This window comes from Falco peregrinus, chromosome 14 (genome assembly GCF_023634155.1).
Source record: "Falco peregrinus isolate bFalPer1 chromosome 14, bFalPer1.pri, whole genome shotgun sequence".
NCBI lineage: Eukaryota > Metazoa > Chordata > Aves > Falconiformes > Falconidae > Falco > Falco peregrinus.
The window spans coordinates 25,353,730-25,571,187 of record NC_073734.1 but is presented as its reverse complement, the minus strand read 5'-3'; the positions used below and the strand labels follow the sequence as shown (position 1 = coordinate 25,571,187).

Below are 217,458 nucleotides of genomic sequence, written 5' to 3'. Positions count from 1 at the left end.
ATGGATGGCACGAGGCTCAGCTGCGAGCAGGAGCGATGAGAAAAGCAGCTACATGCCGTGAGTAGCGAGTTGCTGCAGTTTCTTTGATCTCCGGGGTGACTTCAAGGCCGTCCCAGGAACGCTGCCGTGGCTGGTCCCGGCACAGTTGTGGTTTTGCTCCAGGGAAGCCTTTGTGCGCTGGGTGGTGACCGAGAGCCTTTGGTGGGTGAGCAAGAAAATTGTTGCTGTTCTTGTTGAGCCAGGGAAAATTATTGCTTGTTTCATTGCAAAACCTCTTCCTGCAAGGTCCGGTCACTTAAACGTGTGATCCCCAAACCTCTGGGATGTCACCCCGGCTGTGCCGGTCCCCTGCCAGCCTCCGGGGCCAGGAAATGCTGCCTCTGGACTGTTGTGTTGTGGTGCATCCCGGGGGGCTGAGCGATGGCTGCCGCTCCCTCAGCTTTGCAGGGGGACCCCATATTTATTTCATATTATTTATGTCATTAACCAGCCTGGAGCTGGCTTGGGGGGGTGTCAAAACCAGGACTAGAGGGACACAAAGCATCCCACGGGGAGGAGCGAGGACAAGCTGCCGGCAGCCTTTGCTGAGGGTCGGTACCGAGCCCAGGGCCAGGTGCCCTGCGGGACATGGGGCAAAACGCCGTCCCTGCTCTCCTTGGCCAGCAGCTGCCGCTCCCCGTGTTTAACGCCAGCGCCGGGGGGATAATCTGCTGATTCTTTTCTTTCCAGTTCCTGACAATCCTGTGTTTAAGGGTGAATTAATGCCGGATCCCCGCAGGGTGGCTAAGAGGATAAACGCTGGCCGGGCGCTGGCCATGCACCGCACAGCACCCGTCGCTCTGATGGCACCTCCGTGGGGCCAGGAGCAATGGGATCCCTGCTTCCCTGCTGCTGGCTGCTCCCCGGTGTCCTGCAGCAGGGCGGTGGGAGGTGGCCAGCAAGCTGGAGGGCCACTGAGACGGTGCTCTGCCAGGCCATCACCACAATGGTGACACTGGCGTGCACCAAACCATGCTGCTCCGATCAGGCCGGGAGTGTGTGCATGCCTGGCAAGACCCGCAGGCACCCGTCAAGTCCTCAGAGTGTTTGATCCTGCACTCAGAGAGACACGCCACACACATCCCATGCCCTGAAAGATGTCACTGCATGTGTCCCACACCTTTGGCTATGTCACCATGTGTCCTGATGCCAGCACATGTCACCACACATGGCCCACACCCTTGGCTATGCCACCGCACATGTCCTGCAGCTGGAAGGTATCACCATATGTGACACTAAAATATGTCACCACACATCCTGCGGGCACCGATGGCTCTGGGGGGCTGGGGCTGGAATTTGGGGATGCTGGGCTAGGACAGGCTGGTGGGTCACTGCTGCTTGGTGACCCTCACGGTGCAAGGGTCCATAGCAAAGCATCACCCTAAACCCACTGTCACTGTCTCACCCTAATCGTCCCTCAAGGAGGTGCCTGCGAGGCCAAGAGTGGCAGTGTGATGGCAAGGACGGGCATACTGACCCCTAGGAGAGCTCTCCAGGTGCTCCAAAACCGGGACAAGCAGCCGGTGTCTGCCCTCCCATTGCACTCAAGGGTTTGTGGCAAGGGTGTGGGACAGTCCCGCAGCCATGTTCTACTGTGGGAAGGGACAATGTCCTTGTCACTGCCCCCAAAACAAACAGCTGGCTCCCCGCACGCTGGCCAGAATCTGCCCAGGCTGACACCTGCAGCCGCTGGACGGGGTGGACGGGGACCAGTGGCCCCCAGCACTGGGAGCCTGTTGAGCACCCAGCGTGCTGTGAAAACCCATCACGCTGGTTATGAAACTCCGGTGACCTACTTTACACTCCCTGCTTTTGTTCTTAATTCCCAGATATGGCTGCTCTCCAGATTTTGCCCATCAAGGCAAATTAATTGGAGTAGATCCTAATTTGCTCTCTGCTATTCTTTGGGCAGAAGATTAAATGCTCTGCAGACATTATCTCCCTCTCTCTTTTCTAAGAGACAAACCTGAATTATTAAAAAAAAAAAAATAAAAGAAAGAAAAGGGGATAAAGGAAGGCCAAGTTAGGTTGAGTTGATGTTTGAATTCACTTTTTGTAATCACAGAAGAGGCCAGGGAGGCCTCTGCATCCCCAGGCAGCTGGAAGCAGATGGTGACACTATTCTGGGCAGCTGTGTGAGCAAGATGGTGCACGTGGCACAGCGACACGAGGGCCAATCTCCCGGTCACGCAGCCTGCTGCCTCCACCATGCAGTGGTTGTTGAATCCTCCATTCCTTTGCCTAGGGAAATTCCTCCTGGTGAAGCTGCTGGCTGGGGAATGACTCCTCATCTGTGAGGATGTACTTGGGTTTCTCCGGCAGGATGGGCTGGAGCTGTGCCGGGGCCATCAGTGGTGGTGGGATGGCTCTGTGCTCTCCTACAGTCCCCAGTGCCACCATTCCAGTCTGGTGTCCCCACAGAGGAACGTGCCCAGGCACCAGCCTTGCTGGGCAGAGCTGCCTCCAGCATCGCTGGCACCCCAGCACGCTGTGGGGAGAGGGAGAGTCAGGAGCCTTGTGTAGGCTGGAGGACACTGTGTCACAGGGCTGGCAGCTCTCCGAGCTCGTGTGGGGATTTCTGCAGAGCCAAATGTCCAACTTTCCATAAGGAATGCCAAAAGGCAACCTCAATCTCCATGGATCAGATGCAGTGGGAACGGCTGAGCCGGAGTCACCTCTGCCACTGGGGCCGTGCTCAGCCCATGGCCTGGCACCCCGTCTGCACCCAGCTTTGGGGCTTTTTTTCTCCAGAGAGGCATATGGAAAGTTGGATTTCTTTTTTAAGCAGCTTTAATTGAACATCCTCCTCCTCCAACCTCTGCTTAGCCTTGCCGGGACAACCTCTGGCCCAGCATGGCTGCTGAGGGATGGCCTTATAGCTGCATGGGGCTGGGATGCGGCTCAGAGGACATTCAGGTTTCCCGCTTCACCGCATGCCCATTCAATGGCAGATGAGGGACCTCGTCCTCCTCTTCTGGCTTGCTATGGCCTGGCACAGCAGGGAGCCCGGGGCTCCCCGAATTGCCCTGTGCCCTGGACATGCAGCCATGTCCCAGGCAGCTTTGGGGTGCCGGGACATACTGGGGGTGGTGCTGGTCGTTTCCATCTCTCTGCAGGCAACTGCAGCTCGTTGTGCCCCAGTAAGGCTCTGGATTCAGATGGCAGCACTGCAGGCGGCTGTTGGGTGCAAAGGGAGCTCTGGAGTTCCATCGGCTGAGCTCCTGCTCCGAGCACAGTGTGCCCTGGCGCTGGAGCAGGCTGCTCAGGGCTGTTTCTGGGGGAGCTGTGCATCTCCAAGGAGGGAGGATTCTCCACCTCTCCAGATATGCAGCATTGCCCCAGGGGTCCCAGCCTGCCTTTAGCAGCTTTCACAGGAGAAGCTGTGAGGAAGCCACTGGCAGGAGATGCAAAACCCTAAGGGGAATCCATCCTGCCAGAAGGATGGTGGCTCCCAGGAGGGAGCAGCCAGGCTGTGGGGCCATGCCTGCTGCTGCCCCTTTGTGGAGATCCCTGACACTATGGGCTGGATCCTTCCCACAGCACCAGAGGCAGGCTGTGGGTCTTGGAGGGTAGGAGTTGGCGGGGATTTCTGAAGGGGCAAGCAAGGAGGAGCAGGATGCGGCTCCTCTCTCAGGAGAGCAGCATCCTGGAAGGGAGGAGGCAGAACCAGGTGTAAGTCAATCAAGAAACAACGAGAAGGCAACCCGTCTGGCTACAAAACAAGCTGTTAGACTGTGCTCTAACAACACTGCTGTATGAGTGCATCAAACACCTGGTATCAGTCCCTTCTTGTAGGAGGGAGAAAAGAACAGCAGGGCTTGGCTGGAGCAGTGCAGGTGGGAGCCCAGTGCCTGGCGGGGCGAGGGGCTGCAGAGCCTGCCCAGCACCTAGGGCTTCGCAGCCCACAGCTGGTGCCCCCAGCAGCAGGATACTTACTGGGCTCATAAACTTCTTGCTGTAACTGGAGAGATGACTCTGAAACGAGTAACAGGTTTCAGGGTTCAACTGACACTGGCCCCAAACTCAAAACAGGTGCCCAAACCAGCAGGCAGTGGATCATGTGGATGGGAGGACAGTTCTGCAAGGTCCCTGCCCACTCTCAAGCTCTGTCCCAGGTGTCACACTTGCCCCCAACCTTCCACAGTGAGCTACGGGTCCTTCCCGGCCTTGTCCCTGGGCAGTCTGCCGGGCGGATATGTTGGTTTTGTGCAGATGTCTGGTGTGACGTTCCCTTGGCTCTGGTGGGTCTCAGAGCACTACCATGGTATAAATAATACAAGAAAGAGCTGCTCTGATTGAAATTCTCAGAAGTCTGTGGTTCTGCCTCAAGAGTTCGATCCATGTTGGCTCTTTGGTATTTTTGTACTGACAATTAGCAGTGGTGATGGACCTGTAACTGCCTCATTTGGTGTTCTCATGAGCCAGGCAGGAAACAAAGCTGTGAGGAAGCAACTAATGGAAGACACAAAACCCTGAGGGAAACTCATCCTCGCAGAGCAGTTAGCCCTGTCCCAGCAGCTGTGGCCGAGGAGAGGCAGCCCACGGCTGTATGCCCATCCATAGCAGCTGGGCTGACGAGGAGAGGCACAAGCTTTTTAATTTGCTGGTGGTATCAAGCTGGGGTGACCTTGAGAAACAGCCTAAAATAACGGGATCAGCTTTAATAGGGCCACGTGCAAGATTTTACATGTCGGGCACAGGCTAAGCCACCTTCCAGGGACAGTGCAGGGGACATGTGGCTGTGGAAGCACCTCCAGAAACAAAATGTAGGGGTTGTAGGGATGAAAATGTACCAGCAGTGTCATTACTGTGTGGGATGCCAAGAACCGGTTGATTTCCCTCATACAACTCAGCAGATCTGCTGAGCACAGTACAAGCAGCCCCTTCTCAGACCTGTCACACGTTTCTGTACCTTATCTAGAATTACACGGGAAAGAAGCTGATGACGATAGCATGCATCAGCAGCTATAACTTTCATTATGCTATGACGTACTAAGCATTTTAAACAGTTGAAGAGCCCAGGAGTGTTAAAATAAAACCAGCTATTTTTAAAAGCATGGTAGGACTGTGAAAATAGCCCCTCTCCACCTGAACCGTCTCGGGAATGACGTGACAGCCAGGCTGGAAAACAAGCCCGACAGTGTCGTGTTTCTGTCTTCCCTGGAGAAAGAAGTGCCGTCAGCGTCTTTGCAAGAAGGTGTCATCCTTCATCCTGCTGCTCTCAGGTCATCTAGGGCTGAAATGTGGAGTGTTTGGTTTAAGGTTGGGGAAAGGGTATGAGGAAGAAAGTCCACCAGCAGTTACCAAGCAAGCCTTGTGGGTTTTGTGGCACTTAGTAGCTGGGGAAAAGAAAGCAGAAAGGAATGTGCCTCGTTATTCTGTTGTGCACAAGAGCTAGCCCACAGGGACCAGGTTTTCCCTGCCAAGGGAAAGGGCTGATGCTTCCGGGCAATTTTCTTGCAAAGGGAGTGTTCTTCCAGAGCCCCGAAGCCCAGCGGGGAGCAGCTCTCCCAGGCGCCGCTGGGGATCCATTTGGGCTGGGCTTGGTTCCAAAAGGGCGGCGAGGAGTTGTCCCTCCTTGGGCAGCGGGTCACTGTGGCTGCCCCTCAGAGGCAGGAACGTGGAGAGCCGGAACACCGTGCCCGTCGGGGGGCCTCCTGCTCAGCCCCTGGGGCTGGGGAGGTCCTGGGGCCCACGGGGCTGAGGGGGGTCCCAGGCCCTGTGGGGTGAGAGGGTCTCCCAGAGTGTGTGGGGCTGAGGGGGATCCTGGACCCTGTGGGACTGAGGGGGGATCCCAGGGCCTGTGAGGGTGCCTGGGCCTATAGAGCTGAGAGGATCCAGGGCCCCTGGGGCTGAGGGGGGATCCTGGGGTGTGTAGGGCTGAGGGGGGTCCCGGGGGCCCATGGGGATGAGGGGATTCCGGGGGGCCTGTGGGGTTGAGGGGGTCCTGGGGCCTGTGGCGCTGAGGGGGGTCCCAGGGGTATGTGGGGCTGAGGAGGGCCCATGGGGCTAAGGGGTCCTGGGCCCTGAGGCTGAGGGGTGCCTGTGGAGCTCCCAGGGGCCCGTGGGGCTGAGGGGGGTCCCAGACCCCTGGCGCTGAGGCGGTCCGGGGGAAGGGGGCGATGGCCGGGGCTGGTGTTCCCGGCGGTCCCGGCAGGGGGCAGTATTGTGCGGGGCCGCCGACCAGCGCCCCATCCGCCTCGCCGCGGCCCTGCCCACCGCCGCCTCCGCCAATCGCCGCGCGCGGTGTCCCCGCCCCCTCGTCCGTCCGCGGCGCCGGCGGATGACGTCAGGAGGCGGCGCCGAGCTGTGGGCCGAGGTGAGTAGGGGGTCGACTGCCTCGGGGGGCCGCCCGCTCCGCTCCCCCCGGTCCGGCCCGACCTGGCCCGGCCGCTGCTCCCCCCGGCTCGCTCCCGGGGCGCTGGCGGCTCGGCGCCGCGGCGCAGCCGCGGTGCGGCCCTGGGGGGGCGGGCGCGGCGGGCCCCGGCGCCTCAGCCCTGCCGCTGGGCCGCGGGGGCGGGTGGGCTGGGAGGGGGCCCTGGCCGCCTCCCAGAGCGGTCCTCAGACGGGGCGGGCCGGGCCGGGCCGGTGCTGGCTGGGCCGGGGGGCGAGCCTGCCGCAGGACGAGCTGCCGGCGCTGGCCCGGCGTCCCCACCCGGGGCCGGAACGGCCTGCTTCGGGATGAGTTAAGAGAAACAATCAAGAGTTCTGCAGATCCCGGTTGGTTTGACGGGTTCTGGCCGGCCACCGGCTCCGGCACAGCTGTCTGCGGTGCTGCAGCAGCCTCAGCCCCGGGTTTACCCTTGGAAACCCACCAAAGGCTTCCACTGCCCGCCAGGTGACCGGTAGTACCAAATCTTTGTCAGGCAGTAAGAGGCATGTTTGGGATTTGTTAGTGAAAGCAAAGGTAAGGTGCTTTCAGCAATGCTGCATTGGTGGAGGTGTGGTGTGGAGGTTGCAATGTGTGAGCATTTCTTAACGCAGTTAGGAGCTGGCATCTTCAGATTGCCTTACTGGCATCTCACAGAAAAGCAAAATCAAGTAGCCTCAAGTCATGAGATATTTAATGGGCGGTGGAAGGCCTGCTAGGCCTCGGGTGGGTCAGTCAGGCGACTGACAGCCCTTATCCACAGGGATGCCCCCAAGTATTAAACTGTTCAGGCCCTGATATTTCCAGAGAGGTGGAGGATCCTTCTGAATCAGCAGGAGTTGAGGTGTTGCCCTGCTGAGCCCCAGGATGCAGTGGGCAGGTTGTCCAAGGAGAGAAGTGCGTAGACACTGAAGCATAAACTCATGTTCCTTGCTATCACTTACAACTGCAGCCCAGGCATGCTGTCCTCCCTCAAACAGATTGGCACCTGCCCTGTGTGTGATTTCCTGCTCAGGGGGCTTGTAATGCCCCATTTCTCTAATGCATTAGTTCCTTCTCACAAACTCTGGGGGAATATTACACAGGAGCATTTCCACCTGCACTGACATGGTGTTAAGCATTTTGTTGCTGGCTGTGGCATGGAGTTCTGGGCCTCTGTAGGCTTCGCTGAGACCCTTAGGCATAAGAGGAAGAGCCACTGGCATACTGGTGGTTGATGCCTGATGTCAGTTGATGTTATTAGTGGATTTATATACAATGTTTTAAAGCTCAACATTTGATCCTTCTCATTGGTTTTATCTATGGGTGTGAGATTTTACACAAGTGCTTCTCTATGCATGGAATTACTCTGTAATGATCTCCTTTGTGGATGCTCTCATTCCGTTTCTCTGTTAATACATTGTAAGGTACAATAATGCTGGGGGAAACTGTCTGTGGGGGGCATTATTCAGGACTTGCTGTAGATTTTTTTGTCATGGTACTTTCATCTGAATGAATGCCCAGTTACAGGACAGCCCCTGTTGAAAGTCAGTTAAGCTTTCTACGAAGCTGGTTTTTGTTTCTGCTTGCTTGCAACCTAGTATAGGCATGTTTGTACATGGTTGGTGTGCTTGACTTCATGGCACTGCCAGGAGGTCTTCCGTAAGAAGTTACTTTGATGTCGGATTTAAATATTGAATCTTAACTAAAGCCTTGTTTTCTTTCCAGTTCAGATGTAGAGTCTAAACAACTTCTGGGTGTCTCTCTGAAACGTTTCTTATTTCTCCACATAATTCTCCTGATGGAAGACCAGCTGGGGTTCCCTTTCTGCTGTTCATGCTGAATAGTTGCTTGGTGAATGAGCAAAGATACACTTGGTGATGGTAAGGCATACAATTACGTTTTAAGGCTAACAGCTTTTCTGTAGCCTTCTGTGAAGGTTCAGGAACTATATTGAGGGCCTCTGAGCCAAGGAGTAGAAATGTAAAACTGCCCAGCTAACTGCCAGGGCGCATGCAGGCAGTTTCTCCATCTCCTAGCTAGTCATATTGTTTTAATCAGCAGATAAAGACTTGCTGAAATGCAGCTGATTTTGTTCTGTTGGAATACAGTGTGGTGAGCAAGACAAGACCTCCTGGTCTGGAACAGCTGGTAGAAATTCTTCTGCTTCCTACACCCAGCTCCATACAGAAAGCCAGACTTGGTACCTGAAGATGTAAAATAAAGCAACACTGAGTCAGGATGTTAAAAAATGTCATAGCCCACCTTGATTTCTTAGGCTTTGGAGGGTGAAGGATTTGCTGACTAAGAGCTGCTCTGGTTCAGTAAGGCCTGCCCTTTTGCATGGGATGCAGTGAGTTACACATCTTAAAACTAGCCTGTGTCTGTCTCTGTATTCCCTGCCTCCTGTGCAGTTTCACTGATCCCCAGGAGCCAAGTAACGAGAGGTTTAAGACACCAGTACAAGTTCGATATAAAGAAAATCTTGGATTTGTTAAGTGAATAAGTTGCTGAGATACTTTGTAGAGTTTCTAGTGAGAAATTTCAAAACAATAAGATTCGGAGTGGCTGCTGTCTTATGAAGTTGAACAGATTAAACAAAATTAAGGAAAATGCTCAACTCTTTCCTTAATTTGATTTTTTTATTAAGCAGTTATGCCTGGACAAGAAGACCTTCAGAGGTCTTTTCCGACTTCAACCACTCTGATTCAGTGCTCAGCTGAGAGCAGTAAACAAACTATGTTTAATAAAAAGAGATACTGTGTGATTTCCACAGACATCTGTTCTGCCCATGACTGTGTTTTTATGGTGCTACCTTCACTTGCTTGTGATGAAAGCAAAGCACCGTGCGTACTCTGTAGGAAAAGTACAGTGAAAATCCCAGATTCTTAATTTGTGGTAGCATGGCTCTTACCGCTTTTCTTTTGGTTTTTTTTTTCCCTTCCCATTTGAAACTTTACTACCTTGATTACTGTTTGTTTCTTCTCATTCTTTTCCTAAGGTTCAAATGTGGGAATTGCCCCAGATGTGGTTGCTTCTGATGCTGCCCTGGGAAAATGCCTTGATAGGGAATTAACACCGTTCAGTGATGGGCTGTGGGACAAGCAAGGTGCTTCCCGAGCCCCCCAAAGATGTGCAGCTAGACCTGGTTAAAAAAATTGAACCTTACACAGGCCACAATGACATATACAAGCATTTCATCAAAGATGACTGTGGGACTGTCATCAAAGCTGGCTCTCCCTCACCTCCACATTACGCTAACCCGTATTCTGGGAACCACCTGCCTGCCCACGTGGACCAGCCTGAGCCCCGCAAGAACAAAGTGGCTAAGTACCGCGCCAAATTTGATCCCAGAGTGACAGCCAAGTATGACATCAAAGCTCTTATTGGGAGAGGGAGTTTTAGTCGTGTTGTACGGGTGGAACACAAGGCTACCAAGCAGCCCTATGCAATCAAGATGATAGAGACCAAATATCGGGAGGGGAGGGAAGTGTGTGAGTCGGAGCTTAGTGTGCTAAGGCGGGTTCGCCACACCAATATCATCCAGCTTATTGAGGTGTTTGAGACCCAGGACCGTGTGTACATGGTGATGGAATTGGCAACTGGAGGGGAACTGTTTGATCGCATCATTGCTAAAGGTTCCTTCACAGAGAGGGATGCTACGCGTGTGCTGCAGATGGTGTTAGATGGTGTGAGGTATTTGCATACACTGGGTATCACACACCGGGACTTAAAACCAGAGAATCTGCTGTACTACCATCCAGGAACAGATTCCAAAATCATGATTACGGACTTTGGACTGGCAAGTGCTCGAAAGAAGGGAGATGACTGCCTGATGAAAACCACGTGTGGGACCCCGGAGTACATTGCTCCAGAGATCCTGGTCAGGAAGCCGTACACAAACTCTGTGGACATGTGGGCGCTGGGTGTTATCTCGTACATTCTCCTGAGTGGCACTATGCCCTTTGAAGATGACAACCGCACCCGCTTGTATCGGCAGATCCTGAAAGGAAAATACAGTTACTCAGGCGAGGTGAGTGTGCCAAGGGTTATGGGGAGGGGAGGTCAAGCAAGAAGCTCTCTGTAGGTGGGTCTTTGTGATAACCAGAAGCTGGCTGTTGTGTGCAGGGTGGTAACATGATCAGAGTTAAAAAAATCTGTAATTCACAGCACTGTCAGGGTTGGGAGGGACCCCTGGAGCCCCCCCAGCCCAGCCCCTGCTGAAGCAGCTCTCCCAGAGTGGGCTGCACAGAGCTGCATCCAGGCAGGTTTGAATGCCTCCAGAGAAGCAGACCCCACAGCCTCTCTGGGCAGCCTGTGCCAGGGCTCCGTCACCCTCAAGGTAAAGTTCTTCTTCCTCATATTCAGAAGGAACTTCTTGTGTTGCCGTTTGTGCCCGCTGCCCCTTGTCCTGTCGCTGGGTGCCACTGAAAAGAGCCTGGCCCCGTCCTCCTGACACTGGCCCTTGAGATATTTGCAGGCATTGATGAGGTCCCCTCTCAGCCTTCTCTTCCCCAGGCTGAACAGCCCCAGCTCTCTCAGCCTTTCCTCATCAGGGAGATTCTCCTGTCCCCTCATCATCTTTGTAGCCTCCCCTGCCCCCCTCCAGCAGTTCCCCATCTCTCCTGAACTGAGGAGCCCAGCACTGGACCCAGCACTCCAGACGCAGCCTCCCCAGGGCAGAGCAGGGCGGGAGGATCCCCTCCCTCGGCCTGCTGGCCACTCTCCTCCTCATGCACCCCAGGATCCCGTTGGCCCCTTGGCCACGAGGTCACCCTGCTGGCCCACAGGCAACTTGCTGTCCCCCAGCACACTCCCGGGTCCTTCTCTGCAGAGCTGCCTCCCAGCAGGTCAGCCCCAGCTGGTACTGGTGCGTGGGGCTGTCCCTCCCCAGGGGCATGACCTTATGCTTGTCTTTGTTGAACTTCATGAAGTTCCTCTCTGCTCAGCTCTCCAGCCTGCCCAGATCTCACTGAAGAGCAGCGCAGCCTTCTGTGGTGTTAGCCACTCCCCCCGTTCTGTCCCATCAGCAGCTTGCTGAGGGCATGCTCAGGCCCTTCATCCAGGTCAGTGATGAAGAAGTTGAACAGGACTGGACCAGTCCTGACCCTGGGGAGCACCAGGAGCTACAGGCCTCCAGCTCGACTCTGCCACAGATCACAGCCCTCTGAGCTCTGCCGTTCAGCCAGTTCTCAATCCACCTTTGGACTGAGTCCTTTCCTGTTTTCTGTCTGCTTTCCAAAACTGTTTCTAGTGCAGCATGGTGAGCTCCTTTAAAAAAAAAAATCTGTGCGTGAAGAAAGATGAGATCTCTTCCCATAAAGCAGAACTGGGATGATTGTGGGTTTCTAGCTGGGGAGACCTCAGCCATGGTAAGCTGCTGTTTGATCCTTTGCTGTTGAAACTTGTGCCAGGGTGAGTGTTTGAAATGTAGCGTGTACATACCTAGTTTGATTCTGATACAAATCCAACTGTAGTCTGAAGAGTACCTTTGCTGAAAGACAAGGTTATGGCAAAGGGGCACTTGCTTCTTCAATCTGGAGGCATGAAAGTTTCTGAAATGGATCCCTGATGTCTCCTGAGCTTAGTATGTGACAAAATTGAGGATTGATGGATAGTTTTCTTGGATAACTACGGAACGAGGACCCTCAGGGGATAGACTTTAGGCAGAAGATGGGTGCCCCCACCTTCCCAGAGTCCCATCGCTCTGCAGAACAGTTGGGTGCCAGGCTGACACAGCTCCTGCTAACTTGCTTCTGGTCGTGGTGGGAGATCTCAGTTATCAGCCAGCTCCTCTACTAGCACAGTTGCCAAGTGTTGGCATAACCTCACTAAGAATCACACCTATAGAAAGTGGAGGCATCCTCATTTGCGAGTTGCGTTTCTGTCTATATTCGTCCCTGGAAATATTAAAAAAACCGAAGGTTTTATAACCTCTCAAGCGTTTCGGTTCTAGAACGCCATGACTTTGTGAGATGAAGCCCACTGGGAAAGTGTTAATGAGTGGCTAAGTTTATGATTCTGAAATGACAGTAAAATAACTGTCAAAAAACCCAAGAGTAAATTCTTGATTACTTTTGTATTTTTAGGTATGCCAAGTATGTTGGCATTTTAATGATGGATGGAAGGAGTCTAACATTTTAAGTTTTTAAATGTATTAAACCACTTTAGGATTGTGTTTAAACAAAAATAAATCACTCTGAAGGGTTTTTAGAGGTGTCAGTAAGCCTTTTATACTTTAAAGCTGTCAGGCTAGCTTGTGTTAATAGTTGGAATCTCCAAGTTAAATGAAACTGAGAGGAATATTGGCATTTGCGTAGGAGGCCACTGAGGAGAGCCCAGACTAGGGCCACCGGGTGCTTGTAGGTTGTATACACAAAGGTAGCATGTGCACCGCAGAGAAAGCATTAGAGTATGTTTTGAAAGTGCCAGTGCACAAGCCTGAAGCGTTTCACTTGTTATCCCACCACAAATTACATACTTGAGGAAGCTGTTATGACAGCTATGCATGACGTGAGTGGTTGTTCTGGAAAGCTGTAGATGTTTTACTGCCTGGAAAACAAGTATGTGTCAGCCAGTAGCCTGTATCTTTTGCCCAGATGCTTTCTGTTCTTCTGAAGCCAGGGAACATGGATGCTTTAATTTACCAGTGTAATTAAGCCTATGGCCCTAAATTGCAGGCATGTTTGACTGTAGCCAGGTATTGGCAGGAGATGCAGGAACAGGCTGCCGGCTTTGTGAATAAATTCTAGGTGAAAACAAAGTGAGCCAGAGATTTAGAGGTATCTGGCATGGTTCCTACAACTGTGCCAGCTTTCTTAATGGTGTCTTTTGGACCTTTAAATGCTTCCAAGTTTCTGATGTTCACAGAAAATTGCTCTTCTGTTTTTTGTGGAACACTGGAAGAAGTGGGAAGAGATAAGGCTGTTGATAAGTTCATCAGACTGATGGAAATGGCAGGAGCAGTACGTCCTGGTTTGTTTGGAACAAGAATGGGCAGAGTACTTGACTGTGTTGCAGAAGGTGTCTGTCTTGGATAGATGCAGAAGCAGAGAGCTCGTGGGAACAACTGCGTTTCTTCTCTGTAATGTGAACTTTGATGATGTGAAGTGGAAGAGGAAATGTTAAAAGAAGCCTGCGAAGTGAAGCGCCCAGAGCTGACAGCTTGAGCTGTGCAGCTCAGGCAAGTTTCAGTGGGGAAGGAGGGAGCCGTCTTCCGAGCTGTGTTGCTGTACCATGTCTCACAGCGGCAGTGCTGTGAATTTGCTGAGAATTGGTGCAGAGTCCCACTTTTTGAAAGGTCTGGCCTCAAAACCTGGTCAGAGAGGACAAAGCTGTATTGAGAGAGGAATAAAAGCCAAGACGCATGCTGACCTGAGAAGTAGCTCCGTCGTCTTGAAAAACAAGTGAGCTCATGCCCAGCTAATGTATTGCTTTCTGACTGGGACCCTCTTACCACCACTCCCCTGTTCCTGGAGTGTGAGGTCTGTTTGAAGAGGCTATTAGCAGATCGATAGAAGAGGTCTCCCATAATAGGTTATTCAGGTACAGCTGACATCACTGCTCTGATTATCTCTTGTATCTCCTTCTGTACTTTCTCAGCTGCTTGGAGTGATGGGTAGGGTGAGGAATGAAGAAAAGCTGGCTTTGTAACTTGGCATACTTTTTTTCCCCGAGCATCTCTTGAGTAAGGGTTACGTGGGCTATTGAGATTGCATTTGATGTAGCCTGCTACAAAGTCATTCTCTTTCACTTGTTTTGTTAGAACTCGCTAGAAAGAAGATTTGGCAATATTTTAATTGAAGTCTTGGGGATAAAACTGATTTCTGGGGATCATTTTGTAGCTTAAAAAGTTGTCTGAGGAATAAAGCTGGAATTCCATTCACGGTTTTTTCCTTTGAATTTGAAAGTGCAGAGATGAACATCAGGCCATCGTTATCCTGCTAGGACAGGCTTGCTCTGGTTCTTTTTCAAAGCTTGTCCTTCTGTTGAATACTGATACTTTTATGTTGCTTTAAACACCTGAGAAAATTGCTGGAAGATGTGGAAGATAATATAAGTTATGGTTAAATAGGGAAACTGAGCTAGGGTGTATGTATTGTTCTGGTTTTGATACCTGATCTGGGCAAATAATTTACCCTTTGTGGTCTGTTTTCCTATTCGTAAAACAGGATCAGCTTTTTGTGGTACTTTCTTCATGGGTGGGGTTGTCGTGGGTACATCTCTTAATCAAACAACCAAAAAACTTGTTCTAAATAATGGTGCTAGTGGATACACTGATAAATGTGACGTAAGGAGAGACATATTTGATATATGAAGGAAACTGGTCATTGCAAGGCTGTAGGAGCTCTGCAAGGGACTTAGCCATCATGCAGAGACACGATTGGTTTTTGTGTGGCTTGCTTAGATTTTCCAGTGGTGTTTATTAAAGTTCCTCACCAAGGGCTCTTGAAGGGACTTTGCAGCTCTAATGCGATAGTGGCCTTTGCACAGATCAGCAATTTGCTGAATGTAAGCACAAAGTTGAAATATGTGGTCAGGTCCATGGTGGGGGAAAAAGCAGTGAAGTTGGAAGGATCTGTCCCCTTCTGCCCAAAAGCGATCAGGATGAAGTTTGCTAATGATGTTGCACAGGGGCTAATGATGATGAAAATGAGGTTTCATTTCGTGGTGAAAACGAGGGCTGTGGACTGTAGAAATTTGCCTGAGTTCGAAGAGTAACTGGACAAATCAATGGAGAGAATGACACTAAAAAGTCCCAAGTATGGATAAAGAGGTCCCTAAGCCACAAGTTTTTGAGACTTGGGAGTATAGGGGGAGGGGGTTTGTGGTGTTAATTGCAACATAAGGACTGTTTTCTTGGGCTCTCCCTCTGTATCTGCTGTCGACTGATGTTGGAGACACTATACTGGACTGGTTAGATCTTTGATCCAGTAACCTTCAGTCCTAGGTTAGTCTTGCCTTCTCTCATTTCATCCCTCAGGTGGGTGCTTCATCCCCTCCCAAGAGTTATTGAGCTGAGTAACAGGCAGGCTGCCTGCAGAGCAGGGAGTGCTCCGAGGCTGTGCATGCAGCGTTTGGGACACCTGCCTGTGTGCTGGGGGTGTTCAGTGATCCCATCTGACACTGATGGAGCAGGTACCATGTCTTGTGTGGTTTTAACTTGTGGTTTGGAGGCAGCGTTATTTCAACCAAGTTTGAGAATTGGAAATCAATCCCAAGGCTTATCAACTCCCATGGGCTAATTTTACTTGCTGTATAATAGTTCTTTGGAAAAGCTAGACATGTAAAAAGTGAGGAAGGCAAACATTTCCTGTTAAATGAAAATGCTTTTGAACTCTTAGATTTCAGCCCAGTGCTGGAGTTCCTCTGTAGGTAGGTGGAAAAGCAGGCAACGTATACAGACTACATGGTAATAAGAAGTGCATTTTTGCAGATGATAAAGTTAGTTTAACTTCCCACCCTCCTGCAGGAACATGTTTGTTTGTGGGTTTTGGTTTTTTTTCCCCTTGGGAGAAATGAGTCTTTCTTGACATTATAAATCTATAAAGGAAAGTGTGGTGTGAATTGCATTCTTCTTCTGACTCTATCCTTCTCTGTTTGGTGACTCATTCAGATTTGAAACACGAACACAGAACCTATCTCATTGTCCTGCCTGGCTAGCTTGCTACCTGGTACACTTTCTATGATGGCTTCATTCTGTGACAGCTCCCCTTGCTAGTTAGTGTTGCTGTTTAGAGTTCTGCTTGCTTACTTTCTTTGCACTCCCAACAACACCCCAAGATGCTGTTTTCCCTGTTGCTTCTACGTCAGATGTGCAAGGGTGACAGCAATTTTGGGGATGGCTGGTAACACCTCATGTCTAAGTGTTTAAGTGGTTCTTTCTGATCCCATGAGCGTGTGGTGCCTTTCCCTACTGACTTCACACAGAATATAAACCCTTCTGTTTGTTGAGAAACTTGAGTGCCTTTCATGGGAAGTCATGTTTGGAAACATGTCCCCTTCAAATCAAGGATTCTTGAGGGTCTTCACCAAAGTCTAGTTTATAAGGCTTCCTCGGTCTTCATTTAAAAACTGGCCTTTTCTCTCCATCTAAAGAGCTTACCCTGCAGCCTGGCTCTCATTCTAAGTTTGAACCTTTGTAGCATTGCTTTCTCCTGACTTGACAAGTACTTTCTTGCTCTGTTCTTGCACATGTAGATCTGTGCTGCACATTTTTGTATAGCTTGTTTCCTTGTCCATGTCCACCCAGATTTCTTCTTCTCCACTTTTTTTTTTTTTTTTTTTTACGGTTGGACTTGAGGATCTTAGAGGTCTTTACCAACATGAATGAATCTATGATTCTGTGATTTGGGTTGCCTTCACTTTCTACCTGGGTTCCTTTGCAGTCTTGGCTCACCGGGTCTGTGGATGCTTGTTTGCAGAGATCCTAATGCTGAGAAGGGAGTGCTGTGGTCTGTTAGACTGTCCCTGACATAGATGGCAGCTTCCTAGGATAACCAACAATACTGGAGACTTGTTCATATACATAGGCTTCAAGCAGTTATAATATGGGAAAATAACTAAGATGCACATAAAAATATTGTAAGTAAAATTTTATAATTTTTGTAGTCTTGTCACCTTTTGAAGTTATGTCAAGTCAAAGGAAGGGCACCTATTTCTAAATCTATATGCTTTTATTTATGATAACTTAAGAAACTGATGGCATTCATGAATTGGTTCTGCTTTTTATTTTGCAACAGAGTGGCGAGTGCCAGTCCAGACAGCATCAGCAAAACAGTTGGTCTGGCTTCCTGCAGTACACTGTTGCAATGCATACCACTGAATTTAAACATTACAGGAAAATTTAGGCACAAAGGGACCTCAGGAAGTCTCTGGTCCAAACCTCTGTTCAGGGCAGGGCTAAAGCTAGATGAGGTTGCTTAGCGCCTTTTTCAATCAAGCTTTGAAAATTTATAAGGATGGAGAAGTCACCACCTCTCTGGTCCTTGTCCCAGGGCAGCCCCAGTCTCGTGGGAGAAGTTTTTCCTTTACATCCAGGCAGAATTTACCTGGTTGCAGCTTGACAGTCATCGTTTCCCTTTTCACTGAGCATCTCAGATGTCTGGTGCGGTGTCATCCTCTTTGTAACTGCCCTGACAGTACCAGCTGGTGCAGTTTGATCCCATCCCATTTCTCCAGCTAGCTGAGGTCCTTCTGGATGGCAGTCCTTCCTTTTTGCGTATCAACTCCTCCTCCAAATCTTGGTCAAAAGCAACAGAGAAACGAGTACTAAAAATTTTAATGGTAAAGAGGGATTTGCAGCTCAAATGGCTTCAGAGGAAAGCCAAAGGAGAGGCTTAACATGCAGATTGTGTGGGCATAGCATTTCTTTTTTCTCTTCTTGAGCATTCAGCATCTTAGTGATTATCTGCCCTAGCTTGACGTTGAAAGTGCCAAGTTAAATGCAGGTATTGAGTAAACAGTGCAGGTGCTGCTATGGATAGATTCAGGCTGAAAGAATGAATTGCCATTAATTACATGAACTACCCTAGTAGATAAGTGGAGTAATGTGAGTGGTGTTCCCACAATAACTCAGTCTACGTAAGTAAAGAAACAAAACGCTCTCCTCAGTTTTCCCTGCCTGCAGGTGATCCCAGAAGCAGGAAAAAAGAAGAGTGCTGGCAGTGCATTGGCAAAGGAACTGTGGCCCTATGTTGTTAGGTGCTGCCTGATAGCAAGATTAAAAATATGAAAAGCCATTTTAAACCAGCTGCTGCATGCTTACATGAGTCCTTACCCCAGCTGCATCAGTATGACCACAGAGGGTTTCCAAAGTGTTCTTGTAGTTGTCCTCATTGTGCTGGCTGGTAAGAAGACTTGTAACCCCCCAAATCTCTTGTGACACTAATGCAGTCTTACCAACTTTTAATATTAATTTCCTGCATTTATTCAACTTTCTGAAAGACAATGGGGTACAGCTTGAACCCAGGCTTCTTCTGACTCCATGGGGAAACTAGTTACTGAAATGCCTGTCCCTTTGCAAAGGGACTGATCAGTGATTGTGTTATGAGTGGCCAGATTTCCTATCAAATGACAAACTTGTTCTAAAAGAGGCACAAACAATAAAAAAGTAATTATTCTTGGTAACCTCCTTCCCGTAAAAGTTGCAGATGGAGATGTGTAGTGGCAGAGATCCACAGCAAAAAAAAAAACCAACCCAACTTTGTTTTGCATGCTTGTATTTTAGTGTAGAAAATAATTTCCTGTAGGAGAGGAAAGAAAATTGTACTTGCATATCACAAAAAACATCTCTTCACAATCCCTATCATTTTGCAGGAGCGTTCCAACAGTATAGGACAAACATTCTCAAATTTTGGAGGTGGCTTTTTAAAGAACTGTAAGTTTTGCATTGATGCTGCAGCAGGTGGGATCCTTGACTGTCCAGCTGCCAGTCCCGGAATTGCTTCTGCATGTTTGCACTTCTGGTCACTTAGAATTAATTACATAAGCCTAGGTAATTAAAATAAATAAATCTATTTTTTGTTTTGGTGACAAGTATAACCACTTTAGAAAAAAATACCAGTTCAGAAAAAAAATCAAGTTAATGTTAGCTTTACTTTCTATTTTATACTTTGTTTGCCCCAGAAATTTGTCCAGATTTTTTCCTGCAGTTCATACCTATAGCTTTGTTATACATCATAAAGCTTTGTATAATATGTTATATGCTAATTAAATTGGTTATAGGGTCACAACTGCCTTGAAAGGGGGAAAACTCTCCCTCTGGTGATTTCCCCCTGGTACATGTCTCCTGTTTAAGAATGGCAGTAAGGCAGCCTGTCTTCCCTAGGTTTGGGCTGGAGTATGTGTCCTGGAAAACATTCAAAGCAGATTTAAAAAACTGCCCGGAACAGAGAAGCACCACTGCCTTCTGATGGTCCTGTTGGTTCTGTTTTGTTGGTTTGTTTTTTTTTTCTGATACAGGAGATAGTCATGTATCTACAAGAGGCCAGGAAAGCTAGTATGTGTGTTTCATTTATTGAAGATTTACCTTTGCACGGTGTCCTGTGCTGCCCTTTGCTCTCAGAGGAGCTCCTTGGAAAGCCACCTTATTCTTCTGGAAGTTCTTCATTGCTGAGTGCCTTGGGAGAGTCTGGATGAAGTGAGACCCTTCGCTCGGGGGGGACCTGGGCCAGTCGTGCTGACCGATGGCGTTGACCTCCCTGGCTGTACCAGCCCCAGTCTTTAGAGCCATTAGAAGCTTTTGCAAGACAGTCGTCACCTTGGCCTCTTGTCTTCATGCCAGAAGAGAGAGGAGGTTTCAAACCAGCAGGGTGGCTAATTTTTTCAGTTGTCTTGGAGTTTCAGTGTCCCAGGCAGCTGAAATATAGCATAAGAAGGAAAACAGGGACAGGGCAGCTGAAGGCACAGTTTTAAACCGTATCTGTGGTATTCATTTGCATGATCATACAAGTCTCTGGGACCACGTTTAAGCCTCCTTGGGGCAAGAAAGTTTTTTACTTACAGCAGCTGCTCTGTTTTTTTCCTGTGAGCCATGTTAGATGAGGTGGTAAAAGTGTTTTACAATAGTCCTATTGTTAGAGAAATGCATGCATTTTTTTCTAAAAATTAGGGATTTTTTTTCTATGTAAGGAAGTTTTTTATATAAATTGCTGAGCCCTTTGCCTGGAAAAAGAAAAAAAAATCAATTTACAGAGGAATGTGCTTTTGCATTTCAGATGGCTGTGAGAACACAGTGATTTTTAAGTAGAGCAACAAGAGTGTTGGTGAGATGCAGTCAGATGGCTCTCTGTTGAAAAGGGCACTATACTCTGCTTTGAAGAGCTGAAACACTTGAACAGGATGAAAGCGTGCCTCTCCTAGCCTGGCACAGAACACCGAGGCCAGCCATGTAAATGTACTTCTCTTAGCTTCTGCTCTTTTCTTTTAATGCACTGGGTTAGTGGGTGTGAGTATATGTGGGTTTGTGTCGCACCGTATGTATCTGAGAGCTGAAGTGTTTGTCCAGATCTTTCCTGCTGCAGGAGTGGACATCTTAGGCTCTCTGAAACATGATAAGCTCAGTTAAGCCCTGGAAAATCCTTCAACCTCCTGCATGTGTCATTGACCATGCTGCTGCAATAATTGTGTGCTGTATTAGAAAATACTTTATTTACAAGTAAAGCAACGCCTTTTCCAGTAAAAGGACATTGAAACCTATGTATGCATTTAGAAATTGGTTCCCCTTTGCTTTGGCTGCTTCTTGAGTTGTTTTTTTTAATGTTGTTTCCTCTGCTGGAATTGGTGTCTCAAGGATCTCTCTCAAAATCATTCCTTTTGCCTTTTTACTGTACACTTTAGCTTATGTCACAACTCAGCCATGAAGATAATACCAAATCCCAGGGCAGAGTTAGCAAGGAGAGGGGTGACCTTTCTCTGCGTATGTCTTTCATCTCCATACAGCTGCAGTCTGCAACACCCCATTTAGAGTATATTTCACAGAATCTGGCATGTCATCAGGTCAGTGAATTTTCTGACTGGCTAGTGGCAGGTGAGTTGGCTGGGCTTTCCCTTCCTTTGGGTTTGTGGTTTCTGTGGCTGGAAGCATCTATTAAAACAACAGGGTGGAGACACCACCTGCCTCACAGTGGTGACTTGTTTGCACTGTAATGCTTGGATTTATTCTGGTGTGTCAGGTGGAGGAGCCCAGGCTGGAAGCTCTGTCTAAGCCTTGAACCTCGAAGGCCCTAGAAACAAAGCAAGCAGGAGAGTCTCCATGGAGAAGGGGAGTGTGGTTTTTTCCCAGTAGTTTCATTCACAGCCCCTTTTCCCTAGGGCTGCTCTCCATACCAGTAGCACCTGTGAGTTCAAGGCAGGAGGAGGGGCAGCAGCTGAGCATTTTGGTTAGGATTTTTGGGTGAATTGACAGGGTTTGGAAAAGTGATGCACAGCATGTGGCACGTAATTATTGTGAGGATGGAGGAAGGCAGGAGCCACATCTGAAGCAAAAGGTCTTGCAATAATGCTGTGATTTGACATACTGTATTTCATTCCTGCATTTCTGGGCCCTATAAAATCCTATTAATGGCAGAATAGTATTTCTGCAGAATCAGGGATGTAGGGATAAAGGGACTGGTAGGGTAGAAACAGAATATTAAGCTCCCTCTATGCAGAATATACATTATTAACAGAAGGGATTTGAACTATCAACTGCCATTGGTGTCTTTGACTCCTTTGCAGTCCCTAAAAACAGACTAGGCAGTTTCCTCTTTTACCTTTTGCTTTCTACCTGTGCCTCAGATGTGTTGTTTTTCCAATACCTTAGTAGGGGTTTGTTTTGAGTGGCAAGGCACGCTGCTGCATGCTTACTTGCTACAGACCAAGGTTTAGCGAGTGAGAACGTCAATTCTGCATCGGAAAAAGCTGTGATCTGCAAGAAATGACTCTTAGCTGCAGGGAGGATGGGGTTTGCTTGACCATGCTACCTCATCTGCATCCAGTGTTTCACTGGGGCTGGCAGATGGGCTATGTTGTATTGAGAGTGCAGGAGGTTTTTACCTTGCTGCCGCCTTGCATTTCCACCAGTGAATGTGGTAGAAACATTGAGTTTCCTAAAAGACCATGGGAAGGAGAAAGAGTAACCGCTTTTACTGCAGCTCTGCAAGCTTTGAGAGGTGATCTGTGCAAACCTGGCCTGTTCTAAATGCAACAGCTGTCCTCTCCTCCCTTTGGGAGATGATGGCTGTGGGGTAGGAGCCTGTGCTTCTGGGCAGAGGTGGGTTTGAAGTTCAGCTGCTCCTGAAGATGGGCTTGTGCTAGGTGCAGCCCTTGAGCTGCAAGCACTCGTCTGGTTCTGTGTCGTCAGTGCTGTGACATGCACAGGAGTTTATCATGGCAGGTTGTGGGGTGAGTGGATGGACATAATATCTTAAACTGCTTCAGCTGAATTTGCTAAATCTGGCCTGCCAAGGACCTAAGGGTGGAATGGCTCCAGTCCATCCTATGGAAATACAAAAGTAGAACAGTGGTACTACTCTAGAGGCACAGGGAGCCCTGACCGACACCTGTAAAACATTTTTAAAGTGAGCTTTCAGGTGGGTGCTGTAAACATGTTCCACTCTGGAGAAAATTACAGCACCTTCCTTCCTAGCTCCCATCGGAGCCACCAGGCGGAGCACCAGACTCGGAGGCTTTGCAGAGCTGGCACATGGCTGTAGTTCCAGCTGCTGTCCCTGCTGCCCAAAAGCTAGTTTTATTTAATCAAAGCTGAGGTCTGCAAAGAAGGGCTGTGAACATGCACCTTGTGGCAAATCATTTTGCGGCCTGTAATTGACCCTGCCTTAGAGAGAGGCAGTTGAACCTGATATACTTGGAACAACCTGCTATTGAAAGATGTGTCCGTTTTCCTCTGTCCAGCATTTGTGACTTCCCTAGCAGTTGCAGTGTGCTCCTGCCCTAGGATGATACAAAAGAGGAGTCAACCAGCATACATAATGGCATAGGTAGGAAGTCAAGATTTTGTTTTCAAATAGTTAAGATCTCTCTTCAGCTGCAAAACCTGTTTTGGGGAGCTTCTGTTGGTACTGAGCCCGGCAGGGCTAAAAAGGTGCTTCCTAAACCTGGAGTTTTTCTTGGAAGTCTCTTTACCTAATCCCTGAAATCCCTAAATCTGATGAGATTGCAATTGAAGCTTTTGGGCTGGTAGACACAAGGGAACTGGGTTAGTTGTTCTGCACTGGAAGGGGCGGCTCACCCCAACAGCAGCGCATCAGAGCTCCCTGGTTTGGAGCGTGAGCTTCAGGGCTGACGCTTCTGCTGTCTCCATTCTCACCACTCTGCTGCTTTGCCCTCCTGCTGCCCTGAGTGAGTGCTAAGATAGAAATCTGAGGCACGTTTTCCAATACATTTGTTATTTTAAGTGGATGCTTTTATGGATTTTCCTGAAAACTGAGCTTTTACTGATACACCAGATTAGTGCTGATTGGTAAAATGGGAGCCATGCGGACAAGTTGAGGAGAGGCAGAACGTTCTGCTGGTGGCAATTGAGAGATACCCGCTGTTACTGCAGCATATGCTTAACTGCTGGTGCGGACGTATGCCTGGCTGTGTGCCTATAGCTTGTGAGCTTCCATCAGCATGATACACCCTGCATATCAAATGCACCCAGCATTTCAGGCACTTTTGAGTGAATAACTGATGAATTTGATTTTTGTACCTAACAAAAGGTAGAATTGAGGTGTCTAAGAGGGGAAGTATTCACATGTTTCCTATCTTTGTCCGTGTCTAAAGAATAATTTCTAAGGGATTCTTTCAGTCTGGTGAGTTTGAGAATGGTTATGTACCTCAGACGTAAGAAAAGTTTCTTGTTATAGTTGTAATGACTCAAAAGACTTCATATACTGTTATATCAGCTGCTGATAGGAATACCTGAGTTACAGTTTCTTGTCTCTTTCCACTTAGTCCTTCATATTTTTTTCATTTGCTTTTAGCTTTCCAAGGAAATCTTGATAGCTTTCTTAAGCTACCGTTTTGCTCAAGAGGCAGATATTGCAAAATTAAGGAAAAGTAGCTTGGCTCTTAGATGAGAATGTAAAATCGTTTTATGGCATACGCATCTTCCAGAATTCATAGGAGTTCCTGTACCTCTAGTGTTTGGCACAGGGGCTTGGCAAGGCTAGACCTGACATTGGACTTAGCTATTTCATGAAAGTGTTCCACCGTGTCTGAAAAATCCCTGTTTGGAAACCCACAGTAGCACTTGATAGCCTTGCTTTGGAAACCTTCTGTGTGCGCTGGATGTATGCCAGGCACATGGAGCTCCCAAACAGTCAGTATGGGTAAATCCAATGAGTAAGCATGATAACCGTTGTTAACAGAGAATCTGAATTACCCATGTCTGCAGGCAAAGGAGAGGCAGAATTTGAAATATTCCTCATCTTCTGGAAGCAGGGAGCCTTCTCCTGTCCCTTGCTTTGGGCAACCAGCGTTGCCTCACATGTCTTCTGCATCAGCTGATACCTTCTGTGTCAGTGGGTGAGAAGTACTGTGGGGAAAAGGGGGTTTGGCACCAGGAAAAACTGTGTTCTCCACTTACTGCTACAAATCATTTTGTCCTCGTCTGCCCTTCATGCTGAGCAAAACTTCTTTGCCTAGAAGCTAGGAAAATAATGTTCTCCAGTCTTCCTGGGGGCAGAAGCCAGCGGACAGATTCTGCTATACGGCACTTTCAAAATCTGCCACGCCACAGGTGAAGCAGGGAGAGCGTGGGGACCAAATATTCTATTTCCCCAAACCTGTTGTGTTAAAAAGTGGCTCGTCAACAAAGTAGAATATGTAGTGACCATGGTTCTCTAGAAATTGCCAAAGATCCAGTGGTACTTGGGGGTTTATTGACCAAGCCCAGTGAGGGAGGGGGAGGTATGTTCTTCATATTTGCAGGTGACATTGAATTGGAAGGGCTGTGAAGTGCATTGAATTCCAGATGGCCCTAATGAATTTGAGCAATTCAATAGCAGGTGCAAATGTTTTAAAGTAAGAGTAAATTAGTGCACAAAAATGGGTGAAGAACAGAAGATTAGAAGGTGGTGGCCTGTCAGAAGAGGATCTGCCTATGAATCACAAACTATTATGCCAGACAGCAATATCATACTTGTGGAAAAACACAAATGTACTGAGGTGTATGGACAGAAAGACAGGCTGTGTGTGGTGTAATCCTGCTGTGTTTAGTGGTGGCTGCAGCATGCCAAGCTCCAGCTCAGACACTTCTTGGCAGTGACCTTCAAAAACACTGCAGGGTAAGCGGAGAGACTTGACAGAAGATCAACAAAAACAATTGTGAGTCAAAAAATCCACACTCTTTGGAAGATTGAAACATTTTTGACTGTTTGACCTAAAGAAAGTGTTGTCATAGCGTTTGCAAATATACAAAAAGCGGCTTCAAAGAGGAAAAGGAATAATCTCTTTTCCAGATTAAGTCAAGCAAGAGCCTTAGATTGCACTTAGAAGGATTCACATTAGACATTTTACAATACTAATGTCTCCCACTCCTAAAAAAAATTTACCCAGAGGATTGCTGAAGCTGTCTTGAAGACCAAGTTAGGCAGTCATCTGTCAGGGATGATGCATCTGTGGTGGATCCTTTAGGGACTGTGGGATGGATTGAATGATCCCTGGATGTCCATTGCAGCCCTGTTTTTATCCTGATTTCCCAAGGAAGGAAAGTTTATGGAATTGTGCTCTTTGTCTTTGTCTCCCACAACTAACTATTTAACTTCTAAGGTCAGTTTCAGCGCAGTTTGAGCAATGTGGAGAATTCAAAGGCCTGAAATTTCTATGAATTTTACAAAATTCAGTGGCTCAGCAGGAGAGAGATCTAAATTCCTATCTTTGCTGCAGGAAAGGTAATTAAGTATCAGTCCAAATTTATCCAGAGAGCTGATCAGCACATGTTTATTTTCGAACGATTTGTGGCACACTTGACCCTGTTAAGTATGTGGGATGGAGCCTGGGCAGTGGTGCATGTAGAAAGGAGGGACATGCTGCTGCCATGGTGGGGGACATGACAGTGCTGTCCAGGGACAGGGAGGAGAAGCACTAGAATCATAGAAACCTCGGTTACAGGAGACCTTGAACCCCATTCAGCTTGAGATGGGACTGTTCCCCATAGTAGATCGTGTTGGCTGTTACTTTGTCTTCCTGAGTCTTGAAAAAGATCTCTGAGGATGCAGATCCCTCACCTTGGTGAGGACCTTTTCCAGGGCTGTACCACCTTTCCCTGGTATCTCCTGATACCAACCTTACAAAGCGCAGCTTCTCCTATTGCCCCTTGTATTGTTTGGACCTGCTGTGTGGCCCTGTAATCCTTGTAACTACTTTCAAATAAATGTAATCTGCTATTAGATTGCCCTTAGACTTCTCTTTGCCATACTGAACAAGCTGAGCTCTTTCCACCCCTTCTTGAAGGCTGTGTGTCACAGACCCCTGGCCATCTTGTCAACTCTCACCCAGATCTTCTCCACAGCCTTCTTCAAATGGGGGATGGCCAGGCTTGACAGTAGTTAGTGTGATTCCACATAGCAAACTGAAAACTTGAGCTTCTTTTTGAAAAAAACAAAAAAAAAAAACCCAACCAAACAAAAAAACCCAACCCAAAACCCCAAAGCCAACCAATGCAGGAAAGAACAGGGTAAGATAGAACAGGGAGGAAAAATAAAATCCCATCAGTATAAGATTATAGATGCAGAATTAGGTATGTGTAGGCTAGGGATGTTTGAGGGGTCCCTACTATAATTTTTCCTTGTTGTGTATATGCAGTTCCAGTGACATACTTTGTTGTTCAGCAGGATCTGTCTCCTTCACTGAATAGTTCTGGATGCTGAAAGAGACTGAGAAGATAATAAGGAGAAATGCAGTGGAGCGGGATCCGGAACAGTTGTCCTGCTCTGGTTTCTAACAAAAACATCCCAAATAATGCTAGGAAAGACCACTGTAAACCAGTCACCCAGGACTGAAATGTGCTAAAACAAGTGAACCTACTTCTAGTGTCTCCTGTTGTTTTGTGCACTTAAAAATTTTCTAAGTGGCAATAGTTTATATCCACCTTGCCTACCCAAAACAGCACTTTCTGGGAGAGAAACAGGAATGTCATTAGATTGGGCCATACTGGCCTAACTTGGAAAGCACTTAGATACCTAAACGTGGGCTTTCAGGAAATGCTTGGATGGACAAAGGGACATTTTGCCACCTCTGACCCATGCCTGGGTTGGAATCTGATTAAAATTGAAACTGTGACTAAAGAAGAAAGGAAAGCCAAGCCAGGCAGCGGGGCAGGTGCTGCTCTTCTGCTGGAGCCTGGGCACTGCTGGTGGTTTCAGCCCAGCTCCACACCTGCATGGTGCATTTGGTGCTTGGGTTCAAGGAGCCTCCATGCTGTCCCAAGCAGTAGAGGAGAGCTGCTGCCAGCCAGGGAGCAGGGCACAGTTGGACTAACAGCTAAGACTGTCTTAAGATTTACTCCCCCTCATTCCTTCTCTTGTAAGCACCCAGGGCTTGTGCATCAACAGCTTGAAGCCTGTGGGAGTGTGTGTATGTGGAAGGTTATAAGCTTATCTGTTCACCCTCCTCCACTGCACTAATCCTCGTGATAAAAGATATTCTTCCTCCTGGGGGAAGATTTTTCCTCGGTATCGGACACCGCCGTTTCTTGCTTAAACTGTTACTCTGATTTGGTATGTAGAAACAAATGCGTATTAGCTTCAGTTCCAGTTCTTAGCCAATACATCTTTTTGCTGTGTGAACCTCAGGAAGTTCAACAAGGCCAAGTGCAAGGTCCTGCATGTGGGTTGGGGCAATCCCAGGCACAAATACAGTCTGGGCAGAGAGCGGGTTGGGGGTGTTGGCTGGTGAGAAGCTCAGCATGGCCCAGCAATGTGCGCTCGCAGCCCAGAAAGCCACCAGTATCCTGGGCTGCAGCGCCAGCAGGGTGACGGAGGGGATTCACCTCTGCTCTGCTCTGGTGAGACCCCCCTGCAGTGCTGCATCCACCTCTGGGGCCCCCAACATAAGGACGTGGACCTGATGGAGCAGGTCCAGAGGAGGCCACACAGATGGCCCGAGGGCTGGAGCAGCTCTGCTGTGAGGACAGGCTGAGAGCGCTGGGGTTCTTCAGCTTGGAAAAGGCTCCAGGGAGACCCTAGAGCACCTTCCAGTACCTAAAGGGACCTACAAGAAAGCTGGAGAGGGGCTTTTTACAAGGGCATGTAGTGGCAGGACAGGGGGCAGTGGCTTTAAACTGGAAGAAGGGAGATTTACATGAGCTGTTGGGAAGAAATTCTTCACTGTGAGGGTGGCGAGGCACTGGCAGAGGCTGCCCGGAGCAGCTGTGGCTGCCCCACTCAAGGCCAGGTTGGACGGGGCTTGGGGCAACCTGGGCTAGTGGAAGGTGTTCCTGCCCATGGCAGGGGGAGTTGAAATTAGATGACCTTTAAGGTCCCTTCCAACCCAAACTGTTCTATGATCTCTTAAGATAATTAAGAATGAGAGATCATAATCCAGATCAAATCTGAATTTTTCTTTGGAGAAAAAAAGCACTGAAGATGTCAGGATACCCAGATGTTACGAATAGATTGAGATAGGTGTTCCCAAGTTTAGTTACGGCAAATGCTATTGTGAACTGGTGCTATAGCAATACCGTTGGAAATTTCTGACTCCTTCCACTGCTTGCCTTTTTTGATGACTGTCTCCAGCAGTCTGTATTCGGTGATCTTGTCTTTTCACCTGTATTCTTTAGAGTCCAGGTCTCTTGACCCTGAGTTTTCTCAATATATGATTTCTCAGTCAAGGCAGTGGTTAAAGTCCCCTGTATCTAACTGTAACTTGCTGACATATTTTGAAGAGATGTGTCTGAAGTGATCCAAGCTAAAACCTGGTATTACCCTATTTTAACATACCAGTTATTTCCCTGGACATTACAGTTAGAAGAGCCATCCCTGGCTGTAGAGAAAAGCTTTGTGTTTTGTGGTTTTTTTGTAGCTGCTGTAATTTTATTGCATGTTTCTAGCTGAATACTCAGTGCTTGTACAGGGAAAATCAGCTGGCTATTTCCATTCAGAAAGCTGGGTTATGGAAGTTCACAGCACCAGATGGCTGCGCATACTTATAATGCTGTGGATTATTAAAGGGCTGTTGTATTTTTCCTCTTTCATCCTTCCTTTATTCCTCCTCCCCACATCAACAAATTAATGCTGAATGCTTGGGAATCCGTCCTGTGCAGACTTCAGCACATTACATCTTTTCATTGGAAACTTCTTGTTCCAGTTCTTTTGAAGTGCTTGATTTTGATCACCTCTTTGCAACTGCTCGTGGGCTGAGCGATGCCCAGGACTGTGCAAGCCTGTCGTTGTTGGAGCCCCAGCACAGTCCTAGGCTGGTTTAGCACTTGACATCTCATAGTTGCTGTGCCCAGCTTGCACTTTCAGAGCCGACCCTTTCCATTTTCTGAAGTCATGTAAGAACCTCCTAAATTAGACAAAACTGCTACATTAGTGTGAGTGTGTGAAAGATGCAATGCAAAGAATACTTAGGGACCTTTAGTAAAAACTAACAGCCTGTCACTTCTCTACCACCAAAGACATCTGAATTTTAAAATGCAGCTATTCTGAGAAGTGGTAGAAAATGATGTGCCCTGCCTCCACCACCACAGATACATGTTGGATTGAGTTGTTTTTGTGGAGGGGGAAAAAAAGCAAGCCTTTGCTGTCCATATTGGTGATACCTGGCTGCCATCTGTGTCCAGATTGACTTTCTTGTTAATGTTTTTAATGGTCCAGATGTCTTCAGTGGGACTGTAAACAGCAGCAGTGGGTGAGCACAGAGTGGAGGTACGTACAGGGACACGTACACGGTTCTGAGCAGCGGTATGGCCAGGTGTGTCTAGAGGTAGAGCTGTTGCAAGCCTTGCATCCCACGTATGTTCTGCAGGGCAAGAAAGGCTTGTCCTGATGTGTGTAATTACCATCCAGAGCAAACTCCTCTTAAGAATTCTGCCTGCCCAGGTCGGGGTGGTCTTTGCAGCTTCTTGAAGCATGGTGTGTGCGTGGCCAGTCCTCACAGGGGTGCAACTGTGTATCTGGTGGAAGATGTACTGCTGACATCTAGAGACCTCTGAAATCTGATTTTAAAAAAATACTTGGGGCAGGGGGAAAGTAGCTTAGAAACTTGAATATAACAGAAATATTTTAAAGAACTAGTGTCCAACAGGAAAATGGGTTAGAAATGTCTTTGCCATGTATTTTAAGGTAAAAACAAGTAAAAAGCCAGCATAAAACAGTTGTCTTGTTAGCTTGTGCAGTGGAAGTTTTGGTTACCGCTGGACAGCAGTGTACGCTCCCATCACAGGCAGGATAAAATTCAGGGACTCTGTTCTGGTATCTGAAATCAGCCCTGAAAGCTGCTCAGCCTGCAGGGTGCTGGTTCCCAGCCCCCCGGGTTAAGTTCAGTTGGACGAGAAGACCCCCGTTGGTCACGCAGGTCAGCGTTTCATTTCAGATGTGTGTGTTGGGAGGTCTCTGCGGTGTGCGCCAGGTTCGTGCTCACTTCAGCTGTAAGTGAAAGAGGCGGGTTGGTTGTTCAGACTGGAGAGTAACATGTTTGTTCCCTGCATGCTGGCATGGACAGCGCCTCAACAGCTTTTATGCTGATGTGAATAATAAGCAGCGGGGGGTGGCGGGATTTAGTCACAGAGGGCCTAGCACTGCACAAAATCACCTAGCCTAAGTGACACCTGGGGGGGATCTCTTGCTTTTCCTCCTCCCCCAGACTCGGAGCCTGAGTCTGAATAAAACAGCACACCTGAGAGCTCTTGAAGGCATTGTGAATGAGGCTGCTTTCCCCCGAGTGTATTATCTAGCAGGGCTGAATTCGTGGGTCAGCAGCGTGCCCTGTGTTTTATGCAGCTTATGAGTTCAGGGGATGCTTTTGTAGGAAATCCTGGTGCGCTTTGGAAGCAGCAGCTGTCATTCCTGGGGGGCCAGAGCTACAGATCTCCACCATGGGAGTTTCTCCCGTTGTCATTAAGGCCGTGAGACAGACTGTGGCATGAATTTTGTACTTGAAGTACTGCTAATTCTGGATTCTGTGCCAGTCACTCACCTGGGCTGATCTAGCTGCCTCTGCAGCCACCTGGTGAATCATGCCAAGGAACGGTGGCTGAGAGCCCCTGCAGCAAACTGACCAGAGGCTCCCTGGTTTGGCTCATTGTGGTTGCACAAACCAAACTGTGTTGGCATGGTGGAGACTGCAGCATCAAATGGGGGTGGTGTGCTTATCTTCTGTGGCATGGAGCGTTGCTGTTAACAGTGACAAGGGCACGATACGAGGGCAGTCCCTCCAACCAGGTGCACATGTTCAACCCAATGTATCTGCTGGGGCAGGCTCACTCCCAATAAATCTTTTTTGTCTTGTAAAACTTTAAAGTATCCAACTGATGGTTTTCTGTAGTGAACCTGGCAGGAACCTGTCTGCTGCTATAGGGCTTCTCAGCCTCCCTGGTGCTTTGGGATTGGGATGCAGTATTTTTGACCGAAGAGCAATCTTTTGCAGCTGTGATAACATATTTTGTGCTTAATGTTGTTGTAAAGACCAACTGGCAAGGGAAATTCAGGCCTTTGCAGTTCTGGGTGTCCTCATCCTCCCATTAACATTGTCCTTAGAGCTCATGTCAGTTCTCCTGAAAACAACACGTAACTTGAGTACGAATCAGGAAATCAATATGTATTTTTCCTTCAGTGAGTACTGTCAAGACTAAAAGCAAAGCTTGGAAGTTAGAGGACTGATTCTTCTTTTATTTGCACAGGACTAACCAGAAGATCCCTCTGCGGCTTTGTGTCTCTGGAGAAAATGTCAAGAAGCTTCACTCTGTGTGTGTAGGCTTGTGCACCAAGGGCTGTGCCTGTGGAGTTGAGAAGACCTCTCGGATGACCAGGGAGGAGTTGCTGTTGGCTTGGAGAATGCTGTAGTCAGGCTGAAACAGGTCACCTGTTAGAAATGGATCTGTCTGAAATCTGCCAGGTTGCCATCTCCAACTTCATTCATGGTTTCACCAGGCAGTGAAAGAACTATGAGACTTTGGAGTCTGAGCATCAGTGACCCTGTGCCACATGAGTGACTATGTGGTCCCACTTTAGGTTGTCTATGGAGGTGTGGGGTGCTGAAAGGTGTCACCTGGGCCTGGAGGGATGCAAAGGGACAGGCACTCTGACGAGGAGGGAATTCTGCCAGTAACTGCAATTCTTAGATATATGATGTCCATGTACATCTTTACAGCCCATCTTCCTTCCCCTCTCCCTGAGAGGCCTCTTGGATTCAGTTTTTGCATTGGATAACTGCATGAAAGATAGAAGTGAGGAACAGATGACTGCACAGCTCATCTCAAAGATCATGAGTTACTAATTGCTGGTTTTCTGTTTCAAATATCCTCACAGTCACTAGAGAAAGTTCAGCAGGCTTTCCTGCCTCCTAGGGATCTCTGCATGCCTGAAAGTTTGTGCTAGTTACTAGGTAGGTTGTGGCTTTGTTGATTATTTTTTTTTTTTGTTTTGCTTTGGTTTGCTTTGTTTTTTCTGTAATGTAAGGTTATAGTAGTACTAGGCTTTACTGCATCTCATCTCTTCTGATCTCAGAAACCCAGCAGTCCTGCTCCCGTCTGGTGAACAGAGGGGAGAGTGCCTTAGAGCTGTTGTCCTGTAAGCATGAGCTGTTAAGTCTTCACCAGTGCTTCTTGATCATTAGATAAAGGATAGCAAGATGATGGTAAGATACCCTCCTTCACACCCTGCTGAGCCTGCACTGGAGGGTAAAGACAAACTGTTGTTTCCCTTGGTTGTTGCAGGGACCCTCATTATTTCTGCTGTAGGGTGAGCTGTTTGGGTTTACTTACTGCAGCTCTTTGCCCCACCCCCTTTTTTTTTCCCCTTTTTTTTAATTCTGCTGGATTGTGGTGTGAGCCACTCTGCTAAATTCTGGAGTTACAGACAGACATTACTTTCCAGGGGATGTTCAGTCCTCCAACATGAGGGCCAGTAGTCTCCAGCATTAAACTAGCTTGTCCAGTGTTTGTCTCCTGAGAAATGAGGTTTGTGAAATGGGTATTGCACCAGCTATCCCAGACAGAGGACCTGATTGCAGTTGATTGAAAAGCTGGTCACCTGTAGGAGGTCTCTGCTGGCACTCAGCAAGTACCACTGAGGGCCTGCTCAGAATATGGCTGTTTTGTTTTTTGGGTTTTTTTTTTTTTTTATGATATGTAGGAAGAGAACAGAACTACTGTAGTACCTTACCCTCTGGAGGAGTGTAGTCTAACAGGGAACAGCACAGAAGTTACACTCAAACTGCATTACATTTGACATCAGTTCATAGAGGAACTGGAGTGCAAGGTGAACAAGTATTGGTGACTTCTCTTCATTTTTGTGGTATTTTTGTGCCACAAAAGAAAGGAACTTGTCAGTGCAGCAGTGAGATTAAAGGCAAGGCTCTCTGATGGGGTTTAGTTGATGCAGTGTTTCATGGCCACTGGATGGAAGCATTTTCCTTCCAAGCCATTCTCTCTTTCTCTTCAGAGGAGCAAAATCTCATCTAGATTGCTTCAGTCCTGTCATGTGAGTGCACCTCGTGTCTTGCACTCATGTCCTTCTTGGTGTTCCCCAAACACACCAGTGTCAGCCTTCCTCAGCTCTTACACAGCTCCTGCTGCTGCCTTGCAGTATTAGTTGGAAGGGGTCCTGGGGTCTTGCCAAGTTAAAACTGCTGTTTTGCCAACTGATGCAAGGTTTCTGGAGAGTGGATATGTTTCTCCAGGGACCAGGGTTGAAAATTGCTACATTCATTCCACTCAGTGCTTCAGTAGCATGCAGCCTCACTTATTTTTAAAGAAAAGGTTTCAGTGAAATAAAACCAAAGATGTGTATGGTGCAGCAGATAAAATCTCTGGCTGCATAAACAGATCAATAAACTGATTTATGTTTGCTGACCAGAAGAAAAATTTAATTGCAAGTACTCCATATTCAATGTTTCTGATGGAACTAGAGTAATTGGAATAATGAGAAATCCAATTTGCTCCTGTTTGGAGTTTATTGTTCTTTAGGTTTCATTAAACTGGGCTGGTGCAATGCACAGGCCGCTCAAGGCTCAGGCTGGTTATTTACAGTTTGTAGGTTTTCAGAATGATAAGTTCTTCATGGATTTCTTCAAATTCTATATTACCACATTGGCCATCTTTTAATATGACTTGGAATGATGGAAGTAATGTTGTTCCTGGTGTTTAGAGTCTCATTTCACCCTCCAGAATCTCCTGCTCTGTGTTGGACAGCCATCGCTTTACTGAAGGTTGAATGCATCTGGATGGCAAAGTAGCTCTCAGGTTGCCTCAAGGTCCAGGCCGGTGCCATTACTAACATGTGCAAGAGGAAATAATGCTTTCCTGCATGTCCTGGAGGTGTATTTCCCAGAAAAGTATTGTTCTGTCAGTCCTCATGTATTTTTCAATTGAGTGCATCTCTTGCATCTCTGTGGATTTAAGTAGAAAAAGAGAGGATGCAGATCCTGGCATGATTGTATCTCTGTGAGGGACAATATTCAGAAAGGTAAAAGGTTTTAGATAAGATGAGAAGAAACATCCCAGGAAAAACCAACAGGGTTGGAGTTGTGTAAATGTGTTTTCTCTATCTGAGTGGGACAAAAGCTGTTTCAAGGTATCTCAGTCATCTCAATCACTGGCAACAATAATGAAAATGGTGGTAAAGAGTTCTTAAATAGTTATTGCCAGGAGAGTAGAATTTTTCACCAGCATATAATACCACTTTGAGTTAAAGTCAGTAAACTGCATAGACATACGGTTAGCCTAGGCATCTCATTAGTGTTATTTGGGGAGTGGAAAACGAGTCCTCTGTGAAGGAGACAGAATGGGGTGAGCTTTCTGTTCTGCTAGGAGGACGAGGTAAGAAGTGATTGGAAATTAATGGGCTGTGGATGAGTCATGATGAATTTGTGGGTTTAACTGTGTGAGTAGCTGATAAATGAGTAAAAAAAAAAAAGCTACAGAACAGTGTTTTTTAAAAAAGTTTTTGAAGGCTAGCCTGGTAAAAGTGGGGGCAGAACCTCTTGTTGGGTGTTGATTGGCTGCGTCCATCTGTGGAAGAGAGAAGCCAAAGGCCGTCCGTAGCTGGAGGTGTGGAGTTTCATGTGCTGGCAGGTACGGCCCTGGTGTTACCTGAGGTTATGCCGATAAAGACCGAACACAGCAAGTTGATTCTCTTCACTGTTATTTAACAAAGGAAGTGCCTTATCCAGAAGTCTGGTAGGAAATCTATAGACTTGAAACACGATTTAGATCACCCCATGGCAGATTTGGCCCTTTGGTTCTGTTGCTATAAATAGCATAAAGGCTGAGCTCTTCAAAGGGTCCGTAGTTCTGCAAAACAGACCAGTGTGTTCAATTGCAATTGTAACCTTTATTGTAGTTTTTGCTACATTTGAAAAGGTTTTTTGCTATTTTATTTATCCTCTTTATAAATGAACACTATAACAAGTCTCTGATCAAAGATTGTCCCTTTTTAGGGACAAAGATTGTGCTATTCTAACAAGCGCCTGTTTTTTTCTTACATTCACTGTCCAAATGCATTTCGTCAGCTAAGAGAAAGTGATTTAATGCAGGTCATGACAAACTAGTTATATCTGAAAGCAGGAAACAGAAAAGCTTGAATTTTAAGGGTTTTTTTTTTTATTAACTGATTTTGTTCTTGAAACGTGGAGGGGAGTGGATTTTGGATGTGATTTCAAAGCGCAGAAGTGGTGTCTGATCTGCAGGAGAAGGCTGTGCTTCCTTCCTGAGCACTCTGGCTCAAAGTATTTCCATCTCTATCTTGAATACATTCAGGAACGCTTGCAGTTTTTTACTCATGTACCGGTATTTTCTTTATATCAAGTAGTTCATGTCATTTTCACTCTCTTCTCTTCCAGTTATTGACAGTGATTGTATAGCCCACTTTAGCTAAACTGAGTAAGCTGGGCTGTTTTAGTCATCGCTTGTAAAATAAGACTTTCTGTACCCTGGTCATTCTAGCAGCCGGTTCCTTAGCTGGAGTTTCAGTTCTTTTTTCCTGGCCATGCCACTGACTGTCCGGGGCCAGGAGCAGTGCTGTAACTGAGCACCTTGCCTTTCATTATAAAATCCTGCCGTGGATTGGCTCTCCTGCCTGGTGCCTCTGAGTCTTTTGGAAGAGAAAATTGCTTTCAGTAGCAATAAATTGCAAACCTCAAAAAAATCAGGACATACCTTTTTTGAACCTTATGCACAAGAAGAGGTAATCATATCTGACCGTACTGTTGGTGGACCCTGAATTTTAAAATAACTGGGTTCTTTTCTTCCTCAGAAAACGAAGAGAAGAAAGACAGAGAATAGCAGCCTTTTCCTTTTTTAACCACACATGCTGTTTCCGTTATTGTATTGAATCTTCACTTTGTTGCATGAATCTGCTCAGGCTTTTTTTAACGCTGCTTAGGATGTGTCAATAGTGGTGGTTTCAGGAGGGGTGAGACCCACACAACACGCAGCGACTGCAGAAACCTGCTCTTGCCAGTGTCCATTCGACACTTGGGGTTTGTATGCTAGCCATACCTGCCGCCTCCACTCCAGCCTTACTGTGGAGTTTGCCAGTTTTCTTCCTAGCTTTGTCCACAGCCCACCCTTCACCTCATGCTAAAGCTGATGTTCTCACGTTAGCACAAATATGGTATTTTGTCAGAAATTAAGCAATTGCAGCATGCGTGGCTGTAGGTGTTTGTCTTGTTTATGGCTATACTTTGGCGTACTGGGGGATATAGGAGAAATATATTATAGGGCTAATTAACTACTTTGAGCTTGTTTCTTTAAAGCTAGTATTTTGTAAAAAAATCCCTTCCCCTTTCCTTGGTAAGCATTCCTGGAAATTCCTTATCTCTAACATTTATATATACTCAGACTGTTCTATGGGACTGTTTCCAGCTGGGCAGAGTTGGCTGTTCCAGGACTGAGCAGTAGCAACATCTCCTAGATTTCCATGTGGGAGCGAGACAAGAGTACCACAGCAGAAAAATTCTCCCTAGTCTTTGCTTCAGGATTGATGCAGAGGTCGGTGCTGGCTCGCTAGATGTGCACCTTAAAGTGAAGGGTCAGAATAGAACCCCAGGGGTCTGGTGCGAGGATCCAGCCTCTGTGAGCAGTACAGCTAGCACTCCGGCAGTCATGGCCTCATCAGATACAGAGCACTTGGATTGGGGAGGGTCTTCAGTGGGATACAGTGACAGTTCTTTTTGTAATAGCTGGATGATTTTGGAAGGTGATGGGAGTGAGGTGGGAGGCCTCAGGGCCAGCACCTGGAGAGGGGTGTAGGTCTGGGAGCCTGTGTGTGTCTGTGGTACAGCAACGGGAGCAAGCACGGGCGTGCAAGCATGTGACTGAGTGTGTGACTGCTGGTGAAGGTGGAGCTGGACAAGGGGGTGAAGGGATGTGGGAGCTGGGGATATGTGTGTGTGTGTGTCTCTAAGGTCAAGGATGAGACTGCAGGAGGGTCTGGTGGCCAGAGGGACCAGGGAAATCCCAGCCAGCTGCTGCAGTGATGGTTGAGTCTTGGGATTGACTGAGATCGCATGTGTGTGTGTGGAGGTGTCTGTACACTTGAGGAACCTGGGGGGACTGGGATCCAAGGTCAGCTACTGGGTGGGCTGAGCGCCGCTGCTTGGAGGGACCCACCCTGCACCTATGCACCTGTAGTCATTTCCCACTAATTCAGCCTCTCCCTCTAACAGCCTTTTGAAGTAAGTATGTCTCATTTTCCTTGGGCAGAATCTGTTGGTTACACCTTGGAAATTTTGAGGGTGAAAGAGACAACAGAAGAACCAGAATGCCCTGAAGCGCCTTTTGGGCATGGGAGGAATTAATCAGCAGACCTGTGCTGGGATGTTTCTTTCTAATGATCTCTTTCATGTTTCAGCCCTGGCCCAGTGTGTCCAACCTGGCCAAGGATTTCATTGACCGTCTGCTCACGGTGGACCCCAGTGACAGGATGACAGCCCTTCAGGCCCTGAAGCACCCCTGGGTGGTCAGCATGGCAGCATCATCATCCATGAAGAATCTACACCGCTCCATCTCACAAAACCTTCTCAAGAGGGCATCTTCCCGCTGCCAGAGCACCAAATCCGCACAGTCCACCCGCTCCAGCCGCTCCACCAAATCCAACAAATCACGGCGGGTTCGGGAGCGGGAGCTGCGGGAGCTCAACCTGCGCTACCAGCAGCAGTACACTGGCTGAACACTGGGCCGGGACCTGCCAGGCGTCTTTTCAGATGTCTTCTCTGTGGTGTAGGTGTGCAGCATCCTTTGCTGTGCACACTCTCAGTGAGGAACATCCAGGTTCCTCCCTCCCTCCCTCCAGGTGCCCCCTGTATCCATGAGGAGGTGTCCCCCTGTGCAGAGGAAAGGGAACCTCATGGTGGCCATCCCACCCTGTGAGCTTGCCACAGGGTCTTGTGCCAGAAACAGGGGCACAGCTCAGAGCCTCAAGTAATACACAAATCAAGGAGCCACGTGGGGAGAAGAGCTCTTTCTGTAGCCCAGGAGCTTGGTTGTTCACAGTTATTTATTAATTCCAGAGCGCTATATTTCTCTCACTTGCAAACAAAAAAAAATCACTTTATGTGTATGTACATGCATGTGTGTGTGCACATACACGTGTGTGAGGGTGTGTATATGTATTTAAAAGTTGTATATACACAAATTTTGAGCTGCTTTAGTCAGACTCTGTGGTGCCTTTGCAGTGAAGCTGGTATGAGTCACAAACAGTTAGGAGTAGGATAGCTCTGACTCACCGGCGTGCTGCCCACCAGTTCCTCGCTGAAGTGATGCCAGGCAGCAGTTTTCCATGATGGCTGGGAAGCTGCGAGGCTTCCCCCAAGGGCTGCCACCCGCCTGGTGACATCAAGGGCTACTCAAGCTGTGCGAGAGCCGTCATGCAAATTGGCAGCCATGCTGCAGTACTGTGAGCTCGGAGCTGTAGTCCAGTTCCTTTGAGTGCTCCTGAGGGAGGGGTGGGAGGAGGATTATTGTCCTGCAGGAACTTCACGCTATGCAGAGAGATGTCTTTGGCGGGGCAGGTTTTTCAGGGGTTCCTTGCTGTCCCTCTTGAATTATCCTTCCCTTATTTGTAGCAAGACCCGTGCTTCCCGTGCAGGGTTTGTTCTTGCTGTGCCGCACGGCCCTGTCATGCCTGTGACCTGTTACATGTCCTGTGCCCTTCAGACTAGCAATACCGACCACATCACTTCACCAGAACTTCAGTGGTTCCAGGTATTGTTCCCGGTCTGCAGATTTTACAGGGCTCCCCTGCTTTGCATGCCGGCTCTGCCCCAGTGCCACCATCCCTGTTCTGGGACAGCGAAGTGGTGGTGGGAGCAGTTGGGGTGGCTGCAGACGGCTCCATAGCGTCAGGGTGTCAGGGTCGGGGCTTGAGTAGTGGAGGTGCAATCCTAGAGTGTCAGCAGTGTCAGTACCCTGGAGACGTTGCACAGACACCTTAGAGCTGTTAGGTGTGCCTTAGATTCAACAGGAGAAAGCTGCCTTTCGGGTTTCTTTGTGCTGGATGGTGCCGTGGGGGCTTCTTGTAAAGGGGCTTCCCAGGGGAGGTGAGGGCTCTAGAGCCGGGCTTTATGCAAGCCTGCTGAGATACCTTCCCAACTAGTCAGAGCCATAAAGCGGGGCTGGTGGCACAGTCTCAGGGTGGGCTCAGCCTCTTGTGCCAGCAGAGACAAGAGCTGCAGTGAAGGAGAACGCTGGTTCTTGAAACTTCATATGAAGCCATATGGTTTGCTTCATGCTGTGTGCTTGGAAAGCGCTTGCTTAGCTCTGGGCTAGAGGTGAAGGCTGTGCAAGCTCAAGGGGCTGGCGAGCATGGCCTTTCCATCCAGGATTGATGTCTCTGCTGCTGTGGTTTAGTGTCAGCAAGGTTTTAAGTGGTTGGTCACATCTCCAGGGAGCTCTAACTGCACTAGCCACAGCCACTTCTGGTCAGCAAACAGCAGAGCAGTGCTGCTTCAGGGGGAGAAGACTTGAGTTTTCTGTGCTAAGAGAAAAAAAAGAATTTCTAGGGATGTGCTTCCCAGCCCAAAGCAGGGATGGGCTATAACCACCAAGAGCACAGCCTGGGGCGCCCAAGCGTGTGATAGGGAATACAGCAGAGGAAACCTGTGGACAGGCAGTGTATGTAGCAGGGGTGAATTCTAAATCCTTTGCGTCATTGCATATTATTTTGAAAACTGCATTCTTTTCAGGCTGCCCTTCCTCAAGTGGCCATCCTACTATGTCACACACAGTCTTTCTTCCATCAGCATTAAAGATCACAACAGAATTACTAAAAACTGGGTTTTTTCAACTCTGTGGACTGCAAAAGAAGTTTCTTCAGCTTCTTTTACCTTCTCCTGTAGTTTTCCCTGGTTTGTTACCATGAACTATAAACTAGATGTGATTTCTGACAAAAGAGGCAGCTTGCCACATTTGCTGCGTAAACAGTTCAGTGCCCCTCATATTACTGCAAACAGCTCTCCAAAAGCAACAACTACTCTAAGAGAAATATCAACTGGAAAATTGTTCTTAGCTTGTACATTAAGAGATGGCAGGATGCTCTCTGAGGGATTCTGGTTTTGAGCCATTACTCAAAGTGTCTTCTACATGTTTGGAGCATCACACCCAGGCACTGTGATCTCTTACCTCCTGGATGCTTTCATGGCCCACCCCAGATTATCTTGCCTGTTTATCCTTAAAACAGGTATTTTTCCCATTCGAGGACATCAAACTGATGAACTGAGCCAAGACCTCTTGAACCTGAGACTTCCCTTTAACCACTAGACCATCAAAATGCACAGGCGTTGTGCAGGTGTCTACCCAAGCTGTTCCCTCCTGCATTCTCTTGGGGGGTGGGGGATAAATGAAGGTGGAGAGGAGGTCAGGATGCTGAGCTCTGGTCTGACCAGGCTGGTTTCTCCACCTTTACAAGGCAGAACAGGAATCCTCTCATCTGTGACAATTTTTGCTTTGTTGCTCTTTTCAGCAATTGGTTTTTCACCAGTAAAAGTTGGGAGCGATGTCATTCGTGGTGAGTTTGGGGTGAAATATATTTTGGGAAGCGAGATGTTGCTATATAGGTTCCAGCCAGCGTCAGGTTTTTGTGATGACACTGGCTGGGAAGTAATTTGGCACTTACCTACATGAGTGATGCTGGAGAGCTGCAGCTTGCCCCTTTGTGGTGTGGAGAGTCTGTGGTCTTCAGGCATCCTGCTGCTAGGGAACTGCACCAAAGAGGACCGAGTCCATCCCATAAGGGGCTTTGGGTTTTCTAGAAAAAGAACTCTAGTTCTCTTCACAAATGCAATGTTTTTTTATTGGCATGGAAAAATCAGTGTAAACATGGGGAAAGTCTTTATGGGCTGTCCTTCCATCGTTTGGTTATAGCACTCTTGGCTCAATCGCTCTTCTTTTTCTAAATTCAGTATTTGCAGGAACTGTTACACCCAGACAATAACGTGTGGGCAGAGGAGAGATGAGCAGAGCTCCGTCCAGATGTCCCTCCCTTGGAGTCATCGGTGATCTTTCTGTTTTCACTCTGTCTGGAAGACTGTGATGGTCCAACTGCTGTGTTGCAAGGTCAGCTTAAGAACAGTTCCTGGGGTGCTTTTTATGCTTGCAATTGTGGCACCTTTGCAGCTGGGTCTGGGGTGTCTGGGGACAGGCAAAGTGCTGTAATTTTGAGCCATAGTTAGGTGCCTTCAATGTGTCCTCTAAGAAGCTCTTCACTGTGAATTATCTTGATCATCTGTCTTCATATATGTTCCACAGGAGCCTCTCAGTGCTTGATCTGTCTTAAGTCTCAGGAGTTTACATTTTTCAGGAGCGCCTTGTTTGGGGATTTTGGAAGTGAAAATGTCTGAAATGTTTTTTCTGCTCTTTCATTTAATTTTTAAAATCTCCTTCTTTGGCTTTTAACTGGTAATTCTTTATTTGGCTCACAGGGTTTTTTGGAAGACTTTCTCTGGTACTGAATTAGCCAGGAGAACACAGGTAACAAATGCCTGTTCCAGGGTTCGCTGAGCTGCAGACTTTTTATTAGCTGAGGTGCAAATCTCAGGGCGCTTTTGTTTTCCGTACTTTTGTTCATGCAATGAAAATGAAGTTGGAATGACACCTAGTGGCAAGTTGTAGGTGTCCTTGTTCAAGTACAGCCCTAGTTATGTTCCCACTTTCTGGGTGAGATGTTCTTACAAAGAGGAATCTGGTTTTGATGTACTGAGTGATGGTCTTGGAGCACACCTGCAATCCCTCCAATCCCAGGTGTTCAGCGTGGCACCATTTTCTCCTGTACTCATCCTGAAGAGCAGCATTTTAGCCCACAAAGGGATGAGCGTGATTCCGCAGGCACTCGCTGGAAGGGATGCTGATTGCTGGGGAAAAGACGCATGCAGTCAGCCCCCGGTGTCTCAGTGAGATGCTCGCCAGCACCCTGCCTTGGGGAGGCGTCTTAAGGGACACGAGGAGAAAGCAAAGCCTAAAGATGCCAAGGCTGGAATTGGTAGGTTTGGGATTTTATCCCAGCGTGAGACACAATGGTGCAGCTCAAGGTGTTGCTTCCTGGCGTGTTCTGTTTCAAGGAAATGCATTTTTGAGGAGTAAAGGGAATTATGGTTGGTTTTCTTTTGGAACTTAGCAGTACTGTGTAAAACAATCCCATTGTTTTGTCCTGGGAGTTTGGCTGCGCTCCTGGGGGAGAGAATTACAGCTTCAAAGAATGTGGCCTATTGATGCCTTAATTGTTTATTTTTATTTTTTTGAGGGTTATTGGAAATGAATGTGAAAAGGTTTTGCAGAAATAATGTTAGGTGGTCTACACACTTGCATCCAGATTTTTGAGTAAGTAAGGTATTTTTCTGTGTATTTTGCTCAACCAGCAATTACTTGTCCATGTTCGATTTACTTCTCACCCTTCTCAGGCTTCTAGAAAATTAACATGTCAGCCCAGTGGAGGTAGACACCCCCCCCCCTCCCTTCTTCAATCCAGAAGAAGTCTGTGCTATCACTGAGGTTGTGACAGCATCCAGATGCTCCTGACAGTTCCTGGACTGCATTGTTCTTGGAAACATACAACCGTACGTGAAGGGCAGCTTTATAGCCTTGTCAGGGGTGTAAGCCCAGACAAAAGGGCTCTGACCTTCTGGCTCCAGTGGTGATGTGGAAACCAGCTGCAGTGCAGGGCCTGCGCTATCTATTTGTTTTGGAAATGATGAACCCTCAAACTCTTAACTTCTTTGGAATTTGGATATTTTCTTCTTCTAGGTCAGATATTTTCTCCTCTGGTAATTCACGTTCTTTCTTACACCCTGCTCCATTTCTCAATCCTGTTTTCTACCTGGGTGTTTGGCTGAAGGACTAATATAGTCAACTTTTATATAATGCACAAACTGGAACAGGAGTCATGGTTAACTCGGCTACTGGGCAGCAACTCTGGACTTGGCTCTGCAGGAGCCATGGTGAGTCCCGTAGCAAGGTCAAAGCATCTGTTCGGTGCCTTGCAGGTGGGAGAAGGCTCCCTTTGAGGATCCTGCAGTGCAGGCTCAGCCCAAGGTGATCTGGCACCACGAAGGACAACTGGTGCACGGCTGTTACAGGCCTCTTATTAGACTGTGTGGGGCCATATTCTTCCTTTAAGTGGTGATACTAAAGATTCAGAAGGTTTGAGGTGGGGTAAATGAAAATCTCGATTGTTTGACTTAGTTTTCTAAACTATGAAAAGCAACACAGAGGTTGGCTTTTTGGGGGGATCACACCCTCTGGAGGGGTTGAAAACCATTCTCTGGCAGCAGTGTGAGCCCTGGGGTTTGCAGGGAGGCTGGCTGTGTCCTGGCCTCTCACCAGCTCGGCTTCATCCTGGAAAATATCACAAAGTGCCTGTACCACTTGGCACCAGATACCCAGCCCCAAGCTGCCTACGCCACTCTTGGGAGGTTTTTGGTGCTTTTTTTGACCACTTGGTTTCCTCTTTCAGCCTGGACTAAGAACACAGCTCTTGGGTGCTCCAGGGGCAGGTACCTGCATGTCAGCTGTGCCTTACTGTGTGGTAAATTTGCCAAAAAAAAAATGTGAAGCAGCAGGGATGCGCAGTGGCAGTGGCATCATGGAGCTTGGTACCTTCCACCCTTGGTGTCCCTGGGGTGGAGGGAGCTCTGCCTGCCTGATGACAGAGCAGCTGTCCTTCCCCCGCTGTCCTCCCCTGCACGATGATACTGTAGAGCCCTCGTGTGTGACAAGCGAGCTACTCGCTGCTGTTGCAAATATTGTTGCACTGTGTTTGTCTGCTGAACGTGGGAGAGATCCACGGCCCCAGTGAGGTGTGTCGGAAACAAGCAGCTCCCGTGTGGACGCCGAGATAACGTGAGTTTTCCTGTTGCCTTTCACTGCGGAAAGACACCTCCCGGGAAGCTCTTGGGGCCAGAGGTCTTCTGGCACTTGCTGTTATTTTTGGTCGCCAAATTTCCGGTGCTGGGTTGGAACAGTTTGGAATTAACTCCGATTGCGTCCCGTTAATCTCTTAGCGGGTCTGCTTTGAGAAGCACCAAGTTCTGTGACTTGCCTTTGGAGTCTTGTTTTTTACACTAAGGTCTGGCTTGTAGGATGAGGTCTGAACCATTGTAATTAGCCTGTAACATTACGATTAGAGTGTACAGAATTATTTATTTTGTGTACTCAGTCTGCTAAACATGTAAATGTATTCTGTGTACCCCATCGCTCTGCTGTCATTCCTTCTGGTGCATGGATCGCCCGTGGGCCGGCTGCTGGCAGGCACCGCTTTCCAGGCCAGGAGTGATGGGCAGTGAACGCATCGACAGGATGCTGCTCACCCCTCTAATACAGTCTTGGAGCACAACAAGAAGGTACCAAAGTGCCCGTAAAAGAGTTTGCTGGTTTCTTTAACGCAGCTGCCTGGGGCAGACCTCATGCCGGGCTGTGGTGTCCACAGGGGTGCCCTGGGTGAGTGGGGTGCTCAGCCTCTGGCTGGAAGGCAGGGCTTGGAGGCAGAACAGGCGCTCTGGGACATTTTGTTCACTTTTCTTTGGCTGGAAGCCATAGAAAGCTGGGCCATAGAAATACCTTGGTTTGCCTACAGCAGCTCATCACCTCTCTGGTTTCACTCTGTGCATCCAGATGTGCATTTTATGGACCGTCAGGAAAACCTGTATCAAGTGAAAAACACATACCCCTTCTGAACCACCCTCTCCTGGAAAGGAGGTGATTTTGCAGGGACTGGGGGCCCCATCTCAGCAGTGGCAGGGATGACAGCGACCTGAACACAGCGAATGACCCATAGTGCTGCACTTGATCAGTTCCTGTTTGAAGCTCCACGTGGCCACCAGTTTCTTTTGCCCTTGTGGCCCATCCCCACATCACTGACATCCAGCTGTCTGTAAGGGCATTGAGGAGCTAACTAAAGCCAAAAAAGTGTGCTGCCTTCATGTGGTGGGTTTTATTTCAGGTACCACAGAGAGCAAGCACTCTAAATGTCAAGGCAGACCAGTAGGACCGGTGTGTACTGGTCCAACTGCTGCTGCTGGCCTTTGGGGAGGTTTGCAAGGAGCTCGCTCAGCCCTGTGCCCTTCTCCCCTACGTCCCAGAGGGGCTTTCCAGGGCAAAGGAGCCCGAGCCAGCAGCTTCACAGGTTTCTCTGCAAGCCCCAGGGCCCTGCTGTGAGTTTGCTCCAGTTGCTCTTGCTCCCTGCAGAGAAAACCACTACACGAAGCTAAATTTTACCCATCCAAAGTAAAACTTTGAGCCCTGGGCTGCACTTGAGAAGTTTTTGTTTGTGATTTTTTTTTTTTTTTACTCAAGCATAGGGGCCAGACCGTTTGTCTGTACCCTCCATTCATGGTTTATATCCCTTCCCATGGGTATATCTGTGTAGCATCATGCTTTCTCTGCAACTGCCTCATAGTGATGACAACATTTTGGGGGCTGTGATTAACACAGTAGAGCTTTTATATCACAATCACATCACTGATAAAGAAAAAAAACCCCACACCTTGTGTTGGGTCAGTCTGATCCTGCTCCTCTCCACGGTGTCCTCATGACCAGCTCTTATTTTGAGCTGCCAGGAACCAGGTGGTAATTCACTGACGTGTCTTTTTACTCGCATGTCACCTCGCAAGGTCTGCACCTGCCATTGCCTCAAGAATCTCTTTGGGTGAAAACTCAGCTTTCTTCTGAAAACCTGCCATGTGGCCTTGAATTTTGTTTCCTGCTTCACATTTTCCTTTGGGATGGCCTTCAGTTCCCCGCTCTGTTACCTGGCAGATCTGCACACATGAAGCAGCGTGCTGTTCTCCAGCCGCTGCCTTCCACCTTCCAGAAGAGCTGGAGCTGCTGTCGGCTCTTCTCCCATTCAGCTCTGTGTTCCCAACCTGCTACATGGCTTTAAATTGCCACCAGGGATCTTTTAAGATCCTGTGCACCCACCAGCACCCACCCTCCGTCGCGAGTTGGGGAGGGTGCTGAGCTGCAGCTCCACAGGCCCTGGTGGGGCCAGCTGGTGCTGGAGACCTTGCGGTCGGTGGGAGGACCAGTACAGGTAACTTCGCCCACCCTCAGCGCTGTGGTGGGCTCTGGGCTGGTGCCAGGGTGTAGGTCCATGTACATGAAGACCCCCTGAGCAGCCCTGGAGCCTCTGCCAGCCCTGCTCCCTCTCTACCTACGCATCGTGTCCTGGCTGTGCCCCTTGCCACGGGTCCCAGCTGGGCACAGCTCCGGCACTGGGAAGTGCTGCGGCTTGGGAGAGGAGCGTGGGGTGCCCTGGCCCCCCCTGCGCCTTCCATCCCGGCCTGCTTCACAAGGGGAAAGGAGCCAGAGGCAGCGCTTGGCACAAATGCCGATGCTTTATTACAAAGTGAGGCGCCTTGCTTCCAGCTCAGCCCCTTGCCAGCTCTGCCAAGCTCACCACGCCGGGAGCAGCACCCGGCGAAGGGATCCCTCTGTCACCAGCTCTATGCCTGAGAAACAACGTAGTCGATCCAGTTTCGAAACTGGCTCACGCGGGTGTAGATGGCTGGCGTGCGGACATTGCAGTTGCTGTTTCCCCAGGAGACAATGCCAATCAAGGTCCAGACGTTCCCATTCTGGTATACCAGAGGGCCACCAGAGTCACCCTGCAGAGAAGACACCTCCTGCTTAGTGGCCCCAGCATGTGCTCCAGACTGGTCCCTGCCACCCCGGCCGCGGCCGGGCGCTATAGCCGACATCTCTGGCTCCATAGACCCAAGACCCCACGTGTCCTCCTCCTCCTCCAGCGGGAGTTTGGCTCCTTACCTGGCAGGAGGAGGCACCGACCCCGCCGGCACAGAGCATGGAGCTGGTGATCCGGTTGCCCCAGTACTGCTTGCACTGGTTCAGGGTGATCAAGGGCAGAGTTACCTGCTGCAGGCGGACTGCCAAGGCTTGGGCTGGGGGAAAGAAGCACCATTAAATGGCCCTGGAGTTGGCGGGTCTCCTGGAGCCTTTGGGAGCACACAGGCACCCTGGGTAAGCTCCCACTGTGGCTTCCAAACACGTGGGTGCTGCCATGCAAAGCGCCCTCCCCCTCTGTGCCAGTGTACCCCCCTGCCCCAGGAGGGATCGCCTCGTGCAAGCGGTCCCAAGCAAGGGCGGGCTGGTGCCCGTGCTCAGTCATCCCTGGGGTTGGCATGCATCCACCTCCACCTGTGCTTGCACCAATGCACCCACACACACACACACTGCCCCTGGGCTCCCCCAGACCCTGCAGAGCCACCCAGAAGGGAGGTGGCCACACACGGCCCTCCCTGAAGCTGCGGTGTTCGTACAGTTGGTGTTGGTGCGTCCCCAGCCAGTGGTGACGCACTGGAGGTTGGTGGGCAGAGCCAGGTTGGTGGGGGGCAGGCAGACAGGGGCCACACGGGGTCCCAGCTGGGCAGGCGAGGAGAGCTTCAGCAGGGTGATGTCGTTGTTCAAGGTGTAGGGGTTCCAGCTGGGGTTTGTGATGGCCTGCCGAGAAATTGTGTAACACGCCATCCCTGCCCTGCAGGAGCAGCCCCAGCGCAGAGCTGCAGCCCTGTCCCAGGACTGCAGCCACTTCAGCCTGGCTCACCCTGGACACCGTCTTCACTTGAACAGACTCTGCGTTGGAGCTGCGGTCATATTCCCCGAGGACGACGATGTGGGAGTACGGGCTGCAAGGGGTAAGGGAGTCAGGGGGACACGCGCAGCTGGCACTCGGGGTGGGCACAGCACTGGGGCTGCCACAGGCACAAGGCACTGTGTGCCCAAGGGAAGGCACCGCAGGGAGGAAGCCCCGGGCTGCTCAGTTCCTCGGGTGCTGGCCTCCGAGGCTGTCCCAAATGCCACTTGGCGATGCCCAGCATGCCGCATGCCCCTGTCCCTGCTGGGTGGCACTGGCGTGGGCTGGCTGGACATCGCTCCTCACTTGAATTCGCAGTGGGCAGCCGTGATGACCCAGTTCTCGTTGATCAAGGAGCCGCCGCAGAAGTGGGATCCCGAGCGTGTCTGCAGTGGAAAGAGGGAGGAAGAGCTGGGGCTGAGCCCCCCACAAAGCTGGGGACAGGCAGAGGGTTTCATGGGCCCCCTTGGTGCCTACCCACCTCCCACCCCTGGCGCCCGGCTTGCCATGCCATGCCACCGTGGTGCTTGGGGCAGCAACCCTGCCTGGGGAGCGGGACAGTGCCGTACCTGCAGGGACACCTGCCAGGGCCATGAACCGGGCACCGCATTCTGCCCGTTGATGATCCTCTCACTGTAGTGCACCGAGGGGCTGATGACGGGCACCCCACAGCCTGGCGGGGAGGCAGAGGGGCACAACAGTAACCCCAAAAGCTCAGGGCATGCACACGGGGGCTGCCTGTGCACAGCAGCTCCGTGTCACCATCCCTGGGGTGTCCCGGTCCTGCTGCACCTCAAGTACCTCCCTGTGCCCGCGGGCAGCACTTACTTGAGACAGTGCTGGCAAGGGCCAGGCAGGCAACTGCCCACAGCAACGCCATCCTGGGAGGAGATGGCTGTGGCCCCAGGGCCGCGGGCTTTATAGTGGCCAGGAGCCACATGGCTCATGGCTAGGCAGGGTCAAGGTCCCCCTGCTGCCTTCTGCCAGCTGCGGGCAGCAGTGATGGGCCAAACCTGGCACGTACCTCACCCCATGCCAGCAGGGTGGTGGGAACAGGCTGCCAAGAGGCATCCCAGGGTGCTAGGGTTATCGCTGGAATGAGTTATGTCAGTTCTCACCATGGAGCTGGAGAGGGAGAGCACCCAGGGCTGTGCTGGGGGCACGGGGGGCTGCTTGTGGGCACACAGCTGGGGGAGCAGTGGGGCTGTACATGCTGAGATGGATGCCTGGGAGGGTGGCAGGTCACCCTGCCCCCAGGGCCGCTTCAGATCTGTTGGCACTAGGGATGCTTCCCCACGTGGCCACGAAGCCCGGGCCAGCCCGAGCCCAGCTGCACGTTCCCAGGGCCCAGGGCCACCCCCTGACCCTCAGCCCCGGCACAGGTGAGCGTGTCCCAGCGCCAGCCGTGGCAGCTGGGGGGGACAGACACCTTCCCAGGCAGGCGGGAGCTGTGGCCGGTGTGGAGGGCTGGGCAAGCAGGACAGTGGGCACCTCCCCGAGCTGAGGTTGATGCCACCAGCCAAGCATCCCCCAGCACTGCAGCTGCCTGACCCCTCCCCCCAGGGCTGCAAAAGCTGGGGAGCTGCATGGTGCTCTCCATCCTGGGCACAGGGGGTACGCAGGTAGTGCCTCCGTCATCCCCCATGGCCCTAGGTGATGCTCCTGGGATGGCACTGGGTGCAGGGGTGATGCTGAGTGTGGGGATGGGTGCCATGCTCTCTGTGCCACCCACACACCCTGGAGAGCAGTGCCTGGACGCTGGTGAGTGATTGCAGAGCTCAGGCCTTTATTTCTGGCAGTGGGGACAGGCAAGGACAGCAGGACCCGGCCTGCCACAAGGGAGGAAGCGTGGCAGAGCATGGAGGTCTCCCAGGATGCTGCAGGGGCTGGGCACAAGGATGCAGGCAGAGGCTTTGCTCCTGCTCTTCGTGTGGCACCTGGGGAGGAGGTGACCAAGGACTGGACAGCAGTGGAGGACGGAGGAAGAGCCAGTGCCCAGGGCGGTGCTGCCCATCACAGACAGGACTTGAACCTGGGGGCAGGAGGCTGCTCGACACCCGAGACACAACCATGATCTCCGAGAGGCTGGAGAGTCTCAGACCCCAGGTCCTGCCTCAGATGCCAGGAGCCGAGCAGGTCGGCAGGAACTTGGAGCCATTCCTTCACACCGGCAGGGATAGGGTTGACGGCGCTACCCAGGGTGGTGAGACTTCCCTGTGCCCTTCTCTGTGGCTGTGGGCCATGATGAGCTGCCCATCACTGTCCCTGCAGGGCCCAGGCTGGGTGAGCGGCATCAGACCTGGGCTGAGCCATACCAGAGGAAGACCTCCTGTGGCCAAAGCCCCCTTGCAAGCCTGGGTCTAGCACAGCTCCAGTCTGCCTTGGCGCTGGGGTAGTAACAGACGCCATGGCCAGGACACGCTGGCCCAGAGGGCCGTCTGGAGACTCAGGGAAACCCAAATACCTCTGTGGCCCCACAGAGATGTGGGCTTACCCCAGCTGCAGCCTCCTGTCCTTTGCTCTGTGGCTCCTCTTTCTCCTGCAGGCAATAGGCCAGACCTGAGCAGCCCTCAATGAGCAATTCAGCAATGGGTTGACTTTCTCCTGACCCAGGTCCCCTGGGACTGGCACTTGCAGGAGACAGCCAGCTCAGTGAGGCAAGACCAGAGGAGGATGGCATCTATCCAGACTGTCCCCAGCACAGGGCAAGGTGCTGTGTGTAGGGGATGCCACATGTTACCTCTGTTCTCCCCAAGCACAGCCTCGGAGGTGTCCTGTGTGGCCCATACGTCCGTGGGGGGGAGCGGGGAGCAGGCTGTGGGGCACAGTGTCAGGCACACTTGCCCTTGCGAAGGCAGAAGGGCAGCTCCGGCACAGGGACCAGGATGGTGCTGAAGATGGGCCGGTAACTCTCGGGCAGGACCTGGGGGTGCTGCGCCATCATCTCCAGCACCACGTGCCGCACCTCCTTGGAGACGTCACCCCGGAGATCCAGCAAGGTGGAGATGTGCTCATCACTGGGCAGAGAGCAAGAGATGAGTCCAGGTGCTGCTGGCCCACAGCTCTGTCCACAATGCTCATGTCCCACAAACCTCCCATGATCCAGAGAAGCTGAGCTGAGCCCAGGGGAGAGCTGGTACTCTGCACCAGCCAAACTTTAAAATTTGCCTGAAAATAACTCCACAAACCTTGTGAATTTGGTTTTGACATTTTCTGGGTTTCAGCTGATTCTGACATTTCCAATTTGGTGTTTTGCAATTTCTCACATTTTGTTTGGCTACCAAATATAGATGGGTGAATGCCACAGCAGAATTGCTTTTTCCTTTGTATTTTTGACCTTGGGACTTTGCAAGAGCCCCTCTAATCTGGAGCAGGGGAAAAGGAAACCGCAGGGAGGCAGGGGGAAAAAGCTCAGGTTTCTGCCTGCCCTGCAGTGTAACTGCACAGGGTCCAGCCCAAGCTTCACTTCCCTGGGCACACTCACACCTCCCACGTCTCACAGTGGGGCTTCTTACCTGACATCAGGGTACTTGGTGATGAAGCCCAGCACCTCCAGGCTGAGCAGCGCTGGGTCTTTGAGGCAAATCAGCTCCCGCAGAGCAAAGACAGCCTCCAGGCTCTGCTGGCTCTGGTCCAGACCCTGCAAGGGAGAGCAGCCCCACGTGTAAGACCAGAAGGCCACCATGGCTGCTGGTGAGATGCAGCCCAGTCCTCAGTGCCCATGTCGGGACCTGGACCCTTGCAATTCCTGCCTCCTTGCTCAGCATGTCCCACCTGTTGGGGCTGGCTCATGACTCTGCAGCCTCATCAACCTTCACCGGGCAAGGTAGGTGGTCCCCCAAGTCCCTAATGCAGCCAGTTCCTCCCCTCTTGGCCTCACAGCTGCCCAAGCGTAACAGCCACGTCTTGTTCATGGGCTGATGTACCCACCCCATCTGCTGTGGGCTGGAGGGGAGCAGGAGAGTCATGGAGGTGAGCTACGAGCTCCTTGCACTGACCTTGCTGCGCGATGACCCCCTCCCGTGGCACAGCCGTGGCTCCCCACCGCACCCAGGCACCCCTCACCAGTCCACAGAAGAGCTCCCGGAGCTGCGTGGCGTCCTGCAGCAGGCGGTGGCAGAGCTGGCCCCGCTCCTCCTCGCTCTTGCACACCATCTTCTTCTGCATGAGTGCCCGAAGGTACTGGCTCGCCACCAGGAGCTCGCTCTCCATCAGCAGGAGCTGGGCAGGTGAGAGCTGTTAGCACTGGGCACAGCCTGGGTGTCAGACCACAATTGCCCAGGGAAAGGCAGAGGGGAAGGTGGCTGGATACAACACCAAGCCATGGGGACAACCTGCTGGGAAGCGCCCCCAGACAGAGGGACAGAGAAAGTAGGTGAATCTGAGGAAACCCTGAACACCTCTGCATGGCGGTGCCCTCTGGACTGCTCCGGAGGATGCAAGCCCTCTGGCAAACCCAGCAGCAACTGCATCCCCTGCGCCCCAGCATGGCACCCAACTGCCCAGCCTCCCTGCCCTACAGACAAGCAGCCATTCGAAGGACCCCCTGCAGCAACTGTACCGTGAAGACAGGTTTCCTGACATGGGAGAAGTCCTTTGCATACTTGTCAATCACTTCACACATGTTGCTGACAAGCTGGGACCCGGAGAGCCACTTGCGGGAAGGCAGCTGCAGGCAGAGGGGCTGAAAGAAGCACAGGAGCCGCATACAGTGCCCCGGTTCACATCGCTCTCACAGCACCTGCCAGCTGCAGGGTGGCACGACATACCAGAGCCACTGCCTGCCTGCTGCCTGGCAGCATGGCTGCTTTGTCTTGCAAACCCCCCAGGCTCCTGCTGCCAGCCAAAAGTCAACGAGAAACAGAAGAGCGGTCTAGATCAGGAAATCATGGAACTGCCCCTCCCTGACACCCAGAGATCCACGTTTTGGGGCTTTATCTGGGTCGCTATGCCCCATTCAAGGGTAGCACCTGAGGTCTGGGCACCAAGCTGTTATCCACACACTTGCTTTTAGCCTGTCCTGCTAATTTTATTTTTAATTTCCACTCCTCTCCACTTCCCTTGTGTAGACATATCTTTGGCCAAGGGCTTTGATCTCCTGCCCTGCTGTCCTTGCCTGTCTTCCTGCCTGCAGGCAGACATTCCCTCTATGTCTCTACTGGGGCCACAGCAGTCTCCACGCTGCCTGCGAGCATTTGACCCTTTAGCTGCTCCTTTGTTTTCATGCCATTCAAGCCCTACATAGCAATGCCATTAATTTTTCCAGATTTTTGGTCCAGACTCCAGGAAAGCTAAATTTGACTACACTGGCAGGAAACAACTCAGGCAGTCACACGTGCTTGTATCCTCCGCACAGACATTGCCTCTCTACTGTTGGTTTTCTGCCATGAAACAGCCATAAAAAGGAGCATGAGGCAGCCTGGGCAGGCTGTGGCTCCTGGTCTCTGGTGGTTGGCAGTTTGGGGGCCACAAGCCATCTGCCCCAGAGATACAGGGTAGTGCTGCTGCGCAACAGACATTGGGCGAGCTGCAGGCAGTTTACCAAAGCCTAGGAGCCAGGCTGGCAGAGACGTCTGCAGGATGATACCAGGGCATGGGGTATGCGGTGGGGATTCTGGGCAGGAATAAAGCCATGCCTGGGGGTGTAGTCATAGGGCTGTTCTTGCTGGGGCCAGGTTCGTTGCAGCCCTGCCAGCCTCAGGTGCTGTGGACAAACATACCTGGAGGTCCAGGAGCAGCTCCTCCAGCAGCAGCTGGCAGGCTTTCTTCTGCATCCTGTCCAGAGCAGCCCAGAGGGACGCAGGGACTTCTCTGTGGGCAGCATTGGGGTGCAGGGAGGAGACAGAGGAGCTAGGAGAGAAGGGAGGGGACACATAGCCTGGGAAGCATGGTGGGGACACTGGTCCCGCAGCAGGGTGGTGAGGATGTGGCTTCCTTTTGGGTGGTAAGGTTGCTACAAGAGTTACAAGGTGCTGGTGCATCTTACCTGAGAGCCAGGTTGTTGTTGAGCATGGCCAGTAGGTAGGAGACATAGTACTTGGGTACAGTACGGTCCTTCTGGTGCTCCTTCCCACATTGCACTAGGGCTTCCCGCAGACTGCAACACAGCGAGTCAACCATGGTGGGCAGGCAGAGCCCCGCACGTCTTGCCACAAGGACCTGGAATCTGGGATGCTCTTGGGAGCACGTGGACCTCCCACAACCCTCCCAGCTCACTTGGCTCTTTCCAGCTTCTGCCACCAGGTTGGAGAGGGGCAGGCTGTTGGGCAGGGTGGGACAGCGGGACCCGTTCTGGACCTCCTTGAGGCAGCAGGGCTGGGTGCTACTGGAGTAGCACTTGGGGCAGGCAGACCCTGAGAGCTGATGGCCCCCAAGGGCTGAGACAGTAGTCACACTGGCAGACAGGCTGCCAAGCCTCCTGTGACCTGGATGAGTGCTGGGTGCCCCGTGGCAGATCACCACCATCAGCCTGTGACACTTGGCCATGGGACCCAGGGTCTGTGAGAAAGGGCAGGGGTCTGAGGGGCTCCACTGACCGGCCCAGAAATGCTTCAAGCTCCTCCAAGGCCATGTTGTAGACCTTCTGCTGCAGAGAACTGGTGATCAAGGAAGCCACCTGGATATTCTCATTCAGCATCTGCAGAGGGAGAGTGCGGACGAGTCTGTGAGAGGCTGCAGGGCACAGCTCCCTTTTTGGGGGCTCCCAGTGTGGCCGTGTCCCAGCTGCACTGGTGGTGCTGGGGACCCACCTGCATGACAATTATGGGCAGGGCTGACTGAAAGAAGCCCTGATGGTCTGTCTCAGGTTCCTCTTCCCTGAACCATTCCTTGAACTCCACCTCCAGGGTCCTCTGCATCCACTCAAGCACACTAGCCTGTGGATGGATGCCCACCATGGTCAGCCCAAGAAGTCAGGTATGACCCCGCCGAGACCCAGCACACAGCCCAGCAGTGGGTCCTGCGCCTTGTCCCACAGGCTCATGGTCTCCTGCTGCTGTCAGAGCAGATGCTGGCTCAGTGGTGGTCACTGGGTCCCCGCACGCATTGACTGTCCCACTCACCCACCTTGACTTTCACCACGTATTTCCTCTCCATCTGATCCACGAGCTCAGGGGACAGGAGGGGGCCCAGAGCAGAAATGTCCACTTCTGGGAGAAGGTCAGGGTGACCCATCATCTCCGGGCTGGAGGGCAGAGGTGGGACAGGGCTGGGAAGAACCTGGATTTTCCAGGAGTTCCTGTCTCTCCCCCTGCCCTCCCGGGGGTCATCCCCAGGCAGCCAGAGCCACTCTCCCAACCCACCCGCATGCTGGTGGACAATCCCGCTCTCCACAAGCTCCCCTGCTCGGTTGGTGCTGACCTGTGGTACACACGCAGTGCCCACTCGAGGAGAAGGAAGAGCGCCTGTTTGTCCAGGTCCTCTTGGAGGATGTCCTGGAGGTGGCTGGTGAGGGCCTGGTGGTAGGTGGCCGTGCAGATGCTGAGGATGTTGTAGTGAGCTGGGACACACTGGACCATCAGGTCCTTCACCACACGCAGCTCGGACACGATGTCCTTCTGCAGCGCTGCCAAGTGCCTGGCCAGCCCTGGCCCCTGTGCGTCCATGCGGCTGGCATGAAAGTGGGCTCCTGTGATGGTGTCCTGAAGAACGTGGTAAAACTTCTGCCTCCAGCCCTTTGGGCGGCCAGGGGGCAGGAAGGTGGCCTCCAGGAGCAGAGTATCATCTATCTTCTCCTCCCGCTCAATGATCCTTACAGCGGTGACAAAGAGTATTGGGTCCTCGCGCACCAGCCGCAGGCTGCTGCCCACGATGTCCCACAGCTGCTTGGCCAGGCTCTCGTTGAGCTCCTGCAGGCCACCAAAGTAGGACAGCACAGTTGCCTGGGCACTGGAGAGCCTGCGGAGGTGCAGCTGGGAGAGGATGTTGTCCCGGAGGTGCTCCATCATCATGAGCTCCGCGTGGGCCTCCAGAAGGTGCTGCCCATGGAGCAGCTGCAGGATATGGGAAAAAACCTCGTGGACTGTGGGAGAGGGAGGAGAGATGCCAGAACTGAGTGTGGGGGGTGAAGGGGGCTGGCACCAGGGCCATGGGTGCGGGTTAGCAGGGAGATGGTGAGGGAAAGATCTGGGGCTCTGGGACACCGTGCTGGATCAGGCCCTAGCGAGGCAATGGTATCTGCATCCACAGAGACTTCCCAAACCCGAACAGCAAAGCTGGAGCAACCTGCTCTAGCTTTGCTGCCAGCCCTGCGCAGAGCCCAGAGTTGGACTGAAGCTCTCCCCAGCACCTTCCAGCCCAAATCCACGAGGACTGGCCCAGTGTCTTACCTGAGAAGAGCTGAGGCAGCACCTGGACCACCGAGGCCAGCTGCACATGCTCTGCCATCAGCACTCGCATCTGCTGGAGGCCCTGGAAGCAGTCTGCGCTGTCGAGCAGGGTCCACCGTGCAGCCCCTAGGTCCTGGCACACGCTCTGCACCTCCTGGGCCGCCGACTGCAGCTGCTCCAGCCCCGCACTTACCCCCTCCAGGTAGGACTGGACAGTTGACTGGGGAGCAGAAGAGGACGGAGGGGTGGTGAAGCAGCTCCCAAGGCTGGAGTACTCACATGCCGTTTGCCCCAGCCCCACCAGGTCTCTCTTGCAGGAGCTCTCCCAGCCCCACAAAGTCACACCTGCCTCTGTCACCATGCCATCACATCACTACATCTCCCAGACCTTCTGCGATGACCACATCCCATCAGACCAAGCACACCCAGCTTCAGGAAACCTGCTCCAGCAGCAGGAATGGCTCATATGGGCGTGGGGCAAGGGGGACAATGGCTACTGTGCATGAGGTGGGAGAAAGGCATCACTTTGGGGTGACTGAGGCAGCAGGGTGAGCGGTAACCAGATGTTTCCTTTCAGTTTTAAAAGATTACTTTGCTTCTGCAAAATAGTAGCCGGGTCACAGGGCCCCACGTGCCCCCAAGGGGTATTAAGGGCACAAAGCACCTCAGTGGCCACAGGAACCCTCCTCCCGAATAGATTCCCATCTTTTCCAGCCCTGCAGCAGTGCTGGCACATCTGCATGCCCCATCCACCCATTTAACTCCCGGCTCCTGACGCCAAGAAGCACTTTCACGCAGCAGCACCAGAAGCAAGTTGCTTTCTCTGAGGCCACATCACTTAGAAGTTGCCTCCTGGACAATTCGCCCATGGTCAGGGTAGGAGAAACCATCTCCAAAATAATCAGGAGAAGGTTGGGGTGCTCAGACTGGAGTCCTGTGGTTAATTGTTCCTCAGGTTAAACAAAAAAAGGTCACCCTGAGCAGGGAGGTGTGCCGGGGGACTGGGGACAGCCCGTACAGGTGTGTGTAGACAGTGTTTCTCCTGCTGGGCTCGGCAGGCTGGAGCTCTTAGCCTCCCCCAAGCCATGGGGAAGGGAAGCATTTGGTGATGGGATGGGATGGTGATGGGAAGCACTGGCTCCAACACATGGGATGTGCTGAATGCCCTAGGTGTTTTGTTTTGAAGGATGGCTGCAGGCACAGGAGACACATTTACCACTTCAGATGCTGCCCAGGGGTAGGGCAGGAGTTGGTGGTGGGGTTTTTACCAGATCTTTTATCTGAAACAATTGTGTTTCTTCCACCAAATGCCAGCCACAGGACAAGATTTTGCCAGAAGTAGATGCAAAGATGACTCAGCACAGGAGAGGGGATGCTGGCTGGGATCCCTGCTTGGGGAGGCTGCGGGTACCCACGGGGTGGCCTGTGGCAAACACCCACCTTCAGCCGGGACCGGATGGAGCTGTTCCTCTGTGTCTCTCGGCTCCGGTACTGCCCAAGCCCCTCCAGTTTCTCAGGGCGGTAAAACACCCCTGAAGCCCATTTCAGGGCGGCTCCTCTCGCCAGCTTCTCAGCCTTCTCTGCTTCTGGCCACTCCTCATCTGGGGATGAAGCCAGGGGTTAATGAGCACAAGGAAGCCTCTCCTGGAGGGGCAGGAAGGGCCCCTGAGGCCAGAGGCAGGAAGCTGGCCGCCAGCTGACTTCCAAGCACATCCAGATGTGGGAAGCCAGACAGCACGACAGCAAGCGGGTCCTTTTGCAAGGGCCCCCCTGAGATACCACCGCTGCAGACTGGTGTTGTCACAGTGGCTGTGGCAGTGAGAAGGCTGCCCTGGGGAGCTGGCACCCAGCCTGCCAGCTTGGGCTGTCCCCCAGACCAAGTGCATGTCCCCATTGCTGCCCCCAAACACGGTGCTGGGGGGTCTGAGAGGAGTCTGATGTCACCTAGGAAGCCCTCAGCAGGGCTGAGGCTTCAGCAGTGAGTCAGCAGCTATCTCATGAAGGACAGACAGGTTGAGGTGAGGACAGGAGGCTCCCAGTCTCCCAAAGGCACCCATGCGGCTGTGGGGGACCACAGCGTCCCCCTTGACACAGGGTCTGAAGCCATGCCAAAGGCCTTCTGGCCAGAGTGGGGAGGGATGAGAACCAGCACAGTTATCACACGCCAGCCCCCATCCCCAGCGGTTCCATCGTTCCCCCCACCCCATCCCCAGCAACTGTGCAGCCCCGCGGGGATGTCAGCCAGTGCCAAGCCCTGCTGGGAAGCCTGCCCGCACGGGAACCCTCGGGGATGGGGGGGCTTCGGGGGACGCCAGCCCAGCGGCTTTGAGGATAAGCTGTGCGGTGAGCAGCACTGCCCCCAGCGCAGCTATCTCCATCAGGAAGCAGAGCCAGGCCTTCACCCCTCCAAAAACACAAGGCAGCAGCCCCGGCACAGGGAAAAGGTCCAGGGGGTGGCAAGGCAGAGGGCGGGGGAGCCCCCAAACGCGCCGCAAGCAGTAGTATCCCCCCTCTGCCCAGCGCCGCCAGCTCCCCGGGGTGGCCGCACCGTCCCCGTTACCTCTGGGGCTGCGGGCGCGCCCGTCCCCCGCGGACAGGCCCATGGTGTCCGGGCGGCGCGGAGGCGGCCCCCGGCGCTTCCTCAGCCGAGCAGCCGCACTCCTCAGGGCCTCGTTGTGCTCCGGCAGCCGCGCTCAGGACGTCAGGGACGGGGGGGCGGAGGGGCGGAGGAAGGCGCCGGGGCTGCCACAGGCCTGGCCGGGGGGAGTCATCGCGCCCCGTGTGCCCTCACCAGCACCCCCGAGGCGCGCACACGCGGCCCCTCGGCGCGCCCCCTGCACTGCCCCGCTCGCAGCCGGGCTGCCTCGGTGGGGGGCGGCCGGGGGTGCCCACGCCAGGCACCGCGGCCCACCGCCGGGGCCGGGGCAGCCGGGGAAGGCTCTGCCTGCAGCAGCCGGACCCGGAGGCGGGAGAGCTGGGAGAGCCTTCGCGGCCGGGGATGGACCCGGAGACGAGCCCCGGCCACAGGCCGCCTCCCCCAGGCCGGGGTCGGAGGGCCGGGGCCGCGCCGGGGGCCGGACAGCGGCCGGGCGCGGGGAGCAGCAACGGAGGGCGCCGCGGGACAGCGGCCCGGACGTTTGGCTACGGTACCACAGCGCGGCGGGGGAAGGAGGGACGGACGAGGACACGCGATGCCCGGCCCCGTTTTACCCGGGTCCCCCCGGGCCCTGCCCACGACAGGCAGCCGCCGCTGGCCGTACGGCCGCAGGGAGCCGGGGTGCCGGGCAGCGGGAGGCTCGACACCACCCACCCCGCACGGAGAGCGCAGGGAGGCCCGGGTAGCAGCGGGTCGCCTCCGGGAGCGGCCCTTGGGCGCCCCCGCCCCGCGCCCGCCCCGGAAGCTCCCGTCGTGCCCCGCGGCCCGGAAGCGGAAGCGCGGCGGGGCTGGAGCCGGCGGCGGGCAGATGGCGGAGTGCGGGCCGCAGCCCCCTGGGGGTGGCAGCGGGGCTGCGGGGGCGCCGAGCCGGCACGAGAAGAGTCTGGGGTTGCTGACCACCAAGTTCGTGTCGCTGCTGCAGGAGGCCAAGGACGGCGTGCTCGACCTCAAGCTGGTGCGGGGGCTGCCGGCGGGTGGCGAGGGGCCCGCCGCGGGCCAGGGCCCTTCTGCTGAGCCAGCGGCGCTCCGGCGGGCCCGGCGCTCCGGGGGCTGAGCCGGGTTTTGAGGGGGAAATCGGGGTAGGGCAGCCCGGTGCGGCAGGCGGAGGGAGAACGGGGTCTGCTGGGGTGCGGCAGAGCTGACAGCCGCGCCAGGGGCGTGCGGAGGGGGCTCCGCACCTGCTGCCCGGCTGCTGCCCCCGCTGCCTCCTTCCCGGCGGCGCTCCCCGCTCCGTCGGCCTGTCCTAGCCGCTCCGGTGACTCGCGGAGGGAGGAGGCAGCGGACCTTGCCTGACCTTGCAGGCGTTTGTGCGCTTCAGTGGGAACCCCATTTGGCCGTCTCGTTCTCTTCTGCGTTCTTGCCCCACACCAAGGTGCTACCCGATCACCCACACTGTAACGATCCAGCCCTATAAAGCCTCCGAGACCTATAGAAACAGACACCTACAGAAACTGTTCCTCCCTGCTGTGCTTTGCACCACGGCATACAGCAGGAAGGGGAGTGTGGTCAGATTCATATCCCTTAAAGGTCATCCTTAATGCCTTTATCCTGTGGAGAAGTGCCATGTGGACATGCCTTGCTTCTGCGTTTTGGAGGTTTTCACCTAGAGGAAGTAACTTTGTCTTTGTGGCATGTATGGTACTTAAACCTAGGCCTTTTCTATAGGTGAAGCTCCTTTTCTGTGGTTTATGTAAATACTTCTTACGTGAGTGCGTGTGTGCTTGGACTCTTCACAGGCAGCAGATGAGTGCCAGAAAGCTGTGAAGACACAAGGGCTGGTGGAGTCTCCTGGCTGTAGACTTCTGTCCTCTCCTGTGCCAAAGGGTTGTCTATTTGGATTTGGGCAATATTTTCCTGTTTAAAACGTCCATTAAGTGGATTGGTATTGGTTAGTGTGATTTGATCAGTTATGCGGTGTAGGGTCTCTGAAGTCCCAGTCTGTTACTGTTAGGTAAGAGGGAACATCGTTGCTGTGCTGACCCGCTCTGTATGGTGCCGCTGACATTGTTGGGCCTGGCTGTGCCCACACATGAGTGCAGCACGTGTTAGCCAGTGCTAGGCTGCTGTGTGATAGTGGGAGCAGGTGTATCGGTGCAGTCCGGTGTGTCCAGGAACCTGAGGGGAGGAGAGTCCTGTGAGCAACATAGGGAAGTCCCAGGGCTGCTCAGGAGCTCCTGCCGTACTGCAGTGCTTACTCTCCTCCTGGCTTTGTGTCTTTCAGAGGACTCCGCCTCTTGAAAAGGTGTTGATTCTCTGTGAAGTGGCATCAGATCAGATTTAGAAAAGGCCTTTTGTATGTCAACTTTGCTAAATTGTCAGTTGTGCAGACAGCTCTCTGCATTCCTCTTCTCGTCTCCACCTCTTTTACCTGGAAGGACCACCAAATTTTTAGGCTGCTGAACTAGTGTCTTCTAGCACTGCTTTGCTGCTGAGGAATGGTGATTTTTTGACCCACCGTGACCAGGATGGCTGGAATTTGTTTTGTCCATAGTGGGGAGGTTGTGGGGTAAGAAAAGGAATGAAGGGTCAGTGGCTTCTTCTCATGGTCATGGTGACGTTGAGAACATGGCTTTGTAATTTGAGGCGCTGGAGCAAGAGAGGTATGAGATGGCGAGCACAGTGTTTGGCCAGGAGGCAATCTTGACAGGCAGGAAGGAGTGAAACATGACTGAGAGTTTGGAGTTAAGTGTCTAACCTTTTTGCAGGCTGCGGATACCTTGGCTGTGCGACAGAAGCGACGGATCTACGATATCACAAATGTCCTGGAAGGCATCGGGTTGATTGAGAAGAAATCCAAGAACAGTATCCAGTGGAAGTGAGTGACAGAGAAGGTCTAAATCGTTCACAGGTCCCTTCTAGTCCAGGTCTAAGTTACACTGGGATCAAAATACCCTGCTCAGAGCAAGGTTCCTCAGTGGTCTGGGCATGCTTGTACTTTCCTCTCAGCTGGGCTATGCTGATGGTAGTAATGGGGAAAGCCAAAGTACATATGGCATGTCTGTTTTACAGCAGAGTTGTTATTTTGGTACAAGCTAAGTATCTGCAGTGCCTTGGGCTAGAAAAGATGCCTGTCATGGCAGGGGGTGGGGGAGGACTCTGCCAGTCTGCGCAATATAGGAAGGTGTGCTGTGCTGGAAGGTGGGGATGTAGAGTGGGTACAGATGAGTTTTTTTTGGGTGATCTGGCCTTGATCTATGACAGAGGTAGCAGTAAGGGAGATGGCAACCTCTCTGAGAGGTTGGGGCTGGTCTGGGTGCCTCCAGAGGCTGATGCATGTCACTCCTTTTTACTTTGCTCAGAGGGGTGGGTCCTGGCTGCAACACACGTGAAATAGCTCATAAACTTATCGAGCTGAAGGCAGATATAGAGGACCTGGAGCAGCGGGAGCAGGAGCTGGAGCAGCAGAAGATGTGGGTTCAGCAGAGCATAAAAAACGTTACAGAAGACATGCAGAACAGTCGATATCCTTTGTGTGAACTGATTACACTCTCTCTGTGTTTGCTTGCTGGGCTGGAAAGCAGAGCTCTGAGGGCTGGGTTGGTGCTGCCCTGCTTGGGGCAGAGGAGTGGTGGTGGTGGTGGTGACCTGTTGTTGCTGGAGGATCTGCTCTAAAGGGTCAGGAGGCAGGCTTTGAAACTAAGGTAACTCTGTCTAGCCTGGGAACCAGCTTTCTTTGCAGTGCATGGCTTCTTGTTTGTCTTTTTGAAGTAAAAAAAACTGTAATGTTTACCAAGGTGAGAAAAGTGTTTCCCTCAGTGTCACAGGTGCCACTTACTTGAGTGCAGGGCCGCTCTTGTGGCTTGCCTGTCTTAGGATGTCAGCTCTGACAAGTATGTAGCTTGCAGACCCCGCCTGCAAACCGCTTTGGTGTGGCATGGAGAGCCTTCTGGGAATAGCGTTTCTTGTGCTCAGGAAGGAAATGCCAGGTGCCCTTTGAGTTCTCTTTCTGTGCAGGAAGCTGCAGCCTTTCTCCTTAACCTTGAAAACATTAGCGTATGTGACGCATGAAGATATCTGCAAATGCTTCACAGGTGAGAAAATGGTGCTCTGTTGTAAAGACGTAACACTGCAGTGCAGTCTGTCCCAGCTGCTCTCCTTTCTCCAGGAAAGAGGAGGCAGCAGATCGCAGGCCACCCAACAGCATCAAGTTAAATGTAGCTCTGATGCCATCCTGGGTTTGTGTACCACTGAGTCGTAGCTTTCTTGTCACCATCAGAGGAGGCAGGCAGTTTCTTGTGTTTAAAGGAATAGAGCTGCTGTTCCTAAGGAAGTCTTTTTGCTGGGTGTCACTATGTGGGTGTTTGTGTGTTTTGTTAGAAGCCCTTGATTTTAAGGGCTTGGGTGGAGAATGTTCTAATAATGAGAAAATTTTATTGCATGGTATAAAGTCTGGGTGTAAGCAGGAAAAGAGTATAAAAAGCGGTCCCTCAGCTGCATCATGCCCTCTACCAATAAGAATGCAGGAGGTAGAGAGGAGCAGGACAGAAGGGAGTATGCCACTTGCTGTGACCTCACTCCCTAGTGTACTGCCTTCCTAAAGCTGTGAGGTGCCTGTATAAGAAGCCGTATGTTCTGTCTGTGGGGCAAAAGTGAAGAAAACCCACAGGACTCTTTAGTTTCTTCTCTATTGCCAATTTTAATGATAGTTGTAGGACAAAAAAAAAATCCCCAGTGGCCAGCCTGCAATACAGCAGCCTGCAGTATGTAAACTGTTCTCAGCTGTAGCAGGGGACACCTACCCCTCCTGACCCCAGGCAACCTGCATCTGCTTGCTTGCAGCAAAGGTTGGAGCTACGTATCCTGACCTCCCCCAGTCATGCGTAATCTCACCCGTGTTTGATTCTTTCCTTGTCTCTCCCAAGCGCTCTTCTCACCCTACACTTCATCAGCTTTTCTATTTTTCATCTTTGTCTTTGTGGGCTTTTCTTGTTCACCAGACTTTATGCTGCTCAGGTTCCTGCTGGTAACTTATGCATCACCTCTGCTTTACTGTTTCTTCTGATTTAAGCTAGCACTTTGGGGATTGTGTTTTAGTTTGACAGTGCTTGGGGCCAGATAACTCATAACAGCGTGGAAGAGTTTACTGGAGACCAGCAGACAGCTTATTGCTTGCTTGGTTGATTGCTTTGCATTTTATTGCACCTGTTTTTTGTAAACTGGTTTGCGTCTGAAGTCAGACGTCACCAAAATGTACAAAAACTAGATTTTACTGAGGGCAGATCTTGAATCCCTTCTAGAACAGAGGCTTGATCCATATTTTTCCATTGTCTGTTCAGTTTTCTTGTATGAATATGCCTTATGTCACAATTTTTTCCTCTCCTGAGCATCTGAGCCTTGCAGCAGTTCTTTGTTGGACCTTGTTTGTTTTTGAACTGTGGTTTTTGAGCAGGCTGAATTTCAGCTCCTGGTTTTTCTGATTAACTGCTATTGAACTTGTTTTCTCAAAGTGAGTTAGAGCTTAGAGATTTCTATGCTTGGACTCTTATCAAATATGGATTCATTATTTGGATTAAAAAAGAATAAGAACATGTTATTTTTTAGTGACTGGGAAACATAATTTTCCTGTCTGTTGCTGTGATGCATTTTGCATTTGCAGAATCAAAAAGGAAGTGGAAACACTGTACAGTGCTTTGTAAAAGTACTGGGATTGTAGCTATCAAAGGAGATAGAAACACAGCACCTGTATTTGAAACAAACCTGGTCTTAATGCTCAAGCTTGTGTCTTTGAGCTTTATTAAGCATTTTTAATGTTTCTTAACAATATATTCCTTAGCTGTAGATTTGTTAAAGGAATCCCATTTTATTGGCAAATCCTGTGATATTTTTAATCCCTGTACCTTTTGCTGATCTGACCTTCAATTGCCTGCCTGAAATTAAGGGATGGGCTCTTCAGCTGTCCACTCCCATTGCTCTGGGCATCTTCTGTGTTAATTGTCAGGTGACACTTAATGCAGAATGCCAGTGAAGTGTGAATACTAACCACCCTAAACTTTAAACATTCATAGTGAAAGCTGCTAACTGCTCAGTCTGAGTATGTCTGATGTTCACAGTGCTGGTATTTCTCTGTTCACATTTCTTTAAACCCGGATATGGGCTGGAAGCTGCTTGCTTCTGACTGCTATGTTATTAGGAGCACAGGTTTTAAGGAGCTGCAGAATGTGAAAGGGAAAGATGCTGTTAGCTGGCTCCCTGTGTGTGCAGGGTCCAATGCAACTAACACCAGGCAGCTCTCCTGCCAGTAGAGACTGGGGTGTGTTCGTTTCAGGTATTAGTGCTCCAGCATGAGGTTGCCATGCTGTTGGCAGCCTAGCTCCCAAGCCATTTGACACCACCTCCCTGCTGGCAGTGCAGCTCTGAGTTGTGTGCTCTTTAGTTTACTATTCACATCTAAAAACCTGTGACAACACTACGAAGGATCCCTTAGGACTTAGATGTTCTTGAATGAATTTAAGCCCTTCTGAGGAAAAGAAAGGTTAGTCCCATTAAGTATGCTGCTAAGAAACTTTAGGGTTGCTTTGTGAGAAACTTTGAAGGTTCATTGTGCCTTAGGCAGCTGGCACATTGGGAGCTGTATGATACGCTCAGCAGCTCGTGTGTAAATAGCAGTCCTCAAGGGAAGGGAGAGCAGGAGATAAGGGGGCTTTGAGGAGGGGCTCTTTGTCAGTGCTTAATTATTGTCAGAACAGTTTGTGCCCACTGAGTGCTGACCAGTCTGTTTTCACAGGAGATACCCTCCTTGCCATACGAGCCCCATCAGGCACACGTTTGGAGGTTCCCATCCCTGAGGTGAGTGATAAATGCATGGCAGGATGCAGGAGTGTGCGTGTTGGGGTGGGGGTTGCTGCTGGATTGACCAGTCGGAGGATTGACGGAGTTGGAGGAACAGGCAACCCAAGGAGGGCTCCAGATATTAAATAATTGCCAGGAAACTATTGTTCGGAAGTATGTGAGCAATTGCAGGAGCGCCAGGGGAGAGGATAGTCCCGGGCATGAGGGCAGTTGTATGTGGAACAGTGCTGACCTGTCTGGACAGCTTGTCTTGCCTCTGGAAAATTCCTATTCTGTTTGAAAAGGGCTTTTAATGTACGGTTGTGTTTTGCTTTTGACTTTTTCTCAGGGCCTAAATGGGCAGAAGAAATATCAAATCCATCTGAAGAGCACAAGTGGCCCCATTGATGTTCTCTTAGTAAACAAAGATGCTTGGAGCTCTCCTCCTGTCGTACTACCTGTCCCTCCCCCTGAAGACCTCATTCAGTGCCAGGCAGTTGCACCCTCAAAACCACAGCTACCACCGCTTGCCCACTTCCAGGAGGCATCTGTTCCCAGCAGCACCCAGCCCTCTACACCGACACCCACCAGCACTCAGGACCATAGCCCTCCCACACAGAAAGCTGCAAGCACAGGTGAGAGGGAGGCTACAGGAGGCAGAAACGGGATGGTGGCTGACAAAGGAGAGTACGTTCCTTGGCCTGGCTGAGGCTGGCACTGCTGGTTGTGCAGCACTGTCAGCTCCCAGCAAAGGGGGCACCTCTGCCTTTGCTGCAGTGAGCCTTTCCTTTTGTCTTGGTTAGTGGGACTGGCTGTGTTAATGGAAATAAGACACTTGGATTGAGGGGGTAGTGCCAGCCTGTAGGAGCGGTGGGGGGGGAGAGGTTGATCGTGCAGATTTATTGTTTTACTGTGAAAGGGTCGTTTCAAATCTCGAGTTCAACTTTCAGTTTTAAAAAAGACTGTCAAAAATACTAGATTGGTTAATTGTAGCTTTGTCCAGCTAAATTTTGAAAGCCTCCAGCAGTGGAGATCCCCAGCTTCCTTGGTGAGCTCTTCCAGGGCTGCAGCACCCTCTCAGAGAATTCAGTTTTCCTGATGTCTGGATCCTTTGAGCTGCATCTTGTGCCTGCTGTGCACATTGCGTTGTTTGTCACCACTGAGGTCTTAATTTTTGTAACTGCCTTTCAGGTAGCTGCAACCTGCTGTTAGATTGCGCTTAGACTTCTTTCTGCCTGACTGAACAAGCCCAGCTCCCTTCACCCCTCCTTGTAGGCCATGTGCCTCAGACTCCTGGCCAGCTTGGTAGCCTTCAGCTGGATCTTCTCCACATCTTTCTTGGGCTGGTGGATGGCCAAAGCTGAACACAGTATTCCAAGTGCAGCCTCAGCCCCAAGCAGGAGGATAGTAACTTCCCTCAGTGTGCTGGCCATGCTTCTCCTGGTGTAGCTTGCTACCTGGCTTGTGTTAATTGCTGTGGGAGCATGTTCTTGGCTTATGCGCAGCCTGGCACCACCAAGACTGCTCTCCAGCAGAACTTGCAGCAGGACCTGGGAGCATTTGCTGGGTGAAAGCAAGAAGCCTCCTTCCTAAGCAGCTGTCTGTGCTTGGCCAGCATCGCCAGTGAGGGCTGTGTCTGTGCTGCAGCTTCTTGCTTTGGGGCTGGTGGGAGGTTACATTCCTTCATGTGTCTGTGGCTCTTTCCAGAATGCGGTGTCCCAGCGGCAGAATCCAAGAGCAGCAGCAACTTTGATCCCCTCGGTGATGCGTCTGCATCAGGCGGCCAGGCGGCCGGGTTAGATACCCAGCCGCTGCAGTCCTCTGCCTCGCTGGACAGCAGCTCCGTCCCACCCAGCCCCTCTACCTCCTTCGAGCCGATCAAGCCCGATCCCACAGGAAGTGAGTATGCACCCTCGTGTCATTTGCTGCTCCAAAAGCAAGCAGGCTGCTGGGCCTGGAGAAAGGAGCTGAACTCTGTTTTGCCTTTGCTGTCAGCCAGACTCTGTAAGGGATGAGTAGGCATTTCCCTCTGAGGGTGCTGGGGAGCCTGGGGAGAAGGTGACTGTGTCATGTCTAGTGTCCTGCCACTTCCTGTGATGTCAGTACTAGACAATCTGTGAGGGACACTTGCGTGACACGTCTCTGCAGTTACATGTAGAATTATTCCCTTTCAGTCCCTTCTGTAGTGCAGGCTCCAATTTTTGAGACTGCACAAAGCTATAGAATTTCCATTTGTCACCGAAAGCACCTTTGTAACTCATGGGGAGTTTTCCTTTAGTAGGGGAGCTCTTGTCTGTTTCCCTTCTTTACTTGGGAATATTTCATCTATCTTTAGTGATCTTGTGGCCTTAATGATCTTGCAGTGTATATTTGGGGAGCTCATTATTGTGCTTGGTGAGGTGAAACAGGCTTTAAAAAAGGAACATTTGAGCTTTATTCCAGGAAATGGCAGGCTGGCCCAAGGACAGAAAAGCATCTTCTAGGCAAGGCACACCACTTTAATGTTTTGAAGCCTACCTTCACTGCAGAAACACTCTAGGTTAGAGGGTAAGAGGAAATCTTATTCAGATGTAGCTCACGCAGTGCTTTTTTCAGGCTTGTGTTTGCTAGCGTGTCTGAGAGAAGCGTGAACTGTCTGTCTTCATCTTGGAGTAATCTTGATTGTGGAACTATGCCTTTGATGTGTGTATAGTTTACCACATCGCAGTGGGCCTGTGCTGACTCTGTGAAGGCATGCCCTCATCCTACAGAAGATACATCGAGGAGTACGGGAGCTGACACTGTGAGGCTTACGTACAGGCAATTACTGTAGAGCTGCTGACCGATAATGTTCATGTCCCGAGGCTCCTACAGATTTATTTTAAAGCAGTTGAGCTTAAGTTTCCTATTGCTTACCCTTTCAGCAGAAATATGTGACATGGCGTGTGGGAGCAAGAGTTTCTGGATGGGATTGGATGGTTTGGGTGTGTAAGGAGTACAGTAGGATAGTAGGTGATTATACTGTAAAGCATGTCAAACTCTTCATGTAACGGTGCAAACCATTTGGTTTGTTGTATTTGCAGTACTGGAACTTCCCAAAGAGCTGTCAGACATGTTTGATCCAACGAGAGGTATGTTCAAGCCTCACCATGGCTTTGTTCTGTGCCCATCTACCCACAGAAATGGGACAGTTTGTTTTATTCGCTCCCTTTTGGGTTATTTTGGGGATGTGGTTTTGTAAGGTTCTTGTGTTTGTTGGTGGCTGCTGCTTGTCTACTTTTAGCTAGGCACTCTTAAATACCAGTTTCTGTATGTATTTTTCTGTCATTGTGTTGCTAGCAAGCTCTGTTAGAGTTTGCCCTGCAGTGTGCAGATGAGGGCTTTCCTGTCCACCTGCCAACGCTAATCTGTGCTCCGGCTTCCCACGCCCCTTCTCCAACTTGTCTGCACCATGTAAAAGAAAACACCCTGTTAGTCTTGTTTCAGCTGTAGCCTGCCCCCAAGGCCAACCCAAGCAAATAATCAGGGGAGATAGTCTCTCTTCAAGATGTCCCTCAGTGGGTTTGGTGGTGCTAGTTAGTAGTTTTGGAACAATAGGGAAGGGGGTGCTGTTAACTTGTGTCAAGAGTTCTGCCTCTGCCCAAGGAATGTCTGGGTGTCACTGCCTAATGGTGGGACGAACTCCGGGCAGGAGAGGTGGATGAATTTGGTCTAACATAAGCCTAAACTGGGAAACTCTTTTTATCTGCACATTTATTTCCCTTCAGTGCTGGTGGAATACTTTCTAGCCCCACAGCTAGGCAGAGCTGAGTACACACACAAGCACTTTTGTAGTGGTGATGATACATATACAACAGCAGCCTCCCTAGTTCTGTGCTCTAGCAGGTGCTTTGTGAAAACGTTGCTTTTGTGTGAAAACCCCGCAGTCCAAATGCACATGCGTGAGCCTCTGGTCTGTGTGCTAGGAGCCCTGGGCCCCGCAGTCAGCCTGGAGAACACCTTTCCTCCTTGTGCAGCACTTGCTGCTGTAGGGTGAGGTCTTGGTAATGACTGAGTACACCTGAAGAGTAAATTTGACTTCACGATGCAAGACAAACTCCTGCGAGGCCCCAGCCTGTGCAGAAGATCTAGCTTAACCCAAACTAACTGTACTATGTGACCATGTGGGCACTATTAAAAAGAAGATGTTTGTCTACAGTAATGTATATTGTTTTATGAAGTATTCTTCCGAATTTGGAGGGGGAAGATAAAGATCCAAGAGTGAAGGACAAAACAGAGGTGACAGCTACAGAGGCAAAGCTCAGGACTGGTTAAAAGCAACACTACAGAGCTCAGAGAAATGGGCCTTGCAGCATGTTCCATGCAGCCTCTCTCATCCCTGTGTGATCCCAGTAATTTTGCCCTGGCACTGGCAGCTGCTTTAAGGGTATGCAGTTTAAGCTGCAAGCGCCTGGAGTACTGCCTTAATGTTTTGTATTGGAATTACTTTTTCTGCATGGTTTTCTCTCTCTTTTAAACACGTGCTTAATAACTGCTTGTTTTAAACTTGGAAAAAACCTAATTTTGTCACATACATACACCCCCTCCCTGCTGTATTACCAGCCCTGATCTAAGAATGCAGGTCCTGCATTTAATTACAATTTATTGAAGCTGGTATCAGTCCTGTCTAGTTGCTTTGTGTTGAAATACTCCCACCTCGTGGCACTGAGTTAGACTTGTAGGTTCCTGTCCTCTAGGAAATAGCCTGCTGTGGATAAGTGTCTTGAAAATGAGCTTATGGGAGTTCCTTTTATGAAAGCTTATTTCAAGTGTGGGTGTTACATTGTCAGTACAATTAGACTGAGTTAGATACTCACTCTGTTAACTTGGTAAAGGGAGAGAGGCACTCAGAAAGTTTGTTTCAGACGCTTAGTTTCTTAAAGAAACTAAGTTTCTTTCTTAAAGAAAACAGATTGATTTGCATGTGCGTTGTCTGGGTGTTTCTCTGTCTACCCTTCCGGTGCCTTGTCAACCCACTAGCCAAGAATAACAATGCTGGAGGAAGGAATGATTTTTTGGAGATAATTTTTTTACAGTTTTTTGTGGGCAGTAGAAGGGAGAGGAGAGTTAATGGCCCATTAAGGAAAGATATGCAGAGCTCCTATGTTCATTCTGTTTGGCAGCAGACAGACAGCGAATCTGCCAGGATGCACGGCTGGATTAGCTGCAGCATAGCAGTGAGCCAAGGGGAGCAAATTAGGGGGACAAAGGACACAAATCTGGAGGAAACTAGAGGCTCATTAGTTCTGCTGCTTCTGGAACTGCTTGTTTGTTTTTTATTTTTTTCCCCACCCTTAGCAAAGTTGGTGGGTAACTGAGGACTGTGAATATGTCAGGCTTTACCAGCTCAGTTTCTGGTGCATGTTGAAGAATTTCCTTTGGAGGAGCTCGGGGCGCCAGCTTGCATGCCAGTGCTGGGGTAATGCACTTGAAGGACACTGTCGTCCAGTTGAGCGAAAGCAGTCAGAAACCTCCTGCAGAATTTTTTGATGTAGCTTGAATTGTCTTGACACAGATTTCCCTTTGCCCGCAGCAGGAGGCCCAAGCCTCTGTTTGGCACTGCCAGCTGTGCACGCTGTGCCTGAGCCAGAGGAGGGGGAACAAGGGTGAGGGGCACCCTGGGAGGGGTGGGGAACTACACAGGAGCAGGCCAGGAAAGCAGAGCATGTTGCTTAACCATGCTTGTCTGTTCCCCAGAATGTATGAACTCTGAGCTGCTGGAAGAGCTGATGTCGTCTGAAGGTGAGTCTCTGAGCCTCCCCCTCATGGGGTGGCTGTTCCAGGGGAGGAAGACCATGCTGCATGACTGTACCCAGCTGTCAGTCTTGCGGCTGCAGGCTCACCCGCGTCTTTTCTGGGCCCTGGACACAGACTCTGTTCTGAGTGTCCTGACAGTCCCCGAGAGAGGCGTGAGAACCAGGAGAGCCCATCTCTTCCATATCGCAAGGCTGACTTGAAGCAACCTCAAAGACTGCTACTCTGAGGTGGCCTCCTCGTGGCTCTGCAGCTCAGTGCCCATTGGCAGCTCTTGGGTCGGTGTGGGAGTGCTGAGGTTTGTAACCTGCTGTGGGCTTCTCTTTCCCCAGTGTTTGCTCCCTTGCTCCGCCTCTCCCCTCCACCTGGAGACCACGACTACATCTATAACCTGGATGAGAGCGAAGGTGTCTGTGACCTCTTCGATGTGCCTGTCCTCAACCTCTGACTTCTCAGTGCGGCTGTGCACCTTGCGAACACAGACTGTTTTGTAACTTTGGAAAGTGTCTATTTTTGGATTCCTTTTGTGCTAGAGCTCAATGAGTGAGTGATTCAAAGATGCTCTCGTATGGACTCAGAACCAAGAGATGTGGACTTGCAGGTTGGGAGCCTCCCTGTAGCTGCTGCTTCTTCCTCTGTTGCACGTGTGTGGTGCATGTGCAACTCGCCCTGCCGCATCTCTCTCTCCACTGGATCCTGGGCCTCACTTCAAAGGGTCTGTGTTTTGAGTGTTCCCAGTTCACCCGTAGAGTTTGCCCATGTGCCTCTCCGAGCTTCCTCAAATCTGCATGCCTTGTTTTTTCCTGCACTCCTAGAGGCACTTTGCACCTCCTAGGTACCAGCTGCTACAAGGAGCCCTAATATCGTGGTCAGTTCACAAGTCCGGAGGTAGTTAGCTAGATTTCTCAATGTGAGCAGTTCAGATTGGGGTGGTTATATTTCTGAATGACAATGAGGAAAAGAAAAGAAAAAAAAGGCACAAAGTGTCCATTTCTTCCAGTGACTCCAGACCAAGCTGGTATATTTTACAAGAAAACGCACTTTTTTTAGCCAGCTGTGCCTCCTAGTGGGACTCAGGAGTTGAGCGTTCCTAGTAGGACCCAGGAGCTCTGTCTTTCCCTGCTTGTGCATCAGCAGGAATGCTGATTATGCCTTCACCAGTCTGCCGATGCATGAGCCCAGGGGCTCCACTCCTTGTATAGCAGCTGTGCTGTCTCTACAGGGCTAAAGAAGAGGTGCCAGTATATTGGTGGGTTTTTTCCTAATTTTTGTTTTTGCCTGAGTGAAGAGGTGTTTGAAAGGATGAGACTGTTCCAGCTGGTGCCTGTAAGGTACCCCAGGTACATCAGAGCCTGCTCATATTTGCAAATAGCTGTCTTCTCCAACCATTGCACTTGAGCCTTCAACTGTCTAAAAGGTGACCAAGCAGTAACAATTCAGTAGTACTTTGCCGTGACAAGTTATGTAGGTGTTGTCAGAATAGTGCGCTGCTTCACCCCGCCCCCCCCTTTTTCTCTCTTGGCATCTCCTCAGGATCAGGCTTTCTGTATATTTGAATTTGCTTCTGTAGTGTCCGTACCCATGCTCCCAATTCCTGATCCTGTGGCAGGTCTTTACCTAGTGTGATGCTTTCTCCGCATCATTTTTCCACAAGGTTTTCCTCATTGCTTTGGAATGGAACGTCTGCTGTTGGGTCCATTTTATGATTATCAGGTGGTACCAGTCTTGGACCCTGTACAGTTTAGTTAGATAAAATGCCCTGATGGATTTGCGTCGTATTTTGCAAGCCCCAACTTTGGTTGTCAGTCAGATGATGTATTTGTGTCTTCAGTTTTGCACATCTTCCTGCCAATGTGGTAGCAGCAGCTGTCCTGCCGTCCCTGCTGCACAAACTGCCGCAGAGGGGGCCAGGCCAGACGCATGGCTGGCTGTTGCAGAAAGGTAGCTTGCAGCCATCCACTTAACCAGCTGACATTTAACTTCTCCGCTTAGCTGCTCACTGCCTGTGAACCACGCAACCAGCTGGAGCACCAGCAATAAGGGATGTAAAGTCTTTAACTCTCGGAGCCTGCAGAGGTGAGCAGAGTATGCGCTTTGGGACCTGTGTCCCCGAGGTGGCTCCGGGGGCCATCCTGTTCTGCGTGGGACTCCTCCAGAGAAGCTGTTCCTCTCTGCAGCCCCGAATCACCCATGTCCTCTTTGGGAAAAGCGTGAAGAATTCAGGAGGAACAGCGGGATGCTCTAGTGTGACAGCAGGCAGCTGCTGCTGGCAAGACAGCTGTGGCGTGGGCCCCCACGGGGGTGAGCTTCCAGCCCTGAGCTTCCAGCCCGCACGCAGCCAGTCCCTGAGCCTGCTCTCTGCATGGGGCTGCCAGATCCCTCGGTCCCGTGTTAGCTGGGCTCCGTGGCTTTGGTGTAGCTTGAGCTCTTCATGTGCTGCCTGGCCCTCACCCTCCTTCCGCGTGTTCACGTTTCCACCCGTTAGATGACCTTTGGAATAGGATACCTAGAGAAAAATTTACAGTCGCAAATGAACTTTTGATTCATATATAAAGATTATTTTTATACTTTTTTTTGCAAGGAAAGAAAATGGCCTGTGATATTTGTACAGTGTTCTCTGACGTGAATAAACAAAAACTTTCCAGAGTTTCCCGCCCCTGCCTGGCCTGCGCCGCCCCTCGACCGGACGGGCCCCCGCACAGCGCAGCGGCTCCTGCGCCCCCCGGGACTGGGCCCGGCCCGAGGGAGGCCCCGGCCTCGCCGCGGAGGTGGGTCTCGCCGCCCGCGTCAGCTCAGGTGAGGAGGCCGGGCCTGCTTGGGCTGCGGCCGGCACCTCCATCGAGGGTGACGGTGGCGGCAGAGCCTCGGGCCGGCAGCGGGGCCCCTGCGGGAGGCGGTGGCAGCGGCGACCCGGAACTGCGGCGCGGCGGGGCGGGGAGCCGAGCGGTGCCGGTGCCGCCGCGGGGGCCATGCCGCCGCCCAAGGACGTGGTGAAGATCGCCATCCAGATGGTGGGAGCCATCCCGCAGCTCATCGAGCTCCAGCAGGTACTGCCCGGCACCCCCCAGCGCCACCCTGGCCCCCCGCCCCGGCTCATGGCCACCCTCTCGCTTGCAGACCAAGCCCCTGGCCTCGGTGCTCAAGGACGTCTGCGACGCGTGAGTACCGCGGTGAGGGCCGCCCGGGCCCGGCGGCGGCTGGCACTCGCCCTGCGGTGCTGTGACCGGCCGCCCATCGCTTCAGGTGGAGCCTGCCCAACGCCGAGCGCTATGCCCTGCAGTACGCGGACGGGCGGCAGACCTACATCACCGAGTCGGTGAGGCACCCCCCCAGCCCCCCCAGCCCTGCTGGCGTGCACTCGCTGGCTCACTGCTTCCTTGCCCCTTACAGAACCGCGGGGAGATTAAGAATGGGAGCATTTTGCAGCTGACCACCTCTCCGGTACATCCCTCCGTCCCCTCGTCTCCTTCTCCACCGTGTGCTCTGGTGGGATGTCCCCCGGCTGTGGGGTGATGCGGTGCTCCAGGCTCTCAGCCACTGCCTCGCTCGGTGATGTATAGCTCGTGATGGGTCCGCTCGGTGCCTGAGACCCAGCAGAAATAACACGGGGAGGAGACCTGTCCCAGCCTTCATTCTCCCTCAGCAGAGCCTGGGGGAGTTTGAAGAGAAACTAAACTATCCTGAGATGCTTTGGACGCGTGGGCCAACTCATCAGGCTTTCTTAGCGTCATGCCAGCTTGACCTCCTTCCTCAGCTCCTCCTGGTCTCTGCTCTGGTGGCTCTGTCTCTTGGTCCAGCTCCTCACCTGGGCTGCTGTAGCCTAAGCCTCCTTCCAAAACCTGTGCTTAAGCTCTTCCAGCCTTCTCCGAGCTTCTCGCTGTCTTTCAATGAGCCCCTTTGGCTTGATTCTGTCCTTCCTGGTAGGACCAAGAAGCAGAGCGGTTGTACAGCGGGATCCAGAGCAACAACTTGGACGTGAAGACTGACTCACTGAAGAAGCTTGCAAGCCTCTCCCAAGATGTTACCTTTGCTCAGGAGTTCATCAACAGGAATGGCTTGAAGCAAATCTTCTCTATTGTGGAAGAAGGGAATGAGTGAGTATCAGAAGAGGACCTTCCTGGTAGTTCTTGACTTTTCTTCTCCCTTGCTAATGCTGCATGAGCTCCATGGGCATTGGCATGGACTCTGTTCGTGTTCCTGGCTTGTCGATCCCTGTGCTGCAGCATGAAGGGCAGTGTCAGTGGCAGGGTGCTTGGCTCTGCAGGCTCCTTACCGGCAGGTAGGTGGTTGTGTCCCCCCACGCTGGCAGCCAGGGAAAGGTCCCTGTGGGTCTGTGGTCCTGACTCCACATGAATGTGCCTAGACATGAAACTCTCACCCCTTTGCTGGCTGGGTCATCTGCAGCCTCATGGGTTTTGCTACCAGGAAACCTCCTGCAATGACCTTAGCCTCTGCTGCTGCTCGTTCCTGCTACCCCAAACGATGCCTCTGCCCTGGGTTTTAGCTGTGAGAGGTCTGCAGGCAGATCAAGAAAACCCTGGTTGCCAAATACTTGTGCCTACTTGACTCTGTCAGGACGTGATGGTGCATCTCCTCTGAGCTCCTGTCTCACAGAGGGCAAGGAGCCTAAAACCAGGCAGCGTGGCATGTGTTTCTTGGAAGTAGGGGGAGGGATTTGGGGTGGTTTGGCTTTCCTGAGGGCTTGACTGCAGTGATCTTTGTACTGTGGTAGCACAGCTTTCCAGTAACTGTTGAACTTCCCCTGCCTCCACTTCCTGGAATGACTAAGCAAAAGCTCCATTTCTTACCCAAGGCTCTCTTTCCTTTCTTCTCCTGCTTGCTGCTCTCTCCGTCTCTAGCTATTTCTAAGGTACCCACCAACGTGCAAGTGTACTCCCATCTTACGGTTGGTGACTGGGGGCTATCTGGGGCCGTCCTCACTGCATTTACTTATCTGTTCTTCCAGTACAGGGGAGATGCTAGTGCACACCCTGAAGGCCTTCATGGAGCTGATGGAGCATGATTTTGTTTCCTGGGAGACCCTTAGTGCAGCCTTCATCAAGAAGGTAAGGGTCTTCTGCAGTCTCCGCAGCCTGTGCCCTTGGGATTCCTTGTTGCCCTCGTCACCCAGGCTCAGCCTGCCATGGACAGATGGTTTTGTGTCTCGTAGGTAGTGAGTTACGTAAATATGAATGCAGTGGATGCATCTATCCAGCAACTCTCCTTGTCCATCTTGGAGAACATGGTGCCTACCAGTCGCCTCCTCTTTGAGCTAGTCAAAAAAGAAGTGACGTTAGATCGTCTCCTTACCCACCTCCAGGTGTAAGTGGGGAGGCCAGAGCACTCTTCGGCTCGAGCACTCTTCGGCTCTATCCCAAAGCCGGTGGGGATGAGGCAAGGGAGGCGATTTCTCCACATCGCTTCTGATTATCCCTGACACAATGTAGTATTGTCCCTTCCTAAACAACTTGTGGGTGGGCAGCCTGTCCTGTCCCCACTGCTGGGGGAGGGATGGACTGGCCTGGAAACCATCCCATTTCCAGGTCAGATTCTTTCATTCATGGCCTTTTCCATTCAGATATTTTAGTTCTTTAAGTGACCTGCCGTTTTTCTGGCATTGGTTCTTCCCTTTCCCCGGTGTATTTAGGAGCAGTAGTGTATTCCCTGCAACTTGGGGGTGATGGTGCTGTTCTGAACAGTCTGTTAAATCCCTCAGCTAAGGGGGGTTCTTTATTCCCTCATCTTTCTCATACCTCTGCATCTTTTCAGTTTGGAGGTTTTCCTTTCTAGAGAATGCAGAGGTTCATGCCCAGGGCTCCTTCCAGACAGTCCTGTCTGTTGCTCACCCTGGGTTTTCCTGCAGCTCCCAAACACTGCACCCATGGGTGCGTGCAGAGCAGTATCTGATCCATCCAGGGCTGCTCTGCAATCACAGCTGTGGGGGCCGTCTCCCCCGCCGGCCCTGCTGTCAGCAGCTGCTCACTCATGGCTCTGTCCTCCCTGGGTCTCCCAGCTCTGTGCAGTGGGGTCCAGCAGTGAAGTGGGGAGAGGACTCTGCTTTGGGGTGGGCAAGACCATCCTCAGAGCTGGTGACTGTCATCCTCATCATACCCCTTCTGCAGGACAGATGCCCAGCTGCAGCTGAAGGCGATGGCCCTGCTCATTGCGCTGCTGCTGGCTGCGACTGATGCTGAGCGGCGGGTAAGGGGCTGTGCTCTGTAGGCAGGGCCCAGGCGATGGCAGGGTGGGGGGCATTGCAGACCCCAGCACCGCAGTGTCCCTGTCACACAGGTGCTCTGCCAAGAAGCCTTTGCTGTCTCACACCCCTTGGAGGAGTTTTGGGGGGGATGCAAGGTCTCAAATGGCAGGAGAGAATTATCACAGCTGGTGGTGGCACAGTGACTGCGATGGCCCTGGCTCAGACCCAGCATCTGGCACATCTGGGCCATCATGGCTGGGCCCCCCTGTGATGGGGTCTTGGGCAGCTGGGCCCTCCACTGTAGTGTTTGTGTTCTCTGGGATGGTGGGGCTGTTAGAGGTGCCCAGAGATGTTTAAAGTCAGCATCCTCGCTCTGCCTCTTCTTGACTGCCACAACCTGTCCTAGAAGCCTGGTGGGGCAGGATCTGTTTGAGCCTGTTTGGAGTGGGATAGTCCTGGCTGCCAGGGCAGTGGAAGCTAGGGGCAGGTCTCCTGCTCACCAGTGTCACTCTTGAGACTCCCTGTTCCTTTCTGTCCCCACCCTGCCTGTGGCATAGCAGGGAAGCGGGTCTGCAGAGGGAACACTGACTTTTTTGGGGAAATGGTGATGTGCTGAGCTGGGAAACATCTCACGGCCTCTTCCATTCCTAGGACATGATGGACTACCTGAGGGAGAAGAATATCAGGCAGTTTATCCACAAGGTGAGGAGCCGGGGTGATGCAAGGGTCTGCTCTGCACTTCATCCTCTGTGCTTCCTTTCCTCCCCAGCCTTTGGTGACCATGCCTGACTGGGTGGCCTGCGTGCCCTGCACTCCTTCCTTGCCTCCTATGGTTGCTGCTGTGCTGGCACCCACATGCCCAGGGTTGTGCCCCTGGCTGCCTGCATTTCAGTGTACCCAGCTCTCGCCCAGCCCCGAGGGGAGCTGCCCACTTCCTAACACCCCTGTGAGCAGCAGGACCTGCTGGGCTGGGGCTGTTGGGCCTGGGCTTGGAGGAACTGGGAGCAGCAGCCTGAGGGAACATCCTGACTCACGGTCTCCTGTAGAATATCATACACAGCTCCGAGCCGCTGGGGGATGAGATGGCCCATTACTTGTATGTGCTGCAGTCTGTCAGCCTCAACCTGTGTGAGCGTCGCATGAGGACCTCCATGGATCCCTACTCACAGGTCTGGGCACTCTCCTTGCAACTCTGGCCCCAGTCTCTTCTACCTGTGGAAGTAGAGGCGGGTGAAGGTTTGCCTTTGGGTGAACACAGCACATTTGATTTCATCATCAGTTTGTCCTGGGAGAACCTGCTTGCATGAGGCTCACCGGCATCCCCTCCTCTCTGCTTTCCCTCCAGGAACAGCGGGAGCTCCTCCAGTCACTGCGCCAAACCGCCTTTGAGTCGGAAGGTGAGGCGCCTGCCAGCAACTTCAGCACTGAGCGCCGGCGATCCCTGTGTGCCAAGGAGTTCCGCAAGCTGGGCTTCATGGTGAGTCTCCCCTGCAGCCCCTCCCCAGCTGCACGCTGGCTTTGCCACCCACCCTGGGCAGAACCTTCTGATGGTTCCCTAATCCTGGTGTCCCTGTGGACACTGATGGGCCACCATGCAGTACCTCCCTCCTGCTCCCTCATCACTCCTGAACAACGAGTGCAGCTGAGCTCTTGGGTCTCAAAAGGCAAAACCCCATGGCTGCGTTGGGAGGACTCTGCTGCTTGGAGAAGAAAGCAGGAGCTGCTAAATCACATCTTTTTATGTCCTAGAACAACAGCAACCCAGCAGAGGACCTCCGCCGTGCCCCACCGGGACTCCTTGCCCTCGACAACATGGTGTATTTCTCCAGGCACACCCCCAACGCCTATAGCAGGGTGCGTGCGCTCTGCCAGAGAACTCCCTGGCAGAGAGGTGCTGGTGGATCTCCACCTTCTCTCCCTTTCTCTGTTGCCTGTCCTTGGCCAAACCCAGGCAAGGATGTCCTTTCTGGGCAAGTGTCCTGCTGTTTCCCTGTTTCAGATGGAGCTGAGTCCTCCCTGTGTGTGGGAGCAGTCATTTGAGGCTGGTGGCACTAAGGGTCCCTGTAATTTGTAGTGTTTTGACCACAGATTGGCTTCCAGGCCTTGCTCATGTCTGAGCAGACTGGGGCAACTTGGGCAAAACCAGCCAGCGGCTGCAGAGCGTTGGCCATGCTCCAACCTGCTGTGCTTGTGATTAGCTCCCATGCTGCAGCATGGGAAGGGTGCAGCCAGAGCTGGTTTTTGGGGAGACTTTACTGCTTCTGTTTGGGATGGCTTAACCTGGGGGGACAGCTCGACTAGGAAGTTCAGGAGGAGCATGGAATGTCTGAGCCCTGCTGTTGGGGCAGCTGTCTGGGTCTGTGGCCCATGTAATGTGAGGCAACGACCCTCTCCTCCAGTTTGTCCTTGAGAACAGCAGCCGGGAAGACAAACATGAATGCCCCTTCGCTCGCAGCAGCATCCAGCTCACCCTGATCCTCTGTGAGATCCTGCACGTTGGAGAGCCGTGTATGTGTGCACCCCGGCTTGTCCTTGTCCCTGCCCTGCTGCCTGCCGGCTGGCAGGAGCAAAACCACACTGCCAGGGTAGGGGGCTATGTACATGGGGCCACCAGGCCCTGGCGTGGCCAAAGGCAGGGGAAGGGGAGGTAGGGCTGGACAGAAATCCCCTGGAAAAACTGGGAAGTCTGGCATCATCTGTCCTTCTCACCACAGGCTCGGAGGTGGCTCAGGCCTTTTACCCTATGTTCTTCGGGCAGGATCATTTCTTTGAAGAGCTCTTCTGCATCTGTATCCAGCTGGTGAATAAGACCTGGAAGGAGATGCGTGCTACCCAGGAGGACTTTGACAAGGTGTGAGGGGATGCTGTGGCCCCAGATGGCAGCTGGGGCCATGGGGCTGTGCGTAAATGCAAGGGCTCTGGGGGATGTCACCCGACTGGGGGTGACATCCTGGGCGCCGCAGGTGCTGCAGGTGGTGCGGGAGCAGATCACCAGGACCTTGTCCCTCAAGCCCACCTCCCTGGAGCTATTCAAGACCAGAGTGAATGCACTGAACTACAGCGAGATCCTGAAGCTGCGGCAAACAGAGCGGCTGCACCAGGAGGAGACGCTGGCTGTGCCCGTGCTGTGAGTGGGCTATGGGCAGGGGCCCAGGGCTGTGGTGGGAGATGCTGTGGGGCTGGGAAGGTCAGCAGGTGCCTGTTGAAGTGGCCGTGCTCCTCTTCTGCTGGCTTTCACCCCAGGGAGTTGCGTGAGAGGCTGAAGCCAGAGCTCCTGGAGCTGATCCGACAGCAGCGCCTGCTGCACCTCTGCAAAGGCACCCTCTTCCGCAAGATCAGCAGCCGCCGCAGGCAGGGTGAGTGCCAGCCCTCTGCTCCTGGCTGGGGGTCCCGGGAGGGGGTGCTGAGGCTTGTCCCCTCATCCCCTGCCACCGGGGAAGTTGAAGTTAATCTGCAGGGAGCAGCGCAGCACGCCCAGCTCTCTGGGTGGCTTGGGCTAACCCCGGGGTGGGACCAAATGGGGTGTGCTGATGAGGGGGCAGCTCTGTCCTTGCAGGGAAGGGGACCTCAGCAGGGGGATGCTGAGCATTTCCCAATGGTCCCTCTGCCACAGACAAGCTCTGGTACTGCCGCCTGTCACCCAACCACAAAGTGCTGCACTATGGGGGCGTGGAGGAGGGGGTGCACTCTCCCCCCATCGAGAGCCTGCCAGAGAAAAGTAAGTGATGGAGAGAATGAGAGGGTGAGAAGGAGGGAGGGGAGCCAGTGCCCACTGGTACCAGGGACTGAGAGCTGTGCGAGTTCAGGCTGGGGTGGGCTGGCTCTCCAAAGGGCACTGCAGGGTGGCTTGAGCCCACACCCCTCGCCCCCCAAGCTGCGGATGGCTGTGAGCCCCCACACACAGGCTCTGCTGGGCTCTGAGCACCAGGGACCTGGGGGAGAGGAGAGGAGGGCAGCCACTCATAACTCCTCTGCTTGCCCCAGTTCCTGTGGCAGACATGAAGATGCTGCTCGTGGGGAAGGAGTGTCTGCACACGAAGGAGAAGAGCTCTGGGAAGCAGAACAAGGTCAGCACTTCCCACTCTGCCTTGCACAGGGGGCCCAGCATGCTCCCCTCCCCAGCTGGTGATGGAGTTTGGTGGTAGGTGGGTGGTGGTGGATGCTTTTTGATGTGGCTTGAGACTGGAGACCTCTTAGGTCTTCTGGGGCACAGAGGAGGGGGCTGGGAGGCAGCTCCTGCTCTGAACCCTGCTGGGGCTGGAAGGAGTCCCACTGAGAAGCCAGCTACCCCCTGTGCTGTCCCTGCAGGACGTCCTGGAGCTGGCCTTTTCCATTGTGTATGATGTGGAGGAATACTGCCTCAGCTTTGTTGCCCCCACCCGGTATGAGGTGAGCTCCAAGGGCCCACTGGGGAGACAGGCTGCGGCCAGGTGTCCTTGCCACGGGACAGGAGGCAGGGAAGGGAGTTGTGCCTGTGTGTGTCCCTGGGGTGGGAGCCACAGTGAGGGGAGGGGGGGCTGGCAGGGCTGGCACCAGGGACACCTGTGCTCTGCTTCCCCAGTTTTGCCTCTGGACGGATGGGCTGAACGTGCTCTTGGGCAAGGAGATGACAAGCGAGCGAACACAGACGGACCTCGATGTCCTGCTGTCCATGGAGCTCAAGCTGCGGCTCCTAGACCTGGAGAACATCAGCATCCCCGACACACCCCCTCCCATCCCAAAGCCCCCCAGCAACTTAAACTTCTGCTATGACTTCAGCCACGCAGAGCAGTGAGTTCCTCCCTGTGCCCTGTCCCCCTCTGTGCCCCCCCAAATCAAACCCCTTCCTCCAGGTTCTGTCCCTTGTCACCAGACCAAAGGGATGAGCCCAGGCACTGGCTGGGTGCTTGGGCATGTGCTGCCTGCACCTTGCCCACCCTGGGGAGAACTGCTTACCCTTCATTGCTTGTGTCCTGCCCTCCTGCGAGAGCACAGGGATGAGCCACCGAGCATTGGGCTCCTGTTTGAGGTGGCATGACCCAGCTGCTTTTCCCCCCCTGCCACTGGAAGGCCAGATGAAATACTTTCCAGAGAGCTGAACCCCTCTGTGGTGGCGCTTACCCTCCCCTACTGCAGCCAGGCTTTGGGCAGAGAGGGCATGAGTGCAGGCAGGAATAAAGGTACAGGCAGACCTGGGGCAGCTGGAGGTGGGTGCAGCACTACAAAGGTACGAATCTGCACTGTCTGACTCTCCCCACCAGTGTAGGGGATCTTTTCTGGTTAGGAAAGTGGTTAGAAAAAGGATAAAACACTCCTTTCCACTTGGTTTGGCAAGCAGACGGCATCTCCTGAGCACGGTGTGCCTGCCCAGCCAGGTACCTCTCACACTGAAACTTTTTTTGCTGAGCGCTGTGTGCTCCCAGTCCTGGAAGGGGGCTGTTTAGGGTACAAGCACCCTGTCCCCAGCACTCAGCTGGGCAGAGACTCGCTGCCACCGTGCCTGCAGTAAGGAAACAGACTCAGGTCTGCCCGGCACTTGGCGTTGTGCCAGTCACAGTGCCTTCCCCTGCCCTGGGTGGGTACTTGCACACTTCAGTCATGCTGCTGCACTACTGCACCATGACAAGCTACCTCCTCGCTGGCCCCCATGGCTCCCGCGCCGGTGCCCTGCACCTCCTTGTGCCTACAGCTTCTCCCAGGGGTACTGCGGTAACAGCTGCAGCTGCAGGTTGCCAGGGCTCTGACTGTACCTCTGCCTCCCGCGCATTGGGACAATAAAACATTTGTGGAGAACTCAGGACCGTGTCCTTTCCAAAGGATTGGGGAAGAGGTCGGGCTGACTGTGGGGCAAAAAAGGGCCAAAGTGGCAAAACTGGGATGGTGCTGCAGTGCTGCGGGAGCGTGAAGAAGCCTGGAGGGTGGCTGGTGGGAAAATTTTGTTCCTGCTCTTGAAGAGCAGGGATTGAGTCAAATCGCCTCCGAGGAAGGTGGCCGTGGGGCTCCAGCCGAGGCTGTTCCCAGCTGGGAAGGCCTGGGGCTGCTGTCAGCGGTCCCGGTGACAAGTCGGCCAGGCTCAGCTCCTGCAAGCAGGCCAGCACCTCTTGGGCCTGAGGCCTGGAGAGCAGCATCCTGGCCACAAAGAGGCTGTTCCAAGGGAGGCTGTTCCAGGTTTTGCCCCACGCGTCCCAGCACCTCCCAGGAGCCGGCGGGAGTGGCGGGGCCCTCGGCCTCAGGCCGGGCTCGGGGTGCCCGGGGTACTGGTGGGGACCTTCCCCTACGAGCCGAGGGGAGGCGACGGGCTGCAGTGGGGCGAGCAGGCACTGGCGCCCCGCGGGCTGCACGGGAAAGGCCACAGGGTGGCCTGGGGCTGGGGAGCGGGGACGGGCGCGGGGGTCCCGGCTGCCCCTGCCCCTGCCCCGCCTGAGGTAGGCCCGGGCCACCGTGTCCGGGGCCCTTCCCGCAGGGCACTTCCGGCGGGGACCGGAAGCGGAGCCGGTGCGGCCATGGCGGTGAGTGGCGGGGCCGGGGATGCGGGCGCCCGGGGGCCCGGGGCGGGCGAGGCCGCTGACCGCCTCTCTTGGCTCCGCAGCCCAAGGGGAAGGCGGGGACCAAGGGGAAGAAGCAGATCTTCGAGGAGAACCGGGAGACGCTGCGCTTCTACCTCCGCATCATCCTGGGGGCCTCCGTGAGTGCGGCCGGGGGCGGGCGGGACGGGGAGGGGAGGTCCAGGCCCCGGGCGGGGCCGGGCAGGGCAGACAGCCGTGCCGTGTTCTCTCCGCAGGGCGTCTACGTCGTGGTGAACCTGGTGATCTTCTACCCCGCTGCCTCCGCCTGGACGTGGGTGAGCGCCCGGCCCGCTGCACGGCTGTCTGCTGCCCCGATGGGGGGCACCTGGGTCCGGCCCGGTGGCCAGCCGGCTCCTTTCCCGGTTGCCGTGATGGGCAAGGCCAGCAGGCCCCGCCACCCTGCCCGGGGATCGCGGCTTTGGCGGCTGACGCGTGTTCCCTTGTTGCAGCTAGCGTTCGTCTTCAGCTCCGTGGTCTATGGCACCAGCTACCGGTCCATGAGCTCCATGGCAAAGCCGTCTTTCACAGACGATGGCAGCCTTGCCGACGGGGGAATTGACCTGAATATGGAGCAGGGGATGGCAGAGTGAGTGTCCACACCCGCACGAGTCCAGGTGAGCAGGACCTGCTGCCTGAGCGTGCATGCAGAGCCAGGGGAGCCCTCAAAGGGGAAGGCCAGGCCTCTGCTCCCACCCCAGCTTGCCCACTGGCATGGGCATGGGGCTGCTGGAAGCCTGTAGCCGTTTTTTCTGGGAACGTACCTAAACTTCTTGTTATCTGAGCGCTTGATCTGGTGCGGTTGTGAGCTGCTGTGTGGGTAGGTCAGCCTGGAACCTTAGGGCTGAGGCACGCAGGTAGGAGATCCCAGACGCATCAGCTGGAGCAGCTTACAACAGTCTTTCAGTGGAGGAACAGCGCTGACATGCTTCTGCAACACACAGATATGTGTTTTCTTTTTAAACCATCACTGCTTGACAGAGCAGAGGGGCACACACTGCCAGTTACTCCATCCTGGCTGCAAACTGACCATATCTTGAACTGTTCTACACATAAGAAAAACCTGCTTTCTGTCTTAGCCAGCTGCTCTCACCTCCTCAGCCTTTCCTGCCCCTTCTGCTTGTGTGTTCCTCGTGTCTGTCTGCAGACAGTACCAAGTGTTTGCCTGTCCAATGTTCTTGGTGGTGCTGTAACTTTTTTATTCAGTCAAGGAACACACAACAGTAATCCCTGCAAAGCACTGTTAAATAAAATAAGGAGGTAACAATACTGAAACAGCAGAAATACCTTCTAGATTTACTTGTTTTCCAACGGTAAGCCCCAAAGTAGTTACAGAACACTGCCAGGCAGTTGTGGACACATCAGGCCTTTCTCTCTGTCCTCCCTGCCCTCACCTCTGTCCGTTGGCCCACCTTCCCACCTTCTGCTGGGGTCCTTCAGCACGTGCCCAGTGAGGTACCTGGGGTACTTGTCCCCTTCCCTGCCATGTCCTCGGCCTCCAGTTCCAGGTTTACCTCCACTTTTCCCTTGCTGCCAGGCTTTTGAAGAAACACAGTGGGGCCTGGCTGCCAGCAGAGTTGTCTGCATCACATCAAGTGTTCTTGTGCTGGAAGGGCCATGTATTGATTTAAATATTTTTGGTTTTCTTAACGTGAGTTTTATTTCTGCACCCAGCAGATGCCCAGGGATGTTATCAGCAGTCAGAATGACTTCTGCGGCACAGAACCTGCTGTCTCTGCACAGGATGAGCTCTCGTCTTGTGTTTTTTTAGTGGAGTAGTAAATCTTGTACCTGCAGCCAGAGTGACTCAGATAAGGGACTCAGCTGAGGGATGAGGTGTCTGTAAAGAAGGGGTTATTTCCAGTGTGTTCTGTGAGCCAGGCGCTTTATGTCCTTTTCATCCTACAGGGACTTTTTCCTGCTGGTCAGCTGAGCACTTTTCTCCAGTTTTACATTGTTTTGGTTCTGAGTGGAAGTGTTAGGTAGTTTGGATACCCTTTTTTGTGAAACACAGCATGGGGCAGTCAGGTAAGGAAGATACAGAAGTTTGATGCTGTCTGGCCTATCCCCTTAGTTGGGGGATGCCTTTGGGAGATGTATAAGGCACCGAGGCAGAGTGGGTGCCCCGGTAACTGCCCTGTGCCTGTGTGTGATGGTGCTGTCAGGGGAAATGACTGACAGGCGTTAGCACAGGGATCCCCTTGCCTGCTCTGAAAAGGTGGTGGGTACAGCTGTAGCACTGCCGCAGTCCTGGTTGCAGTCGTGGTGCTTCCCTTAGTACTGAGGCTCCAAGGTTTTTCTGCCTGACCAGTACACTGTTGGGGTGAATTTTATGACACGTTAAAGTGAATTGATGCTTGTCCGAGGCATGGGTTGTGCAAAACACGGAGGAGGCAGACCTGTAAAGACAAAACCTGCGCAGCTGAAGTTCCTATCCTTACCCTGTACTTTTGTACCTGAGCCTGTGCAGAGCCCTCAGCCATGAGTGCAAGTCTCAGTAGTTTAAGCTTCTTGCTACATGAACATGAAGTGTTAACAAGCACTCAGTGCTCCTCCCACCGGCTGTGTCTGTCTGGTGAAGTGCTCTAAATTAGCTTTGGGGATCAGGGAACCAGTCTGGGCCAGCGGTTACTTTCAGAAAGCGGTGGATGTTTTCTTGCCTCTCAGCTGAGTGTGCTACAGCTGATGAATGCATGCTCTTTTGGAGCAGCTTCTGGAATGCTGCAGATACGAGGGCATTTCTCTCATGCTGCCTGTAACTGAAACAGATGCTTTGTGTTCCTCTGGGGTTGAGGAAAACCGATCTTGCTGGTCTCTGGGAGAGCTGGGTTCATGGGAGCTCTGCCATCACCCTCCTGGCCTCCGGTGATGCATGAGATTTCTGAACTTCAGTGTCTCATCACAGAGCTATTGATGGTGGATTCTGCACTGTCTGGAGTTGATGACAGTGTCCCAGCCTAAACCAGTTGTTTCTGGTCACTTTGCTTTGTGCTGTGCTGGCCAGAATGAGACGAGCTGTTTCATTACCGTTGCCTTTGCCTTTGTTTTCTTGACTCTGTTCTTGGATGTGATTCGAGCGTTTCTTACTCCAGCAGATGATGATTTAATGGGAGTGAAAGTTGGCATATTTCTAACCTGTCATGGCACTCCCTGTGGCTTGTGTTGAAAACCTCATCCCTGTTCACCTCTCTTGGGTGTCAGGTCCTGTCCGTCGTCCCCCCCCCCGAGAGTGGTGGCTGAGGTGTGGGCAGCTTGTTCCCCTCCCTGTAGCTGCTCTCAGCTCTGCCTCAGGCTGGTGGGGAAGACCCTGGAGTCGGATAAGCAGGAGGGGAGGGGGAGACATGTGTCGCTGTAGCTCAGCTTGCAGGTGATGGTGTGCATGTCCTTGCAGCACTCCGGCCCTTTGGTGATCCTGAGTGTGTCTGTCAGCCTGTGAAATGGCACAGGGAAGATTCATGCTTCCCTTTATTGCAGCCAGCCACGGGCAGCTATACTTTATGCCATGATACATGTCAAATTGGCAGGTGCTGGCTTCTGTTGTAGGCTGTGAGGGTGGTGGGTTTGTTGCTGATTCCCCCCCCCTCTCCCCCCCCCATCCCTCAGCTTTCTCAGTGTCCCTTTTCAGAGGGAGCCTAGCTCTTTAGCTCATCAGCTTTATTTCTTTATTTTGTTTTCTGCTCTGATTCTTCTAGATCACCATGTGGGGCAAAGCGCAGGTGCAGGGACAGCTCTTCGGTCGGCTGGGCAGGGTTGCTCCCCGGAGGCAGTGTAGACAGGCTGTGTTGGCAGAGGAGCTGGTGTATTCGGCAGGGGCTAGAACAGAAGGTTAATGTTTTGCTTTTCTTCCCTCAGGCACCTCAAGGATGTGATCCTGCTGACAGCTATAGTCCAAGTGCTGAGCTGCTTCTCGCTTTATGTCTGGTACTTCTGGCTCTTGGTAAGCCCCTGTGGTTTTCCTTATTGCTCTACATTGTCCCTGTCTTTCCCTGTCTTCATGACTGAGGACATTATTTATCCATTTAATTTCAGTGTCCTGTTTCAGACCAAAACTATTTTCTGATAAATTTTTAAATCTCCCTGTCAAATCTTGTTAAAAATGAGGCTGTACAAGGGATAGAAGTCCTGATCCCTCTGGGTCAACCATGCAAAAACTAGGCTGGCCTTGGCCTTTCTCTCTGGTCCTGTGAAAGGGCAGTAAGAAACATGAGGCAGATCAAAGCCATCTTTGTGCTTAGAGTCTTTTTGTGACTGTGACAAACAGCCTGTGTTTCTTCTTGTTTGGTTTTCTCAGTCATTCACCAGCCCAGACTGAGGCCGGGAACTGCTGGACACTGTGCCACTTGGTAGATAAAATGCTGTAGGCTTTGGTCTCCTCTTAACACATCAGACTCTTTCTACTCCTGAAACATTTGTCATGTGCCCCCAGCTAAAACTACTTTTGCAGAAGGACAAAAAGTCTCATGTTAGGTAAAAAAATCCCACAGTTGCTTTGATAAGACAAGGCAATGTTGGGAGCAAAGAAAGTTCTCTCCTTTCAGTCCTTACTCACAAGTTCCTTTCTAGCTGGCCTGGCAGGGGGCAGCCTAGGCTCGCTGTCCCCTGAAGACCATCTCGATCACTTGTTTTTTTAATTCAGAGAAATGCGGGTGTTTTCTGAAGAAGGGAGAGGCAGAATGTCTGGGCAGTTGAATCTTTCTGCATAATTCAGTCCTGATGCTGGTATTTCCATATGTGAAGCCTGATGGCTGTATATGTATGCAAGTTCTTAAACCATATGAAGTCAGGCCATTTATTTTGGACACCTGCCACTGCCTTTGATTTCCATGCATCCTGTGATGCTCCTGATCCAGCCTGTACAGATACTCCAGCTCCTTTGGCTTCCTCAGTAGGTCCAGCCCTCCTGCCTGCAGCACTACCCTGTCAGAGCTGTCCCCAAAGTGACCTGTGTTTTTGCAGGCTCCGGGGCGTGCTCTCTACCTCCTGTGGGTGAACATCCTGGGGCCCTGGCTTACAGCCGACTCTTCACCTGCTGGTCAGGAGCCAAACGAGAAGAAGCAACGCCGACAAGAACGCCGCCAGATGAAGCGCTTCTAGCCCTGGCTGGGGAGATAGATTAACGCTGTCTCTCATCTCCATGCTGTTATTTCATCAGGGATGCGACTGAAACCATCGCAGTAGCTATGCTGCCCTCTGTCATTGCTGCCATTCCACTAGAAAGGCCGCAAGAGACTTCTCTTGGTTGCTTCTTAGCACCAGCCAAGGCCTTGCTCCTTGGGATGACAAGGGGGATGATGCTGGGATATGTGTAAATACCTTTTTAAAGCAGTGCCGTATCGTGTTCCAAGGATTGCAATGCTGAAGCAAATAGTAATAAAAGAGCAGAGTCTAACTGACTGTGCTGGCAGTGCATTCATACAGGGCTGCTCGCAGAGGGGAGTTGATAGAAATGCCAGCGTGTTCTTGGAGACCTGGAGTGGAGGAAAGCAAAATCCCTCAAGAGAAGCAGTCTCATCCCTTCCCAGGCTTGCTTTGTGCTGCCCAGCCTGCTACAGCATCTACACCCTGCAGTTTCTGCGAGATTGGAGCATGGGGGTGCTGTGAACTGGGCTTGCAGCCAAAACTGGTGCTTTTGGGATTGAGCTTGGGAGGATTGAGCCTGGGATCTCTGGAGCCACAAATTGGCCATTGCTACCTTTGCAGGAGCTCAGTGGGACAAAAGGCAACAAAGCTGAACCCAAATCTACACAGGTTTTTTTTGTTTTGTTTTTAAAAAAAGGCTTTCCAAGGGGTGGCACAGCCAGGGTGCCATGACTGCTACAGCAATCATGTGTTGGAGACCAGGAACAGCTCAGGGCTGCTTCCGCTTTTGCCTACTTTGATTTATTAACATTGTCCTTGCCCAGTATGTTGTTTACACGCTCCGGTGACCCCTTCCTGCTACTGACGCACCAGCCTTGAGCCATGCAGCTTTGCCTGTGCAAGTGCGACACACAGTCAGTGCTCACAGTGGTGCCAGCCTGGCTTTTGATGCTACCCACGACCTTTTGCCCACATACTGTTTCCATTACATCATTTTTATTAAACGCTTTTTCCTAACATCAACCCCAGTCCCCACACTGAGTCCTCACAGCCAATCAGAATGGCTGTAGTTGGGGTGCAGAGCACTGGTTAATTGTGGGCAAATAACTGGGTGGGGGAGGGGAGAGCACAGGTTGATATTTGGGGGATTAAAGTCCTTCCTGCTGCTGGCAAGGGGCATGAGGGGAGGGGTTGGGAGTGGGAAACGCATGCACCGGGCACCCAATGGGTACAGGCCAGCCCTTATTCCTTACCAGGGCTGCCAGGTACAGCCCAGAGCCCCCTGCTGTCTGCTAGCCCCGAGGAGGTGCCCCCACTGTGCTGAGAGCACCTCGGTACACTACGGCCACCCTCCACCCACTGCAACTACCCCAGCACAACCTCCTGCACTTCTGGGGCCCCAGTGCATCTCCCCGCTCTGCCCTCGCTCCCTCTCAACCCTCTTCTCCAGCTCCCCAAAGCCACGTGGAGCCACGCAGCAATCCCCAAAATGCACAGGGTGTCAGGGTGGGAAGGGAACACATCAACACTAACCACACCAGCCCTCTCGGCCATGCTACCCTACACAGCAGTACATGCACAGCGGCCACCTGGGCGCAGGGGGAGGCTCAGGCTCTGTCCTCTCCTCCAGGCTCCAGCCCCAATAAATAGCCAGTAACTGGCACCAGTCACACCCTTGGGGTGCCAGTTGTGGGGGGATGCCCCTCAGTCAGGCAGCAGCTGCTCCAGCTCCTCCTCGTTCAGCCCATTGGTGGTGACAATGTGGTCCAACTGCTTCATGTACCGCTCCAGGTCCTGCATGAAATGGGGGATGCGGGCCTTCTCCAGGACCCCAAATTTCTTCAGCCGATTCACATCTTCATAGGAGACCTGATGGGAAGCAGGGAGATGGTCAGCCCCCAGCCCCCCAAACTTTGACAGATGTCTGACCCTGCTGCAGCCCCCTGGTTCACCCCGTCAGGACACACAGAGACACACACACGCACGTGCACGCCTACAGGGAGGCGCTGGCAGAGCTGCTCAGGGGGGTGCTGGATTTGTGAGGATTTGTGGGTTTGGCCATGCTCTGTCACTGCAGGGACAGGTGACAGCAGGACTGCTGCAGCTGAGGCAGAGGGCCAGTGGCACAGCTGGCAGAGCTTAACCTGCTGGCTCAAGCATGTCCCCCAAGGTCTCCCACGGAGGAGTACGGATTGTCCCTTTCTTCCGTGCATCCTGCCCAGCACAGCCTTCCCCTGCTCCACCGAGACCCGTAAGAACAGGGAAAGCGCAGAGCTGAAGGGCTGACAGCCCAGGGCTTGTTTTTGGGAAGCCGTGGGACTGAGGGGGGCCATAGGAGCTTTGGGATGGGACAGGGATCCAGGATCAGCTGCTCCCCACCCCAGCGTTACCTTTCCAAGTGCAGCCAGCAGCGGGAAGTCGATGGTCTGCCGATGGCGCAGGATGCGAAGGATCCCATCGAGGTAGACCTGGTCCTTACTGAAACAGCCTGGAAGAGTGGGAAAGGCTGGGAAGTGAGAGTCCAGCTCCCCCAAATGTCTGCTGACCGCAGTAACCAGAGTGATGGCACTGGCTCAGGGTGACACAACTGCACCAGGGCTCAGGCATTGCTGGTGCCATGGCCAGGACCACTGGGTCCCAACAGACGAGCACTGAGAAGCAGTGCACCAGGGACCACGGAGGCAGCAAGAGCTCTTTCCTCTCACTAGAATGCTTTCACCCTTCCTCCCAATACATTTATTTTTTTTAAGGGTAAACCACTGCAAGAATCTAGATGCATTTCCAGAAATGCTCATTTTTCCTCTCCTTTGGCTACTGCCTCCCCAGGAGCCTGTGTGAGTCACTCCCATCAGACTGCAACCAACTTACGGGGTTCCCTGGGGGGCCTCATCCACACCCACTTGACCCTAGGCAGCCAAAGAGCTGCTGTGCTGTGCCAGCATGTAAAAGATCACTGCCATAAAGACAAGTGTAAACCCGCAGGAGCGCGGTGCTGGGGATGGGGAGGGATGCAGGGGTGGGCAGAGCCACCATTTCAAAGGCTGCTGTGCCCACAGGACCAGTGAGACTCAAACCCACCCAACAGCAAAACATCCCCGCCTCTGGTTTGTCTTAAGAACAATAAATTTAAAAAAATCCCTTCCAAACCCCGAAGGCTTTACACCATCCGAGCAGTACCTGGCTGCGAGGTGTCGGTCTGGCCCCGCTTAGCCCGCACGCAGTACTCCCACCGGACACCGGCATCCTGGACGTACTGCTCCAGATCCTGGAAGAGGGCGGAGAAGGAGAGGTGGCTGGCTCGTTCGATGGTGTAGTAGAGCAGGGCTGCCCGCCACAGGAAGGGCTGCTTGCGGAAGAGGACGCTGTGCAGGCTGGCCAAGCCTTCCTCCGTGGGGTTAGCGGGCTTCAGGCTGTACTGCTTGCGGCCCTCAGAGCTGTGCCAGGGCTGGCGGGTGTTGTTCACCCCCCGGATGTAGTGGGTGCCTGGGGAGGGGGAATGGGAGTGAGCACCATCCACTGTGCCCTCCAAAAAGCTGGGCTCTCACCCCCCCTGAGTCACTGGGGTTGAGGCTGAGACCCAGCACCCATGGGTGCCTCTGCCATCCTTGGCTGGAGATGCTGCCATGGGACATCTGCTTGCTCTGGTGCCTGGGGTGGGCAACAGGCACAGCCACATGGGTGGGTGCTGGACACTCCCCACATGGAGAGGCACCCAGGTGGCCTCAACACTTTCCAAAACCCATGCAGGAGCACCCCTCCAGGATGCTCCTTGCAGGACCCAGTAAGTATGACGTTGGCCCGTGGTCCCTGCAGCCCTGGGACTGTTACCTCAGTGACAACAAGAGGATGCTCACAGCATCACCCCACTCTGCCCATCACCCACAGCCACCCCACTGCTGACCGATCTCGTGGCGCAGCATCCCCTCCAGCCAGTGCTGCCGGGCTCCAGCCAGGTTGATGGCCAGTGTCGGCCGGCTGTCCTCCACCATCATCACCGCCTGGGACAGGAGGTCATCCGTGAGCTGCACCACCACCTGCAGAAAAAGAAGGCAACTGCCATCAGCACTGCTGTGGGACAAGATGCTCAGCAGGGTCTTGGCTCTAAGCAGAAGCTGAGATGGTGCCAGATGGTCAGAAAAAGTCACCAGTGCCGTGGTCGGCAACATCCGGCACCGCTGCACCATCACCAGCTTGTGCTGCAGCTCCCCAAAGAAACCACAGAGAGTAGGAGCAGGCAGGGAGAGCACTGCCAGCACTGAGGGTGTACCAAAAGAGATGACCCCACAGGGGTCTGAGGTAACTCCTTTAATCTCTTTACAGCCAGCAAACATGAGCAGGCACCATGGAGGGAGCAGGCAGCTCCTGCGTAGCCTCTTCCAGCATCCCTCTGGCTTCAGCATCCCCTGCCCCACCTCATCGCCACAGGCTCCCCACAATTTTATAGCCACACACGACAGGCGTGCTCCAGAGACCTGCCCAGTCCCACCAGCAATGGGATGGCACAGTAAATTTGGTCACCTAAACAACTAACAGCACCCGCTTGGTTATGGATCCAACCTCTAGACACCCCCCAGTAAATATTGCCCAAGGGAACCAAGGCTCTGGCTCCATTTTCATGGACTCTCCTGCAAATTCTCCCTTTCGAGGCTGCAAGACATGGGCAGTGAGGACAGACCCCCCCAATGCACCCTCCCGGAGGGAACCACGTCTGCTGGCCAAAGTTCACAGCAGGGCCAGCAATGCACACGCATGACTGGCAAATATCTTTATATAGAAGAAAACGGCTATTTTGGGAAAGCTGGCTACCGCAAGGGCTGGAGCCAAGACAGCTGCTCTACGTTAACAGGATTTAATGTGCTGGCCAAGCAGCATTTTCTGACCATCTGACTTCAGACCTGCAGCATCGCTGGAGGAGACAGCCCCGGAAGCTCTCACACCTGAGGTCCAGCTGCAGTAATGCTCAGGACACCTTTGGGCACATACCAATTTAATCTCAAAATTCTTCCCCCACATACATATTAACTCTAAAAACATCTATCACTTCACAGCCGACACTTTTCAGGATGAAAATGTGCACACACATTACTATGTGACAATTCTTCTCTTATTTAAAAAGGACAGGAGACTGAGTTTGCTTTAACTCAGATTTATTATTGTGCAAAACCGCTCATGAAAGCCAAGAGCGCAACGTAACAGCAGAGTCTACCACTGGGCAAATGAACAGCATGAAATACTTAAAGACTGCAGTTGCTTACCTGGATTAAAATTTACCAGCGTGAAAAAGAATCCCTCCAATTCTGAGAAAAGACTTGCCAGTTCGCTTCTGACTTATGAGCATCTGTGAGCTTTATTTTTGCTCCAGTAAACAAGTCAAAATAAATAAGGGTTGCAGTTTGCTGCCCTCTCCCACATCCGGCCCTCGGTGACCTGGGACAAACTGAAGCAGGGAACTGATCCAGACTAAAACTGGTCATGTGGTCCACCTTCATTTCCAGCAAGATCCTCACACGAGCTCTCACAGGGGGCTCTTGGTGGGGAGAAGACTTTCGGCAGCAGCACCAGCTCCTGCTAACAGCCCCATCAGGGGCTACAACAGGCAGGGAAGGTTTTGGCTTCACCACAAGCAGAAATAAGGAGGTAAGAATGAGCCAGGTTTTGGTATGATTGTAACCAATTCCCATCGATTAGGTCAGCTCTGTGTGATGAGACCACTGCCTGGACATCTGAAATGGCAATCCCAAATGCACCTAGTGGCGGCTGAAATCCTGGTACGTGGGAGGGGATGGGGAGAGCCAGGGGACAGAGTTTAAACCAGAAGAAAGAAGAAGAGGAATACATTCCATTGTCGCAGCGCTTTCCTGTTCCCTCGATGACACTGCAGCACAGAACTGGTGCCCAGACCCTGTGACAGTCCCTGGGTCTTTGCTGCCTGACGTGTGGCTCTTACAGGGAGCCCTGGAGATGATGCACTGTGTCAGACAGAGCTCTGCTGCCAGGATACAGGATGCTTGGCTGGGAGTGGTCCCCAAGGCCAGGTCCACACCTTGCTGCCTTGTCATATTTCACTGCCCCTATATGGAAAAAAACCCACCCCAAAGAGGTTGGAATTTAGGAAACTAGATACAGAAAAACTAACTTCTTCCCCAAGATAAATGCTCTCACTCCTGCTCTGCCCAAGCCTATTTAAAAAAGTACCCCTTCCCACACCACCCTGCTGGCTGCTCCTCTCTGCTTTTCTCCATTTTGCAGTTGCTCATCCTCGGCCAGGTTAAGCTGGCTTCCTCTGGCCACCGGCCTCAGGCGGCAGCGATTCAACAGCTCCAGGGTCCCCATAGGAGGTAGGAGCGGGACCAGCCCAGCTGGTGGGTTTTGGGAGGCTGGTGCTTGCTTGGCATCCCCCGAGCACTTCAAGTTTCCCTTGTGCGAGTTCAAAAGCCATCTCTGAAAACAACGCTTGGAGCACACGTGCAAGAGAAATAATATATAAACCCAGGAGTTTAACCGTATTGGTGGTACACAGATAAATGCTCCACACAGCTCACCTCCTGCTGTTCCAGTGACCTCCAGCCAGCTCTCCCTTCCCATTTGCACTGGCATCTTAATCCCACCCCTGAAGAAATCTCTTTTAATTATAACCCAAACATCTGTCCATCACCTATCCATGGCTTTTTCCTCTGCTGTACTGGGAATACCATGTCCTGCATCCTACGCCGCATCTTCCCTGCTGTTATTCCAGGCTAGCACCCGGAGCATCCTACCAGGGCTGAGCTTGCCCAATGAGCTGATTTTTATATTATTTGAGGGGTGGGGGGATGGGGGGGGCTTTATGCTACAGGACAAGTACTGTCACCAGGCTGGGTACCCCCATCTCGCAATGGCACAGGGCTGCTGCACCCACGACCTGCTCGTACAACTGAAGGCGAGCACCAAACGAGCCCAGACAAACCTTGGAAAGGCAAGTGCTGTCCCGCAACCTTCGCTACCCTGCCTGAACAGAAGGCAGGCTGAACAGCCCAAACCCAATTTTTTTTTCCTTTTTCTTTTCCTATCTGCTATCACCATGCACCAGGTGAGCAAAGAGAAATGCAGCAAGTGGCTGGAAAATAAGAGGCAGCCGACGATGCTGAGGGTGCGATGCTCAGCACCCTCGAGGATGCAATGCTCAGCACTGAAACTAGGTCCTGCACAAGTCCTTTTTCAGCAAGGCAGCAAGAACTGAAACGCGTAACAAAGCACTCTCTGGGACCTGGCATCTGAAGGAAGACCCAAGAGCACAGAAGACTTCAGTGTACAACAAGCTGCACACTGCTGGAGGCTGCACACAGAGGGAAGGGTGTAGCTGAAGTAACCTGGCTGGGTTTTCAGGAATCAAGAAAAACTCCAAGCAAGAACATCCCAAAGCCTTTAGAGGAAGAATTCAAGTCAGAGGGAGCACTTCTGATTATTGTTTTTCCTGCTCTCATGATGAAGAAAAGGTAAAGGCAACAGAAACAGCAACACTCAACCTGATTACATGGAGTGGAAACTATTTTTCGCCGTACAAGAGCTCGATGGCATCAAGTGAAGCAGTTAGGAAGCTGATTCAGGACGAAGAAGCATCAGCAATCGGTGCAACCTGCGGCAGGAGCTCTGCGGCGGTTCACGATCAGGCAGGCAAACCAACAGCAGGGGTTTTGCAGGCAGAAACACTCGCCAGCTCAGGAAGGCACAGGGCTCCCATGGCTGGAGAGAAACTCCCCACCCCTGTCCTAAGGATGCAAAGATCCCAGGACAGAGTGGGGCAGGGGAATGAGGATGGAAACAGACTGATCCAGGGATTGGGAAAGACGCTGCTTGGAGAGGACAAGAGCTCCTGCAGCCACGGGTACAGCTGCAGGTTGCCGTATCCCCACAAGAACCGAAAATGTGAACGTGCCCAGGGGCCACCATGGTGAGACAATGGGCAAAATGCCACAATGTCATTCTTCAGATGTCAGCCTGATGACTTCTTAAGAGGCACTGGCTTGGGTTATTTTATTTTTTCCCTTTATTTGACAACATAGAGATATAGCGTTGTTTTTTCTTATGAAAGAGAGGTGCCAAGAGCCCCGCCGTGCAGAGCCAGCTGCCCGGGAGCAATGGGAAGGGACTCTCAGCACTGCTGGAGACTGCAGCTTCACACAGCCCCATTAGCTGCCTGCAGCCCCTCTCCAGCTGCAGCAGCCCATCCACCCACCGAGCACCACTTGCCTTATTCTGGGACCCTCCAGCTTTGCAGATGCTGTTACAACAGGGGCTGTGACTCCAGCCAAAGTCCTGTTACTGGAGCAGCAACACCAGCTCCCCGGGTCTGTGACCTTGTTCTCAGCAGGATCCCCAGCGCATCCTCATGGTCCACAAAGCTTCTGTTCAGCTTTCAGGGATGTGATGATGGAGAAGGAGCTCATCCCCAGGAACTGAGGGACAACTGCTGACAGCCCCCACGGTGCCGGGGCACAGGCTCCTGCCTCTCCCCAGCTCTGTGGCACTGCTCAGGACCTCACATGCCAAGAAAGCACCAGTACTAAGCAGCTCAGAGGTGGAGGGGCACCACCGATGGGATCCCATGAGATGCTAGCTAGCGCTGTTTGGCTCACATTTCACAACCCCGGGGACTGCCACGCAGTACTCACCAACGGGGCCAGGCCTTTCTCTGCTGCAGGCTGGGAGCTCACCGAAATCCCTAGGGAGACCTCTGAGATCTGGCAGCGTCACCTCGGTCCTGAGCCAGAAGAAAAGCAGAAGAGCTTCAGGATCTGCGGCTTGGACAAAGAAGCTTTTGAAGACACAAAGTTAATTATAGTGCAGATACTTACCCACGAGCATGCTGCCTGCAGCGCCGGACAGTGGGATCCTGCCTTCACCCATGATGGGTACCAGGGACAAGGGGCAGCTGCCTGCAGCAACTGCCACCAGCCTGGCACGCCGCCTGCCCCGACTGCCTGCAGGCAGCGACGCAGCAGCGGGTCCATCTGGGCTAACGCAGCCCCCTGCGCGACAGTTTCTTCCTTAGTTTGTTTGTGGGGTTTTTTAAGCAACCCATCACAATTAGTATGTATCAGCGAAGCAAACAGGACAGCAGAACAGACCAGGCACAGCAGGCTAAAGTGAAGAATCCCAGAGACAGCCACAGGGTGGGGGATACACATCTGAAACCCCCCAGGTCCCTGCCAGGGTTATTGTTTTTGATAATTTAAAATTATCAGCGAAGCAGAAGCTCCGCAGGTTTTCGCCCTGTACAGGGAGCGAGCTTTGGCAACACCGCTGTATTGACAGCAGATGAAACCCTTCCCTCTTCCCTGCACCAGAGCAACTCAGCAAGATTTCTAGCAGGTAGCAACAAACAAACACTTTAGTTGTTTTAAAAGCACTTACCAAAAGTTTCAGATAAAACAGCAATGTACCTTGCATGCCGATGCGCAAACATAATTACTGAACCCTGCATGCCCTTGAGCAAAGGGAAAATTATACAGGGCTGGAAGGAAGCCAGTTGTACACCAATATGGAAGAAAAAAAAAGAAAAAAAAAAAAAAGTCTTTCTGCCCAGCCAGAGCTGAATTTGGGTTAGATTAATGGAGAAGAGTGGAACAGCTGTATTTAATCAATAAAATCAAGAGACAGACCACAACCAGCAAGTCACAAGCGTGGGTCTGTAAGGCTGCCTGGCTGCATATGGGGACTGGTTCTGGGCACTAAGAGGCAGCTGAGTTATAGGAAGAGATCTGCAGAAATCCTTTCTGTCCTAAGCAAAGGTGCAGGAGGAACCAAGGTGCCAAATCCGCATACCAGGGACACCCCCAGGGGGAATCAGGGCAAACCAAGAGGACTGGAGGCGGAAAGTCCCCTGGCCAGGTGGGACCTCAGGGAACCACTCACTCCCGCTTTTCCAGGCATGGAACGCACTGGGTACCACCAAGCAAGTTGATGCTTCAGGGAAATGCTTGTGAAGGGCCCTGTTTGGAGATGGAGGTGGAAAAACAGTGCGGCCAAGAGGCAGCGTGAGGAAGGCCCCCCCTCCCCCAGCCAGCACTGCATAGCCTTCTGCCCTGCAGCCAACAGCCCAAGGCAGCCCTGAAAGACAAAAAAAAAGCAAAGCCAGGTCCAGAAACCCTTCTCAGCACTTGAACCAGGACAGTGGAAGCACTTTGCCCACACCTTGCTGGCAGAAGGGGCAAAAAACGCCCCTTAACTGAAGCTGTGGGACATCCCACACCAGGTGCTGCTGGGGGCATGGAGAAACTGGATTAAGAGATGCCGAACTTCTGCCTGGCAACCGTCACGTCCTAACCACGGACCTCCCAGCCTTAAAACCCAAGCTTGGGGTTTCAAAGTGCCGTAACCTGGCAAATCCCACAGGACAGTGGGAAATCTCTCTCCCCAGCTTTGCTTCTGGGCATGCGAGCAAAGGCAGCTGTCGGAGATGCCTGCCATGCACTGCCAACAGCAAGAGATGCATTCCCGACAGTAATTGATGCCTCATGCATGCAGCAAAAGGCTGCTCACATGGCCACGCAGACAAGCAGCAGCTTCTCTCCCTCTCAAGCATAAACTGAATATATTGATATACCCTGAAAAAATCACGAGAAATTGGTGGGGAACCAGCACCCATGTCCTAACGCTGGGGTGTACAGTGAAGGCAGCCAAACTGGAGACAAAAGGACACCACGGATCAGAGTAGAAAAACTTCTTTGTACCCAAAACATTTCTTAATCTGAATCCTTTTTATCAGAAAATAAATATTTTGCAGCTGTATTTTACAAGTAACAAAGCAGGGACACAGATTACCTCTCCCACGCAGCCTTCCTTCTGCATGTACTTTCGGATCACGGACCAGATCTGGCACTTGCTCAGCAGCCTCCCGCCTGTGGCGACCTCGAAGCTCTCGTAGGTGCCATACTTCTCCAGGACAGCACGAATGATCCTGATTGCCTGTTGCATGCAGAAACAAAACATCAGTGCCAGCACCCTCCCTGCTTATAAATACACCTTAAAACCCCACGCACAATTAAACCCAGCGGAGATAATCCCCGATAAATGCCTGTGAAGCAAGATATGGTTTTGCAAGATCTAACAAACCAAGGAGACAGAGCCAGCTGGAGGTAGCCACCAGGCCAGACGGACCCTTAAGGCAATCAGCACAACCCACAGGATATTCTTTCTGCTTTTTATCACCCTTGCAAGCATCTGTTGTGGGTACTGGGCAAAGCAGAAGTGAAACAGCATCATCACAGCATGCTGCCTCTGGAGGTTAAAGCCATGATTTTTTTCATCTTTTCTGCTTTTGGTGCTCCTTTCAAAGTGTAGTGCTTGCACAAAGGGTCTAGCTTATCAGCCTCCTTTTTACTCTGCGAGTTTCTTGTTGGAGTGCTGGACAGCAAGCATGGCAGTAAGGCCATGCATCACCCTTTGCAGCGATGCTGCTTCCTCCTCCTCCAACAGGGTCACAGCACAACCAGCCTGCTGCACACCAACAGCCTTCTAATAAAAGCAGCACATGCTATCTTATTAGCATTAACATTTATAGAGCATCTATAAAATAGGAGCATTTATTAGCACATTTCCTTCTCCAAAAGTGAGTTTTCATTATAGACATTTTCAAGCAATGACTCTCCAGCCTACTAATATATACTCCAAAGTAGATGATGATGACTTTGAACCAGTTCTGGAGTTTTTCCAGCAGTTTGATTGAATCCCTAAACCTGGCTGAGCCGCCGCCGAGCTTCCCAGCCCAGGACCAAGCGCAACTCCTGAATGGTGCGCACTCTACCTCCTGAGCTGAGCAACCCCCTTTGCTCTGAGAGGGGCTCTAGGCAGCGGCGGGAGCCCTGTGGAGCAGGTCCCTTCCCTCCATCATCCCTGAGGTCACTCAGGACCAGGGGATGGGTGCTCAGCACCAGTACAACACTCAAACCACCCAACACTCTGTAAGAGGGGCTTCATGGTCTGCGCCTGACGAGCAGCCTCTTCTACTGCAGCAGAAGGTCCTGATTTTCCTTCCCTAGACAGTATTCTCTGCACAGCTGATTTTTATTCTCCAGTTGCTGTGTCTTTCCAGGAGAAGCTTTGTGGGTTTGTTTTGTGCCATTGGTTTGTTTGGATTTTTTGTTTTGTTTGCTGATCCAGATCTTTTTGGCAGCGCCATAAGGTACCTCCTGCTGACAGCAGCAGCAAAAAGAACCATTTCTTCCTCCTACCTCTGCTCAGCCACTTGCTTTCTCCCCGCAGGGGACCTAAAGCATGAAGCCAAGAGAAACCCAGCACAGCTGGTGCCCAGGAGTAAGACAACCAAAGAGCATGCTCCTCACCAACCTCCAGCACACTTCCCGCCGGGCAAAATTCCTAAGATACCAAGTTTAGGTTTAGTGTTCCAAGAGGCTGCTGAGCATCCCCAGGCAGCCCAAAATTGTGCACCCACCATATGCAGTGGGATAACAAATCCTCCAGCCCCAGCTCCATACTGGTGCCGCTCACATTCCCATGACAAACCAGGGACGTGATCTCCAGGGTGACGAGCCTCTGTGGGGCTAGAAGAATCCTTCTGGCTTATTTAAATTTTCTACTAAAAAAATAAAATAACCCCCCCAAGCCCATGCATTGAGGCAGCTGGTGGAGCAGCAAGCTGGAAGCAGGGAGCTGGCACTGGTTTGTCTGCTCTTGTCCAAAGATGCTGGCTTAGCAAAAGGTCCCATTTATTTAAGCTCCATGATTAATGCAGGTTTTTAAACTAAAAGCAGTCTATAGCTAATAGCTGGCAAGGAAGAAGGTTTCCTAAAATAAAAGAGACTGGAGGGAGGCTACTGCAGGGGACAAGCAAAGGAACAGTGACATGAATACTGTCCCATCACACAGTCACCAAAGAACTTGCAGAAACATTGGCAGAAACACTCAACACAGTATTTCTTGCAAAGGGCTTTAGGATCCAGGATGAGACCATTCACACTGGTTATGAACACTTAATTTCGGTCATTTGAGGTAAGGCACAGAGGAAGAATTATCTCAATTATTCATCTTTTACTATATTGAAGTCAACTGTACCAAAAGAGAAAGCAAGGAGAGGGAGAAATAGCTTCTGAACAACTCATTTTACAGTATTACTTGGAGACTGAAATGCACTTAAATGCAGGAGGAAAACACTGAAAAAGCCAGCAAGGTCTTTATAGGAGTCAGACTGTCTCCCCTGCAACAGCATCACTTGCACCAGCTTATCCAGGACAGAGGTACGGCAGGCACTGGAAATGACTAACTGCTTAGAAAGCTGTTTACAGAAAGCCTGAATCATCTGGATAATAATTCAGGCAGAGGTATCGGAAGTAACGCAAGAACAAGTAAACATCCAAACAACAATAAATAAATCCGGGAAGAAGCTGTTATTTGAAACACCAGGCAAAAGCTCCCGGTGAGAAGGTGTACAGAAATGCCTCTGGCACGCAAGCGAGAGGTTTGGTTATCAGGTCCCTTGGATGTGGCTGAAAGTGAGAGAGTCCGTGTGGCAGAAAGGATGTTCTTGCCAGAGGTGGGATCCCCAGCCCCACAGCAAAGCGGTGGAGGGGCACAGTGGGGGTCCCGGCCCCAGGAACAGAGCAAAGGGACAGCACAGCTCCACTGCCTGAGGCCAGGACAGGCTCCTCTGCGGGCAGCACGAACCCACCACGAGCCCTACCTGCTGCCCACGCTGCAACCGGGTGCCGCTTGCTCGCTCGCTGCCATCCATGCACCACTTTGACCCGGGCAGGAGCCAGTCGGGAACGTTTTGGTAGCGTATGGGCATTGGAAAAAGTTAAGTGAAATAATACAGACTCCTTCAGCGGAGCCTGCACCAACGATTATCAGCGCTGACTGCATCTGCTGATGCCTTAAGGATGCTGCCACACCGGACAACCTTTAGGCCCCGCAGAACAATGCCAGACTTAACCCCCGGGGCACTGCGGCCCCCCGCCCATGCAGCCCCTCCACTACCTCTGCGGCAACAAGGGCACAGCAACCCCGGCCAGGTGCCCCCAGCGCCCAGCCAGTGCGTGCGTGCGCCCAAGCAGGGGCCGGCTTGGGTGCTGGCAGCATCATCCAGCACCGGCGGGGCTGTCACCGGGCAGAGCTGTCACCAGGCAGGCGCGGGTGCTGGGGGCAGTGTGCAGAAGCTGCTGAGCGGGGCGAGCCGGGGCAGAGCCGGCAGCGGATGCAGGCGGCCCGGCCCCGCCACGGCACGTCCCGGTGGCACCGAGCCGGTGACGCTGCCCTGCACCAGGCCACCCGCACCGGGGGGTGCTGCCCGCACGGGCGGGGGGAAGGCGGGGAGCGGGGGTCCGGGCTCCCCCGGTTCCTCCCTCCTCCTCTGCCTTCTCCCGGGCTGTGCACTCCATCCCGGAGCCGCCGCGCTGCTCCCCGCGGCCGGGCGGCAACGGCACGGGCGGGGGGCCAGGGGCTCGGGCGGCGGTACCGGCGGTACCGACGGGGGGCGCAGGCGGCGCGTGCCCCGCCCTCACCTGAGCGACGAAGCGGTCGGAGGCGGCCCCGTACTTGTCCAGCACGGCGGCGGGCACCGGCTCGGCGTACTCGAACTGCGGGTCGTAGGCGAAGCTGGCTCGGAAGAAGCGCTCCCGTTCGGCCTCCACGTTGCGCGGCCGCAAGGCCACCAGCAGGCAGGGGCTGCGCCGCCCGCCGCCCTCCTCCCCGCGGCCCCGCGCGATGTGGGGCAGCGAGGCGGCGGCGCGCATCCCCCCGCGGCCCCCCGTGCCTTCGCCCCGCCGCGTCCCGGCGCCGGTTTCCGAAAGGCGGCGGGCTCCCCGCGGGCAGCGAGGCGGCGGGGCGCCCGGGCAGGGGCGGGGCGGCGGCGGGGGGCCCGGGCAGGAGCAGAGCGGCGGGCCATGCCGGGGGGCGGCGCGGGGGCCCAACACCATGGCCTCCGGCGCGGCAGCACGTGGGCTGCGCCGGGCCGACCCCCGCGCCTCCGCCCCGAGCACGCGCCGCCGCCCGCCAATCGGCGCCGCGCCCGCAGCGCCGCGGCCAGTAGGAGCGGGGCATGAGGGCGAAGGCCCCGCCCCGCCGCGTTGAGCCCCGCCCCGCGCGGAGCCCGCCCTGCCCGCGGCCGCCAGCGCAGCCCGCGCCCCGCCACCGGGCCTGCCGCACCCCCGGCTGCCTCCTCAGCCCCGCTAGCGCGGCCGGCCCCGGCGCATCACCACCACCAGCTGTGTTGCCGCCCCAGCTGCATCTCCATCCTCGGTTGCATCGCCAGCCCCAGCTGTGTTGCCAGTCCCAGTTGCATTGCCACCCTGTTTGTATCACCAGCCTTGGCTGTGTCGCCAGCCCTGGCTGCATAGCTGCTCTGGCTGTGTCACCACCCCCAGCTGCATCACCGGCCCCAGTTGTGTCGCCAGTCCCCATTGCATTGCCAGGCCTGGTCACATCACCAACCCTGGCTGTGTCACCAGCCCAAGTTGCATTGTCACCCTGGCCCTGTCACCAACCCCAATCATATTGTCACCCCGCTTGTTTTGCCAGGCCTGGTGGCACTGCCAATCCCAGTTGCAATGCAGAGCATGTGGCTCTTCCCAGCAGCTCCGGGGGTGCCTCCGGGCAGTGAGTGCCTGGTTTTGGTTATGGCTGGCTTTACTGACCCACTCTGCAAGGACAAGGCAGGCTCAGCACTCAGAAGCAAAGTGTGTTTATTATTTTGTAAATCTGCTGATTTTGAGTTGGTCTTGCCCAAGGAGCCTAGCTCACTGCCTGCACGCTGGCAGCTGGCAGAGGTGCTCTTGTAAGCCATACCTACCGTGCCACCCCCATGCGACCTCCATGACTGCCCCGGTAAGTCAGAGCCCACACTCCTTACGTGAGTTGCTCTGTCCCAAGTGAGCAGAGGCTACGGCACCGTGGGCTCCACGGCCTCTAAAGTGCCTAAACGTGGCTTGCTAGCAGCAAGGACTTGTGTGTATGCTGTAATTCATAAGTGTGGTGTTAATGAGCTGCCAGCATGGTTAATTATTCACCCGCTAGTGGGAAGTGACAAGCCTCTGAGTATAATTAATCGCCGTTCCCAAAAGAAAAAACACTCAGTGTGGAAGTGGGTGCCAGCCCATCCACCTGAGCTGTCAGTCATGCTCCTTTTCCTTCCAAACTCAGCTCCGAGTCCTTTGCTCCCCTGCATGGCAGCTTGTGGTGGCTACCAGCACAGAGAGAAGCTGGCCCTTGTTCCTTTCAGTTCTTTTTGGGCTCCTGAAGGACCTTGTGCCCAGGTAGGGTCTTCCCCTCCTTCCCCTCCTGCAGGCTGGATCTCACCTGCCCCCACTGCCCTGGCTCCTGTGGGCTCCCCAGCAGGATTTCATTGATGAAACTGAGCGTCAGGTTGCTGAAGACCATGTTAAGGTGGTCGACCCCTCGCAGCTCCTGGACATGCACCTTCTGCTTTTGCTGGTGGCGCCATCGCTTGCACAGCTCCGAACTGCGTGTGTTGACAGTGTCATCCCCATCGCCATAAATCATGTCCACAGGGTCCTCGTAAGGGAAATGCTCATCATATATATAAGTCTCCACGGTGGGGTAGCCTGTGCCATAGAGGCAATAGGTGTCCACCCCAGGAGGGGGTAAGTCCTTCAGCAAGTCCTTCATGTCCTCCCACATGTACCAGCCATCCTCCAGGTTGACGTCAGTGAAGAAGCGTTGGTAATCCCGGTAGGTGTAGTTGTAGGAGGGTGTGGAGATGAAAACGTGGGTCTCGGGCCAGGCCAGGCTTGTTGGGAACATCCAAGGGCTGGTGGTGGTCATGCGCTGCTCTTCACGCAGCTTGATGTTGGACATGAGTGGGATGCCCTGATTGTCACCTGCAGGATGCACAGGGGCTCATCAGAACCATCATGGAAATGTACCCTCGCAACTGGGGCCCCCTGGGCAGCTGTGCTATGATCAGCCCACCCAGCAGTACCTCAGGGCTGCCTCCTGGCTGAGGTATGGTTCCACCTCAGATCTTCCCCCCCCCCAGCTCAGCCCTGCCCTGCCCACCATCCTACATCCTCTCCTCAGCCATCTGGCTGCCGATACCCAGAGCAACCTTCCAGGCTCTTCTCTCCGGCATCACACCTCCAGCTGCAGGAGGGCTTGGTGCAGGCAAAGCTGGCCCTGACCAGCCCCGGGCTTTCCAGGACCAGCATGAGCCGGGCCCCATGAGGGTGCTGGCAGCAGGTGGCCAAACTGCACGTCTCCTGCAAGCCTTGGCATTTTTGGTGTGTCTGGAGTCCTAAGACCGTGCAACAATCTCAGATGACCTTTAAAATGTCTCTGACTCTTGTGACAACAGAGAAAACTATGAGGAGGTGACTTAAGGCTGATGCAAGGGGCCAGTTGTTAAAAACTTCAAGCACATGATTGCTAATTCCACGTATTTTGGGAGGCTCAGCTTGTGACTTGTAGATTTTCTGGGCTGTCAGCATTAGGCAAGTGATTGTGGCTTTCTGGGCTGTGGAGAGACTAAAGAGGAACTGGGCTAAGGGAGACAGAAAAGCTTATGGGGGATGGGCTTTGAGATGTGGGGAGAGCCAAGCAAGTGGTGCACCAGAGTGTGAGTGTCCCTTGGGTGACCTCCATGTCCTCTTCTGCAGAAGAGATGGATGGCCTGCAGCAAAGGTCCAGCAGCCTCACTGTCCTGCATGGATGGAGGCGTGTGCATGGCTGGGGAGGTGGGAGAAGAGGGTGAGCGCGTCCTGGGCTGCTTCCCTGGCTCCAGGATGTGTGGGTGGGTGCTTGGGCTTTGCAGGAGCACCCCTAGCCCAGGAGCTGACCCTATGCGTGGTGCAGGCTGTCTGGCAAGAGCCAGGCTGCAGGTGGACCCTTCTGGCAGCAGTTTCCATACACAGAAACCCACCAGCCCCAATCCTGGAAACCAGAGCAAGCTCCGCAGTGCACCCTGGGCCACTCTCCTGCTGCCAGGGCTGCAGCAGGAACCCTCACAGTGCTTTCTGCCTGCAGCAGCAGCAGCACCAGAGCATGGATGCTGCCTCCACAGACCCCTCAACCATCTGTCCCTCACCTCTTCTACCACTGCGTCCTCTCCCTGCCTACCACCCGCCTTCCATTTCTGCAGGAGGGAAAGCAAGCAAAGAGGTGGCTGCACACAAGGAGTCACCCACCGGACGCCAGGACACGCAGGGGCTTGACGGACCCTCCCCAGGGGGCACCCAGGGAGATGAAACCCCCAATGTACTGATCTTTCCAGGCTTGCGTCTGCTGGAGCAGGAAGTAGAGGATATTCAGGTTGCCCAGGCTGTGCGCGATGAGGAAGACACGTCGCTGGTACTCATCATGCATCTCCTCGATCAGTGCCTTCAGGTTCTGGAAGTATTCGGGCTGCTCCTCTGCAGATAAGAGGGGCACCAGCTCTTGGCCACCTCACTCATGGCCACAGGGCTGACCCTAGGAGCCCCAACCAGAGAGAGGTGTGGGTGCAGAGCCTACAGGTGCCATCACACATTCACACGAGAGCACTGCGAATCACTGGGCACCCACTGCCACAGGTACCCATCGCTGTCCCGGGGTTCCTCCACACCAGCCGGCTTACCCAGCCCCTGAGAGCCATCCTGCTTCCCTCCCTGCATGGGTGGCCTGCCCACAAACCCCGGACTTACGGGGCCCAACCCTCCAGTCATATGGGGCTGCCCGGACCGTCTGGTCCCTCACGTAGCCGTTGTTCACCAGGTTCTGCACCAGGGTATGCAGGTAACCTATGGGCCAAGAGAACAGGTGGGAATTAGGTCTGTGGTCTTCTCCTGTCAACCTTTTCCACCCTCGTCCTGGTCACGGACACAACATTCTCTGGTGGCTCCAGCTGGAGGTAGTGGCTCCACGCATCCCATGTGCACTGGGGCCAAGTATGGGGTGGTCCCTGCCAGCACTCGAAGGGACCACGTCCCCGAGGCCAACATCCCTCACTCCCAGGTGACCTGGGCTCTCTGCACAACCCGTCCCCACTGGAGACATGGGGACACCACTTGCAGGGAGCAGGTGGGATGCCCAGACACCCCATGCCTCTCCCCCTCTCACCTGCCAGCTTGCTCTGATCCAGGTATTCCACGGAATAGGTCTTGCCGAAGCCAGGCACACGGATGTGCACCCCCGGGGCATTGGACATTTTCCGAGAGGTTCGGTTGTACACCACCCTGCGGGGACAGGGTAGAAAGTAACAGAAGAGCCATGTCCCTGCTAGTGGAGATCACTGAGTGGCAGCTTGGACCTGAGCAGCTCTTTCCAAGTCTTGTGTGTGGATGGGGAGGTGGACTGGTGCCAAGCCAGCATCCGTGCCAGTCGCCTGGCACCTTGGGGCAGGCTCTGACGGAGCAGGCAGCGGCAGCCCCTTGCCCTGCAGCCGCGGGCCGGGTGGCAGCATCTCCGGTGGGTGCTGAGGATGGTCTGGCTGGGCACAAGCACGTGGCAGGGACATGGGAAAGGGATGAGCGCTTGGAGCAGGAGCCAGCCAGCTGTATTCCTAAACAGTTCCATGGTGTTCCCATGGCTTTCCATGTGTGCCAGGTCACGGCCAGCAGGGGAGGAGAGGGGAGGGAGATCCCTGGTAGGTCATTTCCCCGGGGAGCTTCCGGGGTGGGAGTGAGCGGTACCTGGTGTTATCGATCCAGCAGTCAACTCCCACTGGCAGGAAGGTGTTGAGGTTAAGCCAGATGGTGAAATAGTCCTCCGTTTTGCGGTAGCACATCCAGTTCACCACGTCCGGCTTGTCTAGCTTGGCTTCCAGCTGGTTCCCGAGACACCCGGGCACTGGAGGCACCGCAGAGGGAGAGAAGAGCTAGCTACAGACCCCATCCCGCTGGCTCCATGGGGCTGCCCAGCCCAGCGCGTCCCCTGGCCCCCCAAGCAGGACTCCCCTGGGGCTGCCCAGCCGGGGATGCCTGCAGCACCCTCAGAGAGCAGCCTGCTCTGCATAGCAGTGAGGGTGCTCGGAGCCCGCAGGCGGGGTGAGCATGGAGGTGGTGCTAAAAACACATCCTCAGGGACCCCTCGAGCAGCCCTTCCCATAGGGTGACCCCCAGAGCTGCCAGCCTTGGCCCAAATGTGCCAAGCCCCAGCAGCACGAGGCATCCCAGGTTATTGCCCTTGCCTGGCTGCATTTCCATCCTCGTCTCCTCCCACCCTGCCCCACCACATGTTCAGCACCTTGTCCTGGGGTAATGGGACCATTCAAGGATGCACAGGGTCCCCAGGGAGGTGAAAGTCACCCTGCTGATGGCTCATGAAGCCCATGTACTGTTTTCCTGAACTTTAAACCCTCTGCACAGGCTGAACAAGGTCTCTGAAATAGCTTGGCGCCAAGCGGAACTGTACACTGGAAATTCAGTACAAATAGCGTGTATGGTAAACACAGCGTGGTTTTTACAAGTTCACAGGTGACATCTGCGACCTGGGCTTCCTTGATGGAAGGTGACCATCACTGGAGTGTTTGGTCTGCCTCTTCAGTGTGGTTCCCAGCAGAGATAGGAGACCCATCCCGGTGCCACCCCGTTATGTGTGCCTGCACTGGGGACAGACAGCATGGGGAGCATTCCCAGCTGGTGTGCAGGAGCCAAGAGCCAGCTCCTGATGCCAACGCTGACCCCGAGGGTGACAACAAGAGGTGAAGGGACTGCAGGGGACAGTGGCTGCAAGCCTGGTGGAATGGGAGCCCTGGGTGATGAATCTTGTGCCCCAGTGGGTCCCAGGACTGTCCCACAATGCACAGCTGGAGATGGTGTGGACCTTCAGTGCTACTGCAGGCACTGTCTGCTATATGTCCTGCATAAGGCGCTTCCCCCAAGGACACCACGAGCCGCTTTGTGGCCTAATGTCCCTATAGATGCCTGCCCTGTGCTGTGCTTGGACCCAGACCTGGGCTTTGCTGTGGCTGTGGGACCTGACAAACACGGCAGGGTGGGAGCCATGCCACCTGGCACAGGGGCTGAAGGATGCGGGTGAGGAGCATCTTTGACCTGAGAAGGTCCCCACCAGCCTCAGGTTTCCCTGCACCCTGAAGTCCATGGGCACAGGTGTTCTGGGGAGTGGCAGTGCTGTCCCTGTCACAGGGTGCGAGGGCAGCCTGGCCTAGAGATTCTCTAACCCATGTCACCCGCAAACCCGTGGTGCCTGCAGCATGGCAGGGGCATGGCCGAGGGGTGCAGGGACATGTCTGCAGCCTCTGAAAGCCTCGTCCCATGCGAGAGGGGACAAAGATGTAGTAGTTGCCTCCCTCAATCTGCTTCACAGCTCCCTCACCTCACATCTCCCCAGGGATACGGAGAGGGTCTAATCTTGCCTTCAAAGCACCTGGTTGGGGATCAGGCCATGCAGTGAACCCTGACATAGGAGACCCCAGGCAGGGATGGGCAGAGAGGATCTCCCCAGGCAGTGAGAAGAACAGGACCATGAGCTGCTCTGATGGCTCCCGAGGGTGCACAGCCAGCATCCCTGCCCCCGGCGCACAGCCCTGAGCTCTGCCTCCCTTCCAGAGGACATTAGGTAATTATTAAGGGAGTTCCTGTGGGGGCAGAGGGGTTATCGATGGTCCCAAGGGCACTGGGGGTTTCCAGGACACCCGGCCCAGGGGGATGGGCTACACACGGATGCCGAGTGGCACATGTGGCAGCCGGACCCAGCTGGGCATGGGGCAGAGGCTGAGGCTGGTACTGGGGACACAATGAGATGCTCTGACCATCACAGGTTGTCCCGAGAAGAGGCACCTGGTGATGGCCAACCAGGGCTTCTGGCCACCAGCATGGCCACGGAGGACCAGCCCCAGGACACTGAGGCTCCAAACACTGTCCCCTGCTCTCTGATGCCGCTGGGAAGGGAGTTTGCAGGGATCAGCCTTTGGCAATGCAGCAGGGGTGTTCTGCTTTTTCTCTTCTCTTTTTAAAGGGGAAACTCAGCTTGGTTCAAATAAAAGGAGAAAAACCCCAACTCTGCTCAGCAGAGGTTTTATGGCAAAATCCTAGCTTGAGTCTCCAGCAGTGGCACAGGGGACAAAGGGAGGCAGAGCCAGGCAGGGTGGAGGTACCAGCTGGTGGCTGCTGCTCCCACCTCCCCGAGGAGATGCCCCAGCCTCTCCTTTCACCTCCCCGGGCACCTCTGCCTGTCGACTCACTCCCCTGTATGCCATCCCCCAGGCAGGATGGACGTTGGGTGGCATATGAGATGCACGCCCTTCTGCAGCAGCAGAGGATGACTTAACCATCACCTGGGAGTGGTCGAAGACATGGGACGGTGTGGGCTTTGGGGAAGCAAGAGGTGGTGGATACTGGCCCACTGCACCAGTGGCTGCAGCCGTGGGAAGCAGCAGACAAGGGTGTGTTGCAGCCCCCATCCCTCTGCTAGCAGAGTCCCCCCAGAACCGAGCAAGCCCTGAAACACCCTCTGAGCTAGCTGTTAGATATTAGAGCCCCATGTGCTTTCTGGGGTGCCCAGCCTGTCCCCCAAGCTCTGGGCAGCTGTGACCGGGGCATAGCCAGCCCTGCATCCCCAGTCCAGCAGGTGGGAGGGGATCTGGGAGCTGTGTGTCACCCCTCCTTGCTGGCTCCAGCTCCAGCCTGCAAAGGGTCACTGCAGCCACAGCACCCCAACCTCACCACTGGCTCCGGGGGGCCATGTGGCACCCAGCGTGTCCACCCTTACCCCGTGTGCTGCCTGTGACAGCCTGACCTTACCGAGTACCACGGGTGGCGTGCTGTTGGTCGGGGGCGCTTCTGGGGTGGTCGTGGGTGGGAAGAGGACATTGAAGAGCCAGAACTGGGACGTGGGCTGCAGGAGAAGCGACAGCGTCAACAACACAACCCTGGCGCCGCTGCTCCCCATGGCGAGCTCAGCCAGGATCCTCTGGACGTCTCCAAGAAAAACAGCCTTTTATATTTTTTACGCAGGTCCAGCCAAGAGGCACCCGGGCTGCAGGGGAGGGGAGAGCTGCAAGGGGCTGGCCATGATGGGGAGGAGGGACGGGGAGGGCCGAAGGACTGGCCTTGTGGCCATGCCATGCCCTGCCAAGGCAGCCCAGCCGTGCCCAGGGGCTTTTTGCGCCCCCAGGACCCTGCCTGGGGGTGCTGGCAGAGCGAGCACGTAAATCTAGCAGCCTCCTGGTGCCTCAGCATCCCTCCACTGTGTGCTGCGGTTGTGGCTGCAACGCGCTTCCCCCTGCATGGTGTCCCTGGGGTAACCCATGGGGCTACTCAGGGCTGCCCACCCCCTGCCTGCTCCCTGCCCATCCCCTGCGCGCTCTCTGCCTGGGTGAATACAGCACCTCTCAGTTCCTCTTGCCTTTGGCAGTGCAGGAGGATCTGGGCTGTTGACGTGGCCAGGAGGTCCCCAAACCTCTGGGAGAAGACATCGGGGCTAGGACAGGTGAGGACACATCTGGGAAGCCCCTCATGCCACACGGCAGCAGCACATCCCCCAATGCCACCCTGGACACTGCCCCTGCCCCACGCCCCCCTGCCCAGGCTGTCCCACACTGTGGCCCCCTGCCAGGCGCTCGGCCCTGGGACCCTGCAACTCCTGGCTGCTGCAGGCTTTGGGTTCCCACAGGTGACCCCTCGGTACCAGCCCTGGCTGGGGGGACCCCCTGCAGCCCCCAGCCTGCACAGGGAGGGCTCTGGTGGCCCTGCCTGCACCGGGGACTGGGGACCCTGGGGAACCCTGCACAGGACAGAAGGGGCCAGGGGGCAGGGGGGGGCGATCCCAGGTGCCCCTCCCCAGGAGGGAGGAGCCAGTCCCTTCCTGAGTCCCCCTCCAACCGTCCAGCCCCTGCCCAGTGCTCACCCTTCCTGGAGCACCAACTGGGAGCTGCTGGCAGGTCCCCAGGGATCCTGGGGCACAGTCCAGCCCTAGGGGGAGGAAGAAGAGGGTGACATCTCTGCTTCAGGTGGGCTTTTTCAGGTGTTTTTGCGATGTGCAGCCAGAGTGCCTGCTCTGAAGGCATCTGTGCTGCGTTTCAGAAGGAGGGGGTTACGAATCCATGTGAGGATGCAGAAAATGGCTCCACGTGCCCATGCAACCCTCACCTACTCCTTTGGGAGACTCCATCCCCCTGACACAGCCAGTATCCTAGTGTGCCCAAGCCTTGCTCTGCCCCAGGAAAGCCTTACTAACCCAGCAAAGGAAGGATGAACAAACTGACTGTGGAGATGCCGAGGTCAGATCCAGGGTGCAGGGGCTGCTCATCCCATCTCAGGGGTCAGCAACACCCTTGGGCTGAGCTCTGTGGCACCAGCTGAGCATGCAGGGCTCAGGGGAGGAAGGATCTGGGGATCATGCTCTCCTTGGCAGACAGAAACCTGAGGACACCCAGGAAGCATGAACAGGAGCAATAAGAAATCTCTGCTCACCTCAAGTCCTGCCCCATCCTCCACCTTTGTCAGGCTCTCCGCCCTACAGCCCCTCACTGGGCAGCCCCTTGCTTGGCAGGGTGTCTACTTACCCCAGGGCTTATTATGGCAGAGTTTAACTTTTCTTCTTAGAATTGTTGGTCTTTGCATTCAGACTGGCAGTGATGCCTGCACAGGGTCAGGGCTGTGGGCAGAGGAGATGCTCTCCTTGCTTTGGGCTGCCTGGAGAGCCATGTGCAGGGCTGTGTGCCCAGGGAGGGGCTGTGCAATGAGGGAAATTACTTTTTTATTTATTTTTGAAATGCATTAGCAGAAAGTCAGCAGAATGGCATGGCCGTATGCCTGGCCAAACCTCTGCCCCTGAACCTGATGCTGGCTGGAGAGGCCAGAGGAAAGCATTTGAAAAGCAGAGGTGAATGGTGCTGAGCCATGGTGGTGGCCCAGCTGCTCATGGGCTTGCTCCAGCCTTCCCAGTGTGCTCCCGTGGGGCAATGGGCCGGTGCTGAGCGGAGGATGCTGCCGGGGGGAGTTCATGCTCACCTGGAGCATGGCCTTTTGATCCTCCGGGTGCAAATCCTTCCTATCATCTTCCTTCCCAGCATCTTGCTGGAGCTGGGCCCTGGGGCAGAAAGTGCTGCCTCCCACCTCCTCTCACTCCGTGGGGATGGGAGGCGTTCCTTCCCTCTGGACCGGGAGAGGAGCAAAAGGCTTCAGCAGAGTGGGCTGGCTTCAGAAAAGTCATCCTCTCCTGCTGAAGGGAAGATGTCTTCGGGTCCGTCGGACCCACCCCTAGCCGCCCCTCTCCCCGGCCGGACCCCCCCTCCCCCCGGGCCGCCCCTCTCCCCGGCCGGACCTCTGCCTCCCGCGGGTGGCGGTGCAGGGGCGAGGGGCGGCGCAGGGGCGGAGGGCATTTCACAGCCGCCCCCCCAGTCCCTCGCCCGCCCGCCCGCCGGCGCATCTCCGCGGCACCGGCGCCTTCCCGGGGCGCGTCCCCGCGGCAGGATCGGGCCCCCGGCGGGGCCAGCCCGGGCCGTGCCCCGCAGCCGAGTGCTGAGCCCGGGTGTGCGGGGAGCGGGCGCTGGGCGGTTCACAGCCCGCTGCGGCTGCGGTGCTGCTTTTCTCTTCCTCCTCCGCCTCCTCCTGCTCTTCCTCCTCCGCCTCCCCCTCCCCCTCCTCGCTACTTTGGCTTTTGGCTCCCCCCGGGAGGACAAACCCGGTGCTGGTACGCGCCGGGGCAGGGCGGGGGTCCCGGGGGTCCCTGTCTTGCGAGGCTGCCCCCCGCTGCGGTGGGTCCCTCGGGGCGGGCCGGGTGTGTCCCGCGTTGTCCCCCCGTGCCCCAGCGAGGGGGGGGGTCCGCGGGGTCCGTCCGGAGCGTCCCGCCCCCCCCGGGCGGGAGCCTGGATAGCTCAGCTGGGAGAGCATCAGACTTTTAATCTGAGGGTCCAGGGTTCAAGCCCCTGTTCAGGCGAAGGCGTTATCCTTTAGGAGCCCGTGAGCCAGAGCCTGCTCCCCCCAGATGCCCCAAGCCACTCTCCCCAGGAGCCGGGGTCCTGCTGGCTCCTACTTTTGCTGCGTGCCAGGACCAGAGGCACCACCCTCCCCAGGAGCCGGGGTCCTGCTGGCTCCTACTTTTGCTGCGTGCCAGGACCAGAGGCGATGGGCACACACTGGACCACAGGAGGTTCCCCCTGAACATCAGGAGATACTTTCACTGGGAGGGGAACAGAGCACTGGCACAGTTTGCCCAGGAAGGCTGTGGAGTCTCCACCCTTGGAGATGCTCAAAAGCCACCTGGACACAGCCCTGGGCAACCAGCTCTGGCTGGCCCTGCCTGAGCAGGGGCTGGACCAGATGACCTCCAGAGGTCCTGGCCAACCTCAGCCATCCTGTAATTCTGTTGTCTACCATCCCAAACCCACTCCAACCAAAGCAGAGCCCTGCGTCGTTTTAAGGATGGTTCATGTGAGAACAGAGGCAGCAGCAACCCATGGGGCCACCACACTGCTTCTGTACATGTGCACATACACTTCAGGTTATTTTTGCGAAATAGAAAGTCTTTTAACAGAAAATTGAGTGATTTTGGTTGAAAACTATCCCCTCTGGGATTCTGACGTTTTCCAACCTGAACATCCATCAGCTACTCAAGCACAGTATGTTATTCTTCAGATAAGCTTAATGGCCTTATAGCCCAAACTGACTTTCTGGGGGGAAAAAAGTGATGGAGAAATTATGTATTTCCTTGTGTTTCTGCTTTTCAGCTGTGTAAAAGTGGGACAGGTACTGCTGCTGATAAAGGTCAACTTCTCTAGATGTTTGTCTTCTTTCTGTATTATCTTTAGAGGGGAAAATGGTTTTTGAGCTTGTTCTTAGTAAAGAAAGATGTGTTTTCAGTAAAAGAGTAAATGAAGATCGGAGGGTCATGAAGTTGTGCAAGCAGTGCCCTGTAAACTGCAGATCCTTAAGGTAAATGTGTCACGAGAATTTTGCTCTCCATTTTGTGATACAGAGAAGGTATGTAAGAAAAATAGTTTATCTGGTGCAATGAAAAATCCTCCCTCTCCCCCTGCCAAGCACAAGTCCTGCAGATACCTGAGCCAGCCCGGGTGGCAGTAGCCCCCCGCTACTTTCAGGTGCCCCCCCAGTGGTGGGTCAGCTGAGACTCGCTGCCTGGGTAGAGTCTCCTTCACCAGCTGAGCCCCGAGTGCCACCCGTGTGCTACCTTGGGCAGCTCGTTGTCATTTCTTCTTTGAAAGCTGTTGTCCAGCGTGAGTTCTGCACAGCCGTCAGGAGAGGGCACCCGGACCAAGCGAACGGGTGTCTCCACGGTCTGAAGGGTCCTGAAGAGCCAAGGCAACAGTTTCACAGGCTCCCTCAAGCTGAAGCCCCTCCTGGTGCACCCCAGAGATCTCCACCTGCCTCTGGCTCCCCGACCCACAGTGTGTCAGGGTCACCCCTAAGCTCGGGGCGGGGGGGCTTCGCCTCTATTGTGAAAGCATCCCTGGAGGTGCTGCAGCCACAATCCTGCTCCCCAGGAGCTGGGCGTGCTGGTAGCGTGGCTGATCCTCCTTCTTCAGGTGATGGCTATGGCCAACCCTTCCCAGCCTGGAGGGCAGGGGCAGGGAGCTGAGCCATCTCCTCTCGCTCTGCAGAGCAGCCACAGCATCTCCTGGTCCCCTTTTTTTGCAAACCGTAGAGGAAGCGTGAGGGAAAGGTGGAAAGGTGGGTGGTTTATTCTCAGTTCTCAAGCTTTGCCTGGAAAATGGAGAAGCTGAAGTGCTTTCCCCCAAGTGTCACTGATGCCCCACAGGACAGACCCTGTGCAATGACTACAGGTGGGGAAATCATTGTAGGCATGAGTCTGGCCATGCTTAGGAGCAGAGAGCCCACCCGAGCTTGTGGCCCCCTCTGAGGGCACGGGGTCTTTGCAAACCACCCTCCTCCTCCTCCTCGCAGCTCAGCCCAGCCCGGCCTTGTGCACCGGGTGGCTGCCAAAAGTATTGCTGTGACTCGGATTCGAACCGAGGTTGCTGCGGCCACAACGCAGAGTACTGACCACTATACGATCACAGCAGGAGCCCTGCCACACGCTGGGACCACAAGGAGGAGAGCACCTGCACTGGCCCCTTCCCTGGCACCGGGCACCCAGCCTGGCCCAGAGGAAAATAAACCCCCCCACACACACTAATTTATTAAGGCAGCTACAAACAGACTTGGATGCTGCTGCTCAGAACCTCAGTCACCTCGAACGAGGCTGTAAATGGTGCAAAATGCTGATAATGCCAGGCTGGTACCCAGGGATCGAGGCTACTGCAAAGGACAGCGCTGTCAAGGGGATATCGTGCCATGGGGCATCATACTATAATGCAGCAAATTTAGAGTTATAATAGTTTCAGCTAAGTCTAAGTTATATGAGGTGAGTAATTAATTTCTTAGTGTCATAAGTGTGTGATGCAACAGAATTGCTGCAATTTGGTTTAAAAAACAACAAATGGTAGCAGGATCTCCATGGGGAGCTGAGTGATGTGGGAAGGAGCTGGACAGGGAGGTCCCGGTAACACAGGGTGCCCTCAGGGCACCCTTATCCTTCTCTGTGCCTGCTTCACCCAAGTGTAAGCATGGAGCTTGAGACAGCAGCACCCAGGACTGAGCATTTCAGGTGGGTTGTGCTGATGCTTTACCCCAGGGCAAAGTCCCGTTGCCCACCCCCACAGCCATTTTTTGGCTGGGAAGTGTCCCCCCTCCTGCCCACCCATGCCCCAGGTCATGCTGGCACGGCGGTGCCTCTTCTAGGCTGCCCAGAACATGGTGACGAGGTGCATGGCTGCAGACTTCCAAGACAAGGGCATCTTGTGCGCGGCCATCCATCCCGGCTGGGTGAAGACCGACACGGGGACGGAGAAGGTACTGGGCTGTGCAGGGGAGGGTCAGCAGGACTCCTGCTGTGCCCCCAGCTCTCAGGGAGGGCAGGGGCACTCAGGGCAGGGGATGTTGTGTCATGCTGTGATGCCAGGACCATCTCCTGGGGCAGAGCAGGCAGGGAGCGGGCAGCACGTGCCAAGTGCCAAGCACACGGGATAGCCAGCCCCGTTGGCACCCTCAGCACGGACAGCAGGGGGGTGGCAGGGGGGGGAAATGCCCCCACGAGCACCGTGGGTGCTGCTCCCCGGGCCATGCACCCTCCTGCCTGCCCAGGGCCGGCTGCTTTCCGTGCTGCTCGCAGCCTGCAGCAGTGACACTGGCCCTGTCCTCCCCTGCAGGCGCCCCTGATGGTGGAGCGCAGCATGCGGGGCATCCTGGCCGTGCTGGCCAGCCTCTCGCAGGACACCTCCGGAGCCTTCCTCGACTGGGCAGGGAGCAGCCTGCCCTGGTGACGGGCGCGCAGGCGGCACCTCTTGCCTGCGCCTCAGCCCCCCACTCGCCCCTTGGCACGGGCCTCTGCTCGCCCCCAGCCGCCCCGGGCTGCCAGGGAGCGGGAAGGGCATGGGAAGCAGCTTCGCTCCCCTTGGCCGGCCCACGCGCGGCCCTGCAGCCCCCTGTACCCCCCACCTCTGTAAACACCGGGAGCTGATACCTCTGCTCTGTCTCTGCGCCCCCAGCCCCAAACGCCTGGGCTGAGCCCAGCGCATGGTCCCTGCACGCTGCCCGAGCACGTCTGTCCGTCTGTCCCACCGCGGCCGAGCATCCCCCAGCTGAGGGGAGAGGGCAGCTGGTCCCTGTGCCCCCAGCCCCTCGGGCACCCCGGGCTGAACACCCGGGTGTGCCCCGCAGCTGGGCAGGGGGAGAGCCGGCCCTGCGCATCAGGACATCCCGCCTTTCTCCTCCAGGGAGAGGGGCTCTGTCCTGGCTCCGGTGCCTCCCGGGGGGCACGTCTCTGGGGGTCGGTGACGGTGTCACTGGACACACAGGCTGCGACTCATGGGGACACCAGTGACAGCTGCGGGTCAAGCGGGCAGCTGGGGCACCGACACAGCCCGTGGTGATGAGGGGGTGCTCGGGCAGGGGCCTGGCAGCGCACAGCATAGCCGGGGGTCTCAGGCAGGGCTTTATTGAGGATGCAGGGCAGGCGGGAGCAGCGGCCAGGGCCCCACTGCCAGGAGTCTGGCCGGCACCTCACCAGGGCAGGACCTTCCCTTCCCAGTCCAGGAAGGTGCCGGTGTCCTTCTCGGAGAGGGAGGAGAGCACCTTCAGCATCCCTCGCACGCTGGCATCCACCGTCAAGGGGGCCTGCGGGGCGGAGGGGGAGAGGCAGCCCCTGCCCCAGGGCTGGCCAAGGGCTGCCCTGCAGCAGCCGGGGCCAGGGGCAGGAGCCGCTCAGAGCACCGGGAGAGCCGAGGGGATGGGGGCCACAGGCACCCAGGACCAGGGCAGGGGACGGGGCGGGCAGGGGCTCAGGGCAGCGGCTCCCTCCCACGGGAAAACCGTCCCAGGGGCTCCGATGGACCCGCCGAGGTGAAACTCCTACCACGTTTCCGACGGAGTCCCCCATGTCAGTTTGCACCCAGCCAGGGTGGAGAGCAGCGCAGAGGACACCGTGCGCCCGGTACCCCAGGGACTGGCACTTGGTCAGCATGTTCAGAGCAGCCTGCGGGGAGACAGGGCAGGGTCGTCGGTGGGAAGGGTCGGCTGGCTGCAAGGGGACATGTGCAGACCCTACTGAGGGCCAGGCACAAGAATGTGCCATGAGAGGGACCCAGTGGCTGATGGGACCTCAGCCACGGTGCAGAGAGGTGCAGGAACTGGGAGAGGAAACATTTGAAGGTTTGTGGAGTTGTTTGCTAAGAAGGTGAGACCCTTATTCAGTACAGCACATACCTTGCTGCAGCGGTACGAGACAGCTTGTATCTGATCCCATAAATAGACTTCCTTAATGGAGCCCCCATAGCTGGATATGTTGATGACGGCTGCCTTGCTGCAGCTTAGCCCTGAGCCCGGGCTCCCTTGGGCAGCCTTCTTCAGCAAGGGCAGGAACGCCTGCGAGGAGAGAGGAGAGAGGGGCACACGTGGAGGGGCACAGGGGAGGACCAGCTCCTTCCACAGTGGGCAACATTGGCACCAGCACCGGAGCATCCTCCCTCCTCTTCCCCCTGCCCCAGCCTGCCAGGCTCCAGCTCCTGAGCTCCAGCCCACTGCTCCACGAGCCTCTCACTGACCGAGAGCCCATCAGGCACCAGAGCGGAGGCAGGACCCCCTCCCACCCACCCTTCGTGCCCCCTGGGACAGCCCAGCTCAGGTGAGGGTCTCACCTGGCCCAGCAGCAGGGGCCCAACCGTGTTGGTGGTGTAAATCTGGGTCATGTTCTCTGGCGTCTCGTCATCAAGTGTGTTATTTATCACCATCCCAGCGTTGTTGATGAGGAGGTTCAGCCCCGAGCCCCCCACGTGCTCCCCAACTCTGGCTGCAGCTGCCTTGATGCTGGTGGGGTCGGTGACCTCTGCAGAGCCGATGCCGGGGAGGTCAGCACCCACGTCCCCGTGGTGGTCTGGGATCCCCTGTGTGTCCCCCAGGACAGCAGCACCAGGTGTCCCCAAAGGCAGCGACCTATCAGTGTGGCTCCCTTATGGCACTGGGCTCCCAGGGTGTGCACAGCACCAGGGCACTTGCCGGCACTGCACGGGACTGTGGTGCCAGGTGGAGAGGGGAACCGGGGCGAGGGACCCCCACCTCAGGGCACCTACCGAGCGGGATGATGACCAGGTTGGCGTGATTGGAGGCCACATTCTGTAAGTCCTGAGAGAGAGGGCACCGTGTGGGTACGGAGAGGCAGGAGGGGCTGCGCCGAGGCTCAGCCTTTCCCAGACAAAGCCTGTGTCACGCCAGCTCTGTGCCTGCACCCAGCACCCTGCTCCGGCTGTCCTGCTCCCGACGGATGGGGCTCCATGCCTCCCACACTTGCTACATGCCACTGTCCCCTCTGCACATCCCATGCACAGCTGGTCCCACCACTGTCCCAACCCGGCCGCCCTGTGCTGCAGGTGCCCAGCTGCAGCCCAAGCCCTTTGCAGACCCCCTCCTGGCTCTACCCTGCCGCCCTGGCACCCAGCGCCCCCCCCAGCACAGCCCACTGCCGCCCAGCCCAGCCTCACCTGCGCTCGCTGCCCCCTGGGGTCTCGGCAAGTCGCAAAGACCCACTTGGGTGGGTTTCGCATCCCCAGGAAATGCCGGACGAGCCCCAGGCCAATCCCCCGGTTGGCCCCCGTCACCAGAACGGAGTGGATGCAAAGCTCTCCCATATTGCTTCTCCTCCCTCTACTTCAGCTTGTGTTGTTTGCTCAGCTCCTTAATGCTTCTTTATAGCGTGCTCCACAGCCACCCCACCCACACAGGGCTTGCACAAACCTTTGGCTCCAGGTACAACCCCTCCAGCTCTTCAAACTCTCTATGACAGGGATCCTGGATGGGATCCAGCCTCATTACCAAAGGGCAAAAATCACTTGGCATTATCAGGCGAACTCAAATGACCTTGGGAAACCTGGCCCTGTAATCGAGGAGAGGCTGTTGTGGGTGGGAAAGGAGGGAGCAGTATGTGAGGGGGGCGTGGGATGCTCCATGGCTCATAGCTTCATGAGCGTCCTGTGGGCTAGACGGACTTTCCACATCATACCAGGCTGTGCCTCAGAGAACACGAGCAGATGTTCTCTGCCTTACCTGGCCTCTTCCAAGCCAATGCCCATTCAATGGATGTCCCATGAATGACCCATGGAGCGGTGCCCACCCAGCATTGTCTACTGGCAGAAGTGGACCCTGCACTAGTTGCACATCACCACACTGCTGCTCAAGCGCTCCATCCCCTGGGGTGCAGCCCTAAGTTGAGCAGTCCCTCTGCCTGGAGCCCCAGAGGACTCAGGTGGCCAGGATGTTCCCCTGCAAAGAGAAATGCCTTGCTCAAAGCCCCATTCTCCACCTCACCCATACACGTGGGGCACTGACAGTTCTGTGCTATCACCAGTAAAGCCCAGTGATGTGCAATACCTCAAGTGATGTGTTACAGATTTGCAGGGCTGGGGCTGGTGTGTGTGCATATTATCTGTTCCTGTTCCCCTGCAAGTGAAGACACGCACCCAGAAACCTCTTGCCAACCCCTTGCTTTCATGTGTTGAGTCCCAGAGCCATTGCACGAGCTTCTGGGCAGCAATGGAGACACTGACACTGCTGATGGGTCACTTTCTCCCCCAGAATGTCTTGGCAGTAGCGTTAAACAGAGCCGCTGCCTCCCAGCTGCAGTGCCAGGGGAGCCCTCGTGCTCCAGCTGCAGCTGCTTTCCTCCTCCCCACTCCTGCTCATTTTCTGGGGCTCAGCTGGCAGACACTGTGAGGCAGGCATGTCCTCCCTACAGACCTGGGTCCATCCTGCCCAGCGCATCCTCCCCAAACCCAATAGGGGGGATACAGCTTGGGGCGGCGGTAAGGATGCCCATTTTATGGTCCAGCTATGCCATCCCCTCATTCCTACACTTGCTTCTGACTTGGTCCTGCTCTGAGACTGCAGCATTCTCATATTGCCACTGCATTCACCTTCCCCCCACAAAAAAACCCCTACTTTGAAGTATGGATGTGCCGAAGTTCGGTCCCAGGGAGCCCTCTGCACCTCAGGCCAGTTGCATGGTCACCACAGTGCCACCAAACCAGGCAGTTCTGCCCTGCCTCAGTCACCTCCCCATCTAATGTTTGGGTAGCTGTCTCAAGGGCTCAGTCACACAGAATCACAGCATGGTCGGGGCTGGAAGGGACCCCTGGAGCCCCCCCAGCCCAGCCCCTGCTGAAGCAGCTCTCCCAGAGTGGGCTGCACAGAGCTGCATCCAGGCAGGTTTGAATGCCTCCAGAGAAGCAGACCCCACAGCCTCTCTGGGCAGCCTGTGCCAGGGCTCCGTCACCCTCAAGGTAAAGTTCTTCTTCCTCATATTCAGAAGGAACTTCTTGTGTTGCCGTTTGTGCCCGCTGCCCCTTGTCCTGTCGCTGGGTGCCACTGAAAAGAGCCTGGCCCCGTCCTCCTGACACTGGCCCTTGAGATATTTGCAGGCATTGATGAGGTCCCCTCTCAGCCTTCTCTTCCCCAGGCTGAACAGCCCCAGCTCTCTCAGCCTTTCCTCATCAGGGAGATTCTCCTGTCCCCTCATCATCTTTGTAGCCTCCCCTGCCCCCCTCCAGCAGTTCCCCATCTCTCCTGAACTGAGGAGCCCAGCACTGGACCCAGCACTCCAGACGCAGCCTCCCCAGGGCAGAGCAGGGCGGGAGGATCCCCTCCCTCGGCCTGCTGGCCACTCTCCTCCTCATGCACCCCAGGATCCCGTTGGCCCCTTGGCCACGAGGTCACCCTGCTGGCCCACGGGCAACTTGCTGTCCCCCAGCACACTCCCGGGTCCTTCTCCGCAGAGCTGCCTCCCAGCAGGTCAGCCCCAGCTGGTACTGGTGCGTGGGGCTGACCCAGGCTCTGAATGCCTCTAGGTACAACGGAGGGGAGGATGCTGCCACCAGCCCCACCCAAGGTAGGGATGGAGCCCCGTTACGGTGGCAGCACCTCCTGTGCTTCTTCCATCTGATGCAGCATGGCCCAGCTGCATGAGGGATCGCGCCTCCCACCCCCACCTGCCCTCACCAGGCTCTCCGCCAGGCCACAACTCAGGTGGCCACAGCACCCATTGATCCAGCACCAGACAGGTGAGTAGTTTTTATCAAATTAGCACAGACCACATCTAGATCTGGACATCATGCCTTCGAGAAATATTCACATCAACAGCAATCAGTTCTTTCCCAGATATGCTAAAAACGAACTGAACGCATATAAAGCATGTTCCTTTTCCAAAAGGCATATTTACAAGCAGCAGTGATTTAAGGACATATTTTGCAAGTAGAGACATGCCACAAACCACAGGGGAAGGCTTCTCTGATTTGTTTTTGCTAGGTCTTAACACAGAAGTTTGCAATTTCTGTGGTGATGGTGCTGAAATATTATCACCACATATCTGTTAGAGAGAACTGAATTTTGTTCATCCCATCACAACACTTTGGTGTGAGATACTAAATCTTTTGATACACCTGTTCCACCAGCTGGATCTGGCTGCACGTCTCCCTCCAGTGTAATTCCCCCTGTGCCCCAGCACGTGCAATACCCCGCACTGCATGTACCCCCTGCACACGGAGAGCCGCAGCCCTCCTCTGCTGCCATAGCAAGCAAACTCTGTCTGCAGATGTTCAATTGCCTTCACATCTGTCGTGGTTTAACCCCGGCCAGCAACCAAGCACCACACAGCCAGTTGCTCACTTCCCCTCACTCAGAGGGATGGAGAGGAGAGTCGGAAAGGAATGTAAAAGTCAAGGGTTGAGATAAGAACAATTTAATAATTTTAAAAGAATAAAGTTGTAAGAACAATAATACTAACAATAATAATAATAATAATAGCAAAATGGAAAGGTGGGGAAAAAGGGTAAAGCAAAAGCCGCGCATAGCAAGAAAAGCAAAGCAAGGAATCCATTCCCCACTCCCCACAGGTAGGCAGGTGCTCGGCCATGCCCAGGGAATCAGGGCTCCATCACGCGTGACAGTTACTCGGGAAGACAAACACCATAATGCCAGGTGTCCCCCCCTTCCTTCTTCCCCCAGTTTATACACTCAGCATGACGCCATATGGTATGGAATACCTCTTTGGCTAGCTTGGGTCACCTGTCGTGGCTGTGTTCCCTCCCAATTTCCCATCCCCCCCCAGCCCTCTGGCTGGCAGGGCCCAAGGAACGGAAAAGTCCTTGATTTAGTATAAACATCACCCAGCAACAACTAAAAGCATCAGTGTCCTATCAACATTGTTCTCACATCAGAGCCAAAACACAGCACTGTACTAGTGCTAAGAAGAAAATTAACTCTAGCCCAGCTGAAACCAGGATAACATCCTTGGAGCAAAATTTACCGATCTGTTTTACTCAGTGTAGACCCAGAGATAAAGCCCAGAGCACGTGACAGAAATGCACACAAACGCACCATGTTTCTGCTTCAGTGAATGAAAAATAGTCATTGTCAACAGGTGATAGCCAACGCTTCCTCCTCTGGATCCTGGCGTAAATGTTCCCTGCCAACATATTTGTTTAGTTCCCCTGCCGTTATTAAGACTTTGCCTACAGGTACAATACCAGCACGTTAAGCACATTTCGTTCACTTGGGTAACCTCGCAGCAACCAAGACTTTTTTTTACCCTTCTACTGCTTGTAGCTTTTCTTGCATGGCAAGGCGCCTTTCTGTGATCCCCCTGGTACCTTCTGCACCAGCACCTCACGAACTGCTCTTGCTTGATGGCCACCCAGTGCTGTGCTGTCCAGCTTCCAGGTGAAATACTCCTCTGCAGGAACACGACAGCCATCGGGTCCTTCCCTCCTGCACAGCTGCAGCTGGCGTTTGGGAGCTGATCACAGACCTGCCCTCCTGCCCCTTCCTCAGCCTGCCAAGTCCCTGAGCTCTACACATTTAATTTTTTCCCAGTTTTCCCTCCTGAGGCCAATCAGACCTCCTGCTTTGCTGATTCTCCATGTTGGGCTGAGACACTTCTTTTGCCTGGTGAGTTCCTACCCCTTAGCAGCAGTGCAGAGCTCTGGGTCTTCCAGCTCCTGCCTCCGACTGATGTCCCCCTGCGGACCCTGATGGTTGTCCCCACTTCAGCACACCTCCTAGATTGCAGTGCTGGCTTTCAGGCTCTGATAGGTCATTTCAATAGCCTTTTCTACATTTTTACTTTTTAATGACCACAGCTATACTTGCTCATATATGCCATTTGAGTGAGAGTTCTGCTCCTCCAAACAGACCTCCATGGTTTTCTTCTTCTAGGCAGAGGATGAGGCCATCACCCACGGTCTGTTAGAAACCTCCACAGTGCCTCAGAACCTGACAGCATCAGAAACAAAAGAATAACTTTTTACATCTCCTATTTTTGCTGTGTCATCGCATTTTTGCAGCTTTCCACTGTTTTGGAGTTGGAACCTGGTAAGACGGACTTTGCCCTGGGATCTCATGCTGCGCCGCTGGCACGAAGCGCTGCTTCCCGAGGGTCCAAGCCCAGCTGCCAGCCTTGCCCTGCTTACAGCCAGCCGTGCTGCTGCCATCGCCGGCCGCTGGAAGGGACCTCGGGCCAGCTCCCAGCAGGGGCTCAGATGCTGCTTCTGCTCTGAAACGTTATTGCATGGCCCAAAACTTGGGCTGCGCACTAAGGTCCTTCTGCACGCTCCCCTCCTGCAACCCCTCAGGCAGCTGCTTTTCCCAGTTGGGGGCTTTCCATCTCATCCCACCGGGAAGGCTGAGCACCAGTTTGCCAGTTTTCCCAGTTCCTCCACTACCAAGTGGCTGAAAGCTGAGGCATGCTCACGCTTACCTGGGCATCTCCATGAAGGGCCATGACAGTGCTGCTTACAGCAGTAAGCAGGAATGGGCTCCTCTTTCCAACCCCGGGGAGCAGGGGGCAACACGATTACCTTTAGTACATTTAATGCAAGTAAGAACAAACTCGCTACTATTTAACAAGCCTATTTGCTCCACAGTGCATTCAGGGCTGTTCCAGCCACGTTATCACATGTTAATCATTTGCTGAAGAATCAATAGAGAGTGAGGAATGAATCAAGGAGCAGGGTAAGACCTACCCAGCCCTGAAATTGTTTGGAGCTGAGCAGGTCGTACACCCAACTGACTTGGGTTTTTTTCCAGCTGAAGAGGATTAGTGACATCTCATTGCAAAGGGATCTCACAGGTGAGAGCCTGCAAAGGGCAGGGGTCCAAGTAAGGTTTCTCACGGCCCCTTTCCATAGCTTTGCCATTTTCCCAGCAGACCAGCGCAGGTTACAGCTGCATCCTTGTATCAGAGCCGGCCTGGAGCCCAGGAGCACAGACCGCTGGCAGCAGGGAAAGCAGATGCAAAGCCTGCAGGACCCTGGCAGGGCAAATGGTGAGAAGAATCCAAGGCAGAGGCAGGTTTCCAAACAGCCTCTGCCCAGTGCAGAGAACAGCTACAGGAACCACTGGGTCTCTTAAGATCCAGATGAACCTGTGGGGAACTGTACGCCACTTGTGGCTACCTCAGGCAGGGAGTAAAGACGTTCCTCCTTTTCCAAGCTTCTGGTGGGTTCTCAGCAGTGAGACTTGTTCATCCATAGGGAACATTCCTGCACCACATCCTGTTTCTGTGGGATGCGTCAGGGCAGGACGTTACTTGTAAGGCTCAGGTGGCTGTACCAGGGGCTGCTGCATGGAGAGGGCTCTCGCAGCTGGGGTCTGTGGGGACATGGGGACAGCAAAGCTGTGTCTGCAGGATGCCAAGGTTATGGATGCCAAGAATGCCCCAAGGTTAGGTGGGGCTGAGGGCAGCGTTTATACACTCAAGCGCTCCAAAATTCAGTAATAACAGAATTGGGCTTTACCAGGCAGCAGGAAGTTACTGAGGCCTGCTGTAAAGAAACGAAAGCACTTGGGTCAGCCTTTGTTTTTTGGTTTTGTTGCATTTCTCTTTATTACCTTCTAGAAGCCTCACAACAGTTAACTAACAAGATTTTTAAAAAATAAATATATTCCCCTATTTGTGACATGAACTGAGGCATAAAGGTGGGTGAAGCAATGTCCATGTTGGGGAGCATCCCGTTCAAGCCTGTCTTTTTTCACAGCTCATGTTTGTATTCAGAACAGGCTCCTGCTGCCCTCAGCTGTGGCTGCACATGAACCGTCTCCACACAGCAGATCACAGGGGATGTCTGTATCCAAGGCTGTTTGAAACAAGTACCTGGGAAGAGTTTGTTAACGTAATTTGCCTGCATTGTGCAGGCTCTCTGTGGAATAGGTGGCCAAAAGCCCACTCCTCGGTGCAGTTCATGGTGGTGTTTACTTGTGCCCCGCTGTCCTGGTTTGCTACCTGTCTGCCAGTCTTTGCATCAGATGGAGCAGCACTTCCAGTGACAAGCCACCTAATTAATGGCCTCAGCACAGAATGAGGCAGGAAAAGGAGAATGGGATCTTCAATCCAAATACATGCTGTAAGGACAGTTTCTGTTTCTTAGTATAATCCAAGATTTATATCTAGTAAATTCCAATTTCTGTATCATTGCTCAAAGCAAGAAGGTTCTCAAAGCGTTTTATATCCCAAAGCAAACTGGGCAGCAGAAGCTCTGGAGCTGCAGTGGAGCAGGATAAAGTTCACACAAATCACCTGATGCTACCACCAGACTATTTAGTTTCCAATTTTTTTATTGGTATTAGAGTTGGTTTGTCTAGCATTTGGCAGACAAGGATGAAAATAAGCAACAGAGCTAAGGGTGCTCCTATAAATCAGAGCTGCTCAGTCATTACTTCACTGTTGAGCTCCTGGCTGTGTACTATCAGTAACGGGATTTTAATGTTGTTTGTGCATCTGGTTTTCCATATAACAGCTGAAAACAAACATCAACACCCACCCTGGGCTGGTGGCAGAGCTGGTACACAGGCCTCCAGCTGACGCTGATGGCTTCTTTCCTGTTTTCCCTTTCCCTTCTCACCCTATTGCCCCATCCTCAGATGCCACCAAGACTTTTCTTTGCTTTCCTCCTTTCCATGGCGAATCCAAGCAAAATGTCCCCCCGATGCCACAGCCCCCCTCCCCCCCCGGCAGCCCACTTGCTCAATCGATTGTGTCTGGCCATCATGGAGCGAGTGGGATCAGGTGCCTTCACAAGTCTGTACCTGCCTGATAAAACAGGGGGTGCGGCTACCTTCCTCCCCCACCTGGGGGAAATCGAAGGTGCTGGGGCCCCCACCCCAGCCATGCTGTAAGCCTGCACCCCAGCCTTGGGAAGGGATGGGGGTCCCTTCTAGCCCCCCTAGAGCATCGCTGCAGGACCACTGCTCCTCGCCGAGGGGGGCCGCAGAACTGGGGCGCAGCTGGTGCTGAATGTTCGGGGGGAAGGGGAAACGGGAGGCTGCGGGGTTGGGGCTGGGGGCAGCTGGGGCTTGGGGGGCAGAGCTTGGCGGAGCGGGGCGGCCAGGGGGCGGGGCGGCCAGGGGACGGGGCGGGGAGGGGGGCGGGACGGGGCCGGGCGGCTGGGCGGGGGCGGGGCCGGGCGGGGGCGGTGCGGGGCCCGGGGGGCGGTGCGGGGCCCGGGGGGCGGTGCGGGGGCGGGGGGCGGTGCGGGGGGCGGGACTGTGCCGGGGGCGGCGCGGGGACCGGGGCCGGGCGGCTGGGCAGGGGGGCGATGGCGGCGGTGCGGGCGCGCACGGTGCTGCTGACCGGCGCCAACCGCGGCATCGGGCTGGAGCTGGTGAAGCAGCTGCTGAGGGCGCCGCGCCCGCCCGCCTGGATCTTCGCGACCTGCCGGGACCCCGAGGGGCCGCGGGCCCAGGTCAGTGCGGGGGGCAGGGCTGTCGGCACCGCCCCGGGCACGGGCAGCGCCCTTAGTGACACGCTCGGTTGGCTTCGCCGGCGTGACGGGGGCGGCGCGGGGCTGAGGGTCCGGTGCCTGCGCCGTGCCCTGCCCGCTGTGAGCCCGCCCAGGGGCCGCCGCGCTGCGGGCGAGGGACGAGCCGGGCCACCCGCCCGCGCTGCGGAGCCTCCTGAGGCCACGCTGGCTGCGCCCCAGCTCGCCCGGCCGTGCTAGCGCCCGGCCCGTGTGCCGCCGGCACCGCGCTGGGCCGGGGCAGCGGCGGGGATGCTCCTCTGCCCATTCTGCGCCGTGTTACCGCTCTCTGGGGGTTCGTTAACTGGTGGCCCGTGGGGCCGGGGAATCCCCGCTCCCCCGCTTTCCACTTCCCTAAGATGGGAGAGACTCTCCTGTGTCCCGTTGGGCTCAGGTGGGAGAGGCTCACCCGCCTTGCTTCAGCAGGAGTCCCAGCGGCTTTCCGCAGGGCCAGCTGCAGGTTTTCTCTGCTTGCCCGTGACCCGCTGCCACACCGGCAGGGAGATCTGCTCTCTGGTGGATCCTGGCTCCAGCGGATCGGTTTGCCTCACCTCGCAGCTCGGCTGTACGCAGGGGTCGGTGTGGTGCGCGGCAGGGATCGTGCCTTCGGAAGTCCTTGAGATGCTCTTCGTGTGCTCGCTGCCACCTTTATCCTGGCTCAGGAGCAGGGACAGTGCAGTGAGAATCCGCCCTGCTGCCAGCCCAGGGGTGTGCACATCCTGCTGTTGCTGGTGCCCGAGTTGGTTGGGTCCAGGCTAGCTGAGGTCTTACTTTTGCCCCATTCTCACAACCCCACCCCTCCACCCCCCAATAACTTGCTGGATTTGGGCACTGATGAGGTCAGAGGACTTCTTGCAGGGCTGGACTGGAGCCGGTTTCTCCCCAAGGTGGTCCATGTGCATCGCTGTCCAACAGGGGATGCTTCTCTAAGCCCTGTCCAACTGTGGTAGGGTGAGGACAGTGTCTTCAGGGTGCTGCTGCTGAAGTCCATGACCACAGGAGACCGAGGACAGAGTGATCCTCCATCAGGCTGGTGCCACATCGCTCCTCCTGCCCCTTTGTGCCCAGATCAGGTGTTGGGGTGGGTGAGGTCAGATTTATGCTTGGATGGTGTGAGGCTGTTGAGGCCAGCAGCTGGGCAGAACAGGAGGAGAACCATCTGTTGGCCATCACAAACCATTTAGATGGGGTTTCTGTCTTTTCCTGTGCTCAGGAGTAATATGGAAACACAGGGTCTGGTGGGGAAGCCCAGAGAATGGAGGTGGATCACAGCCAGTGCCAGCAGCTCTCCTGCTCCGTGTTGATAGGATGGGTCCCCTCACAAGAAGCCACCAATTTGTGTAGCATCTCTGCAGCATTCTCTGTGGGATTGTTCATAAGAGGCTTCTAGTTCTATTAGTGCTCATTTTAGATGCATTGAATGTGGTATTTTGGTTTCTGTTGCCTAAAACCTGCTATAGTTGAAGAAGGCTCAGCAAAGAGCTGCTAGGAACTGCGAAGTTGAAAGTTTGCATTCTGGAAAGGGCTTCTGAATCCTCCATTTTGGTGAAAATAATCAATAAATATGTGCCGAGAGGCTTATTTCACTTGAGGGTGTGAGATGCAGTGTCCAGAGCAGAGTGGATCCTGGGAATGAGCTATTTGGATCCAGATGTAACTTCGCCAAAGGTCAAGTCTGATGCTGGCACTCAGCCATTCCTCCTCCATCTCACTTCCAGCAGCCTCTGGGAGACACTTCTGGCCATAGCCCTGGCCAGTTTGCATTGTTTCCCGGGTGAGCTGGTCCTTAATAGTTTGCTCTCATCCTTTGCTGTGGCTCTGGCTTGGTGGTACACACAGGCCCTTTGGGAGAATGGCCATAGTATCCTGCAGCTGTGGCTGCGCTGTGCTCAAAGCCTGGAAGAAGCCTGAGAACCTAGGCAGATCACCAGTCCAGCCATTCACAAAAGCTGAGTAACATCTGGAAGAAGTTTCCTTAGGGGTGGGCCATCACTGGTGCCCCAGGATGGTGCTTGGCATCACCTCTGCCTTGTGCTGGCTGTTTCCATGTCTCTTTGCAGGAGCTGAGAGACCTGGCATCCAAACACCCAAACCTGGTTCTTGTGAAGCTGGGTAGGTTCGCCCTGCCTCTGAGCTGGTAAACTCAGCTGTGCTTGCACCATTTCTCCCTCGCTCCCTGCCTTCAGGCTCTACATGGGGGATTCTGTAGAGCTGCTTCAAGTCCTGCTGCCAGAAGCCCAGCTGCTCCAGACCTGTCTCAGCCCCGGTACCCCATTCCCTGGAGCTTCCTTACCCCACAGCCACAGGACCAGGAGGTTCTTCAGACCCACTCTGGGCAGCTTCCAGCTTCCCCAGCCGAGTGGCCGCGTCCTTGCTCTACCATGCAGCTGAGCTGCCTTGATCCCAAGTCCCAGGCAGGACCAGGAGGGCTCCGGCAGGAAGGCGGCTCCTGTGCGATCGGCCCTTGGAGCTGTAGGACCTGTCAGAGCCACTCCACAGCGGGTCCCAGCACAGCCCCTGTGGGGACTGTCCCCCTCAGAGACCACCCCGGGTTCTGCAGCGTGGGAGCCACAGCGGTGCCTTGCCACCGCGGGGCTGCCCCCAGAGGGGCTCTGCCCGGTGGGCTACCCCCAGGGCACCCAGGGTCGGGGTCCTGCTGCTGGCGGGGCGCCCTGCGCTGGGGCAGGGGCGCAGCTCGGGGGCTCGTGGTGCCGGGGCGCGGGGTGCTGGTCGCACAGCGCCACCTGGTGCCCGCAGGCGGAAGGCCACGCGGGTCGGGATGCGTGAGCTTGTTCCTCAGCATCCGACCCTCCCTCTTCTCCCCAGCCCCCCCGCGCGGACCCCCGGCTCTCAGACCTTCTCTTCCCCTGCAGACGTGGCGAACCCCTCGGCTGTCACTGCCGCTGCCAAGGTGGTGGAGGGGAAGCTGAACGGCGCGGGCTTGAACCTGCTGATAAACAACGCCGGCATCTACACCCCGACCGCATCACTGGAGATGGTGGACGCTGAAGACATGATAAGAACGTACAAGACCAATGCGGTGGGACCCATGATAATGGCCCAGGTATGGATGGAGCTCGCCATGGAGGGGGAATTTTGCTCCAGCTTGAGGGTAGCCTGGGCTGCCTGTGGTCACGATGGAGGGCTTTGCCAGGTTTCCCAGGGCTGCAGGAGGGAGGGGACCGTGCAGGGCTGAGCTCCCAGCCCAAGCCCTCTGTAGCCCCCATGTTGTGCTGGGCTAACTGGGAGCAGGTGAGCCACTACAGCAAAACACCTGGGCTCTCCTGGCCTCCTGCTGTTCTTCCCCATCCTCCCTGCCCTTGCAGTTGCCATAAGTGTGGCTGGCTCGAGGCACAGGCATCCCATAAGGTTGCTTCTCCCCAGGTGTTCCTGCCCCTGTTGAAGAAGGCTGCCCGGGACAGTACAGAAAAGGGACTGAGCTGCAGCAAGGCAGCCATCATCAACATCTCTACCATCTTGGGGTCCATTGAGAAAACTCCCGAGTCCTTCTTCCACCCTGTCATCTCCTACCGCTGCAGCAAGGTATGGGAGACTGGAGACCTGCTTGTGCTCATGAGCTCGGTGGGAGTCAGCGCTGCCCCTTGCCTGGCATGATCTCAGGGAAGCATCTGAGATCACGAGATGGAGGGCCTGATCTGTGCTCCCCAGGCTCCCTGGGCATCTCCGTGCCCAGCTGCTGCCCACCTAAGGGAGACACACACTGTCTCTCGAAGACCTGGCATTGCTTGTTCTCCCTCACTATGAGGCAGCGATGAGAGGGAGCCTGGTGCGCGGAGCTTTTTATCACCCATGGCTGATGCTTCTTCCTTCCTCACCCAGGCTGCTCTCAACATGCTCACCAAGTGCCAGGCTCTGACCTATGGGGAAGCCGGGATCCTCTGCGTGGCACTTCACCCTGGCTGGGTGAAAACTGACATGGGCACCCAGGAGGTGGGTTCCAGCTGAGTGGGTTGAGGGGAGAACCCATGGGGGGAACCCAAGCCTACAGACTTCCCCAGGAGTTGCCTTGAGTGACTGACATGGCTCTTGGGACGAGGGATCCATGTGAGAATGAGCTGCCTCTTGGGCTGCAAGTTGCCTGCCTCTGTGCTGGGCCGCTGCAGAATGTGTGGGTGCTGCCTGGGAAATAGCATCAGCACATATCCAGGGTGAGCAGAGGCTGGTTTGGGAGGGAAGGTGCTTTGGGCAGCCTGGAGATGCGCAGACAATCTGAATCTGACAGAACAGGGTGGAAAGGAGCAGCGTGATTGCATCCTGTGCCCCCTTCCTTGAAGAACAGCAGGTCCATGAGGTCTCCCCTCATCCTGCAGGATCCCTGTTTTGGGGTGGGGGTGGTCCCTGAAACACTGGAGTTTTGCGAAGACTGCACGTAGTGTCCCACTTGCAGCATGGATCTCTTATGTGTCCTACTGGGTTAAACCTGCAGCTGGCTTCCCAGCTGGAGCCACCTCTGCCCAAGCCATCAGTGAGCACAACAGGCTTGTCCCACCTCCCACGGCCCCCTGCTCAGTCTGGGTGGAAGGAGCCCGCTGCCGATGTGCACACACTAAGCGGGTGCTGGCGGATGACTGGGAGTGATGCCGGTGTCTCGGCCCTGCTCCTCACTTGTGCCCATTGCAGGCTGACCTGACAGTGGACACAAGTGTGCGGGGGCTGCTCTCTGTGCTGCCGATCCTCTCTGAGAAACACAGCGGCACTCTGCTCAACTGGGAAGGTAAAGCTATTCCTTGGTGACCACTGTCTGTCCCTGCGAGGGACCCTGCAGTGCCAGGGGACTCTGTGTGCCCTGGAGCACCGGGATGCTCAGCCCTGCAAGGGACCTACTTGGGACTCCACCGAGCGTGCAGGGCAGCCTGTAATCCCTGCCTTCATGTTGCTAATAAAGTCAATTAGTACCTGTGCCTTCTCCCTGCTGAGACTTTCTCTGCCTTGGCCTGGAGCTGGTGCCTTCAAAAACTAACCCAGTGTTATAGCAGTCTGCCTGCCTTGCCTTTGGCTGCTCTGAGCCAAGGGGAGGTCCCAGGGAAGGTGGCCAGCCCAAAGCCCTGCTGTCCCTCCTGACTGCTGAATGTGCCTGGGTCTGCCTGGTCTCTGCGATGCTTCCACCCCAAGCACAGTATGTCTTTGCTACAGATTTCTTGTGGGGAGTTTGTGCTGGACATAGTCTTTGGGAGCAGTATTAGGGCTGGAACGGGAAGGCCAAGCACCACAGTCAAGTTTGTCAGTTCCAGGCAGCCAGCTCTTCCCATGGTGGAGCCCCAGCTGGGCACGGCACCCCTGGGTGGGGGAAATCTGGTCCCATGGGGGAGCACAGCATGGGAACAGCACTTCTGTGGGATGGAGGAGCTGGGAACCTTAGTAAGATGGGCTGGGCAGCCCTGGACTGTGGGAATTTTGCCCGGGAGGTGGTAACATCCCTGAAGGAAAGGACTTTGGGGTGGTGCTGGCTTTTCTCAGGGGGTTCTACCCATTCTGGAAAGAGCTTCTCTTTGGGGAGCATGGGGAAAAGGAGCTGGGGCTCCTGCAAATCCAAGCCTAGGCTCAGGTGGGCAGAGCAACCTGGCTTGGAGAGGCAAACCCACTGCTCCTTCCCTCAGGCCACCACTTCCTCCTCCTCCTCTGGAGGATCGGCTGCACCTCCTCTGTCCCTCTGGGTCTGGCTTTCTCTGGGGTTGTGCCTCTCCCTGTAGCGGGGGCTTGCCTGGCAGCACCAGCTTTGCTGGGAATTTCGAGGCCATGCACGGCTCTGTGAAGGAGCCCCCCTGTTTCTCAACCAGGAGCACAAATGCTGAAGCCCTCATCCCCTGCTCCAGGCAGACAGAGCATCAGGGCAGACTCCTGGGCTGGGACCACGTCTCTGCCCCACTGAGGTGAGCTGTGCTCCAGGAAGCCCTGACACCCACAGCCCAGTGAGTCACAGGCACCAGAGAGTTTTTCTGCCTTGCTGGCTCCAGTTCCTCCCAAGGCAGTGGCATTTTGGTAGCAGCGACTTTTAAGAGGCTGGGTGGGCAAGGGGACAGCAGGGGGTGTCTGCAGCCTGGGCTTGGGGACAGGGTGCCTGTGGCTGGAGGTAGCAGGGCTGCCAGAGCTGGGACCCCTGTGCCCTTGTACCCCCTCTTGGGGGTCCCAAGCAGCCCAAGTGCCCAGTGAGGGGTAGGAGGAGAGGCAAGATGCCCCTGTGAAATTCAGGGGTGCTGGGAGCATCCCCAGATGGAGAGAGTGTCCCTTACTTTGCAGGGACTTTCCATAATGGAGGGACACGTCCTTTCTGAAGCAATTGCAGGAGCTGGGACACCTGGGTGCCCACTTCTCTCCAGGAGCTGGGGCTCCGCTGCCCCGTCCCTGGCATGGGGCTAATGCCAACCCATGTCTGGCTGTGCCAAAGGAGGCCAAGACCCTGGGCTGCTTAGAGCTCACTGTCTTCCCCATGTGCAGGCTGACCGTGCTTTTCCAAGCCTGTGCTGTTCTTCCCAAGGCCCTTGGGGGCCGGTGCTGCCAGCACAGCTGTGGGGAACCATACCCATGCAAGGGACCTGATGCTGCTCGGGTGCTCCCTGGCGGGGAGGTGCTGGCCTTGGCTTTCCCCTCCTGGGCTCAGCTCAGCAAACAGAGCCATGCTAGAGATGGGGAGCAATGCTGCTGCCCTGGCCAAGAGCTGCTTCATCCTTGGGGAAGCTGTGAACCATCTGGGCTCCAGCCACCTGATTTCCCATGCAAACGCTCACTCATCTTTGCTCTTTTCTTTCCCAGCTCATACCTGTGGCCAGAGGAGTCAGGGCACCTCCCCGAGCATTTGTCAGCACTGTGATGGCAGCAGGAGGAGAGAAATCCCTCGTGAGGAATGGCTATGGGACAGGAGCATGGGTGAAGGGCCTGATCCTTCAGCTGTATGGCTGTGCTCAGCCTAGCAGTGCTCCACAGACATGGCCAAGCCTCTACTGAGCGCCCTTCCTGCCCCTTGGCAGAGGCTCTTCTGCCCTGGTTGCTCCACACAAGCCAGCTGGACCCAGCCAGTCACCGTGGGTGGCTGTGCCCATCTCCATGTTCCTCCCTTCTGCCCCATGCCATGTCCTGGATCCTTGTGGCTGAGTTTGGCAGGGATCCCATCACTGCCCGCAGGCAGCTTATAGCCCCCACTGTGATCATTGCCAGCCCCACAAGAATCTGTCTCCTCTGGGAACACAGGGAGAGATGGGACTACTGAAAGCTGGGAGAAGCTTCATCAGCTTGGCTGATGGTCTGCAGTGCTGGTGACACAGGATGGCTGCCCACCCACTATGGCAGTGGGGTTCTGGCTGAGCTCAAGAGGCTGATAAATCTGTGAGTATATCTCTCTGCCCCCAGGGACCTGGGACATCACAGCGTGGGCAGGTCACCGGGGGCGTGAGTAGCCCTGTGTGCCAGAAGTGGGAGAAGGAATAGGAAGCTCTGCAGGTGAAGTCCACTCTGGCGTTACTGGAAGCTCATCTGCTGGGGCTGAGAATAAACCTTGAGGGGCTGCTGGATGTTGAAGCACCATGAGCATCAGCCTGTAGGCAGCCGGGGCAGTGGTCTTTCCTTTGGGTGCTGGGACCACAGGCTAATTGCCGTGCAGAGCCAAGTGACGGCAGGTCAGTCCAATCCTATTTTTCAAACGAACAGGAGGCTGGGGCAGGATGACCCAGCTTGGAGCCCTGCAACAGGGAATCACCCTTGGTGAGTGCTTTGCCATCATGAGGGAGGCTAGCTGCTCCTCAGAAGCCCATCCTCCTCCAAGACAAGGCTTATCCCAGGGAGCACGTGCTGGAGCTGAGCTGCCAGGGACTGTGCCAGCTGTGGTAACTTGGAGGCCAGGAATGCCCGAGCACCTTAAGGTGCTCCAGGACATGTGTTCCTCAAAAAGCCTCAGTGAGAGGACAGATGGGCAGGTCTCCCTCCTCAAACACTTGCCAAGTGGTGCTGGCTTTTCCTTTGCACAAGTTCTGGGTGTTTGTGCTCATGCAGCTGATTATCTCCGTTTCCTCTCCTGCCTGATGTTTCCTGCCGTGCTTGCTCCCTTTTGCCGGCTTTGTGTCAGGCTTATCTCCTGGCTCTGGGCAGTGTCAGACCTCAGTGCCCCCCCTGCCCACCATGAGGGCAAGACTCAGCCCTGGGTGCCATGCCCTGTGTCCTTTCAGTGGGCTGCAGCACAGCACTCCAGGAGACACTTAGAATGTCAGCTCTACCTGGCCATTTAGCAGCTCCTTGGGAGCATGGGCAAGCTGGGACAGAGCAAGGGTGGTTTAGGATCCATTTACCTTTAGCAGCTGAGCCGTCTCTATTCTGAAGCTGGGGGACAGGTGCCAACTGGCCCCAGTGCGTTGCTGCAGGGGGCTGCTGAGTCCAGCAGCAGCGAAATCTGAGCAACCCCTTGGGGACCCTTCACACAGGGGTGCAAGAGGGCACAGGGACACATCTGGGGACTTCCAGGGACCACAGGCAGGGAGGTGGTCACCCAGAGCAGCTCAGACTGCCTCCGCCAGCCCCTGTGGGGCCATAGTAGCACTTGGGGCAAACGTATCTCTGCTCTGGGGAGCCTGGCAGCTCTCCAGGATTGACCTCAGTGGTGAGGAGGGGCCATATTTTCCAGGCTTTTCCACCAGCTGCCATCCTTCAGACCAGAGCCACAGCAAATACTTGTTGCACCAGGAGCTGGGGTCAGGCAGGTCCGTGGGGAGGACATGGGGAGTCCTGGCAGGACTTGCCAGGATGAGGGTGAGACCCATTTGGGGAGGCAACGTGCCGTGCCCGAGTGGGGCAAACAGCAGCAGGCAGAGCCCCCATGACAGGCAAAGCCAGCTCCAGGAGGAGAGGGTCAAAAGAGGAGGCTGGGAACGGAAAAGGGCTGTTCCTGTGACACAGATGCAGCTGTGGAGGTGGAGCAGCGGGCAGGAGGCAGGTCACAAACAGCCAGCACACAACGAAGCGCTGGGACAGCAGCCAGTGTGGCAGGGGTGGCCAGCCGCAGCAGCTCCAGGTGTGGCAGACCTTCGCTGGCCAGGGCAGGACTAGGAGCAGAGGCAACTAGAACTGCAGGGGCCTCAGCCAGGACCTGCAGATCCCCTCGGCAGGAGTCTTCTTCCAAGCTCTTCATTCTGCCAAGGTGTGGGCATTGTCCATGGCATGGGGGGGACGGGGCAGCAGGATAGTCACGGTGGGGACATTCCCGTTCCTGGTGGCACCGCGGTCCCATGACTCAGGGTGCCTGGTGACCGTTTCCAGAGCCACCAGCAGTGGGGGAGGCTGGATCACCTGGGGACATGCAGTGTCAGGGGGTGCTGGGGGCCAGGGTTGCCATCGAAGTACGGCACCCAGCCTGGGAGCATGAGAAACGTGGCTCGGGAGGAAGCACATCCCGGTCCCTGCAGCACATGGGCTGCCGAGGAAGCCAAGTGTGGCCAGCAGATAAAGTGCTGAGGCTTCCTCCGGCATGGCCGCAGCTGTGGGCTGGGGTTGCTCCATCGCTATCTGCCCCCGCGGAGCCCCGTGCATCCCTTCTCCCGGTTCCGGTTATCGTTAGCCGGGAGGAAGCAGCTCACCAAGTCCCACCTCGGGCTTTTAACCTGCTGCTGCCCGGCCTGCTGCTCTCTGCTGCCGCCAGCCAGAGACGGGAAGGCTCCGCAGCTGCCTGGGAGGATGGTTTGGCACTGGGAGCTTGCTGCAGGCTCTACCACCCTGGGGACCAGCAGGTTGCCCCTGAACCACGCTGTATCCCACAGCCACTCCTGCAAAGGGCGGACGCTGGTGTTGCTGTTTCTGGGTGCAGAGAGAAGGTCCTGAAGGCTTCAGGTGCCAATGATTCCCTCCTTGTTCTCTCTTCCCCTTTTAGCTGGTCAGGTCCTGCCTGTTGCTTCCTCTGGAAGCCCCCCTGGTCTGCTGGGGGGACACCATGGAGGCAGCAGCTTTACTAGCTGTGCCCAGATTTAACCCAGATACCCAATAAATGGTTTGGAGGAAATTCATCTTGGGGAAGAAAATTGCAGCACTCCACCAGCTTCGTTTGATGAGCTGGGGTTTAACTGAACCCCAGGGTCACCAGAGGTGCTACCTGCCACTCCTTGGGTAAGTGGAAATCAGACAGACATCCCAGCAACCTTCTCCAGATTGTTGTCTTCTGCAACTGAACTCTCCCAAATTTTGCTTCCCCTCCACCCCCCTTCCCCTCCTTCTTGTCTGGCAGGGAGGGGACCTTAGTGTCCTGTTGGCACAGGCTGTGGCTGTGTCCTCCCTGGTGATGAGCGCTGTGGGACACCTTTCCTGAGCATTGGTGCCCATGCAGGGGCAGAGGTAGGTTGCCCAGCTGCTCAGCCTGCCAGAGTGATGCAGAGATGTTCCATGTCTCCTGTAAACCTACGGCATATGTTGATGTGCCCATAACACTGCCCAGTGCCCCATGTGCACCCCCAGCACAAACCAGCAGCTGGTCAGGGCTAGCCTGCTCCGTGCCCTGGGGCCCTGGCACAGCCACATGTGAATCTTAAAAAAAAACACATTCAGGTGCTGGGTGAGCCACGCTGCCGCCTGAATGCCACATGGGAACATGCACGCTGGGTTGCAGCGAGGTGCTCACCCATCCTGCTGCAGCCGGGCTGCTGCCCACAAAAAGGGTGACACCGCCAGAGCGAGCCCTTGGCCGTCAGACCCAGTGCCGCTTTGAAGGGTCCTGCTGGGGCTTTGGTGCAGGTCAGCCTCTCCCTGCTCTTCCCCGGCACCAGCTGGGCCTGAATTTCCAGCTCTGGCAGAACAAGTTCCTGGGAGGCTATGCCTGGAGCTGGTGCTGCACTGAGCTGCCAGCGTGCCTGTGCGGTGCCATGGGCAGGGACGGGGGTCTGCAGGGGTGGCAGCTGGGGTTAAGCTGCCCAGGGCATGCCATAAGCTGGGGGGGCCTCCCTGCTGCTCGCCTGCAGGGCAGGGCTTGCTGGAGGGGTTGTCCCCTTGGTCCCAGCACATCAGTACCCAAATGCATCTGTGCAAATGTGGTGAGTGGCACAGGGACTTCAGGGATGTCCTTGGAGATCAGCAGATACCCTTCCCACCCTCTCTAGCCACATGGGTTTTGTCCCAGTCTTGGCCAGGACATGGCTGGGTCCCACTCAGGTCCCAGCCCTGTTTCCCTAGAGCATCCTTCCCCCCTTGTTGGCTCTAGGGAGTGGACTGAGACCCAGTGATGGCAAGAACATGGATCCAAGCTCACTTCGATGAGCTCTTCCTGCTGTGTCCCTCTCCTTGGAGCCAGGGAAGTGACGCTGGGGAAGAACTTGGCTCCTCTTGTTTGTTATTACAGGATAAAGTTACCCTTTAAAACAGAGCCAGTGCTGCCAGGGCTGCATACCATCCGGGAACATCACTCCTTCCAAGGGCTCCAACACGCTTCTTGTTATTGTGCTTGTTGCAGAGCCAGCCCGCTCCCAGCCCTGGGCACAGTGAGGGGGAACCAGATGGGGGGATCCACAAAGGAGCCTTGAGGCTCTTTTCCCACCCTGGGAAAGCTGGAAGCAAAGGAGAAAGGCTTCTCTCCAGAGAGGGAGAGCTCTTCTGGCTCTGGGATAGGTGGGGAAGAAGGACCAGGGAGCAAGGGAAAGGCAGGGGGAGCTGGATGTGGCTGGAGTGTGCTGTTGTCCCCCCACAGAAGGGCTAGGAATGCTGCCCTCCCTGTGGCTCAGCTGGGGACCCTCTCAAGTGGACAGACCACTGGTTCCCACTGGGGAAATCGCTGTGCATGGGCAGGGAGATGGCATGCAGCTGGCACCCATCTCACCACCCTACGAGTCCAGCACCAGCTCGGCATTGCCAGGCAATGTGCAGCCAGGAAGAGGGGTGGCTTCTGCTTCGAGCTCCAGCCTCTGTCCCTGGCAGTCCCAGATCCAGGGGACCCCCTCTCCTGTGAGCTGGCACCCCTGCGCCCCAAACTTTTGCAGACATAGGGGTTCCTCAACAGTACCCTGGCCATCCCACCCACACCATCCCCCCTGGAGAGGGCTGGGGGCTTGCTTAGGGCTTGACTCCTCCCTACACTGAGCCATGACGTGCCTGTGGGGTAGAGGGGAAGGAAGCCGGCCTGGTGGAGCTGAGCCAGGGAGAGCTTCCTGGCAGCGAGCTCCAGCCTCCAGCGCCTTCCATGCTGCTGCAGATGGCTCCGGATGGGATGGAAAGCAGAGGGCTGCGAGAGCCCTTTCCAGCCATTCCCCAGTCCGGCATCCACCCGCTTGGTGCTGGGTGGGAGGTGAACGCCAGCTGGTGACACAGTGCTGGGGCCCTGACGCTGCTGCGCCAGCAGGGTGTCGGAGGGAAGCCTGACTCATTGCCGGCAGGAGAATATGAGACTTGGACATGTAAACAGAGCTGGCCCCGGCGTGCGAAGGCATGTGACAGACACAGGAGAGACCGGCTGGAGCCACGGCCCAGGGCTGGTGGCATCCACACATGTGCTAGAGGTGTGTGAGAGGGGGCTTGGCCTGCAGAGAGCCAGAATGGGTCCGCTCCCACGCCCTCCTAATGCTCAGGGGAGCATCACTTGGGTGGGGAGAATGCAGCAGCGTCTGTGCTATCAGAATGTCACCCCTCTGCCAGCCCTAAAAGCAACCAATTTTACCCCTGGTCTGCCTGTTTGGCTGTGACCACTTTCTTCCAGGGACACCCATCCCAGTGGGGACAAATCTGGACCAGCAGCTCAGGACAGGCAGAAGAGGTGCAGGATGAGGGCAAAGCTCCTGAGATGCCATCTCGTGGTGCCAGTGCCAGGAGCAGAGTGCAGCTTGTGGTGTCAGAAGGTGTCCCTGCATCTTCTCTTCTGAAGGGATGCGATAAGCACAAAAGTGCTGGGCTTGGGAACATGGAGGCTCACCTGGTGCCTGTTCCCGTCCCAGGAGCACTGATGGCTCGGAAACTTCCCAGCTGTCCAACACGCTCTCCAGCGCATGATTTCCCCTTGGGTTTATATGTGCCTTGCTGCAGAATCTGGGCTGGGAGAGTTGCAGGCCAGCTGGGAGAGGAGATGATTACAGCCACTTCCTATCCTTGCTTACCCTGTGCAGCCGGTTTCATTTCCTTAATCCCCATCCCAGCATTTTCTTTGTTGTTTTTGTAGGGGAGGGATCATTTGCTGAAGGCTGGTGCGCGCTGCAGGGAGTGCGTGCACGCTCTGGGAGACCAGCGTGGGTGCCCGCTGGCTGGCCCTGCATGGAACCACGCTGTGCTTTTGGGCACAGCGGGTGCTGCTTACTACGGGATGGGGACCCCACTTCAGCAGTGCCTGGGACCACCATGGAGCAGATCAGGGCACGCGTGGTGTTCCCTGCGCTGCTCTGGGAGGACCATGTTTGTGTGCATTTGCAAACAGCTCTGCCAGACATGCAAACTCAGCCTTGCCAGAGCATCCCATGCTCTGAATTGCCTTTTCCTCTTGCGTCCCCTATGGCACCAGCGTGCCTGGCCTGAGCCAGCTTTGGGGCAAGGTATTTCTGCCGCAGCCGATTCAATGAGCTTTACTGGGTGCGATGCTGAAACCTCAGGCTGCTGATGCTGCACCGTGGCCAGCCGTGCCAGCATCCTTGCCACTGTCTGTCTGTGCTGAGCTGGGCTGGTTGCTGGGCTTACCCATGACCTCAGCTTTCCTGCTCAGTGTCAGACAGTACCCAAGGGACTGCAGGAATCTTGTGAATCATGAATACTTTTGGAGTGATTCCTCCTCTGGGGTGTGTGTGAGATGGTTCCTACTGCACTGAGGTGGGAAGGCTGTCTGGTTGCAGGAGGTGACGTGGTCCTAGGGCACATTCAGTGCCCCCAGGCTGAGCCAGTGGAGGGGTTGGAGATGCTGCCTGCCACCTTCCCAGTGTGGAGAAGGGAGACAGGAGAGGGGACAGCCGGCTGGTGGCCATAGGGAGAGTCTGGACTAGCCCATGGTGCCCTTCTGCAGCTCCTTGCCTTCCTTGGACCATGCTGGAGCTGAACCTGGTGCAGTTGCAATCTGGATGTTCTGGCTTTGCTGCAAAGCCCTGACTTGCTGCCTGCTTGCCAGCCAGAGTCAGGGCTAGTTGGCTGGCACCCAGTGCCAGCCAACACCAAGGAGGTTTATGGCCATTCCAGGGATGTCCTTGCCTCCTTTCTCCTGGCCCTGCAGGCAGGCAAAGTGTGAGGACAGGCAGCTCTGCCCCCCAGAGAGGGACAGGCTGGGTCAGGGCTGTGCCCCAGACTGCTGCCTCTTGAGCGCTGGCCCTGAGCACACCGGGGAAGGGTTTCCAGCAGCACTGAGGACCTGCTGGCACAGCCCTTCCCTGCTGCTGGCCAGTTCCAGAGTGTGGCTGGGGCTGATGAGTCAGCTGGAGCAGCAGCTCCATTGCTCATGCTGCACCAGCACCACCCGGGCTCCCTTAGCTTTTTCCCAGGTTGTGTTCCCCAAAAAATGAGCAGCTGGAGGGATGAGAAGCCCAGAGCCGGGATGCCAGATGCTCAGCTCTGAGCCTGCGGCAGGGACCTGCCGAGCTGAGGCACCTCAGCTGCTCTCGGGAGTGACAGCTGGGCTCTGAGTGTGCTCAGCACGTGTGGCTGTCCTGGCACAAGGCTTGGGGCTCTGGCCTGCCTTACTGGCTTGCTCCAACGCTGAGCAGGAATGCTGAGCATGCAGCAGCTCCAGGGCAGCCATGGAGGGAGGCAGGCAGGCTTGGAGCCAGGGCTGGCCTCCTGCCCTCGGGAGAGAGGGGAGAGGAAGATGTGGCTGCAGGCCCAGCCTGCTGCGAGAAGAGCAGTTTGGGCAGAGACCCGTGGTATGGGGCTCCGCTGATGGCCCAGACCTTCCTCTGCATCACTGCAGGCAGATGCAGGCAGCAGGCACAGCTGGTGGCTAAGGCTGCCAGGGAGAGGGGAGTGTGCTTAGAGTGGTCCTGGGTCACCAAACTCCCCAGTAAGGTGCGATCTGGTGCTGGGAGGTGCTGGGCGATGCCTGCTGCTGCTCAGACAGGGTGCCCTTGCGCTCAGGGACTCCTGCCTCACCAGCACCCAAAGCATGGGCAGGGACAAGAAGCCTCCTCCAGTGGCTGGGGCCCAGGACTATCCCTATCCATGCTGGGAAGGTTAACCCTTGCCTGCCCCTAGGCATCATCCCTGCTTAAAAGCAGGAGGGGGGTTTTGGGGAGCAGGCAGGCCAGGGGGTGCTGTGGGGACTCAGGCGGTGAGCCTGCCCTTTTTATTTGCAGAGCTGGTCTGCGCCAAGCAAGCTCCTGGTGACCTACAATAGCCTAAGTGGTGTGCCAGCCCGAGCCTTGGCAGAGGCAGTGTTTAGCTCAACATCCCCAGCCTGGCAGGGCAGGCAGGCGTGTGGCTGAGGGAGCAGTGCTGCAGGCAGCCCTGCTGGCCCCAGCCTCGCTGTGCTCCCCTCTCCCGATGCCTGCAGAGCAATGCAGCTGCTCCCTGCCGTGGCAGCAGCAGCCGGGAACAGTGGTTTACCTTGCAATGGTGCTGTGGGTCAGCCCGCCTCCAGGCACCCCAAATGTTTACTGAGAGGGTGGTCAAACCCTGGAACAGGCTTTCTGGAGAGGTGGTTGGTGCCCCAAGCCTGTCAGTGTTTAAGAGGCACTTGGACAGTGCCCTTAATAACATGCTTTATCTTTTGGTCGGCCCTGAAGTGGTCAGGCAGTTGGACCAGATGATTGTTGTAGGTCCCTTCCAAGTGAAATATTCGACCCTATCCGACCCTGTCCTATCCCACTCTAAATGCTCACTACCTGAAGACAGACCTTGCTGCAAGAGAGTTGGTAGGACCAGCTTGGTGGTCTTCAGCTGGGCTGCGTGATCACAGGCAAGCTGTGGTGGGCACTAGGCAGCCCACCAAGCCAGCTGCTCACCTGCAGCCTGGGGCACAAGGAGGATCAGAGGCAGCCATGCAGTGCTTCCAAGTACCCACTGCACCATGCCAGTTGCAGCTGCACGCCAAGGCCCCATGGCCACCTTGCTGGTGTGGTGGCAGGTTGGCAGGGAGCCTGCAGAGGTGGCCAGAGTGCTGACCCAGAGTTGGTAGGGCTGGGAGGACTTGGTGAGGGTGACCCAAGGGACTCCAGGAGTTTCGAGGTCACCAAAAGCTTCCTTTGAGTGCTACATGCAGTCAGCTTCCCCCTTATTTTTTCAGCAGGAGCCCTGGCAGGGACGCTGGCAGTGTGTCTGTATGGGGCAAGTCCCGAGAACTCAGCAGAACATCACTGCATGGACTTTGACCATCCACACAGCCTGCTCAGTGGTGTTAGCAGAGGAGGTTTCCTGCCTCCCCCCAGTTAACCTCACCCCCCAGCCCATGCAGCAAGATCTGGCTGGCCTTGGAGAGCTTCTGGGGCTAAGTGAGGTGGTGACACCATCCACAGGGTATGGGTGGGATCCAACCCCCACTTGGCCCATGTGGGATGCTGGATGAAGTGATGACAGTGTGGCATGGCAGTCCTGACCACACCAGGCATGTGGCAGGCCATCCTAGTGGGACAGGGACCGGGTGGCGCTGGTACCTGGGTTGGTTGATCAAGCAGCTGGCTTGATGGATCCACACACGCTCTCTGCGTGTCCATGTTGGCCCTTTGGTTTGCCTTTTCCCTGGTGGCTATGGGACCTGCTGTTCTCTCTCCCATCTGTGCATTGCTTCTCCTTCCCTGTATAACTGGGCCAGCCTGGAGGGGTGGGCTGGGAGCTGGGACATCTCGGTTCTTACCAAGCATCCTTGGCAGCAGCAAGCACTCCACCTTCAGTGTGGCCCCAGGAGAGCAACAGGGGTGTAATGATTTCCTCATCGCTGACATTGCCCTGCTCTGCTGAGCTCTGAGACCTGATGACGGTCTAACTAGTGCTTTTGCATCATGGGGCTGGCTGGAGTGCTGTGTTGCCTCGTCCTTGCATGGAGGATGTCTCACCAGGGCTGCAAAGGCATCAGTCCCATTTAAAACTGGGTCGACTCAATATGATCTAGGACAGGCAGGAGAAAGATGAGCTTGGGAGGAAGGAGAGGGGCAGGTGTGGTGCTGCAGAAGCGTGGCTTCCTCTGGCCCCTCCATCTCCAGGGACGCGCAGGGGTGTCAGGGTCTAGGACCTGGACGGGCGGGGCAGGTCCGATCCACAGCAGCCACGATGCTCCCTGAGGAACCCAGTGCCATGTAACCGCAGCGCCCGGCAGGGTGGCAGCCTGCATTCGCAACAGCGAGATGCGGCCCTTAACTGGGGACACTGCGAGCTCTCCTCTGCTCTTTCCCGCTGGAGGCTGGTGGGGCGGGGGGCGGGCCGGTGCCTATGCTTTGCTCTCCCGGGGTGGGCCGGCCGGGGTCGGGGCGCGGGGGGAACCACAGAGCCGGGAGCAAGTGTGCTCGGGCGCCCGTCCTGGCGCTGCCACCGACCAGCACAGCCTTGGCCATGTCACTGCGCCGCCCGGCCATGCCACCCCCGCTGCCAGCCGGCTGTGCCACGGGCCAGGGGTCTTTCAGGGAGCGGTGGAGCAGGGGGTGCGGGGGGGGGGGGGATGCGGGCTCCAGCCGCCGTCTTCCCGGCAGGAAGAGCCAGGAGGGCAGGCAGCCCGGGCGAGGGGCGCTGCGTCCCGCCGGGGCTGGCGGAGCGGGGGGTGGGCGCGGGACCCCCGGCCGTGGCGGCGGCGGCGGCGGCAGCGGGGGAGGCGGCGCGGGCCGTGCGGCCGCCATTGGCGCTGGCCCTGCCGCGGTTTCCTGCCGAAATCACATGGCTCCCGCGTTTCCATGGAGAGCGCCGGGGTGGGCGCTGCCAAAGCTGCCCGAGCTCCCCGCTTGCTCCCCGTCCATGGGAGTGGAACAAAGGGGATGCACCGAGCCAGGCCCACTCTCGCTCCCCGCCTCGCCCCCCGCCTCGCCCCCCGCCTCGCCTGGGACATGTGAGTGCCGCCGGCACCCCTGCACCCGTCCCGCGCCCGGGAGGCGCCGGCCGCGGGGGCAGCGGGGCGGGGGGAGCGGGGCGGGTGGCTTTCGAGCAGGGGCTACACCCTCGGGGGGGCCACGTCGCCGTCCGCCACCGCCTGCCGGGAACCTCGCCCGCCGCCCGGTCCCGGGGTGGGCGCCCGGTGCGCGGCTGCGGCGGGCGGGGCGGGGCGGGGGGCACGGCCGGGGGGCTCCGCTTCGCTCCCCGCCGCTCCCGGGGCGTCTCCGCACCCTGCGGCAGGGCCGGCACCGCGGCCGGGGAGGGACGGCCTGACCGCGGGCTGTGGGGGCGAGCACCCCTCGCCATGTCACCCGGGGTGTGTGTGTGCCCCGGCCCTCGTCCCTGGCTCCTTCGGCCGCTGCTGCGCTCCCGGGTTTGGGATGGCGCCGGCTGTTTTCCTCTGCGGCGTGGGGAGCCCTGCCCGGGGCCTCGGAAGGGCCGCGCAGGGGGTAGGGCCGGGCGGGGGTAGGGGGCACGGCCGGGCCCTGCGGGCCAGGGGTAGGGCCGGGGGCACAGCCGGGCAAGGGTGCAACAGGGAAAGCGTATGGCCAGGCAGGGGTAGGGGATACGGCCGGGCAGGGGGTACGGCAGCACAGGGGGTACAGCTGAGCAGGGGGCATGGCCAGGCAGGGGTAGGGGGCACAGCCGGGCAGGGGCAGGGAGTACGGCTGGGCAGGGGCTACGGCCAGGCAGGGGTACAGCTGGGCAGGGGTATGGCCGCTGCCCGCAGCCATATAGGGCCTTGCCCGAGTGTCTGTGGGCCACCAGAGCCATCGGTCCTGGAGGAGGTGCTGCCCCCATCTCCCCCCCGTCATACCCCTGCACCCAAGCAGGGCTCCGGGGCGTGGGGGGCTCCGGGGGGACCTGGGTGCTCCATGTCAGCTGGGTGCTGCCTCCTCCTCCTGGGTGACTGAGGGAGGAATGCTCAGAGGAATTAATGAGACAGATCGCGCTTTGTTGCTGGCCCGATCCTTCTATCTCCCGCCCTCCCCACCCTGCCAAGAAGTGCTTGGGAAGGCCTCACACCATTAACTCTTTCCCTGCCACATCTCTGGCTGTCCCGGGACTTGCAAGCAGCCTCGGCGGCTTTTACCCTTGCCAGATTCCCAGAGGAGACTGCTGAGGCCACTGGGATGTCCTGGCCTTCCTATAAACCCTGGGCTGGCTGAGAACCTACCTCCGGGCTGGTGGCTGAGGACCAGCCTTGCCGTGTCCCCTGGGCAGGGCTGGCTATGACGCCGCACAAAATCGAGCAGTGCCGGGCTGGCAGCCCACAGCGTTGCTTGTCCTCGGCTGGCAGAGTTCCCTGATGCATCGCTGCAGGCCCCCGGGTGGAGAGGAGCTGTGGTGGGAGCTGGTGTGGTGGTGGCCGAGCCCCCGTGGAGGACCTGACATGGTGGGGTTGAGTGTGGGAGCACGGGCAGCGATGGGCAGGGCAGGGGTGGGGTGTGCTGGGGTGCAGCCGGTGGGATAACTGTTGATCTGCAGCAGGGACAGTGGTGGGGACAGGGGCATCCCTTTCCAAACCCTGCCTGAGGCTCCTGGCCAGAGCTCTTGCTTTCCCCAGGAGTCTACCCAGGGCGGGCATTGTCCAGTCCCTGCTGCCACCCTGAGAGGAGCTGGGCAGGGGCGTGGGGATGTCCCCTAGGGGTGCTGTTGTGCTGAGCACTGGTGGCCAAGGCTTGGAGGGAGTGTTGGGAGTTCTGCTGTGTCTCTGACTTAAGGGACAGGACCTGGAAGACCCCTCGCCGGCAGGGAGCTGGCATTTGGGGTCCCCAGGGGACAGTGAAGGCAGAGCAAGCCCTGGCTTTGTGTGGGTTGAGGCTATTGCCAGGCTGGGACGAACTCCCTGCCTTGTGCTTTGGGTTTATTTATAGGGCTGCCATTTATATCGCTTCTATTTCTGCTGCCGTGTGGGGACGATGCGAGGAAGCGAGGGCTTGAGTCTGACGTGGCCCTGGTGCCTGGATGCGGGGTGCCCGGCCCCTCCAGCACAGGATGCTGCTGGGGGCGATGGTGCCAGCCTGGCTGTGGGTAGAACCTGGCTCAGCACAAGGGCTGGTCCTTCTCCACCCCTTGGGGCATCATACCTGCAGAAAAAACTCCACATATGATCTGCAGCGTTGGGCTGTGAGGATTTTTTTGAGCTGGCTTTGATGGTTTCTGCAAAAAATAAAGTCAGAGGGGTTGGCACTGTGGTAGGGGTGACCATCTGCAGATCTAGAACTGGGCTTTCCCAGACCAGGACTGGCTCTTGCCTGGCCACAGGTCACCTGGTCACCCACCATGGTTCTCCAAGCCATGACGGTGGGTCTTTCTGCCAGAATTGACACCTTCTGCCTCTGCTAGGTCTCCCCCGTGGCCAGGAGCTCTTTGGCCCCTCACCGGATTGGTGCCTACGTGCTAGCACTCATCTCCCCAGCCTCTTTTGGCCAGCAGTGACTGCTGCCCGCTGCACACCTGCTGAGCCTGGCCTGCGCCCTTTTGTGCCACATTTCCAGCTGTGGTGACATTCCCACCCATGCAAGGGTGTCTGTGTCAGGGGACTGCTTGTCTGGGAACAGCCTGAAATAACTTCTCCATCACCTTGGTTTTTAGTGCTGGTGCCACCAGGGGACCGTGCTCATGTGACTGGTGGTTTCTCCAGGGGCTGAGCTGGGTGGGCACAGCCTCAGTGCTGGTGGTCCTGGGGCCAGCATGGAGCAGTCAGGGAACCTCTCCAGGACTCAGTGCTGGCAGGACATGGGGTCTCTGGGAAGCCAGTCCTGTGTCCCATGGAGGGCAGGGAAGTGGGAGTGTCCTTCTGGGGAGTCTGGATTTTTCTTCTGCCTGTACACGGACTGGCCATGGCTGTACATGCGTGTCCAAGCACTGCTGCCAACGGAGAGTTTTGTTTGCATGTTCAGCTATTGTGGTAAGGGTGGGGATGCCCGGGGCAGCTCTCCCGGCCTGGCTAGAGGAGGGCATGACAGGGACACCCCCAAAAAGGGTGCGCTCGGGGCGTTACACCCGCATCTCTGCCATGTAGGAGGGATGGAGGCAGCTGCCCTGGCTGGTGGAGCTGAGCTGAGCATCCAGGGAAGTCCCCTGAGGTGGGGAGGTGACTGGCACCCTGTGTGGCCAAGGGGCTGTCCCCTTCCCTGCACCCGCTCCCTGTCCCTGGCCAGATCAGGGACAGAGATGCATTTAACTCAATTACTGCCCAGGCCCTGGCAGTGCTGGCACAGCTCATGCCCTTCCTCTGCCCTCCCTTGGCAAGGTGTCCCTGAGCTGGCAGGCCCTGCTGGGAGCCGTGCAGGGTGCTGTGAGGTGCTCGGAGATGTCTGATGCTGCATGCCCATGTCCTCCTTTGGTGTCCTCTGCCACCTTTTGAATGCACGACCCCACCTCCTGCCTGCTCCGGGCGGCCTCCTCGTGGGTGATGCCCAGGATGGTGCTGTGCCGCACGGCTTGCCTGCGCTGCCCACAGTCGGCTGCCCTTCACAGGGCTGCAGGCAGGGCTGCGGAGGGGCAGGGTCCCTGCAGGGTCCCCGGGAGGAGCACAGCCTGGCTGTCACCCCTTTGGTGGGGAAGCCTAGACATCCCTCCACTCTGCGTGGCAGTGGGGAGGGGAACGCCTCTTCCACAGTTCCCGGCAGCTTTAGCATGGCTTTCTTGTTAACCTTTAATGAGAGCAAACGAGCTGGCATGGGCCGTGGCTGCGGGCGCGTTGCCTGGCCATGTGCCGGGCACTGGCTCCACATGGCTGCCAGCGCAGTGGAGGCTTTGCAGAAGGCTGGTTGGTCCCAGGGTGGTGCCAGGAGCGATGCTTTTCCCCCGGGAGAAGAAGCAAGGGGTGAAAAGCTAGGCTGTGGCCCCCTGCCCATGGCAGCTGCTGGGTAGGACTCTGCCTGTCGGTGGGGAGAGCTGGGGGATGGGCTTCCATCCATCACATCCAGGCAAGACAGGAGACATGGTCTTCAAGCAAGTTCTGGAAGGCTGGGTTGGAGGTGAGTCCCCCTGCACCATACTTTGCAGCGTGCTGGGCTGCTGGCTCCCCTCCATGGCCACGATGCCAGTGTGGAGGCTGCAGGCAGGTGGGTGACAAGGTGCCTCCATTTGCCAGTTGTGGGGTGGTTTTCCCTTGGATGCTGCTCGCAGCCAGCTCAGTCTCACCAGCTCTTCCAGCTGCCCCCAGAAGCACGGGCACTGTGCACCCACCCGGACACCAGGACGAGAGGGTGCCCTGGGACGCAATGCTCTTTGGTGGCACTGCTGCAAGCCCCAGCTTGCCAGGCCTGGCTGTGCCTGGCTCCAGAGCCACACGCCTGAGTGCCTGTGGTGGGGCAGCTATGCATAAGGGAGTCCCAGGTGCTTCTGCCTTGCGGTGTGCTGGCCCTGTCCTGCACAGGGACCAGCAAGGAGAGGACCAGGTCTGGGCTGGGGAAACAGCCCCACAAGTGGCTCTGCCTTTAGGGTGGGGGTTAGCTGTCTGGGAGTACCCCATCTCTGTGAGCACCCCCCCCCAAGACTCTGCTCCATGCTTTTCCCTCTGAACCTGGCCTGACCTTGCTCTAAAAGCAGCAGCAAACAGGAAAGGAGCCTGGGAGGGAGGTGTCTCTTCCTGCCCCAGTGACGTCGTGATGGCAGCTGGTCCCAGCCTGGATGGAGCTGGCTGCTCCAGCCTCTGGCATTGGAGCTGGAGGGGGGTGCCAGGCCTGGATACCCTAGCAGCAGGACCCATGCAGGGACCTGCAGCGCTGGAAAGGGGTGACATCTGTGCCACAGACTCTCCTGGTTGTTTAGGGTATCCCTGTGCTCTAAACAGGGAGTTGTGGGGCCAGAAGGTGCTGCTGGGGTTGGCGTAGAGGGCAAGTGGGCCTGCCACGCTGCCCTGTGGGAGCGGGACCCCGTGGGGAGCACAGCATCCTTGGTTCCTGCATGGGAATGGCACCAAACATCTTTTGAGAGCCCTGTGAGGAACCCTTGGGGCTCTCCTCTCCCCTCTGAGGCTTTGGAGACCTGGATGACACAAACTGGGGGACATTTGAGCAAGGAGACCCTTTTCCTGGTGGCTCCTGCGTGATGCAGGCTGCCCAGAGGGATGCGTGGGAATGCATACCGTGGGAAGCCTGCAGTGAAGCCACGGCGGTTTTATATATATATATAGTTTTTTAAAAAGCATTGCAGAAGCGAGCAGCAGGGCTGCTGGCACTGCTCCCTGCAGTGGTGTGAGCATCAGCTGCCTGCTCTGCCCACGGCTTTATGCCTGCCCGCGGCAGCGCTGGGGCGAGGGGCTGTGCCTGGAGCATCCCCCCCGTTAAGGGGAGTGGCAGCGGCTCAGGGCCAGCGGTGCGTTGGGCAGGGCGGTGTTTGCTCCCTGGCTCGAGCCTGCCCTGGGTGTGGGGGAAAGGGGATCTCCGGGGGGAGCAGTCTTGGGGCCAGCTGGCTGACATGAAGCTAGTGTGGCACGTGTGGCTGATGGGGGACGCTGCAGTGCCCGGCTCAGGCTGCCGCCCTGCTCTTCCCCCTGCTTTAAACCTGGAGAGGGGCTGGGGGGGAGTTTGCACCGCAGCAAGCTGCAGCGGGGCCCCCTCCCCTGTGACCGTGCCTCAGTTTCCCCAGGGGGGCGATGGGGAGGGCAGGATGTGGGCTGAGCCGTGCTGTGCTCCTGGAGCAGCCGGTGCTGGTGGGGCCCCTTCCCTCCAAGGGGGATGGGCACCCTCCCCTGTCCCTGTCCTCCGGTCCATCCGTCCTCAGCCCCTGAGTCAGGGCCGGGGCTGCAGCGCTGGGCAGTGATGTCAGCCCTCGGGCAGGGGAAGCGTGGGAGGAGACTGCGGCCCGGGGGGAGCCCTGCGGCCCGGGGGGAGCCCTGCGGCCCCAGCACGGGCGGGCGGACGGACGGCATGAGAGAGCAACAGCTGCCCGGGACGCCGACCCCAGCCCGAGCGGGACGTGCTGCCGCTGCCCACCATGAACGGCAAACCGAAAGGTACTGAGCACTGGCGGCACCGGGGCTGGCCGGCAAACGCTCTTGATTTGGGGACCCCCAGGTGTTTGAGGCTGTTCCGGCTGGGCTTGCGGGGGGGCTGTTTTGGTTGAGCGGTTTCCCCAGGAGAAGAGCTCTCCCTGCCAGGGGCACCAGGGACATGGGCACCCACCACCTGCAAGGGACATGGTTGTCACCTCTGTGTCCAGCGATGGGGTGTTGGGGCAAGGTGCCCGTGGCAGGATAAGGCCCGCCAGCTGCCTGGCCTTGCCATTGCCCATGCTGAGGCCCAGGCTCTGCGCCTCAAGGCAGGAGAGGGGTCACGACTGCCTGCTGCTCCCGGGCAATGCATGCGTCCCCAGTGCCACGGCACCATGGTTTTTCTCAGCAAATTAGTTTTCTCCCTCTCATGTGTCCATGTTTTGTCTGTGGCTGCGCTAATGAGGACAAAGAGAGCCTGGCTCCATGTCGAGCATCCCTGGCACGGTGGCCCCGGGGGATCTGGGCAGAACAGGGGCTCTTGGGGCTACTCTTGCGCACAGGGGCAAGTTGCCTGGGAAGAATTTGAGGGGGGAAGCTACTGGTACGCAGCAGGGCACCCTGGAGGTGAGCAGGCAGTAGTGAAGGTGGCATGTGGGACCTTCACAATGTTATGCTAGCCCCGGGAGGAGGCTTCCAAAGGATCTCAGCACCTCAGAGAGTGGTCTCAGCCCACTCAGGAGCAGGGTCTGGTGCCCCTGGCTGGGCTGCAGTCCCATCTAGCAGGGCACGGGGGGTGAGCTATGGTCCCTAGGCTTCCAAAGCCATGGGGATCCTGGCTGGGTGCTTGGTCTGTGCCTCTGGTGGTAGGAGACCCGCTTCACTAGGACCATGTGGTCCTGGACTGGTTCTCAGGAGCCATCCTAGAAAACAGGTTGGGCTTGAGCACAGCCAAGCACTGATGAACCCCCGGCCCCTGCAGTGGCCACCTCCCTGGGTCCCAGTTTGGGGCTTGCATCCCCCTCTGGCTGCAAACTGGGAGCCCGTGGGATGGGTGGCAGGGTGGGAGGCTGCGAGCCCCGCCCCCCCCCCCCCCCCCCTCCCCCCCGGGGAGCCAGCTGTGAGTGTCTGCCTGTGCCTTGCCCTGCCCTTCCTCGGTGATACTTCGCAGGGTAAATAAGCACTTCCTCCAATTCTTCCCATTTGCAGCTCCTTCCCTTTCCTGCCGCCCTCCCACTCGGCCCAAGGAGCCAGCTGGCCTCCCGGGGCTGTGAGGGTGGGTACCGCTGCCATGGACCCCAGCACCATGGGGCCAACAGCAACCAGCACCCATCCAGCCCCTGGCTCGTGGCACCCAAATGGCTATCCCCTGCTCCAGCGGGGTCTGCAACCCCGGGGCTGGGAGTTTGGCTCCCGGGTAGTCACAGGGGGTCAGGATGCCATTCCCTGAGTCATCCTGCTCCCAAACCCCCCCAGTCCCCCTCCTCGCCCAGCGCAGGGGCAGGCAGGGGGTGTCCTGCCTGCCTGGAGGAGAGGCAGAACATGAAGGTCAGGGAAGAGGTGGCTCCCAGGCTCCCCGTGACCAAGGTGGCATGGCATGGCATGGCATGGCGTGGGTCCCCGGACACTCCTGTCCCGTGTTCCGGGAAGGGACGGGTGGTGGGAGGGAAGAGCTGCTGCAGCCCAGCCGGGAGCCGGCCAAGGCCCAGCTGAGGCCGGAAGGGGCTGGTGGGGGGCCGGGGTATGCGCGGGGGCTGCAGGAGCTGCAGGACGCAGCTGTGCAAACAAGGATGCGCGGCAGGGCTGGGGGGAGCTGAGCCAACAGCTGGGGTTCGCAGCCTCCTGAGGTTGGCCCTGCCAGGCACCCAAGGTTCACTGGAGCGTGCTGGGATGGAGGGGCTGTGACGCTGGCATGAGATGGCAGGACACTCCACTTACCACAGACACCACAGGCAGGATGGACTGGCTCATGGCCACTGTGCCATGCCTTCACTGGGGGGACAGCAGTATGGGGGGGGTGTACACTGGTACCCCACTGTGCCAGCGAGGTGGCCACAGTGCCATTGGCATAGGGACCACAGCCCAGCCCTGCCAGCCTCTCCTGGGGAAGCCCCTTGGGTAGCCATGGGTGCCCTCCAGGGGTGCTGGAGGGTGCTGGGTCTGGCACCCTAGGCGTCGCTGGCCTCCAATGGGTGACTTTATTGGAGATGCTGGTCCCGTGGAGCCGTTGGGGCTGAGGATTCGGGGAGAGCCGGTCTGGGGCGTCTCCGACAAGGGCAGTGTTGATACACCCGCTGGAGCGACCTGGGGCTGATGTCTGAGTGTCGGAAACAGAAACCAGCTGGGACCAACCCAGCCGGTCGGACTGCCCCCCCCCCCCCCCCCCCCCCTCCGCCGCTCAGCCCGGCATTCCTGGGATCCCAATCATCTCCAGAGCACCGGCTGTCGGGAGAGGAGCCGGCGGCCGGGCTGGAGAGCCCTGGGGTGGGCTCCGGCACCCCCGCCGCAGCACCCGCCAGCTGCTCACAGCTGCTGCTCTGCCCCGGGCAGCGCTGGCCGGGGCCGGGCGGGTGGACGGACGGACAGACGGGGTTGTTCTGCGCCCGGCGGTCTGCGGCGCAGGACGGCAAGGTGAAAAGCTTGGTCAGGAGGCAGCTTTGTTAGCCCCAAAGCCCTAATTAAGGGCAGGGGGTGGTGGGGCTGGCAGGGGCTGGGTCTTCGGGGCAGGACCTCTGCGGTTCCTTCTCGGGAGAGGGAGGGATGTGGCTGGGGCTCAGCCCACAGCAGGGACACGAGTGTGCCAGTGCTCTGCGTGGTGCCAGCCTCTGGTAAGCCTGGTGCGGGGCTCACCAGTCTGGGTGAGCCGCAGTGGCCGGCGGCTCCTTCCAAGCGTGCCCCGGGCCCTGCTCCCCGCGGGGCTGGCCATGCTGCTGCGGTACCAGGTACCTCTTATCTCGGTAATGTCAGGAATGCACCGCGCCAGGGTTTTTTCCTTCACCATGAGCCAAGTGTGCCAGGAGTGGAGACCACGCACCCTGCCTGCCCTGCCTCATGCAGGCAGCTCTGCCCACCGGCACCTGGCTGGCTGCCCACCTGTGCTGGGCTCAAGCATCCCTGGGGCTCCCAGGGCATTGCTCCCACAGAGCGAGGTTTTGGTGTCCCCCTCCCTGAAGGGGTTTTGGGGCCCTGGCATGCTGCAGGGTGCCAGCCGTGGGGATGCAGGATGCTGCGGCAGACAGGCTGGCACTGGCAGGACCTGGCAGTGCCCGTGGCCGGCTGCTGGGCTGGTTGGCAGCAAGTGCCACGGCTGCGCAGTCTCTTGGTGCCAACTCATGTCTGCACTCACCCTGCCAGTGATGTGGCCTCGTGTTGCAGTGCATTGCGGTGGGTGTTTGGGGGAGAGCTGGGTCCCTGGGCTGGAGCACAGAGATGTGGTCCCGTCAGCAGCTGCTGTTGATGGCCCTGCTCCCCGTGCCAGCACAGGAGGCTCAGGTGCCTTGGAGCATGACCCAGTGCAGTTGCAGGTGGCTGCAGGAGCCTCTGAGCTGCTTGGGCAAGTGGCTGGGGATTGCTCTGACTCCTGGGGAGTTGTGCTGGGGCACTGGTCCTCCACAGCACCCTCAGCATCCTTCTCCCCTGCCACATTTTCAGCATTCCTGCCCTGGGATGCTCTCAGCATCCTTTTCCCCAGTGCAGGCTCCTGCCTCGGTGACCCACTTTAGAGGACCCTGTGCCCCAGATGGCAACATGGGCTGGGGAAGGGTGGGCTGGCAGGGCTGTGCGCACCCCGTAGGAGCTGTGACCTGCGCCACACATAGAGAGCCCCACCTTTGGGGTGGTGGGTGCTTTCCCTATGGATGAGCCACTGTAGCGCCAAGCTGGGCAGCAAGCACAGGTGCCATGGGCCTTGCTCACTTGGTGGGGAGCAGATTAAAGAGCCCTGCAGAGAGTAATCTGCCCAGGCCCTGCAGGTCAGCTGGGCTTGCCAGGGATTACAGCTCCTTCTAATTAGCTTAATTGGGACAGTGTTGTCCTGGAAACTGGAGGGACTATCACCCAGATAACACCGAGGCGGTGGGACCCGCGCAAGAGCTGCTCCGTGGTCCTGAGCTGGGAACCCGATGGACCTGCTGCCTCCTGGCCCCGCTGGCACAGGGGTCATTGGCAGTGACTGGCTCTGACCCCGAGCGGCCCCAGCTCGTGCCTCGCCCGGCCATGGCTGTGAGGTGGCCAGGAGCGCAGCACCAGGCAGATGCCCGCTGGCGGCCGAGCAGGTCTGTGCCACGCAGGGTCGGCTGGAGCCGGGCTCTGTTGCGCCGCGGCAGGAATGGGGATGGTGGTGGGACCCCCAGCAGCGCTTGCATCCCTGTGCCATCCCTGGTGCTGCTGAGGCCAGGGGCTTGCTGCCCGCCATGCTGGGGGCAGGAGGAAAGGCGGAGTAAGCCCCTGACGGTGTGGGGAGCTGGCTCTGGCCCCATCTGCCAGTGGGGGAAGCTGCGTGCCCCTGGAGCCCTGCCTGGCTTTCCGTGGCAGCGTGTGTGACTGCTGGGCACGAGCCCACACGGTGCCCGGCAGCTCCTGGCTCCCCAGCCCACAGCTTGGCTCTGGGGTCTGGCAGGGACAGAGGGGTTGAGCCAGCACCAGTGGTGACTGGGGTGAGATGGAGCATCCAGTACCTGGCTCCTGTACGCTGGGCTCCTCTGTGTGCCCCGCTGGCACTGCTGGGGTGTCGAGGCCAGCAGCCCCACAGCCCCTGCTCTTGCCTTCTGCTTTGGGCTGCCCTTGCCAAGCCCTGGCCAGGGCTGCAGCGATGCTCTCTGCAATGTGGGGTGGCAGCTGGGTCTTGGCCCCAAAACTCAGAAATCTGCTCCATCCTGGCTGGCATCGACTGCACTGACTGTGGCGGGGACAGGCAGGTACCGGCAGCAGTGTCAGGACTCCTGGCACCATCTCTGGCACTGCCAGGAGCAGTGGGCAGGGCTGTGGCCACCGTGGGGCTGGCCACGTGCTGCCTGTGTGGACTTTCCAGGGTCCGGCAGGGAATGGCTCGGCCTTTCCTTCCGCGATGCAGAGCTCCTGGCAAAGGAGCCAGGACTTTCCAAAGTGCTTTGTTGTGTGTGGGTTTCCCTCCTGGTTGCTGGAGCGGGTGGATGCGAACGCAGAGACAGCAAAGGGCTGCGTGGCTGGGTCCAGCCCCACGCCCTTCCTGCCCTGCAGTGGGGTGGCACGGGTGACAGCCGGACATGGGACAAGGTGGGGCTCAGGAGGAGGTGGCCAGGCTGGGACACAGCGCAGGGTTTGCCACTGCCATGTCTGGGAAGGGCCATGGTAGGCACTGGGCATCAGCCCCTTCCTTTGGCTCCCACAGGAGCTGAGCTGGGACATGTCCGTCTGTCTGTCCCTGCTGAGTGCTCACTGTGTCCAGAGCCCTGCTCCACCCAGGGCAGGGCACCAGCAGCGTCCTGGGGGCAGCACAGGACCCGCGTCCCTGGTGCCACCGGGACTGTCCCTGGGCTGAGACGGAGGGAAGGCTCCCAGCCCATCATGGGTGCTGTAGCCACCCTGGTCCATGGGTGCCCTTCTTGGTCCTGGTGGCAGCCCTGCCTGCGTGTTTCTCCACCCTGCTGCTGGTGACTGGCTTCTCTTGTGCCCCTCAGGGAGGCCCTCCAGGTCACACTCAACGATGTCCCTGTCTGTGCGCCCGCAGCGCCGAGTCCTGGTCACCAAGATCAATAGGAGCCAGTCCTTCGCTGGAGTGAATTCAACAGCCGACCGGCCCTTCAGGTAGGAGATGGGTGCTCGTGCTGCTTGCCACGAGGCATAGGGACAAGCTTGGGCATGGTGGTGGGACCTGCTGCGCATCTCAAGGCACCTTCCCAACCCGCTGTCCCAGCATGTCTTTCAGGGACCTTTGTGGTACCCAGGGGATGTTGGATGGGGGGGCTGCAGGTGGCATTGAGGCCAGATAGGAGACAGAACCCGTCACCCCCCCCTTCTGCTGTGCTGTGTCCCAGGCTGGGTGAGGACCTGGCAGCCCTGCAGCTCCTGCCACCCCACGTGGAGGGGGCAGGTGTAGCTCACCTTCATTCTTCAGCCAGCTCTTGAGAGCTTCTCTGTGACCACCTCTTGTTTAATGGGTGCGGTGGAGGAGCTGGGGTGCTTTGAAGCATTGTGTCTCAATGGCCTCAACATCCTGCGGCAGCCAGTTTTGGGGTTTGAGTGCTGGCGTGAATCAGGGGTTCCTCTGGGTCATTTCAAACCTGTTGCTGAAAGGTTTTATTGGCTGCGTATCAGATGTGTTGCAAGGAGCAGCCATTCCCTACTCGTCCTTTTCAGCCACTGGTGATGTTGCAGTCCCATCATACCCTTCCTCCTCCTCTCTGCTGAACCTCATGTCAGTGAGAACCACCCCACACGCTGTGCATCCCTGCCACCCTCCTCTGTGCCACCCCTAGCTCCTGGCTGCACTCTCACAGGTGGTTCTTAGGACGTGGACATGCTGTGCGTTTGGGTTGCGAGACTATGGCATTTGAATGCTTTTAATCCCTTTTCCTAGCACCCAGCTAGGCTCCTTACCTCCCAGTGCACCCACCAGTGCCAGGGGAGAGACATCTCTCAGCCAAATGGCTGGGGAAGGCAGCGCCAGGCTGCCTTGCCAGGTTGTGGACACTTTCACTGGGTGGGCACGAGCCCAGGCAGAGCCTCCCTGTGCTGGGAGCAGTCCTGCAGCCCTGCTCGGCTCTCATCCCCAAGTCCTGTCCAGCCTCTGGGCCAAGGGACACTTTCCAGGCCACTGGCATATCGCTGGATCTAGGGGCTGCCATAGGGGCTTGCCTGGGGACAGGGAAGAGGGAGGGCTTTTGGATGCCCACAGCCAAGTGGCTCATGCTTGTGGGGGATGCCTCCAGGGACCACCCTGGAGGATGGGAATGAGGAGGGATGGTGGAAATCAAGCACTGACCCATCGCTCTAGCTCAGGAGGAGGTCAGGACATTCATTTCCCCCCACCAGTGATTAGGGGAAGTCTTTTGGCCACTCCTGCAATGAGTGGCATAGGATGGGAGGTCTGGCCCTGGGCTGGGAACTGAGGAGTGTCTCTGGGGCACTGGTGGTATGATGATGCCTTGGAAGGAGGAAGGGAAGAGCCGGTCTGAGTGGGGCGTTGCTCACTGGGCTGGGGAGCGACTCCCTTGCACAAGGCAGGAAGGGTGGTGTTTGGGTCCTGGGTTCTGGGTTGGCATCCCTTTGGGTCTGCCGGCGAGGTCCCTGAAGCGGTGGTGGGGCAACAGGTGGCCAGCAGCTCCATGCAGCAGGTTTGGTGACATCTGGAGAGGCGCAGAATCAGTGAGGATGTCCCTGCCCCATGTCACTGCACTCTGTGATGGGGTGACAGGGCTGCCTGTCCCCAGGATGCTGTGGTGCTGCCACCCACTGGGATCCCTGCCTGTCCCTAGGAGCACACGATAGCAGGCCAGCAAGCAGACGGTGGCATGTGTCACCCTGCCACAGTGCCCAGACCACAGGGAGCACCTCCGTGCCCCTGGCAGCCTGGGGTGCTGGGGATGGAGTAGGGCAGGGCCCTTTCAGAGGGTGGCCAGGGCTGGGGACGTCCCCATGGGCACTCCAGGAATGCAGCCTGGCTCCAGCTGGTGCCTTTGCTCTCCTGACTGGCACCTGGGACCCCAGCCCTCTGCGGAGGCTACCCTGTGGCCAGCCTCAGACCCCGCTGGGACGGGGTTACCTCCCCGCTCTTCTCCACTGCCAGCTTCACAGGTTCCTCCTTGTCCTTCCCATGGCTTTGGGGCAGCCGAACGCAGCTGGGGGGGCTGCAGGCATGTGGTGCAGGCAGTGCTGCCCAGCCTCACGGCCCTGTCTCGCCCAGCCCCGCTGGCTGGTTAAACTGGCTGCCGAGGATTCTTGGGAGAGGCAGGCAGGTCTGGGCGGACCTGGCCTCCATCCCAGAGCTCCTTCTTGCCTCGAGACAGGGTGCCTGGCAGGCTGGGGCACCCAGGCAGACCCCGGTGCTGTGTGCTGACCCCAGCTTCCCAGGGTTTGCCTGTTTCTTTCCCCAGGAATCTCTCACCCTTCACCCCCACTGTCTCCCGCAAGACTGGCTCCAGGGTCAGTAGGATGTTCTCAATGTCCCACAAATCCCCACCACCCAAGGTGCCTCAGCCCAACCGCCTCGATGAGGTGTACGAAGCTCTCAAGAAAGGTCTGACGTAAGTGCTTGGGCTCCCCATGGCCGGGTGGTTGGAGGCAGGGAGCCCCTGGGGGGCACGGGGACAGCTTGCCATGTGGGTCAGGGTTGGCAGCTCTCTGCTGTCACCAGGCAGGGACATGCCAGGTCTCCTGGGTGCAGTGCCTTGGGGTCCCGGAGCTGTGTGGGGTCCCACGTAGAGGCACACACGGGCTCCCTTGCCTGAGTGCTGGAGCGGCAGCTGGGGATGCAGGCCCAGATGTGCTGGGTTGGTGTGGGCTGTGAGTGGTGGGAGCCCTGGGCACAGTGTCCCAGCCTGACCACCGTGCTGTGGTTGCCCCAGAGCCTACCTGGAAGTGCACCAGCTGGAACTGGAGAAGCTCAGCACCCAGATCCGTGAGTCCAAGAGGAATTCGCGCCTGGTGAGTGTCGCTTGGGAAGAGCCTTACTGGGAGCAGTGCTTTGGGCAGACGGCTGGGGTTGTGGGCACAGCTGGGGCAGCTTGTGGTCCATCTGTGTCCCAGGGCAGAGGCTGCTTGCTTCTGTGGGGACATCAGGGGCCAGCCCAGGCTCTGGTGTTGGGCTGCACAGGGCTCCTGTCCTACTGTCATGCAGTCTCCAGCCCTGGCTGGATGCTGCATGTCTCCACCAACATGCTAAGGGTGGTGGATGCAATGTGCTGGGTCTCCTTGGGTGGGCAGAACTGGCTTTGTGCTGCGTCTTATCCCTCTTCTCTCTCCTCCAGGGCTTTCTCTACGATCTGGATAAGGTAAGCAGGAGGGTCGGTGCCCTGTCCCCCTTGTGTCCCCCTTCCTAGTGCCTGGGATGTGCTGCTGCCAGCCCCTCCCCACCTGCAGTGCCCTGCTGTCTGCCCCTCGTCCCCTGCACGGCAGAGTGCCCGTGGGGTGGGATCAGGGCTCTGTGGGCAGCATGGGTCCGGGCAGGGGATAAGCAGAGACAGACAGGGGCTTGCAACCCACTTTGTGTCAACAAAAGCTCTTGTTGGCGAGTGCTGAGCCTGGGTTAGCTCTGAGGCTGGGAGAAGAGCACCCTGGAGCCCGGCGTGTCTCCTGGGAGACAGGGGAGGCTGGAGGATGCTGCAGCACATGGATGCAGGTGCAGCCTCTGCTCTGTTCAGTGCCAGCTGCCACCCTGCGCCTTCCAGGAGGGCTGGTGACCAGGACCCAGCACAGGCACACAGCAGGGCACATCCTGACCTGCAGCTCCTCTGCGGAGCGGTTGGGCTGCTGCTCACGCCGTCTCCTCTACTTTTCCAGCAAGTGAAGTCAATCGAGCGCTTTCTACGTCGCCTGGAGTTTCATGCTAGCAAGGTGAGAGCTGGGGACCAGGGTCATCTGGGGGCAACCTCAGTGCAGCGCTGGGATGGCTGTGCTGTCCCCTGCTCTGCCTCTCACCGCAGTTCGGGCCCATCCTTGCAGATAGATGAACTCTACGAGGCTTATTGCATCCAGCGGCGGCTGCGTGATGGAGCCCACAACATGGTCAAGGCTTACAGCACGGGCTCCCCAGGCAGCCGGGAGGCACGCGAGAGCCTGGCCGAGGCCAGCAAGGGCTACAAGGAGTACACAGAGGTGAGGCAGTGGGCTGGGGTGGGCTGGCAGGGTGCTGGGTCCCATGGGTGGCTGCTAATAGGTGCTGTCCATCCGTCTGTCCCCAGAACATGTGTCTGTTGGAGAATGAGCTGGAGAGCCAGCTGGGCGAATTCCATGTCCGGATGAAAGGTAAGGAAGGCGTCCTGCTCCGTCCCTGGCCTGCTGCCTGCCTGCCTGCTGTCGCTGACCCCTCCGCCTTCTCTTGCAGGACTGGCAGGCTTTGCCCGGCTTTGTGCTGGTGACCAGTATGAGGTTGGTGGGACCATATGGGTTGGGATCTACTCTTCTCCTGCCCTTGCAGTCTGTGGGGTGCCTGGGGGGCGTAGGTGGGCACTGGTGTGGAGGGCATGCTGCAGGGCGGTGGTGGGTGGCATGGGTCCCTGGCTGTGCCTGGGAAAGTGCAGAGAGCACCCACCACCCTAGTGTTGTATCTCCCCCACACCCACATCTCTGCATCCCCAGATCTTCATGAAGTATGGGCGGCAGCGGTGGAAGCTGCGGGGGCGCATCGAGGTGAACAGCAAGCAGGTGTGGGACAGCGAGGAAATGGTTTTCTTGCCCCTCATCACTGAGTTCCTCTCCATCAAGGTATGGTGCAGAAGTGGGCAGGGATGGTGTGGGCCGGCTGCCACCCTGCATCCCGGCAGGGCTTCCCTCCAGGACCTCACCTAACCCTCACCCTCACCAGGGTGGGAGGAGGCTGTCTGGTGGTGCTGGTATCCAGGCACACAGCGTGATGCAGACATGGCATGGATAAGACAAAGTCACAGTCTTCATCTGTTCTTATCCCTCTCCTTCTGCAGGTGACAGAGCTAAAGAGCCTGGCCAACCACGTTGTGGTGGGCAATGTGTCCTGTGAGACCAAGGACCTCTTTGCGGCTCTGCCCCAGGTAGTGGCTGTGGACATCAACGACTTGGGCACCCTCAAACTCAGCCTGGAGGTGACCTGGAAGTGAGTGTCTCAGCAGGCATTGCTGGTAGCATGTGGCAGGGCTGGGGATGCCTGGTGTGGTGTGGCCAGAGGTGGCCTGCCCCAGGCTCTCCCCCATCCCAAAACTGGGCTGCAATTATGGAAAACCAGAGCTGGACCAGATGGGGTCCTGGTGTCCTGCTTGCTGCAGAGCAAGGCCAAGACTCCCCCCCAGGCTGGCACTCTCCCTCACCTCCCTGCTCTTCTCCCCAGCCCCTTTGACAAGGATGACCAGCCCTCGGCAGCCAGCACTGTCAACAAGGCCTCCACAGTGAACAAGAGGTTCTCCACCTACAACCAGAGTCCACCCGACACCCCGTCCCTGCGGGAACAGGCGTTCTACGTAAGTGCGGCGCCAGGCAGGAGTAATGTGGGAGGGGTGGCCCGTGGAGGGGTCGCGTGGGGACGTGCCCAGGCTGCATCCCAGAGGGTGGCATGGCTTCGGCACAGGGGTGCGCAGCTCCTCTCCAGCCATCCGGCCATGGCTCCCCGGCACCGGCTCCTCCCGTGCTCACAGCTCCTCTTCTCTCTGCCCAAGAGGCCGGGGCGGGCGGCCGACAAGCACGGTTGGTCCTTGCTGGACATCTTTCGGGAGACACTCTTCAAGAAGCTGTCTCAGAGCTGCTCCTGCGGCGACGTCTCCTCGGCCGAGCTTGGGAGATGGCCGCAGCAGGGCCGTGTAAGTGTGAGGGCTGGAGCCGGCCAGTAGCTTAGCCCAGCAGTGTGGCCATCCTGCAGTAGCCGTAGCCGCTCCTTGTCTCCTGCTCACTAGCCCTCGCTGACGCCCAGAGGCCTGATCCTGCCAGGTGGGGGTCTGGCTAGCCCTGATGAGGCAGTCCCCCAGCTTGGTGAGCCTGGGTGGCGGAGCCTGGCTCCCTCTGGTCTGCATGCCCTTGTGCAAGAGATGGGCACTAGTGAGTAGAAAGCTTGTCCATGTCCCTGCACTGGTGGCATTGGCATGCTGTGCCGTGGCATTGGCATGGTGATGGTGCTGGTGTGGCGCTAACAGGGTACTGGTGTGGCACTGGGTCAGTGATGGTGACCCACTGGCATGGCACTGCCGTGATGGCCAGCGCTGCCTCCCATGAGCTGGTGCTGGAGCTGTTGCCATCCTCGCAGCTGTGGTGTGTTGGTGTCCTTGCCTCTACGTCGCACCCTGCAGTGCTGGGGCTGGGGCTGGCCACCATGCTGGGGAGCCACTGGCATCCTGGGGCTCCAAGCTGTGTGTGGCTGGGCCTGGGGAGATGGACACCCCCCCGGTGTGGGTTGCAGAGCAGGGCTGGAAGAGGCAGCTGTGCTCTGCCAGATCCTCACTGCTCGTCCTGCTGCGCTGGCAGAGCCGGGGCGGTATGGCAGCCTGTGCTGGAGGTCACAGCTGCCTTGGTGCCCCCCAGCTTGGCTGGCTCTGCTGCTGGTGAAGGGAAGGCAGCTGGAGGAGCAGGGGTGGCCAGGGGGCTTGTCTGACACCATTTTTCCCCCCTCCCCAGAACATGCTGCGGCGCCAGGAGGAGCTGGAGAATGGCACAGCCTGGTCCATCTCCTCAGAGTCCTCGGATGACTCCTCCAGCCCACAGCTGTCCGGCGGCACCCGCCATGCCGCACACAAGCCCATCGTGCAGCCCGAGGTGCAGGCGTCCGCCCCCGCCATCGAGATCTCCTTCTCCCAGCAGCCGGAGGAGGGGGCCGAGGGGGCCGCCGGCATCCCCCCTGCTGGGAGCCATCTGGAGGAGCTGGGCAACAGTAAGAAGGAGACGGTGGCCAATGGGCATATGCCCTACTCCCGGACTCTGAGCCACATCAGTGAGGCCAGCGTGGATGCCACAATGGAAGCCAAGGCTGCAGAGAGCCCCTGGGAGCTTGCACCCAGCCCGGAGGACCCGAGGATGGACGAGCAGGATGCGGACCCCCTCCCTGGCGCCTCAGTGGCAGCTGCCATGGCAAGGCAGGACAGGGGTGCTGAGGCCAAGCCCCGCGCCTCCGTGGCGTGGGCTACCTCCTGTGAGGTGGAGGCCAGTGGGGCCGAGGTGCGGAGCCAGGTGCCAGCACAGGGTGGCTGCAGCACCGGCATCCCCTTGGCACTGGCACAAGCCTCCGTGGAGGAGAGCCCCGTCCCCACCATGCCACTGCCTGCCAGCGTCCCTGAGGTGCCACGGGGGAAGATGGTGGACTCAGGTCTGGAAGAGGCCATCAGCCTCCTGGGCTCGGCCCTGGATGACTATCGGGGGCAGTTCCCAGAGCTGCAGCCCCTTGAACGGGAGCTCAAGCGCCTGGAGGAGATGCTGCTGGTGAGGGGCTCCCAGCAGTGCCCAGGGCAGAGGGGGATGGGGCCATCCTGGCTGGCAGTGCCCAGGGATGCGGGTGGCAGGGCCATACCGGCTGGCAGTGCCTGGGGACATGGGGGATGGAGCCATCCCAGATGGCAGTGCCCAGGGATGCAGGTGGCAGGGCCATCCCGGCTGGCAGTGCCTGGGAACAAGGGGCTGGAGGCACTGCTGGCAGCGCCCAGGGATGTGGGTGGCAGGGCTGTTTTGGCTGGCGAGCCACGATCTGACCCCGTCGTGCCTTCCTCTGCAGCAGAAGCAGGGCGTCTTCCTCAGCCGGGCCTCCAGCATCAGCCTGACAGTGGAGCATGCGCTGGAGAGCTTCAGCTTCCTCAACACCTCCGACATGGAGGACTCGGAGGGCTCTGAGGAGGAGTCCCTCCAAGAGGAGAGGTGTGCAGTGGGGCCCACGGGATGGGGCGTGGGGCAGGATGCGCCCTGGGGCAGTGAGGACAGGGCTTGCCCAGCTCTGCCAGGGTGCCCAAGCACATTCAAACCAGCCCATCACAGCCCAGGGCAGGTCTGGGTCAAGAAGCAGCAGGGTCCGGCCCTTCCCGTGGCATGGTGCCACCCTGCATCTTTCTATGGGGCTGGGCTGGCAGGCAGCCCCCATGTCCCTGGGACCTCCTCCTTTGCCCAGTCCTGGTGCCATGATACTGTAGGTCCTCCAGGAGCTGCCTGGCGGGTGGGGAAGGGCCAGGTGCAGGTCTCCCTGCACTGACCCGCTGCCTCGGTCTCTCCCTGGCTCAGGAGGGCTGGCAGAGCCCGGCGTGGCAGCAGGGCCCCCAGTGCTGGCGAGATGGGGGCAGACGACACTGGCATGTGCAGTGGCTCCGAGGCCAGCACTGACCCCATGAGCACCGGCAACGAGTTCCTGGATAAAGCCCTGGTGCTTCACCTCAACAACTGCAACCGCCTGCTGCTGGTGAGGAAGGGGCTGGGGCATGGTGGCGGGAGACGTCCAGGGGTGGGAAGCCTTGGGGTGGGTTCTGGGTCCCTTGTCGAGGGGTCTCTTGCTGCAGCACAGAGGCTGTGGTGGGGCAGTGAGCTCTGTCCCTGAAGTCGCCGGTGTGGTTGTGCCTTTGCAGAAGCTGGGCACCTTTGGTCCCCTGCGGTGCCGGGAGATGTATGCCCTGGACAGGCTGCTGCAGGAGGCGCAGGTGCTGGAGATCGTCTGCCAGCTGACGGAGGAGCGAGCAGGAGCAGCTGGCTCTGCTGCCGAAGGTAAAGACATGTGGCCAAGGGGACCGTCCATGCCACCCCAGGGGCTGCATGGAGCCCGGTCTCCCCTCGAGCACGGCTGGGCGGCAAGGGGCCAGGCCAGCCAAAGGGCAGGAGCCACCTGCCCACTGCTGTGGCCCGGGGAAGCTTGACAGAACCTGTCCCCACAGTGGTGCAGTTCTCGACACGCAAGGAGGGTGTGCTGTCCCTTTGGGACCGCTGCGTGGAGCTGCCCAACATCTACACCTGCCCCGTGGAGCGGTTCCTGCAGGTGCTCAGCGCCCAGTATGTAGCACCCATCAGTGAGCAGCACCCTGGTCTGGCTGACACGGGTGAGTGGGCACCTGGGCTGTGCAGGGACAGAGCTGCCAGCCTTGCTGGGTGACTGTGAGTGGGGGTCTATGGACGCTGGGAGCCCGTAGAGGGGTGGCTCACCCCAGCCCTTTCCCACAGTGTGTGTGAAACTGGTGGAGGATGTGCTGAATCGGCGGCTGCCCCGGCGGCCCGGCAGCGCCCAGGGTGAGCAGGTCACCATCTTCCAGTACTGGAGCCACTTTGAGTCACTCGGTGCCCTGGTGCTTGACACCCATATGATGGAGCTGGCAGAGGAAGGTGGGTCGTCGCTGCCCCCCAACCCTGGCACAGGGTGCCAGAGGGGAGGGTGGCCATAGGGGATCGCCCTGCAGTGCTGCCATGACCACCTCCAGGTCTGATCCAGTGCACTGCCCGCTCCTCTGCTGCCTTCCTGAGCACCCCGAGTCCTTGCTGTAGGTCCCCAGCATCTTGGCTTGGGTAACCCAGCAGCTCCATGCATTGGCACCCCATATGGCACTGGTGCAGGGTGCGCGGGGACGGGTTCGTGACGGCAGCAGGGGCATCTGGATGATGCAGGCAGTGCTGCTGGGCTCCCTGCACCTTGGCTCAGCCGGCGGCTCCCCACAGCGCTGCTGGCACAGAACCTCAACTCGGACGACCAGGACGTGGTGCTTCGTGCCCTGAAGCGCATGCCCGAGGGCCGCCTGAAGAAGGAGGGACTGAAGGCGCTGAGCCTGCTCCTGGTGGAGGGCAACAGCAAGGTGGTGAGCGCCGTGTCAGCCCAGCTCCGCAGCTTGGCGGAAAACCCTCGCTTCCGCCAACGGGTACGTGCTGGGCAGGTCAGGGATGAGGTGGGCTGGTGCCACAGCCCCCGAGGTGCTGCCCCCCGCTGCCGTGGGCCGCGGCACTGACCCCCCATCTCCCTCAGGCCCTCGTGTGCTACCTGGAGCAGCTGGAGGATGAGGAGGTGCAGACACGTGTGGCGGGGTGCGCAGCGCTGGGCTGCCTGAAGGTGAGAGGAACGTGGGGTGGAGGTGACAGAGCTGTATCTTGTGGAGGAGTTGACATGTGATTCTGGATGCACCTGCACAGCCTCCTGCTCCTAGGAGAGAGGAGCTGGGGGTGCCCCCAGTGTGCCGGAGAAGCAGGAAGGGAAATGGGGAGGCAAGGGACAGGATGAGGGACTTCCCTGTGCAATGGGGCTGTGGTACCCTGTGCTGCCATTCCCTGGGCTTTGTCCCTGCTGCCAGCCACACTCAGCCCCCTTCTCCCTTCTGCAGGCCAAGGAGAGCATTGAGCAGCTGGTTTACCTGTGCCAAACTGACAAGGAGCCTGTGCGGGAGGCAGCCAAGCAGAGCCTGATGCTGTGTGGTGAGTGTTCCACTGCTGCCCTCGGCTCCCTCCCCACCCATGGCACCCCGAGCGGCATCTCCTAGGGCCAGCAGCGCCCGTGGGACAAAGGGGTCCCAGGCTGGTCCCTGCCTACCCTGTGTACTCTGCCCCATTGTGCCCCAAGCTCTGCCAGGCAAGAGAAGCTGGCAGCAGGCAGCAAGGGCCAGGCATCCCGTGTCCACAGAGCACTAAGACGGGTTGTTATTTATTATTTGCTAGATGGCACTGAGAGAACCATCTGAGTGGGTTTCTAGGCCTCCAGAGCGCGGCAGCTGCTGCACAGGTTGGGACATGTGAGCCGTCCTCCTCTCCCCGTCCCTGCTCCTGCCGCTTTGCTCACGAATGTCTCCGTCTTAGAGCCTGTCAGCCATGTCACGTTTTGGAGTCTGTGTGTCTTGGTTGTTCATAGAAGGTGCTGTCCCTGTGGCACCCTGGCACATGTAGATGCCTTGTGTCCCACGTCCCAGCAGACTGTCCATGTCACCATCTCTTGCTGGGGATGGCCACTGCTGTGGTGCCAGGCAAAGGTCTTGGAGCCAGCTTTGTAGCATGGATGTGTGCATCCCCTGTGTGTGCTCGGGGGTCCTGGGGAAGCCCTCAGGATCCCTGGGCCAGTGCATGCAGATGTGCACAGCTGTTTTGAGACACTGGAGCTGGTGCAGCCCCAAGCCTGGGTCCCTTTGCCCCACGCCAGGCTCTCCATGAGCTGGCGCTCCTACAGCCCAAACGTGGGTGACCCCGGCCCCGTGTGGGCAGGGGTAGAGCAGACAGTTGAACAGGATCTGCAGCATCTGAATCAGGAGCTCTGGGGGCTTTTTGCGCCAGATCCCAGCTGGGACCTGCCCAGGGGTGTGCTGAGGAGGATGAGGGAGGTCTCTGCTCCGTGGCTGCAGCACGCAGGCTCAGCGCTGCCAGGCATTAGCCACGTCTCCCTGGAACGGCCGGGGAAGGTGGCTGGGGATGGGCAGGGGCCAGAGCTGCTGCAGTGCAGTTCACTGACCACAGCCTGTACTTGCAGGGGAAGATGGTAAATCAGCTCACCGGCGGCTGGAGGAGACCCTGGACAGCCTCCCGAGGATCTTTGCCCCAGCCAGCATGGCCAGTACAGCTTTCTGAGATGCCACGCAAAGCCACCTGCCGCCCCCGGAGGGCAAGGGCACCGCTGGGCCGCCCGGGCACGGACCGGGGCCGGCCAGGGCCTGGCAGCTCCCACTCTCAGCAGCACATCTCAGCAGCACACCGCAGTGTTACCCCGCCATGGCCGCACGCTGCCTTACGGAGCACCGCACGCCACACCCCCTGCCCCTGGCCAGTGGCCCGCGGGGTGCCACGCACGCACCCCCGCGCAGGGGGGCTGGCTGCACATCCCACCCTCTGATTGCTATTTGAAATACACCGGGAGCCCAGCCTTCCTGCCCTCCTCACTGGCCACAGCCTCGGGGACCGAGCGGCAGGGACGAGCGGCAGGGACACGTACGGGATCTCTCTGCCTCCTCTTGCCTTCCTCCTGCTCGAGGGCACGTGCCCTGTCCTGGAAGGCCCTGCACTTTGGAAACCATGCCGTTTCTTTCCAGGAGTTGCCTGGGCTGTGGGGACTGCTGCCCTTTGCCACCTGAAGTCCCCAGGACTTAAATAAAACAAAATATGAGATATTAATATATTCTGCTGGCGTTTCTTCTTTCCAGCTCCACGTGCTTCTGTCCGTCCCCGGCTGTGGCTGTAGGGAGCATAGTGAGATGTGGCCCCAGCCTTTCCTGGTCTGTTGGCAAGCGCCTCGGAGGGCAGGGGCAGGAGGAGCAACAAAGGGACGGACAGACGGAGGGACAGAAGCTGCCACCTTTTTTTTTTGTTTGTTTGTTTTATTTTTTATTTACAGATTTTTGCAGAAAAACAAAAGCAAAAAAATCTTTTCTATGTCTCTATAAATCTATATATAATGTAATTACAGAGAACAACTAATTTTGATTTTAAACTAGAAATAAAAACAAAACTTTAATGAGTGATGGTGTCACTGTGCAGGTGTTTCTTTGGCCCCACGGCCCAGGGGCAGGGTAAGCAAGTTGGGATCAGCGCAGCAGGCTGGAGGGTGGCAGCGGGGCATAACTGCGATTTCTGGCATTGCCCTGCCCTGCATCTCAGCCACCAGCAAGCTCCAGCCTGGGCCAGCATGTGGGGCTGCTGGGTGCCTCTCGCAGCCAGGTGTGCTGGAGACCCAGCAGAAGGTACAGAAGCCTTGGCCCTCCTGGCATGGCACAACCAGGGCAGAGGATCACCCCGGCCATGCATGGAACTGCGCAGTCCCACAGCACCCTCACTGTCCTGCCTTGCAGGGGTGCCATCACTGTGGCAATTTGAATGCCATTTCCAGTGTTGTCCTTATAAATGTGCAGATGAATGCTTCTGGACCGAGGGACAAAGCTGGGCTCAGCTGGGCGTTTCTCAGGTGCTTGGACAGCTGAGGATCAGCACTGCTCCCACGGTGGCCTTTGGTTTCACCAAAAGGGGAGCAGGTTTCTTCTTTTTGGCAGTGGAAGGAGTTTCCACCTTCCCTGAGCTTTGCAAGAGTTGCCGAGATGTTGCCAAAATTTGGCTGCTGGGCATGGGAAGTGTCACCCAAGGTGGCTCAAGGTGGCTGTGTTGAAGCTGTACAATGGAGATGCCCAGCCCTAGCTTCTACTGTCTTCTGTACCTGTGGTGGAAACGCAGCTGAACTGCTTTTTCAGACCTGTTCCCATAAGGATTTGGCACCTCTTGGTGCAGGTCTCATCAGTGAGCCACAACGGATCAAAGACTCGCAGAATAGTTGCGATGGGAAGGGACCTTTGGAAATGCTCATGTACTCCCTGCTGCTCAAAGCAGGGTCAGCTAGAGCTTGGGTCCACATCTGGTTGGGTTTTGAGCATCTCTGAGGATGGAGATGTCAGAACCACTCTGGCAAGCCCATGCCAGTGCTTGACCATCCTTACAGAAAAAGCTTTTCTGGAGTTCTAACTCGAATCTCTGTACTTCAGTTTCAATTTGGTGTTTGGTCTTTCACTGGGCACCACTGAGGAGCATCCGCCTTCTTTAGCCCCACCAGGTATTAATACACATGGAGAAGAACCCCCCATGCCGGGGCCAGCCTTCATTTTTTCCAAGCTAAACATCCCCAGCTCTCTCAGTCTCTTCTTATAGGACAGCTGCTCCAATCCCTTAATCATCTTAGTGGCCCTTATGATCCTGGGAGGGGAGTAGGTTAGAGTAGCAAAGATGCCCCGGATGGCAGCAGAAGGGACCCCTGTGGCACTGCCTGCCACCCACCAGAGCAGGCAGTGGTTGCAGGGGCACTGCCAGCATGGGTAGAGCTGGAGATTTACAGCCCCCAGGCCAAGCAGCAAGTCCATCAGTGCTTCCCAGGGTTTCTACGCAAGTGCCAGTAGGTTACAGCCTCCACGTCCTTCTTCCTCACCAGAGCAGAGCTTTTTGGCCTGGCTCAGGCAGAATGCCACATGCAGCTGGACACACAGGGCAGGGCCATGCTGCAGCCCCACACGAATGCTGCAGAGTGCGTCATGGTACATGCGCAGGGTGTCCCAGGTGGGACACTACCTCAGCGTAACCCCTTTTGGGTGCAGATTTACCTGGGATGGTGGCAAGGGGGTAACCAGGAGCCACTTTGCTGTATCACTGCTCACTTAGCCTTCTTTCACCTACCTTGGGAACTGGACAAACCACAGGAGGGAAGAACAGTGTTTCTCCCAAAGCGCTGCATTGCACCGCCAGCTGCAGGCAGCAGGAGATGTGGGATATGGGTCCCAGCTGGCATGTGCAACCGTGGATAAGAGCACCCAAGTGGTGGAAAGTGGCTCAGCCATCTTAGATGTTTTGGTTTGTTTTTCCCCTGAGTAACCCCTGCAAATAAAGCCAGCCCAGCGCTCCAGCAGTCAGAGCCACAAAGTCAATTCACTCACCTGCGTGTGAGTCCTCCTTGCCCTGCCGAAACCCAGCCCCGTCCCTGCAGTGCAGCACCACCTGCCAGGATAAGTTACACCTTGGCTGTAGCGAGACTGGAGCAGGAAAGCAGCCTTCCGTCAGGGCGGGCAGGGAGCTGCAGGTCAGGACAAAATGACTCTGCTCCTGGAACTGCAAAGAATAACCTCATTATTTATGTGGTTTTAAGAACATCTAGGGAAAACATCCCAAGGAGATTAATTTAGGAATCTGTTGCCCAGCCCCTTGTCTTAATGGGTCTATGCCAGCACTGCCAAAGACCTCTGCCCCATGGACACTGCCAGGTCACCTGGAATTGCAGGACTGCCATTTTAACTGGAATAAAGTTAAAAAAAAAATTTTTGATTTTTGGACAGCACTCACTGAAGTTTGCATCCTGCTTAGGTTTGGGGTGGGGTTTTTGGTATTTTTTTTTAGGGTTGGGGAGGAGTAGAACAACCATTACAAGAACCAGCTGTTTGAAAGGAGGCAGGGAACTCAACTTTTCCTTCCAGGATTTAACATCTCCTCAAGCCCTTGTGCAGGAACTGCAGCACTCCATGGGGTGAGCTCCCTGGGAGCCACTCTCACAGCACACGGGGACAGACACAGCACCGCAGAGCTCGTTTTGCAGCAACGTGCTTGCTATTTCAAAGGAGACCATGTGCCAGCACCACATTTGTCAGCCAAATCTGTGTCAGCGCTTGAAACATCTCCCTCTCGTATGGACGTGCTCGTGCTCAGCAGCTACTTGCTTTTCTTGCAGGAGCTGCAGCCCGTGGGAGGGTGTCTCTGTCACGGTTACATTACCCATGTGCTCCGGCTTTGAAAAGACATTCCTTTTCCCCATTTACTGCTGTTTTGCTTTTAGTTAAATGCATGCATATGGATTCTGGAGCAGTCTTTGGTATCAGTTTTTACCTGCTGGTCTCAGGGTAGTATCCTGAGGAGCCCCTGCAGATCATCAGCACAAAATAACCAATCAGTTTATCATACCCTTCTCTTGGATGGCATCGGGGCTGGTGCAGGCTGTGACACCAAGAGCACCCACCAGCCAGAATGACCCCAAGCAGGTGCTGCCACTTTGGAGCACCACAAGCTCTGATCACGCCTCATGAAATGACTTAAACCTGGATGTCACGCCATTTTTAGGGGGCTTTAGTTTGGGAATCTCTGGTGTGAGCCGCCACAGCGTTGGACCTCTCACCTTATCCCAGGCTTGTATGAAATCATGTTTCCAAGGCATTCACCAGGGCACTTAGAAACGATTCAAACAGCTAATCAGTCTGCATTGAACCACAGCAAAGCAACAACATCCTCATGATCATTGACATGTTCTTCACAGGGCTGTCAGGCACATACATATGGGCTTGTTCTCCGAGGGCCACTCCTAAGGTGACAGCTGGGGCCTCATTTCACACAGAGACCAAAGCGTGCTCCAGGCAGCCTCCAAAACTTCATTTAATGCTGGCTCTCAAACTCCACTACTGCCTGAGTGAGGAGAGCGGTGGTAACTCCCGAGGGCTTGTACAGCGTGAGGCTGATGGAAGGACAGAGCTAGGAGGAGCAGGGAACGAGGCAGGTGAGCTCACTCAGGACCTCAGCAAGGTGGCCAGGAGCTCCTTGGCTTTGGTTCTTGCCATTCTGCTCACAGGCAAGGTGTCTCTGGGAGAGACCTCACTCAGGCAACTTTTCTAGGAGCGTCTGCTTCTGGGTGGCTAATTCGGACAGGCTTGGAGGATGATTTTCAGGAGCATCCACAATTAGGACTGAAGCTGAGGGCTTGAATCCTCTGCAAATCAGCTTGAAAGCATCTCCAAGTGAGGAACCCAAGATCAATATGTCAGGGGGGGCACTTCTGGCTGAAGTCCAGGAATGGGTGCTTGCTGGAACAACTTCCGTTTCCTAAGCAGTGACACTCCGACTACCAAAGACAAGTGACCGTTTGTCACAGGATGGCTACAAACAAAAGGCAGAGCACTCATTTACCCCCAGCCCTGGATGCGTATTTGAAGGAACATAAGAAGCAATTTTACATAAAGCCAGTGCTCCTCTCCATTTTGATTTGTGCCTGAACTAAGTTTTTAGCTTAAGGCAGGATTCACAGCTACACATGAAATATATGTCATTCTCCCCAAAATTACAGCATGAGAATTGATGGGTTGGCAGCTTAGAATATATGGAAATTATTTTTTTTTTTTTAAATCACACCACAGAATCTCATTTCCCCAGAAATGTTCTCAGCAGATTCTTCATGCCATACTGAATTAATTTTCTTTTACAGCAACCCACCTAGTGGACGAAGGGAAGGCAACGGACCTGAGGCTTTCTGGATTTTAGCAGTTTTTCATAGTCCAACAGCAGTTGGACTCAAAGATCCTTGTGGGTTCCTTCCAGCTCAGCATATTCTGTTCCTATGATTCAAATTTCTCAGGCAATGAAGACCCCAGAAGTCATGGTTGTGGGCTACACATCGTCACTTCTCTAATTAATGGTCACTTTTGCCATTGCTTTGTAACTAATATTTTCTCCTTCAGCCAAGGCTGAAGACACAAAGCCACATCCTTGTGACTCAACACAGCTGGTCCCCCCTGGCTGCTTGGTGAGCTACAGTTCCCTCCCTGTAAGGAATTAATGGACTCAGCCTGGTGTCATAATCATCAGCAGGCAAATTGGACTCGGTTGTCAACAGCCCCAAAAGGAGTATCGGCGCCTACAATGCAGCCCCACAGCACTGCCCCCGGTGCTCTGCTTCTTTGCAAGGACTGGGAGAGCTTAGGCAGGAGAAACCCGTAAAGCAGCATCAGGGCCCTTCTCACTCACCACCTCTCAGCCCACCCCCCCTCATCATGGAGCAGCAGCCTGCTAGACCCTTCTCCATGACACGGTTCAGCAATACACAAGCATTATTCAGACCAGTATTTGAAGCCATAGCTTATGCATGTTAACATATGCTACATTTGTCTGATGGTTTTGTTGCTTGCTAAGCAGGTTGGGGTTAAGCCCAGGCAGTCAAACAGCTTTTACTCTGCCCTGCAGTGATATCTCAAGAGGCAAAAAATTGAGGAAAGATTTTTAACATCAGTTTCTACTGTAACAGCCTTACAACTCTTTTAGTCCTATCAGCACAGGTTTGTGTTGAAGTCTCTCTATACATATAGTCTTCTCTCTGAATTCCTGGCCTTATTGTCTACCAGGGACTGATGGAGGAGTAAAATGGAGCAAAACTTGCTCCTTCCTTCCAACGTATATAGGTTTTGAACTATTAATATTTTAACCCATTACTCTGGCTCTATTTCACATGCTTTTATGGAAAGAAAATACAAAGGGGATGCAGCATGAGCTCATAGAATTCTCCTCTCAGCTTGCCTGTCAATCAGCTATGGGTCTGCAGCAATGTTACTGAAGATGAAAAAGTATGCTAAACCCAGAAGATTCAGCAACACAGGAAACTGCAGAAAATTAAAGACATGCAATCCCCTGTGCTTTCTCATACAAATTTGCCTATCTTGCTATGAACGCTGTGGCTGTTTCCACCTTTTTGGTGGTGGAGGGGGAAAGGTGCAGACAGCAAACGCAGCACATCCAGCTTCTGATGGACAGGACCTGACCTCGTTAATTCCCCTAGAAGCTCCCTGCGAAATACCTGGCACCACATTCACAATTCCTGCAGCACTGAAGCTAACTCGAGCAGTTTGTCCCACTTGATTACAAGCTTGGCAAGTCCCAAGGTCCTTTAAAACCACCAGGCAAATACCGTCTAAATCCAGTAATCTGTTGGTATTTATACAATTGCACTGCAACCTCCTGGCGATTAATTCGTAGCAGTATCGACCCCTCTTCCAAGAAAAGGTGAGAGGAAAAGACTGTCCTTCTAAGAAAAGCATCAGTCTTTGAGCCAGCGACCCCCTCCTCAGAACGGCGGGGGGCACCTATTTCAGCGTGGGTTTTTGCCGCGGCCCTCCCCCGGAGCCGAGGCACAGCCTCCTACTCGGGTGGGCCTCGGGGTTCCTCCTGAGGGGCTGCCTCAGCTTACGCGAGGGCTGGGAGAGGCGCGCAGGGCCGCGGGCGCTCGACGCCGCCCGCCGCTCGGGCCGCCGGTGCCGGAAACACCGGGGACACCGGACCGCCGCGCTCGCAGCGGCCAGGGCACCGGGGGCGCAGCAGAGGGGCGCAGCAGCCGGCAAGGCTCGATAGGGCCCGGCCCGGCGCGGCCGCCCGCCCGCCAACGACGCGTGACGCAGTGACGCACGCACAGGCGCACGCCGGCTGACGCCGCGGGCCCCCGCGTTTGAAGTTGGCGCGCGACGCGCACCCTCCCGGGCCCGCCCCACCGCTCCCAGCCTGCCCCGCGCGCCCGCTTCCCCGCGCGCCCTCCCTCCCTCCTCCCACCCCTCCCCGCTCCGGCCGCCGGCCGCGGCAGCCGCGCTGGCGCAAGCGCACTCCGCCCGCCCGCCGCCATTTTGTGTCCGAAGCGACTGTGGAGCGATTAAACCGCGGGCTGGTGCTGGGCGCTAGCGGCGGCCGCGGCGGGGCGTGCGGGGCGCGGCGGCTCCGCGGGGCCCGTGGGCGGCGCGGGTCGGCGGCGGGGCCCGGCGGCCGGAGCGAGCTCGCTGGGGTGCGGGCGCAGGTAAGCGGTGGCGGGGGGTTTGCAGTCGCTTTCTCCGGCCTCTAGGTGTCACGATGGGGCTCCGGTTCGGCTGGGGCCCCGCAGCGGCCGCCGCCGGGGAAGCAGGGGGCTTTGTCTCCCTCTATCGTCCCCAGCGCGGCCGGCGCCTGCCTGCCACCGCCGCCATTCCCCACAGCGCGGCGCTGGGCTGCGGGCCCGCCCGGGCCTCCCTTCCCGCCGTCCCCGCCCGGCCGAGCCGGCGGCCGCGACTCCATTTTCTTTCCTTTGTCTCCTCCGCCCCGCCACCGGGGCTGATTACCGCCCCCTCCCCTCCCCGCCAGTCGCCGGGCTCCCCCCCCCTTCCCTTCCCTTCCCCTCCCGTCCCTTCCTCCTCCCTTCCCCCACCTTCCCCACCCCGCCGAGTCGGGTCGGGCTCGCTCCCCACCCGCCCCGCCGCCGCTTCCCCCCCCCCCACCCCCCCACCCCGCCTCCGCCGCCTTCGCGCGAACCTCTGCGGGCCTCGGCCCGGCGCCCTCCGCCCGCTGCCCGTGGCCTCCCTTGGTGTCCGGCCGGCTCCTGCCCGCGGGGCGCTGGCGGCGGCGGCGGCTGCGTGTCCCGCTCCTGCCGGCCGCCGCCTCGCTGCGCTGCGTGTGCTGCGGAGTGAGAGGCGCTGCGAGGCGCAGAGCGGGACTCGAGCTCCCTCTGCAAGGCAGGCTGAGCAGCGCCATGCAGCACCGGGGCGCGGGCACGGCTGGGGGGCGCCCGCTCTCGCCGCGCTGCCCGGCCGCCACCCCCCACCCCCCCTCGCCTCTCGCTCCGCTCCTGGGGAGCGGGTGTCCCGCCGCCCCCCCCCCCTCCCCGGGTCCCCGCGGGGCTTCAGGCCCCTCGGCGGCGCGGCCGGGAGCGGGGCGCAGCCGGGCACCCACCGAGCCGGTGACAAGTTGTGTCGCTTGCTTCGCCTTGGCCCGGGCGCCCGGTGCCTGCCTGGGGACCCAGCCCGAAAGCCCGTCGCAAGCCCCGGTTTTATCCCGGTTTTATCCCATTTTCTTGCATGGGGCTGTTCTGTGGCCAGCCGGACGGGGAGGCACAAAATCCGGTTCTTTTTGTGATGCAGGAGAGGAGATCGCACATATTCTGTGTGTAGACAATTTGCTTTTTGTTCTCAGCGTCAACTTTAAATTTCTTACAGTAAATGTCTTGACGCGGTACCAGATTCGGCCTTGCTGTCGCTTTGTGAAATGACTTTGATGCAGGAAGGGGTTTTGTCATGTTGTATGCATCCTTTTCTGCTCGGTGTAATCCTTAGGGCTTGCACGTTGGTGAGAATGAGCTCGCTTTTCTGTTTGTGACTTCCTTTTTTTGTTTTTTATTTCACGCAGCTTTCCCCCTCTTCAATAAATGCACGGCAGTTCCTCACCTCCTGCCAGTTACTGAATTTTGGTAATACACTCCAGAGGTGTTGTTAGAAGTACCTGAAATACTGTTTACCACTTCCAGCATACGTGTGTTTTGTTTCAGGGCAGGAAGTGTGTAAATATTTTTCTCAAGTTCTGGTTCATTCTGCTTCTGCAGAGCCTGTTGAATTTGCAAAGGAGTCTGTTGGGTATAAGACACAGCTCTGTATTGTATTCAAGCTGTGGTTCTTACTTGAGCCGTACCGAACATTCCACTTGAGTATGGAAGACATCATTAGAACTGAAGCAAGGAAAAGAGCAGTTTTAGCATAAAAGCAAGCCTTGCTTTGCCCTCATTTTAGGTTGATACATGTTTTTTTTTACTTCCATCTTGCTTTTCTTCTGGATGTATAGAGCTAGCTCAGTTTTAATGTCCTCTCTACTTACACTATACATGAGAGAGGTTATTAGGATGAACAGAATGGCTTCATTAACGCTCTTGAAACTTTGTGGGATATTTTGGAGGAGCAGTGTTAGAACAGAAGGTGTGAAACTTGAGGCTCCCATAGCCTCAAGTGGCCTTGCAAACTGAGGTGGTACAGCGAGTCTCATCCAGTTTGGACAGAGCTTGGGAAACTGCCACTACGGCGTTAAGCTTTCTGGCAACTTGTACCTGCAGCGTTATTGAGGGAAAAAAGCTATTTCAAGAACTGCTTTTCATATTAGTGGGCTTATCTAGAATATGACTCATAGCTAATTTGTGTGTATCGCTACCGCTCTTACAGCTGCAGGTTGATACCTGCCTGACCCATGTTACTCAGCACTAACCTGAAAAAAATAAGTATACATGATTACTGACTTGCTTAGGAATTTCTGCAGGGAGCCTACTCCGGAACGTAATTTCTTCTTTTCCTTTTAGTACTGCATGTTGAAGAACAACTGCTTTTTCTGACAAAGATTTTTTGGAAGTCAGGTGTTGATCATTATTAGGCTTATCTGCTCTCTCAGAAGAGCCGGCCTATTCCTTGCCCTATTCCTCATGCTTTGGCAGATTCTTCATCACTCGTAATGGCAAGCTGTGTTGAGTTCTGACCTCTGGAGAGCTCTTCCTGCTCTGATGGGCTTTTTTGTACATTAGCTGTTTCAGATGTATTATATATATTGATTCTGTTTACATAAAAGCTCTGCGATTCACTCATCCTGGCAACTCTTGCTTCTCTCACCTCTTCTTTACCAGAGAGGGAATGCTTGAGGGAGTATTAGAGCATTGGGATCACAAATGCTGTTTCTTCCTGTGCTTGCATGTGCTTGAGAAATACGTGCCATAAGGAACAGCCGCTGCTGCTACCCGCACACATGAAGGCACGCACACACTGGCTGAAGTGCTGGTCATCAGCTTCCACACTGGAGCTGAGAGAAACCAAAGCCTTGACTCAGTGGTTGTTCTGTTTGTGTTAACTCACTGAACTGTACTGATTTGTTTTCTTAACTTTAAACCTCTCTTCATCCATTTGGCTCTAGTTCAGATGCCCAGTTAAGTCTGTCTTGTACTAAACCTTGATGTTTTAATACAGTATCAAGCTCTACTGCTCTGCAGTGCTACGTGGTCTTAGAGATGCATACAGTTCCAGAAAATTTCGAGGGTTTTTTCTTCAAAGGTTATACCTACTGATCATAAAAGCAGTCCAGAACACAGCTTTTGTTCTGTCATATTTTTTGCTGAAATTTAGAAAGAATCTCTGTCCTGTCTTGGGTACGGTAATGGAAGATGTTGCTTTTTTTTTTTTTGTACTGTGGGCTATTTGAATTGTGTTTAACAGACCCTGTTTTCCTGCTCCTCCTGCTTCTCAGTGATGATCCGTCGTTCTTCAGGAATTAAGTGAGATATGCTTATTTTAGACATATTTAATGTGAAAACTAACCAACACCTGCTCAGCTGAGTGATCTCAGTATTTTCTGATTAACAAAAATAACCTTGAAAGGAAGAGTACAATGAACATGAGGTGGGTAGGGAGTTTTATATTTCAGGTCGTATTAACATGCAGGTAACTATACACTGACCAACTTGGTTTTGCTGTCTAATATAAATGAAAGCTAAAGTGAAGTTTCCCCTCATTTAGTATTATAAATATTTGGAAACTATCAAATCTTAACGTCTTTTCAATATGGTTCTTAACAGGTGAAAATACAGAAGTAGTGCAGAAACAGCTCTCAAGAACGGTGCAGGTAATGTGTGTTGCTTAGGGGAGATCTGTGATAGAACGAATGGATTCCTGAAGAGCTGTTCTTTAACTATCCCTATGTCATATTGTGAGTCATAGATGTTTACAGTTGCATTTCTTATGTAAAGGTCTGGTTTTAGAGACCCTTCAGTTCCAGCCTTTGTGCTCTTTGCTGTCAGCTACCTGAGGATTTTGGGGTGCTGTATGAAGTTGATATTAAGAGGCGAGGCCAGGTATGTTTAAAAGCATTGAAGAGCAGAAGTAGTGCAGTGACCAGTTAGGAGATGCTGACCAGTTAACATAGAGGAGGGCTGATGTACTGGTAGCAGTGCAGCAAGCTGTGCTGCAGGGTGTTTTCTTCACAGCCCGTGGTTCAGGTAGTGTGGCCGAATACATACTGTTTTGTCAGTCAGCTGTCGGTGTCGTCTTATTTTTCTGCCATAGCAACAAACTCATGAAGTTTCTAAAGCTTCATGGGTTTCAATGGAGAGCTTCACTCAAATGGTAAGAGACTGTGAACTAAGTTCAGCTTATACTGAAAGTCTTACTTTACCTCTCTTCTTTTTTTCCCCAGAATCTAAGAATTTCTGTTGGCATCATTGAACTTGTCAAATTCTAACAAAACAGAAGCCAAATCACAGCTTGTTTGGAGCGTAAAATGCACCTTTGTCTGTATTATTATGCATCATGATTAGAAGCTTGTATGTGTCTCAAAGATCAGCAGGTAAAGTAGCTATCTGTAAAGTAGAGGAGAAAGTAGTTTGGTCCAATTATATACAATATATTACTTGCCATAACTAGGATGTCAGAGTAAGCCTTACTCCCACTTTCAGGTATTTAGAATGAGATTGCTGTTCTGAAAGCTTCTGAAATTCCCGTTGTGGGGTTTTGGTGTGTGTGGGGGTTTTTTGGTTTTGTTTTTTTTTTTTTAACAAACCAAAACGCAAACACAAGGCAAAACGTAAAACAAAAAACACCCAGAAAGCCCACCACCAAATAACACTGGGAGGTGAGAGATATGTTTGCCTTGGCTAAGGTATTTTTTTCCACTTCTGACACTGGAATATCCCTAGCTGTAGTACTGGAAGGAATATTGTATAGCTGATGCACTTTGGAATGCTAGGGAAATTCCACGAGGTCACAGAAGTGCAGATGTATCACTATTAGAAGGAGGTGGAGTGGATGGACATGGCAGCTAGTCATGCAGTGCTGTGCAGACACCTGAGCTACCCTGGGTATTTGATTAGCACTGCATGCTGATCATGCATGTATATGGTTTACATTATTACCAGCTCTCCCATTTATTCTTGATACAGAATTTAGTTAACAGGGAGAGAAAAGTATGTAATTATTCCTTGTAAATAAGGCTTTAGGGAAAAAAGGGCTTGTTAAATTTATTACCTGACTTTTTTAAAGGTATCTCTCTTGATGTTAAGGATCTTAGAGAATATAAAAATCAATACTAAATGTCTGTAAATGCGATTCAGCTCAAGATAGTTCAGGAATAGTCTGGGGGTGTACAAGACTGAATAGTTTCCATGGATGTTCAGCAAAAACTGGTAATTGCTTGTCAGTTTGTTTTTGTTACTGATTTTGTTGGTGCAAAAGGTCTGTTGATTTAAAACTTCTGTGTGATAGAATTGTGGTTCATGGAAAAGCAAATGGCACTAAGGCAACCGTTACGATTGTCAGGTGATGTAGGTGCATGCTAAGGTTGCCCTATGTCAAGTTGGGAACAAGGTGATTCAGCTGAATTTAAATCAAGGCACATGGTATCCCAGAAAGTTGTGGCTGAGCTGCGTTTTGGAGTCATAGTGGATGAATAGCTCAAATGTGAGTTTCTAAGGTGATGCTGTGACAAAGAGGCTAATGTAGTTCTCAAATGCAGTAATGGAATGAGTTGCATTCTTGCCTGTGTGGGGTGGGTTGAAGTCATTACCAAAATACTATGTACAGTTCTGGCATCAGCACTTAAATAAACAAACAAAAAACTACTTTCTGCAAGGGGGATTAATCTCCAGTTTGGTGGAAATGTAAGCAGTAGTGCCATGCAGTGAAGTGTTAAGCGTTAAATGTGCAGCTTTTCAGCATAGCTGAGAGGTGACTTGATCTAGAGTCCTCAGATACCTCCCTGGCAAGATAATACTGGATATTAATGAGCTTTTTTAATTTTGCTGACAAACGCAAGAAGAATTTATAACTGGATAAGTTCAAGTTAGACTTTTAAGTTTTTCACACTGCAGGTGATTAACCATTGGATTATGATAGGAAGAGTGGTTGTGCATTTCTTAATTTCTTAACATCTTTGAATCAAGACTGTGGCAAAAAATTCTGAATGTTGCTTCAGCCAGCTGCAAGTTACTGAACTTCTTTTGTTTCATATACGTTTAGAGAACTGTAATTCCTCAGAGGTCAGACTTGGTGATCAAATGAATGGTGATCATGCCAAAGAAAAGAGATGGGGAGCAGCTCTTCTTCTGTTTCACCAGCTTCCCTCTTTCTGAACAGGGTAGGTGTAGGACTTCTCCTCAGAAATCTGGAACGTGCTCAAACCAGCAAAATCTTCTGCACGGGAGAAAGTAAGCAGGTATTGGTATATATTGGAGGTGTGTTAAATAGCGTCCCATATATTTAGTCCAAACTTGTGACTCTAAAAAATCCTTATCTGTGGCTGCAGTGTTAGTGAGCTGTTGGTAGGATGGACGTTGCTTCTTGGCTGCCAGGGCACAGTGCTGGCTCGCGTTCAGCTCGCTGTCTGCCAAGCAGCCTTAGGACCTTGTCAGCAGCGCTGCTGCCCAGCCAGTCACTCCCAAGCCTGTATTGCTAAAGGAGTTCTTCCTTCCCAGTTCATAGCATGGAAGACGCTCAGTGAGGCTGAAGCAAAGTGATTTTTATTGAATGCACTTCAGAAAATAATAGCTTTGTAAAATTACTTTGTGTTAAAATTACTTATTGAATCATATCTTATATATTGTATGTATATATTACATGTATTGTGTGAAATTAGTTTATATGCAGTGATCCTCATTTCGAAATGGATGCTGAGTAAAGTACTGAATTAATCAGGAGTGAAACTAGGGAGGGTAAAGCTGTGGAAGAAGGATTAACCAGCACTTAATAATTTTGAGCTATGATAATGCATCATGTGTGGAGACTTGACACAAATGTTTGACACTTTATGAGCTCCGGAGTGTTACAGTGAGTAGCCTGATGGTGGACTGAGCATTTCTTGGTGGAGATGGCTGAAAGGACTTTACATGTATTACATATGTTAAAAAAGTGTGAAGGGGAACATGTAAGCTTGAGAACTGTCTTAGCTGCAGAGCTGACTTGCATGTAATCCACGTGCTCCTCTGGATGGTAATTTCAACAGAAGCACCTGGTAATTGAGTTTGGCAATTCTGGTTTCTTCTGGCTGTTTGTAAGAAGGCAGGTAGCATAGCTCTGCTGCTACCACTTCTGTGTTCTTTGTAGAAATTCATTCTGTCCCGGCTTGATTGCTGTTCTGGGGTGTGGTTTCTAGCACTTGCACAAGGCCAGCTTTTTAGGTAGATGCAGGGAGTTTTGTGGTGAGCGTGTAGCTTGTAGGAGGAAGAAGTGGGGAAAACACACCACAACTGATGGAAAACCTGTTTTGGTAAGAGACCGTTTAGACGCTGTAGGTTTGGAAAGGTGTCAGCAGATCCAAATGCAGAGATCCCCAATCCCATGCCTGGGCGTTGGGATGAGGGTGGTAAACCACAGACGTGACTGATGGTTCTCCCTATGCAGCGTTTCCAGTTTGAGCTGTTCGAGGCAGACTGCTGGACTAAATGGACACAGATCTCTCCTTGTAGGGCTTTTTTTTTTTTTTTATGTTCTTGCTGGAGAAAGGATTATTTTTTTTCTCTTTTTCCCCAGCTTATTGACAAAGGCTATACAAGTGTGTTTACAGCTCTTGCTATGTTGAGAATAACACCACAGCATTTAGGGGAGTAAAAGTCACGGCTTCCCATGAAAATTAGGTTGGCTTGCATCTGGACTGCTGTGGCCCCATCTCTTCCCACTTGCATGCTGGCAGTTGCATCACCAGGCAATGAGTTGGTCAGCTGAATTTGCTTCATGGGGGGCAACTAGATGTAAGTGGGTGTGGAAAAACTGCAGTCCTGAGTTTGATTTAGGCTTTTGTGGAACCATGCCCCCAAAATTTTGAGATAAGTAGAGGCTTTCTATAGAGGTAGTTGAGACCACAAGTAGTAATGGCCAGTATTCAGATATTCGTAAATGTTTCTTACTCTGTTGAAATAGAGCAGTAAACTTTGTTGTATGCTTAAAATCAGTGTCGAGAGAATTGAATTCTCCCATTGTTTAACAACGAAAGAGATGTTGTTGCTCTGGACTGGCTCCTGGAAGAGCTTTTCACTGCTGTAGAACCAGTAGTGATTTTTGGCCAGTTACTTCAGCTTCTTGTATGGTTTCTCCGTCTCCTTGTACTCAATTAGCAAAGCTGTTTCCTTGAAACCACCTCTAACATCCAGAGATTTAAAATGAAAGCAGGAAATGCTACTGTATTAAAAATGCACGCCTGTGTTGGGTTGTACATACTTGATGTAAGTGTAACAATACTACGTTTTAAAATAGTAGCTTTCTCCTATGTGCTAAACTGTTTGCAGTGGAGGTGTAATGTAAACTTTAATTTTGCTTTTCCAGTATGTACTACAAGAGAACCCTTTATAGAGACACTTGAGTTTTCAGATTACATGTTGGAAAAAATTAAAATGTTCAAGGCTAGTAGTTTCAGTCAAAGCTTATCAGATTATTAAAGCCTTTTTTCTTTTCTTTTCTTTTTGGAGGATGGAAGAAGTTAGTGTTATCCAGCATTCCTACTGAGTATATAACTTACTGCCACTTCTGATCTTTGAAGAGAGGTTTATCGCTTCCTGTGGCGATACCGAATACTCAAAAGGTACTCATTGATTACTTGATCCTTGCCTGCTTTCCGTATTAATGCACTCTTCTCCTTTCGGCTCAGGAATGACTACTGTTGACTGCTACCTAGAGCATTAGATGAACCTAGAGTAGTTTATACTTGGCTCCTGTAGTGTGTGTGGAAATAGTTTTGTCTTGTTGAAGCAGCTGCATCCTCTCCCTGTTCTACCAGCATTTTGACCTACATGAAGAAGAATTTGGCAGCTTCCATGACAGTGTGATGGAGCAGATTATCAAATATTCAGATGTCTGAGTTGCTTGACATGACATCTGTAATGTTTTTGGAGACATCGGCTTTGAGTGCCTTGTGCAACAAATCCTTAGGGATGTTTTTTCTCCAGCTCCACCATATTCAAAGAAGGGAATAGCACTGAATGTTTGTCCTGCTGTTATCAGTCCATCTCTCCCTGGTTAGAAGTATTTGATTCAGTGCAGTTATTGGTTGGTACGATAAGTTACCACTGGTTCTTCTCCCAGAGCAGCCTCTTCAAACAGTCTGTCCCGTGCTGGCAGCCAGGGAGTATTTTCAGCCACCCGCTGGCACTCAAGATACAACCTCTTGTTAAGATTTTGGAGAAAAGAGCCCACAGTAGTCCTTATTTCCTCAAAGACAGATAATTTTTTGTATTGGTTTATATTTACTCACTGTGGTCCTGGGTTTTCTCCTTCAAATTACAAAAAGTAGCGACGTCCCTTGTCAGTGTTGCTTCTGCCTTTTCTAGTCCTTGTAGGAGCCTTGTCTGATATGGGTCTTCGTACAGCCCTTCTTTGACTTCATATCACATGTGGTTTTGTGTCTCCTAAACAGGGATACGACAAGCCTGTGCTCTTCTAATGCTGTTCTCCTAAATGCTAGGCAGCTTTGTACATTCACCGCTCTGAAAGTGCAGGTCACTAGTAGATGGCAGAGAATGACTGTACTTCCGCACGTTAACTGAAGAACTGGTCAGTGTTTGAGATCTTGCCTAAGTGTTCCAGGTCCTCTAGAACTTGTGTGGAAGTGAATGCTGAGACCAATAAATCTTATGGTCCTAAGGGTATCGTATAACTATGCAGCATAGTTATAACTGCATAAATGAAAAAAAACCCTCACTGATCTGTGTCTGAAGTGTATCTTTCATTTTATATAGTGCCAGAGAATGGTAAAATAATTTGAGTTGGAAGGGACTTCTTCTGGTACCCTGGCTCGATGCAGGGCCATCTTTGAAGTTAATGAGGTTGTTTAGGGTGGCATTCAGCAAATATTTTCAGTAGCTGAAAGATCAGAGCTTTCACAACATCCCTGAGCAACTGACTCCAGTGTTTGACCACTCTGTTGCAGCTTGCCTGTTGCATCTTGTCCTTTCACTGTGCGTGTCTGAGAGTGTGGTTTCATCTTCTCTTTGCTTTCCTGTTAGGTAGCTGAAGGTAGCAGCAAGAGCTCCCCTGAGCCTTCTGCTGGCTGGCTGTGCCAGACTGTCCTTGTAGCTCTTGTGCTCCAGCCACCTCATTGTTTTGGCAGCCCTCTAATGGGCTCTTTCCTCTGTGTGCTAAGCTCAAAAATGGACACGTGGAGCATTTTAAATTTGCAGCTTATCCCTGTTTTCCTTCAAACTTATCAAACCTTGCCCATATGTCAAAGATCTGATTGGAATGTGAATTTGTGCAAGGTGTCTTATGCCAGAAAATATACTGGATACTATAACAGGAGTAACCGTCTTTCCGGTAAAGGTGGGTGGTAGTGGCTTTCCTTCCCTCTGGGATATCACCATGGAGTGAATCAGAGCAAGTGTGCCTTGCATTTTTGAAGTATGTATGTTTGCAATGCTGGGAAACTGCTCCTTGGGTTGTACGTTAGTAGGTTGATATTTTTTAAAGTGGTGTCCGAGCTGCTTGCCTCAAAACATCACATCAGAAAACTCCAGTAACTGATTCTCTAAGCAGAGTCAGTAATACCTTGTAAAGAGAAGAGTGATGGTAGTGCCTTGCATTAACTTGCCATCAGTTGTAACCTGCAGATGACCCTGTAGACCATTCTGAATTTGTGTTGTCTGTAGTGTGGAAAAGAACTGCAGCTATTACTGTTATGTTTCTCTTTTCCGCTACTAAGAGCGGAACAAAACAGATCTCTCCACTGTCATTTGCCAAGCAGAAGATGAGGTTTGAAAATTAAAAGAAATTTTTTTCTCGATTTAAAATTTCAGGAAAACCAAAGTTAGGATGAAAGAATAGCAGTAGATTAAAGGAAACTTCCATTCAATTAAGGACTGTTGGAGGGTCCTGGTGTGTTTCTTCCAGGGTGATACAGTTCCACACGGGAGGTGTTCACTTAGCACCAGGTGTCTTCTGGAGAAGTCCTTCACTCTTCTTAAGGCTTTTCTGTGTTAATTTACGAGTTTTTGGAAATGGTGGTTTTCCTCAGGATTACAAGTCAGGCATAAAAACTCAGCTACTAACAGTAACTTCTTTAATATGCTTACCGCCACTGCATGCAAGCTCTCACCAGCACAGAGCCTGGCGAGGATGCAGCTAGCATCAGCAGTCTTAATGTGCCCTTAGCAGTGGAGCACACCTCATGTATCCTCTGAGCATCCCCTGCTCTGGTCAGCGAATATGTATAGCACGTGTTATTTTTACAGAGTAAGTTGTAAGTAAGAGATCAATTCCAAATGTTTTTCTAAAAAGCTTATTATTACTGAGCAGCTACAACTCCAGCAAACTTCTTATCAGTAGTGCTCTCTGAAGCTGATAAGCAATTAAAAATAGACTTGCCAAGGAAAAAATGCAGCCAGAACCCAGACTTTACCGTCTTGTACTACATAAATGATGGAAGAACTGGGGTGGCGGGAAAGTACTTAAATTCAAAGGGTGTAGAACTAGTGTGAAATTCAACACTGGCCCGCATCGCTGCGTGGAGCAAGAATACATGCCTCGCTGGAGAATTACTCCTGTGGAGTTGCTTACTGTTCCCAGGCTTTTTAGCATGTGTGCACATTGAGGACTGAAAAGGATTACAGATGAGTGATAGTGTGATGTCTTGTAAATATTTTAGTTCTGTAAATGTGAATATTTTAAGTTCTTAATTTATAAGGGTAATGAAGCTAGCTTTGCAACGCTTTGACAAGCTGAGGCTGTTTTTCTGCAGGGTAACCAAGGTTAGAACTGGGTTAGAGCTGATTTTGTTACTTTATTGATAGTGTTACTTGCTGCATTGACAGTATGTAGTAGGTTATACTTGCTCTTGTTTACACCCCTTTAACAATAAAAACTGCTTTAGTGTTGTGATTTGCTGTTCCACAGCGCAGGAGAGAAAGGCCATCTGAAGTAGGCAGAACCAGCTCTAAAATGTCATATTGCACTCTTAATTTGACATGGGGCATGCAGAGTTTTAGGTTGTAGGAACTGCAGATGCTGGAGAGTTTGAGAAGAGGTAAAGAGAGGAGTTTGTAAAATGAATTCGTTCTTCCTGGTGGAAAGTTTTGAAGCAGATTAAAATACTCTTGGTTTTGTTTAAGGCTTTTTTGATAAGTGAAGGGGTCCTCAAGCAGGGATCAATGTTCTAAGAGGTGTGAGACTACGCGTTTTCTGTTAAACAAGCATTAAATACTCAAACAGTGCTTCCCCCCCTCCCCTTCTCTTCCCTTTCTTTTTTATTTAGTGTCACTAGTACGACTCATCTGTTCTGTTCCAGAACATCAAGAGCTGCATGAAGAATAGCCAGCATGAAGAGAACAAATCAGTCCAGGCAGAAGTGCAGAAGTGTCAAGAACATAAATGTAAATTAAGGGGTTTTAAAGCGTGGTATGCATTCCATGCCGAGGCAGTAGTTTCCTGAACACTTAAAGCTTTCACTGTGCTGGAAGAAACCCTCTTGCTGTACTTCTCTTTTGGCTGGCCTGAGTGTTTGGGCACACCAGAGGCCTGGTCTGGATGGAAATAAGTATCTTTTTGGCTGGGTGAGTTCTGGCCTGGATTAGTTTCCTGACCAGTTAACTGCAGTCTTAGAAGTGCTAGCGCTAACATGAAGAGTAGTTGGGGTGATGTGGGTGGGAGCGAGTGGGCCATTCAGAGGCAGGGATGGCTTCTCTGACAGTTAGTGTGCTTGAAACTGAGGCCTTACTCCTGGTGGAAAGTGTTTTGGTTTTTTCCTCCAAGGTTGAGTGCCTTGGTGGGATGACTACTTTTTTTTTTTTTTTACTTAATTTGCTTTGAAGGTTGATTGTAACGGCACTTTTGGGGCCAAATGTATGAGAATATTTGGAACATGAGTCCAAATGAATTAGATGTGTGTATAAAACAGGTTACTTAAAACTTGGCCATGAGGGCCACTGTCTAGGGTTTGTCTGGGTTTGATTCTATTCACATCTCTTCCAAAACTTACTAATTCAGAAGAACTTCCCTGTGATCTGTGATTAATAAGCAAGGATGACTTAATTTAGCTCCAGGAGTTGGTCTTGCCCACCACCCTTCTACCATAGGTGCTTTCAAAACTCTTCTGGAATTTCCTGTCCCTGCTGGAACAACAGCAAACTGCACCTCTACATTTGGCAGCCTGACATTAAGTTAACTAGCACTGACTTCATGCATCAGGGTGTAATTTGAGGTGGCTAATAGTCCCTGCATGGGCAGCTGTTGTTCGTGGGGTAGGACGTACTTTACCATCCCAGGGATGAGCACCTCCTGCTCCTCTGATTCGAAGCCTGAATTCCCTTGTCCAGGCAGAGCATCGCTACTTAATGAGTACACGTGCAAAGATAACAGCTGTTCCCCCCTCAGAAGTTTGAATACTTGTTTTCCTCTAAGGCTTCATCTAGATCAACAAAATCCAAATACTTGTAGCTTATCATGAAGTCTCCAGAATGCCATGAAACTTGTTGCACTGCTTTCTTCTCAGGTGTGGTAGTGTCTGGTGTTGCCGTTTTGATATCATGCAGCACTGCATCAGATAGCCAGAGAATCCTGTTCTGGTCAGACAGATTTTGAAGAAACACCTGTTTTTGCTGTTAGCAATTTGCTAATAGCTTAAGTGAAACCCTAATTTAATGTGTAAGGGGGAAGATGTCCACAAATACTTCTTGATAAAATTATTAACCTTTTCCAGTATCTCCCCTACAGTATTAGACTTTACTTTTTGTGGCAATGGAATGTACAGGCTGTTTTAACCTGAAATAGTTTTACGTTCTCAATTTATTATCTTCAAGTGTTTTCAGTGGTCTTTTGTGAGCTACTTCATCACTTCTATATTATGAAGAACTGTAAAAGGGAGGGACTGGTTCAGTTTTATGATCTAGTATCAGATGAAAATTAATTCCTCTGACTCCTATTTCTAAAGTGTAAATATTTTACACCTGATAAAATTGCATGTTTGTCCTTCTGAAATGAACTGTCAGGTTAGCAGAACAGAATACCTTTCTTGGAAACTCTGGCCTTTTTAATATTTCAAAAACATAATTATGGAAGTGTTTAATTCACATTTCTCTGCTTTCACTGGAGAGGTCTGTGTATGACTAAAGAACTAGTGTAATCTGGTGAGACTGCAGTAGCGCTATTGGAAAAAATAGGGGAAAACTTAAAACTAAAATGTAAAATAATGTTAGCTAGGAATGGAAGGAGAAGTTAAGGAAGAATGGAACAAGGAAGGTTTAAGGACAAGAATTATTACTGAAATTGTCCCTACTGCCTTCTCAATAGAACTTTAATTCTCCAAACGTAAAGGAAAAACAAGGAAAAAAAAATAATTGTTCTTCTAGAGATAAAGCTGAAATGCTTCCACCAGACTGCCTTCTTCATTAAGGCGTACCATGTCAAGTTAAGAGTTAGTTATAGCCCAACTGACTTGAATATGCGTGGGATTTGTCAGTAACTGCAGTGATTCTTTTTTTTTTAATTATTAGTATTATTTTTCTTTACAATGTACGTTTCAAGCAGTTGACATTATTGTATTAAGCTTTCCTCTCAGATCTAGGCTACAGCTTATGATGGCGGAATTAGCAGTGTCAGTTCTGGGTGAGCTGTGGTTTTGGGGCCTTTTGCCACCATCGGGTGCAGGGACTAAGAGGGAGCTTGTTCTGCAAACAGCTGGGGAAAGGCGGGGAATTAAGTTTCCTTCTGTCTTGCTGGGTGACCCTGTATGTACACTCTGTTTTCATGTCTTGCACCATGTGTCTTCCCTTGAGTTCTTGATCCAGAGCAACAAGTTAACTTTATCCTGAGTAACCGCAGAAAATCGCAGGGTATGCTGCTTGGTGACTGAAAAATAGGGGTCATGCTGAATGAGGGTTCTCATCACTTTGAGTTATTTAATGAGAAGTGCTGAATGTTTGAAAGAGCTCTGCTAAGATCTCTGGGCAGGAGCAGCAGCTGGGAAGATTGCTTTTGTTGGTTATAGAAGGAGAGGAAAAAAGAAAACGGGAGGGAAAAAAAAAAAGGCTGGAGGTAGTTGTAGGAATGTCGCAGGATGCGTTTTGATTCTTATTCAATACCAAGCTAGGTGTGGGTAATGAATGTCCTGTAGCCAGGGAGATGGCTTGGCTGTGCTCTCGAGAGTTCATAAGGGTAAAAGCTAAAGTTTTATTTTTGATAATGTCTGGTCCAAAATGTGCTACTTTCACACAAGTAAAAGGTAAGTTTGGTTCACAGTTAACAACTAATTGAATAAAATAGTAGTGTGTGGGTTTGATTATAGTTAAATGGTATTGAATATAAACAGGAAGGCGCCCACAAACTGGCTGTGCCCCAGAAGGTTTGCAGGATGCTGGAGAGAAGGTGATTGATTTCACTGTGGTGTGTACTTGGATGGCACGAGGTTGAGGGACACAGCTCAGTGTAGCCACCCAGCTCCTGGGATGCAAGGCTCTTGGTGCTCTGGTTTGCCTAGAGCAGGTGCTGCTGCTTGCGGTGGCCCTGGCACTCTTAACCTGCTCCCTTGACTGTGTCTGCCCACGCTTTCTCGTGGGGAATTGGACCAGGAACCAAACATGTTCTAACATAATTAGTTTTTCCCTGCATTAGTTTTTAGCTGGAATTAGTTCTTGATCGAGTTCATTATGGTGAGTGAATTATTCTATCAATGCGAAGAAGGGAAAAGGTGAGAGCAGCTCTGCCAGCAGCAGCACTGTGTTTTCCTTCTTACAGGGATTATGCAATGATTATGCAAGTTAAGAATGTTGTCTCCTGTCTGGTTAATGGAGGGAGAGGTGGGTTCCTCCAGACGCTAATTTAGTGTAGGGATGCACTTACAGGCTTTGAATCACTCTCTGGAAGAATGTATCCTTCTCCCTGCCCTGTTCAGGGAGGCCGGCCTTCCAGCACTGACACCTCTGTTGGGTAACCACCAACAGCACTTCAGACACTGCCAAAGCTGACTGTCTGAAGTGACTGACCTTTGCAGGGTCAGTACTTAGGGAAACCATCCTTCTACAACTATATGTTTGCAACTGCACCTATCTTTCCTGTAGCTTTTTTTACATATTTCCTGGGGCTTCTTCACATTGACAGGCCACTTTTTGTACACAGAAAAAGCACAAGCATTTATTAACCCATGATGAAGTTAACTCTTCTGTTCTAGGTTTCTTGCTTTTCCTTTTCCTTACTCTCTCAGAGGTGCTAAAAGATTTCTCAAAGTAATTGCTTAATAGTGGATTAATGAGAATGTCTTGGTTTTTTTCCATTTAAAGCTTGTAATAGATGCTTGTGAAATGGTGTATTTGATTGTTTTTATTTTCAGCGCTAGTGTTATAAGTGGCAAGGAAGAAATGAGAAAACAGCTGACAGTAGGCACAGCAGTCATAACCAGTGGCTGTGGATTTTAATGCAGTAGGCTAATGAAAGCTTTAAGTTTCCAGCATGAGAAAATTACTTAATAGAATAAACTTATCCCACCTTTCTAGTTATTGTGTTTTGTAGTAAATCTTTAATGTTTTGCATGTGATTGTACCATGAAAGTATTCTGTCCCAAGTTGTTCATAGGATGCTACTTGTTCCTTAAAGTTTTGAGCTTTGTCCAGTTGTTTCACGTTCCTAGGCTTACCTTTAAAACGAAATAGAAGAAAGAGTTGGTTCCCTCTTTCACCTGTTCCTAAAGAGTTAAATGCAAGATTCTTAAGCTTTTATACAACCTTTATTTATAATTGGATGCTTAAGTAACTCAAACCCTGTTAATCTTCTCTATTTCTGTGGGCAGTTAGCAACAGAATTGGATGAGAGTCTAGTATGAAATTCCAGCCTCTACGTCTGTATCCACAGGATAACCTGTGGGTCTTTGGCTTTATGCACAGCTAGCCTGTTTGGATCTGGCTGAGTCTTTTCTCTGGGATGTAGTACCATGGCTGGACTGCTCCTACAACACCTTGAGCTGGGAAGCTTTATAGCAGTGTCTGTGATGTGCTGAGAACAAGCTAGCAAACTGTACTTGGATTTCATGGCCCTACACAGAGGTCTCCAAGCATCTTCCTACCGCTTCCATAATGGTGTCAAGATTTTTTGATTCTGGTGCCATACCGCATGGAGAACAAGAATTGGTGTGCTTTTAAACTGAGAGAAGGAATCTTTGAGAAGTGGTTGCACATACACCTAGTTCATACTCTGCATTTGTTGCCTGTCTAGGGGTACTACTGGTATGCCCAGGGGACTGGAGTAATTACAGTGAATTGGAGCAGCGCTAGGGAAGGCTATACTTAATGCTTTGTGGTTTATGTATATCTATTTGCTTTAGGAAAATTACATTCATGCCATGTTCATCTCTTATCAGAGAAGCCCTGCTGGAGGAAATGGAAAGGCTACCTGTTAAACTGCCTTGTCTTGGACTGTGCTTTGCTGGGAGGCTTCTCAGAAGAAAAATAGGGCTATTTCATGATGGGGAAGGAGAATGACCAAGACTCCTGCAGTTACTTTGCGTCCGCTAATGTCCTTATGTACTTATAGACAAACATATTGACTGCAAGCAGGAAGAAAAAAACACTAAATGCCCACTTGTCCATAAACCCTGTTGGACATCTTTATTTTTTAAAAAATGTTTTCCTTGCTTTAAGTGGCAGAAATCTGCATAACTGTAGCCTCTTCAGTGAAGTTTTTACTTACTCTTCAGCTTTTAAAGGTTCACAGGGTATGCAGGAGAAACGTGTCTCCCCTGTTCTAACATGATGCTTTATTTCTACTCCCATATCAATTTTAATAAGTGGGTAATCCATAAGTGTCAAAGCCATGACAGTTTTGGAGTAGGATGTGGATTGACTTTTCAAAGTGTGAATGTGTTGCAGGGTGTGGTTTTATTGCTTGCACTAATGTAGCTGCTGATATTTTCATTATTCTGTGAATGCCAAAAATTTGCTGACAGCTAGGATTTGGCCTCATTGTTTCTATTGATTGGTTTGTCAATTTTTTTTTTTCAAGTGAACTGTATATTACAGCACTAAATCTACTTTTCAATTGCTTTGAATGTCCCACAGTGTTTAATGAGACTGTGCCTTGTTTGGCAAAAAATAAATAGTTTGTTGTTGTTTGGTCCATGAAGCTTGATGCACTTCAGAGTTTGTTTTTTAAACATTGGCTGAGAGGCAGGCAAATGCCTCTTTGACAGTAGCTTTATTATAAATAACCCAGCCAGAAAAACATACAGTGGCACTAACCATCCTAATATATAAACATCTGTCTGGGTTTGTACTGTCTGCGTTGACATCTACAGCAAGTTGTCCTTAATGCTTCTCCTATGGAGATGAGTGCTGCTGTCAGCCTGCACTGATTGAATGCTATGTTCCTCAGTCTTTTTGTGTTGTTGTGGTGAGTTTTACCAGCCTTGCTGTACTGGAAGTTTTCTTTAAATCATGTTCCTGAATGTTAAGAGTTTATACCTTCAAGCTGTGTGCTTTGGTGGTTAAGTGTGAGGCTTTCGGAAGGGACCTGGAATGGCAAAATACTGTGTTGTAGCTTGGCTGAGGCTTTATTCTGTGCTGCAGCTAGGAGGGCTGTTGGCATTAGATCGGTTTCCTTTCCAATGATTAAGGTGTTGGTTGTACCAAATGCATACCCCATCTTATTTCTGCTTGGTTTAGGTTTTTTTTAGATGAGCTGCCTATTGGTTATTTGAGAAAACTTAGGTCTGTTGCTGTCACAACTGTTTACCTGGCTAGTTGCATTGTGACAGTGCAATGCGCTGTTGGTGACACGGCGTGTCTTCTTTGAGTTGGTAGAGCCCCTTGCGCACGCATGTGTGTGATGACTAGCTTGAGCTATTACATGGGCATTGTGTTGACTTCTGATGTTGTTTGGTCTCTCCTTGGCTACTCTTCTTGTTGTGGAAGCTCATCTCTTTTGTTTTTTTTCGGTCTTGATTTACCAACTGTTAACTGCTGCTTTGTTTTCCTTTTTAGATTCAGTTATTGTGGAACTAAGCTGTTAGGTATAAGGTGCAGTAACTGGTAGGAAGAGAGAAGATAAAAGCCAGAAACAAAAGGTTGGGAGAATGGTAAGACAAAGTACATTCCAGCAGTTTTTATTCCTAGTGTTCTGCGATAATGGTCTTAGTTGTAGCAAACAACACGTGTTCTCTGAAATACTGGAGGCTTTTTCTCAGAATCTGGGTGTGTCATTTCTAGGAGTGTAAATCTGTGAAAAGTTGAGGAGCAGCTGCTTTATTAAAATTAGCGGAGAGGGAAAATCTTCAGCAAGCTGCAGGATCGCACCCAGTGGGTTGATGGTGACTCCTGCAATAAATAAAAAACTTACCTCTGAAATCCATTTTGTGAAAAAGGAGGATTAAGTTATTTTTAAAAAAATAAATAAAAAAAAAAGCTAGCAAATAATTTTAAGACAGAGTGACTGATGGAGAATTGGTATGGACTTGGCAGTGCAAAGCTCACGGCAGCAGAGATGGAGAGTCTTTCCAGAGAGCTTGTTCAGTAGGAAAAGAGCCCATGTGTTTTGCTGAGTCCCCTTTCATCTCTGAAGCTGTGAGGCTGTCCTCTGTCCCCCCAGTTATAGAAGTACTTTAATTTGAAAATCCATGCTTCCTTGGGAAGAAATCTTGGCAGCTTGACAAGATTTTTGAGCTGATCAAGACCCCTGTATACTACTTTATTTTTATGGTATGTGGTTACCATAACCTGGAGTGGTTTGTAGTTTTCCTTAAAATACTGTAACGTTTCCCGTGCTGGCCACAGCCTGCTTTAAAAACGGTCATTTTCAGATTAATTTACATCTAGTGAAAGGAACGGACCGTAGTGCGTAGCATGGGAGAGGCAGAAGTGCATGCGCATCCCTATGCTGAGGTCGGGAGCGCAGGACCCGCGTGGGGGAGGTGTGGGAGCGCGCCCGCTGCGCTGCAGTGCGTGCGGCTGGCCGCTGGGGGGCAGCCGCGCCGCGCCGTGCGCCCGGGGCCGTGCCCGGTGTGCCGGGTGACCCCGGGCTGAGTAGCCCCTCTTAGGAAAAAAGGGAGCGGGAAGAAACAGGGCTGCCTTAGTTCCGTTACTGAACGGTTGTAAGAGTCCTTGTGCTTATTTCACACACGTGTGCACCCCTCTCTCTGAGCTTCCTTTAAATGCCGTCGTGCCTGCAGGTGGTGATTTGGCCTCGGCCTAAGGCCGTGTTCTCGGGCTGGCAAACTTTCCTGGCAGTGTGAGCCATGTGCCAAAGTCTTTGTGTACGTGAGTGACCCATTCCTTGGTGGACACGGGACTTTCTGACATGCAAGCCTGAGATGATCCATCCCTTCCTTCCACTGGAGGACCTGCTTCTGCAGGATCCTAGAGGACACTGGCAAATCTTGGCCTGTTGGCTTGCTTTCAGGTGACTTAGCAGGCTTGTTACCAACTTTGATATTGGCAGTTATTGTGAAGGTCCTTATGAGAGCTCCACCTCTCTCAGAGCTGCCTGTGCTTGTATCGAGGTTGCTGACCTCTGCTCTGTTCCTCTACAAGGCACCAAAATGGAATTGCATTAGCTCTGCAGATGGGCTTTTGCTACTTTTTCCCTCCATCTTAAATCTTTTATTACCCCTCCCAGCCATTTACCACATTCTTACATTTTGTTTAGCTCAGTCCTTCCTTTTCTTGTTCAGAGACTTGTAGTCACCTGAAAAGGCTGCTTCTCTCTCTCCAGATACTTGAGATAATTGAAAAACAGTTTGCTCCAAGTGTTTCGTGGTTGCTGTAGGCCAAAGACCAGTTCGGTTCTGATCGCCTGCTGGCTAGTGTTAAGTACTTACATCATCTTGCGTGCTTCAGCTGTTTGTCCATATGGATTTGCTCTGACTTGAAAAGCTGATGGGTGACAAAGGACAGGCGAGGCTGGATCCCTGCAGGAGCGTACGAAGCCGTGTGCCGGATCGCTGGGGTTCCGGTGCCCCCTGGAGATGCTGCTGCTGCAGCGGGATGCATATCAGGACAGCGCGCTAATAACGGTCCTTGTCTGAGCAGGCTGAGGAACAATGTGAGCTAGATTGTTCTCACAACAGAAGCGGAGGATACTAAAAAAGGCAGTAGAGTAAAAGCAAGGACTCTAAAAATAACAATCACATGTCTTGTGATTCTTGAAGCTAATGAAGACTGACAGCTGTGTTTCACGCTTCTGTATGTAAGCCTGTGTATTTCAAAAATGAGTATGCAAGATCAAGTGTAGATACTTGAAAGTATTATGATGTGAGATTTAGGTGTTGAGTTCACAAGACAGGTTAAATACATTCCGTTAGCTAGTCCTGAGGGGCTAGTCAGTTGAATAGGAAAATGCGGCAGCCTCTTACCAAATCTGGAATTTGAATCAGAACTTTTATCACACGCTTAGCAAGTAAACTGGCATTGTTGTTACTTGTTTCAGCAGTAAAATTGACCTTGGTACCTTTTTAACACTTCAGTGAGGGATATAATAAATTGTATCTTGATGCAGGGAATGTATTTGACATGGTTGTGGAGTCTGATTTCATTTTCCCAAAGTAAACCACTTGAAACAGCAGTAGAATTACGAAATACTCCTTTACTATGATTTTCACTATTTTCATTTGGGGGAAAAGACAGCTACAAAGTGATAACTTCTTTTAGCTATTACTAGTCTTGAAACAACCTTCCTGCAGAGCAAGTACGCAGGAATTTCATATTTTACCCTGGCCGCAGAGAATAATGCTGAACGGTCTGAGGAGGAAGAAAATCTCAATGTTATGCTTGTGTGGATCTCTTCTCAGAATTACAGTTAAGGCCCACAAAAATACTGATCTTTGGTATTGTTTGCTTATGACTGTGTGGATAAATTTAACCCAGGTACCATGAGAAATCATCAGAGCACACCAGCTGAGTCCACATCATTTTAAGTTTAAGTAAAATTTTGACCTGAGCCTTGTCTGCCCACTGCAGCTCCTTCGGCCCAGAGAGGGCACCATGCATCACCCTCTGCTCTGCTTGGGGCCAGGCGGTGCCCAGCAGTGGGAGCAGGAGTTGAGGTCCAGGCTGCATACACAAAATACACTTAACTTGATCGTGCCCTTTTTCTTTTTGTTGTTCAGAGAAGTTTAAACATCTAGGAAATAGTTGTTTGTTTGACATGAAACAAGTGAGGATTAATTTCTTGTGTTCAATTCTTAGTGCTTTTTCTTTCTGGAAGAGTTCTGCAGTTCTCAAATGTAATACTTTCTTTAAGGTTGGCTTTTTACTTTTAACAACATGTTATTTTTGTACCTTTAAAATATATAGCCTAGGACTGCCTCTGATATTGGTAAGCTATGTGAAGTGACTAATTAAGCTCAGTAAGGAGTAGTGCTGCTGTATGTCTTGCCTGTGGGATCTGTGGTCTTTGAGAGACGGGAACATGCATATCACTTAATTTCTCTTCCTTGCTTTCCTTCCTTTCCAAGAAACCAGTACAGTTGTCTCCCTTCAGGCAGCATTCTGTGATTGCCCGGGTTTGCAGTGGCGATAGGCTAGTGGAGACCTGTGGTTCTCAGATCCTGGTTTCTGAAGGGCAGCGGCATGTTGCCACTGTTGAGCTGGTTGTTTTCATTTAGGCCTCTTCTCCCTCTGGGGGGGTATGTGCGATGGTTAAAATATGTTGGATGGTGAGCAGCATTCATTCTCTTTGTTTTCACAGCAGGAAGGTGAAATGGAAGGTGAGGCAGTCGAAGCTATTGTGGAGGAATCAGAAACTTTTATTAAAGGGAAAGAGAGAAAAACCTATCAAAGACGCCGTGAAGGTGGGCAGGAGGACGATGCTTGTCACATAGCACCAAACCAGGCAGATGGAGGTGAAGTAGTACAGGATGTCAACAGTAGTGTGCAGATGGTGATGATGGAACAGCTGGATCCAACTCTTCTTCAGATGAAGACTGAAGTAATGGAAGGTGCAGTGCCTCAAGAAACAGAGGCTACAGTGGATGACACACAGATCATAACACTTCAGGTTGTTAATATGGAAGAGCAGCCTATAAACCTTGGTGAGCTTCAGCTGGTCCAAGTACCTGTACCAGTGACTGTACCTGTTGCTACCACGTCTGTGGAAGAACTTCAGGGAGCTTATGAAAATGAGGTTTCCAAAGGAGGCCTGCAAGAGGGAGAGCCCATGATCTGTCATACCCTCCCTTTACCAGAAGGCTTCCAAGTAGTGAAAGTGGGTGCAAATGGTGAGGTGGAGACACTGGAGCAAGGTGAACTTCAGCCACAGGAAGATCCCAACTGGCAAAAAGATCCAGACTATCAGCCACCAGCCAAAAAAACAAAGAAAAACAAAAAGAGTAAGCTTCGCTATACTGAGGAAGGCAAAGATGTGGATGTCTCAGTGTATGACTTTGAAGAGGAGCAGCAGGAGGGTTTGTTGTCTGAGGTCAATGCAGAAAAGGTGGTGGGCAACATGAAGCCACCTAAACCAACAAAAATTAAAAAGAAAGGTAAGCTCCCTAGCGGCAAGTGGGTTTTGAAAATGTGTGTGTTATGGTGGGATGTGATTGCAGTATGATTGAAGTGACTGGGTAGATGCAAGTGGGAGGAAAGCAGACACGCCCAGTGTCATTTACTCTTTGTATAACAGCGCTGAGCTCTGTTTCTTGGGTGAACCTCCTAGCTCCTCCATCCAGGTTATATAAGGGGCTCATTTTTCTCGAGCATGATGCTGTGGTATTGGTATTCCCATATAACTACAGCTGAAAATATTCTTCTCTCTGCTGTAATACTGACGTAAGAGTTTGTGCACACATGGTTTACATCAGGAACCAACAGTATAATTAGTTCTGTGGCTTTTTTCCTAACCAGTTGCTGGGTAAGGTAGGTGGTGCAAAATACAGCGATAGGTATGTTTTATTTTTCTTAAAACTGTAAGTTAAGGAACTGTTTTTAGAGTGGAGAAGGAACATTGAGTGCTGGCATACTAATAAAACTTGAATGCAAGCCAGCCATAGGCAATGACTGTTCCTAAGTATATGCAGTTGGATTTCATGGTGCATGGGTCACTTCCAACTTCAGATATTCTATGATGGTTCCTTGTAGTAAAGTCCCCAAGAATCTTTCCTTTTCCCTGCTGCTCTCTTACATTATGCAGTAGACCACAGTACTGTGAAGAATTAAGATTATTTTCTTCATGCCTAGGTGTAAAGAAGACATTCCAGTGTGAACTGTGCAGTTACACTTGTCCGCGTCGTTCCAACTTGGACCGCCACATGAAAAGCCACACTGATGAGAGACCACATAAGTGCCATCTCTGTGGCAGGGCTTTCCGGACAGTCACGTTGCTGAGGAACCACCTCAACACTCACACAGGTACTCTTGCTTTTGCGTACATGGCTTTTCAAGGATCTGCTCTGTTGTTAGAACAGAAGTAAACCCACGATGGATCTATCTTAAATCTAATTCTTATGGAACAAACTAAAAAGAGAGAAACTGTGCAGTGCTGCTGTTTGTTTCTCATACAAATGCAGCTTTCTGCCTGGTCAGGTAGGTGCACAGCTTGTCCTGTGTACAGGGATAAAACTGTTCTTGGGCTTGATGTGAAATTACCTGAAGTTACAGAAATATTCGATTTGTCTTGGGCATGACTAGGAACTGTAGCATGTTTCTGTGCTTCTTACTGATTTTCTGGTATAAAACTATGGATAGTTGAACTGTAATTAGACTTAAGCTTGTTGTGACTTTTCTGCCAAAAAGTGTAATTCATATCCCTTGTTTTCTCTATGTACTTCTGTTATGTCTGACTGGGTGATTTGAAATTTGTAAATGACCAACTGATACAAAAACAATGGAGTCAGTTTCCTTGCTGATAGGATACTAATTCTCTAAGATCTTCAATCCATTAGTTACACAAAAGCTCAGACTCTTGGGTATTATTTGCTGACCTAAACTTTCACAACATACAAGCAATGTGGCTGATTCGCTTTAATTAAAAAAAAAAACAACCAACAAACCACCACAAAAATTCTGTCCTGTATTTTCTTTTGACACTAAATCAAAGTCATCATCTTCCTGTTTCACTGCGAACAATTAGGTACTCGCCCTCACAAGTGCCCGGACTGTGACATGGCCTTCGTGACCAGCGGAGAGTTGGTTCGGCATCGCCGCTACAAACATACCCATGAGAAACCATTCAAATGTTCAATGTGTGATTATGCTAGTGTGGAGGTATGTTGGTTAATTGTTACAGTGCTGAATGCTTCCTTGCATGCCTCAAAGCTTGTTCAACATCTGTTATAAACTGCTCTTAGACATTTCCTCTTTGCCCAGTTGTTTAAGAGGCTCTGAGCAAAAAAAGTTATAAACTAGGTCTGCTCTGGGGTTTCCTCAGTTAATGAGAAAACAGTTTGAGAGCATTTATGCATAGAAATCCTAGGTGATGCCCACTTCCGCTTTGGAGATAGCAGTGTTGTCGTTGTGTCTTAAATTATTTGGCCTTTAAGATGGTTGCAGGAACTGTAGTGTGCTCCATGTTGAAGGGAGCAGCCACCTCATACTGCAGTAGGGCGTACCTTCAGACAAGAGGCACCCTCCCACTTTAGAAATGTGCATCCTGCACACTGTCTGTTTATGCCATTAAGGTGACTGTAGCCAAAACTAATGAGCCTTTGCCTCAGTATTGGTGAAAAGCAGTTTTGCTAATACTGGGTGATTGTCTAATTTGCTTGAGCAGATTAAGCTTCCTTGAACGCTGTCCCCTATGCAATATTGTCCTGGTGCATAAGTAACAGCTTTTATATTGTGATTGGAAATTTGAGCAAGGTGATAAGCAACATAATTTAAAAAAAAAAAAGGATGTCTGCAGTGGAAGAAGGCTACAGTAGGAGAGCTTGAGTAGGGGCTGTGAGCTTTTTTCCTAGCCATGCTGTGACTGAAGTGCTGTAATTCCAGGTCCTGTGGTTTGAATGCTGAATAAATTGTGTTGCAGTGGTTTTCATAGTATGAATTAGGAAAGAATAATCAAGTTGGTCCTTATGTGAGCTCTTGCTGCGTTTTGTAGACATAGGTTGGTAATTAAGCGGTGTGGTCAGGCTGAAGTAGAAAGTGCCTTAACATTTGTGTTCTTGCTGACCTTTGAGCTGGGTTTGTACCTTCTAAATAAAAGCAGGAGAGGAAAGGAATTAAGTCACCCTGTTGATTGGAGGCCAAGAATTCTGTCGTTCTTGGTAAGAAATTGATTTATCTTACCTCTCAGAGTAACTGGAGAGGACCCAAGAAAGCACCCTATGGAGAAAGAGGTACTGTACGTGGCATGCTAACCCCCTCAATGTTCTTTGGGTGCGTGCTTTCCCAGAACACTTTCTTGGGTGTTTCCAGAGTACTTTCAGATTTTAGCATGTCTTCAGATGCTGAGGTGAGCACAGGACATTAAGTCAGGCTGCACTGAGCGTGGGAACATGCTTCAAGCAGGACTGGGAATGAGGTTGGGAGGTGGAGTGGAGTGGGCAGGAGCGAGTGGCTGTGGGCAGTGTGAGAATGGCATTGAAACACGCTTACTTGGTCTAGTGGCAAGATAAAAATAACAGACTACCTTAAACTCTTGACTGATTCTTTATACTTTTGGCAATCTGACCTGCTCCATCTATGCTAACTTCAGTCTTGCTTTTGCCTGCCAGGTTAGCAAATTGAAACGCCACATACGTTCTCACACCGGAGAGCGTCCGTTCCAGTGCAGCTTGTGCAGCTATGCCAGCAGGGATACCTACAAACTGAAGAGACACATGAGGACCCACTCTGGTATTGATTCCATATTTTGTTAGTGTGGTGTTTACATTTTAGTGTCAGAGTGCTGAGGCTGCACACAATGTGTGCCAACACTTAAACAGCAAAAGAAATGCTATTTTGTAGTTTAATATAAAACCTTTTTAAAGTCTGTAGCTGAAGAGAATGCACCATGATTTGTTAGCGCTAGTAAATTCATAAGCTGATAGTAATTGCCGCACTGAGATACGAGCTTGGAGGATTCAGATTTCCAGTCTGTGACATGATAAAATATATGCACTTGTGGTATGAACAGAAGAAACTTCCGTTATGAGTGTTCCAGTTGAAGATTGTAACCATTTACAGTTCATGCTTGAATGTAGTTGCAAAACCATCTCATGTATGCTAGTTCATAAAGATCCTAAATTTTTTCTTCAGTAGAAGTCAAGATGGTTTTTGCACGGGATGTTACTGGTGCGCAGTGTACTGGGTAAATGAATCGTGTTGCTAAAACTGAAGGGGGGGGGGGGAATGCCCTTGCATGTATGCATGAGCATTCAGAATCCTGGCCCCTCAAAAAATCTGATGCCGCTTGCTGTTTTCTGGCAGCCTGCACGTAGGTCTTTCATGCATTTCTCAGAGTAAGTATAATAATTTAACTTGTTTGCCTAAAGGTTGAACTCAGGTCTTTTTGTAGAAGGATGTGTACTGGAGCTAAAACTTATAGACGAAGGGACGTTATTGAGCGCTTTTTAGTTACAGTTTCTATCAACTAGCTGTCTGTTGCAAGTTTCTGGGAGGTTGTTCTGTTTGAGGCTTCTTGGTGAGATTTCTTTTTAACAAAAGCACTTGTGCTATTTTTTTCCTTCTGTTACTGAAGGAGAGAAGCCATATGAATGTTACATCTGCCATGCTCGCTTCACTCAGAGTGGTACCATGAAGATGCACATTTTGCAGAAGCACACAGAGAATGTGGCCAAATTTCACTGTCCTCACTGTGATACTGTTATAGCAAGAAAGAGCGACTTGGGTATGTATTTCACAAAAGTGGCCGTTTGGTGAAGATTCTACAAAACGCTTATGAGAATTAGAGTTCATATAACCCAACTGCTGTCTCTTAACCTAATGCTTCTGGTACCTGTGTGACATGAGGCACAGGCTTAGATGTGTACCCGGTATATACACACTGTTCGCTTACAATAGCTGCTGCAAACTATAAGAATTTTTTGTTTCTTTTCATTATTTGAAAATGTAGCATGTTGTCCAAGCATATGAAGCAAGTTACTGTTTTCAGGCCCATAGATGCAAGGCATTTATCAAGCTTGGGCTGAGGTTACAGCTGTATATGGATTGGCACCTCAAAAACTGAAAGGTGACTTTGCTTGCACGTTGGAGGCTATTGAGTTTCATGCAGAGATATTTTCATCAAGCTAAAGGTTTGAATTAGATGAAATAATTTAGTTTTCAGGATGTGGAGCTGTGTGCTGCAGGCAGAGTAGGAGAGACTGAGTTGTCACAAAAGCCCTGAGTCCTTGCAGTGGGAAAGTCTTGATCTGGTGAGCAGTACGCAGTGTGATTCTGGCAGGCAAGCTTTTTTATATTCTACGAGAAGATGAAAGATAGTATCGTGCCCAGAGCAGCTGAGGAGAAGGAAGAACCCACGATTTAGCAGAACTTTCTGTCTATAAACAGAATATCACCCAAGTAATGGGAAGGCAGGCTTCCTTCCAGTAAAGACGAGCGTAGAGTGCTACAGTGAGAGGCAGTTTGAGAGGATGGCAGTCAGCTGATGTAAGGAGCAAACAGGCTGGTTTACAACGGAGGAAAACGTGTCATTATGAAGAATTTTTCTTCTATTAATACTCTAATCTACCCTAAGCTACCTCATGCAGCTGTGATGTGTTTTTAGTTGGAGGATTTTAAAGAAGTGACTAGAACCTCTGTTGGGGATTATCTGCTGGTATCCCTGTTGCCTTCTAGCCCTGTCACTCTGACTTCTAATCCTGCAGAAAATACTGTTTCTACAGTGTATTACCTAGCTTCTGGTTGTATCCAGGCAATTTGGAGTAGTCTTGAACATAACGGTCCACCAGATCCTTTATTATGACAGTCATATGTTATCAAATGCAGTTGTATCAGCACAGATTGCAACTTATGACCAAATCTAGAATTCCATGGAAAACACTTGATGGTGTTTTTGTGCAAGACCTTTCTGTCTAGAACTTGTTCGGGTTGCTTTTATTTATGAGTCTTTTTGGTTTTTAGTTGAATCCTAGATTAACTATTTTACTTTCCTGGCTTGAGTTCAAGAGTGTGTAGAGGGAAGATCGCTAAGGGGTCTAGTCTGTCATGCTTGGAAAACCATGGTGATTAAAGCCTTTGATTCTGTTGTTCCTAGGTGTCCATTTGCGAAAGCAGCATTCCTACATCGAACAGGGCAAGAAGTGTCGCTATTGTGACGCTGTGTTTCATGAGCGGTATGCCCTCATACAGCATCAAAAGTCTCACAAGAATGAGAAGCGCTTCAAGTGTGACCAGTGCGATTATGCATGCAGACAGGTATGCTGGTGGGACTGGCACCCCCTAATAGTGTTTAGAACAGGAGCTAAAAATATAAGGTGGAAACTTAATCCGTCATGTTTGACCAGCTTTCAAGATGAAATCAGATCTCTGAATCTTTTGAAGGGTGTGAAGGAAGGTTCAGTGGCCTTTGCTTGTTGGTGTAGTGCTCCCCTGTAGAGAAGCACGATCTAAGTTGTATCTTGATGTATCTGTTGACAAAGGCATGAGTCCATCTAGAAGGGAAGTAGCTGGGACTGAATTGTGCCACAATCCAGAATTTCTTGCGTTCCTGCAGAATCATCCCTTCCTTGATATTAAGGATAAAGTTTTGGCCTCCTCTTGGCTGAAATTCACTCTTCTGTATCCATATGTCTGAGTTCTCAGCTTTTCCTGTCTTGCTTGTCCCTGTCAGGAGCGGCACATGGTCATGCATAAACGGACCCATACTGGAGAAAAGCCTTATGCCTGTAGCCATTGTGATAAAACCTTCCGTCAGAAACAGCTTCTTGATATGCACTTCAAACGGTATCACGATCCCAACTTTGTCCCTGCTGCCTTTGTGTGCTCCAAGTGTGGCAAAACATTCACTCGCAGGGTAAGAGAGTACACTGTCTTGAATTGTGGGGTTTTGGGGTGGAATGAGGCTTCTAACCGAGGGGAAGGGAATACGTTTACCCAAAAGGAAAGGTGGGTGGGGTACAGGGCACTATACTGATCTTTTAAACAGGACACATCTTTCCGAGAGGAAAAGAGAAGAGGGGGAGACCTGGTATAATTCAGAATTAGTACTGGCATCTGTTAGTGTCGACATCATGAGCAATGTGAAAATACAACTTCATGAATAAATTAATGGTTTACCCATTTCCCCTAAATAGTCTTCCTTGGAAAAAAAAAAAGCCTTGTTACCAAAAGCACGTTTGAAACTAGAGCCAGAACGTCTGTTCTTGAATTCAATGCATGTTGTATTTTTTCTTATGTTTTTGATCTTCCACCGAGTAGAACACAATGGCCAGACATGCTGATAACTGCTCTGGCCTAGATGGTGGGGAAGGAGAGAATGGAGGAGAGACAAAGAAGGGCAAGCGTGGCCGGAAGAGAAAGATGCGGACTAAGAAAGAAGATTCCTCTGATAGTGGTAAGAAACAGCTCAGTATGTGCTGAGGATTAACGGGCTGGTGACTCACTGCGTTAGCTGGTAGTTTGCCCATTCTGCAGGTTTGTTCTGGCTCTTGCAAGGCTTTTATCTCGTTGGCAAGCATAAAACGGTAGTACATGGCCAAGTGCAGAGGTGACTCCCTGTGAGGACAGTATGGATCCTGCTGTCCTGGGCCTTTTCCAAGACAGAGTTGCTGAAAAAACCCCAGTCTGCCACACCTTGCCTAGGCTGTGCAGCTCCTGTCCTGTTTGTTCTCTGTGATGTTGTCTGGTCATGTTTTCAGTGTCCCAAAAGCAGCTGCGTGTGTCTGTGACGCGCTGCATGAAGTGGTACCTGCTCTGGCTTCGCTGCTGCTGGGTATCATCATGTGGCATGTCCAGACACCCAGCTGCTGGAAGGCTGGGCTGCCTCTGTGGGGGACGGCTGGTGGCACCTGGGAGAACGGTAGAGGTGGTGCTGGCCATCTGCGGCCTGTGGGGAAGGGCCTGCTGAGACAAAGGGTGGAGGAGCTGGTGATGTCTTCTACTTCACAGGTGTGTTTGCACGTGTGTTGGTATTAGGGGACGGCTTTGGGGGCAGGGGGCTCTGACCTGCCGGACAGTGCGCCAGAGGATGGGTTAGGTGCAATTTTTAATAGGGTGGCTACTGTCTGTAGCCATCGCCCTCGCCGCAGGACTCTTTGTGAAGGAGAAACTCAGCCAGGGTCCTCCCTCCTGGCAGAGGGAAAACTTGGTTATATCTTTAGCAGGAAAATCCAAGCAGAGCCTCGAGACCAACCAGTTCAAAGATGATTCTGCAAAAGCAATGTTGCTGATCAGTCTTTTATCTGGAGTGCTTTATGTAATTAATCAAGGGGTGTTGCTTGGGAGAACAGAGATCATTTTGGCTAGAGAATGTGTATCTGAAATCCTTATGTGGCAGCATGTTTTAGAAGACAAGTATAGTCAAATGGTATGTGCAAACCTGACTGCAAAACCTCTACAGAAATAAGTGTTTAAACTCATGTTTGTGTAGATATTTGAAAAAAAAACTAAGTTAGTTGAACATAGCATGTGTAACTAATTGTTCATTTAAAATATGAAAAGATTGTGGAGGCAGAGCAAAATAACTGCCTTGATGGAAGGTAATTAAAAATGTGGGATTCTGGAGTATCTGGGTTTTTAATATCTGATTTGTAGCTTTTGTGGGAGTTTAGCCCATTCTGAAACCCCAAACTTTAGTTAGGTGATATGGTCTGGGTTCAAAACAGTTTTTTGGGGAAGCTGGTCCAAAGTCATGCCTCTTAGGTAAATTGATGATGAGCATTGTGTGATTGTGGCTCAGACACTATGACAGGGAGAGTCCCTTCAGCCTCAGGGCAGTTGTCAAGTCTGGGCTCACTTCCTCGGGAGTTATTTGATAAACATGAAGAATTGACTGGTGTGAGCTCAGCAGGGTAAGAAAGAGGTCCTAACTGCATTCTCAGGAGAGTTGCCTTACTTAGTAGTGTGTTTACCCCTAGATCTGCAGTTTTGTGACTTTTGGCAACTGCTAAATATCTAAAAATGGTGAGCAAAGCTGTGACAAAACAGACTTGTCTTGTGCTAATGGGAAAAGTACCAAATAGCAAACGATAATTTTGTCTCCCATCTGGCCTGTCTACCCGACTTTAGACAGACTGTGAGCTGACAGGCATTGAGTTGAGGTGGGGGAAGTAAAGAAGGTGTAAAAGGTGGGACCCGAGAAATCCAGTAAATGAAAGAAATTTGGCTTGGGAGTATTCCTTGCATGACCGTGTAAAATAACGCAGCGTATACAGAGGCACATATATGTAAGGGGCAGTTTGTTTGAGGTTTGCCCCCCTTTAACCAGATAACCAGAAGTACGCCTTAGGCAACAGCCCTTGTGTTCATGAGTGAAGCTGCTGGTTTATGCAGTGGACGCCCTTACAAATCTGAGGGTAATCATTTTGCTGTCCAAACAGCGTTACCCTGTTCAACATCTGCTGCTGTTATTTGTCTGCTTTGGTTTTGCCCGGGGGCGTTCTGAACACGTTGGTGGCGCGAACCTAGTAAATCTAAGGAGTGTTCTGAAGAATAACATGTAGAACAACAATAAGCTCAGGTGACAACATAAGTCTCAAAAAAACCACAGCCTGCAATGTGAACTGCTGGGTTGGAATCGGCTCCAAAACGCAGTGAGGTGCAAAGAGTTGATGTAAATAGGAGGTGTGCCATCTTAAATTCTTTGAGTTGACAAGGTCTCATCAAATAAACTGCGTTCGACCTGTCCTGCCTCTGAAGAGAGGTCTTGGGGAAGATCCTTTTGGTCACTAGTTGGTATGTTGATAGCTGTGGAAAGCATGGTGAGTGGTCTGCAGACCTGTGCTCACCTGTGATGCTTAAGAACTCCCCAGTTTTGTGGTGTTCTTCCATATTCAACTTGAGATTTGAAGGGCTTGGACGTTAAGTACCAGTGTCTGGGAGCTGCTACCCTGGTTTTCTCCATACTTCACAGAGAAGGACTGAGGTATGGCATTACTGTTTCTTGAGGTCTAGGGAACTTGCTTGTGGATCCCTCTTGAGTTCTGGTATTTTATAGAGATACTGTAGTGGCTGCTACTGCTGTTTACATGTGCCTGGCCCCTTTTATCCTCTCGCCCCTCTATTTTCCCCATGCTCAATCCTCTCCAAATCACCTCAGCCGCTGCCTCTAAGTACCCTGTAAGTAGTCCTCTGTGATCCAAAACTGCCTTTCCCCTGCATCCCATCATGTGTCCCACCCCTAGCCAGCAATTCCCCCATACCCTTAGCCTGAAAGGTCATCCGGAGAGCTGTTCCTGGTGACTCATGGTGGTGGGTTTCACCGCTGGGGCTGATTGCTCTCCTGGAAGTGGCCTGGACAAGATGTTCCTCAGAAGTTGATTTGGGTTCCCCTCCATTGTGTGCCCCGGTGGTCCTCTGAGTTGTGCAGGTGGGACTTAGATGGGCCAATAGCTCCTCTGATGGGCCTGGGAAGTAGCCCAGCAGTGTATTATTTGGTCCCACTCCTGCCATTGTCTCTCTGGGTTCCTGTGTGGATGTGCAGAGGAGCTTTTATTGCATGACCTCATGTGACTATGTTTCCTTTTGCTTTCTGAAGGACAACTTGTTCTGTCTAATAGGAGGGTAACAGACTAACAGCCTCTACCACCAGCTTCTTGACAAAGGCCGTGTTTGCCTTTTTTGTCAGATTTGACTCTTTTTGGATGAAGATTTGACGGCAGTTCCTGTAGATGGATGTGTTTCATTTTTGTTTAAACTGAAGACCTAACTTGGTACCGTGTTTCTTACAGAGGAAAATGCTGAACCAGATTTGGATGATAATGAAGATGAGGAGGAGACAGCGGTAGAAATTGAGGCTGAACCAGAAGTTGAACAAGAGGCTCCTGCACCACCTCCCAGTAAGAAACGAAGAGGAAGACCACCAGGCAAAGCTGCCACCCAACCAAAACAATCCCAGCGTAAGTCACTAATTGAAGCTTATGTTAACAGTGCTTGCTTGAGCTGCTTTTTCCTTGGATTTGGCAGTTCTTGTAGGAAGCTACTCCCCCCCAAGTGAGCTTACTTAGCAAAGTAGAGACAAGTACCATCTACTTTTTAAGAACTCGTCTTTTACATGATGTTTGTTGCAAGGGTTTCCTAGTCATGAGAGAATGTAGCCACCTCAGACTGTACTAAAAGGAGAGGATGTTATTTTTTCTTTAAGTATTATTCCATTTCATATATGTGCAAACTGCTTGCTGCTTTTTGCACCAGTTACGTCTCTAGTAGCGTATGGTTCCTGGTAAAGCAACTGTAGTACAGTTGCTGTGATATGCTTACCTGTGTAGACTTTTGCAGATCTACATAGGCACTGTATGTATGCTTCATACATACGAATGTGCTTCAGGCCTGTAGTTTTGAGCATAGCATCAGTGCAGAGATTGTTGCAACTCTGCAGAGTTTTCTCTGTAAGAATAGACAGCGGTAACTGTGCAAAGTCTAAGCAAATAAATTCTAGGAACAAAGCAGGATGGGCAGACTTGTTCCTTCAAGGGGTAGTGGCTTGCCTGCCTATTCAGTGCTGCAAGTGTGGCCTTCTTAGAATTACAGCCTGTGGAATCATTGTATGCGGAATTTGTTGCTAGCATCACGGGATTCCCCTGAATTTGAAGTTTTGCCTTACGCCCATACATTGATGTGATCTCGTTTGATTACTCTACAAAATTGGTTGTTTGAATAATGTCTTAATTTCAGAAGGCATACTGGGACTGCTGCAGGGGTAGCACATCTTCATACAGGGGCAAGGAAGGAGATGCTTGGATGAATGAGGCTGGTTGAATCACTCCCCACTAATGTGGGAATGTGAGCTGTGGGCCCATCTTCCCTTGCCGTCGGAAAGTCTTGAGTATCTACTGAAAAGTTAACTGATGAGATGTGCAGGCCAGCTCTGGAACCAGTGAAAAAAATAATCTGTTGTTTCCCTCCTCCCGCTCTGTTTCTGCCCTTGTAGCTGCAGCAATCATTCAGGTTGAAGACCAGAACACTGGTGAAATTGAAAATATTATAGTTGAAGTAAAGAAAGAACCTGATGCGGAAACAGTAGAGGAAGAGGAGGAAGCTCAGCCTGCTGTAGTGGAAGCTCCCAATGGAGACCTCACTCCTGAGATGATTCTCAGCATGATGGACCGGTGATGGAGGAAGACCATGCTGGCTCACTGAACTGGCCTGGGCTGTGTTTAAGCGGCTCAAATCTATTTTTCCTTTTATCTTTTTTCTTGGCTTTGGGAAATGCATCATTTTAGACCATTTTACCAAACATACTGGGAAATAAAATTTCAAAATGATGTTAGAATGTGATTTAACTAGAACTTGCTGTTTTATGTTAGCATTACAGGACCATGGAACATTAGGAAATATTTCGGAGTCCTTGAGGGTTTCCTGTGAGATGCTTGATTTAGTGTTGCTCTGAACCGCATTGTAAAGCTGGTCCAAGGGCCATGTTTACATGCACCAACTTTTAATATACAAAAGTGGAAGCCTTGACTAGAGTAGGTGGTAAGCCGCTCCGGACTTGCCCTTCCAGTTCCCAGAGTCCTCGAGCCTCCTTCTCTCAGTAGTGTTTTTAACTGTACATGCAGACTTGGGAGGTTTCTAGACTTTTAAAATGTTTTTTGCTTTTCCCCACTGACTAGCTCCGGTTCTCCAAGTCAGCTGCACACGGTAGTTTTGGCATGCTCCATCTGGTTTATGTCCTTAATATGCTTTGCTTTCTGCAAAGCATTTCTGTAATGGTCAAGCTTGTAAATAACTTTTTTTTACATTTTAATCTTTTTCCATTAATTAAGAGTTATGCAAAAATGCAGTTTAAATAAACCCCAGTATTTTAATTCCTTTCAGACTAAGTGATGAGAATTGATAGAGTGTAAATGTTGGAAAAGCTGTTGATAACCAATGACATAGAGAAGAGACGTACCCAGACTATTGCTTGCAGAACAAGAGAAACCCACATGTGAAATCTGGTTTTGAAGCACACAAAACTGGCATTTGAAACATGTATAATTAACCTTCTTTTTGAGTTATAATTTCACGACTACATTTTCTTTGCTCTATCTTGTAGTTGTATTTTGTGTTTGAATTCTATGTTAAGGCAGAAGTGGTGATTTATAAGTGGGTCACTGCAGCCCTCAACCTGGGCCAGGAAATTTAATAGGTCAGTAATTATACAATTTTGGATCTCTGATAAAGACAAAAAAGGAATAATGTGAAATACAAATGATGCCTGTATATGGACTGTCACATGTTAAAATATGTAAGCTTTTTATAGAGCCTCAGTCTTGCTGATTTCAAACAAATTTTTCTTCTATGTATCGCTTTTAAGAGAGCTATCAGTTTAGCTATCAGACTCTAGGTTGATGCATTTTTGTACTTAGCTGTACTGTGTGATATTTTTCATTATTTTAGGAAGCCAACATGGGGAAAAATACTGTTATAAAATATGTAATGGGGTTTGAAAGCTGGGAAGGAGAATATACTGCTGTACAGCTAATAAATAATAATGGATTAACATGTGTGCTCACTGGCTGCTTTCTTTGTGTATATTGATGGTGTGAGCTGGCAGTGACCCCCAGCCCGTAAAGCTGCTCCTCCGAGAAGGATGCTGTGCATGTTCCCTCTGCCCTATGCCGAATGCAAGGTTGTCTGACACGAAATGTGGGTGTGCTGCCCGGTGCTGGCCGCAGGTGACTGCATGTGTAAGTGTTACTACTGCAGTGAAGCCTGTGCGTGGTCCCCGTCGCCTTCCATTGTGTGGCAGGGGTCTAAGCCGCTCACTCAGCGGGGGCTGCACGGAGGAGTGTGTAGCGGAGAGGCAACGTAAGATGTGCCAGGCTGAGGATGTGGTGTTACACCTTGAGCTAAAGGCATGTGGGAGTAGTTGTTGCTTTTGTGTGTTTGGCTGTTGAGTTTAAATGACTGTAGCTGATGGTTTAGATAGCAGGAATGCTATTTCTGTTTCATTTTGGAAAATGGGGCTGATACGTAGGTACTGAGTTTCTGTGGTGTATCTTTTCTTAGTTAACCTGTGAAAGTAGCTTAAAGAGCCAACTGAGAGTTAAGCAGTCGGGTGGCTGTGCACTGTGTAAGTTAAGGGTAGTACCCCTCGTGCTGCTGCCTTCAGAATGGGAGTTGATGCAAATTGCACAATACTTATTTAAAAGAAAATCTTAAAAAGCACAAGAGCTGCTAGACTTAACTAGTCAACAAACGTGTAGTGACTGTTATCTCTGGTCCTGAAGGATGGTGGGAGAAGCTGCCCAGGGGCCGATGCCTGCAGTCCTGAGCCAGGTGGAGTCTTGTTTCGGGGAGGGGAGAGGTGAGTGTGAGGGCTGCTCTGGCACGAAAGGACCAGGTCTGGCTGCAGAAGCTGATAAATCCTTGAGTGCTTTCTTGGTTGGACAAGGACCTTGTGTACTCAGAAGCCCAAGAATGTTTGTAGTCTTTGATCCGCTGGTGGTGCAGCAGGCCTGGGGAGGCGAGGCTGGTCTCCAAAGGTGGAGGCTTCTCTTGTGCTTGTCTGAGGGAATGATTTCTAAGCATCATTTTACTGGGGACTGCTATTTGAACTTTCTCCAGAGACCCAAGTGAGGGTTTAGTGGGGATGGGGGCAGGCATCCTGCAGCCATCCTCCGTTCTCCCTCAGCCAGGCATGCTGCTTTGCTCTGCTGACCCGGTTTCTCTGTGCTTGCTCTGTCAATAGTCCCATTGGGCAGCCGGGTTTTGCTCTGTGTGGGCTGCGGCTCTGCCTTGGGCAGGTGTCCCTGCTCGGGTCCTCTTGCAGGCATCTGGGCTGCCCTTGGAGCTTCTCTGGAGAGATGCAGAGCAACATCCCAGCCTGCTCCTGAGGGCGTGCATCCAGGGCATCTCCCTCGGGCCTGAACGTGGACAGAACGACTCGGCTCAACCCCAGTGCTGGTACCAGCAGTAGGAAAGCTGCGTCCTGGGTCATGAGTGAAAAGCCAGGGCTCGTATGGACCGAGGAGCATCGCTGCCTCAGCCAGCCACTTGGGCTGCTGTCCTGAGGACATGCTGGAGAATGGCATCAGGACGGAGAGGGGCTGAGACTGGCTCCACGCGACTGCTGCAGCCAGCTCTTGGCTTCCAGAGGCTGAGGACTCCCCAGCTTTGTGGGACCAACCCCTCCTGCACTCCTAAGGGCGGGTCCGAGCCCACTTCTCTAGCCAAGGGTGCCAAGAATGAGGCTTTGTTGATGCAAACCGTGGCATGCTCGCTTCTGCCTCCCTGGTGGAAAAATTAATGATGTCTTTCTACTCTTTTGTCTTCACATCATTGTAGCAGGTGAGAAGATGACATTAGGGGACAGCTCAGGGAGACTAGGGCAGGGTGGCAGCTGTTGGCAGAGCCTCTTAAGAGCTGGGGGACACAGGGACATGGGGACACAGGGACACCCTTACAGAGCGGTCCATGTTTCCCAAGCTGCCTCACTCCTGCAAGGCTCATGGAAGGTGGGCAGAATCCAAACCGGTGCTGGCGTGACCGCAGGCTTGTGGACTTGGCTGTCCCACGCTATCCTGAACTGTGGTGGTGGGCACAGGACAAGAGCTGCGGTGGGTTTGCTGGTCTGAGCATGCCTTTAGGAGCAGACTGAAACATGGGCCGGAGCTCTGCAAAATCCAAGGAGGTCTTCAGCGGGAGGTCAGGCAGGTGTGGTGGGCAGCCAGCGTGGGCAAGCAGGAAAGGGAAAAGGAAGCATGCAGAGAGTGGAAGCAGAGACGGGCTGCCCTGAAGGAGCAGACATCGCTTCAGTGTGCAGGGATGGAGTTGGGAGAGCCAGCGCTCAGCTGGAGTTGGACTTGGAGGAGCATGTGAAGGACAGAACAGCTTCTGTATTAAGAAGAGCTTCAGCAGCAGCAGGAAGGCTCTGGAAGAATGCAGGCCTGCTCCGTAATGGAGCAGAGGGCTTGGTGGCAAAGGACATGGCAAAGAGCAAGGTGTTTGGTGCTGCCCTTGCCTTGAGTTTGGCTGGTGAGGTCTGTCTTCACACCTCCCAGGGTCCAAACCTAGTGGTGGAGTCTGAGGGAGACATCGGCAGGTGCTGAGGAAACCAGCCGATGTCACTGCACTTGGTCATCTTTGAAAGGTCCTGGTGATCCAGGGACATTTGTGACACCTGGAAGAAGACAAATGGCCCACCCGTCTTTAAGAAGGGTAAGAAGGAAGCTCTGGGGATCTACCCCGTTGCATTCTCCACAGAGGTGGCTGGCTGTGAGGGCAAGGGAAGAGCAGTGAATGTCCATTTGGGCTTCAGTAAGGCTTTTGACATGGTCTCCTGCAGCC

At 53.6% G+C, this 217,458-nt stretch overlaps 12 protein-coding genes, 2 long non-coding RNA genes and 2 other non-coding genes across 60 annotated transcripts; 9 read left to right on the top strand and 7 right to left on the bottom strand.

The window, feature by feature from the left end:
* Positions 1-6,313: 6,313 nt before the first annotated feature.
* On the top strand, positions 6,314-44,715 carry PSKH1 (protein serine kinase H1). Of its 5 annotated transcripts, none has more exons than XM_027781741.2 (5): positions 6,601-6,946; positions 8,117-8,271; positions 9,390-10,421; positions 11,643-11,760; positions 37,891-38,029. In XM_027781741.2, exons 3-4 carry the CDS (start codon positions 9,477-9,479, stop codon positions 11,724-11,726), a joined length of 1,029 nt encoding a protein of 342 aa, XP_027637542.1. In that variant the 5' UTR covers positions 6,601-6,946; positions 8,117-8,271; positions 9,390-9,476; the 3' UTR covers positions 11,727-11,760; positions 37,891-38,029. The 5 variants fall into 5 exon arrangements, 4 of the variants coding, with proteins under 4 accessions (XP_055674759.1, XP_055674760.1, XP_027637542.1 ...); XR_003553027.2 differs by lacking the exon at positions 11,643-11,760 and adding an exon at positions 41,957-44,715 and having other exon boundaries at positions 6,607-6,946; positions 37,891-41,591; XM_055818784.1 differs by lacking the exons at positions 6,601-6,946; positions 11,643-11,760 and adding an exon at positions 6,314-6,358 and having other exon boundaries at positions 37,891-44,715.
* A 2,127-nt stretch (positions 44,716-46,842) lies between these two features.
* CTRL (chymotrypsin like) lies at positions 46,843-49,738 on the bottom strand. 2 transcript variants are annotated; one of them, XM_005229214.3, is made up of 7 exons: positions 48,946-49,738; positions 48,687-48,790; positions 48,424-48,503; positions 48,088-48,169; positions 47,804-47,984; positions 47,292-47,425; positions 46,843-47,131 (listed from the first exon to the last, which is right to left on the bottom strand). In XM_005229214.3, the coding sequence occupies exons 1-7, from the start codon at positions 49,055-49,057 to the stop codon at positions 46,970-46,972; spliced, it is 855 nt and encodes a 284-aa protein (XP_005229271.2). In that variant the 5' UTR covers positions 49,058-49,738; the 3' UTR covers positions 46,843-46,969. The 2 variants fall into 2 exon arrangements, with proteins under 2 accessions (XP_005229271.2, XP_055674762.1); XM_055818787.1 differs by having other exon boundaries at positions 46,996-47,131; positions 47,292-48,169.
* A 145-nt stretch (positions 49,739-49,883) lies between these two features.
* On the bottom strand, positions 49,884-59,144 carry EXOC3L1 (exocyst complex component 3 like 1). Of its 2 annotated transcripts, XM_005229185.4 has the most exons (13): positions 59,005-59,144; positions 57,885-58,045; positions 56,445-56,664; positions 55,477-56,137; positions 55,183-55,300; positions 54,867-54,992; positions 54,654-54,754; positions 54,104-54,214; positions 53,838-53,967; positions 52,679-52,801; positions 52,183-52,338; positions 51,633-51,757; positions 49,884-51,134 (listed from the first exon to the last, which is right to left on the bottom strand). In XM_005229185.4, exons 1-13 carry the CDS (start codon positions 59,045-59,047, stop codon positions 50,948-50,950), a joined length of 2,262 nt encoding a protein of 753 aa, XP_005229242.2. In that variant the 5' UTR covers positions 59,048-59,144; the 3' UTR covers positions 49,884-50,947. The 2 variants fall into 2 exon arrangements, with proteins under 2 accessions (XP_005229242.2, XP_027637522.2); XM_027781721.2 differs by lacking the exons at positions 57,885-58,045; positions 59,005-59,144 and having other exon boundaries at positions 55,477-56,108; positions 56,445-56,628.
* Positions 59,145-59,635: 491 nt separating this feature from the next.
* On the top strand, positions 59,636-72,240 carry E2F4 (E2F transcription factor 4). The gene is made up of 10 exons (XM_055818782.1): positions 59,636-60,055; positions 61,806-61,915; positions 62,400-62,563; positions 63,090-63,131; positions 65,825-65,886; positions 66,218-66,503; positions 67,576-67,767; positions 68,931-68,978; positions 71,584-71,628; positions 71,973-72,240. The coding sequence occupies exons 1-10, from the start codon at positions 59,636-59,638 to the stop codon at positions 72,086-72,088; spliced, it is 1,485 nt and encodes a 494-aa protein (XP_055674757.1). The 3' UTR covers positions 72,089-72,240.
* Positions 72,209-83,615, top strand: ELMO3 (engulfment and cell motility 3). 6 transcript variants are annotated; one of them, XM_005229186.4, is made up of 21 exons: positions 72,209-72,355; positions 74,286-74,687; positions 74,758-74,798; positions 74,884-74,956; positions 75,031-75,081; positions 75,565-75,734; positions 76,607-76,706; positions 76,811-76,962; positions 77,763-77,841; positions 78,491-78,541; positions 78,886-79,008; positions 79,185-79,316; positions 79,589-79,693; positions 80,239-80,347; positions 80,554-80,690; positions 80,803-80,966; positions 81,083-81,195; positions 81,453-81,557; positions 81,824-81,906; positions 82,148-82,228; positions 82,401-83,615. In XM_005229186.4, exons 1-21 carry the CDS (start codon positions 72,209-72,211, stop codon positions 82,611-82,613), a joined length of 2,631 nt encoding a protein of 876 aa, XP_005229243.2. In that variant the 3' UTR covers positions 82,614-83,615. The 6 variants fall into 6 exon arrangements, with proteins under 6 accessions (XP_005229243.2, XP_027637575.2, XP_055674755.1 ...); XM_027781774.2 differs by lacking the exon at positions 80,239-80,347 and having other exon boundaries at positions 80,598-80,690; XM_055818780.1 differs by lacking the exons at positions 81,824-81,906; positions 82,148-82,228; positions 82,401-83,615 and having other exon boundaries at positions 81,396-81,526.
* A 565-nt stretch (positions 83,616-84,180) lies between these two features.
* TMEM208 (transmembrane protein 208) lies at positions 84,181-89,770 on the top strand. Of its 2 annotated transcripts, XM_055818788.1 has the most exons (6): positions 84,184-84,327; positions 84,408-84,503; positions 84,600-84,659; positions 84,834-84,970; positions 88,234-88,318; positions 89,338-89,770. In XM_055818788.1, the coding sequence occupies exons 1-6, from the start codon at positions 84,322-84,324 to the stop codon at positions 89,473-89,475; spliced, it is 522 nt and encodes a 173-aa protein (XP_055674763.1). In that variant the 5' UTR covers positions 84,184-84,321; the 3' UTR covers positions 89,476-89,770. The 2 variants fall into 2 exon arrangements, with proteins under 2 accessions (XP_055674765.1, XP_055674763.1); XM_055818790.1 differs by lacking the exon at positions 84,600-84,659 and having other exon boundaries at positions 84,181-84,327.
* Positions 88,325-89,171, top strand: LOC129785649 (uncharacterized). Its single transcript, XR_008749811.1, has 2 exons — positions 88,325-88,848; positions 89,018-89,171. It is a non-coding gene; the product is annotated as an uncharacterized LOC129785649 (long non-coding RNA).
* Positions 89,771-90,434: 664 nt separating the features above from the next.
* Positions 90,435-104,438, bottom strand: MATCAP1 (microtubule associated tyrosine carboxypeptidase 1). 2 transcript variants are annotated; one of them, XM_055818786.1, is made up of 6 exons: positions 103,959-104,438; positions 100,264-100,407; positions 93,362-93,494; positions 92,638-92,943; positions 91,851-91,948; positions 90,435-91,329 (listed from the first exon to the last, which is right to left on the bottom strand). In XM_055818786.1, the coding sequence occupies exons 1-6, from the start codon at positions 104,370-104,372 to the stop codon at positions 91,165-91,167; spliced, it is 1,260 nt and encodes a 419-aa protein (XP_055674761.1). In that variant the 5' UTR covers positions 104,373-104,438; the 3' UTR covers positions 90,435-91,164. The 2 variants fall into 2 exon arrangements, with proteins under 2 accessions (XP_055674761.1, XP_027637590.1); XM_027781789.2 differs by lacking the exon at positions 103,959-104,438 and adding an exon at positions 103,139-103,904.
* A 682-nt stretch (positions 104,439-105,120) lies between these two features.
* Positions 105,121-112,388, bottom strand: LCAT (lecithin-cholesterol acyltransferase). Its single transcript, XM_005229188.4, has 6 exons — positions 112,149-112,388; positions 109,077-109,233; positions 108,505-108,620; positions 108,090-108,185; positions 107,595-107,819; positions 105,121-106,292 (listed from the first exon to the last, which is right to left on the bottom strand). The coding sequence occupies exons 1-6, from the start codon at positions 112,294-112,296 to the stop codon at positions 105,670-105,672; spliced, it is 1,365 nt and encodes a 454-aa protein (XP_005229245.1). The 5' UTR covers positions 112,297-112,388; the 3' UTR covers positions 105,121-105,669.
* A 2,826-nt stretch (positions 112,389-115,214) lies between these two features.
* TRNAK-UUU (transfer RNA lysine (anticodon UUU)) lies at positions 115,215-115,287 on the top strand. The gene has a single exon. It is a non-coding gene; the product is annotated as a tRNA-Lys (tRNA).
* Positions 115,288-117,317: 2,030 nt separating this feature from the next.
* Positions 117,318-117,389, bottom strand: TRNAH-GUG (transfer RNA histidin (anticodon GUG)). The gene has a single exon. It is a non-coding gene; the product is annotated as a tRNA-His (tRNA).
* Positions 117,390-119,348: 1,959 nt separating this feature from the next.
* Positions 119,349-126,839, bottom strand: LOC114011303 (C-factor-like). Of its 6 annotated transcripts, none has more exons than XM_055818633.1 (8): positions 126,667-126,838; positions 126,104-126,182; positions 121,656-121,811; positions 120,995-121,046; positions 120,563-120,750; positions 120,132-120,290; positions 119,782-119,901; positions 119,349-119,543 (listed from the first exon to the last, which is right to left on the bottom strand). In XM_055818633.1, exons 3-8 carry the CDS (start codon positions 121,755-121,757, stop codon positions 119,430-119,432), a joined length of 735 nt encoding a protein of 244 aa, XP_055674608.1. In that variant the 5' UTR covers positions 121,758-121,811; positions 126,104-126,182; positions 126,667-126,838; the 3' UTR covers positions 119,349-119,429. The 6 variants fall into 6 exon arrangements, with proteins under 6 accessions (XP_055674608.1, XP_055674605.1, XP_055674609.1 ...); XM_055818630.1 differs by having other exon boundaries at positions 121,656-121,794; XM_055818634.1 differs by lacking the exon at positions 126,104-126,182.
* A 2,633-nt stretch (positions 126,840-129,472) lies between these two features.
* LOC101910384 (C-factor-like) lies at positions 129,473-134,625 on the top strand. Its single transcript, XM_055818637.1, has 6 exons — positions 129,473-129,649; positions 131,764-131,815; positions 132,577-132,767; positions 133,088-133,246; positions 133,544-133,654; positions 134,345-134,625. The coding sequence occupies exons 1-6, from the start codon at positions 129,503-129,505 to the stop codon at positions 134,456-134,458; spliced, it is 774 nt and encodes a 257-aa protein (XP_055674612.1). The 5' UTR covers positions 129,473-129,502; the 3' UTR covers positions 134,459-134,625.
* A 12,803-nt stretch (positions 134,626-147,428) lies between these two features.
* RIPOR1 (RHO family interacting cell polarization regulator 1) lies at positions 147,429-171,631 on the top strand. 5 transcript variants are annotated; one of them, XM_055818602.1, is made up of 24 exons: positions 147,429-147,608; positions 159,257-159,383; positions 161,672-161,821; positions 162,143-162,221; positions 162,545-162,568; positions 163,077-163,130; positions 163,239-163,391; positions 163,478-163,541; positions 163,621-163,664; positions 163,875-164,000; positions 164,216-164,364; positions 164,596-164,725; positions 164,921-165,061; positions 165,870-166,667; positions 166,957-167,096; positions 167,454-167,628; positions 167,792-167,927; positions 168,095-168,256; positions 168,378-168,536; positions 168,867-169,063; positions 169,168-169,251; positions 169,520-169,610; positions 169,851-169,914; positions 170,650-171,631. In XM_055818602.1, exons 1-23 carry the CDS (start codon positions 147,440-147,442, stop codon positions 169,871-169,873), a joined length of 3,375 nt encoding a protein of 1,124 aa, XP_055674577.1. In that variant the 5' UTR covers positions 147,429-147,439; the 3' UTR covers positions 169,874-169,914; positions 170,650-171,631. The 5 variants fall into 5 exon arrangements, with proteins under 5 accessions (XP_055674577.1, XP_055674576.1, XP_055674578.1 ...); XM_055818601.1 differs by lacking the exon at positions 169,851-169,914 and having other exon boundaries at positions 147,432-147,608; XM_027781850.2 differs by lacking the exons at positions 147,429-147,608; positions 169,851-169,914 and adding an exon at positions 153,380-153,623.
* A 65-nt stretch (positions 171,632-171,696) lies between these two features.
* Positions 171,697-179,022, bottom strand: LOC129785637 (uncharacterized). Its single transcript, XR_008749787.1, has 3 exons — positions 178,719-179,022; positions 173,582-173,753; positions 171,697-172,320 (listed from the first exon to the last, which is right to left on the bottom strand). It is a non-coding gene; the product is annotated as an uncharacterized LOC129785637 (long non-coding RNA).
* Positions 178,022-214,671, top strand: CTCF (CCCTC-binding factor). Of its 23 annotated transcripts, XM_055818605.1 has the most exons (15): positions 178,091-178,230; positions 182,400-182,549; positions 184,217-184,412; positions 186,658-186,770; positions 190,431-190,548; positions 200,840-201,632; positions 202,327-202,497; positions 203,219-203,352; positions 204,801-204,921; positions 205,766-205,915; positions 207,284-207,444; positions 207,860-208,042; positions 208,447-208,582; positions 211,917-212,084; positions 213,116-214,671. In XM_055818605.1, exons 5-15 carry the CDS (start codon positions 190,495-190,497, stop codon positions 213,295-213,297), a joined length of 2,253 nt encoding a protein of 750 aa, XP_055674580.1. In that variant the 5' UTR covers positions 178,091-178,230; positions 182,400-182,549; positions 184,217-184,412; positions 186,658-186,770; positions 190,431-190,494; the 3' UTR covers positions 213,298-214,671. The 23 variants fall into 23 exon arrangements, with proteins under 23 accessions (XP_055674603.1, XP_055674589.1, XP_055674582.1 ...); XM_055818606.1 differs by lacking the exon at positions 178,091-178,230 and having other exon boundaries at positions 182,402-182,549; positions 184,217-184,334; XM_027781875.2 differs by lacking the exon at positions 178,091-178,230 and having other exon boundaries at positions 182,402-182,549; positions 184,217-184,404.
* The last annotated feature ends 2,787 nt before the right edge of the window (positions 214,672-217,458 follow it).

Coding starts and splice junctions, on each gene's coding strand:
- CTCF (XM_055818614.1), top strand. CDS start 190,495: ATGAAGAGAACAAATCAGTCCAGGCAGAAGTGCAGAAGTGTCAAGAAC. Junction 201,633..202,326: donor AACAAAAATTAAAAAGAAAG/GTAAGCTCCCTA, acceptor CTTCATGCCTAG/GTGTAAAGAAGACATTCCAG. Junction 204,922..205,765: donor ACACATGAGGACCCACTCTG/GTATTGATTCCA, acceptor CTGTTACTGAAG/GAGAGAAGCCATATGAATGT.
- LOC114011303 (XM_055818629.1), bottom strand. CDS start 121,549: ATGGGAGAGCTTTGCATCCACTCCGTTCTGGTGACGGGGGCCAACCGG. Junction 120,751..120,994: donor CCTGGTCATCATCCCGCTCG/GTAGGTGCCCTG, acceptor TCGGCTCTGCAG/AGGTCACCGACCCCACCAGC. Junction 119,544..119,781: donor GGGACTCCGTCGGAAACGTG/GTAGGAGTTTCA, acceptor TCCGCCCCGCAG/GCCCCCTTGACGGTGGATGC.
- LCAT (XM_005229188.4), bottom strand. CDS start 112,296: ATGGGGAGCAGCGGCGCCAGGGTTGTGTTGTTGACGCTGTCGCTTCTC. Junction 109,234..112,148: donor CACGCCACCCGTGGTACTCG/GTAAGGTCAGGC, acceptor CGGTGCCTCCAG/TGCCCGGGTGTCTCGGGAAC. Junction 108,621..109,076: donor TGCTGGATCGATAACACCAG/GTACCGCTCACT, acceptor CTGTCCCCGCAG/GGTGGTGTACAACCGAACCT.
- CTRL (XM_055818787.1), bottom strand. CDS start 49,057: ATGTGGCTCCTGGCCACTATAAAGCCCGCGGCCCTGGGGCCACAGCCA. Junction 48,791..48,945: donor CCTTGCCAGCACTGTCTCAA/GTAAGTGCTGCC, acceptor CCTCCCCGCCAG/GCTGTGGGGTGCCCGTCATC. Junction 48,170..48,423: donor GCTGCCCACTGCGAATTCAA/GTGAGGAGCGAT, acceptor TACCCCTTGCAG/CCCGTACTCCCACATCGTCG.
- EXOC3L1 (XM_005229185.4), bottom strand. CDS start 59,047: ATGGGCCTGTCCGCGGGGGACGGGCGCGCCCGCAGCCCCAGAG. Junction 56,665..57,884: donor CCATCCGGTCCCGGCTGAAG/GTGGGTGTTTGC, acceptor TCTGCTCCCCAG/TCAACTGTCCAGTCCTACCT. Junction 52,339..52,678: donor TCAGGAAACCTGTCTTCACG/GTACAGTTGCTG, acceptor TCACCTGCCCAG/CTCCTGCTGATGGAGAGCGA.
- ELMO3 (XM_005229186.4), top strand. CDS start 72,209: ATGGACTCAGAACCAAGAGATGTGGACTTGCAGGTTGGGAGCCTCCCT. Junction 75,082..75,564: donor TGCAGCTGACCACCTCTCCG/GTACATCCCTCC, acceptor CCTTCCTGGTAG/GACCAAGAAGCAGAGCGGTT. Junction 75,735..76,606: donor ATTGTGGAAGAAGGGAATGA/GTGAGTATCAGA, acceptor CTGTTCTTCCAG/TACAGGGGAGATGCTAGTGC.
- PSKH1 (XM_055818784.1), top strand. CDS start 9,477: ATGGGCTGTGGGACAAGCAAGGTGCTTCCCGAGCCCCCCAAAGATGTG. Junction 10,422..37,890: donor AATACAGTTACTCAGGCGAG/GTGAGTGTGCCA, acceptor TTCATGTTTCAG/CCCTGGCCCAGTGTGTCCAA.
- RIPOR1 (XM_055818601.1), top strand. CDS start 147,440: ATGGCTCCCGCGTTTCCATGGAGAGCGCCGGGGTGGGCGCTGCCAAAG. Junction 147,609..159,256: donor CCCCGCCTCGCCTGGGACAT/GTGAGTGCCGCC, acceptor TGTGCCCCTCAG/GGAGGCCCTCCAGGTCACAC. Junction 163,665..163,874: donor GTGCTGGTGACCAGTATGAG/GTTGGTGGGACC, acceptor CTGCATCCCCAG/ATCTTCATGAAGTATGGGCG.
- E2F4 (XM_055818782.1), top strand. CDS start 59,636: ATGCCCGGCCCCGTTTTACCCGGGTCCCCCCGGGCCCTGCCCACGACA. Junction 62,564..63,089: donor AGACATGCAGAACAGTCGAT/ATCCTTTGTGTG, acceptor CCTTGAAAACAT/TAGCGTATGTGACGCATGAA. Junction 65,887..66,217: donor TGGAGGTTCCCATCCCTGAG/GTGAGTGATAAA, acceptor ACTTTTTCTCAG/GGCCTAAATGGGCAGAAGAA.
- TMEM208 (XM_055818788.1), top strand. Junction 84,504..84,599: donor GCATCATCCTGGGGGCCTCC/GTGAGTGCGGCC, acceptor TTCTCTCCGCAG/GGCGTCTACGTCGTGGTGAA. Junction 84,971..88,233: donor ATGGAGCAGGGGATGGCAGA/GTGAGTGTCCAC, acceptor TTCTTCCCTCAG/GCACCTCAAGGATGTGATCC.
- MATCAP1 (XM_055818786.1), bottom strand. CDS start 104,372: ATGGTGTTGGGCCCCCGCGCCGCCCCCCGGCATGGCCCGCCGCTCTGC. Junction 100,408..103,958: donor CCGACCGCTTCGTCGCTCAG/GTGAGGGCGGGG, acceptor TGCATGCAACAG/GCAATCAGGATCATTCGTGC. Junction 91,330..91,850: donor TGCTGGCTGCACTTGGAAAG/GTAACGCTGGGG, acceptor GCTTCCCATCAG/GTCTCCTATGAAGATGTGAA.
- LOC101910384 (XM_055818637.1), top strand. CDS start 129,503: ATGGCGGCGGTGCGGGCGCGCACGGTGCTGCTGACCGGCGCCAACCGC. Junction 131,816..132,576: donor CCTGGTTCTTGTGAAGCTGG/GTAGGTTCGCCC, acceptor CTTCCCCTGCAG/ACGTGGCGAACCCCTCGGCT. Junction 133,655..134,344: donor CTGACATGGGCACCCAGGAG/GTGGGTTCCAGC, acceptor TGCCCATTGCAG/GCTGACCTGACAGTGGACAC.